At 41.5% G+C, this 273626-nt stretch overlaps 8 protein-coding genes across 10 annotated transcripts; 3 read left to right on the plus strand and 5 right to left on the minus strand.

Annotated features, from left to right (window-relative positions):
• Positions 1-17248: 17248 nt before the first annotated feature.
• EDN3 (endothelin 3) lies at positions 17249-30679 on the minus strand. Its single transcript, XM_082292637.1, has 5 exons — positions 30378-30679; positions 29820-30006; positions 18610-18774; positions 18060-18162; positions 17249-17398 (listed from the first exon to the last, which is right to left on the minus strand). The coding sequence occupies exons 1-4, from the start codon at positions 30427-30429 to the stop codon at positions 18090-18092; spliced, it is 477 nt and encodes a 158-aa protein (XP_082148763.1). The 5' UTR covers positions 30430-30679; the 3' UTR covers positions 17249-17398; positions 18060-18089.
• Positions 30680-52319: 21640 nt separating this feature from the next.
• ZNF831 (zinc finger protein 831) lies at positions 52320-60462 on the minus strand (the record flags this gene model as incomplete). The annotated part of the gene is made up of 5 exons (XM_082292646.1): positions 52320-53174; positions 53467-53618; positions 53746-53915; positions 55582-55724; positions 56218-60462. 5 exons carry the CDS (start codon positions 60460-60462, stop codon positions 52320-52322), a joined length of 5565 nt encoding a protein of 1854 aa, XP_082148772.1.
• Positions 60463-85283: 24821 nt separating this feature from the next.
• On the plus strand, positions 85284-91229 carry PRELID3B (PRELI domain containing 3B). 2 transcript variants are annotated; one of them, XR_014226889.1, is made up of 7 exons: positions 85284-85423; positions 86103-86271; positions 86643-86732; positions 87089-87159; positions 87990-88092; positions 88780-88969; positions 89869-91229. XR_014226889.1 is itself a non-coding variant. In XM_082292563.1 (6 exons), exons 1-6 carry the CDS (start codon positions 85392-85394, stop codon positions 88897-88899), a joined length of 585 nt encoding a protein of 194 aa, XP_082148689.1. In that variant the 5' UTR covers positions 85284-85391; the 3' UTR covers positions 88900-91227. The 2 variants fall into 2 exon arrangements, 1 of the variants encoding a protein (XP_082148689.1); XM_082292563.1 differs by having other exon boundaries at positions 88780-91227.
• Positions 91230-91641: 412 nt separating this feature from the next.
• LOC309579313 (uncharacterized protein) lies at positions 91642-94906 on the plus strand (the record flags this gene model as incomplete). Its single annotated transcript, XM_082292562.1, is given in 3 exon segments — positions 91642-91725; positions 94067-94107; positions 94110-94906. Coding segments are annotated over 3 exon segments (882 nt in total). The 5' UTR covers positions 91642-91681.
• Positions 94907-99475: 4569 nt separating this feature from the next.
• TUBB1 (tubulin beta 1 class VI) lies at positions 99476-103315 on the minus strand. Its single transcript, XM_082293025.1, has 4 exons — positions 103181-103315; positions 101615-101723; positions 101340-101450; positions 99476-101230 (listed from the first exon to the last, which is right to left on the minus strand). Exons 1-4 carry the CDS (start codon positions 103235-103237, stop codon positions 100152-100154), a joined length of 1356 nt encoding a protein of 451 aa, XP_082149151.1. The 5' UTR covers positions 103238-103315; the 3' UTR covers positions 99476-100151.
• A 3962-nt stretch (positions 103316-107277) lies between these two features.
• Positions 107278-112172, plus strand: CTSZ (cathepsin Z). Its single transcript, XM_082292909.1, has 6 exons — positions 107278-107576; positions 107860-108023; positions 109684-109863; positions 110411-110561; positions 110787-110949; positions 111401-112172. The coding sequence occupies exons 1-6, from the start codon at positions 107443-107445 to the stop codon at positions 111512-111514; spliced, it is 906 nt and encodes a 301-aa protein (XP_082149035.1). The 5' UTR covers positions 107278-107442; the 3' UTR covers positions 111515-112172.
• Positions 112173-112927: 755 nt separating this feature from the next.
• NELFCD (negative elongation factor complex member C/D) lies at positions 112928-121319 on the minus strand (the record flags this gene model as incomplete). Of its 2 annotated transcripts, XM_082292573.1 has the most annotated exons (15): positions 121242-121319; positions 120694-120809; positions 120420-120529; positions 119470-119579; positions 119049-119156; positions 118372-118524; positions 117496-117626; positions 116917-117082; positions 116277-116411; positions 115766-115905; positions 115462-115576; positions 115054-115149; positions 114722-114862; positions 114270-114399; positions 112928-113863 (listed from the first exon to the last, which is right to left on the minus strand). In XM_082292573.1, the coding sequence occupies exons 1-15, from the start codon at positions 121305-121307 to the stop codon at positions 113829-113831; spliced, it is 1752 nt and encodes a 583-aa protein (XP_082148699.1). In that variant the 5' UTR covers positions 121308-121319. The 2 variants fall into 2 exon arrangements, with proteins under 2 accessions (XP_082148699.1, XP_082148698.1); XM_082292572.1 differs by lacking the exon at positions 112928-113863 and having other exon boundaries at positions 114208-114399.
• Positions 121320-123552: 2233 nt separating this feature from the next.
• GNAS (GNAS complex locus) lies at positions 123553-211686 on the minus strand. Its single transcript, XM_082292901.1, has 12 exons — positions 210612-211686; positions 206900-206972; positions 175775-175829; positions 175572-175691; positions 162829-162926; positions 137124-137178; positions 136705-136778; positions 136221-136279; positions 134456-134576; positions 133323-133453; positions 132733-132800; positions 123553-131857 (listed from the first exon to the last, which is right to left on the minus strand). The coding sequence occupies exons 1-12, from the start codon at positions 210748-210750 to the stop codon at positions 131711-131713; spliced, it is 1140 nt and encodes a 379-aa protein (XP_082149027.1). The 5' UTR covers positions 210751-211686; the 3' UTR covers positions 123553-131710.
• Positions 211687-273626: the final 61940 nt, after the last annotated feature.

Consider the following 273626-nt stretch of genomic DNA (forward strand, 5'->3'; position numbering starts at 1 on the left):
GTCAGAACAAGTCAAAATATTTCAGAACCAAGTATTGGAAAATATATTTCATTTTGCATTCATCCACACATGAGCACTTTTCTCAGTGCCCGTGTTTGTTAGTGATTCTCAGTAAAATAACCTGAAATCAGACTCTTAAATATGAAAGCGCAAGACCTTGCCTTTCGCATGTTTTGCAACGTCAGGCATTGGAAAAATAACAAAAAAAGAATTTCAGGAGGCTTGTAAAATTGTTATATAAATTGGTACTTTTCCATCATTGCACTACATTACAGCTAATCTTCTGTGAATGTTCTTTCTTATTGCTTTTTTAATGAATGCGCTTCTCAGTTCTGAGTTAGGCTTAGTCTTATGGTTTTAGGAGGGGCAGGTATTGTTACAAACACAGATGGTTTTGGTTTGTTTCCAAAGTTAAGACTATTACTAAGTGTTGGTAGCTGCATTTACCATTTTATATATATTTAAATCCATTTTATGGTAAGAGTTGTTTGTCCTAGACATAAGAGTGGGAAGGGCATCTGTACCTTTTAACCTCATCAACCTTTTGGAGTTCAGTGGCACCGAGGCACCCAAGGGCAAAGGGATTCTCCTGTTGAGGGATTCTCCTGCGAATGATGGCTTGAAATTGGTATAATGCCAATAAAAGTCTGGGAAGTCTTATTTATTTGATTTTCCATAAAACTGCTTTTCGTGGCCCTTATGGACAGGGCATGCAGGGCAGGCCCTGCTGGAAGAGCATCTACAAATTGTTGTTATGCTTGAGGGATTTTGAATTGCCAAACTAGAGGTGATTCTACTCTATTCCCTGACAAACACTGGTCAGCAGTGTGACAATTCCTAAACAAATTGCCTCACTGACCCTGCTCCTAGATTTCTTTGGGGTGCCCCACTTAAGCCTGCGGCCATCCCTTTCTGTGGTGCAGCGTTCCCAGCCCACTCATTCCCATCCGAGCCCTCAGGCACTAAACCTCTGTTCACTACCATCACCTTCCACGGGTCAGGTCAACACCTGCAGCATCAGAGATGACATCTTGGTTTTTAAAACAACATATTATTGAAAATTAAACACTTTAGAGAAAGCAATATTTAAAAGCACCATCAGCCTGACATGTCTCCGTGTCCACCTTTTTGGTGTCAGGGTTCTTGCTGTGTAAATTTGCAGTCCTGGCTATGTCAGGTGTTTTGAAAAAAGTTAAATCACTCCTTCAGCTCTCCTGATTGGGGGTGAAATAATGAAATACTCGACTACTCTTTTGTTGTTATCACCATGCTTTAAATATCTCGAATTTCTTCATTTCCTGTAGAAGCGTTTCTTTAGCTGTTTGGGAAACAAATAAAAGTACACTACATGTTCCTGTATCATTCTTGGAAACTTCCTGAGGAAAGAGATGTGGCTCTAAGGTCTTCCTATGCCTTGCAATTTAATTTATTTTATGCAGATAACAGGAGGGTACTTCATTATTCAAGATGCTGATACATTTGTATGCTTAAAACAATTTTAAAAGGGAGATATATGTAATAGCACAAAATCAATAGACTCTGCATTTCTAATTTATTGGAAGTTGTGTGAGGTTTTTTTCTCTCTAGCACAATTTTTGAATTAATGTCTTCCATTATTTAGGAATCAACAATGTGATCTGTTGATTGGTTCTGAAATTCTCTTGATAAACTACAGTCTCACAAATAATTTCTGTTTACCTTGGAGCTTGTTCTGAACACTGTTTCTTTTGTTACCCATTTTTAAAATCTTTAATTTATTTTTTAGGTGGTTCTTTGCAACAAAGACATGTTACAGAGCTGTTCTTAAGTGTCCTTTATTATGCTTTTGAAAATTTATGAGTGCTGATGTAAGTTAATATATTTAATGATTTCTCCTAATTTAAAAAAAGTCTGCCTGGTATAAGAACAAAATACCAGAACTGTAACCAGAGGTTTTGCTTTAAAGAACCTTTTAAGTACTCATCACTTTATGATCTCCTTTTTTCCTGATAAGTTAAATGATGATGCTTCTGAAATTAACCTCCAACCTCTAAAGCCAAACTCCCAGTGGCTTTAGAGAAGGATAAATTCACAAATATCTCCTTCAGCAGATTGCATTTATCAGTTTTTCCATCTCTCTTCAAGATGAAAGGTGAAACAGTCTGACTTGACACAAAGAAATAAGTCCTATCTTGTCTTTGAATTGTTTGCCAAGGAAGTAATGGGCTTTTTCTGAAAACAGCAGCTTTCCATGAAACTCACAGAAATATTTGAAATTTAGACACATCTTGGTATTGCAGGAAGGGAAAGGATTTTTGTTTGAACAAACTAATTCTAAAACGTGTTCTGCAAACACATCCTTAAGATGCACAGCAAGCACTGCCCCTTGTTTCAGGTGTCCCACCAGGACTCTACATCTCCATGTTGGTCACATGAGAGTCAACCTGCAGCTGACGTGAGCAAGGAGTGTAAACAAAGACCCTTTTAATCACAGCAGTTCTAATTAGTTCTTCAGTTTGCCATCACATCTTCTACGACAGATAGACTTAGTGCTGTATAGCTCATTCCTAAACTATCTTACTCTCTTCTTATGGAAGACTGTTGAGATGTCTCAAAAATTCTGGTGTTGTAAATGCTCCTAAATTAGGCTGCTCCATGATTAACAAATCTATTCTGATTAGCCAAAGTTTGAAATCTTTGTTCCTTTTCCATTTATGAACGGGAAGGCTTCGTGCAGGAGGGAAGCATAGCAACATGGATTATCTTCAGATTCCCTAATCCATTTCAGAAATCCCATGAATCAAAAGCTGTTTGTAAACTCCTGGGTGTGAGAAGCATTCTAACATATGGTGGCCATGTTCAGTTTTTAGACCCAGAAGCAGCAGAAATGCAGAGTGAGGCTGTACCAAAAAGAGTATTTCTTACTGCATCATTGGGATTCTGTTGTCTTCATCCTCCTAGGATTCCTCTTCCTTGCTCTCCTGCTTGTGGACATCAAGCTCATCAGAAGAAAACCTTGAAACAATATTTGGCATGAGTAACATTTGTTGTAATTTAAGGCTATTCAAGTAGCCAAGGGAGAAAACAATTACTGCCTTTCTTTTTGCACTTTAAACACAGCTGACAACTGTTGCCTTGTGTGTCCTCCCCCACTGTCTGTTCTTTACATTAGACCAGCTTTTCTCTGCCTGCAGCAGTGTTTGAAATAATTGTGTAGACAATCCTTTTTTAAAAGATATGCACATATCTGTGCAAGCACAGCAAAGAGGAGCAAGCAGTATTAATTAAATTTAAATTAATTAAAGGTTAGTCTTATTTTTCTTTGGTTGAAAGTGGAGACTAGCATGGGAGCATTGCACAATAAATCCAAAAAATTCTGCATAAGGACTGGAAAATGTGGAAAAGCATGGGGAGAAAACCTTCATATTTTGACTCTGCTCTTGCAAGCACATTTGCAAGATGTTTCCCCGTCTTTATTGTTCTTCTTGGCTCTTTCTTTATTAGCTGAGCATTCTTTTTAGATACGGTACAGCAGAAAAGGAGGGATTACTTCACACACCTTTCAAGCAATACTGTTCCCCAAACCTATCAATGCTCTTTCTGCTGTTCTGGTGCCAGTGTGGTGTTGTGTGTCCCAGGTTCAGTTTGTGGCCAGGCAAAGTCCCAGCCTCTGCACTGTAGTTATGCCAACATGCCTAGTTATTTCCCACCTTATGAGATGGCAGCAACACAAAGAACTGCAGAAATCCATTCTATCCCTTCTACAGGGCTTTCATATCCCTAGGGAAAAATCCACCCCCTTTTGGGGAAGTAGGATTTGTGGTTAAGAGAAGACTGATGGTTCATTTTGACACATTTTGATCAAAGCACTTATAAAGTACTCTTTTTGCTTTGATGCACCTTCTTCTGACTTAAACGTGTTGGTGCAGATAAGCCCCAGGCAGGAAGGATTTGGCCCTAGTGAGGATCTCAGTGAACACTGGGTAAAGTCAGGAAAGATTCTGTTATTTTTCACTAAGTTTTGAATTAAGTCTCAGTGGAAACTTGCATTCTAAGCATCCCTACACTTGTGAATTTTGCTGCTCCTTCCTTTCTGTCAATGGACCCAAATGGTCTCTGCATGGAAAAAGCTGTCAGGAGGCCAAGGAAGTGGTTGTAGCCTGTATTCACTTGTGAGATCATGTTTTGGGGCTTGAGAGGGAGCCAAGCTTGAGAAAGATACTGATAAACTCATACAGAGTACCAGGTACTGCTTGGAGCCCTTAGGTGCTGAACAAACCTGAGCCAGAGCCTGAGAGCGCTGGGTTTGTCATCCTGGGGCAGAGGCTGCAGGCACTGTCCGGTGGTCTCGAGCCTAGCCATGTAGCCAATGGACTGGGGTGGCTCTTGGAGGCCCATTAATGACCAGTGACAAGTTACAGCAGGGAAAATTCTTCCAAGTGAGGATGGTCAATCACTGGATCTAGAGCCTGAGAGCAGCTGTGGAAATTTTGCTTGGAAATTTTCAAAATTTAACAGGGCAAGGTCCTGAGCAACCTGATCTCAACTTGAAATTTTCTCTGGCTTTGAAGATAGCTGTGACATTGGACTAGATGATTTTCAGAGATTTCCTCTAAAATATTAATTATTTTATAATTCTAACATGATAAAGCATCTTTAGAAAAGTTTTTTTCCTTTTATCCATCTGGTTTGCCGTGTGGTCCCAGAAATGGCTGTTTAAGCACAGATGTAGGGGCAGTAATTGTGACATGAAAAAAAATAGGATGAAAAGAGAAAAAAGCAGCAGACAAAGGAAGCCCCCTGGATAGGTTTGGGTGCTGGACACATGGAAAGTGGGAGCGTGACCCCAGGCACTCCTGGCATTTGCCCTTGACGTTTGCGTTGTGCCCAGGGCAGCACCACAGCACTAAGAGTGTTTGGATCACTTTCCTCATGGACACTATATGGGAACAGGAGATCAGACTGAGATCATGCTCTGCAGTACGAATTGCTTAAATCTGCCAGGGGTTGGGAGCTCTGTATGGGAAGTCAGGAATGGTGTAATAGATCAGTGCCATGTATAAAGATCAGGCTGAATCAATGTCAAAGCTCCACATCCCAGATTTGGTACAAAACAATTATCAAATCTTAATCCTGGCTTCTGAGATATGTTTCCTTGTCATGGTTTTATCCATTACACCAGTCCCTACATCTTAATTAAAGCCTAGCAAAGTGTAATCCTATAGCTCTGTATTTGACAGACAGACAGAAAGAGAAAACATACTGCAGTAATCACATTGGAGAAGGGAAGGAAGCACATATGGAATGCACATGTAGGTAAGTATGTGGGGAGGCATATTGAGAATCCTGCAGAAATAAGGAAATAACTGAAAAAACTGTTGTAAATACTAAAAGCTAGCAATTCCCAATATGAATCTTAATTATTTTTTGTTTAAAGGTAATAAATCGAGGGTGTATGTGCAATCTTTAGGTCATTCTTGGATTTTAATAAGCTTGGGTTCAATGCAGGACATATGGAGTCTTCTTGTATTTAATAATAGGACTCAGTAAAAAGCCTACACAGGGACTGAAAATCATAATTTCTGAACTGTCCTGTTCCAGATGTCTTTACTGGTATGCCCATGAGCACAGTCTACAACAAACTAGTGCTGGGATGTTGTCTGCCTATGCTTTTGTCTGCTATGGGAACAAATGTTTGCATCTGCACAAAGTCTGCTCCACTGCTGCATCTTAGGAAGAAAAGCAGGATTTCTCCTGGCCTTACTTAAAAAAAAATACTTTTTCCTTAATTTAAACAGTTTATAGTAATTTAAAAGTGTATGATGAACACTTCTTTTTCTCTTCCTTTTCCCCATTTTTCTCATTGCTCTCATCTTCACTGTTAAAGAAAGGCCAAAAAGAGAGTGGCTCAGAAGAGAAGATTAAGTGGATGTTTCCTGAGGGGTTTTTTTCAAAATAGAAAAAAACCCCAAACCCTCAGAATACTGGCAGTGTGAGACCGGGGAGCATTACACTTTTGAGCAGAATAGCTGCTTTGCTGCACTAGAACAAAACTGTTGTGGTCTTGCTCTTGCCACTTTGGGGGTTGATGCTGTCCCTAGAATTAGCACTACCAAGGGTGATGCTTCCAGGAATTCAGCCAGGAATTCTGTAATTGGCAGAATAACGGCTGGAAAATACAACTAAAGGGTTATTTATATCCGTGTACTGTGGAAGGTAGATAATTCCTTATTCCTCCCCCAAAGCAGACGGGAAGAGAATGAGTAGGCGGGAACAGGAATGACAAAGTTGGAGTGTGATGAATGTGTGTTAAACTTTGCTTGCAGTCTGCCCCCCACACAACTGACACAGCAACTGAAGTCTCTGCTGCTTCCAGAGGGCACAGGGGAATTTTGGGTGGCTGAAGGAGGAGGGATCGTCACTACCAAGTTACAGGATCCAAATAGGAGTTGCTTTTGGCTGTAGTAGTTTCGTTTCCGGTAATTCATGCGCTGGGCTCCTGGTTGGGCCCATCCCTCTGTGTGTCTTTCCTGCTCCACTCTCTTGTTTATTGGATAGTAAACACCAAAGATTTTCTCAGAATGTGTGTGTGTGTGTGTGTTGGGAACAGCCTGGATGCTCTTGTAACATGATTGCATATGGGATGATGTGCCCTTTTCCCCTTTCCCATTTCCATATTAGTAACTAAGCCAACACTTCTTTGGTTTTTTTAACATAAATCTGGAATACAAATGCTGGCTTCCTTTCACATTTCTAAAAAAACCTCCAAACCTGTGGATAACAATACTATATAAAACCCAATTTTGTATTCTCCTAGCTTGTAGGCCGAAAAAGAGGAAAAAACTGAAGGATTTGGGCTTTGGTATTCCATTTTTTTGGGAAATGCACAATTTGCAGTTCTTGCCAGGTTATGGAGTTTTGGGGGTTTTTCTCCTTTATCTTAATTTTATTTGCATTCCTATTTTGCCTGGTAATTCCCAAGTCTGGACTGAACCTGAACATAAATTTTGGTACTCAAATGTGCAAGGGGTGCAAGCAATTTCAACTGCTTCATTTCAGATAATTTCAACTGCTTAATTACCAATAAGGTAAAATTGCTTGAGCAACATGAATAGAAGTTATTAATGGCACTGACCCAAGATAAATTACTGCTCTGCTCATGTTTGCTTCTCTTGCTGAGCTCCCGTGTAAACCCATCCCTGTGGAACTGCTGTGAGTACAGAACCCACCAGTACCGTGCCCAAGGGACATTTTCAGGCATAAAATTCTGCTCTGGAAACTAACAAAGCTCCTCAGGACAGCTACTTCCCCTTGTCCACTGCTTCTGCAGATGGGTAATGACAGGCTCTTGTTTATTCTTCTGAACATGCACTTCTTGAGAGCAGCGTTTTTCCCATGCCTTTACAGCATTTGTGGGTATGGCCTTTCCTAACTGCATTTAAGAGAGGCTGGATAAATACACAAGTATTGCAAGCTGAACTTGAATTCTGCAAGATATTACATAACAAAACCACCCCCCACCCCACCCCAAAAAAAAGCAATAAATAGAAAGATGAATCTGTTCCCCAGAGTGCTGCAATTGCCTCAGAGATGGAACAGTTTTGTGGGGAAAGGGATTGGTTTCCAGTTGGTGAACCTGGGGAAGGCTTTGCCTATTTCCCAGCCTCTGTTGTTGGTGAAACAGAAGTGATGATACTGATTTCTGTGAAATGCTTTGAGAGCTGTGGATAAGTTATGGGATGTAAGAGTGAGATAATCCTGTTCTCCCAGGCTGTACAGTAGAATCTCTGCAGTTCCCAAGGGAGCTAAATAGGTTCACTCCTGGCAGCATTTCAGAAGTAAACAGCCATTTCTGCTTTCCTCTGTATCTTTGTCTGCTAGGAAATATATTAAATACTGGAGGAATGCCATTGTTTCCAATAGATGTTATGACTAGCACTGAGTATTCTGAGGGTGAGGTGCTACAAAAACTACTGAGTGAAGCCTTAAGGGCTGGACAGACCATACAACTGTAACTGAAGAAAATTGCCCTTAATAGAAAAATGAAATGCAGTCATTACTTTTGTCCTGTTCTACAGAATAAAAGTACTGACAATAAAGGTAATTTTGGTATTTAACATCCCTGCCCAGTTTTCAAATTTGCTCTTAAAACTTCAAGAATTACTGAGAAAGTTGGATTTAAAAAAAAAAAAAGTCACAAATGTTAAATTAATGTCATTAGACTTAGTTACTGAGAGGCTTTTATTACTAGACAGCTACAGACATGACCTGCCTATCAGGTATTATAGTCTAAATCTAACTGATTTTTCATTGTCTTCAGTGCTTTTGCGGGGGGGGGGGGGGTGGTGCATGCAAAAACTGTAGCAGAAGGTGTGAAGTGGTATGTAACAGTGTGTGGAAGTAACTTACGCAAGCATTTGGATAGTTGTGCAGATGCTCTTGGACCAACCTCAAAATCAGTTAAGTCCAGATCAAATCATTCATGAATCACAAATCATTCCCATATGAGGACTTCTCCATGAGTACGATAAATAAATCTCCATAATCAAACCAAGGACTTCCACTTGCCTGCAGTGGGGGTGTCAGGGGAAAGGGGCAAAAGAGTATAGAAATTAAATTATATTCACGTGAATTGTTCTTTCAGATGAAACACTTTGGGACAGCAAAGTCTCCCTGCAGTATTTCTGCTGTTGCTGCCACATGGAAGGATTTTTGTTGTCAATGAGGCCTCTCCCACGGGACTTCATTTAACACTGGCGGGGGACTTTACCTGTCTTCTAAGAGGCAAAATGCCAGTGTAGATACTTTACCTGTGGGAAGGTGGAGAGTGAAAATGCCAAGACATGGATGGTCAAAGAGTGACAGTGGCATGTGGTATTTATGGGAAATTAGAAGAGTGAAGTCTGTGGCTGCTTCAAGAGAACCACGGGAAAAACCCCAAGCTTGGATACTTTTGGCAGTGCATCTCATTCATAAGTTTCTTCCTGTATATCGACTGAGCTGCCATTTTCTATGAAATCATAACAGAAATTAATTTATTTTATTATACTTTTGAAATGGACTTACTATTTTTAGGAGGGAAGGACTGCATAAAAAGCTGTTTAGTTAGGTAATATGTTACACTTTTGTTTTAGTCTGGCACGTTTCTGAAATTCCAGGCATTTTTGGCTTCCTGTAGAAGGCAAACTTCTGCCTTTCAGGCAAGTGCTGCGAGTGTTTGAATTTTTCAGACGTTCTTCTTCTTAGGACCACTTTTGACAGATGTCTGGTTGAGTTAATAATCTTAGATATCCTTGAATGCCTAGTTCAGTACAAGCAGATCATCAGGCAACAAACAGTTCCTTTATAGGTTTGTCCACAATGACCCATCCACCAGTGTTTGTCGTGACTCAAGGCAGCCTCCCTGTTACCCCCAAAATCCTCTGAAGATCCAGGATCTTCTAAGGGGGGAAAAGGACAGAATTGTGTAAATACGTGAGGAATTAGCAGAAAAACTACGATTTGATTAAACGATTCATTTAAAAGAATACAAACACATGTCAGACTCCTTTAAACCTGTTTTGGAAGAATTAATGGTTTAGTGTTGCTATTACTGTAATACATAAACTTTGAGTGATGTCACATGGGATTTCCTCTCCTTAATTATCTAAAAGGCAATTTTTTAGTGGGGTTAAGGCTTAATTTGAGCAAGGTCTCTCTTTGTACAGAAGAGGCACAATACAGCAATGGACAGCAGAATTGGGTTTGTGTAGTTTCAAGATGAATGTTTTGTATTTGAGAAACTAGAACAATTACTCAATTCCAATACCATTCATATGATTCTGGAAACAGAAAATGTGAATAAATAATAGGAATAATGTCTTTCTAATGGGTCTACATCTAAACCAGCTGACTATTTAAAAGCACATTTCAAGTGCTAACAATATATCAAGTGATCATATTCCTTATTAAGGTAACTCTTTAATCATGGGGGATTGAGCTGATACAAGTTTGACAGAAAAATGAAAAATTGCTAGAATTTTTCAAGAAATCAGTGTTGTGATATTTTGTACAGCATGCAGTATTCCTGGGGCTTTTAAGTGAAAATCATGGTTGATAAACATCTTAAGACTGTTTCCCAGAAGTGAGATCTGCAGACATTAGAATCTGCAGTAGGAGGAACAGATGAAGCACAAAAACCTGTGTGTAAACTACTCACTGTTTACAAACAGAGGAGCATCTGGAAAACAGGAGTTGACTAAGGAACGTTCTGGATGACTGATGTTCCAGTCCATACCGTTAGACAACCCTTTCATAAAAGTGCTGCTTAAGAAAGAAGTCTTACTCAGGCAGTTGAGGAAACACACACTGATCAAGAATGCTGGCAGATGTGCAAAAAAAAGGAAAAAAAAAAAAAAGTTTTTGAAAGATTGAAGTTCCGCTAGCTGCTGCAGAGGCAACAGATGTTGGAGGCCTCTCACGTCAGACACTGTAGCTGTGCCATGTTCTTTCTTTACCAGAATTTCTTGAAAATTAGGAAAGAGGAATTTGGAACTCATGTTTCTTCCAATAGGCAGTGTTTGTTTTCAAAATGGTGTTTTTCACACAGTGAGACAGGCACAGTAGAAGGAGTTTGGCAACTGACATGGCCTTTTAAAATAAAATAACTCATAGTGCTGCATATGTGGCAATAAAGGCTTTGAGAGCTGTTATGAAGGCAGTGCATGTGACTGGTAAAACATGTGTACTCCGTTTGCTCTGTGGTATTTGGGGGAATAGATTTACAACATCAATGAACTAAATACCGCTGCAGTAAAACGCCCTTGTCAGGAATCCTTGGCTTGGGTAACACAGTTCTGGAAGTTCATGACCTGAAGACAGGGCCCGGTGCCCACACTGTCCCCTTCCCTGGTAAGCACAGGGTGGGACAGCCTGGCTGGTGTCATGTCCTGGGCTGCCTCTAAGGAGATGTGCAGGATCCTACACCAAGGGGTACCTCAGAAAATGCACACAAGCAACTGGGACATGCATTTGAATATCAGTGGTAGCAGTAGCAATATTGAGACTTCTGAGCACCTGGGCACCGTGTACATGAGTTTGGCTTTTTGGGCTCTTGCCAAGAATGTGCATTGCCAGTGAGTTTTTCATGTCCCTTGCTTAGTTTTCTTCAGGTTCTTCCCTAATGCTACAGTTCCTCAGTTTGCATTGGTAATAACGTGTCAGTGTTCTTTTCAAAATCTTGAAGGCATGCAGGGGACTGGAACCAACCAGCCAAAGCAATACTTGGTTGTTTCAGGACAACCAATGTGTACCTGAATGCACAGGCAGCCATAACCAAATCAGGCCTTTGCTCTACCTTAGTTCTGCTCTGAATCATCACCAAACAGTTTGCTGTGTGCATGCTCCTCTATGTACATTATGGTAGTATTTTATGGACTTTTTGTTTCTGGTAAGCAGTAGCTGACCAATTCTTTGAAAATAATCAGAGGTGCAGTGACAATTCCACCGAAAGACATTGATCCTTCACATGTTCTCGATGACCAGAAGCACCTATAAGTAAGAATGTTACTTAGAGAGAGGCATGGCTTAGGACTGTCTCTGTAGGGATCTTAACATGGACATTGCCTTGGGTCTTGCCCTTGTGTCAGTGTTTGCAATAAGACCCTGAGTAATTTGCCCGAGATCCCATAATGAGATAGCAGAATCAGAACTATGATTTGGGGGTTACTGAACTCTGGTGCAGGATTTCCTCTGCTCCAGTTTTCTTTTTCTCTTCTGTGCTTCTCCAAATACAGAGTATCCAATCTCTTTGGAACTTTGCTTAAAAGAAGTATGTCAATCAAAGACAACCCTTGGGACCTGGTACAGGTGTTTTGAATGTATTAATTCATTAGCAGATTTGTATAAAAAAATTTTTACATTTAAGAATTCAAATGCTTAGGTTCAGTCTGTAGTGTCTTAAAACCACTGAAAAGGTGACCTTCAGCTGACCCATGACTATCCAAATTGACCCCAGAAGGAGCTGCAAACTGGCTTCATTGTGAAATTAATGGATTCCTCTTCTGTGATCGATATGGGGAAACAAACTACAGATATAAAAAACATCTCTTTGGGAACTGCAACTTAATGATATCAGAATTGAATAAATGTATGCATAGTTCCAGGAATCTTCTAATGGAGCCTCTGGGCTTTGATTTTTACATCTGCTTTTCTGTAGTTTTGTAGCTCACCTCATGCACTAGCCATTCAGTATATATTTTCTATTGCTACAATAGTTTGCGCATTTATCTTTTAATGACAAAAGGCTTCCACCCTCTTCACATCTGCATTGGAAGTATTTGCGTAGCTGAGGGCCTGCACTGGTAAGGGAAGGCAGCTCTCCTCTAGAGTAATACAGATTGCCGGGCCTGGAACACCAAAGAGAAGCAGTGAGACACTAAAATATTTCCAAATTCAGTCAGTTCTTTGTGGTAGGGGTGAGAGGATTATTTTTAAAAACACGACAGCTAAATCAAAATGAACTATATAAAAAAAATTATGATTATTTAATTTGTTGCAGTAGAGCAAATATTTCCTGGAAAGTTGTGGCAAAAGTACCATTAATAGAACACATAAATACTCAGTAACCTAAGGGAGAGCTGGTTCACACTTTGAGAAACAGCTTTAGCAGAAATGATTAGTTAAGAAATGTGACTTGTAGTCTAATGGAATATCCATTATAAAAGGTAAAAGGGAAACTCTCACCTTCTCAAAGATTATTTCATTGTTAACATGCTGGCCCTTTAGTTTTCTACATTATCTTGTCCATATAGGATTTTTCAAAAGAATATTTATGGGAAAAATGGAGTCTGAATGTCAAAGACTTCTAATCTTTATTGTTAAAGGGCTCGAGCTTCAGTCAGTTCCATTTATGTTGCTCGAGACATTTGCAGGAAGCATGAGCCAAGGTATCCACTTACCAGTGACCGATGATAGCACATGGTAAAGATATTTAGATCCCTGAAGTAACACAGAGGTGCACAAGAAGTTTTTAGACCTACATATCTACCTAATTTCTGAAAGTGGTGCGTTCAGGAAATGACCAGCATCTGGTCTGTTATGAAATGGATAAAGATTCTACTGAAATAAAATGAGGGAACTAATCCAGAAGACTTAGATAAGGGGAGGGGTGTTTGATGTGGACACTGGTACTACTCTAGGCTAAAACCCAGTAAGAGCCCAAGGCTTCAGAGAGGCGTTTCCCATGGCAAAACAGGAGCCAAGACTTGAATCTCATCCCAAATCTCTCTTGAAGCTCAGTTGTGCTACCAACAATCTGCATGGATCCTTCATCTGCAGAGATAGCTCTGAAGTGCACATCAAAGCACATCTGTCCTCTAAAGCACTGTTGAAAACCTTGGAAGTCAACCTACTCTTTAAAATGTACTTTTAAGCAAAGTTTGGAAGATACTACTGCAAGGTAAACAGAGAGTGCAATATGCTTTGTTTAACTTGCTTAGCATTTTAAATCTCTCAATCCTGACATTTCTTTGTAGCATAAAGCTCTCCAGATCAGGTTATATATTATGCATTGTAAAACTCTAGTAGTGAAAACAAACATTGTTTCCAGAGTCATCTGTTTGCAATTTTCCTTAATTACTCTTCCAATAGATTTCAAGCTGTGGATTGAAAGATTTAATGTTCATATGGATAGATTTTGTTCCTTTTCTAATGATAACTTTAGTTACATTACTCAGCCTTAAGTCAGCCTGTATTTTACTTTTGTCAAGACAAACGATTTTGTCGACTTAAATCAAATTGTCATGATTGTCCTCGGCAATCTGTCACAGCAGAGCTATTTTTGCTTGACAGCTGGCTCCTAAAAACAGCATCTGAGTGCGTGTGAATGATGTTGGATGGTGCCAGTGGGGGATCAATGTAGGGATGACATAAAGGAGAAGGATCTACAGATGAATTTGGCTCCCAGATTTTACAAGAATTTTGGACGTAGAGAGAATCAAAATCCACAGAATGGTGTCCCCAGAAGCAGGCACAGCAACAAGGCACAGCCATTTATTGTAAAGCACGAGGAATGGGATGAGCTCTGCTCTGAGAATGGGAACAGTCACCCAGCTCTGGAGGAGGACACGGCCCCTTCCACTCCCAGCTTTGGTGCCCTCTCAGGCTCTCACTTGCAGACTCTGTGGCTTTCACAAGGCACAGCCAAGGAGGGGATGTGCAGTGGTGATGGAGACGTTGTTACATGGCACTTCCCCTCTCCTGCTGATGAGTTTACCTGAGGGGCTTTACTGTGAGCCCCAAGCTCCTTGTAATCCCTTCTGGGAACACAGGGAACAAAACTGGACTCTCCTCTCTCTCACAGCCCTTTGCATGTGACAACTGCACTCATATCTCTTCTCTTCCCTCTCTGTTGAGGCTAAAACCATAAATTCTTCCAAGGCTCCTTTCTACATTGTTTTCTTTGCTTTTGATCATTTATTGTTTTTATTGCTATTAACAATACAAAACTGAACTTTCAGTACTGGGAATTAGAATGAGTGCTATCTCAGAAATCTGGCAGAATTAGAGCAGACTTGAACATATATGGTTTTACATTGAATAGAGTAAGAACTGGAACTAATTTGTTGTTACAAAAGTAAAAGTACAAATGTCCTCAAAATAACATCCCAGAACAAGAGTGATTCTGAGGACACCTAACTACGTAATGTTACATGTTGAAAGGTGAAAGAGCATTTAATTCTAACTTTTGCAAATAATCCTTTTATGATTTATCAGATTTTAAGTGTTGTTTCTTAATTAAAAACATATATTAGTTGTATATGAAGTTAATTCTCTGTATAATTTTTAAGGAGTTGTACTTCAAATTAGCTCAACATCTTTTAGTACAAATTAAAAATTAGGTAAACAGAGTCACTGAGGAATATTACTGCTGACATTTTATATAAACATGAAATTAGGTAAAAACTGTCTCATGGTTGTTAACTGTTCCCAGATGGAATAATGATAGTTCAAAGCCAGAATCCAGCACACAGAACTTTCAGGGAAATGCTGTGGTTTATAGTTTTATTTGGAAATATCTACAGTTAACTTTTCTTTCTTCTGAGCTTGATACAACATTATTTCTCACTTTCCTTCTTTTGCTGTATTCACAATGGACTGATTTTTACATTAACTGGTATATTGGCACCAGAGTCCCAAAAGCAAACCACTTGAAAGTGGAATTCATGTAGAAAAAATCGGGATTTTTCTTTCCTAAGGAGAAAATACAGCAGTAACACCTGTAGCCCACCACTCAAGGGCTAAATCTGCCTCCACGTCAAAGAAAGAACCCAGTTTGAATTATTTTTTTTTTTTTTTTTTTGGTGAATGTTTAAAATAAAATGAAAGCGTGTGGGACTGGGGAAGGTGTGAATCCATCTTCAAATGCAACCTTTAAATCGAATTCACATGGGAGAACACAGCGGAATTCCAAACACAGACTGAGCAGTTCATGTAAAAGCCGGGTTGTACCCATTCAGGAGGCTCTGGAAGCTTGGTCAGCCCTGGGATGTGTTTGGGATTGGAGCTGAAATCAGTGGACATTGTCCACAAAAGAACTCTCAGGACAAATAACTGTTGCCTTTCTTGTCCCAGAATTAGGGGACAGATGAGGGTTACATTTATAGCAAAAGGGACACAAAACTGTAATGTCACTTTTTAGGCATAACTATTATCACTGAATTTGTTATCCTGTTTTCCTACTTAATTCCCAGACTGTCAGGAGAATTATTAAGCTCTTGAAGGCAGCGAGTTGTGTGACCTGGGTGTAGGCATTCAGGGGGGAAAACTTCCAGGTTTTGGTCATAAAGGAACATTAGGAACATTAAGCATTCTTCATAACAAAGCTTGATTCTTTTTTAAAACCCCAAAACTATACAATGTCTTTTAAGAAAGAATATGGGAATATAGTATGTAAAGTGGTTTTATACAATAAATAATCTGCTTTCTATAAATGTACAAAATCAGTTATACAGCAAGTAAGAAACGGATACAAATGCAATAACTGAAAGATATATTTAATTTTATAACTGTAATAATTTATTTATGAAATATATCCACATATATATAAAATATATCATATGTTTTGGCAAAGACCTCCCTTTCTTGTTTCAAACGAAAACTATTACCACTGGTTTAAGCCCTAACTAAACATTTTTATTGTTGATTTCTTTTCACTTTTATTTTGGTCTCCATCTTTCTTCTTATAAAATATAATTTAACAACATGGGGTTAGAGTTTAACCTATGTGCCTTGGGGAAAGTCTGCATGAAGGTCAGTCAACCCCCCCAAAAAAATCTTAACATCACAAGTAAGGGATTTCCTCTCTTTTTAAATAATATAGAAAAGGATTTGCAAAAGTTACTCTTTTTCCCTTGCTTACTCTTGCATCCTTGTAGCAAAAAAAAAAATTCCATAATTTCTGAAGAAATTGTTTACTCTGAAAAATGTCCAGGGTTGGACTTACTCCTTATTGCCAAGTTTCCGGGTTATTTGGTGATGGTGCTTCAATGGAGAGATAAAGGTGGGATTTACAGCACTGGCAAAGCCCAGGGGATGTGCTGTGGGTGTAGGGGCCTGGGACAGCAAATGGCCAGCACAGAAATTACTCTGATGGCATGAAGTTCCACTTTCCTACTCTTGCATCTGTAGGAAAATTCTTTGGGATGAATCACTGAAGTTCTGTTCACCAATACAGTGCATCCCTAAATAATCACTATAAGTGTTTCTGAATGGAACTTCCAAGTGCAGGAATAATTTGTGCCTAAATTCGGTAATTTATTGAATACTCAACGTATACTCGTAACTTGCTATAGTTTATAATAATATTTATATTAACCATTCATATTTATTCTGCATAGATACTGTCATTTAAACATCTGCCACAAAGTTACAATATGATGATTCAGGCTTGCATACATTAACAAGAGAAATAATTTGTATCTGTTTATTCTTAATGAGAACTCATGTAGAGGCAATCTCCCTCTAACTCTCCACATTCTCCACTTGCAGCTGCCTGCACAGAGCTGTGGATGGATTCTTCAGACACAGAGCAAGCAGTAAGTGGAACAGTTTCTACTGTACTTGTTTAAATCACAGAGAGAAACGTTTCCTGAAGCTTTGCATTGCTGAAGTTTGGGTCTGCCTTTGAAGTTTTCCTCAATAGTGATACATTCCCTGCCAGGTTACATGATAAAGATTATCCTTTTCTGAGGCTCTCTCGAGGGAAGAAAAGCTTCTTCATACAGGTTCCCATGCCGTCAGAGTGGCACTGCTGAAACAGAAGTGTTGCCTACTGCTGAATTCTCCACTGGCATCACACTGAAGCATCAAGTTTGTCCATCTCAGGGGAGAGTTGTAGTTTAAGTTCTTGTTTCTGAGCTCCAGCAAATAAATGTTAAAGCTTTAAAGAAAACAAACAAACAAATACAGCCAAACTGCTGAATATTCAGCGCTAAGTCCCTGGTACCTGATGGAACTGTGGCTCCCCTCCTTGTTCATGTGTATGTACACAGAGTGAACTCTACACAGTTGTCCAATTAGGTCTGCTCAAATAATCACAGCAATAAATTCAGCTTGGGGACTTCTAATCCAAGTGCCTCCCTTCATAGCAAAAAAATTGGGGTAATGGTGTGACTCTTTTAGAAGTGGCAATAATAGAAACTGGCTATTAGGTTACAGTAACCTCTTTATACCCAACATCAAAAGCACATTTACTTTTCCCTCCAGATGCTTCTTCCACAAAGGTTTTCCTGTTTCTTTACCTTAACACTTCAACTTTTACTGGAGCACTGCACTGGGACATGTAGCTTAATTTGTTGCAGTGCTAAATGAGCAAAAACATGATAGACAGGAACGCAAGGAAGGTTGTAGCAGTTCTGTGTAAAGTTTATTTTAAAAATTAAATTAGAAAAAAAAAAACCCAAACAACTCATGGGCCAAATTCTGTACTTATTTAGGAAGGAGTGATAATGTTCAGTTGACAGAATTAAGGGTTCTGCAAGTACAAAGGACATTTATGGAAAGTTATTATTTCTTGTCAACATTAAGCATCTGTAACATACCTGATTGTTCAGAATGCTCCAGACTCTGTGCTACTGAATGAAATTGTGTTCCTCTTCCCTGCATTGGTCTTTCTCCTCTGTCTTTTTCATTGATCCATGATTTCTGTAGAATAGAGATTGCCTAAGCTTGTCACTGTGCTGTCATCAATGTCCCCATTCATGAAATGATCATTTCATGCTCTTTGTTAGACTACATAAAGCATTCATTTCAAAAGCACCACATCATAAAAAAAAACAGCAAAAAGAAAATTCCAAACAGTACTGGCTGGGTCTGGCCTCTTTCCTCCACTTACTAAACTCTGATGTGACACAGGAGTTTTCTCGCTTTTTTTCTTCCTGTTCACTCCCCCATCCCACTGAAGGGGGAAGTGAACAAGCATCAGTGTGTTTGGCTGCTGGCCAGGGTTAACCCACCACAACTGCAGAGGGGAATTTTATTTAAAATCAGTATCTTTTAATCCGTTCCACTTGATAAATGCAACTTGATTAATTTATCTCCATGAATGAACTAATCATTGGCCAGATTGCAGTGTTAGGGAAAGATACTCACCTTCTTCTGTCCTGCATTCTTCTGCAAAACTGCAAACACTGCTTGTCATGAGCATCTGAACAGGAACATCGGAATGAGGACTGGGAAGTACTTTGAGTCTGGCCTATAGACCTTTTGCCTCTAAAGCTGCCTCTGTAGTTAGACAGTCCATATGGCACAGTCCTCCTGTTATGAGAATCACAAGTATTGTGTATTTTAGGAAACAATTAAAATTATGTTCTATGTCTTTTCTATTTCAGTGAAGAGATCTGTGGATGGAAAGCAATAAATTGTAGCAGAAAAATCAAACCCTATGCTCATGTAACTTCTGCTCTATCAACTCAGGCTTTCATCAAGTTACAAATTAGCAGACGGTCAGCTCTACTGGCAAGATTAATTGGCAACTACACTGTCAAAAAAAATTTGCAATACCTAAGAGGTGATGCAAATACATCCCCAGGTTATTGTTTATTTTACTCCTTATTCCTGGGTCGTGTTGGTTTCCCCGCTCAATGCACAAAATTTATTACATTCAGTGCTATGGCTGGTCTAAAGTGACAGGAGCTGTGCTGATTTCACCAGATCAGTAACATTGTGTAGTTGTCATGTAGTTCATGGTTCTGATCCTGATTTGCCATTAATTTTATCATCAAGAAATGGAGAAAACTGTCAGCATGATTCATTTACAGCATCATGTTTGGAACATGACCCCTGGAGTTACAAGTGTGAGAAACTGCTAGATAATCCTCCCTGTATAGCTCTGCCTTTCTGTGAGAGATCCTATTCTGTACTGCAGCACACCAAGAAATAGTAGGAGGTACCTCTCTTTATTTCCCTGTATGATTTGCTCTTTAATGGGTTATAGTCAATATTATTATCAGAAAAGGACATGGTTCATCACTGCCTGCTAACATCCCCAAAAAGAATTGGATAGTTTGGATTGATGTCATAAATTGCTCTCCTCCAAGTTGTTAAAGAATCTCAATCAACAGCAGCTGTACTCCCCATGAAACTTCTGGAGTCTCATAAAAGTTCCTGAGGACTTGAGGGATGGGCTAAGCAAGCCACAAATCCACAAAAACTAAAAATCTGAAGAGAATCTCACATTCAAAAATGAGAATGAGAGGAGGAGTGAAAGAAAAAAAAAAAAAAGGCAGGGAAGAGGAAATCAGAGTCAATCTAGAAAGGTTACAGAAAGGTTACAGAACAAAGCCTGAATAATGAGTCTGGAACCACTACCTTCACATAGTTCTGCTTCTTTCATTTGCTTTCATAAAAACATCATTAGGCTGCTAATGGGAAAGCTGCAAACTTTCCATTTTCCCACACACATGGTGGGCTGAAAGGTTCAGAAACATTATTTTCCTAATCTCTGCAGTATTTTTGATGCAGCATCAGTACAGTTGATGCAAATCATTTATTCAAAGCCTCTGCACTCACAGCACATTTGTAACAGTGCACCTTGTCTTTCACAGCCTGAACCTATCAGAGTTAAACTGATCATAAAATCATCCTGAGAGAAAGTCACAAGCACTATTTCTGTGTTCAGAGCCCAGGAGATGGTTTTTCTCCAGCAGATCCTGGTCTGTCTCCATGCAGAAACTGTTCCTTATTTCCACCACTTTGCTCCTACGCTGGGACACTGGGAGAGACCAAGAATACCCATATTTATCTTAAAAGACTTTGGGATTTGATTTTGGCCTCCGTTCTCAAACCATCATTTAAAAAGCTTTTTGTTGTCTTTAGGATTAGGAACAAGTCTCATTTTATAATTTAAGAGTATTAATAATTCTATACTGACATCTGCTTTAGAATAATGTGAAATGGCTAATGTAGGGAACTTCTGACATAAATAATTGCTCCATAGTCGTATATTTTACACATTCATGTTCTTTATGAAGTAAGAACTGGTATTTAGAGGCAGGAGCAAGGGAAAGTTCCTTTATTTTTAACAGTGGCAAACCCTCTATGAAAACTGTCTGGTAAAATTCTGTTATTGAACTTCCTGCTCCAACTGAGACTGAAATGGAAAGATGAATTTTGTGTGTTTTAGACAGATGTGAGAGCCCTGTTTAATGACAGTTTGTCAAGGCATAAAGAAGCTTCTTGTAGCTTTTGCAGACATCATCCTACATTATGCTAACGAGACATAAAATACTGTCATATGTTATTCTCATTATTTAAAGTGATTTCTTGTTCAAAAGTGCACTCTTTCAGAATATGATACTGGGCTTTTTTACTCTAATTCTCTAAACCAAAAGCTCTGTGGGACTGTGTTGCAGTTTGCCCTGTGTCAGAGGCTCTGCCTGGAAAGAAGGGCATGAGTTTTATTCTTAATTGCTGCAATTTGCAAATTAATGGACCAACAGAATTGTCATCAACTTTCAATTTTACCTTAATCCAGCACTATGTGAACTACAGTGATTGAGGAAGGGGCCCATTACCAATCTGCTGCCTCTCCGGAGACAGTAAATTCCAGCAAACAGGGAGGAGTGGAGAACATAATTACAATTACGAGTGATAAGAGCCATGAATCACAGCCTTAAGCAAAGGAGGAAATTGGTATTTTAGATACTCCTTCTGATCTTTCTAATGAAGTACTTTATGCTTCATAGCTTAGAAAAGTATTCAAGGCTACCTCATTGTCAGTGGACCAGAAATATGTGCCAATGCAACTACATTTTCAAGTATTTCAAGTTTCAAAGAATTTTAACCAGAATGTTGAAGTTTAGTGTAAGGTAATGTGCCGATTTTCCAATCAGATAGAAATCAATAATACTCCCAATTTGCCTGGTTTTGGTTTCTAATCCAAAAATTCAAACCCAAACCAGATACGCTTCAATAGCAATCCAAAGTCTTTCTGACAATAATCACAAAGAGCTTGATTACTTGAATATATACAGGGCACTCTATGTCCCCTCAGTGAAGATGAAAATCAGCTGGAGTAGAGCAGAGACAGAATTGTGGGGATCCTGAATTACCAGTTCCTTACACTGTGTTTCTTGTGGTTATGACCCAGTCCCCAGCCAAAGTACTGGCTAGGAGCCATTTACTAATCTTTTGGAAATTTCTCTGCAGCATCCACAGGTTTTTAATTAATTTATTTTTTTAAGGCTTACATTTCACAAGAAAATTTGAATTCCTGATCTTTAACTCAGTATGCAGCATTTCTTCCTCTAGGAGAATAAAATTCTCCTGAAGTAAACTAATATGGGTTTCAGTATATTTAAAGTTAAGGTGTGCTGTGAGTCCTTAATGCCTTTCTTCTCTAAAAAGTAGAGAATAAGCAAACCTAGACATTTCTGAATCAGGCCTTCCAAGGTACTACTTTGAACTGGTATCTGATTTACAACATCCAAATCTGTGATTTCTCAGGAATTACTCTCTTTTGGGGGGTTCACTATGATTACTCCCGCCAGACAGTGGTTGCATAAAAGTCTGCATGCTCCGTTTTTAAGCTTTTTCTAACAGAGGCAAGGTCTGAGTTCGAGGAAATAGTTTATTCTTCAGTATAAGCTATGTGTTTTTTACTCTGTATGAAAAAACAAACAGAAAAAAAACAAAAACAGAAAAACAAAAAAAACCAAACTAGCACAACTCTCCAGTACTTGCAATTATTCCATGTGTTGTAATTATGCTTAGTCAGTGCAACAGATAATTAACCAAAGATAATCCTATGTGTCACAGAGCAGCACAAAACTAATCAAAGCACAGTGTGTTCTTGTCAGATTGTATATGAGATGCTGAAATAACCGAGATTATTTCTGTACTTTGTGTCCACAAAACACAAATATAAAAGCTCTCCCCCCAAAAGCCAGCTAGCTAGCTCTTAGAGCAAGGTTTTGCCATTAAATTAAATAAATAAGCATTTGTTTGTTGAAAAAAGACAAGAAGTACCAAGTAATTGCTACCAGGTGATCGTTCCACTGAACAGCCATTTTGAACCAGTGAAAATTTTTCACAGAAGAAAACTGCCTATTGAAGGATTAATGCCTTCAGGTTGAATTGGAAAGGATGATTTGCCTGAGTCCTGCTGTCCCCCACTCACAGTTAATGCTCAGCATTCAGGCAGACAAATCCAATTAGTTTATTTTAATTTTTATAACATGTGGCTGAATTTCTCATGCTATGTTATGATGGACCTATGAGCCACTATTATTTTCTACTTTCCCAACCACTTAAACACAGTAGATACCTCCAGGGCACTGGCGAGTTTCAGCCAAAACAAAGGGATGAGGGGGTTGCAGCAATCATTTTAGATGCTGTGATTTCAGTATTCAGCAATATATTTTCTGGCACATACCCAGGCCAGCAAGGCTCCCAACAGTCTCCAGTGTTTTCAGACAATCCCAAAAATATGTGAGATCCCTGTAAGGACCACTGAGAGCAAAGAACACAGAAAGGAAGCAAAATTTACCATCCTCCAAATGAGACAAAATGTCTCCAGAACGAAGGATATTGCCTGGGGGAAATAACAGATATTTCTGTGTATATTTTTGTATAAAGGCACTGCAGTAGCACTGTGTAGCTTTATAGATGAAGAGATTATTGGCTGCTCTGGAAGTTGGTTCCAGCTCTTCCTGTAATAGGTGTGGTTTTTTAAGAGTTCACAATAGAGGTACCTCCCATATTAACCCATCCTTATCATTATTTAAGGAGTAAATGCCTGACTGGATGGTTTGGTCATCCTGACCACATTCTCAGAAGCTGCACTTTTTTCTGAGTAACATTTTTCAGTTAAAGTTATTTTCAGATGAAACAACTTTTATCCTTTATAGCCACACCTTTCTTTTCCACATCCTCAATTTAGTAGTAGTCAGTGCTCCTAGATACCTGCCCAGCTCCTATTATACAAAAAGATACACCTCCATGACCTTGCTATCTTATCCTTTAATTAGTATTTGCTAATTCATGAGGATGCCAATTAGTTTTAGTCCATTAGTTACAGCTAACTTAGGTAATAAGCCAAGGATTGCACACATCTGCTTCAGCATCCAGGTTCACTGACCACGTGAGTTCTTTGATTTTCCTCCCCCTGGGGCTTCTTGGTCCCAAGTCAGGCACTGTGAGAATCTGAGGGCTTTTTATCACTCTCCATCCTCCTCCTGTAGCTGTCTAAGGGATGTTACAGGTTTTGTTTCTCAAATATGATGAGAACAATACCTGAGTTGTTGAGTGAAAAGCTGGGGTGTATTTCTTGAGGTAAACAATATGAAGCAAGCCTGGAGGGGGTGTCCATTAACACCCCAAATCCCCAGAGAGGCTGGGTAGAGCTCACCTGACTTAATAAACTGAGCCAGTGTTTCACATAAACACCTCTCTCAAAACAACTCTCAGCATCTCCTTTAGTACCTCATATCAATCCCAATCTGCTCCCAGTCCTGTGGCAAGATATATGATCATTAGTTTAAAGAAATAAGTAAACTTTGGAGCAGCATCTTCTGTCTGCCAGGCCCAAACTCCCATTATTCCTTTTCTCCCCCTGACTGGCAGTCAATATTATTAGTTAGTGGTTCTTACCACTTACCAGTGGTATGAAACCACTGAGGTAAATCCCAAATGGGAGAACAGCTGGGAAATATGGATGAAAGGAATCAAATTAAGATTTTTTTCAAGCTAAAATTCAGAGTAAAGCAGTGCACATAAGGAACACACACTAATGCATGTTCCTACCTCTCTCTACAGAGCCTGTATAGTTCAAAATCCACCGCTGGTCTTAAAACAAATAAAACAAAAACCTGGGGGAAAATAAATGCATGGTGTTAAAATGTAAGACTGGTGAAAGTGACTGTGGTTTGACAGCCTTCAAGAGTGTTTACTCTTAGAATTAGGCCAGCAGGAGCAGCAGTAGTGAAATTTCAAAGCCCTGGCTATCAGCGTGTCTCATCCTGACCTCCTCTTCTCAGGGCCATCTCCTGCAGGGATGTGGGATTGTAACTGCAGAGCCAAATCATTTCCAGTCTTTCTGAGAGACTGCTGTAAAACATCAATCCTGGGAGTACTGTGAGTAAGCTCAGAGGAGATATTCTACTTCTAGACTGAGGAGGGCATGCAAGCTGTGCACACTTCAGACAGTGAGAGACTGAAAGTTTGAAGGCAGAACACAATTTAAATATGCAAGAATACCTCTTTGAATAGAGAAGCCTAAAATCAAATCAGTTTGTCCACAATAAAACGTAACAATTACAGCAGGAGCCTGTTATGTTCAGTAAATCGGTTTGAAATATTCTTCATTTGAAATGAAGATTTCGCAAGACAAACAGATTCCATATGAACATGTGAACAGTAAAGACTGCAAAATCAGGGCAAGCTTCATTCAGAAAAATAAATCAATTCAACAAAGATTCATCACTTCAGTTTTGGCACTTGGTTCTGATGGTTAACCATTTGCACTGTTCAGCTGACAGATCAGCTTCCTTACTTGAGCTTTCTGGCTGGCAGCCACTGTTTTATCATCAAGCCTTTGGCTAGCAGGGATTTTCAATCTGATCTAGAGTTTATAACCACCTGCTTAATTGTTTTGCTGAACAAGAGACCTTTAGCTGTGTATTTTTATTTCCAGTTAAATACAGGACACCATCTACATTTATTTATTGATGAATATAATTATCCAGAATTGGGGTAATTATAATAATTTAGAACATCACTTAATGTCCATAAGGATTAAAAGCATCTTAAATTTTGTTATGTGGGCTTCTGTTCAACAAAACTCAATCACCAAAGAGATGCAGGTAACAAAAAGATGTCATGAAGGAAAAGTTGGCCAGCAGAACACGCAGTGAGAGCAGAATAACCGTTGGGTTGTATTAAATCTTATCTTTTGTAACACCATCCCAAGACATCAGCTGTGTGTGTAAGTAAAACTGTGAGTGAAGTGATGATAGGGTACAAATTGTTTCCATTCTAAGATGACTTTCTGATGGTAACCTAAGTCAGTAATGAGCAAAGATCATTAACTTGTAACTGTTGGAGAGCTGGGTGCAGGTGGGATCTGCTCAGTCTGTTTAGCTCCTGACAAACCCATTTGTCATCACTTACAGCAATGACCACAAGAATTTAAGTGTTTGAAAAGGCTTTCCCACTCCAGCCAGTGGTCACCTGAGGTCAGGAAAACACATTTCTATTGGGAACTATCTGGAGCTAACTTGTTGCTAAGGATTATATGACTTGCATGAGCCACAAAAATAAATTTCTTTATTAAGTGACAAAACATCAGATCCTTCCAATGTCCCCATGTGCTCACCATGGAGCACTCAACAGTCCTCTGGTCCTGAGTCCTCTGTTAAGTACAGAGGACCAGAGCAGTAACAGAGTGTTAGATCAAAATCTGCCTTTCACTTTGTCCATCCAATTTTCCTGATTCAGAAATTCATGTAATTGGGAGACAGAACTCTAAGATCATCATGTAAGTGGGTCTTTACAGTGTGGTCACAGAATTTTATTCAGTTACTCCTCTTTTGAACATAATAACAAATACCAAAAGGACATGTCATTTAGGAAAAAAAAACTCCACCACTTTTGGTTTGATTTAGACCCTTCAAAAGAAATGTTCTTATTTTTGGTGCTTAGCTTGAGTGATGAATTCTCCTTTGGAAACACCTGGATTGTTGGCATAAATTCTCATTACACTTTTATTTTAGAATTGAAGACCACTTGAGTATCTGATATTTTGCCCTAATGATAGTAACACTTTCTTAGGAGTTGTCACCTTTTAATCTATCACTCATCATTCTGAGCATTGATAAAGCTTCACACCGCAACATTAGCGTTATCAATTGAACTGTTATTAATTAACTGTTATTATTGCTGTTGGATGCACAACCTCAGTTCATGTTGAAATATAGGACCCCTCTGAAGAAGTGCAGATCTAAAAGTAGTCTTGCTCATATTTTTTTGCTTGCCTGTATTTTCTTCTTTAACTTAAAAAATTAAACACCAAGCTGGGTCTGTATTACATCAGTGGGTACTGTTTAAAAGACAGTTCATTCTTTAAAATGTGTCTGTAGCTATAGATCAACATAAGCATAATTAATCACTTGACAAAAAAAAAATACATGGCAAATTAATTCCTGGCTAATCAGTCTTATCAGTGAGAAGAGTTTACCAGCTTTTAATTACCTTTGTTACACAACGTTTGTCTACACCACATAATTGCATTATTCTGTTCTGACTTACCTGCCTTTCTTTAGGTCATCTTCTTTTCCACTTTCCCACTGTTCCCAGAATGAAAGACTCACTATATCAAAACAACACTGATGCTCTTCGTGGTCTGGACTAACAGCAGTGGTTCATAGTCAAGTATAAAGCAATGCTCGAAACATGTGTGCAGAGCTAATTTCTCATCTAATTGGTAAAAGCTGCAGGGAGTCAGAGGCTCCACATTCTGCAATTTTGGGCTTTTCTACAACTGTCACCCTGCTGATCTAAGTGGTTTCTCAGCAGGGATAGAAATAGACCTCCTATTGTCACTCTGCCTCCAACAGCTTCAATAAAAACTTTAACTGCTTTTCCAGAAAAGGAGGAGAGGCCATGACCGAGATTTGTTTCAAATATATTACAACAATGCTTAACAGCTCCTGTTGGGAAAAGCAGAAGAAACCAGAGGAGGAATTAGTTTGTCTTTAAAGTGTAGAGGTATGAGTAGCCTGAAAACAGAAAGTACTGAGGAATTTTTGTGGGGGAACAAGAAATGATAAAGTGAAATAAATAAGTTAGGGGGAGATGGAAGGAAGGACAATTGTAGCATTTGATGTAAGGGGGAAAAGAAGTAAATAAGCAAGAAAAATATCAGAATCAACAGATGTCAGGAAAACTTCTCCAAACTTTAATACCAACTTTCTGGCCTCTCACTGTGTGTATGATTCTCCAAGTTGTGTTGGATCCAAATTTTTAGTAAATATAAAAACTTTCCACAGCATGTGTACAAGAGCAATGTAAAAGCCCCATTTACAAACAGCCAGCCCGTACACATCTAATGGTTACTTCCATTTCAAAGAAGTACTGTAACTTGCTCGGGATATTAAATTGCCCAAGCAGGCCTGGTTCCCCCCATTCACGTCCAGAAGAACCTTTTGACTTCCTGAGACATTATTCCAAGTCAATCATGAGAGCAGGATTAGTGCCTGTTCATGGCACATGGAATCTTAAATCCTGCTTCTCTTGCACTGAAATGGTCCAAAATGTCCAATACACTTAATTTAATGTTTACCTCTGCCCTGGGAGCATTAGTAGGAAGAATCCTGGGATTTTTGAAAATCACAGCTGTGCTGTTTCAGCGAGAGATTTGTACCTCTGCCACCTGTCCATGGAGCAGGACAGCAATGCTCAGTTCAGACAGAGTCCAGGAAATTCAGTCCCTACTGGACTAATTCCAGACTAATTTCACCATCATCCATCCACTCTTTGTCAACCCAGAGGGCTCCCAGCATCCTGATTCTCCCAGTTCCAACAGCGTTGTTACATTATACAAGTTCATGTCTTTGGAGAGCAGTAGCTAAAATGTATCATTCTTTGTGTATAGTTAATATTGAAATTGAATGTATGCATAGAAATGTCCCATCACATGGCGTAAAAATTATAAAAAGGGAATTTCCTAGTCCTCACATTAAATAATTTCAGGTTAACCTATAACCAGCGGGGGTTATATTTTATGTACAACTGACTTCAGTTAAGAAAGCAAAGACTTAGAATCCCAACTGTTTAATACTTGGATTATTATACAGACTTCGTTGCTAATTCTACAGGTATCATGAAAATGTTATATACCTCTACCTCTGTTTTCTTTTTTTTTCTTTTTTAAATAATATTTGCACAAAGCTTTCATGTAGGGAAATTCTCCACATCACTGAATTAATGCACACTAAATAATTTTGTAATTGGAATGACAATTCTAAGTCCTGTAGACTTAAAACAGGATATCCTAAAAAAAAAAAAAAAAAAAAAAAAGAGGAAAGAGGAGTGTGTGTTTAAAATTAGCAGAAGTCTATTTATTCAGTGCGTAGGGGAAAAGGAATGTCATTCCCCCATTTTCACTGGTGAGCTCTGACTTAAATTTACTGAGTCATAAATATTTGGCTAAAATAACCCTAAGTAATCCTGGGGTGGATTAGTGCAGGTATGGAACCAGAAGAATTGAATGACTTGTGTGAATACGTGATACTTACAGGTTGGTAGAAGTTCAAAAGACGTCATCAGACATGGCCTCTAGCCAGGACACACACGTGAATTTACAAATTAAGTGTCCTAACCCCCATTTGACTTAACCTATTTTACTGCTACTTTCTATTTTTCTACTCCTTTTGTTATTTTAATCTCATTAAAAGCTTTGCAATCAATTCAAACGCAGGCCTGATTCATTACAACTGTTCCCAAACTGTAGTCACTGGAGTATTTGGTGGTATGTGTAGAAGTTCACATCACAGTCTGAAGAACTTTAATTCTTGAAGTCATTTGTTTTCAGGTCCATCTGATCTCCTGATTATTTTTTTACTGAACTGATATCTGTGGTTGCTACAGGAACCTATTAGCCTGTGAGAATCTTTACAAATCTGAAGTCTGTTTTGGTTAGTCAGCAAGACAGGATACATACAGTAGTGTAGGAAAAGGAGGCCTCTAACCTTTAGGATGTAGGCAAAGTGTCACTTTTCCTGGATGCTTTCTTCCCACTAAGCACTGTCAGTACAGAGCAGAGCAGCTTTTCTGCACGTGTGCTCCACCCCCACCGCCCTGTGTGGAGCTCAGAACTTCCAATCCGGGGGAAATGGCTTCAAAATTTGTTTTTATTACGAGTTGAAACAAAAGCTTGTGTTTCCGTAGAGCACAGTTGAAAAAGACTTTCTTTTGTAACAGCTTAAAATCTGGCATATTGAATTTTTCAAACATTATCTTAACGTCTCGGTATTTTCCCATATTAATTTGTACCAAAACTAGTACAGTTGCACGCACACGCACTGTTCTTGCTTTCCCAGCGGGTGAGTTGTTAGAAACAGATTTCTCATGGGGAATCGCCGCTTTTCCCTCCTGTCCCCCATGCCCGGCACACCGCGGTCCCCGGGCCGGGCAGGTGCCGGGACAGCGGCGCTCCGGGGGCTGGGGGGGCTGCGCTGGGCTCCCCCCGTCCCGCCCTGACCCGGCGGGGGCGGCCCCGCCTCCGGCTCCCCCCGCCCGCGCTGTCCCCGCGGGGTCCCCGGGGCTCCCCCGCCCGCTGCCCGCCCGCCATTTCCCGCACTCACTCGGGGGTGTTGATCCAGATGATGTCGAGGTGGCAGTAGTACACGCACTCCTTGTCCTTGTAGGTGTAGCAAGTGCAGCGCCGGGCCCGGTGCCGCAGCGCTCCGCCGTCCCCCCTGGCCTCGTCGCGCTCGCGGTGTCCCGGGCCGGCCGCCGGCAGCGCGGAGCGGGGCCGGGGCAGCGCGGACCCTGCAACAGCCGCGCTCAGCTTCCAGCGGCTCCCAGCGCCCCAACCCCGCACAGCCCCCGCCCGCAGCCCCCCCGGGCCGGGCCCGACCCATCCCCGCTCCCTGCGGAGTCCCGGGGCGCCGCGAGCACCGTTATGTTTGTGTCCGCCCCGGCTGCAGCGCCAGCCCGGTGTGTTCCGGTTAAACCTACGGACGGCCAAAGGATGTCTTTGGCGTCTGGTTCTTTACCGCGCACCGGAGTGGGCTGTTGCTTACAGCCTTTTGGAAGGAGAGGGGAGAGGAAAAAAAAAAAAAGGCAATAAAAAAAAAAAACTACCCAGCCTTTCTTTGTGTGCATGCGTGGAAGTAGGCAAAGAAAGAAATTCACGTTACCTGCAGTTGACGTAATCGTAAGTCCAAAGAGGAACAATAAACCCAGCTCCATTAAACCCAAATTGCACGCTGGTTAACTGCAGGCAGAGGTGAACTGCAGGCGCGACTGAACCGTTCTAGGAGGAATCACTTCAGGCTGGAGGCAGGGAATATCCCTGGGCTGGCGGCACTCGCTGCTCCCGGGAGTTAGTTCCCACACGGAGGTGTGATTAGCACTTCTCCCTCGCAGTTATTTTCCTCCAGTGCAGACTTAGTCCTGAAGAGAAGAGTGTTGTCAAAAGAAGGGAAGATCCATCGCTTGGCTTTTCCCACACACACCTCCCACCCCACCCCCAAATCTGATCAGCAACCGGAGCTGCTGTTTTCCAGCTGCAGACGCCTCCCACCCGCCGACAGCTGCCGGCCTCCCCCGGGGCGAGGGCCGGGGGCGGGGGCGGGCACGGCCCCGCACCGCCCCCGCTTCCCCCCGGCAGGTAGAAGCAGGGATAGGGCAGCACATCCTCCCGGGAACGCCAGGGGAGGCACAGTCTGGTGAGCTGCTCATGCTGCCCTTAGTTCATCGCTTTTAAATGACCTGGTCTTGTGGTCTTGTTGCTCCGTGTCTGATTCCAGGAGGAGTCGCTTGCGTGGTAATAATGCAGCTTTTTGAGTCAAAGCTGGGCTACAGATTTGAGAGTCGTTCGGGCTTTTCCCCCTCCCTCCTCCCTCCCCCCCAAGACTCTGCCACTGATTTCCCTGGGTGAAATTGTCACTAATTTATTAATACTTTCTTTTCCCCATTTACTTATGAGCACCTCTTTGCAGGCAAACCCACCTAGAGTGCAACACTTAAGACAAATTTCATATTGTGTGAAATACCTGATAGCTGAGCTTAGAAGAACACTCCTGCCTGTGGCCCCATTTTTTATCATAGTATCAGCTATTAAGTGATAATAGGTAAGGGTTTCAGGCAATTGGCTATATCTTTTCCTACAGTAGTATGTGTAGTATATCCTCTTGCAGGAAACACATGCTATAGAGAGCACATGGAGAAAGGTCGCACACTTAATTGTGGATATTTTAAATAAAAATGTAATGTTTCACTTAAGAATGTTTCAGTATTAACAGAAAGAGCTGTAGCCAAAATTTCTTTTATGTATCGTACCAAATTAACATATTCACTAAAATCTGGTTTGTGAGTAGAAAACTGGTTGGAGGATCACCATTGAGTTATCCAAGTGAGGAACACTGTTCTCTACTGCCTTGCATTCTTCTCCAGCCCTGCCCCCAACTCCAGCTTCTGGTGTGGACTATCCAGTAACACTTGCAAAAAAAACTCATTAAGATGTCGTGTTTTGTCAGCTTGTCAAGCCTTGCCTTTTGTCGGTGCCTGAAGATTGAGAGTTTTGTAGTTGACCATATTCCCAGCTGGTCACAAGAGCACGATCGTCATCAGGCAGGGCAATAGCCAGAAAGTTAAATTTCTCAGGTTTTGTTGAGCCCACAGCTCTCTGTGGAAATTTAAATTGCTTTTGTTTCACACAATTTGTGCAAATGACATGATGTTCTCATAACTAATACAGGGGGCAACAGAACCCCTATAATGTACTGAATTCAGCAGTGTATTGAAGTTCATGCTTGAGCTGGGAAGGAAGTGCTTGCTTACCTTTAGGGATGAGGAACTGCAGTGACCTGAATGTTTGTACCCTTTATTTTATTGGATTAGGGGTTTGTGTGTGTTCCATCATGCTCCCGAAGTATCAGCAGAGTTACAGTGCAGCCTCACAGTTCTATGCGTCCTCTGTTTTGAAAAATATTATGACAAAACATCTCTGAAAAAAGGAATTGGTTTGAAGATATTTCTGTTTCTTATAGATCTAGAAAAAATTAATTGCTTCAGATCAGGAAGTTCTAGATATTGTACTCTTGTGGTGTTGGATACAGGATTGATTTTGACAAATGCTAATGATTGTGTTTTAGCTTATCTGGAAAAGAAAAAAGATTTATTGTGCAGTTACTGTTTAACAGAACACTGCAGTGACTAGGAAGTACTGGTTATGTGTTGCAGGTATTATAAGTAACAATGACGCGAGTCTAAATTCTGATTCATTAATTTCATTTTCCTTATTGCAACTGTTATTCATTTTTATAATAATGATGCAAATTTATCATAGAATTGAGAAATATATAACTGTATCATACATATAGATATGTCATAACAAAAAAAGGTTGTGTTGTGAACTGATTTAACAACATTTTCCTAAAAAATATTGTTCTGTTTTCTAAACGAAATTTTGAATGCATCTTCTTCATTGCTCTACTTTTTCTTCCATGCGCTGTTTAATCTCTGAAGATTAAAGGGGAGACCATATCAGCACCAACTGCTGTGCAAACAAAAGGAGTAATAAAATATATTCTTAAATCAGCTACCAGGGTTCAGAAATTAAGGGCAAGGGTTTGGCCAAATGACTTAATGTAAGCTTTAGAAGATAAGACATAGACTCTACAGGAAGGAAGATACTCTCATCAAAGGAATTAATACTCCTGGATTTTGTGGGCTTGATTCTCATTTACATGGATTATCAAGTTGTTTGGGCCATATATTACCTAATGACTTGGAAACTTTTTGTTTCATAAATACAGCAGTCTCAAAACAAGAAAGCTGGTTAATGAAATAGCAACAAATAAGTTTTTTTAATCCAGGTTCTGTTTTGATTTGGGATAACAAATAAAAGATATGTGGATATACCATTGTCAGTGATATTCACATATGATGCAAAATAGTTTTGTAAATCTATTTAATGATTATGTTCTCATTTAATAAAAACAAAAAGGAGTAGTAGCCTTGGAGGTAGCAGGCAGAGATTGGAAGCCAATTCTTAGCATTTTTCAGCTTTTTCCTTTAAAATTCTTTTAACTTCATAGATTCCTTTTTCTTTTCCAGTTTCAAGATCTTTAGGGTGGATGGGTACTTTGCATAAATCTTGAGAGCCGTGGACAAAATGTGTGGAGTTAATCCTTCTCTTCATATCTTCAGTCTTCCCAATTCCAACACATCCCTTCCTGCCCTTGTGCAGCCCAGCCTGGCAGTGTTGCGAGCGACAGATCTTCTCTCCAGAGACAGTGGGAATTCCCCAGTCCTGGGACACTTCCTCATTCTTAGGGCCACCCAGGCAGCTGAAGAAAGACAATCAGCAGATCTGCCTCGTTTCTGGGTGTAAATATTGTATATTTGAGAACTTCTAGTTGACTGAAGAGAGAATAATCTCAGGGATGAGGTCAAGGCTGAAGGAGTCCTGGAATGTGGAGCAGCTGAAACACGTGATGTTAAGGAAAGTAAACTCAGATTCCAGATTTTATATGCGAAGACCCTGGGCTGCCATTTCAATTAGGAACATAATCTTGGGTTTGTTTAGTAGTCCTCTGCCCCTTGTGTCTCTGCTTTATACATCCTCTCCTGTGATTATGGGGCAATCAGAGCCCCCAGCAGTAATTCCACGGCATTCAGCCTTCATCATACAGGTGACTACACAAAGCAGTTTGAGTTACAAAGAAGTTCCAGATGTGTTTAAGTAAAGTTGGTTACTGAGAGAAACCACTTTAAAAGCCTAGTTCTAGGATGTATTTACAGGAATAATAAAGCCTGTAGTTAAAAGGTAGGGTAAGATTTCAGCAGCAGTGCAGGATTTTTTGGCACTGTTGCCTGTTCTTACAGCTTCACAGCAGCCAGGAGGAAAGCCTGATCAATACAGATATGGTACTAAATAAAGACAACCAATCTAGTGCTTTATAAACCATTCATATCTCTTTTCCCACCCTCTTGCTTCCTTCTTAGTCACTGTGTTCTTCAGTGTTACTGAAAGAAAAGGTCATATTAAGCTGCAAGCACTGTGTTTAGTAGCACACTCTGCATCACTGTCACAAAGCAAGCAACTTTGTAGTGTAGTTGACATTGGAAAAATGTGCTGAAATTAGTAGGTTCTCAAGAAAACCTTATCTTCTGATTATTATTTGTTACTTTTTGCTAGAGTTCTATAGGCAGAAAGCTGAAGTTAATCTTGTCTCCCCTCGTGTTTCAGACAGCCCCATTCAGAGCCCTTTGATGTCAGTGCAAAGAATCCCATTTTTAGTGGCCTTTGAACCAGATGTAGTAAAAGGGCAACTGAGCATTTGTAGGGGTTGCAATTGGGTAACTTGCTTAAAGGAGGAGAGTTGGGATACTCGTTTCTGTTTTCCCATTTTTAAAATTACTGTTAGTATTTATATACCATTAAGAGTAATGTAGATACTTGGTAAACAATGAAGAGGACAAATGCCTCAGCTCTGACCATATTTCACTTTATTTAGATAAAGAAAAAGTAAAGAAGGAACTCTGTGGCTGTTTTTCAGGCACACTAATTTAATGATTCCTGCTTGTTACAGCTATTGTGAAATTTAGGAAGGAGTTTGCATAAGATAACATATCCTGCTGTTGTAATGTACTGGAGACAGGGCTCAGATCTCTGGATAAGGAATGCTGCAAAAATCCTAAGTGTTATTATCACTACACACCACTCTCCCCAGGATCTGAACCTGACCTCCCTTCCTTGATCCAAACAATCTCTGTCTTTGTGAAAATAACAGGATTTTAAGGGAAGAGAATTTTCTATAATTATTACATGAAACAGTTCTTTTCCTTGACATTTATTCATGTTTGGGCATGTTACTGAACAAAGAGAATTCCATATCAAAATATGATCAGTCTGAATACTTGTATTTGTAAAGAATGGACAGGGAGCTGCCAGCAAATAAGCTGGAGGTGAAAAACTGAGGTGGTTGTCTTGCTAAAAGAACTTCACACATTTAAAAATGAGCAGGGACTTGGGAGGGACAGATTGTTTCTGGAGGTGCACTGGCAGGGAATAAAACTCGAGTACCAAAACAAATAATTTTGGGCAGAAGCCACTCTGGAGGGTGATGTGGAGAGGGAGAGAGTGGTGTGCATGTATAAGGGTTTGGGTTCTGGCCTGGTTTTCCTTCCTCAGAAGACCGGTAGGAAACTTGTGGTCAATCATTTGTAGTGTTAGTGGCTGGGGGAGTCTGGAGTCCTGGGAGGAGAGGGAGGTGTAAAGATAAACTGGAACAAGGGGGCTTGAGACTGGGGATGTCGCCAAGGCTATGGCTGACGCTCAGGTTATTATACAAAAAGTGACATCCACGTGCTTCTCTGACAGCTCCTCCTTGGGAGAGCCCCTTCTTGGAGCTGAAGCCTGCCTGGATGCCTTTGAAGAAGTGGGTTTTTTGTGTTTGTTGAAAAAACAAAGGACCAGAAGCCCCGAATCCGCTGTCCTGCCTGGAGCGGAATCTGTGGGGAGGGGTGCCCTGGGCTGCTGGAGAGGTGAGTGTTGGCCAGTGCCATTTCTGTGCCCTGGGAGCTGATGGAGCAGCAGTGGGGGGGGGGGGGGGGGGGGGGGGGTGCTGGGGCACTTTTTACAGCTCCTTTTGAGCAGAGATGCAGCAGCTTGAGTGGAATAAAAGCCTCAAGCTTGTGATGCAAATCATGTGGTTCATAGCTCTTCTGGCTGTGAAGAGCTTTACAACACCTGCTGGCTTTTAATTAAGAGCAAGAAATTTGCAGAAATGCATGGCCTCTCTGGGTTTTGGTTAAGCACTTTTGGGGCTTTTCTCTTGCTGTGGCTCTGTGATGTGACCTGCAGGTGACTGCAAGTATTTAAAATACCCTGTGTTGGAGCCCTGATAGACAGGAACATCTATTTACAAGTCCATCGATGAGACAGGTGTTTTCTAACAGCCAGTCTTGTTACATAATAAAGGCAGTCTGGAGCAAAGCTTAATGTAATGTGCGGTGCAAAAAATGTGCACATTGATGGCAAAAACCTGATTTATTTTATATTATGAGCCCAGGTGGACCAGACTGTTAATGCACAGCAGTCGGAATACTGTGTGATAATAATTTATTCACCCATGTGAAAACTAAACTGGCCGGTCATAATTCCCTTTATTCTGTGGCAAATCTCCTCTTCAAATTTGTACTTAACAACATTTGTAAGAGATTAATATTTCTGGTGCTGCTTTGTAGTATAAGGAAAAGTTCTGCAGCAGTTACCTGCTACTAATGAAGTTAATGACTCCTTATTGCAACTTCTTGGTAAATCCAATTTTAAAGAGAAATACACGTCTGACCATTTCTTTTTTGGGAGGATCCACAGCTGAGACTCATCAGTTTAGCAACAACCTTGACACCATGTTTGAATATATAACCTTTCCTCTACCCAAGTAACTTATCTCTCACTAAGAAAAGACTTTCAGAGAGAAATAAACAAATGTCTGCCTGTATGAACTAGTAAAGGGAAAATAAAATGAAAAATGAACTTGTATTATTTAAACAGTGTGACATGACAAACTGCAAGTGCTGCTCATACCTAGCCCTCTGAGAGCAGCTCGCTTTGTTGATAAGCTTTGATTGAACCTGAACCTTTAGTTCCTGAACCTAGTTTTGTGAATAAATTACATTTTGCAATGGCATGGTATTATAATCCTCCAGATTTGTTGGGATGAAATTGCACAAATGTTTGAACACAGACAAGGCCAAGCTGGGCATCAGTGTTGTGAGTGATCTGTCAGCCCTCTGGGATTATTCCAGTTTGGTGCAGAGGCTGAGCAGGTTAAATCATTCCAGTCCCTGGGGGCTCAGGGGGCTGTAACATGAAATCTGGGATAACACCTGCAGATCTTGTGAGCAGATTGTGTGGCCTAGGGCTGGTGCAGGTTTGACCAAGTGAGGTTAAGGAAGCTCATGCATTGCCAAAGTGCATGTGCAGTGTTCCAGCCCTTCCTGCAGTGCTCAGGGTGCACAGCTGGCTTTCTGCATTCTAAATTTCCACTTTGGTGTGCATTACAGGCCCAGCATATCTTATGGCAAAGAGGTAATTGCCAGGCAGATCCAGGCTACCAAGCTGTTTTCAGCTTGAGGTGCTGTTGGTAAATAACAGATGGCACAGATATCCAAAGCAGCCCTAGTTATGAAATTCATGTCTGTGGCAATGTGGTGTTGAGTCTGGTTTGTTGGAAGAGTAAGAGTTGACAGCATCTTCCTTGATGGTTCAAAAGGAACCCTTTTGAAAGGCCTTTCCAGAAGAGGCAGAGATCTGAAAAATAAACACAGGGAGTTACGAGATGAACGTAAACCTAATGTAACATGGGAATTCTGAATCTATTTATCTGTTCTCATTGACATGGTTGTACTTATTGTGGAGGGTCTTGACCTCACATTCAGCTTAAGAACACAAGCCTGGGAATAATAGCAGTGCAGAAGCTTAGGCACGGCAGGGTTTCTGTACATTTCGTACATTTAAGTACATGAGTTACCTTCTGTGTGGCTGAAACATCAGCGTAAGAAGAGAGGTAGTACCATACAACCTGCATGGAAGTTTTGAATGCAGCTGATGGAGCTTTCTCACATTTCCACAACTGCATTTCACTCTCCCTTCTCAGGGTTGGTAAAGCAAGTTTCAGTAAATCAGATTATAAGGAAAGAGTGGGTCCCAAAAGATTGTTCTCTGTGAGCTCCTAGGGAGGAATACTGGGGCATCAGCCAAAACAGGGCAGGGAAGGTAGCAGTGTTTTGTGGGGGAATGGGAAAGATAATGAGGAAAAACAATAGGCAAAGGATGGGGAAAAGGGGAAGTCAACTCACTCTTCACGGAAGTATCTTTTCTATTATAAAGACAAGAGGCAAAAAGGAGGAGGAATAAACAAAAAGTAAAAAGATACAATAGGATATCAGTTGGGGATGTAGAGAAAAGGAATAAAGAAACAGGGTAAAGGAAGAGAATGAGATGTTAATCTCTGGCCAAAGGTAAAGTCTATCCCTCCAGCAGCATGGCTGGGACTTTGCTTCTGTTTTTTGCCTCTGAGTGCTTCTTTAAAGCAAAGAGCTAAGCAGGCACCAGGCTGTTGAGAGTGGTTGGCTGTCATTTGAGCTTCCCAGGTACTCTGCTATGTCCCTGCTGAAAATTCTTCAGCTGCAAACATTTTCAAGCCGTGTTTGTGTTGCTACAGGCTTGGAGAAAACAGAGAGTCTGGTGTAACTTCTTATTACAGTGTTACTTTTCAGATATTTTAGAAAATACATTGTGGAAAGCATTGGAAAGAAAATTGAAGCAAATTAGAAAAAAAAAGACAAGTTCAAAAAGTTGTTTCATTCCTTGAAGGACTTGATGAGGCACAGAATGAAGAAGGACTGGAATTTGTACAACTCCAAGAGCCTAGCTGCATTCCTTTGTAGTATTTTTATTGACTCTCACTTCCAAAGAAACAATGATGCTTCAAGCTGTTCTCTGGAGCCTGAATATACCTTGCTGACCTAAGGAGACACAATGCACCACAGCTGTTAGCAAGGGTCGTGTATGGTGTTTGAACTGGAACAAAAGAGCTGGGATCATACTTCTCTTACTCTGAAGTGCAATTGTTTCCATGCCTTTCCAGTTTTGAGTAACAGCATTTCACGCATTAGAAAGGCCATAATGTAATTCATTATCCCTGGCTCTGGAGTGATTTATTATTGTTTTGACATTTTTACTGTTTTATCTTTTCTCACTCAAGGAATAGAGGAGTAGGAGTCAGAGTTTCTGCTTTTGATACTTGCAATTTTGCCAGCAAAGTTTAACCTAATGTGTATATGAGTTAAAGTCAGACTGGTAGTGACTCTGTAATGACAAATAGCTGAAGAGGACACAGGAGTTGTATTCACTTTGTGATGAGTCAGAATCTGCAGGCAAGGATTTTACATGTCCATCATTGCCATAATAGTGACAGACAGAAAATCACGGACTATAGGGTAGCTGCAAAAAGGATGATGATGATTATTATAGTCTCCAGTTAAATAGCATAAAATATGAATTAAATAATGGTTCTCTGCTTTTCCACTAAATCTCATAGGTGTCTCACCAGATAGAGGGTCATTCACGTACCTTTATTTGCTTTTAGTTACTCTGAGAAAAGATGCATGAATTATTAATGAACTGTAACTACTGCTTTCAAATAGTTTATATCTCAAGTTCTGAAAATGCACTGAGGCCTTAAAATGTGCAGAATACAGTTTAAAAAGTAAAAAGGGTGGCATTGAGAACAAGGAGATGTGAGCAAGCAAAGATTGTTATACAGCTGGAAACTGGCCACCCAAGAAGATCTGGCAGATAAAGTAAGGTATTAATAGCACTATTAATCTACTGAGTTTTACTGCTGGTAAAATAAGTAGAGAAAGCAAGATCAAGGAGGAGAAGTTATGAGGCAGCAACACAAATAATGTAACAAATTTACAGTTCTTGGGAGTATTGTGATTGTGGTTCCTGTTACTAAACTGTGGGTGTACACAAGGACAGCAGCTGTGCCAAATGTCCAGATACTGCAGTTCGCAGTGGGATAAAGGGCGTGACACTGTTTAAACTCAGTACTCTTCTCACATGTAGTAAATCCTCCATAATTATTTACTATAGAAGCCATTTTTCTTGCGTTTGGGGGGAGGGGTTGAATGCTGAGTTAGTGAATGCATTTCTTTTACTCTCACTCTGCAGAGTTCTGGCACCATGGCAGTGGGCCATTGGGACTTCTTGTCCGTTTGGCCAAAAACTAAAAGTTGTTTTCCTGAAATTCTGGAGCGACTTTTTTTCAGACAAACAGTTCCTGTGATTTCAGAATGTCTGAGGCTGTCATTCATGAGAAGGCTGGGTCACAGTTCAAACTGTTTCTGAAGAAACAGTTTTATTTCCAGTCCATCACCACTCAAGGCAATGCCACACCAGGCGCTGGAAGCCTCCATTGTGCTTCCAGCCTGTGTTTCACAGTGGTGCCTTGGCAGGAACATGTTAAGCTTTAATTAAAAGGGCATGCTTTATTTCTATGAAGAAAATTCTGCTCTGACTCTGAGGTTTTCTAATAAAGTTCAGACTTATTTACCAGTTTTCAGTGAAAACCTTTATTTGCTATTTTATTTAGTTCCTCTTGCCTTCCTGACAGTCACCATGACTCCACATAATGATTCTACGATAAATTTTTCAGTGTATGCTTTTTGGAGTTAAAGGACAGACTGCAGGAGCATTTGGCCTCCCTGGAAATGTCATGGAGCTCTTTTATTTTTATTTTATTTTAATGTTTGTTTTGTAGCATCAACTTAAAGGGCCAAAAGAGAAGGATGTGGTTGTTTGATCCACTGCATGTGCGTAAGAAGTGGTTGTTACTTTCCTCTGTTCTGATTGTTCCTGCTCAAGACAGGTTTACACAGTGGGAAACCTGAAGGTAAGATGGTTTAGAAAAGATTGACTAAACCAGGAAAATTATGGCCCAGGCTATTCCACATTAGCTGGCTTAGGAAAGGAGAGAAAAAAAAACCCAACACGTTGGTGATTTCAGAGCCTATTAGAGATACATTAGGGCTCCTATGGATGGATTAAGAACAGATGCAGATTTCAGGCTAAAGGCCAAATAAATACAATATCTGGGACAATAACTTCAACACATAAGGCTAATAAAATATCATCTTTCGGGGGAACAAACATATCTTTTACATAAACAGATGAGACCTATCAACAAAGCACATGTAAATAGAATTTCCTAGAAGTATGAAAGGCAGACTATGAAAAAATTATTTGTAATAAGAGAATAAAAACAGATGAGCAGGAGAACTGAAACTTAGTACATTAGCTGTCAGAGAACCATCACTCCCTTTCTGGTTCCTCAGAAGCAGAGGCGGACACAGAGCTTTCCTCTGCTGCTTCAACTTCTTTCCTCTTAGGAAAAATCTGTTGTTTAGTTTGAAAATTCACATCTGTTTTATACAAACTCCGTGAGTATTTTAAACTTCAACTATAAATGCTGTTAAGACATCATTTGCTGCTCACAGGATGGTTTATGATTGGGATCACGTACTCCCTTCTCGAATCAGGACATTAAGCCAGAATTCCCTATCTTGATAATTATCTCTGAAATCAGTAACAGAGTCTCATCATCTGTGATCTGGGCTCTGCCAAGGGTTCCAGGCTGCTGGTTGCTCCCAGTCACTACATGAGCTCAGGAAGAAGAGGAATTTGCTGGGAATCCAAAAATACCAGCCTCGAGAGACAGGGAGAGCTTTGGCATTACAGGTTTATTTTTTTAAATTGTCTGTTTGTAAGTAATTTGTTTGTTTTCAAAATCTTCCTACTTCCCTTTCCCCAAACTAACTTAAACCCAAGCAAGCATCCTGTTTAAAAGTAAATAAATAAACAAAAAATCTAGCTATGTAATCAAATCTCAAGTATGTTGCTTATGTAAGTGATCTGAACTAAGTCAGCATGAAAAATCCAGAGTTCGGGTATTTTATCCCACTAAGTTCTAGGGTTTGATTTTAAAAAGGTTTTTCTTTGTTTGTTATAGACACCTTTGAAAAACAGTTGCTGTACATGGATAGAGCCTTTTGAGGTATTTTCTAATCTCCCTCCAACATTGCAGGCCCCTGTCTTTGGGGGTGTATCCAGACATTTGCTTTTGTTTTTTTTTTCCTCCCAGAGTTACTCAGAATCTCTTGGGTCTATAAAGCAAGTCCAGATTGCTTTATCCTTCAGAAACTGAAGAGACAGCAACATGGGAAACTGAACCAAACCCTTTAGGTTTAATCCTGATAGATATTTTCCATGATGATTTAGGAAGTCACTGTCTCTTTCCAGCTTTGATTCACAGCTGCCACTGAAGAGATGCTGGTAATTCCCCACCTTGAAGAACTGTATCTTGAATAAGCCAAAAAGTTGAAAAAAGTTCCATCTTGCATAAGCTTTAGTGCCCTGCTTCATTGGTATTTTGAAAAATGAATTTTTTGTTCAAGGTGAATGATTGGAGTTAGACTTCAGTGGTCATACAGAATGAAAGCTCTGTGTTTGGGGCATTTGCAATGCATGGTTGGTTTTATTTTCCTCTTAATTTTTTGTGTGCTGGCTGTATTTACATTTTATGGCCAGCTGGTTTTCTTTAACTTCTTAGTATAACTTACATGTAACATCTTGCAAAAGCTTTGTTTTCTTGATTTATGCCTCTGTGTTTGAATCGTTTGAAAATTTTGTTAGGGCACCTGATGGGGAAACTGCTTTTTTAGCGCTGTGGATGGTTGTTCTCTTTCAACAGAGAACTGGAAACTTGTTCTCTGTTGAAAGTGTGTGTTGAAACACACGCACTTGTGTGTGTTGTTGGACAGAATTACACTCATGTCATGCTGGGGGTTTATATTTTATCATTGAAGAAGCCTAAAACCTTTACCTCCAATTGAAACTCTTCTTTCTTATCTCTGAAATCAAGGATCAAGTAAGCAATTTATATTTTTCATAAAGGAACAGATTCTTACCATATAATAAAATGCCATAGAAGATGCCAAGGCCTGTATGACAAAGATCAAACTTATGAGCTGATAGGTGTGACATGAACTATTCATGAAAGGAAAATCCAGCTTTAGGTAGAATTAAAAGTGCTCACTGAGTAGATAAAAAGCCTGTAAATACCACTGGCTATAACCATTTTGTACACAGCATTATCTGAAAGAAAATTTTGTAAAGAAATATTTCTAGAAAATTCTAAAATTACTCTGCAATCTGATGTGCAAGTCAGATGTCCTGCATTGTAAGAGAGAATTTTGTTCTATGAGTAAAAGCACCTGCTTTGTAACGGCAGCCTAAAAATTTAAGATGTATAGAAATCCATTGTGCTAAACTGAACTGGCAGTTGAGGGTGTTCTCAAAACAGAGTAACAGAGGTTTTCTCTCTTCTGCATCTGGGGAGGGCCTGAGGGCTTTTGTGATTACTTGAAAGATGAAGTAAAATTTTAAATGAAATTATGCAGCTGGCACAAGGAATTGATTTCTTATCAATTATGACTATGCCAGTTATAAAGTAGTGTAACTGCAGTGACTATTAAGTATTTCTCTTCCACTTTTGAACAAAATGAACTAGAAATATTCACCAGCAATGGAGTTCACACGTTCTCTCGAAATTTGCTGTTGCAGTGTTTCGTTTCATCCCCCTTTTAGGGGAAAGAAGAGTAGAAAAGCATCTCATTTTTGTATAATGCGAATGTAATAGAAATCAGGCCAAGTACATCAAATTTTCTGTAAGTGTGCCACCTAAACTGCTGAAGTCTGAGCTGCACTGGCAAAGTGAAGATGTTGGCAGTTACACCTTTCTAACCCACTGAGAGCTTTTCAGGAAGGCGGGGGACTTCTGTGCAGCCCCAAGGAGATGAGATCTGTTCCCTACTTTCAGTCTGAAAATCTTTCCATATATATTTATTTGCATCTCACACCCCCTTCAGCCAGTGCTTAGAGGAAAATACAATGTTAAATTCACTATGTTAGCAAAATGTCATTAGAAGAGTTGGAAACAGGAGTTTTCACAGAATCAGGATTTGGAAGTTTCGTAAACCTGCTCTCTGCACTCATCTCAAACACCAGCACATGCCAACAGTAGGAACAACCTCAGGCATGATGTGATCTGCAGCTTTGAGTGGAAGAACAAGTCTTATTTTCATTGACCACAGCCTTTGTGCTTGCCAGGGTCATACAACCCTGCAGACCAGCATTGGTAAAGTATGAATGTTTCTGAACCAATCTAATGATTGATTAATTTAGTGGGAGAATTCAAATCCTTTAAGTTGTTAAAAAACTATTAGGATTTCATTGCTTTTAGGACTTCTTAACATTTCTCATATTTTTGCAGAATAGCAAATGATTTCCCACAACAACAGAAAAAAAAAGACTCATAGGCTGAGGATCCCTTGGAGCCATTTACTGCATTCTGTATTATTTTTTTTATTTTGGAGATGATTGTGTTTAATGCAGGCTTGTGGTCTGTTTTAAGTTGTGCTGTACTATGAAGCCTTTTTCTCCCAAAGGATGTTAATTCTCCCTGCATCCCATAATTGTGATTTCTCACTTGGGGGGGATGGGAGAGTACCTGTGAATACATTCCAGTTCTGTAAGGCTCCCCTTAGGAGCGCTACTGGAACGCCAGCTCCGAGCCTTCCCAGAAGAATGTGGGACAAATTTAACTTTTCAGGGGGCAAAGATATTTAAAGCAATACCAGCTATGTAAAGAACTTAGAGACAGTCAACTAAATAGTTTTGTGTTGACTCCAGCTCTCTTATTGTCACGCAGTGATCAAGGAGGGGAATATTCATGTGAGGACACATGAAAAAATGGCTCTTTCCCTTTGTATATCTTAGGGGTTTTTTTAGATTTGGCCTTACTGCAACATAGTTACTGTTGCTACAGTCCAATCTGGAATCTTTCCATCAAAATAGCATTTTGATCACTGACTTCTAAATGGTTCATAACTCATTGTTCTGAAATTTGTCACATGCAGAGCTTGGAGAGGCGAAGTAAATTCTATTTAATTTTAGATCGATTCTTTGCTATGCTAAAAGCCAGATTTGGTTTTGTTTTGGCTTAAGATTTCTATTGATTTCTGAAGTCAGAAACATCAGGGAGTTGCAGGGGTGGGTGGTAGAGTCATTTGAATGGCTCAAGTGAGCTGGTGTGGGATGTGTGCTTTGCCGCAGAGTAAGACACACTGTGTTACCCTACAGAGAATGCCAGCAACGTACTGCAGGTGCTCTGGAGCTTCCCTCTAGGAAGTCCATGGCAGGCTGTGTTTCCACCCCTGGGACAGTCGATTCCAGGTGCACTGCATACCCCTCCAAGGGAAAGCAAAGTGTGGCCTGCCCTCCACTGCCAAAGGGGTTGAGGAAGGTGCATGAGGAGTGTCGCTTGTGGCACCACTCCCGTTCATATTAGAGGTCCAGCATGTCCAGAACAGCAGCAACTGGCGGTTCTTAAATAGTTGTTTAACCATAAACGAGACCTGGAACACATTCAGCCACGAGCGGCTGCCCAGCAATAGGACTGTGCTGGTTTTAGCATCCATGGGATATCCAAAATTTTCAGAATTCTCAAAGGCCACTAATAACATAGCAGGGGAGGGAAGGTGTGGGAAGGTGTCCCCTCCGCAGGCTGCCTCCGGGGACAGGTTAGAGCTGTAATTGTTGATGGGTTCCCGCAGGTGGCTCCCGCTGTCCGGGGCTGCCGGCACGGCCGGGTGCGGGCTCCAGGAGCAGCGCTTCTGTCACATCATGTGCCAGCGTTACAAAGTACAGCGACAGGAAACCTTAGCCCAGTTCCCACGGGATAAACAGCACACCAGGGAACACGCACTGCAAGGAAGGTGTTGCATGATGAAACTTTAAGAAGAAGCACGCCAAGTCTGAGAACAAATAAGTCCACACTGTGACCAGCAACTGTTAACCTTATCTATTATAGGAGCGGCTGAGGGAATTGGGAAAGGGGCTCAGCCTGGAGAAAAGGAGGCTCGGTGGGGACCTTCTGGCTCTCCACAGCCCCCTGACAGCAGGGGGCAGTGATTTGGGGGTTGGTCTCTTTTCCCAGGTAACAAATGACAGCACGAGAGCAAATGGCCTCAAGTTGCACCAGGGGAAATTTAGATGGGCGCTTAGGAAAAACTGCACTGAAAAGGTTGTCAGGCTTGACAAGCTGTTGAACAGACTGCCCAGGAAAGTAGTGGAGTCCTGATCCCTGGAAATGTTTAAAAAATGTGTGTATATGGCACTTGAGGATATGATTTAGTGGTGAACAAGGTGGTGGTGCTGGGTTGATGGTTGGACTTGATGATCTTAGAGGTCTTTTCCAACCTTAAGGGTCCTGTGATTCTCTTATTCTATATATGTATTGTCAGGTCTATCTTACAAACCCTCTCTTGATCCTGTTGCCCATGAGGCAAGGATAAGGGGTAAGATTTCTCTGTTTCTGGCCCCATTTTTTTGCAGTGTCATTGTAATTAAACCAAGTATGGTGAGGGTGTTGATGAACACAAAAGGGAACATCTGGTAGACAGAGCACAAAGGTGATGCAATTACATTTTAGTAACTGAACCAGCATGGATGAATTTTCATGATGCATTAGTCACTACTGTGTGAATTAAGGTGAAGAGAAACAATGGATGTAGGCATTGACAAGATGAACATACACGTTGTGTGGATTCCATGAATGACAGGGATATCCGGGGGAAGAACTGCCTGATGGCTTTCTCTGGCGACCTCCTGTGTGTAATTGTTCTGTGCAGTGAGTTGCTGTGTTCTGTTAAATATCCCAGAGGAGGTATTTAGAGTTACTGCAGTGGAACATTCTCCGGCTGTTATTTTCCTTCTTTGCACTTTAAATCTTACAGGACCTACTGTTTCCCCAAAATGTTTTACCAATTCCTTTCCTTCCTAAAGGGAATTCTTCCTCTGAGAATTTCTAAGAAAATCCTTCATACTGTATGTTTAAGTCAAGCTTTTCTCCTGCTTCTGTTGGTACATTTCCACTGAATTTAACTGGACCACATTGGTGTAATTGAGAGCAGAAGATTGGTTCCTTTAATGTTTCTGCACAAATAATCTGTTTCTCCAATCAGGATTTTTTTCACTGCTTGGAATTTCTTCAAATTTGTCAACATCTTCAGGGTAAGGAGGTTCTTCCAGTTCTAATACCACCTGAATTCTTTTTGAAGCACAGAACATGCTTCCACAGGCATGCTATTAATTATGGATATTTCCCTAATTCCACTTCTGTGAATATTGTCCAACAGTTCACATCTGCCTATCCACATCTGGTACAAATAAAAAAAGGTTTGGTGTTTTTCATATCCAACATGTAATAATGACCCTTTTGCTTTTGTTCTTGTTTTTAAATCAAAGTTTGTGAATCCTTTTTCATATAATCTCTAAACCTTATAATATTGGGCAGGATGAGGCAGGTTTTTTATGCTTTACTTGGTTATATTTACTTTCTTGCTTCTGGACAACCAGTGATTTGAGGTCTGAGACCTTTGTATGATTTCCCTTTTCAATATTTGCTCCATTTGGAGCTAACATAACCCATAACTAGAATCAACAAAGTTAGACAAAACTTTTTCATAAGTGGGATGAGATGGAATACCAAGCACTCATGGGCTGCAGAGGCTGTGATGGCTTTTTGTGTCTTCTGTTTGAGGAGCTCAGTGCAAATGATTCCCTGTGAGCAACGGGAGCATTGAGAGCCATTGTGGAGTTAATGGTCGAATTACTTTTTAAGGAGTGTAATTTTACCTGTTCCTCCCAGCCAACACACAAACGTGTATGTGCACAGAACTCTCTGAATTGCTGCTTGTGCCAATCTTCTAATTCCATTTGTACGTACAAGTTTGGAGATTTGAGGTAACTGTTATAGTCCTGGCTCAGCTTCCCGGTGAAGTATTGCTCTTCTCAGACTGTGGTTTCCTAACACAGGTGGGAACAACCCTGGCTCCCTTTTCCCCATTTAGTTGCTCACCTCAGTTGCTGCCAAAGCATGTTACGGAAATCAATCTGGTTCTTTTCTCTTTTTTTTTGGTATTAACCGTTTTGATGGAGAAGAGGAAATCTCTGTAATGCCTCTTTTTACAGAAGACAGCAGCTCAGCTGAGTGATCCTGTCATACTCCCAGCTGTGTGTTTGAGACAGAATGTTTAATTTGGGCATGTGCAATGAAATAAGGATGTTTTCAAGAAAAATCTGAATGTGATGTGTATAATGCAGAACGATAAATCATAGCTTTTTAGATACAAACACTGATCAATGTAAAAAGAGTGGGGGAGGGCTGTTGATGTGACCTAAATTTTGTCCTGTGAATACCTCTGTAATGTGTGAGAGCCTTTGCTTTGAAGAGGTTAAGTGTAATTGAAGCCTGACTCCATCAAGGCTTAACTGTCTGTGCTGGTCCAGAATGTCTGACCTCAGCAGCAAAACCTGAGTGGCCATCAAAGTCAGCTGGAAAACAAGACCACAGGAGGTTATGAAACAGCTCCCATGGCTCTCATCCAGTCTCTCCTTTTGTTAATGGCATAGGAATCTTTGAAAAGGATCAGTGTCTAATATATCCCAACTAACTCACTCTGAAACACTTCCAGTCCTGGTTGGATTAAGAACATAGTCCTGGTGTTGTACTCAGCATTGCTTGTTTTGTCAATCAGTGAATCAAAAATATGCTACAGATGCATGTGCACCATCCTTGTGATGCTTAAAAAAACGGATTATAGATTAATGAATTGACTCTATTAGAATCACCTTGTTTAGCATTGGGTTTTGAACCCTAATAACTTTTAGGGACCGATAATGAAACTTTTATAGTGGGGGTTTTAAAGCTAAAATCCTCTATATGGCCATGGCCCAAGAATCCTCTTTACAAAGTAGTCACCCACAAATTTGTTCAAGTGAGTCCATCCCTTGTTTAACTGGCTCTTGCAGCTCCTCTAAACCCAAGTATTACATAAATGCAGAACATAATCAGGCAGTTGTCATGAGTAGTCAATAGGTACTTCGACTGTGAGAAAGAAAACCACTTTTTTACGTTTAAGTACTTAAGAGGATGGCTTATAACCAAACCGTGGTAACATTACAGTTCCCTGGAAGACACAACCTCTAAGTACTTCTACGTGACATTTATCCAGTTCCACCAGGACACTTTAAATCAGCTGTTAAAATCTCACAGTATTTTAAAGTCTAAAAAAAACCCACTATTGACCCCTTCATCCATGTGACTCTTGTGGAATGCTGATGGTAAAGGAAAAATACAGGCCAGAAGTCTTAATCTGTGGCCATGATTCCACACAGATCCTTAAGGTAAAATTAATGGTTTAACAAAGCTACTTAACTACAGGAAAACTATTACAATATAAACACTGATGAATGGGAACAAATTTGGTTGTGCAAATAAAACCTAGGCAGGATCCAAAGCCAGGTTTTAGGTGTGTGTTTAGATACCACTCCCTGTGTGTGTCAGCAGGGCATACACAGAAGCACTAAATATTTTAGGAATTGTGTTTTGGGGAAGCCGTTGGCAAGCAAGATTTTATGAGTAAAAATAAGGCTGGAAAGAAAATATGTTCCAGCCCTAAATAACATGATGCTGTATTGGGTTTGTGTGGCAAGGTTTTGGTAGTGGGGGGGCTGCAGGGGTGGCTTCTGTGAGGAGCTGCAGGAAGTTTCCCCTACAGAGCCAATTCCAGCAGCTCTAAGCCAGACCTTTTATTCAAGGTATATCTTTGTATTTGCCAGGGATCTCAAGCTTGCTCTGGTTGGTTCACATCCCTCTCACCCAACTTTGTGTAAGAGTTGGAGTTTTCCCGATAGGCAGATCAGTGAAGAATCAATAATTAATAAGATCTACTAGAAAAGTCCGAAACAATAAGAAATAATGTGTTCCCATCCAAAGAGGCAAAATCTGAAACATCCATTAATTTACATCTGCCTGGGTAGATGTAGGTGTTGAGTATAGACCTTATTAGTCTATATTAGTCAGCATTCCTTATAATTTGCTTCCTTCACTGGAAGGAGAATAAAGTTGATGAGATGCATTCATGTGCAAAGGAATTTCAGCTTTGCTTATAGCAAAGAGATGATCCATCAGAACTGCTGCTGGCTTTGGAGGGGAAGGAAACACAGATTTTTCCCTCTGTGCCTGCTGCCCTCCTGTGGTTTTTATGTTCAGATACTTGGGAGTGAATTAAACACATCAGTAGCTGATTCTTGTGTTGTGTAAAAAGTACAGAAGAGTTTGCCTGTTAGTCTTTTTTGTGAATACAGTGTGTTCTGGAAAGCTGGAATACAGCTTTCCATACAGCCAGCTGGATTTGGATGTGCAAACTCCCTGAGTTCCCTAATTTAGACCAAGACCATTTCTCCCAGTGCTCACACACTGGTGTACCTAACTCAGGCCTGACTCCTCCAAGGGCTGTTACGGCTAAAAGGATTTATGCTGGAGTCACTGCCTTTTGCAGTGATCCTATTAAAATGCCACCACAGAGCTATTGGCACTTTTAAAGAACTAATGTTAGGTCAAATTGTTATACAGGATAGAGAGATAAAATGTCAAGGATTACTTCTGCCTGGAAATGGAGTTTAAAATTTACTTTCTCAGCTAACTTGTCCTATTTTTCTTCCAGCTACAGATGCAGAATGAAAAAGAAATTTCTATATTTCATGCTGTAAAATATAGGATAAAAGTTTCTTTGCACAGCACTTCTGTCATTAGAATATTTCTAAATTACTGATCTAGAAATTCCACTTTTAAATGCATCACTTAGCCACAGACATTATGCAGAAAAACTTATATAGAATATTCCTTACATGTCCATGTATTATAATAATTAGCTCTTGCACATGCAAGAAGTGAAAATTCTTGCTGTGGAGGTGCTGGTGTGGTTTGCTGCAATGATTTTTATACTCTGCTTTTTAAAGGTGCTTGGCCAGCAGCACTGCTGGGAACACTGGGATCTGGGAATCTCTATAAGCTTTGTGTTTCTTCTTCTTTTGCTTTTTCTGCAAATTCAGAATCCAGCTGTAGCTGTGAGTGATTCCATTAGGGAAAAAAAAAAAAAAAAAGCTCCAGACTGTGAATGTTTCAATATTGTGTCAGTATTGATGGTTCCTCCTCATCCCCCTTCTTTTCCTCTTTTTTCTTCCAAAATTTTATTTGTGTACGTCTTTGAGTTCACACTATTTAAATTCATTGCACCTAGAATTCACCCCAATACCCCAGTACCCCAGCAGTTTTTCTTGAAGCACAAATACTGAACAGAGCAAGATAAAGGATAAATGTGAAGCTCTGTTTTTATGACCTCAAGTCTTGTAATGTTTGTAGGACATTTGTATCCAAATACACAGGAATTGCACAGGACTTGGCATGTGGTTTAACCCTCTGAGCTGTTTGGGCATTTTTTACACGTACACATTTATTTTTCTCAGATCATTTGTACTAGGTTTCTTTGTATGACCTGTTTAATCTTTTACATGTGCATGACTAAAAAGCAACTCCAGATGTCCTGTGTAGGTTAATCCATTAATCCCTACAGGTGAATCACAACACAAGGACAGTAGAAGTGTAAGTCTAGAATTTGACTATAATGTAGAAGTGGAATGTTTTCGGTGTTCATCAGCTTAATCAAGTGAGCGAATACATTTGGTCAAATTGAAATATCTAATTATTTATTCACATAGAAACCAGTAAACTTTAAGGTTTGTAGCACAAAACTTGTTAAAAAAAGAAAATGAGCTATGCCATATAGCTTCTTTACCCTCCATAAAATGGCATCATTGCAGTTAAAACTACAATAAAAATGAAACATTCCAGATTACATTAGTTGGAGCACAATGTGACAAATATAATGAGAAAATCCTTGTCAGAAATTTTACTACAAGGAAATACCGATAGCTAACACCCATATTCGCCACCTAGAAATCAAGAACATTTGAGTAGATCTTGGCATAAAAGGCACAAAACACAAAGCAAAGCATGCTTGTGTCATTTCTCACACAGAAGCATTGACATTTGTGCAACAGGGGAAAAGACCAGCATTTTTCCAGACTCTTCCGATATCACAGATACTTAAGGAACAGATCTTCCCCTTAATGCCAGTGTGTCACTCCCAGTATGGAGGCAGTGACTACAAGAAAAGAGGGATATAGAGAAGGGAACACATCCGTACCCTTCCAGGAAATCTGAGCTGAGGAACTGAGGAAGTTGCTGCAGTTGTATTGTTGAAGTAACCCAATCCACTGCAGGCTTGGAGTAACACACCCACTGGCAGCCAGCACTTGTGGGAATTCTGAGACTGGCAGGAATGTTAACAATGCTGGAAACCTGACAGGAACACAGGGTTACCTCTTGCATTTAAATGTGCGATGCCAGCCTCAAATGAGCATTTTTAAAAAAGGTTGAGTCCTTGAAAGGAAGGGCCCTTCCAAAGAGGATGTTGCCTCTGGCACAGAGGAATGGCTTTGCTGATGTTAAGATGTTTCAGAACTATGGATCAAAGATCCCTGGCATTTCCTGCTGTAACAGGCTGGCACACAAGCCCCTGGCAGCAGCCTGTTGCTATATTTCTATAACCAGCCTGTCCTCATCATCACTGCTCGTGTCATCGTACTCCACCCGCGTTTGTTTCCTCATCATCTCTAAACCTCTCTTTTTATACGTCTTGGGGGGTGTTGCAGAGAAACTCTTGAACTCGGGGGATCTGAGAGTAATTGGAGGCTTTTTAAAGGTAGCAGTAGCTGTTCCATGTGGCCTTCCATAGGGATTGGGCTGCAGGTGGGATCTGCTCTTGTCGGCACTTCCGTGCAGGTCCAGGAGATGCTGAGATGAATTTGCCCTCTCTGAGTGTTCTCTGCTGGGTAACTGAACCCTCGTGACTGACTCAGGAAAAGACTCTGCTTGTGATCCAAACAAACGTGAACATCCTGGCTGGGAACTGGGAGGTGAGTTTTCTTTGGGAGGTGAATGTGTGTTTTCTTCAGTTGGAGGTTTCTCCCTTCTAGAGGCCTGGATCACCGGGTCTGACATTCCAAATATTTGGCTCCCTGACTCTACTCTCAGTTTGTTTTCCTGGCTTGCTCCTGGATGTAAGGAAAGAGGAGCAGCAGCCTCTGGATTTGTGCTGTCAGGCTGGTCACCTGTGCCTGTGTTTGTAAATTCAGGAGAGCAAGACCCAAAGGAAGCTGCCACGGGGTCACTCCAAAGGCTTGGCTGGGATTCCCCAGGCAAGGATGGCTGGAGCACAAGGGGCTGTGTCACCCAGCAGCAAATGGCCACGTCGCTGCTGAATTCCTGCAGGGACATGTCAGCTGTGGAGGAAAAGGAATGAGCTGTCACAGCTATTCCCAGAGGAGCTGTAATGTTCTGGACAGAGGCGTTTGTTCTTGGGTGTTCCCTGATTTGCCCAGAAATGTCCTGTAGGAACTAGGAGGGGAAAAAATTTACACATAAAGTTTTCAGTCCAGAGCAATTTCATCCAACTGATGCAAATTTAATTGTTATTTCAGCTAATTCTTACATCAGTAAGTTTTCATTTTATTTTAACCCCCAGAAATACCTTTAACACATTTTTCAACATTTTAAACAAAATCTGTGATACAAAATAGTTTCAACATCAACTTTAAAACAGCTGAATATAATTTGGGTTTTAATTGACTTTTTTTTCTGTCAATAAAAAATAATACAAGAATTAAGGTACAATACCTACTTTTTTATCCATTTTGTCTTTTTGTTTAACATGGTTTCGGTTTTCAGTATGGGAAGATATTCCTGAGTTATTCTTTGCTTCTTTTTTCCTTCTGCAAAGTTGTTTGTCTGAGGTGGAATATGACATGTCTTTTTGCTGGTGTAGATAATTTTCTATTGAAAAAAGGTTGAAGAGACTTTGACTTTAATTTTTATTCCCCCCACATGCTCGAACTTACAACATTTCTCATTATATCACTGCAATAACATCAATTTTAACACAAATATTCTAAATACTTACCTTGCATCTTGGACTGAGGAGGATGGCTCTTCTTATGCTTATTAAATCGGGGGGGTTGGGATGAGCAGCCCTTTCTCAAAGCATCCAGAGCTCTGTTGGGAAAAGAGGGCCTCTTGCTCAGCCGGTTCATTTTCAGCTGAGCAAATCCATGGATGTGCCTCCCTCTGTACCTGCAGTGCCAGAGGCATTGAGGGGATAAACAAATATGGGAGATGTAAAAGCAGCCAGAGGAGAATAACACCACCTCATCAGGTGCATTAAAGTCTAACAGCAATTTATTACTGTGAGGGAGGTGTTTGTTTATGTCAACTCAAAAAAAATTCAGGATTTTAGGCAAGAGACCCACAATTTTTTTTTTTTTTTTCTCCATAGGATTCAGTAAATCCTTGATTTTCTAAGAGAAAAGGATTTGGGAATAACAGATCCTTTTTCCTGTATCTGGAATTTTAAAACAATATACTTCACAAAGACAGGAATCACCTGAGGCTGTGTGGTTGTTGGGTTTTTTTCTTTTTCACTTCTTGAGTGCTACTTATTCATCATCACTAAGGAGCAACATAAGGATTTCAGTTATTTAGAAAACCCACACTGAATAATCAAATTCTGCTTTATTTCCTACTCTGGCTCCATCTTTCAGTAACTCTGAATGAGTGAGACTAAAGTACATTGGAAGATCCCACCCCTAAATCTGTCACTATCCACAGAGCAAGGTGTAAATCTAAAAGGATGCACTTGTTCAGGTGTTTGGCGTATTAGAAAATTAAATTACACTTGGTGGTTACCAGTTGGGTCAGTTACCTACTAATAGGCATAACCTGAGCTTTCAGGACACTGTACTTAATTGAATCCCTGCACTTATTTGATATAAATAAATTTGATATAAATAAATTCTGAGACCAGCAGGAAAAAACCCACAAAAACAAAACAACACCCAAAAATCAAACCAGAAAAAAGTCCTAGAAGAATGTCACTAGGCTGGGTGACACAGACCTGAGTCTTCTGTTTCTGTTCTTATGGCCCTTCAAAATTGCAGGGCTGTTTGCTGAACTAGACATGGTGATTAAGTTACTGACACTGATTTGTCCTCAAGGGAGTCACTCTGTCTGATTTTGGTGATGAAATAGAGTAAGAGGGATGAATGCACTCAATATGTGTTTCTTAATGAAGCAATTCATCAGACATCCTGCTGCCCCACACTCCTGAAAGATTAGAGGGCAAGCGCTCCACTGATACGAATTCCCATTGAACAGGGAGGGGGAGCTGTACTGATTGAGACAATGTGCCCTTGATAGTTTTATGCTCAAATTCTGCCTGCTTTTTTATTTAAACCAAATGATCCTTTGAACTACAGATGGTTCTGTTAGTTTGTGTTTAACTTGCTATTTATTCTTCTGCCTTCTCAGAATACCAGTTGAGGATATGGATCTTCCAAGGACAAAGGGCCTCGCACACTGCTCTGAGCTGTGACGGGATTAAAAACAGAAGCATTTTGGTTCCCTTCAAACAAAAGTAAATGCTGACAATTTTGACAGATAAGAACAATTTCTAAATCATAGTGAGACTCAACCAACCAGGCATCATCTTTCTGTGGGATATGTCTGGTTTGCTTAGAAAAGTCTGTTCCTAATAGTAAACAACAGATTGATATTTTTATAGTTTACCTTTGGGGCATTGCTGTGGTATAAGAATAGCTCTTTCTGAGAGATTTATCTTTTTTTCTCCCAATTTTATCAAGGTTGAATTTTGGAGATGACTTTTTATTTTCTGTGGAGTTTTTATACCCATTACAGCAAAATTATATCTATATCCAGTGAACCTGAAAGCCATACTTCTTACCATTTAGGGGTGACTTTAATCCTTTTCTGTTTGTGGCTCCTCTTAAGTTTATTTGTTGAGACTTTTTCCTTTTTGCAAGCTACTGTTTTCTTCTTTTGCTCTGAAATATTTTTGAAAGAACCACCAGGAACTGCTGAGCTTAACTGTTGAGAATATTGGGAAAAAATGAAATCTGTGAATTACATTGACTGCGAGGTTGGAAATCTGTGCACTTTTTAAATACCACTGAACAGCAAAGGAGTTAAGTAGCACAACTCTGTATTTGAATTCTACTCTAAGTTAAATATTCATTTAGAATGAAAACAATTAAATACAGATGCTATTAGAGAAAAATATAAAACATCCCCATAAAGGGAAGAAAAATTAAGAAATAGAAATTCACGCTTCTCACTATCAGCATTCTGAAATGGTCAAATGAAAGAAACTTACATATTCACACAGAAGTGTATCTTTCTGATGTATCAAATTAATATAAGACTTATAAAAACATAAATTTTAAATTCTGTATTAGCAAATGCCTGTAAATGTTCATAAATACACTCCTGATAATTATTTCATTTTTCTAGTAAGAGGGTGGGGGTGGGCTGTCAGCCAGTAACACCCTCATGAGAAAGCAAATAGGATTATTAATATTACCTCCTGCATCTGGTGTCCTTTGGAAAATGATGAAACCAACGTTTTTAAACTTGTGTTTGTTAAGCCATATGCCACATTCTTGCTAATATTTCTCATTTTGAAAATGGAAATGTCATATTTTGACAGGGTGCATTCCTTGCTGGGTTCCTTGTCACAGGTGTGCAAGGAGGGATGGGCAGAGGCTGCATTCCCACTCTGCTCTGAGGGCAGAGGGAAGCTCCTGCTCAAACAGCACCAGGTCAGCCGGGGCTCAGCACTGAGGGATGGGAAGGTGCTCTTGGAGCCTGGTACTGGAGAAGTGCCAGAGTACCAGGTCCTGTTATTGTGGGGCAGCACTGGCAATTCTTTACATTGAGTGCTGAGAGTGTGGCAATAGAAAGTGCCAAAAGAATGACAAAAATAAGTGGGGTTTTCCTGTGAGCTCTGGGAATGCTGTGGATCCTGCAGTGGTGGTGGGATGTCCTTAAGGAAGCACGGACTTCCCGCTCTGTCCCATCCCAGGATTGTTGGCTCTGCACGCTTGCTAGAAACTGATGTCTTTATCAAAGAGTCACTTTCTGAGCAAAGGTGATGTAAGGCCTTCCTCTCATCTTTGATGTCAGCAGATATGAAAAAGCCACTTGTATACACAGAAGTAAAGCATATTTTCTTCTGCAGAGTCTGTGTAGCGCAAGTACTTTTACTCATCCACTTCTCTTCTCTTTGCCTTTGATAATTTAATTTATTTTTGTTCTGTTTGTTTTTCTCATCCTCTTTTGCAATATCCTGCTGCTTGAAGATTTGGTTACGAAAGGTGTTCTCTGTTGTGGTTATGATATTTGTGGTTTCTGAGTTGACTGATGAACAGAATCCTGGAGTTTTCCAGTTTGTGTGAAGATTCCACTGAATTTCTCCTTTGCCAGCCTTTTGTCTCACTTCAGATTTTAAAGGGGACCAAACCACATCACTGGAAAGAGAACGGAGGGATGTGCTGCTGCAAGAGCAGGGTGGGGTGGTTAAGTCGTCTGTCAGAGGTCTGCAAGCTGTCATCTCCCCTTCAGGTCTAAGCAAAGATGACAGATCTGAAGTTCTCTTGTCCTGTGGCAATTTAAGGATATATTTTGGAGAGAAGGCATTTTGTTGTGGGACTGGACTTAAATGATCAGGTTGCAGATGATGACTTTTAGGAGACACATCCACAGCATTGTCATTGAGAAGTGGCACTTTTGCTCCTGTTTTTACAAGATGTGTTTTGTCTTCTCCATCTGTTGCACTGTGCAAGGCAAAAGAGTTGGAATCACTTCCCCTTAATTCATATCCTAAAAATCCTGCCAGTGAAGCTTTTGAGATACCTGCAGGATGTGAAAGAAGGTTAATGTCACTGTAATTAAGAGCTTTTGTGGGAAGTTTGATTGTTTTCCTGTATTCCACATTCTCAGTACCTCCAATGACATCATTAATTCCTGCGCTTGATTTTTGCTCCTCTGCTTTACTGGAGAATTTCACTGGAGCTGTGGGAGGACACTGAGTACCAGAGCAATGGACTCTCTCTGCTTCACTTGCTGCAGTGGTTTCTCTACTGGGACTAGGGCAGGACACTGAAATCACATTTTGTGTTTTCTCCACTTCGAATTTCAGCTTTTTCCTTTCTGATGGCAAAATGTGGGATTTCCCTGCTGTTTCTCTGTTGTTGCAATGGACCCACGGGGGCATCAGGCCATGCTGGCCACTTTCCTTAGTCCCGTGATGGTTCCCAAGATTGTGTGAAGTGCTTTTACAGTCTGATTCAAATGCACTGGATTCTTTCCCAGGGCTTGGTTTCTCCCAGTTGCTACTCTGTACTGGCAAGCAGTCATCATTCCTTCCATCGCTGCTCAGCTGACACTCAGGATTTTGAAGCCTGAGATCACCACTGCTTGAAGCCAGCAGCGTGCCGCTGCCAGCTGTGCATTTCTCTGTGTCACTGCCACGGAGCTCTTGGGAAGTTTGGCTGGTTGCAGCTTCAGCAGTTATGGAATGTGATGTCTCCATTAGGTAGGACACTCTGTCTGCAGTTTCCTCAGAGGACACATTCTGCAGAACATGATTAGCATCAGTACAAGTTCCTGATTTACCTGTGGTTGAAGCTGCTGTCACAAGGGCGGAAGGACTGTCACTTGAAGAGCTCCTGCCATCTCTTTCCTCAGTAATTTCAGTGCTGCTGGCTGATTCCCTTGAATTAGGAATCAAGCTTGTAATATCTGTAATCTTATTCTCTCTCTGTTTAATTTTCTTGGCATTTTGACTGCTTTTCAATTTTTGGTAGATTTTCTTAAACGTTTCATCTCCATACATTTGCCATTTTTCTTGAGAGAACATCTTCAACTTCCTTTGATTGTGTTTCTTATTTTTAGCACTGATTACTTCTCTGGCCCCAAGCTTTTTAGCCCCTTTTAACTCCTCTGACAGAGAAGGGTGATCAGCCGCATTACTTAGGGGCAAATCATCCACTGCTGTTTGTCTCACTAGAGCTCGGGGATGGCTATTAGGGAAATCCACTGAATTCGCAGCAAAATCGTTGCTAGGCAGCAAACCAGCAGTGCCTGTGTTTGCAGACTGCTTAGTAAGAGAAAGTGGTTTTGAGCAACCTGGTTTGTCAGGTACCATCCTTGCTCCCTCCACAACAGGCAAGGAGTTGCTCCGAGTAACAGGCACAGTGTCAATTGTTGTGGAGAACTGGGTAGGAACTGAATGGAAAAACATTGGCTTGCATTTCTCCAGGGGTGCAAAGGTAGATTTTGCTGAACAAAGAGAAAGATTCTTTTTCCTATTTACATCACAAGTTCTGATATCAAAATGGAAAGAGTCTTTGTATGTGTAAGGCATTGGCAGGTCAATGCTTCCCTGTTTAGAAAGGACAGTTTTTCTGGGCCTGACATTGTCTAACTGGGTATCATCCACCACACTTTTGTTGTGAGAAATAAGCTTTGAAATGTGTTCTTCCAGTCTCTTTTTCTCTAGCATCGAGGCTGTAGCTTTGTCAGCTGCCTCCGGCTTTGCAGTGCTTCCTGAGGCACACCTTGGGCCGCTGAAGGCAGTTTCATTTTCCAGTTCCGTGCTGTGCTCGTAGAGACTGTGCAAGGGGCTGGATGATGTCATCTGCTGTTCTGCGCTGTCAGAGCGCGACAGATACCCCGAGTCAGTGCTCTCACACTTCTTCAGCTTGCAGTCCAAGGGTTTGTAATCCCACTGCTTCTCTGAAGAGGTTGCTTGCTGCCTTTGCAGCTGAATGTGCTTATTGGCAGTGGGAGTTCTTTGCTCCTGCATCTTCTTTCTCAGACATGGACCATTTGGCAAAGCTCCTGGAGATGCTAAACTTTGAGGTTCTCTTTCAGGAGCCCCCTGATTAACCTTTGAACTGAAGGACTGATTCATTGTTTCTTGATTTTCTGAAGCAGCTGATGAAGAGCTTTTTGCCAGCAGTGAGAGCTCATGAGGTTTCTTAGTGTCTGTTGCTGCACTGGTCTCTGAACTGGGTTGTTTGATGTGTATCCCCTGGTCTTCACTGGTGCTACTCAGTGCTTTGCTGCCTTGGGGAGAGGTGGTGCTCTCTGCTGATCTCTCATTTTGCTCTGATCCCCCACTGATGTCAGAGTCTGAGGGCAGCCTGGTGTTGTTGACGTGTGTTTGGGTTCTCCTGTGTTTGTACAAGTTGCTCTGAGTTTTAAATGCAATGCCACAAGTGGTGCATGGAAAGGGCCTCTCTCCTGTGTGAGAGCGAATGTGTTTCTCAAGGACACTTGGCTTCAAACAATCTCGTCCACAGTGTTTGCAGATGTATTTCCCAGATTTTTTTGATTTTCCTGGGCTTCCAATAGATGCATTTACACAAGAAGTTGGTGATGATAAAACTGGTAAAGTGCTGACTATGCTCAGTGTTAGGCTTTGCCCAAGCTGTTTCTGGAAAACCGGCCGAGGCTGCTCCGTGCCTTCCGGAGCAACGAGCGGGTTGAGGATGAGGGGAATGTTGCCGCCGTCGAGGTGGACACAGCTCCTGCCGGTCACCAAGGGCCCGTGTGGCTGGAAGCATCCTGGCTGGACGGGCTGGAGCAGCGGGATCGTCAGGGCTTTGAGGTACAGGGGCTGGGGCAGGGCCTGCCCCCGGGCAGGGTCTGAGGAGCCCCGCGAGGGCCGCAGGGAAGGGCCCGGGACGGGATCTGCTGGGGCGGCCGCGACAGCCGGCGGGTTCTGGGCCTCCATTCCAGGGGCCAGCTGCCATGTGCTCATGGATCTGCCGGGAGGGGACACAAAACAAGCAGGAGTCTGCAGGCAGCAAATAAAATACACACTTCCCACCGCTGGACTGGTAAAATTAGCAACTAAGAATATCACTAATCTTACATGCAGGCATTAAACAGACAATAATTACTTCCTTTCCCAATTAAATTGATTCATTTTTCATTTCTCATCTAGGAGTTAAAGTTCAGTACGGTGTAAAGAACACTGAACACTACATTTAAAACCACTCTTACAACCTACAGTAAGTACCCAAAGCACTAGAAACAAATCTGAGTTTCAGATTTGCAAATGGAGGCTCTAGGCACACCAAGAATAATACAATTTTAATTTTCCAGAACCATATTCCCATTATATATTTGTATTATGTTTTTAAAATTAATTAATATTAGTAATTTTTAATACAAAAACACAGAACAGTTGAGGTTAGAGGGGACCTCAGGACATCTCTAGTCCAAACACCTGCTCAAAGCACAGTCAGCACTGAGGTCAGATGAGGTTGTCAGGGTGTTACCAGTCTGGTTTTGAAAACCTCTGGGGATAAAAACTGCACAGTTTCTTTGGGCAACTGGTTCCAAACACAGGACATTAAACATGCCTGCATATTATCTGTGCTTACCCAGTTTAAGGGAGCTAAGGCCAAACACATTGCAACAAGGGCTATAAAATGAAAATACATGAACAAAATGAAAGTCGTGTCCTGTTCTAAAAGTCAGATTTGCATAAATATGTGCAAAGTAGAAAAGATGGTATCACAGGAAAATAGTGTGATAAATTAAAGCTGGCTTTTGTGTAGCCCAAATTAATTTGGTCTAATTAATGGAGATATTATAGTGTACTGCTTGTTTTTAGATGCTTTCAATGCCAGATGAAAACATCTTCTAAGACACAGTTTTTGAAAAAAGTGAACCTGTTCTTTTGAAATCTATCCTAATATATGCAGGGTAGGTGCTGGTCCAGACTACTTCTTATTTCAGCAAATATTTGTACTGTCTTTTTTTCTTTCTTAAAAACAAAGGAGGAGGAAAGGATAGGAAACTATCAAAATAAGCAAGTTGAAAATTTTCTTTGGAAGAGCTAATAGGGGCATGAGCATAACCCCTTGTAATTACAGTTTGGATGAACATCAGGTGATCTGTGAGTGTTTATTTGATTCTTGCTCAGTTATGCTCTCTGTATCCACTGGCTGCTATGAATAATGGGTTGTTCTGGTGCAAACAGCCATAAAAAAATCATTTGGAATAACATAATCAGTGGCTCAATTTGAAATCTGCAATTTGTTGCTTTACTGCATAATCTCTAGTGGTATTTCTGTAACTTCCTTGGATCATTTTAATAGGTTATCATTACTGGGAAACAGTAAAAGAATTACTTCAAAATGTGGTTTGAAATCTGTACTGGTTCCATCCCAAAAAACAACCTGTAAACTGAGCTGATCAGTGCACAGCAAAGTGTTAGATTTTGCTTTTTTTCTTCCTCATGAATGCTATAAATCAACCTCAGTTACCAAGCATGGAGTTTTCTTATGCACTTCTGACATTTCTATGCAGAATAATCACTTAAGTGGCTTTTTATTATAGGTAGTGACTATAATGATGAAAGAATGTTAAAAGAATATGGCTTGTTAAAGAAATTAAGTTATTATCCATATTGTGCAGTGGGGTTGCCTCTACAGAATAAAAGTGGAATTCTCTAATTTGCAAAGTGATGTTATCAACATTTCAAGTCCATTTAAGATGGTTCCTAAGCTATTCAGTCACTTTTGAATTTAAACACAGCATAAAATAAGGGATAAGATGTGAGACAATGATACAAACTAAGTATGCAGTAGTTTTTCCAAAATACTAAAAAAAAAAAGTTTTGGGGAAAAAAAATATGCTTCAAAGAACGGACTTCAAGAAAAAAAGTGAAGCCTAAATACCCAGTAGGTATAAGATCTAACAAGTACCACATCAGACACCGTGTCTTGGCTCCCCTCCCCCAGAGAGAGGTGTGCAAATACACTTCCACGTATTTTACATTTCCCCCACCAGCTTGCTCCAGGGTCACAAACTCTTTCTCTCTCTGATTTCCTCCTGGCCATGTAGAGCTGATGGGCCCTTCAAGGCCACCACAGACAAATGTTTTTCATAGGAATCCTGTGGTTCCCAAGTACCAGAGGCTCTGTGTAATTTCACTTAATGCTGTTAAGTTTCTGGGGCCCAAAACACAGCCTGAGACTCATTTCAGTGTTCTGTAATGCTCTACAAAGAAAATACCTAAGTGGTGACAGAAAATTTAAAGGAAAGTTTTAAATAAAGCTCAACAAGTAAACTAATGGTGATACTTAATGTACTTTTAAGAATATAATAACACATCTCTATCAGGTGTGGTAGTTTGCTGCTTTTCACAGCAAGAAAAAGTACTTCCTGAGTGAAACTGCCATGGCTTGTATTCTACTGGGGCAAATACCATCAAAATTTTCACATCTGTTATTTATATACAAAAAAGGCCACTGTGTTTCTTTGTATGTTGACAAAAATAGCTTATCTCAAATGAATTCTGCCCCAAGGCTAATTCAGGGTAGTCCTTGCCTAAAGTAGAAATTCCTCTGTTTATTATCCCCTGGGCTCTGTTACTGAGCATCCACCCAATGTTCTCAGCTGTTTGTAACTTGTGGCATTGAGCTACCAGCATAAAAATTTGATCCTACTTAGATAAGGAAAATTTTCCAATAATGCAGGATTTGGCCAGCCCAAAATTTTCTAAATTGATTTCTTAAGCTATCAAAACTGGTCACTAAAATTCCATTAAATACAACTATTTTGTTCCTGGTTTGAAATTCTAACTTCAGCTACACACCATAGGCAGGTCTGTGGAACACTGAAAAATGGAGCAGTTTCACATAAGAAATCATTGTAGCAGAAACTGTCTTACTCACTTTATACGTATGAAGTATTTTAATACAAGAGGTTGATATAAAAAACTCATTTTAAATCAAATAAGTTCAATTTTTATAGACTTTTTCCTGAATTCCAAATACATTTTATAAAAATTGTTTCATTTTGTCAGCACTTGTTATGATTTTGGACTACACAACCAAAAGATTTTTGTCTTCTGCATGGCACATGAAATGCTCTGTTAACTGCCCACCATTATTAACTAAATCAATAACTAAACATGTAAATACTTATTTTCTGCACTTACATATAATTTTTCGACACACCACTGAGCAAGGAATCAGTCTCTAAGCAGACACAGAGCTCAATTGCTCAATCCCCCACCTTGGTCTGCAGGTACAACCCAGAGACACGACAGAGTTACTTTATTTTTGTAACCCCATAGAAACAGGTTTTCAACGTTATGAACATACACAATAGACTCAATTATACCAGGAGTCTTTACCTTTTTAAAAGCCTTTTAGTGATCCCTACTTTAAATACCAGGGAGCAGAAGTGGAAGTCTGGAAATAATTAAGTCTTCAGTCTGGAAATAATTTTACCTCACATACCTTTGATTGAGCCAGGCATATCAGCAATAAAAGTCGAATTTCTGTCAATACTTGATGCAAGCAGAGAGAAACGAGGACAAAGACTTGAAACAGATTAGAAGTAGGAAGTTGGGTTTTTCTTTTTTTTTTTTTACATTGGTGTCACAGTAACAACCTTCAGAAAACAGGAAGAGTTGAAACAGAAGAAAATGAAGTGGCATTTCAATTTCTCTGTATCCTTTATCACTATTTATGTAGGGAGCTCTAAACAGAATCTTCGAAACGTGGGGGGTTTGTGCTCTGTCTTTTGTCCTGAAATACACTGACACCATGGTAGGATTTTTTATTTATACTCCTAAAGGTAATTTTATTTTAACTTTACAGTAAAGGGCTCTCTTAAAATATGTTGGGAAAGAAAACAATGGTGGAGAGAAGACACTTGCCACATATGAAGTGCTAAACTTATCCAGCGTGGGTGTTGTCCACCACCTTCTTCTAGTGGTGCCCTGTGGGACGGGAGAAAGCAGTAACCAGGTGGGAAAATGCCTCAGGAATGTTAAAAGTGTTTCTGTTGTGCTCAACAAACCTCCATAAACTTGTGGAAAGCTGCAGGGAAAACAGTCAAGTGGAAGGGTCATTTAAAAAAGTAAACTTTATTTGGGGGTCGACTTCCTAAAGAGTGCTCAGGTGACACAGTGAGCAGCACTGAGGGGTCCTGGGGGGGCCACTCTTCTTTATGCAAACCCTTGTTTAGAGCGGGGACTGGGATGGCTGCGTCCTCCTCTGCTGATAGACTGAGTGAATCCCAAACTGGAATTCCCAATAATGTAACAAAACTGGCATAGCTGGCCTGTATAATTTCCTTAGGAACACCATATTTTGGAAGATACAGCTTTTATTTTCCCTGTGATGAGCAGCTGCACAGTTCAGACCCTGCAGCCTGTCCCTTGTTGGGAGTGGTGAAACTGTAACATTATAATTGTCCAATATCCACTTCAGTGGGAGCTCTTTCTTTTAATAATCCTGGTGATAGATCGATGCTACAGGTCTCAGTAGATTTCCATTCCAAACAGCTTTATTGATCCTGAAGAGTTTTGCCTGTTGTTTGGATTGTTTTCCATTTATTTCTGGAGCCCTGATTTAGCAGGCCTCTAATTTTGGTGGTGGAGAAATATTTCTGTCTTGTTCTCCCCATCTTTCTTGCCTGTCACGTAGTTATTTAGGGGGCAGAAAGCTCTTAACAGGGCCCAGTATTACTGCTTAAAATCCTTCTGGTTTCTACCATACCCTGAAATGCTCCCAGTCATTGGTAATGGCACTGCAGATGCTTCAAATCCGTGAATCTAGAAAATACTTGACATTCTGAACCGCTTTTCAGTGACTCATGCTTCTGCTTTACAGACTCAGTCTGTCCAGATGGAGAGAATTACATGCACCAAGTAGTTTCAGCTCTGCTGGGAGATACTTTCCTAAAGGAATGTGTTCTCACCTCTAAGTGAGATCTTCTGGAGGATTACTGCATGCTACAGTCAACAAACCAACGGGAAAAAAGATGCACATCTTATAATAGAACACTGGCATGAATCAAATCATACAAACAGATGATTATGGGCATTTTACATAACCAGTCAAAATTAGTTTGTCTTCAGTTCAATCACATTTCTGGAGGCCATTATATTTTATTTCACTTTGAGACTGACTATTATTAAGTTAAGGTGAATTTACTTAAGAGGGACACTTAATTTAAGCAGTAGTAATGATTGCAGCAGTGTCCTGGACCTATTAACAAACTAGTAACAAACTGAAAACACATATAAGCATTTAAAATTCATTATTTAGATCACTCAGTATCAAATTCCAAATGCTAAAACTGCAAACTGTTTACCTTGAGAGGCTTAAGGAGACAATAATTAATTAAAGCAAGTTACAACAAAAGCAAGTGGCTGTCTGGGTATTTGCCACTATCACAGAAGTTTCAGGGCTTAGCAGAACCTTTTAAAGCTTGATCTAAAATCTCTAAATTTTGAATAAGTGACTCTGGAATCAGACTGCCCTCACAGCATCCTGTGATTCTTTCCTTTTATATGGATGAACAGGTTGCTGTAATGGCTAGAAGTAATTTGACCTGTACATAAAATACAGAGCACCTACAGAGTATTATCCTGCATTAGTTCTGTTTGAAATTAAGTGATTTTTGTTTTCTCTTTCTAATCAATCTATTTATGTGTGTTGCTTCCTCAGCTGCAATCTCTATGCAAGATTATTTATATTCATTTAAATTCAAAATATTGTCCTGCTCAGAGAAACCCTGCTAACTTCAGCTGTCTCAATGCACAGCAAAGTATCAATTTACGCACAAAGCTGAGCCCCCTGTCAGGTGCTGCACAGAAGGGAGTTCTGGGGCTACAATCCACTCTCAATTCATGTCCCCATCAGGATTTGAGGCATTAAAGTCACTCACCATTGGTACACATTTCTGGGTCCCAAGTATCTGTGACAAAGGTCCCACCCCAGGTGTTTAAAACCCTGCATCCTTCAAAGACACCTACAGAGTTTTGTCAGGGGTGTGAGCAAGTGAAAGCAGTAAAAAACATGCTTCCTGTGCTGATGAGGAAAGAGATTCCAAAGGTCCTACAACTACATGTTTTAAAGAACTTTGCAAACTTCAATGAAAAGAAAGTATCTTACAGGTTTGCTAATTATTAATATTTCCTGTGAGGGCAGGGATGCTGAGGGCAGTACACAGTGTCTTGCTGTCAGAGGAAGATACAGACACTGGGATTATCATTCCCAGTTGCTCATCCACCACTGACAGCCTGCACAACTCCCTTGATAGACCACACAAAGCTTCTACTTCAATCTTAGCACCATAGAGTCATAGTGAACCACAGGGTCTGAAATAAGTTTTGTGCAGGTACTTCAAACACTACTTCTGTGATGGAATCAAAATGTTTGTGAGTACAGCCCAGGTCTGGAGTTTTTTAGTTCTCAATTCAAACAAGCAAAATGGAACAGACCCATTTCCTGGCTAGCCCAGAAATGACTGTTAATCTTGTTTTACTTAAAAACTATTTCTGCCTTTGCTCTTTTCTCGGTTTGACTTTGCATCTTGAAATGTCTCATAACACAAGTACTGAGTTCACCTTTCCCCTTGTTCTTAAGGGATGTGTCTGATCTCACAGCTCTGCCGGTTCCACCCGCAGCCTGCACACTGCCGGTACCTTCAGAACAAAGTTGGGAGCCTCAGTCCCCTGCAGAATCAGGCTGAAAATGTTTAATTCTATCATCTTCTGAAACCTTTATAGTCTTTCCACGGTAACATCTCAAATTCTGACTTTGGGAAATCTTGCTGCTTGGTACAAGTCATTGTTCTGAAGTTTTGCCCTTCTTCATGTGTTACTGAAGTACGAAGCCACTAGAAAACCTGCTGGGGGAACTTTCTTGTACCATATCCTAAGGACAAGTATTTTTGACACTTACTTCCACAATTGTGTAATATCAGCAAAACTGTTTAGGTTGGGCTTTTTTTAACAATTATTTCTGTAAATACTGTGCCAGAATACAGTATTAAAATCTTTTAGGAAGAACAGGATCTGCTTTACCTTCCCTTTGTTCCAGAATAGCAGCAACTGGTTTGATCGTTATTAAGCAGTTTTCTATAATTATTATGCTCCTTTTCTTGAATATCCATAAATGAAAACATTCCAAAGGCTTAAATCAGTAAAAATATTGTTACCTAAAATACATTTTAATGTGTAAGTAAACACTGTATTGGCCTTTTTGACCTCTTCATGCAATTTGTATCAAGAATATTTCCTATTCTACTTCTTACACTGCTACTTTTCTCAGCTCCAGCAATAAGAAATGCTTTCTAGTTTAATATATGTCTCTAGTTTAGATTTACATCACTATCTCTAAAACGAAAAATATCTAACATATGTAATATATCTGTTGGTTTTGTAACATTTTTGGTGACTTCACAATGAGGAAAAAATAGGATTTTTAGTGCTTAAAATCCTCAAAGGATTTTGATTCTTTTATCCTTTCATCAAATTTGCTCCTGTGCATTTCCCATGTTAGGAAAGAGTTAACAACCTCCAGCCAGCAGACTGCAATCAACAGGTTGCTCTAAGAGAAAAATAATAACCCTAATCCATCTTTTAAAGTTTAGGAGGCTGGACTAAATGATGAAAAAATACCGATTAAAGCCCTCTGAAAAGCTGAAGTGGGGCCAGAACTGAAATGCTTTGTGTTTTAGAAAAAAAATCTTTCTCGTTGCTAAGTGAAAGAACCATCACAATGAAAAAATAAAAATTGTAACTTTAAAATTCCTGTCTTACCATCTAGAATTTAATTCTCTCTCTGTCCATAAAAAATGATAACAAAACACTTGCTAACCTTTAGGTGGCCAATTCACAGGCAGGTGGAGAGGTTCAGGTCCCTGGAATAGCGTTGAAACAAAAGAAGCATCCTGTTTTCTTTTTTCAGTGTCTTTCTCTTCTTCTTTTTTTTTAAGCATTTGAAAAGTGAAAGGTGGGTGGTGGGGTGTGTGCAGAGAGAGGAGGGGGCGAAGGCAGCCCACGCTGGTGTAGGAAGAGTTTTAATGGCCGATGCTGGGAATATGGTTTGCCTGCTACAGTGTCTGCACTACTGCAGCTCTGTGTGTGGGCGTAAAGAAATGACACGACTGGGTTTCAAACCATTACACTGAAGATTTGCAAACAGTTAAAAAAAAAACAAAACACAACCCCATCAGGCACAAATGAAAATTATTGCTTTTCTCCTTTTATCTTTTTCTAAGGGTTTTTTGTTGCTTTGTTTTAACTTAGCAGATGTAATCTAGTCAAGTTTCTTCCTCAGCCTCTAAAAGAAAAAAAAGGTAAATTGAGTATTTAGGAAGGTTTTGTATTTTACATGGTGTGAATATTTTGTTATAATTTTTGCTGCTATTTTTTAGTTAATCTACAAGAGCTTGTATTCCTGAAGGGTATCCAGATTTGCACGGTAAAAGTCTTCAGGGGACACCTATATTTCTGCTTTAGAACATGCCAAATAGGTGCCTAAATCTTGGTAGCACCGAGTAGCACAATACAATAGACAGAGCAGCGACTCCACAACTGGCCAGGCAGGACATCCGAGCCCAGGAATATCCCTTGAATATTCCGCAAAACACAGCCAAAAAAACCAAGGCATGCTGGCAGCCCACTTTTGTTCAGTAGTCCAGCAGTAGTCCAGTCCTCAGGTTTACTGATCTAAATTGGGCAGAAAACAGACTTGAATATTTGTTGTAACTACTGGAGACCAACAGGAGTGAGACAAAGGGGCTGTTCCCTGTCATATCGTGGGGAATGAGAGGAAAATGGTATTTCAGCTGATATAAAAGTGCTGACACAATTGACAGTGATTATAAGTAGTTATGAACACACTGTTGTTGGGAGGGACAGGTGGAAGGGTTTTGTCAGACAAGCAAGAACACTTCTCAAACATATTTTTTACCACAAAGAGTGAAAGACAGACAAAACAGTTTTAGAAAGGAACTTGAAAACTTCAAGGAATCTTTATGACTTGGCTGCTCCATGGTAGTAAGGGACTAGCACTTGACAAATGTGTATCTTCAAGTATGTTGAGAAGAGACAGCCAAGTTGAAAATCTTGTGCTCGGACAGAAGGCATGTGCACTCTGCAGTGCAGGGTTTTAGGTGTCTATCTTTGCAAATATTCAGATGAGCCCCAAATAAAGCAGGATTTCTGTTGCCTTTGGTGTTGTGCTGACAGTGAAAAGCAGAGCAGCTGGATGCACAGAGAAAGGGGCAGGGAAAGAGAGGAGGCACTGGGTGATGCCCCTATTGCTGTTCAGAGCCAGGCACCCCAGCAGTCCTCTGCCCCTTGTCCCAGGGCTGAGGAGCCAGAGCTGAATGTCAAACCAGCACAAGTCAGTGTGAATAAAACCAGCAGGACTGGGCTTGAGGACTTCAGACTGCTAATCCCAAACTTTCACAAAGACTGATGAAGGAGTTAAACAGTGAATCACCCAACAGTGAATGAAAAACGATCCCCAGTTCTGTGTCTGTTGGGTAAAATTCTCTCAGATATTGCCATTATTACACAGCAGTACAGCCTGACTTGGTACGAAGTGGAGTCTGGCTACTGGCCACAGGAGAAACTTAAATTCTTCTTCCATGTATACACTAACAGCTGAGATCAGCTCCAAGAAAATTTTGCAGGAAAAATATCTGTGTCCTCAGCTGATACAGAAAAGTGAACGTCTGGAGAGACAAGAAATCTGGCTCCCATCAGGGTTCCATTCATGGAGACCGAGTGCCATTGCACAACCTGATGTAGTTTGCAAGCTGGCATTGCTTAAATCAATTCAGTAAAACTGGTTGTTTTTCTGGCATTGTAAACTTTTTCTGTGTGGATAGAAGTAAAAAAAAAAAGAACCACAACTTTTTTTATTACTCTGTCTTTCTCTAAACTCTTGTGTTCTGTCTGCTCAATGAAGACCCTTTTTGCCCAGTTAATCATCATGCATTATTAATGAGTGGTATCAGCTAAATCTTTTATTATCATTCATAGTTTTTTAAAAAAAAATACTATTTTCTTGACTCAGTTTGAAAAGTACAGTAACAAAATACACATCCTGAAGCAGTAACTCTCAAAGGTGTATGTGCTGCTCATTTTTGTCTCTATGACATGGACATCTATTTCCTGACCCTGTAGCTGTTAGATTTCCAAGTCACCATTTCTCCATGGTTTTGGTGACTTTGCTGCAGGTGAAGTAGCATCTGGAATATCTAAATGCACCTAATCCTCCTCTGAGAAGTAATCCCCATGAAGAACCATTGTGTAATATGGATATTGGTAATCACAGGCAGCAATATTTCTTTTATAGACATGAACTCTTAAGTTTGCATGTACAGAAATCATGGTTGCCTACACATCTTTCATTTGATCATTTCCAGCAAGGTACTTAAGATGACTTTTTTCCCAAAGATCACAGTTTTGTGAATTGACAGAATTTCTTTAAGCAACTATTAAAAATCTGGAAAAAATTGAATAAAGAGAAATATTCCAAAAAAACCCATTCTTTTCAACTGGCCAGCAAACTACTGCCCTCCTATCAACACTGCATAACAACTACTAAGATTCATCTGGCACTTTATTCTGTTTGTTGAGCCAGCAAGAACTACCACCCAAAGAGGAGTGTAACCCTCACAAACTGGTCAGGCCTTACCAAGAGAAAAAACCTTAAAGACAAAAATGTGCTTAAACAGCAAAAGGGAGAGACAAAGCTTCATTAGAAGCCAACATGGGTCTCCTTGCCAAAAAATGTCAGTTCAAGGAAAATTAAAACAGAAGACTAAAGTAATGGATCCCATAGGGAAAAGACTCAAAGGCTGCTGAAAAAATGCTAAGGCAGCCACAAAACTGAAAAGGTTCAGCTGGTTGCAGACACAACCTCAGTGTTTCGCTAAGAATTGAATTTTTCCTTTAAAGTGCTTGGGTTCTTTCCACAGCCCAGCAGCAGAGCCAGAGAGGCAGACACCCCCCCAAAGGAGAAATCTAAAAAAACAGGGAAAAGTCCAGTCTCAAGCCATCTTCCATTAAAATCTCACCAACCTTTTTTCCAGACTTAGGTTTAATGTGTCTTAGGTAAGTTCCAAATGCTGAACTATCACACAGTTTGATTTGGGGGGTTTATTTGGTTTGGGGTTTTAGTATTAATTCACCATAAGCAGTTATGGTGAAGGGTTGTTTTATGGACTAATTTACAAGGATAGCCTACAACCCAAGAAAAATCTTGGACATCAGAGAGAAAAAGCAGATGTGTGAGTCCAGCTTTGCTCCTAAAGTATCAGGTGGGAATGAAGAGCTCCAATTCCTCCTTCTCCTTGCTCAAATCTTCCTTTTGGACAGTTGAAAGGTTAAAAAGCAGAGGATGTTACGGTGCCTCTTGCACAAAAGAGATGTTTTGCAGGAGGAATAGGAAGGGTCTTTCCAGGCCTTATAGATTGCAGGATTAACGGGCTGTAGTTTTTTCAGGCATATCACATCAAAAACATGAGTAATTACCACTATGACACACTTAGAAGCAATGTAGCTTTCAGAGGAACAGTTGCTCCAACTCGAAAAGGCAACAAGGTTCAGTGGTTTGTACGTGCACACAAACTACAGATGTATTCATTTTTCCATCTGTTTCTTATTTGTCACAGAAAAACAGATAACTCAGAACAACTGACAGTAGTCAGAAATGCTCTAAAGCCCACCAAGTACACTAACAATAATGTGTTTTACAGAGAGAGAGAATAGAATTTGACATTGATCACTTGAACCAACTCAGATCCCTGTCAAAACCAGTAAAAGGAAGCATCAGTAACTGTAAATATAGAAACACAGCATTTCCATCACCGTCACCCCAGGCCAGCACCAGTCACCAGTAAGCCCATGGTCCACACCATTCAAACAACTCAATTATGTACTTTTTTTTTCCCCATAAGTTTCTATGTAGCTGTGTTTTTTCTCAGCATGTTGTCCAGGAAACCCTACACTCCTGTAGCTTAGTATCCAGCTCTTTATTGCTATTGACACACCAACGTTTAGGATTTTGAAACAATTGATACACTGTCCTTCCCATTATGAAGGGATCTTCACTTATACCATAAGCTGGATAGAGTTAAAATGAGACCTTTTTTGAAAGTTCAGCTCTTCCAAAATGCCTGTGAGAAATTTGCCAATTAACTCTTCTATTTATTAATTTTATTAATCATTTTACATATCAATATTCAATTATGCTATATGCTAGCCACTGAAAAATAGCCCTGTAATCTTACTGGTGTCTTCTCTGTCCCAATTCCACACTTATGTCATCTTTGAATATTGTTGAGTTCCTCTGACAAACAATATTTTGTGAATTTTGTGAGAGCTGCCAGCTAAATTTCAAGTGATAAAAATTAAGTTGCAGTTGTATCTGTGTCATACTTTTCTCTAACATTTATACAGATTTTCACTGGGACAAGAGGTGCTATATATAAATATATAGATGAACCCTGAATTTAGGATGCACTGCAGGGAACAAGAGCTCTTCAACACCTGAGGGTGCCATGCTGGTGTCCCCTGTGCCCACACCGAGCTCATGTGGAGCACCTGAGTCACATCCACACTGCAAAGCACTGGGACAGGCTCAGATCTGGCACTTTGCCTCTCACCCTGAGGTCTGAGAAGCTCTTCCATGTTCCATACAACACTCACCTCTTCCAGGAGTGCCCCAGGAGGGTTCCAGTTCTTACCTCATGCTTTAAGATTGCAATTCTTACCCTGAATGCCTCAGGCATGGATAACTGCAGGATAAAGGCAGGGAGTGGTCATGTGAAAGAACACTCATGGCAGAGTGAAGTTTATTATTGCACTGGACTTGGATTTCAGTTGTCTGTCATGGTGAGAGGTATTTCTGTCCCTCTCTCCTTTGGGTCTCATGGAGCTTTGCTTTTATCTGTCGTCAAGGAAACACCAGGGTTTTCTCCCTCTTGCTCGTTAATGTCTGCATTTTTGTTTCCATAGCTACAAAGGAACCTTAGTGTTTTAAAATAGCAGTAATTGGATTACCATGACTTTTTCAAATTTATTGACACCATTAATGGCTCCGATTTTCAAAAGCAGACACTGAAATTGTATCAGCAGTTTTTCAGCTATTAACGTGTTATCTCCTTGTCCTGAAATCCTGGGTACATGCTCAGAAAAGTCTTCAGCATCCAGACACTCACTTCAGCCAGACTCAGGCTCCATACATGGTGCTCTGAAATTACTGAAAATAGTCTGCTCTTTACTTGCATTAGTTTTAATTTCTGATAATCTCCTGCAAAGGAGTGCACAGGTTCTGTTGTGAATCTGCTGGGTATTAGCCTCTTACAGATCCTTTGTAAATGTGACCCCAGTAGAATAATCTGGAAGAATTTTTGCAGCCAAGGATCTGGGCAACTCAGGATGCAGGAACATGGGAAAAGCACAAAGAATTGAGAGTACCAGCATTGCTAACAACTGGAATCACTTAGCAGGGACATAATTCATGTTTTCTTAAGACAAAAAGTGACACTCTTACACTGTCTGTGGCTCTATGCACCCTCCTACCACCCTGAAATTGTTCCTGTGCCGCCTTCTAGCACTTTTCATTTACTTGTTACCATTTACTTGCCTATTTCAGGTGCCCACAAAGCACTGTAAGTGCATATTCCTTACCCCTACCCTTTCTTTCCAGTCCCTCCAATCCCTCCTGCCCTCATCCTCTGCAGAGGACAGAAAGCAGCTGAATGCACTGTATGGATGTCCCAGCAGCAGTGTCACCACTCCTTGTGCTGAGCCCCAGCCAGAGATACACACCAGTGCCACAGTGGAACTGGACTAAAATTAACCAACAATTTTAAAAGTTTTAAGAGGTGAACACACAGAATGTCCAGATACCACCTATTGTTTTAGAAAAACAAGCTCAAGAGAGTCACCAACCTAAAATCTAGGCATAGCAAAAAGGTGACAAGTGGCTAAACACAAGTAAGTGTGAACAAGGAAGTCTCTTTCATCTAAAATATTAGTTCCTATTTTTCATAACGGATTTCTGTGCATCCTTGAGGCTCAGACATTCTATTACCATAGAAACAGTATCCTGTGTCTCTGAGGACCTGCTGTAGCCGTGTGCTGTTATGGAAACAGTCATCTGAACAGCTCAACTCAGGTCTATATTTCAGTGATTGTGTTTGTAAAGATCCATTGCTAAATTATGCTCCAGGATTCATTTTAATAAAAACTAAGTCTCTGAAGTACTTGGAAATTTAATAAACTCCTCAAGGCTCCTCCTAATTAAAAACACAGCAATGGAAAAAAATATACATTCGAATTACCAAGCCCTTTCAATACTCACCAACCTCTCCTAATCCCTGCCATCAGCAAAGGTTTGGGGAAAAAGATGGGTCTGTCCTCCCCAACGATTATTAGTAACACTACTTCAGGAAAGCAAATTTTTATGTTGTGTTCTGTGCAAGGACTCCCTCACACACCCATCCTATGTGCCAGCACAGAAATGAAATTCAAAACATAAGAAGGTACAGGGAGAAAACGTGGCTCACATGACTGAACTGTGAATTCTTAAATTTTAATTCCAGGTGAACCATTCTTTTGTCTCAGAAAAACCATCCAAGACAGATTGCTGAAAAGATAACATGTGAGTTGGAAGCTCAACTCCTACTGTTTTTTTCCTGGGAATTGAGTCCTCAGCTGATCCTAGAAAATCTCCTCAACATTTTCATATTTGTAACATCTCAGATACTACTACTTATGTATTTTACTAGAGTTCTGTGGGCATGAGTATTTTGTATTTTCTTGAATAAAGCCATCAAAGAATCAGGCACAGAATGATAAAGTGCTATTTGGGTTAATGGTCAGCTGTAAAGAGCTCCCTGCCTAATTACATAGATTCTTCTACTTAGTTTCTGCAACTTAAGACTGTAAATTCACACATTTTATCTTTTTTTTTTTAAATCAAAATCATCTACACCAAGAAGGTCCTTCCCAACCCAAACCACCCTAATAAGGTTATATCCTTAATAACCAAATACTGGTTATTGGGGCTTGTAAAGGGAACATTTCCTAACACTGAATATCTGAATATCTCTGATTGCAGATAACAGTTTACCATGTATAAAGAAATCACCCAAACATAATGAATTTGTGAATATAATTCAAATACCTCCACTGAACTTCAGGGAAGCAGGAAAACATGAGCTACTCAGAAAGGTGTCAGTTTTGAAACCCAGGTCTTTTCCCCTCTTGATGGGGATGCAGTGACACCTCAGCAATATCATCATTATCATCATCATCATCATCATTTTTTTTTTCCTTCAAAATGCTAACAGCCTCTTTTATCAGCTAGGATTAAGATACATGTGACACTGAAACACACATTTCTGAAAGGAGCAGACATTGATTTCAGAGTAAACAAATTAAATAAGTTTTAGTTGTTGCTGATACTGGGTTGTCTCCAAGTTTTGCGATTAATGAGGCTTTGTGGAGGTTTTTTATTAATATCATATCAGTTTTCCTTAGAAGTCTCCTTGCCTGCTGCTCCCCTCACTAATGGATCTGGCAGCACCGATCCCTGTGTCAGCCTGTCCGCTCAGGCAGTGTCCAGCTGCTCACACCGGATTTGTTTTTCCTGTTCCTGTGTTACTCATCCCACTGTACATTTGGGATCCCTTGGCTTTGAAGACACAGAATGCACATCTTGATCAAAAAGAAGAGTTGTGCTCTTCCTCTTGCCTTTTATAGACCTTAATTTTTAATAATTCCTGCTTTACAGGATTTTGTGTATTTTGGAGAGCTCCTGTAAGCTCTGAATTTTTCATCAGTAGAAAGTGTATATAAAAATTCCTCTTATTTCTAAGCATGAAAACCAAACATTGACACTAAGAAGCTTAAACTCCATTTTTGCCATCCTATTAATCATGAACCTGCTGGATATCCTATTGAATCAGTGCACTAAAACTGATATAAATATTATTTACTTGTACAGCATTTCGGAAGTAGTTCTTAAATGACTCAATTTAGAGAAAAAATAAATTGAGGCAGCTAGTTAGAAAGTGCTTCAATGTACATTATGCAAGACCTAGATATGAAAAATTACATTTTAAATGGTTGTTTTGCGAGAAGAGTAGTCACTGCTAAAACTACTTATTCCTTTAAAAAATATTTTTAACTTCAGTTTGTAGCTGTCTGTTAACATTTTGGACTCTATACTCCTGTAACAGAGAACATAAATACATTCTCAGGAGATGGATTAATTCAAGCTAGCTTAATCATACTGGGACGAATTTGATGATTTCTCAGTGCCTGGAATTTAACTTTTTCTTTCTTTATTTATACATGTGGCTTATTCTTTTAATTATTGCTGAAACACAAGGTTGCAGACAGCTTTGTTTCAGCATCACATTAAATCTAGGCAGTATGATGGTGAAAAAGCTGTTTTCTCCCAAAGGGGTCTCTAATTAATCATCCCTAATGAAGCTGCACTAATTAACAATAATGAGGGTGGTTGAAGGCCTAGAAGAGTCTGAGGGCTGAGTTGGGGCTGTGAGGATATTTACTTGTAGTCCTTTACAAGTGCAACGCACCCAGGACTGGTCTGTGAATGGATTTTTAACAGCTCATAGGTTTTTGTAATATTTAATAAATTCTCAGACCCTCTTCAAGTTGTTGCCTACATTTTACTCAAATTTTCTTGGTCTGTATATAGCAGGTTTGTACAGGCCTGTTAAATGTGTTCAGTTTTGGATCAGGACAGAATGTAGTGGAGTTCTTTTGCAGGACTTCCAAGATTAAAAGTATTCCTACATATTCCTCTCACTTTCCTTAAGTGCTACAATAATTCACAGTTAAGTACATAAAAAAGCCCCCATGGCCTGTAGTGTCAGACAGTGGTCACAGGAAATGCAGATTGAGGCATTCTATCAAGCTGGACTCTGACAGTTTTGATCACAGCATCTCATGGCTTTTGATTTTGATTTTTTATAAATGGAATCTATGATTTTTACATTAATGAAGATTTTATGGAGTCTGCTTAAAGTTTAATATATTTATTAGAGAATGCCATGAAAGAAAATATTTTTGTCCCAATTGTGCATGAAGAGTATTCTGTTACTTCATTTGCATGGAAGATCCTTGCATTATGTTTCCATCTTAAACTCTCAGATTAATATTTTTATTCCCTTTTTTTTTATAGTTTATCCCTTAGGTTGGATGAAATAAGCTCATGAGAATCCCTCAGAAGGCTGTTTGGAAAAGAGGAGTATTTTCAGTGAAGCTACAAACAGGAAACCACCACTGGCCAGGTAAGATATTAAAGATTTAAAACTGTCAGAGCACCTCATCCCCAGAAGGACAAGGATCATTTTCAGGTGCAGTTTTTGACTTTCATGCTCGCTGTTTCCCTGTGGGTCAACAGTGCTGTCCAAACACCAGCATTTCGTCTTAGCTTGGGGTTGGGAATTCCTGCTGTCAGGCCCAGCTGAGAAGGCTGGGACTGAGCCTTAAGTTGCTGCTCCTAATAAAGGTCTGAGGACTGTGGTCCCAGAGAGGAGGTCTTGTGTTCTCCATTGCTGAGACGGGATCCTCCCCCTCCCAAAGAGGTGACAAATACTATCCCAGCACTAAGGAAAGCAGAAATACTCTTAAATCCAGGATCTACCTGTTCTCTGGCCCACAGAACTTTGAATAAAAATGATTTAATGGCTTGCCTTCACCAGAGCTGTGTGTTCAGCCACTGGCAGATGAAAGCCTATGTGTCTCAAGACTGTTTGGTTTCTAATTGATCTGATAATTGTCTTGGTGACAGTTAAGATGTCAGCACTAATGACTAAGTGGCCACTTTCATGCAGTACTTTGTGTATAAAGAATTGACAACTTTAATTTCCAGGTTGTGGTTTCTTTAAACCATGTCCAAAGATAGCTGATGGAGCACAAGATTTCTGACACAAAGAGCTTGATGTAAACTTTGGACATGGGAGCAAGGTTTGAAGACCATGAGCGATGTTTGTGATTTAATACGTAATTCTGACCACGACCTGTCGCCACTGGTTCTTCAGACTTTGCACTGAAAGATGCACCCAACAAATGTCTGAGAGCACGGTGTTTTTATAAGAATTGTTGTCATCCTTTGAATTACACAAGGATCATTAGGGGAGAAACATGATTATCTCCAAACAACACAAAACCATCAGCGTTTTCAAAGTACTTTAAGATTTGTGGTTTTGTCTTTAATTGTGCTGTTACTGTGCTTGCTCATGAGTTGTGGGTGATAACATGTGATTATCATCTGCCTACTTGATCACATGCACATTTGTGAGGCTTGCAAGAGCAAACATTATCTGGCTGGGATCTGCCACATTCTGCAGAGTTTCAGAGACTGTTTCCCAGACAACAGCACAGTCCTCTTTGCACCCATGAGCCATGCACCGCCGTGGACCTGCGCTCAGTCTAACACCTGGTGGCAGCTGCTGCTCCCACTGCTGACACAGACAAGATGTTTGTAGAGCCATAATCCAACTGCCTGAACTCTGCAAGTCAAGGAAACTGCACAACCTAAATTAAAAAGTCAAAATGAGTCAAACAGCACCTACCTTGTTACAAATTCTGAGTCAGTTTTTAAATTGAAACCAGATCATTCCTTGCCAAAAGTCATTTAAGGGCCATGTATTACCTGTTTAAAACCTCTGCTGCCAAACATAAAGCCAAGCACAGCTGTGTAATGTGGTAAATCATTTCTCTGTGGCAATCTGAGTGTGCTAAAACAAAGGAGCCCAGAGGGCAGGTGGAGGAGTGAGTGTCAGAAGCAGGCAGCTCAGGCCAGCTGGGTGGGATTCTGTGCAGGGCATTTACATTTTGGATGTTGTCAGGTGGGCGAGGAAGCTGATAAGAAAAATAATTATTTGCATTCAAATTATATAAACAGTGCCAGAGCCTGGTTAGTGTAGGCAGTGACAGACAGTGTTTCCCAACCACAGGAGATGTATCACATGCTGGGTAAGGAAGGTATATGAGGCAACGGCACTCTGAAGGTGTGCAGCTCTAAGCCTCTTGGCACATTTTATGGCAGAAGAATAAAATAAAAGGGATCTGAAAAGCAAATGATTGTCCCAGATCCTCCTATTAAAAATGCACATTTTTAATATGCCCTAACTTAAACTCTGTGTTCTGAAGCAAAGATAATGTCTGGGTTTGAATTTATTAGAGGGAGGGGGGCAGGATATTGGTGGGATTTGGGCAGGGTTTTTCAAGGTGTGCAGGGGTATTGGGGGAAGGGAGAGATATTAAATGGCAGGTAACAAAATCTCAGTCTCTCCTTGATGTTCTTATCTCCAATCAGCTAAAACTGAGTGGCTGTAGCAGCAGTGTAGCAGTATCACCAATTAGCAGTTCAGATCCCATGCTGTCCTTTCACATCAGGTGACCACAGGTTTCCGAAGATCTTATCACTAATTTTTTGTTTTTCACTCATTAAAAATGACATCAAGTGTGAGTGGAATATTAAATGATTTTGCTTATTGATCCTGTGATGTTCGGTCAGAATATCCTGGAAGTTTGCAGAGGGGTTCTCTGGGGTGTGCCATTCCCTCTGTGGGTACCATGGCAGAACCAGGTAGAATCTGACAGGAGATTTATCATCTTTTATACCACTCTTTCATATCACTTCAGACTGCAGCTCTGCCTTTCAGAGCTTCTCCAAGGAAAAGAAATTCCATGGTCAAGATTAAGAGTCTATTCTCTCTCCAACCTAAGACTACTTCAAATTTTTTAAAAGTATCCTTCACCTCCTGTTGAGAGCTCCCTCAGCTGCATTCTGCGAATGATGTCCTTGGCTTTCCTCACTGTTCCCATGAAGTACCAAAGGCCCTTATCTGACACTGAGTGCACAGGTTTACAACAGGACATTTGCACGCTGAATTGTTCTCAGGTTTTCCTGTCTGGACACCTCCATCTGCCATTACCTGAGACACTGGATCTGCTCTATTGCAATCACATCTCTGAGAGTTGTGCGGTGTAAATGTAGCTGTGGTGACAAGTATCTGAAAAGGGAAGAAAAGCTACTTCATCACAGATGAGGACTTGTGGAAATTGAAATCTGAAAGACTGTTCTCAAGTACGTGAAGCCCCCCACACAGGGAGTGGAATACACAGATAGCACATGTGATCCAGCCCCTCTCGTGGTTTTTCCACACAGAAGGCAGGAATCAATTCAAACTGATTCCTTACTAATTATATAAACACCTGCATCTCTTCTCTGAAAGCTGATAGGGTTACTGGCATTTCATCTCATCTTAGGGAGTGATAGGTATTAGTCTGAGGATAGAAAATAATCATCTGTAAAAATTTTTATTTGTATTTCATATGCAACTTGACAGCTATTTCCACCAGAATACGAGGGACTAAGGGAAAGGGATTTGTTGGCTATTTCTATAAGCTGTTTTTTCTTCAAACTGAGGGGGGAAGAGCCCTAAATACTACAGGACAGAAAACAAAACTCCCCTGGTCAACTGATAAAGTGCAGAAACAAATACAGGCATTTGGTTGTCTTACACTGCTCTGTGTTTTGAGTTGAACTGAATGGTGTGATACAAACAGCAAGTCACTGTTTGTCAGCGAGTGAAGAACAAATGCACTGAACTTAGAGAACTTCTGCAGGTCTGGCTAAAGCCAAGCTGGTTCCAGTGGGTGTTTTGGGGCTGCACAGCATTGGCCAAATCAGCCCTGAACACTTGTTCTTGTTCTGCAGCACTAGCATGGCCTTTCTGTCATTTTTCCATTTCATTTATGGCTCACTCTGCAAACAGAAATCCAGCTGCCTTGTTCCCTCACAGTGCTCATCATGGCCACATGAAGAGCTGTCCCAGAGCAACATGAGCAGCAGCCCCAGAACAGAAATAGCTGTCCTCAGGTGGCACTGGGGCCAGCTCACACAGCCTGGGCAGAGCTGAAGATCAGTTGCACAGGAAGAGTTTGGCAGTGCAGCTCCCCTGGTTGAGGCTGTGAGGTTTATAGAGCTCAGGGGTCTCAAGTGTTGTGTGCTGGTCCTTTCCCTCTGGGATTTGGGATCACATCAGTTCTGAAGAAGGAAGTCGAAAGGCTTTGGAGTGGGAGGCCAGTTTGCAGCAGCAGTGAGAAGCACTGTTAGGACTCAACATCAGCAGTGAAACTGTTAATGCCTTGCAGAGGAGGTAAAACTGCTAAAGAATGCTGATTACTTTGATAAAAACACATTTTTATTCCATCTATGTTTCTCTGAGGAGACAAAGAGATGCACCAAAGCATGTGAATGTTAATCCCTCATACAGTGTGAGCTCTGTTCTGACCTAACAAACATCTCATTATGGAAACTCTTTTGTGCCTAACACCACTTTTCCAGAATGTTCTGTAGTGGTGGCATTTCCCCATTGGTGTCTCCTTTGGATATTAATCAGATATCTGGAAGGATCAAAATTACTTGAACAAAACTCCTATTAAAGTATGGGCAAAGCCAGAGGAGTTGGTACCATCTTGTACTGAGTTATTGCTGTGCTTTCTTTCTGTCAATGAAGGTATTTGTTTATTAAAAGCACCACTGGATGTGACCTTGTCATACAGGGATGCATTATGATTTGCAAGGCATTAATGAGCCAATTCTGGAAGCACTGAAAAGGAGCTTTGCTATCCAACAAAGTTTTTTTTTAAGAAGTGCATTCAGGAAAATACAGCTGAGCACGAGGAGGCCGAGATACTGAATTGACAGCTGATGAAAGAGTGTTTATAGATGGGGCAGCCATGAAGAACTGTAAAATGGAAGTCACTGAACAGGAATGTTTAAAAAAGAAAACACTGGTGATTTTCTATCATTACAATTGCCAGACTGACAGAGGGAGCGGGAACTTGTTTTTCCAGCTCAGGAAAAGAGCAAGACCTTTGAATGGTTTCCATTAATATTGCCTGTGAATACCAGTATTTCATACTAATAAAACTTGGATTTCAGATCAAGGAACTGGTGCAGTGTTACTGCAATGTAGCCATATTTCAGAATAGAACAAGGGGGGAAATACACCACAAAATACAATTTTCTTAAGTGTAAGAAACAATAAACACCTCAGCTGTCATGTGAAAACTGTGGAGTTGTGACACCTGAAGCAGGGAAGCAACCAGAGCCCGTGTTCTGCCTGTGACAGGGAGTGCAGCAGGTGAGTACAGAACTTTCCCCATTTACCCTTCTCAGTATCAGTCACCAGCAGTGTCACCTCTGTACAATTCAGTTCTGGTGACCCATGATGAATGGCACTTCAGGCTTGCATTCATTTCACTCAGAAGTGCAGCTAGAGTCGCTGCCATTGTCACCAAACCCTTTTCAGGATGGAATTTCGTGACATTTCGTGCTGCAGAGTGCTCTGGTTGATCTCTGGGCTCTGAACCAGGGTGGTGTTTGCTTTCCTAAGTGAGATACAATACCTGTATTTGTCTTACAGAAAGCCAAAACCATGGTCGTGTAGGCCTGATTGGGTTTGACAACCTGGAGTTTTGGTACCCACTATGGAGAGCAGGAATGATCTGGATATAATGCTGGAGATAAAGAGACTTTGGGGTTGTGAGTTATTTCCTGATATTTATGCTTTTTGGTCAAAATTATGGGGTATTTATGAGGCTGCTTAAAGGGGACAAGCCACACCTCCGTGCTGGCAATCGAGTCTGGAAATGAAAAATCTTTATGTCTCGTTGAGCAAATTGTTTGGGACCTCAGAGCACTTGCCCCCAGAATTCCTAGGGCAATTTCCAGTATTTCTTAACCACTCCAAGGAGATTGCTTTGCCAAAATGACAAGGCCCATTTCATGCATCAGTTGCATTGAGCAATTGAGAGTAAACAGCCCTGGAAAGACACATATGGACTAAGGAACTTCATCATGGGTTTCCACGGGTTTTATATTCTTTTGTAAGTGTCCATCATTGTCCTCAGTGATCATTTTGGTACTGCCTGGGACTGGACAAACGTAACTCATAGAACGTTTTCTTTGATTTCAGTTATTAGACAGATACTGACAACATACAGGGGCAAAGATATTGGATTTTATAGTATTATAGTATATGTAAATAATTCTAATGTTTAGGATGTGCCGCTTTTTCCTCTGCAGCTTAAAAATGCACATTTTATTTCTTAAAGTCTGGCTGTATTATTTAAAATTGTGTTTTTTCTCTTACAAGTCAGGTTTATAAGTAGTTCCACACTTGGTATCACTCAGTTTCAGAAACCTACTTGAACAAATCTCCTGCTAAAATAGCCTGAAGTTTACATGAGCAAGAACTGATGAAATCTAGCTCCTAATCTGCACCATATGTTGGCATGCTTCCTTCTTGGGAATGACATTTTGCTTTGCTTCCAGTAGATAACATTTCTTTTACAGAAAAAAAAAAACCTGATGATAGGCTACAGACAGCCTGATGGATAAGGGATGGGTATCTGCTGTACTGTCCCTGTCTATTTAAGGGTCACCACCTTCACAACTGTGTGTCACACTGACACCTCTCAAAAAGCTTTGCATTTTTAATATCCTTTGCAAAATTCTCCAGTTGCAAAAATCACTCGGTGTGTATTCAGACTACAGTGGATTTAGAGCTGCCTTGCAATCTCCCAGCAATAACTCTGTACACTGTGACCGATCAGGGGCGTGTTAGCAATGCTCAGGAACAGTCCGTGAGGTGAGAGTCAGGAAAAATAAGATCAAGACAGGTATCCCCAGACGAATGTATTCTCTTAACAGCTCTCATATAACTATTTGCTACTGACTGAACCTGGTATTTATCACTAAGTAGTAGCTTCTCTGTCACAGAGCTCCTGGATTTGATGTTCGGGGTGCACAGGGGATAATCACTGTGTGTGTGTCCTTCCAAAGACAGGCTGATTTCTGGCACCGCAGAAGGGCGTCAGCAATGTCACCGTGTGATATAACCTGTTTCTGGGAAATTTCCCTCTCATGCTTTTCCAGTGAGGCTATTTCTGTGCGGTTATGAGTATGTAGAGGTCACGCCCTCATCGTGTGCATGAAACGCTATCCTGCTGTTTGAAAAAAGTACCGTTTTCACCGGACTCACGGCATTTTCCAACACTGCTGAGAATTTTAGAAGGAGCTGCTTGGTGGCGCGCCCAGAAACGCATGTGGGTTTGTTTGGTGCTGTAACCGCTTCTTTATTAACGCCGTGAATCCCCCTGGTTCACGGCAGGGAGGAGGAAGGGAAGCAGCTGCGGCAGCGGGCTGGAGCCCTCCCCGGCGGAGCGCCGGGCAGCGCGGCCGGCGATGGAGCCCCGGCCCCGGCCCTGACGGGGTCCCCCCCACAGACCCGCCCGCCCGGGGCGCCCTCACCGCGCCGCCCGCGCCTCACGCCGGTGACGTCACACCGCAGGGTGCCGGGGCCCCTGCGCCCCCTGCCGGCCGAACGCACGCGGTAGGGGCGCGGGGTGTGACGTCATCGGCCACACGCGGCCCCGGCCCCGCCGTGCCCGGGCAAGGCGGCGAGCGGCGGCCGGACCGGGCTGGGCCGTGCGAGCCCCGGCCTCACCGGAGCGCGGCTCACAGGCCGCACCCGCCCGTGTTTGCGCGATGGGCGGCGGAGCAGGCGGTGCCACGCCCCGGGCGCGCCCTTCACCCCCAGCCCTTCACCAGGGCCACGGTGATCACGGGCCACACCCGCGGCCGCCCCAACCTCACCCCGAACGTCCCCGGTCGGGCACGGCCCCGCTCACGCGGTACGCGCCCCGTGACGTCAGCGCGGCGCCGCGCGGCGATTGGCGGGCGCTGCCCGCGCAGGCGCGCGCTGCCGGCGGCAGAGCCGGGCCCGCGGTGCCGAAAGGCGGCGGCGGCGCCCCCGGAGCGCGCCCGGGCCGTGCCCGCCGCAGCAGCCATGAAGATCTGGACCTCGGAGCACGTGTTCGAGTAGGTGCCGTGCGGGGCGGCGGGCGGGTAGCGGCGGGCCGGGCCGGGCCCCGAGCACGGGGTGCCTCTTCCGAGGGCTGCGGGGGCTGCGCCGCGCCAGGGCCGCCCCCCGGGAGCTCCGCGCCGCAGCCCCGCTCCGGCGGCCGCGGCCTCTCGCCTCCCCTGACCTTCCCCCGCGCGTCCTTGCCGGCCCGGGGTCACGAGCCGGAGGAGGCTCCTGGAGCCGGTGGGGCTGCGGAAGCTCAGCAGGGGCTGTACCTGTGCGGGGCCACCTGCGCTGTCGGCACCGAGGAGCGTCCTTGTGCTGCCCCGCTGCTTCCCGCGGCAGCGCTGGCCGAAACACGATGGGGCCCGTCATGGTGTCGGGGCTGAAGTGCTCTAGAATACCTGTGTTAAAAATAATCCGAAGGGAGTGCTCGTTAGAGGGAAGTAGCAACTTAATAAATCACTCCAGTATTACCGAAATTTGGATAAAGTGTAGTCTTTTGGCATTGTGTCACAGGGAAAACATTCTTACCAAGTTAGACTAGAACTCAGGACACTTAAGTAATCAGGTGTGTTGGATATTTGATGTCCATGTGCACCACCCAGTCAACGAAATAGGTTTTTCTTAAGGGAAAGATATAATCCTGTTGAAAACAGAAGCGTGCAACTTACTGTCCTGGTTCTGTTTGGGCAGTCACCCCTGGGAAACTGTGATGACAGCCGCCATGCGGAAATACCCCAATCCCATGAACCCCAGCGTGGTTGGAGTTGATGTCCTGGACAGACACGTGGATCCCAGTGGGAAGCTGCACAGCCACAGACTCCTCAGCACGGAGTGGGGAATCCCCTCCATTGTGAAATCGGTGTGTATTGTGTCACAGGCTAGAAAGGGATGCCGCAGGGAGGGGAAGCTCCTGAGCCAGCTGTTGTAATAAATGTGTATCATTTCATAACTTCTAAACCATTAAAGTTTAATGGTTTAGGCATTTATGTATCAGGAAAGCTCAACAGCGGCACACAGTGACCCTGATAGCCAAAAGTTGCCTGGATCTCAGACTGCTTCCATCTGGAAAATGAGACCTACTTCAATTGAATAGCTTTGTTTTAAGCTAAATCCTAATTGTGTTCTCTTGGTGTCTGTTCAATGCAGTAACCACTACTTGTGTATTTAAAGACATGAAAAATTGCAGTGGGTTAGTGGAATTAATGCCATCTCTGTTTGCCTGTCCCCCAGCTCATCGGCACCTGCAGAACAAGGACATATGTGCAGGAGCACTCTATTGTTGACCCCGTGAAAAAAACAATGGAGCTTAAATCCTGTAATGTAAGTAGTTGTGTTTGTGCCACTGGAATGGATCACAGAGTATAACAGCACCTTGTACATTTGAAAAATAAATCATCTTGAAAATAACTTGAAAATTGCATTAGAACAAAACAAGTTAAGGGTTTAAGTAATGTGGTTATAGTTGATCGGTTCTGTTTTTCATGAAGGAGCTACTTGGCTCTTGGAACTTGTCAGGACTGAGCCATGTGAACATACTGATGAGCAGGAGGAGTTTTGGGCGTGGAAGTGGTATTAAGAAAAAATGTTTTGAAGCTTTTTGGTGTCTGTATACTCTGGCTGTCTCTGTAGTACTCTGTTATTTGTATCAAGGGGTAATTCTGTCCTGTGTTCTACAGATTTCATTTACAAACCTTGTGTCGGTAGATGAGAGGCTTGTCTATAAACCACACCCTCATGAACCACACAAGTAAGTACCTCCCTGCTCTGAGCTTGCCCACAGCTATGAGACTTTGCTTTGAAAATGTCCATAGTTTCTCTTGATCAGAAGATGAGGTTTACACGACCTCTGTTACAGTTAATTGTCTAAAACAGGATTAAAAGGATTGTCACTTCCTGCAGTGATATTGGTTCTGCTGAGTCACTGGGAGACTTTGGGTCATGCTGTGCTGGAGCCCAGTTCAGCTTTTCAGGGGATGTCCTGTCTGTAACTGAGTTTGTGTACATTTGCACTTTTCAGCTCCTTGTTTCTGATCTCTTTGTCAGCCTGAGCACAGATCTGCACTAGAAAGCACATTTTTGTGCCTTTAGCCTCTGATTTTGGAGGTTTGTGTTTTGGTGGTTACTTGGGGTTTTTAAGGCAACTTAGAGCTTAGTGAGTCTGTACTGCTGGAAGTGGTGATAATTCTGAAGGATCATTCTAGGGATTCTAACATAGGAGTTTTTTTCTGTCATGACGGTCAGAAATGTTCAATCCCTCTTGTTGAAGGGGATGTTTTAGTACTGTCTTCCCAGTGTAGTGTAACTCCAAATCTGCTGTTTCCACTCTTAACATACTACTGCTAAAGATGGAAATGGCTAAGTGCCACAAAGGGAGACTTGGACTTAGCGGGTACTCTTGGGCTTTGTTTTATAAGTAGAAGCATAAAGCAGTTACACAGTGTAGAAGTGGGTTGTCTTTAGGGGACAAGAAGTTCTGTGTTACACAGCAAAGCTGATGAGGGAATGTACTTGTTGGGGAGGAGCGAGTTCCTTTTTTAAACTACTCAGAGTAATTCAGTTTCCTGCTCTCTGTTTCAGAACCATTCTGACACAAGAAGCAATAATATCTGTAAAAGGTGTCAGTCTCAGCAGTTACTTAGAAGGGCTAATGGCAAACACAATTTCTTCCAATGCTAAAAAAGTAAGTATGGCCTTTGTGTAAAATGTGTGGTCACTGGCTGAATGTCAAAAGGAATAAAAATCGCTGTTTTACTTTTTGGCTTTTTGAGCAATCTTAGGAAGGGGCCCCAGGTAGTTCTGCTGCCTTTACTGTAGAGACTGAATGCTCAGCATGCTGAACTTCCTCTTCTTTTTCCTCTTGTGAATGGAGATAATGAATTGTTATTGGCAAAGGTCTCTGAATCTTCACTGGAAAAAACATCTCCACTCACTCAGCAGTGTGACACTGTCAGTCTTTTGCTGTCCTCCTGATGCAATCTGTTTGCTTTTGCTGTCAAAAAACGATCTACATTCAGACAGATCTGAAATAACTATGTGGGAGCAATGAAACAGTATTTTAGTTGAGAGTCTGTCCTCTGGCAATCCAAAGATATCTCAAGTTCAGCTCGAGAACAATAAAGCAGTCTGGATAAAAAGTCTTTTGTGGATCATAATGTGAGAACTGCTGATACAAGGAATTGTTTTCATGAAATGTAAGGCAGAACATGTTCCAGCAGTACTCCAGTTATTGAAATAACAAATATCTGAGGCATGTATTTCTGTTCCTTCCTTTTTCAACTACTGTGTCTTTAGTCAATTTCAGTAAGAATTTAACTGATATACTTATTTATTAAGATTTACAGACTGATAAACTTTTCTTTAACTGTAGGGCCGTGAAGCATTGGAATGGGTAATTAAAAGACTGAATGCTGAAATTGAAGAGTTTGCAGCTTCAGCAAGAGGAACCATGAGGAATTCGATGGCAGCAGCAGCATTTGTAGAGAAATGATGATAGTTCTTAGATCTGTATCACTAATGAGGCTTAACGACCTGCAGCTTCTCTCCAGGCCTAAATACATGTATCCTTTGTTATTTAAAGGATGTGTGTATTAGGCATGTTATAAATTTAATTTGGAGAAAAGCTGAATTCTTACTAAGGCTGAGGCTCAGAGACTACTTAATATATTGGGTGAACTGGACCGAATTGCGGTTACAGATGAAGAAATAATTATCAAGTGTAGTTCCTGTATTTACATGAACACTAACTTATAATCTTTGCAGATATGAAATAGCCTCATTTAGTGGTGAGGCTGCATATGGTGGAGGACACTGGCATGTTAGGCTAACTTTTATTTTTTGTGTGACTTATGGACTACCTCTTTTGGGACCAAGCCCAAAATTAGGCAGAATGGTTGTTTAGGCATTGTTCTTTTTTGTTGATTTTTGACAGTTGTGTGATACAACTTGGTTTAACAGAAAGCTTATTACTTGATGCTTGAAATATAAAAGAATGTAGAAAATATTTTTTGATAAGCTTTTTAACTTGACTAGTTGGACTAACATGGTACTCAAACTGTTTTTCAGTCACTATAGGTAAAACATCAAAGTGTCTCTTACCTACCTACCAAGACCTAAATCCTGCTCCTAAATGCAACATTAATGAGCTGGGCATGCAGTACCTTAAGATCAAATTTTATCTTAAATTCCTACAATAAGTATCTTCATTTCTAAAAGCCCATTACATAAAGGTACAATAAGCATAGAACCTTAAAATCTTGTAAGCTGCTACAATAGTAGGTGTTCACTTCAAAGAACCAATTAAAGACTAAAAAACCTTAGTGAAGGTGGCTAAGGAGATACCTAAACATAAGAGGAAGTAGTATCTAACAATATACTCATTAACTTGATCACACTCCAGAAATAACCTGCTACATCCACTGCATATTGTGTTGTCCTTTAACCTCTGTTCTACGTTCAGATCCCTTTACCTTCTGAACTCGTTTGCTCACAGTACAAGGCCCTTTGTATTCTCAAGGATTTCACTTGGTGTTCTCCAGTCTCTGTTTCCTGGTACTCATTGTAGGTTCTTGGTACTGTCACCAGTCATTTGCTGCAAGAACTCAAAGGTCAGCCCTTGACACCTCACACTGTGTGCCAGTCTGCTGATAGTCCTGGGGACCTCACAGGGACTCTGTCTCACGAGGCTTCTTCAGTGTGAACAGAAAGATGCAAAGGCACAGCCCAGAAGTAGCTGACTGGTGGTATTTTGGTGCCCAAGGCTTTTTCTGGAATTTTGATTCTAAGCTTACAAGTGATTTCAAGACTCTGTTAGCCTTTATGAACTGTACTGTCACCTGGCCCAGCATATTTGATTTTGCATGCCATTTCTGGTATATCAAATTGCCTATTAAGTAGTGTCTGCAATATAGAGAACCAGAGCTTATTTTAACTGGTAAACAAATGAGAACACTTCTGTAAGGTTTGTGTTGGGGGAAGAAAACAGGAATATATAACTTTTTAAAATTAACTATTCTAAATATTTTTCTAAACAGAAATGGTTTGAGACTACCTTACTAATTAAAGTCATTGAGGTTTGCCATACTTTTACAGGAGATTATTACAACTGAAATAACATTTCAATTTTAAAAGTATATGTGAAACTTTTGCAAAACTGTACCATCATTTCTGATAAAAATGCTTATCTTGAAACTCATTTTATATGTTTATTTGTTTGCCATTAGCATCATTTGATATTTTAAAGTCAGTTTTTTCATTTCCAAATTTTTCTGCACTAACGACTGCACAGTAGCACTCACAGTTTGGCCTTGCACTGGAAAAAGCCTTACTGTTTGATTTTTACAGGCATTCAACAACTTCTTGAAAGATAATAATTTTCTTCTATTTTATTTATATGCCTGCATTCTCATTCTGTCAGAGTATGGCTTTCTGTATGTGGCGCTTTTTAAATAAAATTTTGTTTCAATTCTGGCTAATTCCTGAAACTTTCTGGTCTATTTGTGTTTTAGAACTATGAGGTGAGTTATCTGAAATGAGAGGGGTGAAGAAATATGCTGGAGTGAGTGGCTTCTTTTATTGAAATGCATATCCTAAAATGCACATTCACAGCTGCTGTAGTGTTTTTTGGTTCTTAATAACTCTGCTTTTCTGCAAATCTGGCTTTAACTAGCATCCAGATTTCACAATTTGCTGTGGAGAATCCATCCTGTGGAAAGATTTTCAATCTTGGGATGGGATTTGTGTTCAGATTCACTGCAGTGAATGTGGGTTGCTGTGAATGAATGCACCACAGTGCTGTGAGAGGGGGTTCTGAGGGTTGGAAGGAATGGAGGAGGTGGGGAAGAGAAAGCAGTTACAGCTGGAGGGACAGAACTGAAGGACCAGGAGGATAGAAGAATTTTAAAAAAGGGGAGGGGACACCGGTAGTGGAAGGGCAGAGGTGGAGGAATGTGATGTGAACAAATCAGTTCTGTGGACTCTGATGGATCCCTGCCCACCAATGGGTGTCAGGACCTGTTCAGCCAGACAGCAGTGAACTGCAAGTGTCAGCCAGGGGTTTGCTTGGAAAAAAAGCAGAAAAATTGTAACCACCATTTCCTACAACATTGCTGATCTGTCTCTTGTGGTTTGTACTTGCGTTTATATTTCAAATAAATGTCCTATAGAGTAAACATAAGCACCCACTGTCTCATAACTGCAACATTTCCAATCCCCTGGCCCTGACAGAGCATTGATTCAAAGGGAAGGTCAGCAACCTGTTGAGGTTCACGTTTATGGAAGAACTGAAGAGTACTGATAAAGAACTTGTGTGGAAGCAGTGAAGCATTTTAGAATCCTTCAATTTCTTAAGGTGGCGGTTGTTCTTTCCCTTGCACAGGACCTGTTAATTTCTATCTTAAATAACTTGATAGCTTTGCTTTACATGTTGCTGCAGAACTGAATTATCTAAAGGTCAGGCTACATGTTACAACCAAGCTGAACTAACTGCTTACCTTAGGAGGTCCATGATCATCAGCTGTGGACAAAATATCTTACGTCATCATGCTGTTTTGTTATAACCACATTTAAAAGTAACACAAGTTATGAAACACATGAAAAGAGGAAGTAATGCACAAGATTTTTAAAACTTGAGTGTACCTGAATTCTGCTGTGCAGATCCTGGGTCCCTCCACAGGCTATTTATGTCAGATTTTGTAGAATGGACTGCTGAGAACTTGGATGACACTGCAAAATTATTTTTACTTTGAATCCAGGTGTCCAAAAGTTGAAAATTAATGTCTTCATCTGCTTCATCAACTAACCTTCAAAATACTGTCCTGTAATAGGAAACAGCACAGAACTGTGTCTTTTTCTTAAGATTTGAGCTGATTTCAGTGAAGTTTTTGCTTGCACTCTGTGCAGTGCTGTGCTTAGACAGGATTTAGCAGAAGATGACCCGTATTGTCATCAGCATGGCATCATTTCCAGTGGCTGTGGTGGAGATTAGGGTCAGCAGCAGAGAGAACAGCAGAGCTTTACCAGCACAGCCCAGTATGGCTTACCCAGGCAGAGAAAGGAGGTAAATCCACAGCTATCCAAGGTAGGAAACATTATTACTGACCTCTACATTTTATACAGTGGTGACCATAATTCCATGTTTCTTGACAGTGTTATTTCATAGGAAAAAGTGCAACAACTTTGTTATTTTGAATTAAGACAGAAAGAGCTCGGTGAAGACATGATGGAATTTATAGCCTGTTGGACACTGGCTTTTTATTGTATTGTAATTTGCCTTTTAAAAAAAATATTTGGTCTCCCCTGTAAAATACACTTGAGAAACCCTTGAGATTAAAGATAGTCACAAAATTATATTGTTTTTAGATAGCAAGGGATTTTTAAGGTGTTAATTACTTTTATGTTTTATTAAGAATACAGGACAGCAAGCAAACTTGTAATTTCATCATAAATTATGCATGGTTGGAAAAATTAATTTGTTTTGCCTTTTGATCTATAAACATTGTACTCTTGAAAGAATTGCAACCATGTTGCAACAGCTCTAAAATTACAAAAGCATTATCTATAAATATTAAATATATTCAAGGACTTCTGGGGGTCTCATCATTGGTATATAAGCAGCTCTTTTTTTAGCGTGGTAATTTCTGCATTGTGCTGTATCCCCACGATTTTAATGTTTGCATAGTAAGACACCATTCAATTTCAGCGGCTGTTCAGCAGACACCTGCTTCAGTTAAGACGTGACCTGGGTGGGAGTTGCACCCATGGTGATTATGTTAAATCCATTACACACTCATCTGGAATGGGTTGTGTAAGAACACAGGAAAAGCTGGGATGTCTTCACCTGAGAAGCTGCAGCCTCCTGTACCTGTATCTTGCACTTCCTTGGTCCGTAAAATGTGGTTGTGATGAGTGAAGAGCTTTATGTGCCTTCCTGTGCCTGTCTGGAGAGGCACCCACAGGTTTGAGTGCTCTGTGCTTTGTGGTGCAGTCTCGAGACGAGAGAAGGCAGCTGTGGATCAGCCTCTTGATCTACTCACACTATAATTAGATGCACCTTTTAGAACTGAAATTTAAGCTGTTCTGTTCCCTTTTTAAGCACATCTGCCTTCTATCACAACTTCTCTTTAGGATACTTTAGGATATTTTTATTAAATAATTCAAACTAGCCACAAATAAAAAATTATTATTATTACACAGGTTTTATGTCCAGAGGTATAAAAGAAAGGTAACAAAATAAGACCTCTTTTTATCTGAGTAACAGTTAGAACTGCCTGTTGTATTTCTCAGACACAGACTCAGTTTAGCACACTGTTAGCTTCCAAAACCAGATCCTGCACATGCAACACAGAAGAATAAATCTGGTTGAACAAGGACAGACATGCCAGGAGAGAAAACTGTCTGCAACTGTACGTGTGGTTCTGTACTGGTCCCCTGGAAAGGCACAATGTTCTCAATAATTCTGTGAGCTCTTATTACTGGGTCTTTTCTGCGCCAAAAGAGAAACTACTAAGAGACCATGCACACAGTTTGAATCATTATTTTCAAAAAAAACTTTTCGGGGTTCAGGCTGTCTTTTTGTTTTGGTGTGATAATAGAGATCTTTAGTTTAAAATACTCCTGATTTAACACCCATCATGTTGGGGATTTATTTGGCTTTTCAGTGTCATCTCTTCAACCTGCCTGGACCTACTTGGTCTCACTTTTTGGCCTCCCTGGACCCCTCCAGAGTCAAGACTTTAGACTCCTTGGAACTCTTTAAAATCCCCTTTTCAGATTCATTGGATTTATCCAGTCTGAGCTCTTCATCCTCTGTGGAATTCTCCAGTCTCACTTCTTCATCCTCTCTGGACCTTTCAAGTCTCACATCTTCAGCTTCTTCAGACTTCTCCAGCACCTCCTCTTCAATTTCCTTAGAGCTCTCCAGTCTCACCTCTTCAGAGTCCTGGGAGCGATCCAGTTTCTCCTCTTCAGTTTCACTGGACCTATCAAGTCTCACTTCATCTGGCTCCCTGGATCAGTCTGGGGACAGTTCTTCAATCTCTTTAGATCTCTCGAGTGTCACCTCTCTCTCCACAGATTTCTCCAGTCCTACTTCTTCACTCTCTCTAGACCTCTCCAGTCTCACTTCTTCGTCCTCCACAGATGTTTCCTCCTCAGCTTCTCTGGACTTTTCGTGTACAATCCCTCCATCCTCACCAGGTGTCTCCGAGTACAGCTCCTCCACCTCGTTGGAATCTCTAGACCTCACTGATTTTAACTATTTCAGGTTTCAGCGCTCCTCTGGATTATCTTCACCAACTCCTGAGGCTGTTTCCAATCTCACCTCTACACCTTTCCTGGATGTCTCCAATCTCACCTTTCAGGATGCTTCTTCCCTCACTTCCTCAGTTTCTTTGGACATGTCTAACCTCACGTCCTTAGTTCCCCCAGACCTTTCCACGCTCACATTTCTGGATGTTGCTAACTGCACCACCTCAGCTTCTCTCGATCTCTGCATCTAACCCTCCTAACTTACCCCTGGAAACTCTCTCCATCCTAAACTTCTCTCCTTTATCTGCTCTCTCCTATGTTCTCTCCCTGAAAGTTCTTACCTAAGGGAAGTTTAGGGCTTTACAAATATCTCCTGGCATCTAAACTGGGCATGAAAACAGGTCATACAAATCTATAACGGTGCCTTGTAACAGCTGCATGAACACCAACATTTATTCTGGAATTTTTGTAGAGCACAGGTTCTGTCACTGATTGATATCCAGTCTGCCCCAGCATGGTTGGTACCTCTCCCAAAGGTTTAGCTTTTTCAAGTCATGCTGAATTTTTATCTACCAAGACCAACAAATAGTAAATAGAGCTAAATGTGCAAATAAATGCATCCAGGTTGTGTATCTCTGTTTATGGATTTAAATCTGAATTAATGTTACAGAATTGCAGGCAGAGGCATTTCACAGAGAAGTGCAGAGAGAGATGGGGTGGGAAAAGAAAATTGTGGAGCAAAAAGCAGGTGAGAGATGGGATAGTGAGAGGAACCAGAGAAGCCATGGGGCAGGAATAGAGGGGCACATAGCTGGAAGAAAATGTCCAACTCTGCTGGCATGATTTTTCTCTGCCAAGCCATGTTTGTGGCCTGGGCTGCCCATGAGGCTTAAAATAATCTTATTGCTAATAATTTCACCTATCAAATAATCATGTGTTGCCATTTGCATGTAACATCCCCTTTCTCAATATATGTAAGTACTGCAGTTACTTGTCTTGCATCAAATACACTGCTTAGGTAGCACAGAAGGGCTTTCCAAAATCTTTGGTGCTGTCCTGTATCTTTTTTGTTATCATTGTTATCATCGGGGCTTCAAAACCAAGCATGTTTCCTTTCAATATCACTGGCACCTTTCTGTGCTAAAAGGGCAGAAACGTGTTTGTCATAACAAATATTTTTTAATTTATTTCATTTTTGCAAACTGGAAAGCTTTGCTCCAATATGCCACGTGTGTCACAACAGTAGAATATGTTCCACACAAAAATAAAGAAGAAAACAAATGCATGAGGTAAGAATTTTCTGCCTCATTTGCACTAGTTATTTCTTCAAAATTAAGTAGGAACAATTGCAATATGTGGGTTTAGATATTAACCCAAAATTCTATAGGAGCAGAGTTGTTTAACAGTTTACAGATCACTGGTGCAGATCTTACTGTTGTATGCTGGAGACAGACTGATCTAGCTGGTGAACAGTTGTTCTTTTTGTTCTGGTGACTCTTTCCTGACATTACTGTGGGGATTGTTAATCGCAACGGTTCTGGACTAAATGAGGTCTCTAATAAAGCTGGAAATTACTCTGTGCTTTAAAAATGGTTTGACTTTCGATGGAAGGAAGTAAAAGAACAAAACAAAAGTGCAAGGATTTGTTAAAAACGCAATTATTTAATCTCCTCAAGTATTTTGTCTAAATTATTTAAATGAACACTAGGTTAGGACCAAACTGCTTCCATAGCAAACATGATTTGAGTCTTCTAGTAACGTTTTGCTTATCATATGTGGGAAATTGTTTTTACTTTGTGTCTATAGCTTCTAGTTTGTTATGTTTCCTTTTATGGATTTGTTTAGAGCAAATGATTGAATTTCAGGTGTTTGTATCAAGTCTTACATCCAAAGGAACCCCATGGCAAAGCACTGTGTCCGATGTGACAGAACTGTCACAGCTTGACCATACACTGCAAATTGAAGAAAAGTCTGTTTTAAAAAAATCATTGGCTCCACCTGCTTGTAAAACGCTTTCTTCTTTAGTGTCTTATCTAGAAAAATCAAGAAGTGATGGTACAAAGGGGTAAGAACAGACCCAGATGCGAAAACAACCCTTTTAACCTCTTGGTCGGATTCTGAGATTACAACAAACTATTTAGGAAGGAGTTAATGTGTAACTAACACAACTGCTATATAACTAGCCATGAGCCTCATAGAAAACTTCGCCTTAACATTTATCATGTTTCCGGCAAATTACCGGCTCTGAACCACTGAACCAACACACTCACTCCCGTCGTTTTGGACAGCGAGGCAGGCCGCGGCCGGCCACAGGAGGAGGCGGAGCCGGGACCCTCCCACACGGAGAGAGGCGCACACCTTTCCCGAACAGCCATAGCCGGGACCAGCCGCGATGAGCCCGCGGGCACAGCCCGGCGCCGCCACAGCCCCACCCACCGCCCCTCACGGCCCCGGGGCCGCCCGGGCCGGGCAGAAGGGGCGGGGCGAGCCCGGGGAGGGTCAGGCGGAAAGGGCGGGAGCCGCGCGCCCGAACGGAGCCCTCTGATTGGTCGTTGCCGGAGGCGCGCGCCCGTGAGCGGCGACGCGCGTGAGCGGCTCCCGCCCGCTGATTGGCCGGCGGGTACGTCCCCTGCGGCGCGCGCTGACCTTGTCGCGCGGAGCCGCAGCCATGGTGGCGTATTGGCGACAGGCCGGGCTCAGGTACCGCTGTCGCGACAGCCCCGCGACAGGGCGGGAGTGAGGGCGTGGCGGGGAGGCGCTGTCAGGGAGTGCCGGGCGGGTGCGGTCACACCGATGCGGGGGGAAGGAGGGTTTGGGGCCGGGGGAGGCGGCTTTGGGCCCGGGCTCGGGTCTCACCGCCCTCTGTCCCCCGGCCGCAGCTACATCCGGTACTCGCAGATCTGCGCCCAGGCCGTGCGGGCCGCCCTGAAGCCGCAGTACAAAGCGGAGGCGGAGAGGGCGGCGGCGGCCACGGTGAAAACGGTGAAACCCAAAAAGGAGTGAAATGTAAGTGGATGGGGTGGGTTGGGCGCGGGGTTGGAGCTCTGCAGGGCGGGGGTCGGGTAAGCGATGGTCTGTAACTGCCGAGTCCATTAATCCCCAATATCTGGAGATAATCAGCTCGCTTTCCAGGCATGGGAGCGGAGGGGATTGCAGCTGGTGTGCGAGTGTGCGCAGGTGTCTGTGACCTGGTTACGTCTGAGATCGGAAACTGCTTAATCTCATTAGTGAAGTGAGATGTACTGTCTGTCAAGCTCTGCCTTGAACCACTTGGGGTTTGGTCAGACTTTTTGTGGGCTTAAACAGAACAGTTGGGGCTCTGTAGTGATGCTCATTGCATCAGGTTTTTCTGTGATGTTCACATGTTTCATACTTGCTAAGCCAGCAGACAGCCTCTCTGAATTCCTCCTTCCCCTGATCAGCAAACTCGTCACAAAGGGCTCTTCGTGAGACAGATACTACTTGTACCTTTATTTGTGGCATTGCATACATCACAAGCAGCTGAAATGTTTTCTGTTCTGAATAGACCAGCTTCTATTCCTGATCTAAGATTAAATATTATTATTACCTTTTATTTGAAGAGTACCTTACACATACTCTTGAATCTAACAACTCATATTTTAAATCTCTTGTAGGAGCTGATCTGTGGTGAATAACTGCAATGCTGTAGGCATGCTCAAGACTCTGCAATGTAATGTCATTACATGAACTGTAGAACTTGCCTCTGTATGTAAATTGGCATCCTAATAAATGTAATTTCTGAATGTGTGGAAAGTGTTGTTCCTCTTGAAACAAAGTTTCTCTTCTGCAGAGACATTCAGGTTTCACTTCTGATAAAAGACTGCTTTTTACCACAGTCTGGACATTCAGTGGCAACACTGTTTATTTTTAAGCCAAATCTCTTTTTGAGTTTCATGCTGATATTTCAGGTTCATAAGTGAGTGAGAGATTTAATTGTTTAAAACTTTCCTGCCTACTACCTTTTAATGATTACTTTGGAAAAAAATCCTGGCTAAAATCTATATCAACAGAGATTATAGTATATTATTTTGAAAACTGGAAGTAGGGTATTGTGCCATGGAAGTGCTGCTGGGATTCTAATCTCCAAATCTGTCTGAGACACTGAGCAGTGAATCAGGAATTGGGAGACCTGGTTTCATGTAAAAGGTGGGGAAGGAGACAGTGGAATCTGAATTGTTTATCCTCATTAACACTTTGTCATGAAAGGGAGGAGAGGGAGAGGCACACACGTTCCCTGGGAAGCAGGAATGGAGGGTGACATTTCTCTTGGCTGGGAGGCAAAGATGTACTTTGACATGCATGGTTTTGGGGGAGCTGTTTGCATTTTCCTGCTGCTGTGTGTCCTCACAGCAGGGGTGACATTGTCCCAGTGCACAGGAGAATTGGCTTCAGGTTCCTTCACCAAGACTGAACTCAAACATGAGGCATTACTTTCTTCAGAGTATAACAAACCTTTTCATGTAAGAGTATAATGAATGTAATTCAAAGTTAGTTATTGCAAGAATAAACTATGGGTTCTTGTCTATCAACTGTTTCAAGTATAAAACTGTTTTATAGAATGATATATAATCTTTATTTAAAAGAATATTCTAAATACATTGTTAAGTAGACAGCTGTGATGGCAAGAAATTTTTCACTGAAAGCAAAATATGGTTTTGTTTTAGTGACTTCCAGGTAACTTATATTAACAAGCTGCAAACCATTCTATGTCATTTTTGTTGTACTGAATGTTAGGAAAAAATTTACAGTAGTTAGTACCTAGGAAAAAAAATACCACACCAAAACTTTTACACGATGTCACAACTTAGTGTGCTAATGTAACTCAACCTGTAGTTAGAAACAAACCACACCATAATAATGAATACAAGCTCTGCAATAATATAAGCCAGCAATGTGAGAGAACAATTAGAGTACTTAAAAATAAAATAAGAATGTGCATATTCAGTCATTTCCCCCCTGATGTTTCTGCAGATCTGCATCAGTCTGTGGAGTGATAACAGAAGAGTCACTGCCTTTGCAGGCCTTAGAGATGTGCACATGTTCCTAAACCAATAACAAGTTCACAATCAACAAGGGACTGTGTTTACCTGAGAATAAATAAATGTGATGAACTGACAGCATAATTTGCTATTGCTTATGATCCTGATCTATATACACAGGCACAGTGGCTGTATAGTACATTCAGTATCTGGTGATTGTATTCTAAAAGTTAATGCATTTACAGGCAAGGCTGTTATGAGACAATTTGTCTTCATAGTAGATTGGTTTTGGGAGAGATTCAGTGTCAACAGTTGTTTAAGACAGTAAAGCAGAGCTGCCATTAATTTCAAAAGCATTGTGTTGTAATATCAGATATACTTGGCCAGATGCAGGGAAAAAATTCTGAAGAACGTTATTTTGGGCATGCAGATGATGGCTATTGCTTTGTCTTTAGTGAATGTGAACAGGCTCATTTGGACAATGTTTGGATACTTTTTACTCTGCTTCCTTTTCTGGCTTGGGTTCTGCTTCCACTTCTACCTCTTCAAATTCCTCCACATCTGCAGTGGCATCCTGGTACTGCTGGTACTCAGACACAAGGTCATTGGTGTTACCTTCTGCTTCAGAAAACTCCATCTCATCCATGCCTTCCCCCGTGTACCAGTGGAGAAACGCTTTCCTTCTGAACATGGCCGAGAACTGTTCGGACACCCTGATGAAGAGCTCCTGGATGGCCGTGTTATTGCCAATAAAAGTGGCTGCCATCCTCAGCCCTCGTGGCGGGATGTCACACACGGCCACTTTGACATTGTTAGGGATCCACTCCACAAAGTAGGAGCTGTTCTTGGTCTGGATAGACAGCAGCTGCTCGTCCACTTCCTTGGTGGACATTCTGCCCCTGAAGATGCAGGCGACGGTGAGGTAGCGCCCGCGGCGGGGGTCGCAGGCTGCCATCATATTCCGAGCATCAAACATCTGCTGGGTGAGCTCTGGCACCGTCAGGGCCCGGTACTGCTGGCTGCCCCGAGCTGTCAGCGGGGCAAAGCCTGGCATGAAGAAGTGCAGGCGAGGAAAGGGCACCATGTTGACAGCCAGCTTCCGCAGATCCGCGTTCAGCTGGCCAGGGAAACGCAGCGAGGTGGTGACGCCGCTCATCGTTAGGGACACCAAGTGGTTGAGGTCCCCATAGGTGGGATTGGTGAGCTTTAATGTCCTAAAGCATATATCATACAGAGCTTCATTGTCAATGCAAAAGGTTTCATCTGTGTTCTCTATCAGCTGGTGGATGGAGAGGATGGCATTGTACGGTTCCACCACCGTGTCGGATACCTTGGGTGAGGGCACGACGCTGAAGGTGTTCATGATCCTGTCAGGATATTCCTCTCTGATCTTGTTGATGAGGAGTGTCCCCATGCCTGAACCTGTGCCACCACCAAGGGAATGGATGAGCTGGAATCCCTGAAGGCAGTCACAGCTCTCACACTCATTCCTGACCACATCCATGACGTTTTCAATCAGTTCAGCACCTTCTGTGTAATGGCCCTTGGCCCAGTTGTTGCCAGCACCTGAATTACCTGTGAACAGAATTACAGAAAGAACAGCCAAAAAGTTAACGAGAACTCTGAAAGGAGTTCCATGGGACAGTTGCCTCCAGTCAGTTTGCTGGCAGTGTGCTGTCCGTACCATGGATAAAGTTGTCAGGTCGAAAGAGGGGGCCGATTTTGCTGGACCGGACACTGTCCATCGTCCCAGGCTCCAGGTCCACCAGGATGGAACGGGGCACGTATTTATGGGCTGGAACAAAACAAAATGAATGCATGTAATTACTGCTAGAGGTCAAAGAAACAGGCTTACAATCCACTCTGGAAAGTCCAATCCACCTATACAGTGGTTTAGGGGTTTTGTGGGTTTTTTAATTACTTATTTTACCCTCCCTCTTGGGTCTGCTGAGCACTTACAATAAGCCTCATTGAAGTACACGTTAATTCGCTCCAGCTGCAGTGGTGAATCGCCACGATAGTTCCCAGTGATGTCAATCCCATGTTCCTCACCAAGCACCTCCCAGAACTGCAAAAGGAAAGAGGTACAATGCACGGAGAATGATTTATTTATTTTCAGCACAACATGTTCAGCACCAGCTCTGGGAACTGTGCCTGAAGCAGGGGATGCTTTGCCATATACTTACCAGATCAGAACAGGGATCCTTGTCTACCCCTCCCAAATAAATTCAAGGGAACAGTTTAGCAGACCATTTATGCTATGCCCACACACTAATAGGTGGAGGGCCTCGATTTGTTCTCTTTATAGTAAAAGAAAACTGGTATTAATTTAAAAGTTTAAATAACAGTTACTACTTGGTATGAGCTTAACTAAAAGGTCGTGGGGGTGTGGATTAGGGAGAGTTGCTTTGAGTCCTGTCATGCACGAATAGGACCGTAGCATGACAAAGCTGGCACAGGCAAATTTGTACATGAGCAAGGCTTTCCACAAACAGCTGCTGGTCCTAAACACCCTATCTTGACACTCACATGGATGTGCTCTTGTGCTGGGCTCTTATCTGGGCAGCAGCCACAGCAGTGTTCATGCAGTCACACCCACCCACTGTAATGACCAGGCTATTCTAATATTAAAAGTCTCCTGGGTTAGCATCCAGTCCCATTTTGAGTGTACAAACACACCACTGCCAACATGTGCATGTTCCATGCTTCATGTTCCATTAAAAGGAATCAGGATGAGATTTGTGGGAGAAAAAAAAGGAGGAAGAACACAACAGAACAATCCCTCAACTATCCCATGTCTTAAAATATCTCCCAGCCCAAACCAGATAATTTTTTGACAACTTCCTACTTATCAATTAAGAAAAAAAAAAAGGATGGACATCACATAGCATAAAGTAATTGAGGGTTTTTTTACTCCTAACCTAGAAAGTCAGCAGTAGTGACTGCCCTCTGCGTCACAGCATGCCAGTGTTTGAGCTGCACAAAAATACTCCAAATGACATCTGTCTCTCACAGGAGGCCAGTGACACTTCACACACTCTTAACACAGGTTATGCTGTTGATTAATATGATCCCATATGATCTTTAAGGCCCCTTCCAACCCAAACCATTGTATGATTCTATGATATTAATGAATAAAATGTGGCAGAGTTGCTGCTGCATGGCTGAACTAAAGTACCTGCAACAGAAGTTCACAGCCCTGGAATTACTGGCTCCATCACTTGTCCCAGTATTTTGCAGAGTGTATGAGCTCCCCCTGGGAATATGAGTCCCAGCAGGAATGCTCTGGAGCACTTGTAATCACTGTGCCATAGCTATTGCAAATGAATATTCAACTTTGCATGAGGAGCAAACCCAGCTTTTGGCTTTTCATACCAAAGTACTCAAGTTCCCTGCTAACATGCCGCTTCCCATCATCGAGTTAACAAGGTAATTGTTCCCCCCCAAAAGTCCCCATCCATTGATGATGTTTGCATTGCTACCTCTGATCTCCTACTAATGATCAGTGTTGAAAAGAGACCTTACCTTGGATCCAATTTGGTTCCCACACTGGCCAATCTGCAGGTGCACAATTTCACGCATTTTGTGTGGCTCGGACCTGTTGGTGGCTACAACCTCACCAGGGCTCTCCAGCTGCAGTCCCCAGAAAAAGCCCTCTGCCTGCTGCTCTATCAGCTACACCCAGCACAGCCCCGCCCCAGGGGCCCTTTTATACCCGAGGGACTGTCACTCAGCCAGCCAGGGGAGTAGCCAGCCCCAGGCATTGCACCAGGAGCCAAGGGCCTCTTTACTGCCTGGGTACAGGTACAACAGAACAGGTACATCACTGAGTGGCTTGGAAAGCAACATTGTCACATGCACCCTCTCACAATTGGTTCCAGTTCTCTGTGCAGCAGTGTGATGCATGAATATATGTGCATATTCTAGTTGTGTTTCATTATTTTATATTAGACATAATCTATATACAAATGTATGTGCATATCTAGAGATTATAGCCCAAAGTGAGTGATCTTAATTTATTAAGCACATGTGCTTCTGCAACATAATTTAAATTTTAGCATCATATGAGTCATAGAGGACAACACCCATAATAAAAACAGTAATAACTTGTGAGCAGGGGCCTCCTATAATCACAACATTTAGTGCATTGCAAGGAAAACTCCACTAACAAGCATTATTCCCAGTGTCTGACTGCATGCAGGAGGGATACAGGAGCAGTAACAAAAAATACTTTGTAATACATAGATAGAACACTGCACTCTCAGTGATGCATGGTTCTTAAAAAGTTATAAGAATCCATCATTTACAGCCAAAACTTGAATTAACTTGTGGCTAGGTTGCATGGATGCTCTTTCTCTCTCCCTCTCTCTCTTCATTTCCTGACATTAAGGAATAACTGCATTTCTAATATTTCTTAATTTCTTATATCTCAGATGTACTTCAGACCTTGCCAGGAAAATGTTAGAGGTGAAAACTCCATTCCACTGAAGTTGTCTGAAATGAACTGTAACATTCACTGAGTGAAACATCTCACTGTGTTAAAGGAAACTATGTGAGGCAGAACAAAACACAACACAGTCATGTTTGGCTGCTGATAACCAGGACCAGTATCACTGAGCAGCAGAAACCCAGGATGGACTAATTTCTGGAAGCCTAGAGCAGTTTCATTACATGTCAAATGACTGCCACTGCCTTGCAAGTGTTCCTTTTAAGGATGGGGAAAGGAACTGTAATTAGAAAAGCACCGTAAATTATTTAACATAAAATGGTGACACTGGCTTGACTCACTGAAGGTAACTACTTTGCCACTTTATGGGTTGCTAGAGATAAGGAATTTCTGAACTTCCATATTGTTCCAGAAGAAAAATCGGCTTATTCCAGGCTTCCCCCACTGCTCAATGACTTCCAGTTCTCCCACCAGCCAATGAAGAAACACAACTGCTCCTAACACAGAGTTCAGCACCAGAAGTGCATTGCAAAAGAGTAGAGAGCAAACATCCTGTCATCCTCTGCCATGCTATGAGCATACTCAGTAGGGAGCAATAAAAGGAAGACTTTGAGTTCAGGTAGATTAATTTTGTTTCCTTAAAACACAATCATTTTATCATTTTTCAAAAGATAGGTATTCTCTAAGCCATTCAGTTTACCCAGCAAGATATGCAAAAAGTTCTGTCTGATTGCTACATTGACAATATTTCCCACAATGGTTTTGGATATTCTCTACAATTCCCTAAGAGAATTCTGAAAAGGTTATTTGGACATTTACTTTAAAAGCAAATCTCATTTTATTTATGCACATTTCATACTTGTTTTCTCCAACCATGCTTAGCTAAGAGCAATTATGGAGATCTGAGCTGTATATTCAGTTGCTGGATTCTGAATGGGAGCTGCCTTGACACAATGTCAGCGGAGAGCTGCTGGCACTAAATAAATACTCTTTAAAATATGCAATGTATTCACAAAAGACGCAGCTTGGGAAGAAGAGGCTGAAGGTGCTAATTCACTGTCCAAAAATATGACAAAATAATTTCAGCAATAAATATATTTGCTGAGCACATCTCAGAAGGAAAGGGGAAAAAGAGAAGTGAAATAAATATGCAATCACTAAATAGGGGTTTTTCCTCTTGCTGAAAATAGCTCCCTAGAATCATGTGCCTCCTCTGAAGTGCTTCCTTATAGAGTCTTAAAAATTCTGGCACATGACACCAGGTAGCTGAGATGCTTTGTGAAGCAGATGTGGGTTTGGGCGTCTTTTCCCTCTCCTTCCCATCTGCATTTCTGTGAACCTCTAAGTCTGACTTTACCCCAGACCTAGCTTATGAGGGGCCTGTTTCTGTGTAGATTTAGTTGCAGGCCTGACCCTGCTCAGCCCTGAGAAGCCCCAAGCCTGTTAACAGCCCAAGGCACTTCCCAGGAACGGCCGTGGCACATGTGCAGCTGCAGATTAGCAGAGAGTCACTGGGGAGGGAGGGGACTGTGCTGGATGAGCTGACTCCGAGGGACTTTTGGCACCGGGGAGATTAGGAGCAGCCTGGCACTGGGCACAGCTATTACAGCTGTCCTACAGTGTCTATTATCAGGCTGCCCACTACTTCCAGTGCCTCCAGAGCAGGCCCCAGATACCACAGCCCTGGAGATGGGTTTGAGCTGAGACCACAAAGAAGCCAGGCTTTTGTGGTTATGGGGCCTTTTGTTGTTGTTTTTGGTTTTTTCATTGATTTTTGGTCTTTTTGCTGCAACCCACTGGCAAAAAAAATGTAGGTGAAGGGAGGCATTCTGGGATGCCTTTAGTTTTTAAAATACAGTTTGCTTGGGAGTGTGGCTGTTGTCAAGGCGGACATAAAAACCACACTAGTTGTAAACTATAGTCAAGAAAGGTAGAAAGATTTTTTATTTTTTCTATTGCTATTCTTATACCTCTTCACAATCGCTGTGGCCTAATTTAGGATTAGCTGCTTAGCAAACAATGACAAGGCTGTCTAACAAGCAATGACCATTCAGGCAGTAAACAACCAGCTATACAAGCAAAAGTATGGTTGCTACACATTATCTACAAGTTCTTCTTTGTACACTCTGAATATAACATAACAAGAACATCCTCCCCTTGTGTCCAGAACATCTTCTCTTATTAATTATCTTCTTGGCCTTCTCTGTAGGTTTTACTAAATCTTCAGAATTTCACTGTAATATTCTCACGAGTAAATTCTGACTGGTTTCAAGTCTGATTCTGAGAGATTGACAGTCCAGCTGTCAATCTCCTCATGGGAGGAACTGGCTTTTCAGAGTAGCAGAGAAGATTGTTGAGAGGAAAGCCTATTCAGTTTGAGATAAGCCTGGCTACAGGCCATCAGGTAATTTTAGAGAGATCTGTGTATGGCTACCAGACGAGCTGATGCAAATCTCAGCTAACCTGGCTAGCTGCATCACCCTTAGGAATGCTACCAAAAAACATTGGATTCAACACACAGGCTTGGTTCTTGCTTTGCCATTTCTTTTGGTGCATTGGTTCCCAGTGCCTCAGTTTCTCTATTCATAGTGTGGACCTAATAAGCCTCAGGCCTTCTACAAAAAGTGCTGAGAGCTAAGGAAGAGAAGCTATGAGGGGAGAACTGTTTGTGGTTTACTAAACCTGTTTATCAAACATGAAAGCTTCTAGCTAATGTATGGAAAGGAGACTGGTAATCCATTCACACAGTCACTAGAACCTTCTGCAGGAAAATTAGAAAACTGTTTTTACTATTGACTAGATCTTCTAGCAGATAATAAAGAATTTTCAGATGTCTGAACCCTAAGGAGCAGCCGAGTAAATGGACACAGGCCTGTGTTTCTTTGCTAATTGTAGCATTAAAGGGCTTGAGAAATTCAGAACTTGGGACCAGGAAAAAAACCACAACCAAACAAGAAAACCAGTCACAGTCGCTGGCCACAGTGTAGCACAATGCTGAGGTGTCAGACCAAAGGTAAAGAAGCCTGTAACAGGGCCTGTCCCAGATACAAGTCCTCTTGTCACAAGGCATGTGATCAGATTTTTGAGCGTGTGAGCTGGAAACGTAACTGGGGGCTGGGAACACGGGATCTCAGTTTGTTCCTCATCCCCAAGAGATCCACCGGGCGCCCTTGGCGGGGCTCATTGGAGCGCAGCCCGGCACAGGGCGCTCCCCGAGGGCTGTCCCCGCCCGCCGCAGGTGAGCGCGCCCGCCCGGCCCCGCCCCGCCCGTCCCTCCGCGCCTCCCCCCGCCCTTAAACCCCGGTGCCGGCCGTACCCCGGGAGCCGTCGCTGTCCCAGCATGGCCACGCTGCTCCAGCCCCTCATCCTGCTACTGCTCTGCGGCTGCCTCTGCCCGCCCGCCCGCGCCGGGCTCTACTTCAGGGAAGGGCAGCACTGCTACAAACCGGCCCCGCGCAAGGCTCCCGGACTCAGGTGAGGTTGGGCCCCTCCCGGGTCGCCTTCCCCGCCGCACGGCGGAGAGAAGCGCTGGGCAAGGGCTGGGCGGGCACAGCCGGGCTTTGGGGGGGGCCCGCGGCCGCTGCGGCCCTGCCGGGGCTGGGGAGGGCTGAGGGGCTGGGGGGGGCGGTCACGTGGCCCCGCTGGACACTCGCGGCCTCCTTACGAAACTCGGTGAAATCCGTGGTTTTAAAAAAAACACCCGCCCGTCCTCCGCCCGAGGATGCCGGCGCTACTTCCTCGTCCCGTCTCCCTGCAGGACGTACCCCCGCCCGCACGAGTACCTGGACGTGTCGGCGCTGCCGCAGAGCTGGGACTGGAGGAACGTGGATGGGGTGAATTACGCCAGCACCACTCGGAACCAGCACATCCCCCAGTACTGCGGGTCCTGCTGGGCCCACGGCAGCACCAGCGCCTTGGCAGGTACGCTCGGGCTCACCTGCCGGGCTGGCTCCCCGCTGGAATCGGGAGTTTTCGGGAAGCAAAGGAAGTTTAGCTTCCGGTTACTGACAGCTGCTAAAAGGTGCTAAATCACTGCAGGGACTAACGCAGCAAAACCGAGGCTGAGATATCTGTGAATACACCAGAACAGTGGGGATGCCCACGGTGAAGGCAAGGAAGGTTGGTTTCAATAGAAAAAGCAATCAGAGTGAGGCTGCCTCCACCTTATACAAAGGGAACAAGGAGGGAATGCTGGTGTGTGGTTAAAAACCTGTGTGCAGAAGGAACATGGCCATAGGTCCTCCCAAAGTGCTCTTTAGGTCCTGGGGTAAGAGCTGGGGTTTCTGCCCTCCCCTCGGAGGTGTGGTGATGGCAGCAGCAGATGCAAAAAAGCTGTCAGGTCTCCTTCCCCTTTCTGGTACCTCAGCCTGCTGCACTACAGCAGGGGCTCCCCAGCCATGCTGGGAATAAGGGAATGAAAGAAGTTGCCTCTTGTCAACAAAGGAGTCCTGTCATTCAAATGAACTGACCACCACAGCAGACACACAAATCTGATTTCAGCAGGCATCTTCCTGTCGGCCTTTTTCTCAGTCAAGGGGAAGCAGTGGTTTGCTACAGATGGAGAAGTAATGGCTCTGGAGAGAATACCTGATTTGCATGCAACAGTTACATGCTGGAGAAGCACTGCTTGCACAGGGAGGCTGTAGGAAATTTACCTGTGAAGTAGAAATAGAGGAAACTGGGGAGAAGGGGGAAGACAAGGCAGGTGTGAGCAGACAGCAGGAATCATGCTGGATAGAGTCCTAGGCAGTACAAGGATATGGACATGTATGACACCTGCCAGGATGGAGTGAAGTACTAGGATAGGTAAAATACAGCAACTTGCAGAAGATTAGGCTGGGATGATAGCTCCTAGTTCTGTTGAGAATGTTTGAATGTTGTTGGTACTAATAGGATTTAAAGTATTACAGTGGCAGCAGTTAAGGCTATTAATGCAGAGAAGCAGTTTATGAATACTCATCAGGAAGCTTTTCTGCCAAGTAAGCTGCTTGTTTCTGACAAAATAAGGCAGCAGGGTGGCAGTGCCTGTCTGAGATGGCAGGATAACAGTGAGATGCTGATGTAACAGCAAGGAGATCACTCTGAAAGCCTTCTGTTGCATTAAGACTGTCTCTCAGAGCCAGCAACCTGGGCTCCACAGGCTTATGTTTATGCATGGTCTTACACATAAATCTCTACTCCTGTAAAAGATACTGGTCAGAGCTGTTTTTATGATGTGTATTTGAAAACTCTTTGCAGTCAAAGTCAGGAATCAGATCCAGAAGTTTTCAGTTTTCTTTTAAATTAAAAGAGGTCTAGGGCTCTTCAAGGCTTTAGACAGATCTTACTCATCTGCACGTTTTTGCTGAGTTTTTAATGGAAAAAACCCTCCTAATGGAAACCCACAATAATAACTCAGCCTCTGGTTTGAACTAGGTCATGCTGTGTTCCTCACTGCAGACAGCAGAGGCTTTTCCAACCACAAGTGCTGCTGTCTGCAAACAGTTACAGGCTCAATGAAGAGGAAGCAGTTTCAAAACCAGTTGCAGTGTGTGGCCACCCACGCATGCCAGTCACAAACCCCAGTTTCTTATCCTTACAGACCGAATCAACATCAAGAGGAAAGGTGCCTGGCCTTCTGCCTACCTGTCTGTCCAGAATGTCATCGACTGTGCTGACGCCGGGTCCTGCGAGGGCGGGGACCACTCCGGGGTCTGGATGTATGCCCATGACCATGGCATTCCCGACGAGACCTGCAACAACTACCAAGCCAAGGATCAAAGTAGGATGTCTCTGCTTTGCTGTAGGATTTCTTCCCAGGTTTAGTGTATTCTTGGGTTTTCAGAGTAGTGGTTCCTGCCATTTGACTGACAGAACAGGTTTTCTTTACGGGCCTGTGTGTGTCTCCTACTCCAGACAGACAGTGTAGCACTAAATCATGCTCAGGCAAGTTTGCACAGCTGAATTGCTTTAACTTAATCTCATAAATCTGTGACACACAATCTCTAATGTACTGAAATATTTACAAGTGTCACCTCAAGCTGAACAAAGGAGAAATTTAACCTTTGGCTGGTCATGTATGACTGGAATGGTTTCTCTATGTCCTCAATGAAGCACTTACGAAGTAAAGAACAGTAACTGGTGACAATAGGGACTTTAAATGTGGTTTCCAGAAAATAACTGAGTTCACCAGAGAGAATATGTATTAAAAATTACTCTGAAGTTATTAATATCTGCCTCAATTGAATTATAAAAGCTTAGTGTCCGACTATTACTTCATTTGAAGAAAAGCAACCTCCTGCAGTGGTACTCTCACCTCTGTTTTATAGAGTGTAAGAAGTTCAACCAGTGTGGAACTTGTGTCACTTTTGGAGAATGCCACGTGATCAAGAACTACACTCTCTGGAAAGTTGCTGACTATGGATCTATCAGTGGAAGAGAAAAAATGATGGCAGAAATCTATGTTAATGGGCCAATTAGGTAAAAAAGAAAATGTTTATATACTAGTAATATAGGGAGTGAAATACTTGAAACTCAGTGTACATTTTCACTCTAGCACGTGACAAAGTTCTGCACTAATATGCAGACTTTAGTTTGTACATAAACTGAGCTCAGAATTCAAAATGCAAGAAAACCAATTGGTTTTTAGCCAGGTCCCTGCCCTGATCCCCTTGTATGAAAACTTCTCTCTCTGTTTTCTTACAGCTGTGGCATAATGGCTACTGAAAAACTGGATGCCTACACGGGGGGACTGTACACTGAGTACAACCCCTCACCTACAGTGAATCACATCGTGTCTGTGGCTGGCTGGGGAGTGGAGAATGGGACAGAATATTGGATAGTTCGTAACTCCTGGGGTGAGCCTTGGGTAAGGAGACATGGGAGCACACTTTTGACTTTGGAGGGAAGGTGGGGTTTGTCACTTGCAAAGCTAGTCTGTGGATATAAAAGTTAGAACTGTCTTTGAACTAGACCAGTAGTTTAAAAATGAAACCCAGCTAATCTGAAGACAAGAATATTTGGCCAAAGCTACTGGAGTAATGTCAGCTCTATCCCAAATTCTACCTTTCAAGGGTGTGCAACTCTTGTTACGGGCAACTGGAAGTTGCTGTTGTAGGCAAAAATCCAGTCACATACTAAACTGGATGAGTAGGATCTAAATTCACCAAAGCAGGTTGCTCCATATGAATCCAGGGTTACACTTCAGCTTGAGTGAATTCCTACATTCACTTAAATTATCAGCTTTGGCAGAGCAGACAAAACATACAATTTCTACAGTTGTGTTTCCTAATTTACAATGCAAATTAATTCCTTTACAGGGTGAAAGAGGGTGGCTGAGGATTGTGACAAGTGCCTATAAAGGTGGAAGAGGAGCAGACTACAATCTGGCTATTGAAGAGGACTGTGCCTATGGAGATCCTATACTTCCTTGATTCTACATGGTACACCTTTTTGTTTAGGTGGTTTGTTTGGAAGCTTCCTAGCACAACCTCTTTTTGTTTAAAGAATAGTAGCCTAAGACTCTCACAGTTCAACACCATCAGGCAGTTCTGCAAAACTAGCCCAGATGAAACATGCAATGCCTTCAAAAAATACAGAACTGCCTTGAGATAATTATTTACATCTTGAAGTAACTCACCCATGAAGGAGTTGTCTACCTTGATGCACAGTATTAAAATCACACTGACTGAATTACAGAATCTGTACATGTAAATATCTATTTTTTTAAATACAAATCATGTAGATGTACTGGAAAAGTATACTCAATATTTGGGTCTAGAGCTTATTTTAAATGCTCTGACAGTACTAACCAAAGATGTTGCAGTGATGCAAAAGCCATGGTAAGTCTGGACATGATAAATTCAAAATATTAAACCCTCTCTCCTGGACCTCCTGGTGAAACAGTGGTGTTGGAAGTCTCAAATGATGAGGTTGCTTTTATCCACCAAAATGCTATAATGGGAATTGACCAAAAGACAGTCTAAACACTTCCTAACTAATTAGTCTTGTCTTTGCTCAAATTTCTTGCTTTAATATGTGATTGTGCCCTTTTCTCCTGAAGAGGCAAAATCTAAATTGCCATAACCCAGAACTCCTCACTAATTTGACAAATCAGTGCCATATCCAATGTTACTAATTGGCATTGTTAATTGCATTTAATAAACATATTTATCTCTTATGTGACTGGGTATTTATTATAAGAGCTTATTAATGCATGTGTGTAGTTGTTTCCACCTCGCTGCTGCTGTTTTCACTGGTCTTTTTCTTGTGAAAGGCCTGATGGACACGTTTATACAGCAACGATGCTGCTTCAAACACCTGCGTATGAACATGGTCACAGCATCACAAAAGGTTTAACACTCTAAAAATCATCTCCAGGGAGCAGTGCAGAGGAACTGTTTAGAGGAAGTGATACCAAGCTGAACACGGAAAAGCAAAAATAAATCTTGTTTAAACTGCTGGCAAAGTTGCAGTGATTATCACCAAGAGCTTGTACAGGGCTGCATCCTAAATTGATTGCCTCTAGGGTGAATAGTTTCTGTTGTTAATGTTACAATTTACTTAAATTATGAAGACTAGGTCTCATGCAAGTTTAAATGGTGAGAGTTAGCTGGAATAATAGTAAATCTTCTATTCAAAGATAAGCAACTTTTGCCCTTTTCAGGTGACTTCATTTACATCTAGCTGGCCTTAGAATTTCAGTGTCTTTTAGAAAGTAGGTTCTTCAGAAAACAAATGTGCTTGGAAATGCAAAATGTGCTTGTTTGTTTAAAAGTGAGGGGTGGAAAGAGGAATTCAGTCCCATGAACAGAGAGAATGAGTCCTCTTAATGAAACTGAAAGACATTGCTGGAAAAGAACACCTTTATTTAAAGGTAAGTTATATTGTTGGGTGTATCTCTCACTGTTTGGCATCAACCACAACAGAGTAGAGATAAGTATAAAAACAAAGCCACAACAAACAGTAATGAAATTTTAGCATTCATATTTTGGGACAGTAATGACACGGTAATGAAACTTACCAGTAACATCTGATGCATCTATTTAGCAAAAAATAGATTCTGAAAGGTAACACACTCCCATAGAATTCATCTGTTAATGCAAAACTAACCTTGACTGTTACAGCTCCTCTTGTGTTACACAAAACTGGTTTTTTGTTTTCATGTAGGGTATTCAGAATTCTAATATAATGCCAAGGGGAGAAACAGGCATTAGGGCTTTGCTGCAGCACAGAGCCAATCCCACAAATTCCTGTTTTTTACAACTTGCAACATCAAAGCCTAGAGCATTCAAAACCTATTCAGAGAACTATCTGCAAAGTGTTTTTAGTAGGAATTGCCTTCCCCATTCTTCAGATTTTGTTTATTACACAAAGAATCAGTGACAAATTCTGCAAGTAACTAAAATAATGTTCTTTCAAATAAATCTGTTTCTTGATATCCATCCTCTTCAGAACATTGATTTATATGGATTTGTGTAACAACAGAAAAGCCTTTGGTATCCTTCCATTTTCCAAATGACAGGAACAGTTCTCTATGAAACACAAGCACTCCTCTGATAAGAACTTCAAGGTCACCATGCAAGTCAAGCAAATGCCCTTCACCCTTTTCCTCCTTGTTTTAGGTTTGTTGGTTGTGTTGGGATTTTTTTTCGCTGCTGCGTTGCCCTGTTTTAGAACCTCACTGGTGGAGAACATGGCAAAGCAGTGATCATGAGCTCTGTCTGCATTCTTGATGTTTTCCACTGCTTAGTTCATCATAATAAAGTTAGATTTGCAATGAGCTTAAAAGGAGAGAAAAAAAAAAAAAGACAGTTCAGTACATTACTATGATTCTCTGATTTATATAATTGCATATGGATTTCTGCATTATGTAAATAATTAGGATTTTAGGGCCTGGACAGATATTTTTGGTTTAGGATGGAGTATAATATTATGACAGATGACTTTCCTTCCTCTCCTTTCCCTGCTGCCGTGCTAGTTCCCAAAAAGCAGTATTTATCTTCACTTTCTTCACTACTACCCACAGATTCTTGATTACAGGAGAATTGCTAAACACAGGCCCCTAAAAGGGAAGTTGTCTGTGAAAATAGCTGGTTACTATTTTTTGCAATCTTCCTCCTAAACATTATTTGCAAGCTGTAAGAGACACAAATGCAAGCAGGTATGCAAGGAATAAATGTGACTTACCTATGAACTCAGTTACAGGGTCATGTTCACCTTCTGTTTTTATAGTGCCTGCAATACTTTCATTCTCCAAGATTGGAAGAAAAAGCTGCACAAAGTCTGAGGTATACGGAGGAGCAATCACATCGAGCACCTGAAACAGCAGACAAAAACTGATGATTATTCTACTTACAGGGGTAGGAGGGACAAGATTTAATTCACATACCAGTTTTGGAAGCATACAGGTAGCTGTATGGAGAACAAAAGGTCCTAAGTGCAAGTAATTAATTATGTATTCTTGTGGTACTCTGTTGAGCACCTTATTACTTCCAGAAGTCAGGATCAGTAGGACCAAATCACATCCTGGTGAACACTGAGACATCGCTTAGAATCTGACCTGAACTTGAAGTATTTCTGAATAGCCAAAACACATGCAGCTCATTTTAAACTTATCTGCAGTAGTTTTTGCTGCTGACCTCTGTCACAAAGTATCTGATGAGTGAGATGTCCGTGTCCAGCTTCTCCAGGCATTTGCGGATGTAGCTGACAACAGGCAGCACGTACCCTCGGCTCAGCAAGTGAACCATCCTGTCCAGGAGAGTCTTCTTCAACTCCAGCTGGTGATGCAGGGAGGGAACAGCCAACACATTAGAACTTCCTCTCAAAGTGTGCAAGTTTAATTCATTCAATATCTGCCATGCTACATTTTAACCATCTAGATTAGAGCTGTTGTGAGAGCAAAAGCTGTTGAACTGGGTAAGAGTGACTGATGTGAAGTAGCACAAACACTGAATCCTCTGAGAATCACCTGCTCCATCACATCCAGCTGCGAATGTTCCGTTTCAAAGAGCTTGACAAGAAGTTGTAGAACTTGGGGATGAAGAAGCTGATGGCATGTACTAATCTGCAAACAAGACAGCAAAGTGACATCCTCAGAACCACAATTTAAAACACAATGCACCAGACAAATTTACACTGATGTCCAGTCCCAGATAGAAATTAATTTAGAAAATTAATCCATCATTCCTTTCTATGATGCCCAAGTTTTCCTGGCACAAATAATGCTGAGCTGACAAAACCAAATAATTAACGCTGAATAGATTCATCTCTGCATATTTACTGCCTTACTGCAAATGACAGGCACTCAGTGCACTGGGTATTACACAAGAATCAGAACTGTTCTTGCTCTCCAGCCAAGTTTTCTAGACACTCTTACCTCATCCAGCAGCGCCAGGTGAACTGGGGTGTGATCGGTCTGCAGCTGGAAGTACCGTGGTTCTGACACCGTCCAATCCACCCACTTCAGGACACCCATCGCCACCACCGGGAACCTACAGAGAGAGAGATCACTTTAGCACAGCAGCAGGAAAAATAAATGCAAGTTTTATTAAGAACCCAAAGTAATCTGCCATCTTTCTGCACTGGCACAGAAAAATATGTTCTGCAACCCAAGAAGGACAAGCTGTGTGTGAAAGATGGGATTTATGTCCTCATGAGAGATTCCCAGCCTCTCTGCTCACCTGATGCACTGATAGAGAGTGCTCAGTTCTGCAACCAGCTCTGATGCTCCTTTGTTCTCATTGCAACACAGATTGTGAACAGTTTCAATGGCTTTTGAGGTCGACTTGAGTTCATCCTTGTTGATGCTGACTCTCTTGTTCTGCAAAATTATTGCAATGTTTGAATGCAAAAGTTGCAGATGCTTTTGGTTATTTAAGGAAAGCAGTTGTAACCTGCAATAAGCCTAGGATTGCATCCGGTGTCTCAAAATTTAGACTCGCACGCAAGTTTAAGAGAATTAATTATAAGGATGTTTGCTGTATTTATTTCTCAGTGTACTCAGACCTTCGTTTGATCAGGATCGACACTTTTTAATCACCTCCTTTGCAGGCAGGAACATGTCATATTAAAATAAGTAAATCAAGCTGAATACATTATTTTAAACCGAGCAACTTCACAACCATGTATTTTCTTCAGCACAGGCAGGCTGCTGTAGGTAAAAATAATATTATTCACAGAAGGGAACATTACCTTTTTCCACATCTCTACAACACTAGCTGCATATGCCAGTATGTGGATATATTTATGTTTGTGATCCTGGTTGATCTTAGCACCTGGTTTAAACAAAGACTGCATGAAGAGGTCCAGAAATGCAGGCACTCGAATCTGTGAAGAGAATGAACAGTTTATCAGAGCCTGAGAATTATGAGAGGTGACTAAGAATGGAGTTTTTGCATCTGATATACCTTGCATACAGCCAGATAACACATTTTCCTTTAAGAGTACATTGAACAGTTTTCTGAAGAGATGCAGACTTTTGACAGGAAAAAAAAAAGGAAAAAAAGGCATCAGTTACAGACTATATTGCTACAGTATCAAACTCTTGCCTTTTGTTACCAAAACCCGTGTTAGCACATTTCATTTAATTTAGTTACATGTAAAAAGACAAGTCAGAATGATTAAAAAAACTCCAACAAAAGTACCAATAACCTAATGCAAACCAGAATGCAAGTAGCAGTTTCACATTTAGACATTACCTACACCCCTCACAGAGGGGTGAGTGCTAATTTAACTTTTGTGTCCAGACGACACTTAGCACAAGGCATCCCATTTCCAAGTGCTATTGTACCAGAAATAAAGTTTCAGAGGTTACAAACAGGTAACTACTGACCAGTTCTACTGGAGGTGGGTCCATGCTTGTAAACATTTTGAAGAGGACAGTGATATCTGCTGGATTCAGAGCTCCTTTGGACAGCATTGCCCCAAGAGCCTGACAAGCTCGGGGGTAGGAGGCTGCAGTACCCAGTGCTAAGGTGATCTGACTGGCATCATGGCCTCTGCAGGAAGAGAAACACACACACTGACTTATTCTCTTAATTCAGGTATTTTAGATGAAGTCTCACTGAGTCAACAGGGCATATTCTATGGGATGTAATGCCTTAGGGTAATTCCAGAAATTAGGCTTGTGTTTGCCTTGTTTATTTCCAAAATGTTCATAGAACAATAAAAATAGATATTTCTTAATAGACAGAAACTTAAAAGTCTTTGCTTTTCCAGTTTCAGGTCTCCCTGGTACAGAACACCAAATTTTTCTGCTGTTCCACAAATTCAAGCCCTGCTACCAGCCCTGTACGGTTTCAGCTAAAAATTCTCCTTTTGCTGGTTAAAGGTAATCAAGAATGAGCAAAAGCCAGCAGAGTTTACAGATCCTGGTGAGTTACATTTCCCTGATCCCACAGCTGCCGCTCACTTCTCATGGGCGTATCGCTGAACCTCCTGAGCGATCCGTCGGACAGCGGAGCCCCCCTGCTCCTCCTGGGCCAGGATGGACATCATGGATTGAGCAAAGAGGTACGTGTGTTCTCCATGGCACACCATCTTCTGTGAAAGCACAGCACAAACCTCACCAGTCAGTCAGCAACAAACATCCCAGTGTGTTTCTGTGATTACATTGCCGCGAGAGCAAAGGGGAAGAAAAAAACCAAACAGCAAAACTGCAAAGGAAAAAAACCCCAAGGTGTATGCAACTAAACAACAGAGCCAAAAACCCAACAGCCAAGAGGAAAATACAGAACAGACTGAAACCATGCAAAAAGAAGTGGCTGAATTGAGAACTTCACTTCTTAAATGCCAAAATTGAGTGGAAAATGTATTCTACTTATGCTCAGTACTTTCTCTGCAGTATTTAAACACTAAGAGAAGTTCAAGGCCCTCTGAAAATCATTGTGCTATTTCACAACACAGAACATATGCTGGGTTGATTCAGATGGCAACTTTCACTCCGATGTGGATCATAAAAGAATGATTTTCATTTGTCAAGGGACTGACGAGACTAATCTTTAGATCTTGCAGTAAATGTGATGGACAACATTTCTACCTACACCTTTTTACAATACATTTAATAAATGTAAGAAGTGTCACATAAGCAACCCAAGGAATTTTTGGCCACAGAATGACCAAAAAGCATAAATTTCTAGGTTTTAACTCAGATATACGTTCTCTTCATAGGCTTTTGTAGAACATCAAGATTGGCTAAAATCCCACAGTGGTCTGTATCTCCTAACCAGAGAGCAGAACATTTCTTTTTCCACATAAAACGGGAAAAAACCCAAAACCCCAAACTTACAGCAAACTCAGGGAGGTTTTTCTCAAGGTTTTCTTCTCCTCCATCTAAAATTGTTGCCAGAGACGTACGCAGGACTCTGGAAAATACTTCTAGTTGCTGACATGCTGTTGAAACACTGGTTATTTCCCCCTGATACCCAGCATCAGATATAAGCTATAAAAATAAAAACATCACAGAAATCGTGTGTTATTTACAGTTGTATTTCTCATATCCTAACAAATCTAGAAGAACACAGAATCTACGTTGCACCTCTGCATACACTGACTGGAATTCATATTGTGGGCTTCAGAAAAGGAAACCAATAAAGATGTAGCAAAAATAAAGCATAATGATATAAAATACAGCAGAGCACAACAAAATATAATGTTCTCTTCTTTTCACAGAAACATAAAAAACTGACTGAAACGTTCCACTGCAGCAGAAATCCAGAATTTTCAAACAGATAGTAAAGGAAAACAAACAAACAAAAAGAAACAAAAACTGAAAAAACAGTACTTCAGACTGGGAAATTACACTTACTGCAACCTGTAGCACAAGTCCTCCCACCAAGGCATACTTTTACTAATTAGTATTAGCACAAATACATAAAAAATACAAGCAAGACCACAGCTAATATTTAATGCCAGAACAATTAGCCCTCTATGGATATTCTTATTTATTACACTTAAGTATAGTACCTTCACAGTAAAATTAAGCATTAAACAATCAGGATGGGCTTCTGCCAATTTGTAAAAAAGATCTCTCCACGTGGTATGTGCTATCATTTGCTCAAGCCAGGCTGGAGTCTGAAACGATCAGAGCAACAGAGAGAAATTTAAGAATATTTAGCTGTCAGGATCATAAAAAACAAGGCTTTTACCTCTCACGTGTCTAGCAAGTTGTTCTACAGAGCTTTATTACAAAGGAGGATGCATTCCAAATTTCCAAGTTCTCTAAACCTCTGAGGACTCCAGGGAGATAGAGCAGGTTTTCTGAAACCAGCTGTTCCTTTGAGCTTTGAGGATTCAATTTCCCTTCCCCCACCATCCACCACTCCATCAGATGAAGGCATCTAGGAAGGATCCACTGTAGAGACAGCAACAGAGATTCCATGCACACCTCTCCTTCCTCTGTAAAGATGGAATCTGCTTTCCGAGGGTCAAAGTGCTTGATAAGTAAGCTCTTTAAGTGGTTCTCTACAGTCTCCTGGACTTGCATTGGCTCAACACCTGCACAGAAGGAATAAAACACTTGGCAGATGCAATGCAGTCCAATGGAACGCAGCAGCAGTACCTCACATTTTCCAATGAGAACAGAAACTACAAAATTTATCAACACAGAGAAGATGAGAGGAGAGCAATCAGTTCTACTACAGAGCCACACTGATACAGGTTTACAGATTCTCCACATTTTTTCCCCAATGCTAAACTGCTTAGGATCTCAGGCAGGTCACACTAGTCCCTTTCTCTTGCTCTCCTCATCAGACACACAAAAAGCAATGCCAGTCATCCCCAGGACTGTTACTGCTGTGACACCAAAATGCAGGGGTATCTTAACCAAAAAAGGGATACCAGGGCTGGGGCACAAACCCACATTACTACACACTAAAGTTCATCCTTTTAATATACTGATTATCAGTACCTTTGATAGTATTCTACAAAATAACATACAAATAGCAATGAGTAGTTCTACATTTCTGAATTCATAGTATAATAATTCTGGTAATGTAATAATGATTATATAATTCTATTACAAAGTATCAAACACTGTTTATACTGTCTATATAACAGCACCCTTGCCCTTTGACTGAAATTTAAAAGAAACTATAATTTATGCAGTTGTTTAAACTATAAAACCTTTTATAATGCAGTTTGCTGGCATTTCATCAACACATTGCTTCATTATTCTCCAAGTGCAATAAACCTATTATTATAAGAGATTTAGCCACACACAGGATGACAACTTTATAGCAATCCACTTCCTGTGTATGATCAAATTTGCCACAAATTCATTTATTTCTGATGGAAGAAAGACTACAGACCCAAATTACACTGTATCACATATCATACCTGTCTGAATGAGCCACTCTGCCAGCAAATTGACAGTCTGTGCCACTGCAGTGTAGTTTTCAGAGAGGAGCTGGATAACATTCTCTGGAGATCCTCCTGCTTGGAAATACCTGATGAAAGGATCACAAAAGAACAAACTGAGTCATATTAAAACTAAAAAACAATCGAACTCTAAATTTAAAGGGAAAACAACAGCACTATTTATATATTTTCACACATTTCCATACAAAGTGACACCTCTAACACACCGTAACACACATCAGGTTACACTCACCTCTTCAATGTGTTGAATATAGACGGCTCCATTATATAGTCAGGGGTTGAAAATTTCTTCAGGCACTCCTGCTGGACTTCAGCATCATCTTCTCCCTCCCCATCCTCATCATCTTGCTGTTCACAAGCACAGTCAGGTCAGCCTCCCCTGTCCCGTCTTCCCCCACACTCCCACATTCAGGCTCTTTTTGCCCACAGCATCACACACACCTCGGCTCAGCACCGCGAGCGACCTGCACCGCTGACAAACAGCGATTATAACGGAGAAGGCACAAAAACCAGAACCGCCTTCCCCCTGTTTAACCCCGGAGCCCCGGGCCCGGCGCACCCTGGCCTCCTTCCCTCACACCCGGCCCTTCTCGCCTCAGCCCGGAGCCCCGCGGCGGAGCGAGAGGGCCCCGGGGGACGCTCCGGGAACCACCCGGGGGTCGCTCCGGGTCCCTCTCGGGGAATACTCCAGGATTGTCCCGGAGGATGCTCCAGACTCACGGAAACGCTCGGAGTCTATGCCCAGGGGTCGCCCCTCGCCCCGCTCCCCCCGGCTCTCACCGCGCCCCCGTCCGCCTCGCTGCCCCACTCGGCCGCGCTGCCCTCGAAGTAATCGGCGTCCTCCATGGCTCCCCCGGCCCGGCCCTCCCCGCCGAGCAGCCGGAACGGGCGGGGCGCCGCGGAATGGCGGCGGCCGAGGCGGGGCCGGGCGGCCCCGGGATGGCGGCGGCTGAGGGGCACCTCAGGGTAGGGTGGGTATTCCGGGCAGGCTCTGAGGGGAACCGGGCAGGGGGTTACAGTAGCTCACGGGGGAAAGGAACCAGTGGAAATTTAAAATCAAACTGCCCTGCAAAGCCTCCCAGCGTAGCAGCAATCGGACGGGAATTGCTAGGGAAGAGGGGAAGAAAAGGGATGTGGGCATCTCTGGGCAGAGGAAAGGTGCTGTGAGAGCCACATTCCCTGTTCTGAGGCTGTTCTGTAATCAGGCAGGGCGGGCTGTGAGACAGGATTTGTTCCCCATCCACAAAGCTGGATCCCAGAGCGCTGGCTGTGCTCACCCTGCGACCCTTCCTGGGGAAGCTGAGGGGAGACAGCGGGTCAAGAGGGTCCCCAAAGAAGGGAGGGACAGGGAATTAGAGACAGATGGACAGGGGGCAAGTCTACAATGAAAAACTGATCACATAATCAGGCCTCAGGCAAGTAAAGAGGCATTAGTGAGACCATGTGAGAAACAGAGTCCCTTTGTCTCTTCAGATCCACGCAGTTGTGTAAGAGTTCAGCTGTGAGAAAGGGGAGGGTGAGGGTGTGTTCTGGGATTTGGAGGCCAGCCAGGAGTTTTGCTGATTAATTATTTAAAAGGTCCTTTATTCTTATTCAGTTTCTAACTGAAAAATAGTAAAAAGAAATTACATTGTCTTCCATGCATTGCTGGATAAGAAAGGCCAAAGAAAACCACAACCCTCTTCAGAAATAAGTTGAATAAGCTGTAGGATTTCCAACAGACAAAATCCTTGTTCAAATGTGGTCGCTGTGCTAATCAAAGGATTTGTTGCACTTTGAAGTTCAATACCGAAGATGCAGCCCAGCACCTGAACTGCAGCACAGCGCGAGTTGTGCTGTCGTGTGCTGCCCTACAGTGGTGAAGCAGCCCTTCCTGAAACACTGCTCCAACATTGCAGAGAGCCCGGGATAATGCTCTTTCTGCTCTGCCAGCAGAAAGGAAAAGAGACTTTTTCGGAATAATCGACACGGATTGAAACTGAGGCACAGGGGACGCGTTTTCCACTGCAGGCAGGGGAACAGTGAGGGACATCCCACCGCCTGTGGAACCACCGGTCATTTTTTATGAAGGACAAACTGGGACTGAAGTGACAGGCTGAGGCTGGAAGCCAATGGAAATATCCTTGAGAAAAAGTTTTTGGCTCATCTCCATTTGGTTAGCAGGCAATTTCCGTCCCACAGACGTGAGAAATAATAGTGAACTTGGAACAGACAGTGTGATTACCCAGTCAGAACTTCCTAAGAAAGTACCAGACCTGAATTTAATCCATCCCAAACCAAGAAAGAAAAAGTATTTTCTGAGAGTCTCATAAGAAACATCTCTACACCTCCTGTGCTTCATCATTTTTTTTTTTGGCTTGCAGTGAAGTTATAAGATGTGTAATTAGGTGTAAGACAAGTTCTCTGGAGGTGACTTAAGAGTAACCATTATAGTACCTTAACAGAAGATTCAAAAAAATTTAAAATTAGAGAAAAAGTGAGTCCAGGACTTAACATTCCAATGAAACTGAATGGGAAAACCACATGAGACTGCATGAGGCTTAGGAGGAGATCCTGGTTCTTTACAGAAAGTTCAACTAAATACACTTTCTATGACAATTTTTATTTAGGTAGGAGAGGCTTCCTTCCCATGACCAAAATTTGCTGTGCATCTCCTGGGCAGGACATTTGGATCTGCAGCCTAGAGAATTTCATTGTGCTGGAGCTTACGGCCTGAAACAGCCTCAGTAAAGCACTTCCAGAGCAGGTAAAAGTTTTGTCTGGTGACAAGAGTTGAACTTGTGGGACTTCAGGTGGTAATTACACTACAAAACTTCCTGCTTAATTGAGTAGAAAATGGGAACAGTCCCCAGAACCAACTGCCATTAAGAGACATAGTGGTATTAGACATCAGTGATACAATTTCAGTGCCTGAATCTTAAAACTAGAAGGGTTTTTGCATTTATATATGTATATCTCTTTATTTTGATTGCAGTAACAGAAAAGGATTTTTTTTTTTAAATATATAAAGAATGAACAATACTCAAAGCATTTACTTTCAACTTCCCTTGAGGAGAAAACTAGGGATCTGTAACAGCCAGACATTTGCTGAATAGCCCTTTGCAGAATTGCAATATCCAAGCTTGCCTCACTTCAGGTCAATAAACAAGAGGTAAAAACAGATTAAACCGAACAGTTTCAAGATATCACTTAAAATGTGATGAAATATTAAATGTACCAGAAATTGATTTTGCAAACTAAACCTTTACAACTTCGAATGGAAACAATGCTGGTTGTCTCTTGGGTTTAACTGCATTCCCCCATATGGATTTGTGTTTTACAAAGTTTCAGGAAAATGTTAATGAATAAAAGCACTTAGATTTACCTGAATGTCCCTGAAAGGTTTTATTATGCAGCAAATTAATTCAACAAATTTTTAGCCGAATGCATATTTGACTACATTTTATGTGTAAAATATTCTTGAGTGACAATTTCTATCTAATGAGATTTTGATGAGGCAGAGAGCAAATTTTGAGATAAATTTTGAGAGAGAGAAAATCTGGAACCCAGTAAATATCCAGTGAAGGTCAGCCTTGGTGTCTCTGCTGCATGATTTGAGGAAGCAGTAAAGGCATTCTGGAAAGTGAATGTGTGTGAAGAGCCAGATGTACAGGAACATGGAAAACTACATCAATGTTTCTTTTTGTACCTTTTTTTTTTTAACAGACGAATAAACAAAGTACCAAATGCTCAAGTTTCAATTCCAACTATCAAAATTTGTTCCTTGATTTTTGAGCAAATTATTTAAAAACCGTACTTGAGGATTTGCTACCTAAAGGGCTGAATGTAATACAGCTGACGAAATCATCCAGCTTCATTTGGTTGCTTCCTAAAATAAAAGAAAAATCCCAAACAGAAGAGCCAACTTCCAACAAAACTGTTTGCCTTTTATTCATATGTTTTTTAAAAATATCCACCCTGGCATTCTCTGTCATTCCCTCTGCTCCTTGCCCTCTACAAATTCTTTTAGCATAAATTTGTATTTTGTAATCGTTAGCCCTTTACAAAGCAGCCAATACATTCAACTAGAGATAAGGTAATAACTTTCCAATGGAGTAGGAAATTACAGCAGCATCGTTAGGCTAATGAGTTTTGGCTAAAGAGTTCTTCCTTCTCAAGCAGAGCCTCAAGATGAAGCATTTTTGTTTGTACCTCGAGTACTGGTAACAGTTATTCCAGACATTGAACACACGACACTTCACCAGGTAACCAAGAATATTCTGAGACAAAACAAGGTGGTTTTGAGGTTGCTGACATGATGTTACTCTAGTGTCTTTCGAATGTTAACTTAAAAGTTGGAACTGTATTTTATACACTGAGGATTGCTTAAAACACTGAGCCTCCCAATACCCCAAGCACTTCTCAAGATGAGCCTATGGTGGAAACATTTTCTTGCTTCAAAGCAAGTTCCAGTTGATTTGCACACTGATCATTAAACTCACCCTTCACTGAACAATCTCCCAGCTCTAAAGGCTGCACAAAGTGTCTTTTTTTTTTTTTTTGCAGTTCCTTCACTGGAGATATCCCAGCTTTTCGGGATAGATTGCATTGTCTGACCTTGAAAATTGGTATGAGGATCCCATACTGGGTCACTCACCTGGGGAATGAAGAATTTCCCCCTAAATCTCTTTTTCAGTGTCCAAGGTGATGGATTTTAAACTTTATCTGAGGTTGTCTCATACCTTTCTTTCGTAATTGCTCTATTCTCTTATCAACTACATTGGTGAGGACAAGAGAAAGCAGCTGAACCCAGAGGCAGCAGGGTTTGGGCCATGCTGCAGACAGAGCAAGTGGCTGTGAAGTTTCCCAGTTTTAAATCACAAACAGGTTCACAAGAGCTGTTGCTCATGGCTGCTCTGGGCTCCCAGACTGCCTTACACAGGTGAACCTCTGTAGCCCAGCAGAGCTTTGTCCTGTGAGAAACAGAACTCAAGGTTAGCACCAAAACTGTCAGAATCTGTTGCTTCATTTTGGATGTTGTGCCTTCAAACAGTAAGAGAACAGAGATTAAAATTACTGAGATACTAATCACCCATCACACCCCCTTCAGGACACATCTCCATGGCTCTACCTCAGCACCAGTCTGAAACACCTTCCATTAAAACTTTGAGCTCTTCCACAATATTTGGTTCTATCATCCAGCCCCTAATTTGTCCTTTTGTGGAAGCTCTTCTGATCCTGCCAACAGCAAACTGATAATGTTGCAAAAAAGAACTGGAACGTGCCCCTTGATGTGGCAATTCCTGACCCCTACACAGCTGCTCCTTGCTCTGCCTGATCTCTGCTGGCACTCTGGCATTTTAGTTGCAAGAATGATACAGTTCCAAAGTCACATCAAATACCAGAAAACTACAGATAGAAACACTGTACTTCACTATTAATAATTCACATAAAATTCACAGCCTAAAAACAATAGTTTGCATAACAGAACAACAGAACTGAGAGAATTCCCAACATTACTGCCTCTGTCCTTAGGCTTGTCTTTCTCCAAACTTGAGTAGTAGTATATTAAAAAATAAATTAGCCAACTCATTCAAAAAAATGACTGGGTAAATTAAAGTGAAGAGATAAATTCACATTTAAATTTTGAATTTGCTTATGTTTGTCTACTGGTACCCCAGCCTTAGAAAGCATGTTACACAAAAATCTCTAATGTCAGCATCTTCTCCCTCAAAAACTTATCCTTCTCCCTATTGGGGACAATGTTTAAAGGTTTTATTTTGTCCTGTCATTAAATAATTTTGAGGCAGACTTCCTAATTGAAAAAAAAAATAGGAAAATCTGCAAGTTTTGTTTTCTGGTGGATTTGTAATTAGCTATTACATATTTAGTCAGTTATCCACATTACAGAGGTATTAATGCTGTTGTTACCCTGGGGAATTCCCTGTGTCTTCTACAAAACCAGGCTAAGTTTATAGGACCCAGAACTCAGAAAAAACCCTCCACCTTATTATTTTTACGTTTGATGCAGTGAGAGATCTTATTTGCCTCCCCACCTCCTCCCATGTTGCCTTTCCAGGTCAGATTTGTGCTTTATACTGCACCCATTTTGCTCAGCTCAGTACACTGAAAGTAACCTGGGTAAAAAGCAGTTTGAGCTTTTAATAAGATGAGAATCAGGGTTCAAAACAATTAATTATGAAGCCAGTACTTATGGCTCCAATTTTAGCAGTCTGAGCACTACAGTAACACTAAAGCAGTTTCACCTCCCCACAACTGACACACATCCACTCACGGGACTGAAGCCAACCAGGTATGACCAGAATTAAAATAGGTTCACTCTTGGAATTTGTCATCAGTCACCAGAGGGATTTTTCAATGTCAAGCTTTCATCAGCAGAGCTTCGGAAATCCCCTTTGTAGCTTATTTTATTTACAAAGATGCTTCAAAGTTTGTCATAGAACAGGAAGATTTTTTCCCAAGGGATGAATTTTCAGAGATAGCAAGCTGAGGAAGAAGGGCACCGTTTGGTTTTGGACTGCAAACAGATGTTTGCTTATAAATATTTTTACTGTTACACAAACTCAACATGTATTTTAGAGACGAGGACCTGCTCCTGTGCAAGATTTCCACTGATAGCAATCTATGGCCCTGATCCTGCTTATTAAAGTTAGTAGGAATTTTATTATCTACTTCCATGGAAGAGGTCTTGCAAGTGCCAGCATTGTTAGGAATACACACAGCGCATTAGGTACAGTTGGGGAAAGAAGAGAACTTACTCTCTTCCACAATGAGTTACATAATTTTTTAACTTAGAACAACTTTATCACTCTTAAGACATTTGTATAGCACCAATCACCAAGAGCATTGTCACTAAGGCACTGGACTGGTACTCAGCTGTCACAGGCTCTGCCTCCAGATCTAGAGTCAATCTCCTGTGTTTATGTCTTTTGTTTTCACTGGCACATGATTTTTGACATTGGAAAATAAGGTAAATAACACAAAACATCCTCCATCATTTACAGGAACAACACACCACAACGAATTACAAGGTGCTCAAGCTCTGAAGCCATGAACGTTAACATTTCTGTGCATAGATTTCTTGGCAGAAGGAAATTATCCTGCAGGTATCAATACCATGCAGCACAGTGGAGCAGTGATAGCTTCCCTTCCTCTGGAGTTAGGACATACCCTCAGTTAAATCCTGCCCTTGATGCTACAAATCAAAATAGTTTAGATAAATGAAGAAAAGCCCTCAGGACTCCTGCCTATGACAGCTAATCCAGGATGCCTTCCTAGGCTTTTGCATCAAAATCTGCTCCTATCAACTTGCAGAGCTCCAGTTTCAGCCTCTGAGAGCAGTGTTTGATGCTTTCAGAGGCAGCTGAATCCTTTCTTAGTCTGTAGTGGATTTATCTCTCCACATTATTAAAAAAGAAAAAAATCTTTAGGAGTTATCCCTACTCTGCTGCACCACACTGAATGTGTGCTCTGATGCACAAATTATTAAAAGTTCTTGGGGTGAAATAAGTTACTGCAAATGCACAGTAGCTGATTTTGAAACCACAACATCTCTACAATTTATTATTATTTTTACAAAATACCCAAAGTGATCAGACCATATTGTAGGTTACTGGCTTGCCGAAGGTTGTTTTAAAATCAAAACCATTTCTGAGTTACAGAAGTGCCAAAAACAATCTTGAACCAGGTTTGTTTGTTGTTTTTTGTTGTTTTCTTTTTAAACCAACCCCCATCCAACAAAACAGTTGTATAACTTAAAACAGAAACAAGAGTTTGTGTTGGAAACTGTTTAAAAACCAACCCACCAAATCATGCTTGAGCAGAAGCCTTGTATGGCAAAGATTCAGCTTAGGGCAGTTTAGTGCCAAGGTAAGACCCTCCATAGGTTTACAATGGAAATACTGACACAACCTCAACTACAGTGATGCAAATGTGCCCTAAAAACACTGTATTTGCTTTTATTAATAAAAGTGGTAGTGTTTACATTTGCAGGTATCTTACACTTCAGCATCACGATGAATACTGAGTAGAATGAGTTAAGTTTTGGCTGTAAGGTCAGAAGTTTCCAAACAGATGAATGAGACAGAAGTGACAGTCCTCAATCATGAAAACAAGAAGTTCAAATAAATAAATAAAACAAAACTAAGAAATATGGGTAAGCATTAGGTTGGAATGGTTCAATTAACTGCAATTATGGCCACTAAATTAGAGACAGAAGAAAACACAGTTACTTATTAAATAGCAAGCATTAAAGCTTTATGGTTTTGTATTTAAAAAAAAAAAAAAAAGAAAAAGAAAGCTGTTAAAAATAAGACTTGCATTTACCAGGCCACCAAACTGCATGGACTAATAAAGAGACTAACAAAGGCAATACTGAGACATTAAGACACACACACACTCCGTACTTGTGCAACTCAACCATATTCAAAACAATTGCCTTTTTCCTCACATAAGAAAAAAAAAAGCATCCCCTAAACATATCTGTTCATATAAAGCTTTAGGTTTCTTAAACTTTTGCTGTCTTATATAGCTCATTGTTATTATGTGTCCTCCTCATCAGAGGAAGAAGCTTATTTTATTAATTTTTTTAATGGAGGTGCTTTGTTTCTCTCAGACAAGAGATTACATTCCTCACACCACTACAGGTTTTCTCCATTTATAAATTTGGTGTTTACACCAACTCCTCCTAGGCTTAAAAAGATAAGGGTTGGCACTAAAATAAAGATTTTGGCTCCTGTAACTAAAATTAAGGCTCACAATGAATTTCCTTTCCACTACGTGTGTCCCATTTTTACCTAGTGGAAACGCCAGCCCTTCACCTACAGGCACTGGATACATTCTGAATTGCAGGGGCCTGCTTTCAGTCACGTTTTCTCCTACCGCTCTACAAAGTTCAGGTGGCAACTGTCTAAACCTGTGAACAGGAAAGATCACTCCTGAAAGGCGAGTAACAACCGCAGCTAAATTTTTTAGACTATTCAGTGTTTCTGGAAGTAATTCTGAATTGAGATGGGACAGTAACTCCCTCATATCCCTGCTCTTCAGAGAAAATGGACTATGTGATTCATTTTAAGACTTTAGCCACACAAAAGCAAATGAAAAGTCACAATTCTGAACAGTTGCACTTCTTAGTATTGAAAAGGCATCCGCTACCTGAAGCAAATCTAGCTGCACAGACATCACTGACCACACCCTCACTTGAATTTAAACTGGATCTCTTTCCAAAAAAAGAAAGCCAACACGGTCTCTTGAGTGGAGGGAAGCTAGTGTGAAAGGCAAAGAGGCAAGAATTTTGGTGTTCGTTTTTGTTTCTTTTCCTTTTAAAGTCACTGCAGTAAGATCCAGATCAGTTTAGGGGTGTAAATGAAGGGGGAACAGGGGTGTTTGAGTAATATAGGCTAACACTGTTCTAGATGTGTTATTACACCTGTAATTTCTGACTCTGTACAAATTGTACACGTAGGTTTAGACACATGAAAAAGTAACACACTCACAGAGACATAAAACACCTAGGTATAAAATATAAAGCAGTGTAGTAGTTACTAAAATTACATGCTCTCTTATTGCTACAGTGATTTTTGCTCTTTTTTCTTTTTACTGTACCACATGTTGTTCTAAGCATATAATTTGCATAAATTATTCAAGTTTAAGAAAAAATCCACACATCTTCACTTTTAAGCTACTTATATAGTTAATATAAAACAAAAAAGGTTCTAAAGTATCTCTTTATTAAAAGAGAAATAAAAATGTCATTTGAAACTGGAATTCAGTGGCCAAATCCAAGGGCAGTGCACACCTTGTCATTCCGGTAGTCGTTGCCCACGCAGCGCAAGCCGAGGTTGGTGGGTATTTGGCCCAGTCTAGAGATGGTCACCAGACCTGCATGATGCCCTACGTGTCTGTTATTGTTCTGGTTTTTGTCTTTAGCAAAAAAGGACTATGAATGACCAAAGACTAACATTTATAATTTGTAGCAAAATTTGGTTTTATGTAGAAACAAGCCATGTTTTGCATTTGGATAGAGATTTAAATGAATTAAAGCTAAAAATTAAAAAGCACGATGCTGCAACATCTGGTCACTTGTTGAAGACCTCACTTTTAAAGTGGTTAAGTTTGCACAATTTGTACTTTTTTCTTTTTTTTTTCTTTTTTTTTTTTCCTTTTTTTTTTTTACTAAACAGTATTTTTCCTTCTTTTATAAACCAGAAAAACTAAACTACAGATAAATTTTCCCTACCTTGAGCTAATGCTGCAGATAGGGTTGACAAAGCTGTACAGCGCAATCAAACATACTTACATCTTAGCTCATTGTACAGGTACAGCCATAATCAAGGCACAAAGATCTTCTACAAGTTATTTTCAATAAAGTTGTACAAAATAATACATTTTACAGTCTGTACAAGAATAATAATCCAGCAGTAAAATAAAAAATGAGGGAAGGGAAGAAGAAAAAGAAGGGAAAGACTGTGAGGACTACAGTCCAGATAATGATTTTTAGAGCAGACAGGATCATCAGTGGACAAACTGAAAACAGTGTGTGGTTAACTCTTTCTGCAATCACAGGCCATACGCAGTTCAACTCATAAATGTCCACGGTTGTCTTTAGACCACCAAGACTGGTTTTAAAAATACCCTTCTGAAAGGTAGCAGTTGGTTTTTGCACTGTCTAGGTCTGTTGGAGAATTGTCAGTATTTCCGCCCAAAGCCACATTACAGTCAGAGAACCAAACTCAAGGGTCTGTCTTCAAACTTGGTCTGTGACTTGGCACCTTCGTTACTCGGATGCAGTGAGTGATACAAAGTGGAGATCACGGGTTATAGGATTATGCCCGCAGCAGTGCTAAATTACCTAAAGTTTTCTCTCCCCCAATTTTTGTTTCACATTTTAATTTTTTCATCCCCAATTCTTTCAGGTGTTCCACATTCAGGGCTTTTAATTAATTAGGTTTTATTTCTTTTTGTTTTGGTTTGGTTTGGTTTTTCTTTTCCCTCTCTTTTTTGTTAATAACAGTGTTAGGGAATCCTCATGGAAATGGCCTTTTAAGTGTTAGGGGCCATCTCAAACTGTCCGAGGGGTACAGAAGCAAGCTTAGAAGTGCTGCTATTGTCCAGCAAGGAGAAAAAGTTGAGGGGTGCAAATCAATGGGAGATTCAAACAGTTCTCTTCCACCCTATGTGGGCAAGGGTGTTTTTTTTCTTTTTTTTAATAAGGAATAAGGAGTCCAAAACACAGAAAAAAGTGCTCTCCATCACAACAACTCGTATTGGCGAAGGTGCATGCGCTGAATAATGTCCCGACAGTCATTGAAAACCCTCCGGATGTTCTCTGTGTCCACAGCACACGTGAAGTGAGGGTAGCAGTAGTGCCTTCCATCTCCACTTGCTGTGCTGATTCTCTGTGCAAAGCAAGAGAGAGATACTGGGTTAAAATAAAACCCACTGGGGAAACCCCACCCTGTCCCCAAAAATGGGCTGAATGAAGGTGAGATGTGAATGTGTGAGTTGTGTCTTCAGAAAGTGGAACTGAGTGGCAAAATACCCACAAGTTTTCGCTCTCTCACCTGGAACATGAAGTTTAAAATGATCAGAATTACACGGTGAGATGGTCACTGAGAACTGGGGAATTTCAGAGAGGAATGAGAACTCAGGAAAATGCCATTATTTATATGCAGCTTTGGTGGATTTAGCAACACAACTCCTAGTCCATTTCGCCATGAAAAAAGTAGGATTTTGTCTCCCTGTACAAAGCTTTTATCCCCTTTTATCACACTTACAGAAAGCCTCCCTCAACTTTTAATTTTGCTCCATTTTAAAATGAGTCCACAATTTGATTGCCAGCCTCACCATTACAAGTAACAATATTAAAAAAACCCCCCAACTATGTCCATTATAGCTTCAGCTGACCAGTAATGGGAAAGAGAACATTAATATGTGACAGATGAGGCATCTTTTGATTAGTCTCTATCTTTAAAAATAATGCATGGAATAAAAATCTGGTCCTATTAATAACAGCAGAACTTCATTCATCATTCTATTTGGGGTTTCTTAATTCTCACCAATTCTTTTGCTATTTAATTATGTACAAACAAATATCCAAACAGCAGCTAAGAAACAGCAGTAAAGGTCATAAATATAACAGTGGTTGATGCAATGTGGATGTTAGATATAAACAACACAAGAAGTGACAGCACTTGGCAATAGCAGAAGGTGAGCAAGAGCTTGGGTTTGAGAAGAATCATGTAAGAAATAGCGAAAGAAAGGAAATACTTACAAGAAACTCGTCTCTAATAAAATACTTGGCCCTTGTAACTCTGGGATCCTCACCAGGCTCTGGTGTTGCTGATTAATAATAAAATAAGTATCTTATTAAAACAGATGTTTTCTGGTAATAGCACCTAAAAATCTCAACTTGTCCTGTTTTCTGCTCACATATGACAGAAATACACTTAGCAAAACTGACTGTGAGACAAGACAAATCATAACATTATTTAAACCAGCAAGATTTCAGGAGAACAAGGGAATATTACAATGGTCACAGTACCAGGCATTTGGCAGGTAAGAGAAATGACCACAGGCAGGATTAGGGGGAGTTCCGAGGACACACTTGTGACAAAGTGTCAGACTGTGGTCTACACCAAAGTAAAAGGATTTTGTCATGATGAAATTATTAATATATTAAACGTTTTAAGAGGCAGGAATCTCTCATTATTAATACCTAAAATTCAACATTACAATTTGGCTGAAAGACAGTGATGATTACATCTACTTAAGAGTTTTCAAGTCTTAGCTGAAGCTACCAAAACCATCACCAATGTGATTAACAAGGAAGTGATAAACTGCAAATAAAACTAGAAATCTTACCATCATCTGGTGTAGTGTAGCGAGCAAATTCTGGAAAGTAGTCTTCAATTTTAGATTTCCCTGCCAAAACTTTCTCTGCTAGCAAATCTTGTTTATTCAGGAAAAGGATTACTGAAATGGTCCGTAGCCACCTGTGAAAATGGAAACCAAACACTGTGAGAAGGCACAGCCCAGATCACATAGAAACTTAAAATAAGTCACCCAAAGTGTGTGGAGACAAGATCATATGACACTGAAATGATTTGGAAAGATTCCTTTTATACCTGAATCCCGAGGGTGTAATTCCAGGTGTGCACACCTTCAGGTTGTTCGGGTGGTCCCCACTTTGTGCTGTTAATCCAAACCCATCCCAGGGGAACATTTCCACCTCCCAAAGCACTGCTCCATCACTGCTTTAATTACTTCAGCCTCAATATGGCAACCACCAATCAGTAGCTGTGCAGAGCTCTTTTCAATGAGCTGAGTGTAATAAACATTAAAGGTGGGAGGCTGTGACCAAAGAATCAGCCCGGACTGTGCGGGGAGATGTGAGTAACAGAGCCCCCAGTGCTGTTAACCCTGGGGGGCAGCCAAGCACCACATAGCTCCTCACTCACCTTCCTCCTCAGGGGATGGAGGAGGAGGAAAGGAAGAATGAAAGCAAAAAAATCTGGGGCTCAAGATAAAATAGAAATAATGATTGTTTAATTAGTGAAGGGTAAGTGGAAGCGAGGAGAAGACAAAACCAGTGATGTAAAGGAAATCACTCACCACCTCCTGTGGGCAGACCAATACCCAGCAAGCTGGGTAACCTCCCGAAATCCCCTCTTTTCCCTCTTACTGAAGAGCATGATGTTATGTGGCATGGAACACACCTCTGGTCAGTTTGGGTCTGCTCACCTGTGTCCCCTCCCAACATCCCCATGGATTCACTGCAGGGGCAGAGTGAGGATCAGAGAGGGCCTTGATGCTCTGCACACACTGCTCAGCAGCATTAGTGTGCCATCAGCATTGTTTTGGGCAAAACCTAAAGCACAGCACTGTATGAGCTGTTATGGAGAAAACGAACTTTGTCCCAGCCAGGCCCATCCACGAGTGGTGACTGCAGTATGAGACAGGATCAGTAATCTCAGTGATAAGAGCCATTCACAGACCTGTTGTTCCAGATACTCTTGAAGAGGTTTAGTGCTTCCTGCAGCCGATTGGTCTGATTGTCCTCTCGTATCACCATGTTGTAGCTACTGCTCGCCACCACAAATATGATAGCAGTCACATCTAAACCAAGAAATACCCTTTAGTTAATGCCAGACTTCGAAAGAAATATCCAGGAATCATGAAATTCAATAAGAAGCTGCCAGACTCTCAGCTCCATGCAGAGAACAGGCTGGGATGATGCTGCTGACAGCGTTTTAAATACCAGGAATCAAAAAAGAAAGTGAAGAAACCAAGAAAGAGAGGCAAGGCAGGCCCCAGAACAGAAGCTGACAGAATGACAGAAAGTATAGGAAAGAAAGGAACTGAAGCAAGAGAGAGAAACTGAAGAAAGCCAAGAGGAGAATTTAAAGAAGATTTAAAACATGTAAAGAAAATTGGAAACAACTGTGAATTATCAGGAAAGGACAGGGAGGCCCTTGGGGAGAAACCTCAGGACAAACAGCACTTTTTATCTGCACGAAGAGTAATAATGACAACAGCAGACTGCAGTGAATTCATGGTTAATTGCTCTGGTCCCCCTGTAGTGTGTTTTACTGCTTAGAGCCCCATCTCTTCCCCAGGAGGCATTCCCAGGATCACAGGATCCGGATCCCTCTGTCTCTGTGGGGCTGTGCTGCTCCAGTCCCTCACACTGACATCCAGGCTCATCTACCTCAGGCACCAGCAGCAGAAGAGATGAGTCAGACCATGAGGTAACAGGAAGAGGAAGGAGCAGAGGTAAAACCCAAACAAATCTGTTATTAATAGCACAGGAGAAAATATTGCACAGTCCTTCCCCACACACACACACTGTCCAGCTGATTCTGTGACAGGAACTGTAGCAATGTGCCATGAATTCCAAGTTGCTTTCTGCTTTATTTATTCTCTAGGATCTCATTGTAACTTTTCTACAAAAAGGTGGATTTTTGTGTAACTTCATCAATATTTCGTCCAAACAACAAAGAAGAGAAAATATTTTCACCAAGTGTAGGTTTAAAAACAGCTACCTGGAGAAAGGTGTCACATCTAAACAGAGATACAGAGTAAAACAAAGAGCTGCAGTGAGGGTCCCTGTCACATTTCAGGACAGACACAAAATTACCTAATTTCAGTCATGTGGGAATTAAACCTGACCTAAACTCATGGGGACACTGGTGTTAAGAGACTCCAGCTCTCACCAGATGTGACACCACGTCTAACCAGACAGATGATCCCTACAACTTCATTCTGCACTACTGGGTCAGTGCTGATTCAGAAAGAAGCACCACAACAGAGCAAAGTGGATGCAATTATACACAAAACCATGATATTCTGATTTTAGGCATATAGTAATTATCCTGTATTTTGCATAAGCACATACATATGTAAACCTGCATGTGGAAGACAGAACATGGCTTGGAATTTACACTCTCATGGATGGCAAATAATGCACAAAGCCACCTCCAAAATTAGCTAATTAAATGAAGAGAGGGAAGCCAAAAAAAAATGGCCAAGCTGAAGTTATCAAACTCAAATTATTCTCCACCTACATTCTCCCTGAAGATGTTCTACGTAGTTACAGGAGTTTACATGTCAAGAAAAACTCCATTCTATATGACTGTTAGATAACTCCTTATTGAGCTATGTGGAAAGATGATGGGTTTCACACAGTTGAGAAAATGAAGATTAGGCACTACAATTTTGCAGAGAACTATTTTATGAAGCCAACAGAAATTCTAATCCTACCATTAAAACACTGGATCCATTTTCGGCGTTCATCTCGTTGCCCTCCGACATCAAACATACTGAGAAAAAACCATAAATCCAGTCAGTCAGAATCATTCTGTGTTGAGTTTTTTGTGTCTGCATACTTACAGAAAAGGTAAAAAATTTTAGGACTTCTGTGTCACAGAAGCTAAAAGGAATCTTGGATTATATGAACCTGAACAGGTAAACAGTCCATGAACATATGCATGCAGAGAAAATAGATTTAAAACATTTTGTTCTTCATGATTTAAAATAAAGCAGAAATTGCACACCAATTTTCATTTCTTCAAGCCAGACTACTAAATTAAAATTAATAAAACGCTTGCTTTCTATTAAACACTGATACTTGAGAAATACAGTAGTCTCAATAACTATGGTAGGCTCTCCTCCCAGCTTACCCATGTATTTGTCTGTGTTGTATTAAAAAAAGTAAAAACATAAAAAAGAAAAAAATTATACTTACTGAAAATTTACTTTATCCACCTGAAACTTGGTTTCAAAAATTCCTGATGTCAAAACTCTGCATCTGAGAAGATCCTAAAGCATAAAGAAAAATTCATGGATTCAACACAGATATTTGGTGAGTTTTCATATATTCAGCAATGGAAATAAACCCCTTTTATTCCATGCTGTACTGCGACACCAGGGAACAGCACTGGAGTGTTCAGTGTCACAGAAGCACAATGGAAATCTCGTGACTGATGTAACCTTGTAAGTCATTTATGTGTATAAACAATGCAAAGGACAAAGCCATTTTTACTGGAGTACTAAATATGTACAGTGCATGGCAATACCTGAATGGCAATTAGGAAAAGAATGAATTATCCCCAAAGATGAAGGAGGCAGGTCACTCGTGTAATTTCCTAACAAAGCTCCACATACCTGGTCAGATGGGGTGTATTCGTTCTGTTTGACTATGTCAATCTTGTCTAGAAAACTGGGGAGAGGAAAGAAAGAAGAGAAACTTGTCAGTCTCAAATGAGATGAACTTTCTAATGCTTTAGTAACTGACGGTTCCCAGGTAAGTTTTGGTGTATTTTAATGCTCTCAGGCTCACAAAATGATGAAAAATCACACACTGAAATGGCTCAGTTTGGGTCCTTGCCCGCAGGACGAGCGTTCCCAGCAGCAGCCGGCAGAGGGCTGAGCCCAGTTTAATTAATCCACCTGGGAATCTCATCCCAGCCCCTCCCGCCGGCTCCCGCCGCCACAAACACACCAGGAGTTTAATTTAGGTCATTTATTCATACGAATCCTACGATATAACCTGCTACTATTAACGGTAAAGCAATGACTCAAGCAAATTGCCCACATGTACTTTCCCTGAAAGTAAAATGAGTAATTTTAAACAACATATCAACTCTATAGTTCTTTAAATAAATGAAAGCCCTTAACCAATTTCAGTCCAAGTTCAGTTAAGTGACAGGGGACACTGATTTTTCAGTGTTTCAATTTACTTTCTGGAGCAGCAGCAGTAGTTGGGTAAATGGGTAATAAGAGATATATTTCATTAAAATTCATTAGGTATTACCTACAGATGATACTCTGGAGTATTTACATTTTTTTTACCAATTAACTATAACCTCATAATTATCTTTCACTTCAACTCAAAGAGCAAAAATCTCAAGGAATTAGTTAATTCTGTTTTATTGTGGTGGCAAAGCAGCAGCTCAGGATGCAGATTTTATGGTGTTTGCCCCCAGTCCCACTGCCCAACATCAGCCCCTTCCACTTGAGCAGTGCCTTTACCCCTAACATTAATGATTAATCAGCCTTAAACCAATAGGCTTCGAGCTCCCTTTGAAATTCCTCTGCATGAATTGTTTTCTCTCTGAAGCAGAAATCACAAAGAAAAGGCGAGTTTTCCCTGCCTCCTTCAACGTGCATTAACAACAGTCACAGCTTAAAGAGGGGAAAAGGGAGCCCTGTCCCAGATTCACGAATAAAAAACCCACCCCCAAGTAAAATCACCGCAGGACTCAGCCCCAGTTTCAGCCCCAGCTGACTTCCTAAAACACCTAATGAGGAGCAGGGAATGGGGAAAAATAATCGTAGATTTTGACAAAGGCTTCAGTGCAATGCCCTTTTCACCAGGAACTAGATGATCTTGTTTCAGAGACACATGAAAATTAATTTTTGTTTAGATTGAATTACAGAATTTTAAACACATTAAAATGTATCTTAAGTTAAACACACTACAAAAACACGTGAGACAAAGTACAAAGATCAATTTCCATCATGGAACGTGACATGGCCACAGACACACAAGGATAAAGTGGTGACAAACTGTGCTCTGCAATTTGTAAGCTGGATTTTTTTTCCTCCTATCTTCCAGGCTGTTAGGTCATTTTTTCTTCTTTTTTTTTTTTAATCCAAAGAGAAGAAATAAAACTCTCTGTTCAGTACACAGAGGATGTTAAATATGTACAACAGCCGTGAGTTCCAAGCAGCGTGATTGTTTCCACCCCATCCTCTCCCCTCAGAGCACGGTTTCAGAATCACGTAGCAATTTCACAAGTTGGAGGATGCTTGAAAAATGTTCCGAACAAAACATGTTCATCAAGATACAAAGGTGATTACTGCAATCACCCAGCCTTTCTGTATGAATTTATCCAAGCAGAACATTTTATGCTGGGTTCCACAAGAGGGGGGTTTTTGGTTTTGTTTTGGGTTTGGGGCTTTTTTGTTTTATTTTTAAACCCTCTGCTAATCAGCTTAATGGATTTTGAAAACTGAAAATTAGAAAATAACAACAAGATATTGCTATAACCTGGAACTGAAAGTACAAACCTCTTACTGTTGTTTATGCAGACTATTTTTAGGTCTATGATTTCCTTGAAAAACATCAGCCACATAGGAGCAGCAGTACTGTACTTGAGATGAATTCCAACAGCAATGCTCATGCCAGGTAAAACAAGTTCAAATGGAATAAACATTTCTTCCTCCCCCCAAAACAAGCTCCAACTTTCAGCAACATCTGATACTCCTAACAATGCTCGTTGGAGAAGGAAGTCTTTCAGTGTGTGACAGTCACCAGAAAACCCCTCCTGCTTCCAGGGGCATTTTAGGGAAAACACAGCACAGTGATACATTAGATGAAGATTTCCCCTGTGCCTTTCATAGAAGTCTGTTCCAGCAGCTTTAGAAAGGGCTGAAGGCATTAAAAACCAGTTTGATTTTTTGCTCAAATGTAAAGAAAGGGGATTTTTCTTTCGGTTGGTCAATGCAAAAATAAATTTAAGGAGAAAAAGGGAGCAGAAATTTGATCCGCTCTGATACACCTAAAATAAGGAGCAACAGGAGGAGCATGAGAGTTCAGAAAAGATCAATACACTGTGTGCAGAGGCTTCTCAGTCAATGTTAGTCAAGACCAAACAATTTATCCAGTAAATTTAACTAATAATCCAGTCAGATGAGAACAAAGCCCAATTCAAAATAAACACAAATTCACCATCATTAATTTCTATTTTTAATTCTTGCTGTGCTCTACCCAAAACACAAGTGAGGCCACTTGAGTACTACTTTGTGTGCTGAATTCACTGCTGTGAGAGATTGTTCTAAGTCTACTGGAGACGTGCCCACCATCTACTGTGTCAGCAGTGAACTTACAGGGAGAAGCAGAAGTGACCTTGGTGAAATAATTCCCATAAAACTGTCAAACCACAAAACCAAATTTTATACTGCGAGCAAGCCTTGAACAAAGTTACAAAGTCAGTTTTTTTCTTCTGTAAAATCTTCCCAGAGATTATATGGAAAAGCCATTTTCCAGAAAGCAAATAATTCATTCAGCATTGCTGCCAGTTCTCACTTTGGGCCACATTCTGGACATGACTAAGTAACAGGATCAGCTCCTGCTCTACAAAATTCTGTCACGTAGTAAGAGGCTCTTTGCCTGTGTTATAAAACCTTGATACTGCTCTGACACATGCTAACAAAAAAAACCTCAAAAGACTTCAGGTTATTTGTAGTCAGCAACACTGAGAGGAAGCATCTCTAGGACAGCACCAGTTATGTCTCTGAGATATTAAAATGAAAGGTATTAGCAAAAAATTAAAACAATCTGAAATAAAACAAAAATGCTGCATTTTTGTGCCCCTTTTTCTTAGCTTAGGAAAGGAAAACCACATGTGAAGCGTTCCAAGCAGTTCTTTGTGACAAATAAGGTGTCTTTAATTTTAAAGGGGCACTCAGGAGGCAGATTCACAGAGAGGTACACAGAGGCTTTCCTTAGCTGCAGCGGGTCTAAGTAATTAAGCCATACATGTATCCCCAATTCTTTCCAAATTTTAACTAAAACCTATTATGTCAAAACATGTCCCAATTTTCAGATCAAGATATATGCCAATACCTGAGTTATTCTGGAGTTCTTTCATCCAGAGAGAGCTGCTTTATCCCAATGTGGGGGGAATTTCCTGAATGAACAGTGCTGCTGCCAGACAAAGCACTGCAGCTTGTTTTCCCTGCTGGAAAGGTGTGTAACACATGAAACCTTCCACCTCAGAACCAGCACAGCTTCACTGTCTGGGGAAGCATGGGAGGGGAACTCAGGCTGCCTTTCCTCGAGCATTTCCTGACAGCCTTCTCAATAAACACTAACTGAAATGTTACTCTGTGATCTGACGAAATGGTTGGCAGACAAGAATTATTTCTTTTTCCTGCTTTGTGAAGAAGAGCTTTTGTTTTCAGCCTAGAACAACACTGGAAAGGTGTCTTCAAACTGACAACACACCTATATTTGAAGAGCTTTATTTCCATCAGGTTTTTTTTTTGGTCAAGTCGTAACTTGAATTTGCATATAAAATGTCTCTCTTAAAAGACACACTGAAATCTCATTGTCAGTGTCAGTAAGATACTTCATTAAATCAAGATTATAACTCATAACCCTCAACAGTAGCACTGAAACGCTGTATTTGTGAAGTTCCTTGCCTCTGAAAGCCTCGAGGTATTTTACAGACAGTAAATCAGACTTCCAGCTCCTGCCTGCCTTCATTGAGGCTGCATTTCCTGCCTTGACTATCGCACTCCAAAACGCACACCTGGAATAAACCCTATTTTAAAGGCAGGCACACTGAGTAGTAAATTGCCCCAAGTCCATTGAGTCAGTGGAAATGATTTTCCATTTCCACTGAGTCATGTTTTTCTACCAAGATATTACTAAGAACCCACCAGAGTATTACTAAGAATTATCAAGATTTTACTAAGAATTACACTGGCATTTACCCTGATCACCTCTAAAACAGTCTTTCCAATTCAGGTTTCTATGTCCAGAATGAAATTCATGATTTTTTACTGATCACCCTGAAGACCAAACTGTGCAAACGCCCTGCAGATTTTTATTTATCTGCACCCTGTCAGGACTACAAAAGTACTACTTAAAGTAGTTTTAAGCTGAAATTTAACTCAACATTAACAGCGTTTATTGTAAACAAGAGTGCATTTTTTATTTTTCAGAACAGACCATGTTTTACTTCTGCTTTCCTGCCTTTTTAGTCCTAGCCATAATCCTTTATGCTATTCAGCAAAGCTTTCTCAAAGCTCTGCAGTTAACTATTTGATAAATTCTTTCTTCAGCTATGCTGTCTATCCTGAGCCAGAGACACAGGATGAGTACAAAGATAAAAACCTCTCTTTTAAAAGGTTTTTGTGTATGAATGAATTGACTATCCCTTAACTCTGTCCTTTTCTGTTGCTCCTGGGAGCAAGCAGGAGTGGGAAGAGGAGGGAATCCAATCCCTCAACTGGTGATAAAGATTTCAACTAGTTTATTTTGCAAGAGGAGAAGAACAGAAGGCAAAGCTACAGGAATGATACAAATAAAACAAGCAAACATTCAATCTGCTGGTATTTATGGTGTCCTGCAAACATGGACAGCATGTGACACCAAACTTGTCAGGTTTTTCCCCAAATAAAAGTTAAAAATCAAAGTTGGGACATCAGTAGATTTTTGCAGTTTGTTTTTTACAGGTATACTGATATTTTCTATTGTTTGCAAAGGTGGAGCTGTTACTGCTGAGGTGGTCACTGAAGACGTGCCACAAATGTTACCGGACAATTAAAAATGCTCTTTTTTCTGCCTAAACAAAATTAGACAAAGAGAGAGAAAATAAATTCCAAAACCTTTGCAATTATTTTAACAACTTCACAATTAGGAAAGAGAAAAAACCTTTACAGAGACAGGCATACAGGGACAGTACTGTACCAAGTATTATTGGTATAATGAGGAGAGCACTATATTGCATCTAAAAACATCTCATATACGATGTTCCTGTAACAACATACTCCATGTCAGTCCTCAGACATAAGGATTTCATAGAAAAACAGATTAATGTTGGAAATGAACCTCAAAATACGGTGTAAGACGTGAACAGAAGTAAACCAAAAGCCGACTCTCCAGAAAACTTTCCCAAGAAGCTGCAAACACTTTTTGATTTCCAGTTTCAAGTCAAAGGGTTATTATCATTTCCTTATCAAAACTGTACATCACACAGAAAGGTTTACAAATAGTCTAAAGCTCAGAATTTAATTATAGATGGTATCAATGCGTACGTATCCCAAAAAAGTGATTTTGAGAGTGGCCCCAGCTGTAATTCCAGAAGAACCTCGAGCATTCCAACCACTTGGAGGCGAAGGGGCACCATGGGTCTAATTTTGAAGCAAATAATGAGAAAGCTGAAAAGTATGACTCCATATATTTGGAATCATCTTGTGGTAATCAAGGTTACAGTTCCTTATATGGCATGGAGAACATGAAGCACACACAAAAAATAGAATATTAAAACTATGGGGTACAAAGAACTGCAACTATCACAAAAAACCAGGACGCGCCAGCAAAGCCCCTTTTACTTTTGTGTCTCCATGAAGTTCAAACCTTGCCCTAAAAACGAGGCTGGTTACACACCCGGCTTCCCAAACTGCCTAATTAAAGCAGCGTAATCTGCCGGGAGGCATGAATGAATTCAGACAAACCCAGCAGAAGGCAAACCAGCCCTTCAAAAACTGCCAGCACTCGAAAAGGGAAGTGGGGAAAAGGTAGGAGAAAAAGAAAAATCTATTTAAAGAGGTTGTAGTTGTCTCTTCCCCTCACACCCCCCCCCCCCCCCCCCCCGCCTGTCTAAAGTTAGTCTGGCTTAGAGGATGCACTAACTTTCCCAATCAGTTTTACATTACAGCACAAGTCCAGAAATAGCTCCCAGCCGCCTTGGCCTCTAGCACGGTTGCCATGACAATGGAACCACAGGGCTATAAATAGCTCATCAGCACCAAATCTTGTGAGACACATCTGGAATGGGGCCAGCCCAGCCCTGGCCTGACAAATAAAAATACGCACAGGCAGTTTCAAAGGCTGGAAAGGTACAATGTGGCTCGGGCTGTGTGGAGCAGGGCAGGGAAACGGGTTTGATTGCTTGTTAGCACGAGATTTATTTGATAGGAGATTGGGAGAGGTATAAAAGTCACTTTATTGCATACTAAACAGCCAGCCTTTCTCTAAGGTCTATTTTTCGTTCTTTTCCCCACCCATCTGCAGCACAACCACCCTGCTTTTGAAACTGTAACAATGCAGCCTTTTGCCCAGGAGACTATTAAAATAAGGAAAAACAGAAGGAAAGAGATCTTCAAAACTTCCCCCTCCCCCACCCCCCCCCCAATTATTTCTGTATCTTTTTGGCTCAAGTGCACTGAGTGCTCCTGCGGGCCTGACAGGCATCCTGGCTGGGATCCTGCCCGGACCGGAGCGCTTTGCTCCAGCTAAAATCAGTCTCAGGCTGCTCCGTGCCTCCAGGACCCTGGAGTGGGACGTGGTTCCCAGATCCTTGTGCCAGGGCTGCTCTCAGCATCACTCCTTTGGACCCTCAGTAGTGGACAGAACCACAGTCACAGCATATCCCATCCCACTTCCCAACAGCTCCGTGCCACTGAACTGCCTCTGGAGCACGCATTTTCTTCCACTTAGTGGGTGAGAAAATGTCGTATTTTTAGCACAAACTCTTGATCAACCCATTCAATTACATCCAAATTATCTGTGTGGGAACAGAATGTTATGTCAAAAATGTTATTCAGTGTATTTGTCAATATTACCCAACAGAAGCCATTTGTATAATCAGGAGATTCAATATTTTCTCCAGCAGAGGAAAGCAGCAGCTCAGGAACCAGACTGAAGTTGTGAGATTTTGTTATTTCACAGATACTGGAAGTAGTAAGTCAGCGTGATAGAACGCAGAGAACACCACTCCCAAAATATAAAATCCTAGTTGCTCTATCAAAAACCAATAGAGACTACAGATGGTGATCAAAAAACTGCAACTATAATAAGCATTAAGCCACAGTAAAATATCTGCCGTCTGCCAAAAGGCACCGTGCACGCGCTCCACGCAAACTGCACCATCAGCCCACAGGATTCCTTTAGGTCCCTACATGGATATTTTCATTGCTAAAAATTGTAGAGTTACTTCCACCCAGGCTTCAAGCTGTATGTAAACTTCCCTCCCCTCCCCCTGCTTTTCACCACATCCAGTTTGCTCCCCTGCCATCTGAACAATGTATGCCTCAGGAACAGCAGCTTGCACAGAAGGATTTTGGATAATGTTCTTTGAAACATGCAATGCAGGATTTATTGGTTTTTATAAAGATACTCCAAGTTAGTCTAAGAGCCTATCACCAGCTGCAAGTTTTTATTTAAATCATATAAAAAAAGAACTATTTTTTTCTCTTCCTTAAGAAAGCAACTCATACATTACTACAAGGTAGCCCTTTCTGGCCCACATAAGGGACAGAGAGAGAGATTGTCTGAGAGAAAGATGAGGGGAGGAGGGCTGTAGAATAGCCAACACTACACGAGACAACCCAAACCTGGCCAATATTCCAGTCCTTCATTGGAAAGGCTTCCATGGCATCCCCAGCTCCCCTCTGCCATAACTCCTTGCCTTAACTGGATGATCCTTATGGAGGATCATCTGTGCTCCTTTACACTGAGTGGGGCACAGCTCACCCCAAACTCTGCATCCTATGCCCATTCCCAGCCTCTCATGGAACTGCCCAGCACAGCCTCCCCCAGGAGAACCAACACGACCCCAAGCCAAGCACTCGGGGCTGCTCCAGCTGCCTTCACTCCTACTTCGCCAGCGTGTAGGGAGGTGTTTCCACACTCTCACCACTACCCAACCACACCGTTCAACCACCTCGCTCCCGTGCCCGAGGCTCCCCCGGCCGGACAAGCCTGGGGATGTTAAATAACTCCGGAGCACCCCTCACCCCGCCCCAGATGAGTTCAGCTGCTCCCAGGCCAAGGCTGGGAACAGACATGGAAGGTAAGGGTATGGATGAGATCACCACAACACCATCTGATCCCAGGGCAAGCCCGGGGCGGGAGCGCGGGGCCAGGGAGTGGGGAGGAACATGGCGCAATCCCTATTAATTTTTTTTTTCTCTTTTAACAAGGCTGCAAAAGGAGACAAAAACCATGGGAAAAGGCAAAGCAATTACATGTTCATGCAACAAAACTCCTCACTCCACTTTGCTCACTGCTCCTCCAACATTTCCTCCTGGATTTTGGAGGGTCGTACACACCAGAAACTTGAGCCTAATTAATGAACCTGTTTCTTGCAAGACACTACCCAATCTATTGCTTTAGATATGGAATATTTTATCTTTTCTACACTAAAGCAATTTCGCTTGCCTGCCTTCATTTTTACTTATCCCCATTTCTGTCCTTCCTGATGCTGGAAATGGTTTTGACCTCCTGTGACTCTCAAAGATTGTCATCTTGAAGAATCTAGGTCCTCCATCAGGTTTGGTATCTTTTCCAGTTATTTCAGCAAAAGCTCTGCACACTAAAGACTACAATGTTTAACTTTACAGGAGGTATTAAAAGCTGAAGTCTAACACTTAATTTTAAGAAAATAAATCATTTCCGTGGACTTTACTATCTAAAAACCAACAAGCTGGACTAGTGACAACTCCAGTGTGGCTAATGGTGAACTTCTCTCCCACCTGCTCCCCCTAAATATCCCTAGCTTTAATAGTTTTTGTCATGCCCTGTTTTCTGGAAGGTGGAAAAGTATCTATGAACAAGGTCAGGGATTTTTCTGTTTTAAGCATTTTAAAATTGTAAGCTGAAGTCACGGACCTTATATACAGCAGAAGAAACCAAAAACTTCATCACTGACTGCATTCCTACTGTGCTCTGTGGGAACTGAACCCGGAGAGAAACTTGAAATTTAATAATTTTTCACAATCTAATTTAAATCCATGAGGTGCAATAAGGATCTTCTCAGGTTTAAGAATATTTGCTGTTAACTTAGACTAAGGAGTCTGTTTAAGTCAAGTCAAATTCAGAATTAAGAATTTTAAATGAAATTTGAATATGAATTTATTTGAAATTCCCCATATCTGATTTCAAATAAGGACATGAAAGCTTCCTTCAATCCCAGATACCATTTCCAATATGGCAACAACCTAAGCATGTTTTGGGTGTAAATCCCCTATTGTAGGCTGCTCTGAGCAATTAAAACAGGGGAACCTAATGGGATATCCTTTCATTGTCTTTCAACCAAGTATTTTTATGAATCTTGTCCTCATGGTCTGTAGCTCCCTCCAGTGCCATTAAATCAGTAGAATTGGTTTCAGCTGATAAAGGATGCATCTATAATTTTAAAACTGCATTATTACGACAGAATTAATGACAGCACTAATAAGTAAGAATAATGTTAACAATTAAAATATTAATAAAAGTGCATTCAGATGATGAAAGAATTAACAAGCCTAATACTTCATACTAGTTTCCCTAAATGGAAGAAAACAGAGCTATCTGTAAAACCAGGTAAAATAAAGGTTCACACAGTTCCCACGTTTTTCAGCTTGTGTAGGGCTTGTAAACCTAAACAGGGAGAACACAGAACCAGGCACTTCCCCAAATACTACTGGAAAAATGGGCAACATCAGTTGTAACAGGAATTTTAGGGACCGGGGTAGGTGGAGCTGATATGATCTCACGTGACAGAAAAGGAATTTTGAGCCCAAGACTGAGTTTCCGCAGGAATTAAGGAAGCAGTGACAGTTCAGGGAAGGAATCAGGCCCCAGATGAGCCCTAAACAATGGGAAGACAAATCTCTGCTGGGTTCCGAGCAGGGTGGTAAGGGAGGACTTCACCTCCCTGTCTAAATACACTTGTACAAAGATCTTCAGAAAAATAGTTTGCATATATTTAAATGCAAGATACAAATCCAGTGTTGGAATTCTGTCTGCTTAGGCACCATCCCAGCTGGGATTTTTGTTCAGCACTTTAGGAAGCTAGGTTCTCTATCAAAAAGGCAGTAATTTTGACTCTGATGCTGCTCACGGGACACTGAAAAGGTTCACTTCTGTCCCGTGACGCCGCGGGCAGGGGCTGGAAGGGTCTCAGTGTCTCCACAGGACCAACTACCTGTCAATACCTGCTGGGGCTGACAGTCCCACACCTCACAGCAGCTCACATTTCAGCTTTTGCTTTCCTCAGAGGAATGTGGCTTCCCCCCTCCTTCTTGTTTAAACGTTCTGCTTTCAACTCAGCAAAAACAACTCCAGGCCTCTGCAAAAGCAGAGGCACAACCTGGCACCTGGAATTGAAAGCATCTGTAAAGAGCACATCTCTCCTTTGGAAGTGAGTTGTAATATAAAGTTTTTTGTTTGTTTTTTTTTTTTTTTTCTTGAAAACATTTGCTTGATCATGAAATTTAATACCAGGCATATTTTAAAAATACAATTTTAAACCAGGCAAATGATACAGAGCTGCAACAGCATTTTATACTGTGAATTTAGAGCAGTGCAGGGACACTCATCTTTGGCTACAGTGAAAAGCAAATGTCTGGTTCTGTGTTCTGCTGTACAACAAAATGAAGAAGTCAAGTTCAAGTGCTTGTCTGTCCCTGGCACACATTACGTTCAGGCAGATAAAAGGAGCAAGAAATCAAGCTTGAAGCCAAAATCAAAGGTAAATAATAAAGGTGACCATGCCACTTCTGTGGAAAAGCCATTCACAGGAGTCGCCATGGTTCTGAATAGTGCAGCCCTCTTTTTTTCTCAGTGAAAAACCTGTCAGTCATCCAGGTTCATGGTTCTGCTCTTTGCCTAGTGTTTTGCCACTCTTAAAAGGAAAATCTAATATAGACCCTTACTCACGTGCCTGTGACAACATCAATACACAGCCACTGACTATGAAGTGTTTCCACAAACTGCATTTGGGTATTTAGTGCTTTTAAGCCTGCAATTAAAATGGACACCTCACAGAAAAATGTGGCTTTACAAAGACCCACAAACAGCCCTAATTTAACAAGGGACATGCCAAGCCATTTTAGAATCTTTTAAATAAAATATTTTGGCCCTTCCCCCTCTCTTCCCCACTGACCTAACTTGACTCTGAAGCAGAATTTAAATCATTACAAAAATATGAACTTTAAATCTCACCTCTCAAAACACACAGCTGGTTCTAAAAGACCTTAAAATAGTACAAAAAGCTCTAGTCATTCAAATGTCTGTAAAACACAGTAGGATAGACTTTGTATTTACAAAACATATTCTAACATTTGCAAAATGTGTTTTTTCATGTGGACTTTTCTAAGCTGCGTGCTTTTAACATTGGATTCGCAGAGAATTTAGAATGAAGCGTGCACAGGAAAAGTAAAATCCCTGACAAGGCACAACCTCCGCCTGTTTCCTCTCGCAGCCAAGAGTCACGTCGCTGGTTTCGGCTCAGGGACGTTCACCATGGCAGTCCCTGACTCACAGAGGAGCAGCGAGGTGCTGCAAAACACGGAATCCAGACAGGACTGGAGTGAGATGGGGTGTGGGTGAGGGATGGGGAAATTTTGCAACAACTCTTAAAATCCCTTATTCTCTAATTAGCTTATTTGGTAATGTTAAAATGAGGAAGTCGTTCAGCTGCTTCAGGTGGAATTAGCTCTTTTGAATTAGCTTTAGTGACTCTATTTATTACCTATATAAAAGTGTTGTAATTACCTAAACAATTACTACATGTATTATTCACAGAACATAATTATTTCAGCATTACAGCTCCAAAAGCCCTCAGCGGCAGAAAGTATAGTTCTGTCTTGAGGTGGAACCTTACACTCAGAAGAATAATAAGATTCAGAAGGTACCAGAGGTGACACAGACACCTCTCAGCACCCTCACTGGCCTCCTTGTTGGCAGACTTTACAGAGGCCAAGGACCGGGACAGCCTGGGCAGGCAATCTTCTCCCACAGCCCCATCCTTCTCTTAACACAGCTCTCTGTGCTCCCAGGCAGTGCCAGAGCCCTGACCACAAACCACCCTTCGGCCGAGGCTGGGGAGAACCTCTGCACTGAGCTACCCTGCACAAAACTGCTCAATTTAAATTCCTGCCACGTTCTCCGGAAACCTTAACTCCAGTCCCACCTTTCCTCTGGGGATGGGGGCAAGGAGAACAAAGAAAGAAAGAAAGAAAGAAAGATTTTGCCCATTGTGGTTGTGAAGCAAGTACAAAATAGTGCAGCGAGTTCTACCCGTGCAGGGAGCATGAAATAAACACCAGGAGGTGGGAAAGAACTTCACCTCAGTGGGCATTAATTCTGAAACTCCAGCGGTACTGGTTTATGATTTTTTGGTTTATTACACTGAAAAGAAAGTATCACAGAGCTATGAATAACAACTCATTTTTGCACCACCAGTGGGTGGAGTCCCCGCCCCCGTGCTCTCAATCACAGACAGGCAGCAGGGAATCCAAGGGAAGGAAAAGCCAAACTGAAGAGCCCAAAGTGTGCACTGAAGTTCCAAAAAAATCTCCAAAATCTACTGGATTACTAAAAGTCATTATTCCAGTAGAAGGCAGGCACATCTTCACCATCTCTTTGTCTGCAGAGGGCAGTGTCTCATGTTTGCATCTCAAATGGATGAAACCCTAAACCTAAATTATTCATTTACAGATTACAAATTTCCTCTCCTACATGAAAGAAACACTTAACAGTCTCAGGAGAAGAACTGAACTAAAAAAGACACTAAAAAATCATCGGTATAATTGCTTCAGTGGGAAAGATGAGAAGGGGTCTAAGATGGTATTTCTCTTCCCCAAATATTGTGCTTATTCCCACATCAACATCTGTTAAGCCCCAGCTGGGGGCTTTTGGCTGCCCAATATCCAAGTCTGTTATTTTGCAAAAAACCATAAACCTAGCAAGCATCTTATAATGTCTAAAGAAGCACTAAATGATGAACAGCACCCCTCAGATTGTAGTCTTGGTTCAAATATGTGCCTAAAACTTAGTGGCCATCAGTCACAGCCCACAGATCTGGAAATAAATGCAAAATTCAAAGCTGTGCTGGGAAGGAGAGGCATGAGACAGCTCCAGGGGAACAATCCGGGGCTGGCTCACCTATTGCTCTGATACCTGCAACTGGCAACTATGCAGTTGGAGAGTGCTGGAGACAATTCCAGGATTTCCATTTGTTCTGCATTACTATAATTAGAGCTTCCGGATCATGGTTTACACTAAGAACAGCAGCAAAGGCTTCAAGGTGGAAGAGACTCAGATCAGATGGGTCAGGAGAAAGTCTGGAGAGAACACTCAAAGATTCTGGTGAAAAGGAGTTGTGTTCCTACATTACCTACCCTGTATCAGGTGCTTATTTATACATACACAGTCTATAACCACCATAACCATATGTGAAACACAGCTTTTATCACACAACAGCATTTTAACTCCACTTCCTGTCCTCAGCAGCAAATTATTAATTCACCACAAAAAAGGGGTGTCTGAGCACAGCAACTGGTACATTACACAGAAGTTAATAATATGCAACTACTAAATATAGCCACTCCTGCTTTTCTTCTACATTTTGCTGCCTAAGAGATTTTTGCAGCATCTTGCACACACTGGCTGCCCTGCATGGACGATGATGCTCAAAACCAGTGACAGGTGCAGAGCTTTCAAAACAGCACTTTTCCCTCACGCCATCCCACCCACGTTTAGCTCCAGCTTGTAAAACTGCAGTTATCTGCTTTGTAGGAACGCACACGCACAGGAAGTCCAAGGAACAGACTGCCAACAAGCAGATGAGAAAATTAAAAAAGATCTGAGATGCTAATAAACCGTGCCAGAATTACACACTGCATCTAAATACAGGTTTTGAGGGAACATCACTGGAGTGCTTCTGCAGATAAGCATATCCTTCATTTTAATTAAGGAAGAAAATTTTCCTCCTTTGAATGAGCTCACTTCCATTGCAGAGACCTGTTTTACTAACACATGATTTTCAGTTTCTTTGCTTAAAGACAACAGAGTGGGGAAGAAAAAAAACAAATTTACATTTGGGTCACTGACTTTCTTGGTTGTGGCTCCAAACATCAAGCCTTCAAAAAAACCCCACACGCCCCACACTGCTCTGTGGCACAACTTCCTCCTGTTACCTACATTCATTTTTATCAACACAAACTGCAGATACTGAGTGGTTACAGTCAAAAGGTATCCCAAGGGAAAAAAAAAAAATCATTGACTAACATCAGTCAAAAAATTCAACTTTTTAAAAACCTGTCTGGACACAACCCTGAGTAAGATGCTTGAGGGGACCCTGCTTGAGCAGAGAGGCGGGACTAGATGGCCTCAGTGGTCCCTTCCAACCAGACTCCTTCTGTGTGACCCTGTGATTGCTGGTTTCTAAGAAAGTATGCAGGGAAACTGCCATACATTTACATAGACAGATCCAACTGAAGAGAAAAATCTGTTTCAGCTTTCTGCATGTCCAGCATTAATCCATTATGATGTCTTTTGGTGTGGATGTCAGGAATAAATGTGAAACAGTTCAGAACTTAAAAAAACCCCATTGCTTAAACATGGATATTACAACCTGATTCACCCTGTAAACCATGTATGCAAAAAAGCAGCATGTGCTTGTACAGATTCTGGTAATTACAAAGGTTTGTTTCAAAAAAACACCGTGTTTCACACAATACAAACATGGTAATTGTCACATTATCTCACAATCTACATTGTGATTTCAATTATGCACAACAAAGGGACTGCCCATGAGAACTGAACTGAGAGAGTAAATCACACCCTTCATAATAATAGTAACAAACCTGTGTTCATTAGTGTTTGTTTGTTTTTAAAAGGTATTTGTTCAACTATTACAAACATCTCCTGCAGACTGGTGAAAAAGAAAAACGCACTGGGTGCGGCATCAATCTTTCGTTTGTAAGACTTGTCTTGAGGGAAATCAGTTTCATATTCTTCACAGCCATGTGACTTTATCAGAAAACCACAGTGCACAATTTTGGCATAATTAGCAGGACCTTCTTAAATACAGCCCAGAAGAAAGCTCTGAGGGAAACAAACACGTTTCACATCGTTAGGGAAAGTTAGAGCTGAAATGGAGGTACTAGCCTCTGCACACAACAGCAGAAATCCCACCTATTTTTAGTTCACAATTCCAATAAGAAAACAGCTGGGAGTCTAATGAAATTATCTTGGTGACAAATTTAATGGACTGAACACTAAAGTTACTATTTTTAAGTAAAGTTCCTAATTATCCTTCAAAACAAGAAGCAATTAAGCAGCAGTGGAGCTCCGGCTTCCCAAGCGTCTGCAAGGCTCAGCTCCAATCAGATTGAAACTGGGAAATGGCTCAACACCTTTCTGATCCTAAAAGTTGGTTGAGGGCCAGGCTTGGGGTTTGGTTGGGTTTTTTTTAGTCTAATGAAAGCAGTTCTGCTTTGACCTGTCCAGTCCTGCCTCGTGCTGTTTTCCCTGCCCGAGCTCCACACAGCTGCACAATTCACACCGCGCCCGGGAGAGGAGATGGCGGGGAGGGAAGGGAAATGGAGCAGGGAGGGTCTGGAGAGAGCTGGTGGGTACCCTAAATGATAACACACTGCTTGGATCACAGAGCAGTTCAGCTCCGTGGGAGAGAGGTGGATAGGGAAGTGCTCCAGGAGCAATGGAGAAGGGCCAAGGATCCCACCTAGCAAAGAGCTCTGAGAAAGCACAGAGGAATTCTGGTATTTTCAAATTTACTGAAACAGCCACATTAATCACAGTAAAGCCAGTTATAATCTGACATGCTCTTCCCCAAAAAGGTTTTTTAAACTGGCCATTTTAATTACTGTTTCCCTTGGTAACACACTGTGGCACTAATGAGTCTGTTGTAACCTCACATAAGACTATTCCACACTTCATACACACCACACATCTTTTTGAAACAAACTTTGAACAACGGCGGTAGAGAATTAGAGTTAGCACTGAAAATACACAGATAACGTACTAATATCTGCATTTTAATACGACATGGTAAGATCCTAGACTCTCAAATGCCCATTTGGGGAATATACCATGGTAGAACAGGAGATCTCTAAACCCATCCTTTCACCACTTCCACCAAACCACTTCACTGTGAGATTCAAGATCAAGAATCTTGATGACAAGATCTTGATCAAGATTCTTGATGACATTACAGTACTTCTTGGCATTAAAACCATGAAAGATTGATCATCCTTCATTCATATGACTTCATTTAAAACCTCACACTATCCAAAATCACCCAAGGGTTTTTGCAGATGTGAGCTTTTAAAATCCTCTTGAAGAAGAGCTGTATCAAAACACTAGTTTACAAACGGGGAAATTATGTTTCACCCAAGCCTGGCCTCAGCTAACAAAATGTGTGTATCCTAAAGCAGTTCAGCTCCATGGGACAGAGGTGAACAGGGAGTCCTCCAGAATAAACAAGGAGAAGCCATTCCAACCCAGGGAAGAAAACGAGACTGCACACCCTAACTGCAAACTCTGTTCTTCTTCATGGCACACATATTGATAGGCAGAGCTAATGAAAAATAAAGAAATTAAAAAAACAATCAGGAGGCTCACTGTTGAGATTCAGTTTGATGAAAGAATATACGAGAACAGTCACACTTTATGAAACTGTGTAAGAAAATTGTCTTGCCAGATACAAAGCCCCACAGTCTCTTCACAGAGCTCCTGATTTTGTAACATTATAAGTGAGTAATTGAAGTCCCTCTTAGATGTCCTTAACAGCAGAAGTGGTGGACAGTGCGGACCTCAGAACTCAGCAAGCATTACCAACATTGGCAATAAATGAACAAACAAAAAAGGCAATTTTACACATTGTGGGGATTTTGTACGTCTATTACTATTTTCATTCATTTTAAGAAACTACTTAGGCTTCGGAAGGATTTTTTTTTTGTAAAAACACCAATCTCTCAGCCAAGATCCCACAGCAGACCTGAGCGCCTGACCTGGGCTGGATGTGGCTCTTGCCAGCACCACGATCCTTTAGCAGCCCAGGAGCCAAGACTCCTTCCCTCCCCCAGCTGCAGGAGGCTTCCTAAAAATAGTCCTTTGCCGGCTTTTACTCGGGGCTGCAGTTTACATGAGCCCTCTGGGGGAAGGGGAACCTTGCAGAGTACCCAAGGCACTCACAGAAAATTTACTGGGCAGCCAACAAGTTTCAAGTGTAAATTACCATCCAGACACTGAAACCCCTCACTTCCATAATGAACACATTAGAATTTAGCTTTATTGGTGCATATCCTTCTCAGAGACTTAATTAGTGTACCACAATACAAATATAGCTAACAGAGATTTATATTTAACTACAACAACTTATTTCAACACGTGTCAGCTATAAAATCAATGTATAATATACTACAGAGTAATCAGTTTGAAATCACAAAGCCTATCAATGACATCCTGCTACAAAATTACTCTTAATCACATGTAAAATTAGCCAGCAATTTCTTTCATTTTATTTAGAACTTAGTCACATACTATAAGAAGTACTTAAAGTTACTTAAGCTCAGCTTCAGTTTGAGAACTTCTTCACCTAATATGAGCTTAATCTATTTTTTAATTTTCAGCCTGCCCCTCCTGAAGTCAAGATTTTATGACCATGTTCTCTGCAAGCAAGCACATGGTCTCAATAAACGTTTGAGCCTGCTGGTAAATTTATACCAAATGTCCTCCAGACATCTTTGTCAGGGGTCTCTAAAAACAGTAACTTCAGCAATACCTGAGATTGCAGGCAAGCACCCAGACAAAAGAAATTTAAATTGAAGTCCCCAGTGAAGGAAAGGCTTTGGCGTATCACTGAGCAGTGGAGTTCACAGAAGAGGAAAATGAAGGGGAGAACGTGCAAGTCAGCAGCATCCAGTGCTCCCCCTCCCTGGGACTGGCAGTGATGCATCTGCAGTGTTTCAGCCCAGGGAATAATTGGGAATCGAACCTGGCGCTTTCACATTGTACCAGCAAATGTACTGGCCTCATTTCATCCTTGTATCAGGAATCTTCTGTTGCGTTCTATCTTTGGGAACACTGATGCTTTTACTTCCTTTTTTAAAGCAAGTCTTTAATGAGGTTTTACAGTATCTTTTTAGGTTTTAAGTTCGATGAAACTATTCTCCTAACTGTCATCCTGTAATCTTGATATGTTCCTTTTCTGCAGCAGTGCAACTGAGCCATGTGAGAGCTCTCGTAAAACCCAACCACCTCCCATGCACCAAAAGCTGCTGTGCCTGCTCACGGGGAACAGCAGAAACAGCAGCTCCCAAGGTCAGGCAAAAAGCTCCAGCAGCCACTCACCCACCCAGGCAAGTGAACTGCAAAATCCTAAAAATATTGGTCACACCTGCTCCAGGATCGTGGCTATCGGAGCACCAGCGATGCACATCATTCCTGCAGCCCTTTCCTCCTGCAGCAGCATTTTCTGTGGCTTCCACAGCAGCAGCCAGACCTGGGAGTCCCCTGCCAGACCCCCCCAGCCAGTCCAGCACTGCATCCCACATCAGCTTCCCAACCCTCCTACCACAGAATCCACCCAGGAACAATAATCCAGCCTTACAAAATGTGCAAAAATGATGCAACCAATGCCACGCTCTTCCTCGTTTCCTCAAGTGTTTATTTATAGCTTGCCCTGTATTTTGTGCCTGCAGATCTTCCTCCTGCAGGAGGGATTCCTACAGAAGGCTGCTCCAGCCTGTGTGGAAGTCTTTTATTCTGGTTGTTTCTGTCTCACACTGAATTGTTGGTTCGAATCATAGCTCAAAACTACCCCTATTTGGGGCTTTCTCTGTTTGCACAAAGGGACCTTGCAAGAGCCTGGAAGGGTGAGTGAAAATTCATACTCAGGAACTAATGTGAGTTTTAAGAGTTGCTTGGATTGATTCTCACCACTTGACAGCTACAGTGTTTCACCAGTACAGCAATCCAGGACAGCTATACCATTAAGTCCAATACTCACAATTCAAGATTTGCTCTGTTTTAGAATAAGCTTATGGGAATTTTATAGTAAAACTGAGCATATTTTTTATATTAATGGGTAAAACTTAAAAAAAAAAAAAATACAGAAAGCTAGTACACCCAAGGTGCATGACAAACTTACAGAGTTTACAGTCACAATTCCTCCTCTGACTTCTCACCCTAATTCATTCTGACCGATTCATTTATGACATTTATTCATTCCCAATTCAGACTGACCACTACCCATCTTCACAAAAACCAGAGGATTGAAGGATTACTGTGTACACTATCATCTACTACTTCACTCATTCCAATTTTCTCAAAACATGTGTTTCGAGCAATGCGATTACAGAAGTTTCACCTGCAGTAAGCTGTTATTTCTAGGGTGGTTTTGTTGCACTTTCCTTACCATAAAAAGGGTATATTCTCTGTGTGGCAAATTTAGATTAAAAATACAGAAAACCAAGGAATATCATTGTAAGATCCACATACAGCAAAAGCAAACCCAAGAATCTTGAGCTTTCAGCATTTACGTAGCTTTGCCAATTGTCTGACTCTGCGTGTGTCAAACCCCATCACACACTGGGCCTGTCCTCAGTAAATGCACCAAGGGTGTGCTCTGCACGAGTGCCCAACACAGTGTTTACTACACTGGTGAGATCCCCTCACTCCAGGAATGTGTGGTATCACTAGAAGGATGAAAGGCTGCTCAGCAGAACACCACGGAATCCATGCAATCAGAGAGACTTGTGAAACCTGTTGTTAATGAATTCACTCACAGGAGGAGTGAATCATCTACTTCAAGAGAGTTTCTATTAGCATGGATCCAGGCTCTTGAATTTTTCTTAATCTTTACAATCATGAAAGAAAAATATAATTGTGTAGTAATGCTGTGGTAGTAGCTGCATTTAATGATCTCATGGAACAGTGCAACATACTAATTTCTTAAATAAATTGTTTTGTCTATAACAACACTGATGAATTGCTCAGAATGGATTGCACATTGAGTCAGGGCTGTGAATACACACATGATATCTTATTTACCATTATATTACTTGTTTGAAAAATATTGGTCATTTTAATTACATGCAAAATTATTTGTGAAGTCTCAAAACTTCACAATCAATCAATCAATCAATCAACAAAAGTCAACCCTACACATCTCCTTGATTAGAAGTTGATCATATACTTTTCAGGGTGGCTACTCTGTACCTGTTTACTAACTAACCCTGTTTACTAACCCCAGGTTAGTTTAGCTTTAGGCACAATGTGCAGAGCCAGTGTTGTTCACTAATTCTCGTTCTATTACAAACTTGTACCTACCAACAGAGCAAGAGAACAATACAATATTCACAGCATCTCCTCCAAAAGCCTCAGTGAACAAAATATGTTTTTTCATACATAACTATATATTCGCTCACACTGTAACTTAATGCCACAACAAAAACTTTTGAGGATGGAAAGAAAGCACAGTGGGAAGGAATGAGGAACCTGTTGCTATTAAAATGCAGAAATTAGCGAGAGCTTAATTAACCAAAGGTTTTTGCTTATATTACATCTCCTGCTGTATTGCATTGCAACACTTTCCCTTCACCCACAAAAAAAAAAAAAAATTCCACTGCATTTGCATTTGTAGGTTTGCAGAGAACAGAACCACAAAAAACAAAACAAAAGCCTGAACAGGTATCAGAAGTATGTTGACTAAGTAGTCCAGACACTACTGAACCAAACAGACTTGAAAGCAATTACAAAAATATGCATCTGACATTTGCTTTTAAAAAAGCTCAAGATTACTTTATTTTCTCTTTTGGAAACAGAAATCCCTGGGATTATGCATATTTTGTCATTTATCTGTATGTTTAAAATCACTTGGTGATGCAAGCATAATATTCTTTATCAAACAACACAATTGGCCATTTTTACCACTAGTAACAAGGAATCTGTTCTTCTCTTTACTGAATTATTTTTAACTCTGTTAATTAACATTATGGGTATAGGCCACCCATCAAGAAATTTGGCTGAAGAACTTTGTCTGTAGAATTCTGGACTGTAGCCAAATACTTTTAGTACAGTTTCAAAGTATCAGAGAGGCTCTGCTGGTGCTGGAGCTCCAGAAACGTGACTCTGCACCTCCAGAGCCTCCTCCCTGCGCCTTCTCCTTCCCCGAAATGGCAGCGCAGGAGAGGAGCTGGTGGCAGGAAATAGCGTGAGAATGGGCTCCTCGTGCTACTTCCAGCCCTTCCTGACATCGCAGGGTGTGAAATGGGCTGCAAACACTGTCTCTCACATTATTTCCTTTTCCACCCCAGCCAAAACCAGGAAGCGCCAGCAAGGAGATTCACAGGGAAAGCGCGGAGCAAAATGAAGCCGGAGTCAAATGAGTGGCCAAGGCTAACTAAAGCAAAAATTCAGGGGTCTGTGGGCACAGCCTAGCATTAGCAGCTCTAGAAGAAGCACTAGAAGGCTTATGTAGTACCCAGGCTTTGCTTTTGATTTGCTGAATAGTTAACCCAAAGGCTCCTGACATCAAAGCAAGTTTCTTCAGGCCATCCACAGGCTTTGGGTGAGACCTGCCAGGACAGCGTGGGCACCATCCATGTCCTTGTGCCATGAACAGCACATTCCTAGGGGAGAGATCCTGCTTACTCTGACTGCTCTGCTGGGTATTTGCAAGTCTTTAAAACTAGAGCTGCTCGAATGAAACCTGAGGTAGAAGTACTGGAAACAACAGCGCTTCAAAGAGATCGTATTGGTTTGTATTTGACAAAAGACAGATTTGACAAACAGGTTTTGGCACATCACAGTAGAAATGGCTCCTATATTTTTAATAAGTAATATATTCTAAATAAAATGCAATCCTGTGCCTTCAGGGAAGACATATGAAGGATGGTAAATAATTTAACACCGTTTGGGATTTTCTGTATTCTAGACACTTCTGTGTTCTTCTGTTTATTATCAGCCAAGAGCAGGATCACATGGCAGCTTCATACGAACACTCTGTGTACACCCCTGCAAGAGCAATGAAATTTGGTCTCCTCATAGATGAAGCTCCCTCCTCACTGCTGAAATACAGACTGGTGACAACATCACAGACCGTGTTGTTCTAAAAGCAGAATTGAAACTGATTTCTTAGTAAGGCCAGTTAAGAAAAGGGAAACAAACCTTCTTTCCTTTATCTGCGTCTCAAGACTGTAAAATATGCCTTGGCAGGAAGTACAGTAAAGCTCATGACGAGCAGAGGCAGCTACTCTTTCAAAATGAACAGGGCTCCTTCGAAGTGACACTTTCATTTAGCCACAGTGAGCTTGAGGATACAGGGCAGGATATCAGAAGGGCTCTCCAGCGGATGAGGTTACTGGCCAGGCCTCCCAGCTTCACACCTCCAAAGTTCACAACTGCAGTGAAATGGGAAGCCAGGTACCTGTGGCTTTTGGTAAAGTAGTCTTCTCTGAGCCAACACAACCAGAGACTCGGTGGAGCAACAATAAGAGCATGTATTAATGTCACTTCTTATGGGAAGACACTGAAAATTGTAGAGATTCAGAAGGAAGCATTGTACATGTGAAGTTACTGCTCCAGAATAGGTGAAAAATACCATTTCCAGACTCTAAATCCCTGCACTGGAGTTATGGAGATAAAACGTCGAGAATTTCGTTTGTTCCCACTTTCTTGGGAAAGCTTTTCCCTCACGCTCTGTCCATTCAGGAGAGCTCCTGACCCATCAGCACACTCCTGTCTTTCCTCAGCACAAACTCTGCAGAAGTTTAAGCTGCCATCTCCCCAACATCTTTCTTTCCAAATTCTCCAGCCCTGAATCTTGGAAAGCCCTTCTCCTGGACTACAGCTAAGATGTCTTCATGGACAATCAGCTTTTAACCATGGAAAGCAGAATTGCTAAAAGACAGGCAAAACTAATTTTTAAATGTTCAGCAGAATGTTCTTGCAAAGCTTCCTACATAAAACTTTGTCACAACAGTGAAAAAAATCTGAGTTTTTAAAAAACTCAAAATGTTGAATAAGCCCATACCAAGACAAACTTTACACCAAGCAATTTACCCTTCAAAAAATCACAGTTGAAAAAAATCAAATTTTTTTACAAACAACTCTAAAAAGTTTTGTGAACAAGAAACATTGTTCAAAATTTTAAGGCAATTCACTGAGGAAAGAATCCATTAATATTTAAGAATTTATGCAACTTTCAAAAACAAGATAGGATTTTTGCAAGCCAGATTGATCTTGAAAGAGAAAAGCCACTTTTCCATCTCCCATTTCCCAGAATGCCTTTCTTGTTTTAAATGGGGACTTCAAAAGGGGACAGGTGTTCAGAACCCAAAACACCTCTCTGAAAAAATTGACAACCCCAACAGAGTTTGCTCAATATTCTCTTTTCACTTCTATTAGCACTAACAGCAGTGACTTGCACATTCATATTGAAATAGCCCACCCTTAATAAATCTCAGATACATTTCATATTTTGCTTTTGCCACATTTTTGTTAGCGTGTGCTCACCAGGTTAATTTAAAGGCTTCAATCAAGTCAGATTTTACAAGAAGCAATTTTTGTTAGGTCCCTTGAAAATTTAATTTGATAAAAACGAGTTCAGCATTTCAAAGTGACACTAAACTCCAAGCAAACACTTTGCCATTAAAAAACTCCTACTATGCATATTCTGTTATTAAAAACAACACCACTGCATGGTCAAAAATGCCAGAAAGGACAAAAACTACCAAAATTAACAATTAGAAAGCTACTGCTGCAAGACTATACTTTACTATCACATTGAATAAATATTAGAATTATGAAATATTTTTAGAAGGAAACAGCAATTTTTATTTTATTTTCTTTAGGGGAAAAAAATCTCATTTGTCAGCAATGTTCAAAGTTTATTTTTGGCTCAACAGCCCATGATGTAGAATGAAGTGTTCCACTAGATGGAGCAGGACGGTAAAGCCATCATGAGGGCAACTTCCCCTGCTGATCCACGGAAAAGTCAGTGTCCAGGGATGGTAAGAATTTTAGCTTTCTTCTGTGCTTTCAGGACAGAAAAAGGGTGACACAAAAGCCTCTTAGTGCTCAACAATACTTCCTTCTTCACAGCATAGAAGCTGACTATTAACAAACACTAACCAGAAACAAACCCAGCTCCTCCTCATTTCTATCAACTTTACACTAGAAACACAAAATTTACTGGATGCTTGTTTGAAAATGAAAATCTTAGTACTTTTTTATTTTGTAGCAACTGAACTTGCAAAAAGCTCCATGCCAAATGATCAAACATTAGTCACCTAATGCAAAAGACATCGTTACACATCAAACAAATTCACTCTGGAAACAATGGCAAAACTTCAAAGAGGCTCCTACAGACCTGGAGCTGTGCAAGGCATAGTAAAATTATCTCTCTTGTCTCTTTTCAAACAGAGCTAATTGTTGATTTACCTTTAAGTCTACCTAAACAAACAAACAAAAGAAGAACCTTACAGATTTTATTTCATCAGATGTTCTTTAAGAGATGCAGTATTAGACAAACTGCAGTTGCCATAATCGTGTGAAACAAGAAACCTTCATTTTCTTGACCTTAAACCTTATTTCAGCTTCTCCAAAAGAAGTAGAGAGAAACTAACAAGGAACAGTTTTAAGCATTAATATTTCAAATTTAAGTCCTGCAATTCTTGAGTATGCACAACAAAAGTACCAGGAATGGTCACAATTAACTTGAGCACCTTGCCATAAAAAATCCTGAACCACAGTATACTGCTGGATGTGATAAGTAACTGCAAACATGCAGCAGACTCTCAAGACAATACTAATTACCCCAGCAGTATAAATACCAGAAGAGAATGACTCTTTCTCAGATATGTGCATGAAGGCACACAAGCAGAACTCCGGTGACTGATCACAGGCTGCTTCCCATGATTGTTGCTCCCATCTCTTTGTTTCCAGCTAAATAAATTGCATTAGAAACCAAAGTGACAAACAGGTTTGTTTCCCACCCACATTCTCTCCAACTTACTGAAAGTTGCTGCAGCACCTGAAGCTGGCATCTGGAAAGGATGGGGCCAAGTGGAAGAAGCAGAAATTTGGCCCTGGAGACAATAAAACCGTCCCCTCATTAAGGGGCCAGCCTTTGGAAAGACCTTTTGAAAGCACCTGCAAGGTTTTCAGTGTAGATACACCACCAGCTTGTCCCACCTCTCTGAACAGCTGATTACCAAGAATTCATTATGCACCACACATTCCTTTTCCAGGGATAAGGGAAAACAAGCATCAGGACATCAAACCAGTTCATTCCCCTCAGTCACAAAGCCCCGTGCAATGGAATGGAGCAATACTCACTACTGTGCACAGTCAATCAGCTGGTACTCGTTGGATCTCTCATAGCAGGCTTTCACACCTTCATCCTGCCAAAGTGTTTTTGTGTGTTCATAAAACTCCTGAAATGGGAAAGCAGTGTTAGGGAACGGGTTAGAGATGAGGAGAATCATCAAATAGTAATATATCATTTCATTTTGCAATGAGCAGGAAATGGAGCAGATTTAACAATGATCTTTAACCATGCTTTAGAACCTCACTACAAGTTCAGTTGGCTTTCTAAGTTTGACTTAAGCATTCTGTAACACTTAAAGAACTGCTTCTCAATCCCTGATTGAATCCAACCATCTACTGTAAGAAGGGTTAATATCCCATCAATGACAATTTCGTTGGCATTTTTAATAATCAGTGCTATTTGGTAACATTTGTTCTTTAACTCATGGTGTCACTATTTTACATTTTTGTGGCTGTCATGATTTTTTTTCTTCAATGAAACACTACTTCTCTATAATTCCTACATGAATGATAATGATAATTAAGCTTTACATGACTTTGCAAGTTAGTGAGGATCTTCAGGGACTATACAGACATCCGTATCTTACTTAACTCTGTACCACTTTCGTAAATTTATTCTTTTACAGTGTAAAAAGACATTGAACTACAGAAGAAAGACAGTGATACAAGGCTAGATCATGTTTTGTCTCAGCCTTAAAAACTGCAATCCAAGATATGAAAGCAGACAGCCAAAAATGCAATGCTTCAGTTTTGTTGAACCTGCAACACAAGTTAACAACACAACCAAAAGCCCTTTCATTTGGCATATGAAAGATGCACTTTGGCTCCAACAGCGTGTGCAACATGGATTGGACTTCTGGCCATCAGTCTAAGAACTCTGAATAGAGACTTAAAAAGAACAGCAGCAGCCTGGTGACTAAAATACATAGAGACACCACTGTGGGCATTCCTCTTATCAACAACCATGGGTGCTCCTTGGCTATCTTCTCAGAGCTTTCTGATTTTAAGTAGCAAGTATTTTTTTTTAATCCAGACCAGCACAAGACCTTTAAAATAGTTGCTGTATATATTCTATCTCTCCCCACCCCTTTTTTTTTACAGCAGAATTAAAGAAGAAGAAGAATGTGTTATTTTTGAATAGCCATGGTACTGCTTCAAGGTTCTTCCATCTCTTGGGATATCAGTCTCTCACATTCCTTTACTATCAGTGTAGTACAAAGAAAGGGGACACATTGCAAATTTCACTTTGAAAACAGTTTTTTAAAAAATTCACGCTCCTACCAGAATGTTAACTAACACCTGAACTGTAACAGAACAGTAAATCCTTTAAATTGCATCCTAAAGATGCATAAAGGCATCTTAAGTATATTTAGTGATGCTGATTTTCAGAGCACCCTCTTCTTGGCAGGTATGAGATGCATATGTGATTGTGTGATCACACAATTGTGAATACCAACGAGGGAAGCAGCCCATCAGATGCAAATTTCATTATCCTTTTATTGCTATTAAGCATTCACTAGCTGCACATACACAAAAATGAGAGTAAACACAAAATACACATCTAAATTTTGTTCTGATTTCTTTTAAAGAGATTATGACGTTTATATATGGTATTAGATTTCAGTTTGCTCCTGGCTTTTATGAACTGTTCATGAACAAAAAGACCAGTTAAATTTCTTTCAAAAGTAGGTAAGAAGATTTTACTTGATTTTTAGTATTTGCAGATTGCACAACCATTTGCTTTTGCTATTAAGGAAAATAAAAGATGAACCAACATCTTAATTTCAGTCCTCAGTTTTCTGTCTCCCACTGCTGGAATTATCTTCACTGGATACTTAAATTTTGAAGATTTCCAATTTCTTGGCAGTTGGAGGACTATCAGTCACCTTCGACTGTATCAGAGCACAGTGAGGAAAGTATCTCTCCAAAGCAAAAAGGAGAAGGAAGATAAAAGTAAAGAAGAGAGAAGGAATTATCTGCAATCTCACTATATTTGAACCAAACCCCTTTTGGGGAATGTTTCTATATTTATTTTTAGAAGTAAAAACTGTCCAATACAGAACATCATACAGCTCACTCAACTTACTACTACAAAGCCGGGAAACTGAAAAATGGAATCAGCAATTTTACAAGGGTTTTTTTTCTGAAACAGCAGCTGATTCAAATGGACAAATAACTAGGCAGAGCTAAGTTTACAAAAAATGCAGCAAAACATTCTTCATCACCTACAACTGTAGATACAAAGTGAAAAAAGGCAGTGCTTTAATAACAAAAGGCACAGCACAGTAGAATTCTGCCACAAAAATTCTTCCTCATTACTGTTTCTCACTACAACTATGACACTTTGGCAGAGAGCTGATATAAAGCAATTATTTCAAAGACCTTTTAAACTCCATAATGCCTTACATTTGGAGTAGTTTCTGCAATCAGATCTTAAAATGGGATGAAAAATAAAACCACTTCCTGGCCCTAGCATAAACACATTGATATAGAAAGCCCAGGGTTTAGTTTACCAGAACAGTTACATATTGTTTAGAAGAATCCTCCCTGTGTTCTAAGGGCAGTTTTCACTTCTAAGAAAATATGTCAATTACAGTAATGGGATAAAGATCAGTGTTTGTGCCTTGTTAGGCCAAATTAGCAATAAAATACTTAAAACTGCCTTTATGCCTGTCCTGCTAATCTGAACTATAACCAGCAATACTTAAGCAATCTTCTCAGTATGGTTGTTGACTGTCCAAGTGGGATGGAAAAAGAATTTAATTCCACATTCTTTGAACTTTTTATTGGGATTTCAAAATCAGGATCTACAGCAACTGAAGAGTAATAGGTTATTCTACTAAGACACAGTAGGGTTTCTTTGGGATGGGTTTTTGCTGTTACTTTTAGTCCTTTTTTGTTGTTTGTATTAATTGTGTTTTAAAAAGTGAACTACATGACTTGTGATGGTCATACACAACCTTTTTGTCTTTAGGTCACATCAAACACATCTTTACACATGTTGGGACTAATGCTGAGCCCCCTTACACAGCTGTGAACCAGGAAGGCTGTTCACCCAAGCAAAGTCAGAACCACGCTTGCAGAGTTCATCTCCTGCTTTATTAGAAGCCTCCTTACTGTAGTGACTGATTTTAGAATTAAGACATAGTAGCTGGTTGCAAAAACCCAGATTCTCCCTGCTCCCCAGTACACCTACACTAACCACAGCTCTGAAATAATATTTAAGAAAAAGAATAACACAAGAAATCCTCAGCATCCCATTTGAGTCATGGAATGTAGCCTGGGGCTACTCTCAGGGAAGGCAAGTAAAACCACAAGATTTGTTATGTATTTAGGTAAAACAGGGGCTTCAGAGGCCACTAGAAAAATCAAGTCAGTAACAGGGTTGGGTTTTTTTTTTAGTTAAATAGGTATAATTTGTATGAGAGCTCTAAAAATAATGAGTTAGGAAACAAATTAACCAAAACTAGCAGGAAAATTTCCTGAAAAGAAATAGCCAGAAAACTAGTCCTTACATGTCTGGTTCTTGTTTCCACAACACTGATTCATTTGCTGGCACATTTTAATATAACAGACACTACAGCAGCATCAACACAGGTTTTTCTTGCACTAGAAAATGGAACTCCTAACAAAACAGCTAAAATAAACAAATAATACTAAATAACAATTTGGTTTGAGATGACATTCCACAACAAACAGGATTTGAATGTTAGGTTCCAAATGATCCATAGTATTTGCAGTGTAGGATCATATTATCCACTCTTGCCCTTTGCATACTTAAAATTGAAAAAAAAATCAAATTATGTCATTTTCCATTAAAAAAGAAATAAAATGCTGCAGTGTAACAATACACACCCAAGATCCTGTTTAAAGTACAGCTGAAGCTGTGTAAAGCAACGAAAGTCAACAGAAGTGGTGACAGGATGGCACCACCAGGGAAGGTGAGGAGTGAACTCCTCCTAAGCTTTATGTCAGGATTGGAGCATTTATTCACCACCAGAGCAGACTTCACACGTCCCAAAGCGTTAACAGAACCCTAAAGAGGGAGAAATCCTTGAGGAGAACACTCAGGGAAAGGAATGTCAATGTAACACAGATCTGAAGAGAACAAACAGGGCCTGACTGAATCTGCTCAGGCTGGGCAGGGGCATAGTTTGAATTCCGGGCACAATCCCCAAGAACAGGCTCCACTTCTGGGAAACTATAAAAATCCCTGAGAAAATCCTCTGTCTGGGTAAACCTTCTCTGGTTTTGCTTAGATAACTGAAGGATCAAAGACCACGACTTGCTGCTGCTGAGGAAACCTCACCTCTCATAATACCCTATTTGCCACAATGGTTAGAAAGCTGCATTTATGTGAAATTATTTTTCATTATTAATGTTTTATTTATGAGGCGACAGTTTCTCCACCTGCTGAAAGCTTCCCAATCCAGTGAGTCAATAGGCAGCATTTGTAAATCACTTGAATTCACTTACAGGAATCTCTGCAAAGCTCTAGAGAAAAAAACCCATCAGTGGAAATGCAGAAGGGATGCTTGGAAAACAGTTCTTTGTTCCAGAAAGATCTTGCTGACACAAGTCTGGATTAGAAATGGGACAATGCAGAGTCTAATCAAATTTAAAACCTACTATTTCAAATTTCACCAAGTTGAATAAATGGCAGCAAGTAAACAGTAGTTTTGCTTAAAGTCAAACTACAGAAAGTGTTAAAGAACTTGGGGGTTGACCGCTTTGGTTGTTAAAAAAAAATAATCCTCAAGAGACAAACTCCAGGCCTGGGAAAAAATAAAGGAACCAAGATCTGCTTTTGAGAAGCATTCTAAAAGGATAAAATATTAGTAGAAAATGAAAGAATATAACTGGACATACTGTCTACAAGGCTTTGTTCCCTCCAGATATATAAATACTCAAGAGACGTTAAAAAAATGTTTATGAAGCAATGTTTTACAGGCATTAGGATGTTGGCAGGGAAAAACATTGGCACAGTCCTTGCCACTGTGACACCATATTCACAGGAAACTTAGCATGGACATGCAGCATTACCTTTTCTTTGTAAAATATAATATAGGGTGGATCCTTCAGCAGAGCAGTTTATTTACTAATTCCATCAAAAGTCAATGCCATTGAAAAAAACCTTACCTCCTAAAAGGTGTGTACAACCATTACACAATGTTGTGGTTAAAACTGGGATTCAATTCCTGGGCAAAGTTCACTGTCCCATGGAGCTGCACATTTCATAATAAGAGTTTTAAATAGGTCACTGACTTACAAACCTGAGGATTAAAGGTCAAACCAGCTTCTAACTGTAAAACTGTCTCCTGGAGGACACTTGCTCCCCAACGTGTTCAGTTTTTAAAAGTAGCACCGACCATTGATTTCAAACCCCTTCACAGACCTACTCTGCCAGGGGGGAGCACAAACTTTCCTTTCCTGAGAGCCAGGCAGTTCTGCTGCATTCCACAAGCGAGGCATTGCAACAAGGCAAGGTCACGGGATGGCAGGGCAGCACAGAGCATTCCAAGACAAACTACACCAGCTGATTTTCTCCTTCCAGGATAGGAAAGTACCCAACAAATTGATTTATTTCTCATTTCTCGTAGCTGAAATCAAGTGATCACTACTGACTCTAAGGGTACTCAGAGAAGGGAATTCAAGGCAACTTTTCATTCTCCCCAAGCTTGGGCAGGGATACCAGAATGTATTAAATTTGTCAAATCAGACAGTTTAATAAGCCACTTACTTGAATAGGGAAACATCTGCATTCCTAATGGTGTGAACAAGTGTTAATTATTGCTTGCTATTTTAGGGCAAATACGCTGATGATATCACAAAGGAAACGCATACCTACGAATAGTTGAAGATATTCTCCAGTTACTGGCACGTGTCCAGAGCTGAATACAAAACTCTTTGGGAGAGGCCAGTGCACTCAGCACTTCCCATAACTGAGTCAGAAATATTTTCAGCAAGGATTCAGGCTCATTATCAATAGCTTTGCATGCTTGGAAAAGAAGAATGATTCTGAAATAGTCTGTGTGTCTGCCTGGTAACTTCTAGTAAATTAAACTGGACGTGGCTGCAAGGATTGGCCAATGGGAAGGGAATTCTGTGTAAGAAATTTCTGTCAGGTTTGAACTCACATTATTCCCCTTTGTTAAGAGTTTCAAAACACCACAGCATTTTAGAAATGTGCCAACACACAAATCCCTACCCATAAACTACAATGTGCCCTTGGTTGGAAGTCCTCACTAACATAATATCAAACCATTTCTCTTTTATTTCTACTTTCACAAGAAGTTCAATCACCACAGAAACTTCATCTGTTGATAACCAGAACACAGCTCCTCAGGTTTATTAGGGAGGAAAACTCACTTTGGGTGAAAGCATCAAGCCTGCTCCCCATTTCCTCAAGATTCCTCTGCAATTTAAACCAAATAATCAGTGTTCCTCTGCTTCTTCAAAGTGTATCATACATAGAAAGAGGCAATTCATTAATGGATCAAACTTCCTGATAGCATAAAAGGCACAAAGAAGTCTTCTACCCCATTCCAGCTCTCTTCCAGGGTAGTTTAGAGGGGTGATAGAGGCAGTTCAACCATCAGCTGTTTTTGGAGACTTCAGTGTAAGAAGGAAAGTTTAATAAAACTCTGAGAAATTTCCTTTGAGCCTTAAATCAGGGTTTGGAAAATGTCTTTCATACTACATTATTCAGCTGCTTTTTGTTTAATGAATTTATAGTAAGCTTGAACAGTCAAATCAAATGACCTTACTACCTCACATAGTGCCAAGAACAAACACCTGGGACCACACTTAACTCTGCTGCCTCCTTTCAGAGTGGAAACAAAAAGCCTCTTTTTGCCAGAAACTTCCACCAACAGAAAAGGGTGTAAGATAAAACAGTTCTCCTCATTCCTCCCAAGGACATCTCACTAACCCTCTTACAACCTTTCTGAAGAAGCAGCATCTGTACTCATAGAAGTGTTCACAGGCTCACAATAAAGTCTACATGAAAAAATGAAGCTCAAATATACTTCAAAAAATTAATTTAAAGTTCTGTTTAATTGCTGGGATTTCCTTTTAAGAGTAAAAAGATACCCTGTTTCCTGGGAGCTTAAAAAAAAAAATCTTAAATTTTACTGGAACACTGAAGAAATGTCACGTACTCTCTAAAGACCAGTTGAAAACCCTGACCAGTCAGCTGGAATCAACAGGGCTGTGGCTGGATCCACTGAAATACCAGGGAGGCTCACAGGTATAATTTTATTTCATCTATGCATACACCAATATTTTGTGATAGTCTCTTACTGTGATTAAAACCAGAAAATGCTCAAGAATTTCTATATTAAATTATGCCTATTTCCTGTTTAATTCAGCTGACAGCTCTTCTATTTCAACATAAATTGAATTAACCTGTTCTTGTTCTTTAAGATTGCTCTGAGGAAAACAAAGAAGATGTATCAAGAGAATTTAAGTCACATGAACTTCTGAACCTGTAAATATGGTCTGGTATGGTGGGAATTTACTGGATAAAAATATAAATTCAGAATAAAGCATTAGCTTTTACTTCAAATACTAATCAAATAAATTTATAATAATAAAGCAAAATATAGGGTGAGGGGGTTTTGTACTACAAAAGCAACTGGACTACAGAAAAGAGATGTATATTAATCCCCACTGTCTCAAGTCCTGGGCGAAATTCCTTGTGCAATTTCAACAGAATTATGTGAACACCTCAGTGAAAGCACTGCAGAATTTAAAGGGCTGAAATTTAAAAAAAATCATTTCCAATAAATACATTAGCACTAACAAAATTTGCTAGATATTGCTAGTCACACATAAGAGTAAAATATTCCTACCAGGCATTTATCCATGTAGGCAAAAATCAGAGATTTCAGGAGATTCATTTGCAAATCATTAGTAGTTATATGTGTCTCAATTTTGAGAAACAGAAATGAAATCAAGTGGCTGCCTGCCTGACAGACCCTCTACTAAAAGAAGGCTTCAAAATAACTCTTTAATTAATCTGTATTCAAGAAATTTTTCTGCTATTAAAGGACAGGAAAACCAGCTTTACATAAGTTCCTGTTAAACTCTGATCAGGTAAACTCAATTGGATTATCTGGAAGCCCATTTAGAGGGAGCTGATCTGTGTAGATAAGATAATAGAGATTTTAAAAAGAGTAAGTAAGGATTATTTCAGAGGATCTAGCACCACATCAGTGATACTGTCTGTAAGACTTCCCACTCCTTTCGCGGAATATTAACATTCTCGAGGCAAAAATACTTTACATATCCACATGTTCTACTAATTCTGCACCTCAAGATGCCTCTCGAAGATATGTATTTATCACTATTTTACACATAACAAGATAGAGGGCACTAAAAAAAGGGAAATAGGACATTGAGGTGTCTTGCTCAAAATCTTGAAGAGAATCTGGACAAGAAAAAGCTGGAGCCCTCAATCTTCTCTCTGTAGTACATATTCAAACTGCACACAATATTGTCCAGACACCCAAGAAACCGAGCACTGTCTCCCACCTTTCCCAGCTTCCCACAAGTATCCTCACCAAAGAAAAGTTTTGCCCACTTTCACACCCCAAAATCTGTGACATTTGAGATATTCCCATGGGAGACATCCCCCACTGCAGTGAATATGTTTGTCATTACTTTATAAAGCTAGTGATGCTGTCAAACCAGAACAGCTCTCTTCTTCTCCCATGATGTATTTAGACAGGAATAATAATATATCTATCACTATACCCATCAGGGTGGTTATCTACAGGGACACAATTTTGTTCTGTTGCCTATATAATTAAGGAACACTTCTGGCAGCAAAGAGATCCCAGCTCACATCTTTTCTTACTGAGACTCTATTATCTTGTTACCTTCTTGAAGATGTTGGTGTCAAGACCATTTTAGGGACTCCAAAGCCCCGTTGTGACCCTGCTGCAGGTTAAGGGATCACACTGTGCACCACCTCCTTTGTACCCACACTGCCCACAGGCCAGGTTGTAAATCAGCCCTCAAAACTGATCCCTGTTAAAAATAATCTCCCCAAAATAGAAGAGAGGAGGAGTAAGGGTTACTAGGGTTATTTTTAACCTGGGGTGGTTCAATGGTCTGATTTACACCGGGGACCCAGTGGAGGTTTTTTTGGCCCAGTGCGGGTGGCACATCCCGGTGTGGAGCGGAGGGAAGGGTTGGCTGTGGGCACAGGGGATGCTGAGCTGCCTTTGAGGCTGAAGCCAGAGTGTGGTAAAGCTCAAGGACACCACTCAGAAACCATAATAAAACCATTCAGCAGCAGTGGTAGTGGGAGATTCAAAATAACTACAATGCAGCAGTGTAATAAAACTTAAACTGGAACCAAGAGACCTGCAGACAACATCAGCATCTCTTCTAAACATCCTCAACCTAGAGAGCCATAGGCTAGAGTCATTCCTCTGGTATTCTGCCCTTCAATAGCTAATACTCTGATTCTACTACTTTCTGAATACCATTTTTCTGAATTTAGTATGGTATTTTCAAGAGACAGCTTCCTCAGATGAGTCCAGATCAATTAAAAATAGGCAGCTGTAAATCCTGCCCAGCTATTTTGAATATTTCATTAAAACCAGAGAATTATAATTGGACTGCTACCCAAAGTAAAGAGGTTTTATTTCATAGCTTAGTTCGATTTGGTTGATCATACAGTGTGAAATGTTGATAGAACAGGAACATTTCCTTTCCTCTTCTAAAAGTAAGAGCAAAAAGAAAGGGATGAGAAGAAGGCCACTATTCTAGTTGATCCTGGGGATGGAGAAAATATCCTAACCACTGTCTGGTATGCAGAACAGGAATAAAAATACCATTTTTATAACCCAGCTAACCCAACATCACCTGACATTTGAGACAGATATACAGCTAATTTGAATTATTGAAACTACTTACGAGGTTGAGTTTTAACACTGAAAACACACACAGAGTTGTGTTAAGCTAAATGCATCAAAAGACAGAAATGATGGAAATGCCATTTGGAAGCCTCAACTATAGATCTGATCTACTAAAAACTGCAGTATTTTAAAACACCAGCATGATTATGTGGACAGAATTCCTTTCAGTCAGTACTATGTTTTTCCTCTCTCCATATGCTACTACTTGCATTCAAGAAATCTAATTTCTTAATACCAACTGTGCTGAATTAATAAATCTCCAACATACTAAATTTTCAGCTTTAAAGGGGATGTTTAACCTAGCATTACACTGTACCAACATTATTTTTAACTCAAGCTGTTGTTTTTTAGGTTTTTTTAATTCAAAACAATATGGTCTACACAAATGACACACATTTCCTGTAAGTCGAAAACTGCAAAGCAAACAGATGGAGACCCAGACTAAGAAAAGAATTAGAATATCAGAACACAAAAGTTGCTCTAAGCCTAATTTACATCTAAAGCCAGATCCCAGTATCAGCATCCTACCTTTTTCTTGACTTTCTTCTGCCTTTCACATTACACTGAACCTTGCTGTTAGGAAACAGGCACTCTAACTCCACCTGTTCCACAGGGAACTAGAAACACAGATTTTGGCCTCTACCTTAAAATTCATTTCAACTACTCCTTCATACATGGAAGATGATGACCTTGAGCAGTACTCAAGGATTGTGATTTCTGACACTATGCACTGAGAGTTGGCATCTAGGGACACTCCAGATCTTGACTTCATTTGAATCATGCAGTTAAAATGCAGGTTCAGTTTTCCAGGTACCAAAGGACTACAACCTACATTCAGACACGCTCAGAAATCAGAGATATATTAACTTATATAATCACCAAGGGCAGAGAGAGCCAACAATAGTCCTTCAACATCTGTGGCTAATGCATACCCAGTTTAAAACCTCAACCCCACAAACATTTACATATGAAATAAGTTAATCACGCCAATGAAGTAAGCCACTAGTCAAAGTTATGTACACGCCTAAGCCTCTGTAGACTCAGGGCTTAAAAATTTAAGACAATACCTTTGCTCAGAGAAGAAAAACTAGTTTTATTGGAGCACTTTTATTCCTGAACTTGTGTGTCATTCAACACCTCAAAGACTCTTCATTGAACTTGGAATTATTTAAGGACCTTGTAAGTCACACAATTACACCTTGCTTTCAGTGAAAAAAGGGGAAAAATTAGAAGAAATCACTGCACTCCAATTGAATTGAAGAAAAAAAACCTCTGACATAGAAGAGAAAAGGGAAATCCAGTATTTCACTGTGAGGTAGGTCACAGGAACTTGTTGCAGCGTTGTTACAGATCACAACCTGAACTAGCACAAACAATGGCATTAGGAGAGCTGTGGGCACACAGCCAGTTCAGGAGCACAGAGGGTGGAGCAAGGAACTACTGTCTTCTCTCTCAGATATTCTCCTAAAACTATCTTCAAAGCATACACTTTTCTGTGCCCCCAGTAGGAGAGATCATCCATGAAGGGATCAAGTATTTCTGTGAGTAACACTGATAAATGTCTAAATTAAAGAGGTGTGAAGTTAAAAATCTCAAAATCTCGAATTTATGATGCTTTAAGTCAAAATGAAAATGATCACATTTTATGTGCTAGAATCATACATCTCCCCTCCATCAACCTGTCTGTGCCTGTTGAACATTGAAAATGATCTGATTGGAAGATTACAGTGCAGTATTGCCAATTAATTGCTAATGTCACCTGACTTCTGCCACGTGCAAAAAGCATGTGGGTTTGTTTGGTTGGTTATTTTTCTTTTGATAAAGACTGACCAAAGCAGAGAAATTCCTAGAAGTGGCAACATTAGGAAAAGGTAACTGTCGCTGGTCACACAGAACAACAGCTTGTTCAATAATGTTTACAAATCAAAAATTACAAAAACCTTGCTGCAGTGCAAACTATCCAACATCTTACTATTATTTGCACTTGCACTTTCATTTCAAGCATCTGGGACTGACTACTGCTGGACACAAAATTCTGGTGTAAATAGATTATGATTTTTGACACATCATCGTAATTCCTTCCCTCAGCCCCCTGGAACAGTGCACAGAGAGAGAAATACAAGTTTTGAAACATTCCTGCATTACTGCAAGTAAAAAGTACTTCATGGCAATTGACAAAAATATCTTCTCAGTGTTTAAGTGTTCAGTGTTTGCAAACTGTATTTTCATGGGCTTCTGCTACAAGTCTGGTTGAGATACAGAAGAAATTAATCACCGTGAGTGGGCACAAAGTTGTATCATCAACCAAATAATTATCCTTTCTGCATTTACTCTGGGACTGCTGGCACCTCGAATGATTAACCAGGACTGGGAGGGCTGGGGCAAGGATGTGTGAGTGGAGCCTCTGCAAAAAGCCTGGCTGACACAGAGTCTGAATCAGCAAGAAAACTCCACTGTTCTTCCAGAAGAGAGAAATCATTAAACGCCAGCTAACCATCAACAGAGTGCTGTGTGTATCTCCATTCATTTTGGGCAGGGCAATTCCCAGCAATATCCAAACTTTACACTCAGCACTGTCCATCTTGACTCTGTGGCTGATTAATTCACCAGAGCACAAAAAGCAGACAAGGGTCTCCATGTTTCTGAAGGATCAGCAGGAATATTCCGGCTGTGATGCTGTAAACTCAACGGGCACTCACCAAAGGTACTACTGCAGTAATTCCCAGAGAGCAGCTTGCTGTTCTGGGGAAATATTTACTACAGGGCAGGGAAATATAATCATTTTCAAAAAAGACATGGCTGCAGCCACTGTGAATTACTCACCGGAGGGAAATCGAAGTCTATCTGGTTTGCTAAATTTAAGATGTAGTCGATTCGAAACTGGTTCTCTGGATTGGCTAGTTCCACTGGAGGTGCCAAATTGCCCATTGCTGTCACTATTGTCTGCAAAGAAACACAAGTAAAATATTGCAGAGAGTGTCTAAATAGCCACTTGGAATAGTCAAAAACAATAGCTCATAAGTTACCTCTATAGCTTCTTTAATATTGTTTTTAATATCCTGAATTTTCATTTTCTTCTCCCTGTAATAAAAAAGATACATCATTAAATTCATAAGCCACAAAAGCAGAGTACCTTTTTAAAACAGAACATGACCTTGAAAAATATTCTATCAAAACTGCATTTTTTAAAGTGCTTTCAGTCACTGAAGACTTTTGTAGATAGGCTCAATTAAATATCTCATAACTTTTCTATTTAAGCAGTAAAATCTATTTGCATCTATCTTAAGCAGTAACATCTACTTGCATCTAAAAATCAGTGTCTAATTATGCTTTAATAAAAACTTATTACAGTCTCAGACTGGGACAAAGACATTCTGCAGAATACTAGACATACGTGAAAGTTCTTTAGGAAGGCATACACTGGAAACAAACAGAAAGGAAAAAAGGGTGAGTTACTAAAAGTAGAAACAAATGAAAGGAGACCAAGGAACCTCAAAGCACAAAAAATTAAAGCACAAAAATGGTGCCTTAGCAGAACAAGCTAGAGCAGGGAACTCAACCTGACACAAGACATTCAAATAGTCTGGATGTGAAACATAACCAGCAAAGGGTTAACCAAGTATACAAAATTACCTCTTGACTACAAACAGAGGAGTAGGCTGGAAAACCATTTGGAATGAGCACTATCATTTGGGATTAACTGCAGTCACATTAACCAGCCCAACAGGTTGGAGCAGGACAGTGCAAACCATTGCCTCTGCTCCTTTGTACTGCACTTTGTGTCAAACCTGACACCAGTTAATTTCAATGCTGAACAGTGCAAGCAAATGAAATGCATGATCAAACATTTGGTATAACCAGGAATTAGCACCCTAAAAGTATTGCTAGCACTGAGCCTGTAAACTGTAACCTAATTGCAAAGCACTATGATAAAATTTTTCACATTAATCATTTCTTGCTGTACACAGCGTAAAATCACTACTTTGAGGTAAACAGAGTTAGCCGTGTAATTACTAAAAAAAGCCAGCTAAACTGTCTAAGTGACCTTTTAATCTTTACTGAACTGCTTTTCCAGAACTCTTTGATTATGGAATATTTATATCAACATTTAAATTTTTTTTTCGTTTTGAAAACTAACATTTTCCAGCGCAGTGTCCCAGAGATTATGAAGTACCAAGAGCATTTCCTTTTTTTACCCTTTCAAAAATAGTAACTCACACTTTCAGCTTACAGACTCCAGCTTGAAAACCTCATTTTAGTGAGTTAATTCAGTAAGCATATTACAAATGCTTTTTATCACTTTTGCCTTTCTATAATTACTCACAGTCAAAAACCAAAATGAAACTGAAAGCATATTCACCAATCAAGAATGCAGAAGAACAGCAGGAAAAAAAAATACTACTCCAATAACAAGGCAGACAGACATCCAGGAGTGGTGGGAATTTTGGCTACCAAATGAAAAATGAAGGCAGTTTTTATAAAAGACAGGGTCAAGGAAAACAGCACCATGCCAGCCCCATGTTATTCTGCCTTTTAGGCAGAGGTGTGGAGGATCTGGTTGTACCTTCCCAGGTTGTGACATCACGACTGCAACGCAAGCGCTGCTCTTGCAGAGGGGAAGCAAACAGCAGCAGCACAGATCATCTCGTTCAGGAAGGCTTTGCTGCGTAGGGAACGTGTCTTAATCAGCAGCACAACTCCAACAAACACAAATGTGATTATCCCGAAACATCAGCTCCTCACTGACCACATGTCCTCAGGAGTTTGGGGCAGGGACAGGAAGGTCAGTGAAGCTTGATGCAAGAGAGAACTGAATGATCAATAATCAGGTGAAAATTCTATGTTTTCCAACACTTCTTTACCTACCTACAGACCACCTTATTCCTGAAGATTACCAGTTTTTTGCTTTTAGAGATTTGGCACCACTGATGAGAACAAGGCAGTGAGCCAAGAAAGGCCAAAAGCACCAAATTAAGGAAAATAAATTAAGACAGGATATGAGAGGAAAAACTGAGGGCTTTTCACCCTCTTCCTTCCTAACTGCAATGCTTTCTATTGCCCCAGGTCTTGACAAACTCTCCATTCCACAACCAAGACGTAGGGTGCACAAGTATTCTCTTCCTCAGTAGCGCACATATGGTTGCAAAACCACCATCCGCTTTCAGTTTTTAAAAATCGTGTTTAATTATTAAAAATATGTAAATAATGGTATGAAAGCAGGAAGTGTTTATCAACGACAGTGTAAGCAATTTGTCTGGCTTTATTGTGCCTCCAAATTTCAGCTGGATCTTGAACTTCAAATGAAGATGTATCCAGATTCTGCGCTGTTTACATCAAAAGGGCAACTGATACGCTGAAAGCCAAGCAAGATACCAGTATTTTTTACGGCACCATCACTCTTTTTGCTTTGGTTTGGAATATCATTAGAAAAAGAGAAGTTTAGGAAGTTAGCATTGTTTTTGAGCAAAGTCTTGTTATGCTCTACTTCCTGGAACACTTGCTATTAACTGTCTCAAAGCATCAGTGAGGTGCACGTTGACCTGACTCTTCCATGCCATACAATAAATCTCATTATTTTAATTAAAGATTTCAGTCAAACTTCCACATTTACACCTCTTGGCTGATCCTCTCACTACTAAGTGATAATGAATACAGAGCAACGTTAACCTCCAGCAATTAACAAACTGCTCGATAACCATCATCATCTTTACAACAAGGATACTCATAGTTCCTATTTCTGGTGTTGTTGCCATGGCCCTATAGCCTACCCAGTAAACAAGGAATCTTATTACACAGCAGTGAATGTATCACAGCGTTTTGTGTTTTGTAATGTTTACTAGGCATAAACTTTCCATGACAATGAGACACTTTATTCTTCTGGGACTCAGCATGTTCATCAATCACCCATCCAACAGCAGTTTACAAATAACTCTAACTTCTCACAAAAAAAATACCCAAAAAGATGACATTCATTTTATTCGGGGACTAACAAGGTACAGCACACAAAAGCAACATCCCCTTTTTTTTAAATAAATCCCAGCCAGGTTGCACCTCAAATTTCCAGAAGTACTCAAACTTTTATTTTCCACGACCACAAAGACTGACTATTCTAAACTTAGAAACAGATTATTTCCCTTTTAATTTCTTATTCCCAGGTGTTGGCACAAAACTACAAAAGAAAAAAAGCTGGGCTGTCAAAATGTTTTCCTCTGGAACATCCTGAGTAGTTTGGGGATGGCACCAATGCTCTCCTGGCTAAGGAATGACTGATGTCTCTGCAGGCCTGTTCTGTATCTTCAGATGCCATGGGTTAATAAGGTCATCTTTTTAATCTTGTTTAAAACTTTTGCTTAGGCTGTGCAAGGTAGGCCAAACAAAGCATTAAACTCTATTAGTTGAGGATTAGAAGAAAAATCTCAAATCCTGCTGTTTTCAATATTTAAATGGGCCAAAGCAAAGCTGCACATAGCTTTCAGGAAAACTAATAAAGTCTATTTTAGGCACTATAAAAAAAGATGACATTTTAATTCAAGTAACATTAAATTAGAATGACATCAAAGGTCAGAAAAATCAAATATTCGTTGAAAACCAACCTAATCAGAATTTAGTAAAGAACTTCTCCACCTGTGGTTGAGCTTTACTATTAAAAAAGCAACATTTTCACTTTGCATAAAATTTGATAAAGTCTGAGAACACATTAACAAACAGATTAACAGAAAGCAAACTAATTTAATTTTAATGTTCATTTCTTGTTTACTTTACAGATAATATGAATAACCATTACTTGGAAAAAGTACTTAAAAGTTTAAAAAGAACATTCCAGAGGATAAGGATTCAGTTCACCCTGAACCCTTAAGCATCTCACAGGTAGGAAAATAATTTTAAAAAAGGGTTCTGAAATGAATGGTCAGAACAAAACTTGTTAAAGAATTGGAGGTGGACACAGATGGATGGACAGGGATGATGGGATACCTTTATGCCATTAATCTAATTCCTAAAAGCAAAGAAATTTGAATTTTTTTGGTCAGTGCTGACAGGTTAGGAAACCTTGGAAAGTTCTGCAGTTCTGGAGAATAGATAGACTATTTTAATAGGCCATATTAGTCACAGAGTGTTAATACAGAGCCTTTGTCTCATTTACAAGGCTGTAAACAGCCCAGCCTCTATCACCTTCAGGGATTGGTGTAATGCATAAATTACCTTTATTTCTGAAACAGTCAAACTTCGCTGACTCTTGAACCTGCTGACATAACAACTACAGCAGGGCAAGGCTTCCCTTCCCCAGGCAAAGCTCTGCAGTTAATGAGTCAATTTGCAAGTGGAAGAGCCAGAATCAAAATCTTACAAAGCAATTCATTTGCCTCTGACTTTTTATGGTAGAAAATGACATTGTTGTGTTTCACACAGGTGCATCTCCCTGCTTTCAGGTACTGCCAATAAACATGAATGCCCAGGGAAGCAGCCACGGGCTGTCCCTTTCTGCTCACCTTCAAAAGCCCATCAATTACAGACCGACAGCCAATGAAAACTTAATAGGTAATTTTGTTTTAAAACACAGTTCAGTTCTTTGACAGGCAGTCATGTACTTCATATACACACAGGATTTAAACATGCCTATTCATCTAAATACGGTGTCTTTGATGCAGTGAAACATGCTGATGGATTTAATAAATATTCCATAAAATCTGCATTAAAATTTATTTACTGAACCTTATGGAAGCTAAGAGCACTACCTGCCAATCCACCTCAGAGAACCAGAGCTGTGCAGTCAAGATTTTCAGACACAAGACCACGAGCAAGGAAATTCAATTAAGTTTTGCTACCAACCCACACTACAAAAATCTTGCAGTACTTTACAATTCAACTAAAAGATAAATTTGGTTTAGCCTGGGTTATTTCTAACAGAACATGGCAATTACCTCCAAATGTAACAGCTAGAACGGCAAATAGGGCAGAGGCCAAGTTAGAGGCACTTGAAAATGGGGGAAAATAGTTGCCTAGGGTATTCAGAGTGAAGCTGAAATAATTCATCTTAGACCTATGACAAAGTACCAATTTTACAGACAAAACTACTAAAACGCAATAGCAAAACCCACTACATATCTTCTGCAAACTCAACACCATTTGTATCACACCGCCGAGATACCTCAGTAATTCTGCCAGTTTCAAAGAGATTTTTCTGGTTTGTACTGTTCAAGCTCAGAAAAGACAAACCCTTGCAGTGCCATGGGGCAGGAGCTGCCTCACAGCAGCTCCACAGCAATAACTTTGTACTGCTTATAACAGGAAATAGGATTCACTTGGGTCCTCACTTGCAGTGAAGCTGAAAGAGATTTTCTAACCACGTTAATACTTTGTTCTTGGTCAGCACCTGATAAAATGAAATGGTACCCAAGGCACAGGAAGCTGACATAATGCACCCTAAAGCACTTTACAGTCAGTGTGTGCTGGTAACTCTGACCACACAGGTGTTGAGCATCTCCCTGGAAGCACCAGACCCGACCTGCAGAGCAGTTTCTCCTCCCTACCATTATGCTCTTCCTTCCACCTTTCCCCCACCCCAACATCGACTTCACTTGGAAGATTCTTGGGCTTATTTCTCTGAGATTCTGGCTATCAGCAAATTGTACCATCCAGCTACCAGACATGATTTACTGTGACAGGAAATAATATTAGAGAAAGGACAGCTATGAGGATAAACTATTTGCTTTCTCTGTAAATAAGTAACACCTTTTGGAAAAAAGAAAAACCCAACAGGCTGAATAATTTTGTTGTGATACACTTTGAATTAAAGATGCAGTTAAAAATTGATTATGTTGGACAGATCTAATTGTGACCTAAATTATTTGGGAGAACTTAGTTCAATTACCCCCTGAAGCATAATCACTTTCTCACACAATATGTGATGCAATGTATTGAGTGGACAATGCAAAAAGGGCTTCCACAAGTTCCCTTTTAAAGACTGTGAAAAGCACTGTCAGTTGTTTTCCCACTGCTTGTTCTAATACATTGCAATATTTATCTCCATGAGTTACATGCATATCTTACTATGCAGCCATAAACACATGAACATAAGAAATATAAGCACAAAGAAATACCTTCTATTAATGGAATGACAGAACCATTCTCCGAGTTAAAAGTCAAGAAACACAAATTACTGAAGTGTTGATTAAAAAAAAACACATCACAGCTCTGTGAAAGCAGAAATCTTGTTATTTTTTATCATTATTTACACTGCAGTGTTAGGGGCTAGGGTGTGATTTGTTTCTCATCTTTGGGAACGGTACCACAATGAAATTATATCAAACTCTAAAAAAGGCATCCCTGAATATAAACCTAATAAACTCCATTTTTAGGCTTATTTTATCTCTGCTCCCTTTGACACCCAAAGTGCAAAGGTTAAAGGGTAACTTTATTTTGCCTCTATGGATATTCTGATGTAAAGACTGGTTGTGGGCAGACTTTGCTCCTGATGAAGTTCCAGGACTCTGGCAGCAGGCACGTGGCACCCTGGTCATACCACCTGCCCAGGTGGATGTGGCACAAAGATGCTACTCTGGCTCTAAGCCACCTCGAGGCTCCCCTTCAGCTCCGCAAATTCCCACATAAAACCAGTTTAACTGGTTTACAGTCCCTTTATACCTTTTAGTGGCACAAAGAGACCATCATAGACACAATACTAAGAAGCATAATTCTGCTTATCCTGCTCCATTTACCTCAACTAATTAACTAGCAATAGTTTAGGTAAGGGATGAAAACAGAATTGTTCACAAAGAGCTCTGTGATGTATGAGCTTGACAAAGGCCCTTTAGTTCCTGCTGTGCAATTAAACACCTCTGTAAATTGCAAACCTGGCCTGTGGCTCCCCAGGCATTCAGAGGGGAACACTCCAGTGTCATTTTCTTGCTCTTAGTACAGGTAATTAAAGCATATTGCTGTAAAAGGTGTCCTCAGAAGTTTAGCATTCTCTCTAGACACTTGATACAATAATTAACAAGGCTTTAGAGTCTTCAGAGGACACTGTGATTCCTTTCTGGTCTGAAAGGACACCTCAGAACCGGCAGGAACCAAAGGACTCAAGTCAAATTGCTGAATCATCTTGCCTTGCACAATTCAATGCTTTGAGACAATCAAACTGCTGTCAGGAAGCACAGAAACCTTTTAAATTATTTATTTAAGTATTGTGAATGTAGCCATTATCAACACAGAATAAAGGAAGTGTCCACTGCCCATCCAATTTTTTAAACACTTCTGCCCAACTGTGCAGCAGCATCGAAATGCAGCACAAGACACCTCTCGGGATGTCCCCTCTGTTGTTCCAGGCTGTCTGCTTGTACAGCCATCCCTCAGAGCAGAAGCAGCCTCCTGGGTTCTCCTCAATCTCTGCATGCCCAGAAAAAACACTATTGTGTGAGTATATAGTGCCCAGGCAGTGCATACACATGGATCAACAGCACCTGCTGTTAAATCTGGGCCGTTTGCTGTGCTGTTCACTCCATCCTTTGCTTTCAAACATAGGCAGGTAACAGCAGCGTTATGGCGGGTTCCTGTTCTCACCTCAGTTCTCACTTTCGAGGCACTTTTGTTTAACCTTTGAAACATCGATTTGATGAGTGTCCTACAAGTGTCATTTGCTCTAAAACTGTTTTGTAAATGCCTGCATTCCAGTAACTTCTTCAGCCAGGATTTGGTATGAAGCTTTTGAAAAGAAGGCAATCACGTCCCCGTGCACAAGAATGAGAGGAATAGCTCCTATAATGGCTGATGACCTCAGTGCTACTTAAAGCTGAAAAAGTACACAGCTGGCTAAGTGCCAGTATTAAATGGAAAGAAGCCCTAAAATAAAAATGGCTGGAACACTGGATGCCAAGTAAGTGTAAACACAGACCAGCCAAAGCAGGATGCAATGCAGTAGGGAAGACACTGATGAGACAGGTGGAAAACAGTTGATTTTTTTTTTTTTTTAGTGGTTATGATCTCTGTTATCATCTGAAACACTTCTGGTGTGTGATATGGTAGGCAGACAATCTGGAAGGTGGTTGCCTCTCGCAGTGACAAAAGGCAAAGTTTTTTGCCTCACTCAAATAAAATGCAATTACCTGAAGTATTTCACCATTTTCCCCCTGGTACTTCTAAAAAATTCCATTAAACTCTCAATGACCCAAACCCTTAACATTTTATAAATGCTGTAGGATTTAGTATTGGTAGCTTCTAAGTTCAGAATGACAATCTGAATAGGAAAGCAGTTAAGGCAGGGGATGTAGACATTCAGCACCCAAAAAACAGGGGAAACTATTTGGACAGGAACAAAGGAAATGTTTACTAAACTATGCAGCTGTCACTGAAAGTTAAGACTTCAGAGAGATATTAACATTAAATGTTTTGTTCACCACACTTTCTGACAGTGTTGAACTACTTTCACTGAATCGAGTCTTTTCTTCACAGCCATTAAATCCAGAATTTTTACCATGGACAAAGTCTGAATCAAGGAAGATTTCCACAGTTACCTTCAAAGATAGAGATGTCAGGTATATGCAACTTTGCTTGTATGTCTTAAAGAATTGCCTAAATGCTTACAAGACTCAGCATTATTAGCAGAAACTAGAACAGCCCCTACTGATCCCAGCTCTAGAGAAGTTCAAGTTCACAGTAGTTCTTAAGAATGTGCTGTTGCACCTAAATGGTGACTTCTATTGCACACTTTATTAAAATACAGATTTCAGTAGAAAGATAGTTTTCTGAAAAACATTACAGATATCATGTTTCCATGTAAAGACTTAGCATAAAGTTTCCTCTGAAATACCCAGAAAAAAATCTTGTGAAATTAGTCAAGGCCTGAGAGATTTCAAGAATTGTAGCTGTCTATTTATAGTTCCAGACTGTGTGTGAATTTACTATGGCTGTGCACATAAACTGCAATTTCAGGACACAGAGTAGCTAAATACTGGAATGAGCAAATCTGAGAATGTGTCCCTTGAAGACCCAGGCCAGGGCATGGAGAGGCAGGTGTAACACAGCACACAACAAAGCAAGGTGCTGACAACTTTGGCTCCAATCCATCAAAGCACTTAAGCACATGTTTAATTTTAAGCACATGAGTAATTCTATCAACTTTAATAGGGCTACTCATGGTTTAAGTACTGTGATGGATGGGGGCCAGAACGCCCAGAACCTTTAAGAATGCTGCATGGCCTATGCTACACAGAGAAAATACAGCATTCTCCCACTGAACAATTAAGTTATAAACACTTTGAAATCCAAATTTACCGTAAGCTGAACCCAGCTCTGCTTATGTAAACTCAAGAGATGTAAGTTCTTCCACAGTCTTTGAGGATAAAATACAATGAGGGTTCTCATGTACAAGATGTCCACAAATTTTTACTTTGCCCTTGTTTTTCTCTGACAGCTCTGTGTTACAGGAGTCACCTCTGCCCATCACACTTGGCTTTGAAACAGGGGAATCAGTTAAGCACACCAAAAATTTAGCTACTAGCTACACTCTTAAATAACATGCTACTGGTTGCAGTTTGCAAACATCAGTACTACAGCCTTTCTTACCTGTGTTACACATGTCCAACTGCAACAGGCTTAACAGTGCAGTAACTCCTCTCTTTTATTTTGGATATTCAAAGCTGTGCACGTGCCTTTTGTACAGATATAAGGTGTTGCAAACACATACCTTTAAGTAAAAATAGGATTTCTTTAAAGTATTTTATACAGACAGTATTAAGGATGTGAAAAAGAAACAAAACCCCACACCTGCTCTGCAATTTCTAGCTAGGAGAGCCTCTGTAAATCAGTGACAACTTACTCGATCTCTAAACCACGCACTAGAAAATTCCTGATCTTGTTTTATCTGAATATGGCTCCACAACATGTGACCAAGTTTCATAAAATAATTTTCTAAAAAAGGGCAGAATGGAACAATTTGAAAAGTCCCTTACAGATATTTTCTTCTTGGTCTTTTGTTTGATTGGTTGGGTTTTTTTACTTGTTGGTAAACAAGCAGCAGAAAGAACACAAAACCAAGTATCTTCTGTGTGGACTATGCACTCTGAGATATCTGCAGCAAGGGAATTAAATACTACTACTTATTTTATGGATTTTATAGCAAATGAAATACACTACCAGGGAACTTAAAAATTCCATTAAACACAACTAAAAAGAAAAAAAAAAAGCTTTGAAACTATATTACTGCAGAGTTTCCACTTTTTGCCAGAATTGTCAGTTGATTAAAACAGTGCATCTAGAAACAAATTTTGCAGTGCTGCTACTGTTCACAGTTTTAGTAATAATTTTGACAATTTCTAACTTGAAAAGCTTTGTAAGTTATCACAACAGAGTGTTTTGCAGTTATTTTTGTACAACAAATGAGTTTATCCTTGACTTCTAGTATTTCTACTTCACTTGTGCACATCTATCACAGCAGTACTGCGTGAGCACAAGCTTGGAATCCTTGTTGATAGGGGAAAGGAGGCAAACTGACTGTGTCTGCAAAAGGCAATTCAGAGTAACTATGACAGAAGAAAGCTTTTCTCCAAAAAGATGTTCAGGAGGTTAAAGCAGCATATCAGGCAAAAGCAAAGCAAACAAAAAAACCCACATGGCTGTACTTGGCTCTGAGTGAAATCCTCAGCATCACACACAACACTCAGCTAAGGCTGTCTTTATTTCACATTAATACGTCCAGTACTTTTGCCATGTTGTGCCATCTTTAAAACAAAATCTTGTGAGCTTCAGTGTGTCCTCAGAGCTTCCAGCAATCCACTGGTTAACCAGAGCTGTTACTCTACATTCGAACACAGACACACTTCAATTCTGCTCCAAACTGGAATTAAAAGCAGTTTCTTCTCTGTTCAGGGTGGTTTTAAAATATTTTTTTCCAGAGTCCCAATCACTGTTAATTGATCTTCCCTTTCCTCTGGCACACGTGTCAGTGAGCAAGTAATCCTCAACAGAGCAAACCTACCAACATCCACCAGAAATAAACCACTCAGCTCTGTTACCCCTGATTACCGCTCACATGGAGCTCCACAGATCAATACCCAGCTTCATGTTTATAAAGGTTTGTATCTGTGTAGTAAGAAGCAAGTATATTATGCCATGAGATGACGAGAATTAAAACAAGCAAAATTCAGTGTGAGTTAGTTTCAGTGAAAGAGCACTTGGATCAGAAAATCAGAACTTTTGCATACAGTCTCAAGTAACCTGAATGCATTGCTATTTATTTTGCATCTCCCCATACCACTGATTTTACTACTAAATTTTTACTGAGACAAGACCATGCCAAATTTCAAGGTGGCACAAGACAGGGACTGAATGTCCTCCATAGCTGGAGTGCTCAGACCAGCTACGACAAAGCAACGCTGCTGTGAGCGCCAAACAAGACTCACCACAGGGAATCCAGCAGGGAACATCTTGCACAAGTCTTAGCATCCTTCTAAAAAAAGATTTCAGGAGAGCAAAAAGCTTGTCGGTCTAAACCAACACCTGCTTTTTCTTACGAAAGGTCTCCTCCTGTCACTGGTGCCACTGAGCCCTCTGCAGACACCAAAGCTGTTCTAACACCTCCTGGAACATCACTGGAAAGGACACACAAAACTTTCCCCTCTAGATTAGCATGTTCCAACCCTAAAGCTCTGAGGTACAGTAACACTGGCTTGGTTACAGCAAAGGTCATTCAGATCAAGTTAAGGCTGCCCTCAACGTAAAAGAAAAAAGGTATAGTTTATATCTGTTAAGTGAACAACCAAAGTATTCACATTTCCTACGCAGCTCACGGGAAACTTCTGTGATTATTGTTTTAGACAAAGAAGTCAAGGAAGCACAGACTCTCCTGTAAATTTTAAAATCTGTTTTCTAATATTTTCAAATCCCCTGTTGTTACAAACAACACTTATGTCTCCTGAAACTGTAAAACTACAGGAGGAGAAGTTTTCCATTGCACCTTACTTGTGCTATTGCCAGTGGTTTTGGCCAGTTTCATGTTCTGAAAAAGTTTTCTCCGTTTTAGTCTTCCAAAGTAACAGGGGTGAAAAATCACTTGAATAAATTATGATCTTAAGAAAGGCAGTCTCTAAGTACAGCCAAATTAAACTTTAAACTCGGCAAAGCTAAATGAAAATTGTAGCTGTTAGCATACTTTCCTCATACGCTCAGTAAAGTTCCAGTGTATTTACACACAAATACCCTGACACACTTACACAAGCTAAGTTACTCTCTTAACAGCCCAAGAAGTAACACAGAAATTGTTTATAACCAACCTGCCATGCAAAAGAGATGAACCATGTTGAATTTCAAAGCCAACACTGGAAAAAGGAAGCATAAAGCAAAAGCACAAAGAATCAAATCTATAAGTAAAGAAATTCTCCAAAAGCAACTTGACACCAAAACTATCAGTCTCAAAGGCTGCACCACACTGGTAACAAGCCCAAACTCAGGTATTTTTGTATTAGTTACCTCTGGTGGCCCAGAGAGCAAGAAGTATCAGGAAATAGCTGCCTTTAAGTATCAACACTGATTTCTATAATTATATTTCATATGATACAAGATATTTTAATTTCTTTTCCAGCTATTAGAAGTTTTGCACTACCAGAAGTGAAGATGATATAAGAAAAGTATTTGTAAGTAAACACCAAATATTACCAGGCAACAACAAAAATACCCCTACTTCCTTCCAAGCACCGACACTGTCAGCACCACATTAAATCCATTAGCAAAATTCTTCAGCTAGTGTCAGGGAATATTGTTTCAGGCAACAGCATCTACCTGATGTTCCTGCTGTTTAGGAGACACTGTCAATTAAAAGACATCAAAAATACCTATTTTTCTTTTTTTAGACATCTAGAGCTCTATTTACAGAAAAGCTGGAGTCAATTTATTGAGAGAAACTCAAGTTTCCGTACTGCTACTTCTGAAATAATTTTGTTTTGGTCTTCCTTCGATACAGAGGAGCTGTAGAAATGAATCTGAGAACACAATGCACGGTTCCCTTACCTAGATATTGTATTTCCCATTATGCACACTCACTTAAAATGCATAGTAAGGGAAAACAATTTCAGGCCACACTCGACCATGATTCTGGACTTCCAGGGAACCCCAACATTAGTACCAAGGGAGTTTATTTAACCAGGAAGGAACCATTTAGAACCAGAATGGTTCATGGATGTTTTGGACAAACAAACTCTGGATCCAACCTAGAGCCTTCCCTAATGCAACATAAATTAACTGGAAAAATTCCTAACAGCTCTTATTAAGAAGTCTGGAAGCCACAATGTGAAGAAACTTTCACTTCACTGTATTTAACATCTACATATATTTGAACTCAACCTGTAGGAAGAATGACCTTTTACTGAGCTTAAAATTGGAAATAATTATACCTGAATAAGCACATTAATTTTCATTTCCCTGATAAAAGGGAAGTTATATTGTTGTAATTTAAGTCAAACTGTGGCAACGGCACAATTATCATGTCCTGGCCCTGACCTGACATTTCTAAATGATAACAAAAAAGTAAAAGACACAGTTCATGCTGACAGTATGTAATGAATGAGAATGTTAGGCCAAAATTCATGTGAAAAATTTCTTGCTGATACTTAGCTCATCAGTTAGAATATACAGCACATCATCGTAACTGTCCAATTACTTCCACAACATATGGTCCTTTAAATATTAATAATATTGTTTGAATGAGAAATTTATACACAGGAGAAGAAAATAATCTCAAGAGAGTATGTGTAACACTGCAAATTACTTAAACAGTATTGCTTGGGCACAATTATTGATCCAATCAGCTGCTACCATGGGTTCAACAAAACGCCAGCAAAAGCTCTGAGAAGCTGGAGATACCTTGGTTCTACCAGAATCTAATTGACCTCAGTGGCACCCAGCTAATGCAGAGGTATTAAACCAGGCAACACAACTGTTTCACTGGATTTGCACTCTATTTGAAACGAAGGAAAACTTGAAACTTCAAAAGGAAAATGAGGATTTTTTAGATTATTCAAGTACTAGTCTTTTTAAAGAAACAGACAAACATACTGAACGTGACTTAACTTCACAACTTGTTATGAATTTTGCTTCCTGGAGTTCCTGAAGTGGCAGTGGCAGAACTTGAAGAGGAATCACAGTGAATCTCTCTTATACTTTTTCCCTAATCCTCCCCAAGTGCCATTTCTGACACATAATACTGGACTACACAAACCAGTGGTCTAAACTAGTGTTGAACTGATTCTTAGAAATTCTCTTCCTAGAAATTTCAGCAGACCAGATGCCACTGTTACAGGAAATGTGTGCTTAGTACCACAGATTTGATTAAAGGAATTTGGTGAATCATCAGTATCTACAACATTCTAAAATATATTATTTATGAGATACATAAAACTGACTACATGAAACACTTCTTCATTTAAGTAAGAGAAGCTGCTTCTCAGCCATGGGGTAAGAAGATACTTCCCAGCTACTGGGAGGAAAAAGAGGAGAATGGACCCTGCTGCAGCAATCACTGACTTACAAGAGGGACGAGACTTTCCTTCCAAATGTTTAACATACAGGATTGAAAAACCTCTTTCTCTGTGGAAAGTTTCACAGAAAGATAAACCAAGTTTATTCCCACCAGATACAAGAGAGTATTTTCAACACATGCAAACAATATGCAGGAATGCCCTATGAATTTACTACCTGGAAATCAGATAACACCAGTGTACCTACAGGATAATGATATTCGCTGGCACCTCCTCCTGTACTTTTGTTCAGGAATTAAGAGGGACCTTTCAGGAGTTTAGACCTATAGCACACAACATAACCAACAGCACATGCTGTGTGTTCCAAACACATTTATGAAATGTTTAAGTTATGTATTTTAGTAGGTTATTAACAGTTGGTGTTGGCAGCAAAAGGTTACATTTCTCTAAAAACATTAATCATGTAAACCTAGCTATAAACATTTTTATGAGTAAGTTTTTTATAAAGCACTGCACTGACATGAGCTAGTCAATCCTTTCCTAAGGGGCAGATTAAGTACTAAAGTACATCCAAGGTGTGGCATCATATCAGTTTACCCTTAGTGGCAGTTACACTTACACAATTAGAGAAAATTCTACATCAGCTTCATCATTCGAGACCAGAAGCTTGTGACAATGCTGGACTCTACCAAGTGATTCTGAGGGAAGGAATCCTGGTTGACAACTTACAGCCTGAGCTGTGTAACTACAGATTAAGTCACTAGAGGGGGGAAAAAAAAACCAAAAAACAACATTTTCACGCAACATGACAATTATGAAATCCACAAGGTACAAAGGTAGTACAAGTGTTCTGTCCTGAGCACTGTGCCTCACAGAGTATTTTGAATATTTGTCTGACCTAGCTCTGCATTTATCCCTTCTGCATTAGCAATCAATAAAAAAAGAGAGGGGAGAGAAGTACTATCTGGGTGATAATTTCACCATAGGCAAGCAACATTCATACCCAGCATTAATATTCAGGAAATGCCCCAAGTCTCAATCACTAATGATTAAGTATCACCACACCCTGGAATATTTTACTACATATCTGTATTGACATCATGAGATCCAAACTTCAAACGTAACTGCTTGCCATTTTAAAGATCTTCTTGGAATTCAGGGACACTCATTAAATATATAGAAACTCCTGTGCCAAGGCAACAAACAACTGAATTAAAAAAGCTGTCATCTCAACTTCCAACACACTTCAGCAGTTTGAGGACATTTTAGGACATTTTAAATTTAAACAATCATCTTCTGGAAGACTGAATTTAGAAAATTTAAACGTTAGACTAAGAGTGACCTCTTACATTTAATGAGAAATAATGCTTTGTAATTTCACCTCACAGTATCATACATCTGCTACGCAACTCGCCCGAGTATTTACAGCTGCACTCCTGAGCTTACACAGGCCAGCTCTTGGTGAACATTCAGCACATGGAAACGGCTCTGGGAATCAAAACCACCCCTGGACACCCAGCAGGGCACAGGAGTTGTGTGTTCCAATGGAGCAGAGATTGCAATGCCTCAATGTTTACCACCTTTTGCAGTATTATTACTTTTAAAGACACTGATGAAATCTAAAATAAGTCATGTGTTTACTTTCATTTTGCAAGAAGACTTTATTTTTGTGACAAAGATGTTCTCCCCAAAGTAACTGGGTGTCCTATTTTGTTGAAAGGAAAGATGGACAAAAAGGCAAAAGCAACAAGCAAACTGTATTATCAAATTAGATGACACCTTTGCTTGAAAACCTAAAGTTTAAGGCACTTAAACCACATGGAGTATCACTGCATATACAGCTACTTACAAAGGGTCAATGTACAATACGCAGCAGTTAATTGTCATAGATAACTATAGTTAGAGTTCAATAAATTGGTAGAAGGATTATAGTGCAGTTTTATTACTACCTCCAACACTTTTACTGATGTGCTTATTACTTTTTTTATAGCGTGCTGCTCTTGAGCAACCAGTTTATAATATTTACCCTTTTAAAACTAGATTTACAGAGAATACATATATATATATAAAAAAGGGCAACTAAGTTTACATGGCAATACTGGTGCAGCAACTAATACATCACACATATATAGTAATTACCCACATCTTGCATGGACAAACCTACTTACAAGCCTAGAGGCAAGAGGCAGCTGCCAAAATCCACGTATTTTATGCATTACAAAAAAAGCATGAACTAGGACTGGTCTTTTTCTCTTAGAAAATGAGGATAAAAATACCACCACTACAAACAGTTTTTGTATACACATCACACACACAGACACACACACAGACTATTTTTCTATCTCTAAATTACCTCTATTAGCTGCAGAATGTCAAAAGAAATTTTAGTCCAACACAAATAAACCTTAGAAGTTGAACGTGGTAAAAATACTACATAATACTGGGATGTTTTTTCATTGTGTTTTAACCATTTGCAAGTATAGTTCTTTTGTATGCCTTCCTTAATTCAACTTAAACCTAGAATTATCTAGTATTGTTTCTAGTCCTCATATTAAAAGCAACAACCAGCTGACTCAAACTCACTGCAACTGCAATTGGAGAATCATTCACCACCCCTCACACAGAGCAAAACCCACTCAGGCAGGCATTCACTCAGGTCTGTGATGCAGATGAACACAGAGACTAATGCAAAATGTGTGTGTTCTGTTAGTAACAGCTCCAAGTACCACTCTACCTGTAAAACACCTTCCCCTCTGTGGAAGCAGGAGAGCAGGAAGTGCCTTGCAAGGATAAGCTGTGGATTTGCACACTGAGCCCACATTTTTTTGTGTTTATCTGTATCACACAGCAAACACCTCGTATATAATCTTGTTTCGTTGTATTCATTTTATCCTCAACAGTGTCAAAACACCCATGTGGAGATGCAGTGTGTAACCACAGGCTGAGCACAAAGCATGTAAAAATGTGTGTAAAAAGCCTCAGTGGAGCATGTCCAACATGTGGATCTGTATGCCACAGACACGGAGGGTGTAACTCACAACACATCCTACTTTGTGTATAAATTGACACATTTCCATTCCTGACACATTTGCAGCACATCCCTTCTTTACTACCCTCTCTCAGAAATGGAAAAAGCATTTTTTTAAGACCACCATCTCCAGGAAAAAAAAAAAAGAGTGGTAAGGATAGGACTGAACTGTGACTGGGACCAACAGTCCTCCAAACCAGAACGTGTAGAACAGCCCAACTCTCTGCTGTCTCTTAATGGCACACAATTTGGTAATCCAGGCAGCCTGTGACAGGGAAAGTGAGTGTTCACAGTGGCAGAACCTGCTTTAAAAAACCCCACGTTAGAATTAGAACTGCTTTTTAGGAGTTAAAGGATTGAAAATTACCTTTTTATATAGGCAGCCATTGGTAATGGTGTCCTAAACTAAAAAGAACTCAAATTATGGCCATCTTAACTCAGATATTTTCTAACTTAAGTGTATCCTCAAAAATGTTGCCTTGGTCAGTCTACATGAAACACAAAGTTTTCCTTTTGAACAACCTAAAACCAGAATAATTTTCCCAAATCAGCTTTCACTTCCATTAATAATCTCCTTTGCTATTCAGTGGTTTGTTTGCTTCTCAGATCACTTTTTGCACAGGAGACAAAACATAAAAGTAAGTTCTATTCATTGCTTTATAAGCATTACAGCATTATCAAGTCATAAAGGACCTACACACAATGTTTCATACTTCTAGTTTGGAAGGCCTTGCAGGTGATAAACATTTTACTGAAACCCAACACACTGCAGGCACATCTGCATTAAATAAATAGACAGTGCTGGCTATGTATCAGCAAACACACAAAGAAAAATCTTCCCAAACCCTCCAGATAACCTGCATGTGGGAAGTCAATACAGGTCAGAGAAAGAAATACATGTACTAAACTCCTTCACTCTTGGGATTAAATCCTGCCCTCTGCTCTAGGAAGCATAAACATAATTGTGCATCACTCACTGAAAGGAAAAAAACAGTCTTTATTTAATAATCTCACGATTGCTTGATTAGTGCTTGGAAAATAAAAAGCACTACTTAAGTGCTGAATATTATTAGCTTTTTCAGAACAGCAGCTCCAAACTCACCACTCCCCATTTCCTTCTCTCGTAGCTCTCTTCATTCATGTCATCAGAAGGCATCTTATTTTCAGCAACAACTACTCACTTTTTTTTTTTTTTTAATACTGCTGGATGTGCAGAACTACTGTTGAGGTTGCTTGGCAACTAGTGAGACATATCAGAAGGAGAGATAAGGTCCAGAATGAATGGAATTGAAGAGAACTATATTTGGTTTCATTAGGAGATACTAATGCACTCAAAATATACTGATCTGAATTACCCACACTAAAGTGAAATTCTGCTGTTTCTTTCAAAGTACAGAGATCCATATTCACAGAGTAGCACTAAATCCAGTCGGCCATCTCCTCAGCTACATACACATCTCCCTCTACAGAACAGACTTCACAACCAGAGCTTTTACCTGGGCTAGCAGCTTGAAACAGCATGGAACAGACAGGAAACACAGATACTTGGTAAGTATTTTGAAGAATTTTAGGCCAGAGAGGACAGCTGAATACTTCAGTCTGCCTTTCAGTGCACCATAAAGCCACTGTGCTTCTCCATACGTTTTAGTGTTGAGATGAAATTTCAAATAAAACAATTATTCCTGAAGATCACAATTTGAAATTAGATGAGATTGAGCATTCAGGACTCCTGCAAGGACAGAGAACTACTTACAAAAAGTCTGCTCTAATAATCCAAGGAGGTCAAGAAAGCCTTGTGCAGGAGAAGATGGAAACAAGCCTAGCAGTTCCTAATGAAAGAGTTTCTTATCTCAAGCTCTTCAACTAACTTTACATCACGTGAGTAAGAATCAACCAGTATGGTCCAAAAGAGGATCTTCTGACATCACCTCAGACCCTGCCCGATCTTTGATGCTTTAGGAGGAAGTGAAAACAGTGACAAAACAAGTAGCAAATTATCTTAAGGGAAAAAACCAAAACCAAAAGTCAACCCCCACACTTCCCCACCTCTCTGATGCCTGTGGGCAGACACAGGGCTGAAAGGTTTCAAGGCTTCAGACAGAATTGCAACAGAATTGCAAATACATAAAAATGTTCAGGGTATGAAAAGGAAGAACTTGCAGCACATGCACCAGACTCTGTGCTCCCCAAGACCACAGTGGGCACCCTGAGCACACATACCTGCATGAGGAAAGCTGAATCTTCAGAAGGTGGATTGAAATACAGTTTAAAAATAAACCTGTACCTCCCTAATATTGCTTAAATGAGGCTTCCTCATTCCCAACAAATTATTTCAAATAAAGTATCTCTAATGCTAAGGAAGTCAATCTCATGCCTGCCCTCATTGTTAGGTATCTTTCTTGCACAGCATCACCTCTACATGGCCATGAAATCACATCTGGACACCCCTCTTCTGGACCTGGGACAACCCCTGTGGCCTTCCTTTTAAGTTCTTCCCAATAATTCCACATCCTTCATGAAGGCATGGGATATACTATTTTAGTAAGGCTCTTATCAGATTTGGAAGTCCCCTTTATCACTTATGTTTCACTTTCCTTTTAGTCATCCAAGCCTGCATTTGTCTTTTTGCCACAAAAACATCCCAAACCATACTAAGGTAATTTAACTAATTGACTTTCAAGTCCCTTTCCAATTTTACAGATACAATCTAAACTCTGACTCCTGCGGGACTCTCTCATGTTCAGCTGCATTAAAACAAATTTCTAAGTACAACTTATCAGATCACCCCTCCCAGTAATAATTATAAATAAGTTACATAAATTGGTGTTTCCCATAGCTTCTCACAGGCTATCCTCTGGGATTTTTCTTCACTGTTTATTGAAAATACACATATTCTATTTCCATAACAATATCACAGAATCACACAGAGATGATCCCAATATTTGTCCTTCTAACAGATACCAAACTTCCTTTTCTGTTTGCAGCATTATCCAGGATGGAAACATACTTTCTTTGGTAAGGAATAATATATATAGAATATTTCTACTTTCTCTACATATCTATGTGTAATTTTACCTTTTGCATTCAGTAACAGAAAATCTGTGTCCAAACAATACTATTAAAAAATTAAGTGGGAAAAAAAAGTACTGTTTTCTCCTTGTCTGAAATTCTCAGAATGGAACCTATAAATTTCAGTTAAGAAAACAGAGGCCTCGGTTGACTCCAGTTAATCCTAGAAAAAAATACATTTAAAAAATTTATTCAGTATGAATAAAACTGTGAGGAAAAAAGTCAGACATTATGCTGCCTACATGATTTCAAAGTGTTTTTCCCAACTCCCTACAATTGCACAGAATGCAGAGATGTTTTACTAAACTCCATCTTTTTTACTGTTTTCTTGCCCTTTACAGTGTCAAAAAGATACTGAGGTAACAGAAGGATCCCAAGTTCTTCGGTGATAAACATAAGGAAAGTAAACATTTGATTGCATAAGACGAATTATATAAAGTGAAGACTGTCCAATTAAGTGAAAGCAAAGCACAGAGGCAGCACGGAGCATCCCAAGTTCCCAAGAGTTTGGGGAAATTAAGAGTGTCACAGTTCCAGTTCAAAAAACTAACAGGCAAAATAGTTACATTTCTGATTTTTAAGTGTCCTATGTGTAAGTCACAGAGCATATTTTTATCTACAGTGTTCAGCATAAGCAGAATGTGTTCCTATGAGTAAGTACTTTGAAACAACATTAATCATTTTGACATAGCAAAATTAAAAGGTTGCATCCAACTTCCAGGCATCTATTTTAGTGTGCTTCAAAACCCAGAGCAGAAAATCCAGTAGCTTCCCACAACACAGAAATTTAACAACAACCCCCCCCCACAACCCCATTAAAGCAAATCTTCCAGAAAGTTGTATAACAAGCTTGCTGCAGAAGACATTGAGACAAAGTACTAGAAAACTTAATTTTTTTACTGACACTGAGCTCTGCAACTGTTTTGTCAAATATTTGGAAGTGCAGAAAGTGCTGCTCTGCCTGACCTGCACAAGGACTTGGGGTTTGTGTGGTAGATTGGGACTGAGTAGTCCCAGCTTTCCTGAGAACCCCAGGTGCTTAACTGAGCCCTTCCCCTTTCAGTTTTCTCTCTCATTTAAAGGAAAAATAGTTTTCCTAGGCATTGCACTGTGCTTGTAGTTTTTTTCCACAAATAATGCAGTGCTGTGATTACACCCTAATTTCAGAAGATATTCAACAAAATCATTTCAGTAAATGGCTATGTCCTTAGGATTACTATATCTTGCTTATTTAAAAAAAAAGTTATTACAACTCTAAGTTTTCATGTTTATCTTAAATAGTCTTAACCTGCTAAAAAACAACAAACAAAATACATGAAGCTATGCTAGTCACTGTTATGCAATTAAATTAAAATTCATGAAACCAACTAGTTGAATTTTTCCATAGTAATGCCACATTAAACCAAATTTACCTAGCCTATTTTAATTTAAATTATCAGGATTAAAACAGGTATTACACATAGCTTTCTGAACTTACTGTGCTAAGTGTCTCACTGCACATTTTTATCCATATTAAAAAAAAAATCAAGGAAGATAGAAGCAAGGCATCCTTTGTTACTACACACTTAAAGAACACATTTACTTCACAAACACCCATTTCTTTGCAACATTTTCTAATTAACATGAACATTTATATTACATAGGTATTGTACTGTCAAAACAGAATAAAAATGTCTTAACTTGAAGGAAACCAAAGTGCTTCTACGCATGCAGACCTCCAGACAAGAAGGGGGTGTTTAAATTCCAGTGATTAAGGAGGCAGCAGTAAATCCCCCAGCAAGCTGTGAAGGTGCCATTCAAGGCTAAATGCAGCATCTCTTGGGACTACAGCAAACCCCATGAGGAAACCTTGCACACCTCTGCCTGCTCCATTAGCTCACCCACCACTCCTGGGAGGCTGCAAGGGTGCAGCTGGGAGAGATAATTATTTTCTGATGCCTTAACTAAAAAGAGAAGCAAACACAATGACTTATTCAATAGCCCTGTGGAGAATACAGCCAGCAACAGGTAGCTCAGAGAAAAGGTCACAAGCTTTCCTGTACTTCTGTAACAGCAACACCTTGAAACGAAACATCTCACTGAGATATTCCACTACCCCATTTTTCAAAAAGTGGGTGATTTTGCCTCTTAGCTGTCAAAAACACCCCTCAATGAATTGCTGTTTCTAAGCAAGCTCAGCTGTAAACAAGAAATTTTAATTAACTGCATGTTTACATTAGAGTACAGTTGTAGAAATAACTACTACAGGCTGGTGCAGCTACACTTGCACTGTATCCTACATACTTGGATTTACTATTAACTCAAGGTTCAACTGTTAAAGTAAAATGTAAGGCATGCTATTTTTAACATCAAGATTCAAGTTTTACTAAAAAAAAACCTTCATCAATGGAAATTCCTTCATTTCATCTTGAGAGCTTTGAATGACCAAGATTAAGATAAGCAATTTCTGTATCTCAGCTCTGCATCAGAGATGGGACCTGGGCAACCCTAATACACAAATGCATGATATATCTAAAATTAAAGATAGAGATAACTTTGCCTGCTGAATTACACTTCAAAGCCTTAGCTCTGCCTGCCTTGATCTGAGATGCTGGGGAAGGATGTTCACAAAACTGGAACAAGAGTAGTGTCTTCACTTTTTACAAAAATGTCTCGAAATCCCCCAAACCTGCTCCCCCAGCCCAAGAGAACAACACAGGAGCTCAGCAACCTAAGAAATAGGAACAAGAAATCCCACTCATATCTAGATTGCTAGAAGGAGCAGGGAAAGGCACAGCTTTTATTAATAATAAGTTTTACCTTGTGGGACAAAACCACAAGGTTTTAACACAATGAAATTGAAAAAAAAACTTCCCAGCTGGAATGACTGGCAAGAGATAAAATGTAAGGGGAATCTTCAGCGTTTGCACAAATGTGAGCAAATAGTTTTAGTATCAGAAAGGTAACTGCAATAAACTTAAGATGATAAGCAGCATTCTATTAATATATAAACTAATTCAAGCATCCCTCTGCATAAATTAGTAAAAACATTTTTTAATTGGGAAAATCAGAGTACTGCCCAGTCTGCCCATACAAAATATATGGGAAATAAGAAATACAGTGAGATACTACAGAAGAAAATTCTTCACATAATGCTGATTCTGTAGCACTGGCTAGAGAAAAGGTAATCACTCTGCACCATCTAATTATTAAGAAAAGCTGGTGAAAACCTGAAAAATACAGTGAATTTTTTCAGAAAGGACACAGAAGTGTGGAATATAGACATATGTTTAATATTCTCCATAGAGAGCTGTATTTTTTAAGTAATCTGAAGGTTTTTTGCAGTATTTAATATAGTTCATGATTTATTAAATAAGTTAAATAGAACACGATACATTGGTTTATACTACCAAATGTTTGCTTAAGATAAGAAAATGGAGAAAAATACACCACTTCCACTTTAACTCATGAACGTGGAGACTAAAAGTATTAAAAAAAAAATCTGGAGTGAACTGAGAAAGAGTAAGACTATTTTAGCTGTTTTTTCTCAGTCTCACTCTGTCTCAGATTCTGCTGTGCAACCAAACTTGAAGAAGCGTTGTTGCTGTTGCAAAATTAATTTCCAGAAATCAAAATCAGAGGCTGAGTAGAAGAGAGAACAAAATTAGCACTCCAATGAGGAAAACCAGAAAGAGTTCATGTAGATCTATACCAACCACAAAACATTCTGACTTTGTCCAGGTAACAGGAAAACCAGAAAAAGAAAGCTAAAGGGTAGGGTGATGCAGGAGTATTTAGGGGCCAATGTGGCATAAGGGAAAAAAAACAAGGAGTGGAGGAAACAAGAGACACTCATAAAGCCACAGGTCCCAAAGAGGAGCTGCAGATGCTGCAGGGGAGAAAGGATTTGGGAGACAGAACAAGTTACAGAACCCAGACTTCACTCACGCAGCTACCCTGAACAGTTTATTTTCTGTTTTGGGAAAATAAAAGCAAACTTGCACATTTGTTTGATTTTACCAAAACTAATGGGAAAAATCCCACATCTACCATCAAAAGTCAAAACCCTTGCAAACCCATTCACAATGTTTTCCACATAGTTAAGCCTTAAGCTCTCTTCTGTCTCTCTCTTTTGCTTCTCAGATTACATCACTCGTGCTTATTCCGCTATTCATAGTTATTGCTCTCCAAGCTCTCTACAACTATAAAGCTTTCTCCTAGGTTGATAGCTGCATACTTAAAAAGCTTTTGTGAAATTTAAACCTCAAAACAAATAAAACTACTGCCATATTTTTGGCCAGTCCCTTTACATGCCAAATCATATCTGCAACATATGCAAACTTAGCTTAAGGGATGAGTTTACTACCGGGTTTTTTCTTGTTGGGTTTTTTTTCAGAAAACTAAAATATCTAACTGAAAGCACAAATGTCAAGTTGCAAGCCAGGAAAAGTAATTCAAAGAACAGAGAGCTCTCAACATGTAACAGCATAAAACTAGTAGTTTAAATACTGCTTTGCTAGGAGAATTCAGTATTTCCCAACCAGTAAATGAAGATAAGATGCAGGTTCTGCTCTGAGCAACACCATGTTGTTCCCATGAAAATAAAGAAATTATGTTCAATTTGCACTTTCCTTCTTTCACCTATGTGAAAACAAAGCATAATGTAAAAATGAAAGTCAATGCTTTCTTTCAACACTGTGCTGTCATCTCTCCACTGATGGTTAAACTGAGCCTACCGCGAGCATCTAAAAGCAGATAAAACTAACCAGATTTTTAAACTTTCAGATTCCTTTATGCACTGCTCTTCTGTAATATTTCAGGAACCTAAATAACATGATTTTTCCCCTGAAAATAAACCTCACTTCACTTGAATATGGAAATATTTTAACAGCTTGATTTCAGAAAGCCTCTAAGCAAGGTGAAGGAGTTATTCCAGTGACTACTAGAATTTTCAGTGCCACAGTATGTTAAGAATCCTTGCCAAATAAGGCCCAGTGTAGGTATTATAAACAATCAAAATATTCTGAAAACTCATCTTACAGTATCTAAAAATCACACCTGAGTAGTAGATCCAAACTGCAAAACATCTGCACAAGTTCCTAATGGACAATGTCTCATATCTTCAGGCAAGATCCCATAAGAAACCTGGAAAAAAAACCCAAACCTAACTGGAAAGTTTTTCCCCCCCCTGTTTTCTTTTAACTTAAAAAAATATTAATGCTGCTTCACTGAGTTCACTATGACTCTGTCATAGAATAGAATTACCCCCCTTGTAGAAATAAAAGTATTTTCAAAGGAAAGATAATTTCAAGCACATAAAAACTCCATTAAACATTCTAACAATTAAGGAATTGCTTGGTTGCATAGGTAGTTTAACATCACCAGATATTACCTCCCATTTCTTTCAAGTTGATGAAAGTTATATTTAACTTGTATAAACATTGTGCATAAACTTTTACAAGCTATATGCAGTAGTCAGTTCTTTTTCATAGAATTTATTAGCTGTTGGCATATCTTTGCCTTTTGACAAAACTCAATTACACAACTGTGTCAGCTCTCAGGACAAGACCTAAAACTGACTGAAGCACAAATCCTGCTCCCATCTTTGTCCACACCTCCACTTTATGTTCTACAGCCCAAATTTTGATCAAACGCCATAGCCAGTTATTCAGATGGAATTGAACAGACGTGTACACACAAATTTTCCAGCACCTCACCAGTGTCCTGGAACAGGAGCTGAGAAAAAAACCCAAAGCATTGTGCCTCAAAGGTGCAGAAGCCTCTCAGCAGATACTGTGATGCAAAGAAAGAAAGAAAGAAAGGGGCGAGGGGAATCACACACCCCAAGCCTCCCCACCTCCAATTCTCAATTTTACTCAAACACCGGGAAAAAATTACTTTTGTTGCCAGTCAAGTAAAACACAATGAAGTCTGTCTGTTTCTTGGCAAGGAACTGAAGTGATCATTCTGGAAACACTGGATTGGTACACAAATGTAAAGGAACTATAAAAACAGAGCAATTATATTCGTGTATACAAGCTAATATTAGCCATTAGGAGGGAATTCATTATTTTGGAAGACTTAGTTATAAATATTATACTTTTCCCTCGCTCTTAATATTAACTTCCCTTCCATAAAATCACACAGCTAAAAAGACCAAAGTTAGGAAAAAACTCACAGTATCAGACAACTGAAGAGTAAAGTTACTGAGCCAGAAGCTGTTTCACTTACAAGAGACACTGACACTGACTAAAGTGATTAGATAATATTATTTACTGCTTTATATGACATAACAGTGGTAATGGATGTATTAAAGAGAAAATGTTCGAGATCTGTCAGAGCGTGACTTGGCTTTCTTAGCTTTCCCACTAAGAGAAAATAATTTTTAAAACTACAAGAGAAATGCAAATATATTTGTCATCTAAGTTTTAAAAACAAAGCTATTCAGCTCTGCTTATGCCATCAACACTACCAGATTTAATAAATGCACAAACTCCTATTCAGCACTTCAACATACTAGTTTAAGAAAGCATCAGCATTTTACACCATCATTTGGGAAAACTGAGGCTGAAAAGCCTTACCTGAAATTCCCTGTAACCTCAAGACTTCCTGAATCCTAAATACTATCCAAACTTAATAATCACAAAGGCACATTCCCCTTATTTGTCAATCTTTGTAGTGGATTTCGTAAGTCACATTTCAACCATTTATTTCTATTTAAGTATTTCTGCTTGTCCCAGTTTTTCCCATGACACTTCAAAATTGTCTCTTGCCCGTGCCAATTATTCCCTGCTTTCTAAAATTGTGCATGACAATGACCCTCTCCTTAGAGTCTGTCAGCCAAAGCCACAGTGATCACAGAGGGGAAAGATGACTTAAAGAAATCAGAAGTAAGTGAAAGGCCATCTTCTTAGAAGCAAAGAACTCCGGCCTCTATCTAGATAGCACAAAAAAAGAGCTGTTTTTCTTTTCTTCTTCAACCTGAGCTACACATTTAATTCTTCCAACTATATTCCTTACTCCTCCTATCCTCCCTTTCCCATTTTTCATCCTTTCCAGTTCACAAAGATTGCCATCTTAACTTCTGCAGTCAAAAAGAGAAGGTTTTGGCTCCACTTTATCAGTGGATGCTCACAAAATACTCTTTGCAGCAGCAGAGACCTGCTCCTCTGGAACAGCCTCATGAAAAGACAGTTGAAGTGTTGAGGAGGGAGGGAAGGAAAGGAAGGGAAGTCACAGGCTTCCTGCTATTAAAAGCCAAATTTAAACCCTTTCTACGTCAAAAGGGCCTCTGTTGTTGGGAGTAATGCAAAGAGTAGAAAATTTGGTTGATATGGCTTCTTCATTACGCTTAAAAGGCAGCTCTTCCATGTTAAAGACCAGGAACACTGGAAGAATACAGTGGGGAAGCCATACTCCCATTTTTCATGGAATTGCTGCAGGAAGATGTCAGAGGATAGCACGGCCACCTGAAGCCATTCTGCAAGAGCTGGAAGCAGGCTAAGCCCTTCCAAAAAACTCCATGCAGAAGAACCTGTGCTGTAGAGCATGCCTTGCTTCTCCAATACTCTACTCCCCTTACCAATGCCACAGCACTCTTACATCCCACACACCACCTTCACAACAGAAAAAAAAAATCTATTTCTTTCTCTAATTCAACTACAGGTTATAAAAGGAACACTGAAAAAAAATAGTCTTTACTGTAGTTAACTTGCCTACAACTTTAACCACCTTCATATAAATCTTAGCTTTAACTATTCAGCACATTAATTACCTGGAGCACTTGACTCCATACAGTTCTTCAAATAATTAATTAGCTAAAGGGATTGGGAATTGGAGTCCCAGAGGAAATTCTAGTTTTGTAGAACTACGTAGATTTCACCTTGCTAAATGCTACAACAATTCACCTAAAGGCACACGATAACTACATCTAACTAGGGGCAGAATCCTAAAACCAAACCAAATAAAATCCCCTCACACTCACTTGAAGTAGGGCAGCATTTTTACCACTGGATATCCTGTTTAGTCACCAGAAAGAAGAGTAACACTGAATAAAAACTTTTGATTCCCTCGTTCATAGCATTAGACATTTTTCCTAACAGGTATCCCTCTCTCTGCCTCAAACATCCATTGCTGAAGGGCAACCAAACCAAAGGAAAACAATTTTTAGACAGGACTTTAAACTGGATTTCTTTCAAAGCACAAGAATAAGCTGCACCAACCGAAATAATTCCGAACTAGTTATGTATTAAGTACACTAAAATTAAAGAAAAGTCTCCTCATCTGCAGCATATTACTGTTTTCACCACTTCTCTCCTCCTATTCATCACATCAGCTGTGGTGCTGTGTGCAAACACGTTTATGTTCCAGAGCAGCTGATCAGGACACGAAGAGAAGTAATGCTTTGCTCTTTCTACACTTCCAAAAAAACCTCCATGCTATTTCTCTCATTAGCTGAATCCCACATCATTCTTCCACAGGCTAAGCAGGGCAGAAAGGGAATGAATCAGGCAAAAAGGGTAACGGAAAGCGAGACAACATAGAGAGCAGTTAGTTATTTGGAAGAAAATACAAGTTACTTAAGGACAGATGTGTATCTTGCAAGAATTTCAAAACACTGAAAAACAGCCTGTTCCCTGCTGCAAAGTATATGTTATAATCTACTGATTAATTTTGGCAGTAGAACTCCAAAAATGATGTGTTGTAACTTACTCCTTGTACACTTTAAACATACCCCACTTCTGTAGTGGATTTTTATGCACCTCAGTATTCCAACACTATGACTCACCAAAGGACAAGGGACAAAATGCCATGGGTGGACAATCCCCAGCTCCTGAGCCCCAGGCAGCTCCCCTGCAATGCCCGCATGGTTCCCACACCAGGATATGCCCTGTGATTGGCAGCAGGGCTGTGCTGGCACAGGGCTGCCCCGTAATCCAAATCCCTTGCTATGAGAAGGCAGAAGCCAGCAGAGCCTCCTGAGGCCAAACTTGCCATGTTGCCCTGGATTGCAGCTGCAGGCTCAGCTCTGCCCAAACCTACAATGCAAAGTGAGACACTCGAGGAACCCACTGCTACTGCAAATCCAGTGTGTCCCAGTCCCTCACCAGTTCTGCACAGGTCTCTGGGCTCCCAGTTCCACACAGATTGGGTATGTAGCTTGTAGGGTTGAAGTTATCTACCCATATCATACACCATCCATTATACAGCATCATTATCCTTTTAAGAGCATCCATGTGCTTAAAAACCTAGAAAAAAACATGTTGATCAAATGGATTGATACTTTCAAAGGTACCAGGGATCCTTCACTTCCACTTTCATTTATGAACTTTTTACTCAGCACCCAATATTGAGAGCTGCTCAACCAAGTCAACTCATGGAAGTCTTTGAAGTCACACAAGTCTTTTAAGAGGTTTCTGGTCATAAGAGCAGCCTAAAGGACAGAGACAGCTCAGCAGTAACAGGATGCAGGACTAGGTGCTTATGAAAAAGCTCATTTTGGAAAAAGAAAATTTTCGTTATAAAGAGGAGCTAAAAACATGTAGCACATAATGTATTTATTATTAATAAGTCTGAACTTTCATCCAAAAGACTGTGTACCTTATCCTGAACTATCATTTGCTGATTAGGAAGAAGTACTATCCAGGCTCCTTGGCTAAACTTTTAGCTCAGATATTCTCATTAAAGAATTAACTATTGGAAGACTAATGAAAGCTTAACCTTTCCAAAAAGGCAGGATTCACAAAATAGATGATAGCACTAAAAACTAAAGGATGGCAATACAAAACTGTTATGTTTGAAAACAAGCAAGACAAAACCAATAATACAATCTAAAAAAAAAAAAAGAAAAAAAAAGCACAGAAAATAAGCTTTGACATTTGAACACTTTGATTCAATTAGTATTAATTTGCAAGTTTTGGTATACACACACACATATATGCAAACATAAATTAACACACAGAAGACTTTCTTCCTACTCTCTAGCAAAGTTAGCTGAAAAGTCAGCAAACACAAATTTTTCTCAGATGAAGGTCAAGATATCCATTCTCTCTATCTTAATGCCATTTCCCTCCTCACAACTGCCAAATAACTGAACAGATATTAGGTGCAAAAATTAAAAGCTTTTAGAAGGATAATTTAACACAAACATCTGGACAAGCAAACGCAACAAAATCCCCAAAATTCAGAGTATTATTTCATTCTGTGAGGAGACAGAAAATAAAGCCTTATTTGCTCTAAATAAAGAAAATTGTGCTCATTTTGTACACTGACACAAGGCATGTTTACAGCAATATGAATCAATGTGCTATAGCTGAGGTAGATCAGTGTCAGCCATGTTGTGAAAGGAACTGCAGTTAACAAACCCACAAAACTCAAGACTTAATCAAATCAGCTCTGCCTTGATATAAATAATTTTACACTGCTAGATCTTCCTTATGATTGGTGCCTGACTTCTTCAGGTTAATGTCTATTAATCTCATCTAAAAATACACATCCAAATTCTAGAGACAGGGAAACAGCAAGAGGAAAATACACAAGATATAAACCAGGAGCACTGACTGCGGCGCAAAGGAGGAAGGTACGTTGTAAAGTGAAAAAGCAAATGCACTTACTCAGCATTAAATCCATTCACGTGCAGGATCCTCATCTGCTTGACTATTGTGCTTTTACCGGATTCACCAGCACCTAGACAATGAAAGTAAATCAATTTCAGAAGGAAGCATAAGTGATTAAGGAATACACTAGAATTTTTTTCTTCGGGGTAAAATCGAGAAAGTTGGGTTTCTCAGTGCAAGAGCGAAAAGTGAAAGAAGTAATTGCCACTGGAAACTTCAGTTGTAGCTAAAAATAAATGCCCAGCTCAAGTCATGTGTCAGATCTGAATCTTGGATCATTTCACTGTCCGTTTTTCCAGTGTCAATGTTAAAAGCAGATTGCAGTACTTGGAAAGAAAATGGACAACCTCAACATTTTACAGAGAAGACGATGGGGAACGTCATGACCTGGTTGCCTTGTCACTACTATCTGACAGAGGGAAAGACTGACTGAAGTCCCTATTACACCGAAGAAATTTTGTAATATCCTTAAAGAATTCTAAGTTTGGCTGCAGTTCATCATCACCCAGTCAAACTCTGTAACTTAAATCACAAGGAATAAAATATGTAGATACTCACATTTGAAAAAGGAAGGCATCCCTTTAAGCCTCCACCCACAAAGCTACAAAAAACCTCCTCTTATTTGTGTCTTGTAAGCAGCCTCCCACCCTCCCTTACATGTTCCAAAATCAACCCTACACACAACGAGACGCAGAGCCCACCTTTTGTGGCTGCCTGCTCCCAAGAGCCCCCCTCCGCTCTCCCCTGCTCCCCCCCTCCATACCTGCAGTGCAAAAACCCCACTCCACTTTAGTCCAGTTTCCATAAGTAGATGGATGCTATTTCTGCTGTGCTGCTCGGATGCCAGTGCACAGGGCAGCCCATCTGCCTATAGTACCCGTTTTTCCATGCACGCTGAACAACTCCAACAGCAGCATTTAATTGAGCTGCTCCACGCTGCCAGATCGGCAGCTTTCTATATAAAGCAAACATATTTTTGCAGGAGTAGTATCATAACGTGGCAAAATTCAGAAAGATTCCCCTTAGTGTCTCATGGCTACTCGTTTATTCCTCTCCTCAGCCTGTGTCTCACCCACAGGAACCGTACATCTGTGGCAGAACGGGCAGGGAGGTACAGTTTGTATTTATAGGATGTCAGGCCTCTGCTAGCACACACTGACAGCACAAGCCTCCATTTTGAGCCTCATGTTCAAAACTGTATTATAGCAGTCACATTTCAAAGTTCATTTTCTCACAAATGCTTTCCCCCTCTGCTTTCTCCCTTCCTTTCCTTCTCCCTCATGAATTCCCAAAAGTCCTCCTCTGCTCTCCATAAAACCTGCTTGCATGTTTTGACACTTTAATCCCAGAGCCTTACTCCTTTTTCCTCTCCTTGCTCACTGGTGTTTTGTAAGCATATAGAGAGCAGTTTTTATCTACAACTCTTTAGGTAAGTGCCACTTCTCCCCTAAACTACTATTTTATACCATACACCTTCTGTCTGATCAGGCAGACTGCATCATGCAATAAACACAGGTGGCAAAACCAATCAAGAATTAGTATCTTGGGATAAGATAGAGAGACTGGATCATCTTCACAACTAAGGATTATTCACAAAGGCAGTATCTGATATAGTCATATGTCCACTTAAAAATTAATAACAACTAAATTTCAGCTGTAACATTAAATCACATCTTATATTTATAAGCATTGGGAGCCAAAATCTTTACTTCACTTGGGCCAAGAAGGAGGCTGGATAGTTGTTGCATTTGCTATAAACACATACGGTTTGGTATTGACACACCTGGGTTCTCTGGATCGGATACAACACCAGTGAACCAAGATGAAGTATTACATCTACATTTCTCCATAAGTCTAGCTCTATATTTAGCTGCTTGTTAAGGCCATATTCTCACCAACAATTACACACACATTTAACTTCACCACCAAGGAGAGTTCCATTAATTTCAGGGAGACTGCTTGTGGCAGCGGGGCAAGCACGTGTGTACAGTGATGGGGCCTATGAGCAGCAGCATAAACCCACTTGAATATTCTGCAGCTCTTCTCTGTTGTTATTTGAATATGATTTGAAAAAATTAAGAACACTTTCCAAGTGCCTGGCTTATTTCATGTGTCTTATAAAGGAAATGTAACATAATAAGAGGGAGGTGAGCTTTTATATTTTTTACCAGTGAGTCTGAGTTACAGACTATCCTCAATTCAAGGCAGAAACTGTGTAACAGCTGAACTATCACTTTAAAACACACACGTAGATGACTTTACTGCCATCACTGAACACACGCAAATTTTTATTTGCGAGTATCTAAACTATTTTTCAGCCACCAAAACTAAAGGAAACAGAAAGAAAACCCAGGCAAGCCCATCATGTCTCTGTTTGCTGAAATTTTGCCTCTTACGAAAGCAACTCGTCTGATGACAAATAGTTTCTACGTATCTACGTAACGTTCAGCCTGAAATCTGGAAGTCCAAGACATTTCCCAAGAGCTGAAGTCCAAATTATCCTGTTAAAAGATCTTTGCTGAAGCCCTGGCAGGCTCCTCAGTGCTGCAGGTGCTGCTGTAGTCCCAGTCACTCTCCGTTTATATTAAGTCTCTTTCTTCAAACGAGTATTTTAAAGATTTTACTGGTGATAGTACACTTCCAAATTCACCAATTCACTTCAAAAATTCTTTTTTTTTTTTCCCCCTTCAGTCAGGGTTTTTTCCCCCCAAAACTGAGTCAGCTCGGCGAGGCCTAGCCTGTGCTCCACGCTACAGCCCTGCAGAACGTGCACAGGCGGTCCCTCGGCGTGACCAAAACAACCCACGGCTCGTAACTGCATCTGATCTTAAAACACTACTTCAAAATACTCTGAAATAACGAGCCTGACAAACGCTTGTCCTCTCCGATATCGATATTTGGACCTTTCCCTTCCTTGAAAGCCACAGCCCGCATTTGTAAATGTCTCTCCTGAAAAACACGAGCAGGTAACCCAAACGAGCCGCTGGAACAGCACCTGGAGCCCGGCTCTGCCAGCGCTCCAACGCGCGGTACCTCAATTCCTGGTGCGACAGCGGAGGCTGCCGAGCCCGCCGGGGCCGGGGCCGTGCCCGCCCGACCCTGCACTGCTCCGCGGCCCCAACGCGACCGCGCTTCCCTCCGGGACCGACATCCTCCCTCCGTTTCCCCCAAACGATTCCCCGACTTCCTCCCTTCCTCTTCCTCCTCTCCCCGGCCTGGCCGCACGTCCCTCGGCACCCCGGCCCCGGCGCGGGGAGCGGTGTCCGGCCCTCCCGCGCTCGCCGCGCCGCTCGCCCGCGGCCGCTGTCACTGCCCTGCCCTGTTTATCTCCCAGGCTCCCCGCGGGCCCCACGCCGCGGCATCCCCGGCCCCCTCCCCACGCCCGCCCGAGGCCCGCTGCCACCCCGGCGACGGGCGCTGCCCCGCGGGTGGAGAGCGGCCCCGCGCCGCCGCTCCGTACCTGCCCCGGCCCCTCCCGCGGTGCCCCGGGCGCTGCCCGAGCCCTCCCCGCCGCTCCCCCGCACCGCGCCGGTCCCCCCGGCGGCCCCGGCCCCGCCGCCCCGGGCGCTGCTATAGCGGATCCCCGCGGCCCCGGGTGGGCCCTGCGGCTCCGCCACCCCCCCCCGGCCCCACCTCTCTTCCCCGGCCTCGCCGTGCCCGGGCTGGGGCCGGTGCCCCGGCGGGGAAAGGACGGCCCGCGGCCCCTTACCCAGCAGGAGGAGCCGGTGCGTGGCCCTATAGACCTGCTTGTCCTTCTGCAGCTGCTTCTCGATCTTCTTGTTAGCCTCCCGCTGCGCCTTCTCCTCGTTGCGCTGATCCTCCGTCTTGCTGTTCCCTAAACAGCCCATCTTGGGGAGGGGAAGGCAGGGACGCGGGGCGAGGGGACGGGAGGCGGCCGGGGCTGCCGGGGGGAGGGAGGGAGGGAGGGAGGGAGGCACTCCCGGGCTCCCTTCTTCTTCCTCCTCCTCCTCCTCCTCCTCCCCCCCTACTCGCTGCTGTGGCGGCCGCTGCCCAGAGCCAGAGACATGGAGAGCGCCGAGCCCGAAGCCAGCCGAGGGGGGGCCGATAGCGATGACTTTGCTGCCGCTCCGCCGGGCCTCCTCCCCGGCAGCTGCAGCTGCCTCTCCTCCCCCGCCCCCCGCCGATCCCCTCGGCGCACCTTTCCCGGGGGGTGCGGAGCGATCCGCGGGGATCTCCGCGCCCCGGCCGGGCCGCCGGCTCCTCTAGAGGCAGCAGAAATGCCCCCCCCCGCGCCGCACGCACAGGAACAAATCCAGCTTCAGTGCCACCCCCAAAAAAATAATAATCCTCTTTAGATCCAAAGGCACGGGCTCCAGGCGCGGAAACCTCCCCAAATCCTCGGCGGGGAGGATCGGGAAACGTCTCTTCCTCGCCTCTCCCCCCGCGCCGCGGGGGTCACGCAGCCCCGGTCCCTTCCCTCGCCGGCCGCCGCAGCTCCTCGCCCTCCGGCCGCCGCGGGTCCTTCCTCCCGCACCGGGGCGGGGGGGTCGAAGCCAAACCCCCCCTTTTTTTTTCCTCCTTTTTTTTTTTTCCTCCCCTCTCCTTGCTGCTGCTCTTTTCACATGCGGTTCCCAGGCGGCTGAATCCTCTCGGCAAGAAGAAAATACAAAATAAAATTTAAAGGAAAAAAAAAAAAAAAAGCTCCCGTTTGCTCTGTGCCCCGAGCAGAACCTGTCCCTCACGGGCGGATTTTTCCCCGTCTTATTTTTCCTGCTCTCTCCCGCATTTTTTTTTTCCCCTCTCCTTTTTTTTTTTTTTTTCCCTTTCCTTTTTTTTTTTTTTTTTTTTTTTTTTTTTTTTTTTTTCCCTTCCCCTATTGAGCGGCTCCGCGGCGGCGGAGCGCGGGGTGGGGCGAGCGGGCCCACACTGCACGCTGGGAGCGAGCGGGGCCGCTCACATGATGCCCGCGTCACCCCGCGCCGCCGCCGGCGCCCTCTTCGAACCGGCCCCGCCGCCGCTCGCGGGCCCCGCGGCCGCCCCCCGCCCCGCGGGATGCAGGCACCCGGAGCCGGGCTTGGAGTTAATAGGATTCTGAATAAATTGTACGGGAGTCGTGCCCCGCGGCGCCTTGTGCTACGCTTGAAAATAATTAATGTGGAAGTTACGGTAGTGAATGGTTTGTGTCTGGTTTTGGGTGGATGCGCTTCCCGGCCGCGGGGCTGCTCGCTCGCGCCCCGCGATTCGCCGGGCTCCATCCCGGCTAGGACGGGAGGTTCAAGGTACCTGGGGATGCCGTGTGCACCATTAGAGTACCACTGGATGCACACACTTGTTTCTACATATGGTTTTACCCCCTGTCTAGCTCCATTCTCTTCTCTAAAATATATTTTGGAAACCCCATTACAAAAATTACACAACTTATCAGTTACACCTGGAAAACAAAGCCTGGCGCTTTGCTCTTTGTATAACCCTGTTCACTAAAATACACAGGTAGTTTTTCTCTATGCACACATCCCTACACATGAGTTAGTGAAATGTCCTTTACTATACAAATATTATTTACCCTCATTTGCAAAATTCAGTTATCTGCCACACTGTTCCCACGAACACACCTTCTTACATCATTCAGTTACTATATTTAGAAACACACACAGTAAAATAATTATGTGAATAGAGCAAACAACTAGGAGGTCACAGCTAATGTCATCAAATACATCTGTTGAGCTGCCCTTGCTGAAAGAGGGGGGGACCGCAGAAGAAACAGGGAACATCACATCACTATTTTTAAATGCCACAGAGCCTAAGAGTTCTGGAGTCACTGGAGGAGAGACTCTTACTGGTGTCCCTAGGTGTTCTTTTAGGCTAAGAGCGGTTTTCAAAGGTCTTAGAGAAACTTAGCTCAGCAATGCCCAGATTCATCTGAAGCAAAGATGGTAATAATTTCTTGTATCTTTAATAGGTTATTTATTTGTATAGTTTCATGTAATAGACAATATTCAAATATATTTTAACTGGGGAGTTTACAAGGCATAAAGGACACAAAAAAGCAGAATTCAGACTGAAAATTATAAAGCCTCATACTTTTTTTATGGTTTCAGGTATGAAGAGAATGCAGAAATGCCAGTACCTCTCACCTCACACAGGAGGGAAAATCTGCCCCAGCCTCCAGGCTTTGCTTCCCTCCGGGTCCCTCCGGGGGGAAGGGAGCCCGTCTCAAGCTAAAAACGTGAAGGAATACACAAACAAGATGAGAAATATTGTTGGAGATATACAAAAGGCTAAAATCTTGGTGAATGGTCTCTGTACAGGATGGGTAAATATGCCAAAGCATCCATGGACAAGAGAGTCATGGCTGTGTAAATGCTGTTGTCCAGCAGTGCACACCCATCCCTTCCCAAACGGAAACCAGGACAGGCTCTTCAAGGCTAAACTCTGACAGGAGTCACTGCCCCCCTGCTGCAGATACCCTGTGTCTCTGTCTCTAGGCTAAGCAAAGCATGAGGTAGCTGAAAAAAAAACCACTCAGCTAATTCACAAAGCCCCCAGTTACTTACAACAGAATTAAGAATTAGCTCAGTGTATTACAAGTGTTACTAAAGTGTGAAAGTGTCAAAAGCTACAGAAAACAAAGAAGAAAACTCCCACATTGTGTAACTTATCAGCAATTACAGACTTTTTTTGTCTTTCTGAAATATGACAGGACTCAGGACGTCAGGCACCATCCGCACTTCACAAACCCAGTGAACTGCCACGAGTTTTTTCACTGCTGTCGTGATTAGGAGCCCATCATTTGAAGAGTGAGCATACCAACACATTAGCTGTTCTCACTCTTTTTTATTTGTTTAAATAACATAATGCTGCTAATGTGTCTTTGGAGTAAATTGTGTTTCTTATTGGAGCTAGTTCCATTAGCTTCCATCTTGTAAAAATCCATGAACTTCAGTTTCACGAGACTCCTGCCATCAGAAGGGTAAGTGCAGGCACAGTCTGAGCCCTGACTCATCACAGAATTAAAACTTGATTCCGATGAACCTGCAGCCTAAGGAACAAATAATGCAAAGATAAAATAACTATATTGTATGGGCATAGTGCCTCTGTGATAAATGTCTAACTATTTGAAGCTTGAAAATAGGGTGTTAAAGGACACTGCTGCATGTTAAATGAAAATGTTTTCCAAAAGGATAAGGTAACAAGAACGTGGAAATGGCTGTAAAAGGACATCAGAAGACTTACAGCTATTGACTCAATCCTGCACTATTTAAAGTAATGGGAAATACAAGGTGGCACACAGAAGATGGCGAGTATTGCACACTTACAGATTAAATTCAGATTCATTGATGTTCCTTCTGTGTTTTTTAATTTTCAGTCTAAAGTAAATGCAAAGAGTCTGACACACCAACATGCATCTCGGCGTAAGGATTTCACAAAAAGAACAGGGGGGTTGGCAGTGTGAAACAATATTCTGCTGTTTTCACTTCTCAAACCAGAAAGGATCTCACAAGGAGCAGCAGCAGGATAATTCAAAGCAGTAATATTTCAATTGACTATTTGGGAGAAAAGGAGGATGTACAAAAGTTCCTTGTATCTATAATCCATTTCAGACCACTTGATAGCTTTAGCTAATAGATTTTTAGTCCCACTGACCTAATTTCTATTACATCCTAATGAAAATCATGAGATCTCTTAATTTTCTTAACTTCTTTCATGAAAGATGAATTCTTTTTCCATTTTCCTTCCACAGCTTTTGCCCCAAAATCTACTCCCTGGTGTCTGAGAATGAAGAAGGATTTATAACAATATCCTAATCCTGTAAATAAACCTGAACTTTACTCTTGAGCAGTCCTATTGAAATGCATAACTTACACAGACTTTACTCTTCCCAGCTAGGACAACTATATTAGCTTGATTTAGAAATGGGTAAAAAGATTTAAAGTAGAAGCAGACTATCAATAGCAGTAGGAGAGAGAACTTGTTGAAAAGTTCACATATTTTATGCTTCCCCCACTCTATACACATAAACTTCTGTCATTTAAGATTTACATGTAATACCTGCTGATATAATCATTCAAGAGGACCTCAAGAAAAATACTATCTTTTTACTTTATATCTGACAGACTGTTACACGTATGTCAATGCATTTATTTGTGGTAGTCTCCCTTTTTGTGCATGAGGATATTCACACTAATATAGGTAAGAGACAAGGAAATACTGTTGTAAAATTCACAAATGTTGGCTGGAAATGTAAATGCAAGACTTGGTTTTGGAGTTACTTTGCCTTAACTGAGTAGATTCTGAGCCTTTTGAAAAACGGCTTTTCAGACACATATTTCATGTTGTTCTGTTCTTTTCTCTTTTTAACTAAATGGATAAAACTTTCTGCCTACAGTTCTGATGTTGCATCAGTTTTACTCCCAATTGACCAAAGTCAGGCTCTGAATTCACTCGAATTACTCTTTGTATTTACAGCTGATTACGAGACCCAGATCAGATGCCCATCTTCCCCCACAGCTTCCTCCCAAGCCCTCCAGGTGACAAACACCTTTATTTCCTATTGCAAATAATTCACATTTGTTCATGAGTTGAAGGCACTGAGCACTTGGATGCCTCCAGGAAAGAAGAAATGGTTAACTAATTTTCAGATGGGACAGTTGTGCATTTCCTTAAGGGCTCTTGCTGTCCACAGTGAATGTGACCTCGTAAACTTTTGGCTGTGAACTGTGGGGGTGGAGTTGTGACCAAGCCAATGTGCTCATTTGGAAGAGAAGACACAGACGACATCTCGCTCCAGCATCCCTTAGCAACTGGACTGAAATGGCACTGCAGCCTCTGAGGAGGTTGTCAGCCTTCCTTGCCTCTGGAATAGCCTGTACTCCAGTTCCTACCACGGCTCAGGAGACACAGCAGAGAGGACAAAATCTGTAGCTCAGAAAGTAAAAGCAACGGTGCTGATCTAATTGTACAGTTTCCTTTGTTTGTTTGTAGGAAATAGCATATTTTCAGCAAGTCTTTTCCATGGAAGGATACAGAACTCAATTAACCTGGGGGAACATGAAACAACATATATTATAGCAACACCTGGATTTTTGTTCAGGAGCCTACATTACCCCATGCTTCATTTTACTGTCCTACAAATCCACAGTACCGTGGCTGAGCGGTTGGAACTGACCTCCCTCTTTTAAAAGCAGGGATTAACTCTGAAACAGATTGACTCTTTCAGTTAAAGGACATTTTTTAATAGCACACACTGTATATTTTTGTGTATGGATGCCTCTCTGGCTTGAAGTTACTTAAATTTGGGGTCTTCATCCTGGACTGGTAGTTGAGTATCGAACCTACCAACCTCAATTTATTTAATCCCCAGTTAATCTTTTAGTTACAGATAAGGATTAATTAAGGTTCTGATTTAGACTTAAATCAGTGGGGGGGTTTTCATCTAAAAAAAACTGCCATGGCTTCTTGCAGTGACTCAGGTCTGCTGCTCATGTTTTCCTTAGATGGAGCCATCCTCCACGAGCTATCGAGCTATCGTACCGAAAATCCTTTGGACTCTGGGAAGAACGAAACGTGGTGATAAAAAGGGAGACGGTTTCAAAGTCTCCAAATTACCCTTTGACCTGTTGAACAAGGAACCCTTGAGTAATCTCAAGCCCGTTTAAAGGAGAAACAAACAAATTAAAGCCAAACAATAATCTCAAAAGGAAAACCAAAGCAAAGAGATTGGAATTGGAGCAAAAATTCAATGTGGGGTTTTTTTTCATCTGTTTCCTTTGTGGGGGTCAGAACAAAAATCACTTCAAAAACCATTCAGAGGTAAACAAGGTAGGAAATGCAGCCATTACCAATCAAACCCTGGGAGGGCAAAGCAGGATCATCACGTGAAAGGACAAGTTTGTCTGTCAGATGGGAAGAAGTGAGTGCAATGAAACGAGCATTGTCAGGGAGGAATTAATGCACCACTAATGTATTCAATAAAGAACAAACACAAAACACTTAACTACAGATACTCTAAAACAAACAGAATGAAAAGGAGATACTTCTCTCTCTGGCAAAAGAAGAAGAATTTTTCCATACAGAAATTCTAAACTTAAAAGGGATTTTTGTTTTGTTTTTAAATAAAAACAAGCCCAAATCTACTAATAGAAGTAACCAAGATCTTCCTTTAAACCAAAGAAAAGAAACCCTTTGCCTCCCTCCTTTCACTTCGAGGCTTTCCTTCAGAAACATTAAAAGAGACTTTAAGGAACTAATGGAATTATGGAAATAACACACTGAGCAACAGCTTTTCACTTAGTAGCTTTTCTTATTTTCATGTAGTTCTTTTTCTTGATATTTCTGCTCACTCTTCATGCATTCTGCACTGCACTTTATTAAAAAAGAAAAAAACCCTCTTATGTAACAGAAGTAGCAGAACATCCTAGCACTCCACATAACACATATGGAATGCCGATTTAAAAAAAAAAAAAATTGGAACAAGTCTTTTCTCATATTTAGTTTCAGTATTTGTCAACATTCGCTGCAGTCCTAGCCCTGACTGCAAACTTTTTTCATAAAGAAATATCTTGCTTTAATCCTTGTTACGTTTAGGTCACAAAGCCCAGGGAGGCAGTAGTAGCAGAGGCTGTTTTCTAAATACTGGTTATAGTTAATTCCTGCAAAGAAGCACAAAACTGCCAAGCTTTTCTCCTGCCCGGGGGTCAGCAGAGGAGAGGAGGCTCCTGCCTTTACCTCCCCAGCACACGGGGCAGCCCAGCACCAGCCCCAGTTCGCACCGGAGCAGGGTGGCAGCTGGGGCTGAGCCTGACCCAGCCTGACTCAGGGAGCACGGTGAGCCATCCCTCCATGCCAATATTATTTGTTACTGACACGGCATTCTCGTTTTATAGTGCATTAACAGGAAAGGGAATAAGAAGATTGTTAAAATAGTTCTTGCTAAGTTGTCACACAGGTTTTAATGTGCTGTAAACATTCCTCTCCTTCTTTTACATTTTTTTAAATAGAATGACGTCCAGGCTTTCATGCTCAAAATAACTTTACATTTTAGTGCTAGCAAACCACAATACTCTCAATACCAGCAGCTATTAGAGACGATCTGCAAGGAAAACAGGACTGTGATTTTGCTACTCCGTCTCTCCATTGCTAAAGGCCTAAAAGTGTTCCTTTTGAAAATGGCTATTTTCTCACATCTTTTTCTTTAGATGAAAAAATGTTAAGTCTAGGTCCTAAGATTACATACTGACACAGTTATAGAATAGGGGTCTTTTGTACCCTGTTTTTCCTGGAAGAATCTGTCTGTCTGGCAAACTAACAGCACCATTACGTCTTAAGTGCCTTGATGTTAAATTAAGAGTGCCCCACGCGCCCTAGGGCAGTTGCAGAATTTAGACCCTTTTTGCAGTGAAAAAGTCTTTCTGGTGTGGGCTTTTTTTTGTGTCTGTTAGATTTTAGAAATGTGTATGAACCAGTTGATTGTCTCTAAGGCTTTAGGTGCACCGTGAAAGGTTTTCTTTGTTGCTCTATCTCAGGCAAAGCCAGGAAAGAGACATCCATGGCCAGGGCTGTCAGAACCAGGCGGGAGCTGGGTCAGAACCTGTGGTCCAGTACTGGATTTTGCCTCTGCAACATCAAAACCAGCAGAGGTGAAGAATTATCCCCTCCTGTGGATGATCAGACCTGTCTGAGTGCTCACAAACTGTGAATGGAGACGAGTGTGGGGATCAAACAGGGGAACAGGATCCAGCAGACCTGATCTACTGCAGATGGTTCAATCCAGCACAGCCACCGATCCGTGGGTGACCTTGGACGAGCCACTTCCCTTTTTTGTGCCTCTTTGTCCAGCTATCTTTTATCTGCCTCTCTTACAGGTTGTGAGCTGTTTGCTTCCGACGTGTCTGCACAGCACTGAGAACCAAGGGGCCCTGGTCTCATTGGTGACCTTTAAGCCCTTCTGCTACATGTTTCATCATAAAATAATTATTCAAAAAGGAAGTAAGTTTTTTTAATAGTCTGTCTTCCTTTTCTTAACACCACTCAAACTCAGACATTTTCAGCAACATTTCATGAAAAAGAAAATAGGCTCTATTCAAAATCTTAATGCTGTTTCTCTTAAATGAAAATGGTGAGAAAGCTGCTAGTACTCTGTCAAGTCCGTCTCCCACAGGCCCTCCAGCAAAACCAGGGAAAGCTAGAACCAGCATGCTGGCTACATTCAAAGTACCAGACAAAGTTACTTTTTATTTTGAAAATAGGAAAAAAAAATGCCTGCACACTTCTCAGTCTTTCTTTGCCCACCATGAAGCACCCACCAGGACAGAAACCCAGTGCTGTGTTCTTCTGCAGATCACTCCCAGTTTGCTTTATGCTCTCTGGTGTTAAAAGAACGAATTTGTTTTTCCATTGCTCCCTTGTCTAACTGTGACCTGTTCCCTTCTGAAGCAATCAGCTTTTTACAGCTCCGTCTCTGCTGTGCAAACAGAGAACGAGCACAGCTGAGCCCCCGGAGCTCTGGGGCCAGGAGCTCCCTCCACCCCAGACCTGAACCCGCCTCCTGGGTGTCATCCCCAGAGAATGAGCTCCCCAAAATCTCCCACTGCCCATGGTGAGCCCCCTCCCCTCTGCTCGGTGGGATCACAGCCGTGTCAGCATTCCCACGTTTGATGGAAAGCCCTTGGAACATCCAGGGAACCAGGGATGCTGCAAGGGGCCGGGGATTCGATGGTTTTGAGCCTGCTGCCACCACCCCTGCAGCCCCAGAAAACACAAGAGTGGCTGGTAACCCGCCCTGCCCTCAACCCCAGCCCTGGGGTGACAGCTGGGGAACTCCTGTGCCCTCCAGCCCTGTGCCGTGGGGCACCTGGAAGATGCCGGATCCCCCCCGGCCACGGCAGTCCCAGGCTGAAGGCAGGGCCCTCCTGCGTGGCTGCACTTCACACCCTATATATAAAATACACAGCTGTACAGTGAGTCTGAAACATTCTTTCTATGAATTGGTGTTACTGAAGGATATATATACTAACTCCATACATGTGAGAGTTAAGGAAGATTTGTCCAAGGAACTACTTCCAGAGGAAGTGCTGGGCAGCCACATTATTTGTTTTATTTAAAATGATTTCAGGCTCGATAATGTCTCTTTATCAAAACTACACATGTGCTGAGCATGCACACAGTGCTGTGTGTTGTGAGCCATACAGGAAGGGGTGGATTTAATTTATTTCTTTATTATGAATATTGTGGTGCTGTAAGGAGAATCCTGGCCGACAGCGTGAAATAAAGCAAAACTTTCAGAGGATATTTTGGGAGCTGAAGTTCCTGTGCTGCCTTTTCAAATTCAGTCTTAAATTCTGTATTCCTAATCCTCTGTTCTGTCTGGACCATTTCATAAATGGACATGTATATTATTACAAAGCTGAGCAAGTACCTCCTAACATTTGCCATTAATATTCATTTGAAAGAAAAATGGAGTTTCAGTTTCCTGGTTTTCCTTCCCTCGAGTGAGGAGACCAGTGAGGGAGTTTATAAATTCACAATTTTGGCAGGCAAAAGGGACCAAGGCAATTGTGACACACCAAAAATAGTTCTCCATCAAAATGATAACCCTGCTTTGTTTTGCAAACATAATTTTGGCTATAAGGTTTGTTTACATGTATTTGGTTTTATATCCCCCATAGTGGATCAAAGCACTCTGTACCCAGCTGAATGACAATGGCCTGAAGCAGAAAGAACCACCATGACCAGCACAAACCATCTTTCAGCATAGAAATAAAAAGAATTAATTCTTCTCCACCCTAAAAGCTGGTTTGGAGGGAAGAAAGCGGGCTAGAAAGAATGGAATTCTGACTCTCTATGGGTCAGTGTGGACTGCACTGGAGGGAAGGCAGAAGAGCTGCTGGGTGTAGGGACCATGACCCAATCTAAGACACACCAGCCACAAGATCAAACTGTGCAGCAGCAACTTGCAAGAATGCTCTTTTTCAGTGATCTGTATGTGCTTACAACTGCTTAAGAGTAACGTTAAAAAGGCTAAGAAATTCCTTGCCCAAGGATGAATAAAAGATTTCCTGTTACCAGAGAGTTGAAACTGAGATTGTATCATGGAATTAAGAATGTGAAGGGCTGAAGCAGTACTTCCACCAGCTGAAAAATGGACTGCAGGATCTCACTGCCCCAAAGAGTGTCCTCAAGCAGGTCTCTTTATGGAAGCATCAATATGAAGTCTGCAATGACCAGATGAGAGGTAGCAGCAGGACAGAGGTTCACTGGCAAACACTCCAAACTGATCTGCATAAAGAAAAGGTGGCACAAGACACGACAGAAATAACCTACCATGGCTTGAGACCTTCTGCCCTAACAACAATTCTGTAATTGTTAGAGTCTCTTAATACCCAAGTAAGAAACCTTTTTATTGCATCAAGTTCTCATGTCTAGACAGATCCACATCACAGAATGAATCACTACCTTTGAAGACCCGAGCTGAAGAGCACTCCATGTTGGAAAGCCACTATCTGGGCACATCAGCACTTGGGGAACAATTTTCTGGAGACAGGTTTTTCAGTACGTTTCAGTAAGGTTTACTGGCTGTGAGAAACTCTGGTTTTCCAACAGTATCCTTAAAAGACTGATAAGAAAGCAGTATAGGGTTAGCAAAGGAACCTCGTAAACACAGAGTCCTAAGTCTTCAAAAATACCCCGACTTCCCCCCACAAAAAAAATTTAAAAGCTAACAAAAACACATAAGCAAGGCAAAAATACATGGAAAAAGCCAAACAGGCTTGAATTAGTCTCTTAGACTGGCTATGCCTTTCCTAACAGCAATGATTTTGCCTCCCGTCTGTCTAGAAACTTTTACTTCTTTGTGAGACAGCACCTATTCCCTAAATAATGGGAACTCTTCTGCCACTCTGCTTTGGCTTCAAAGATTCCTTTATTTGTTTCTTTCCAGAACTGCCAATCAGCTTCTCTGCAAAATGGTCACTTACAGAATTCTTTTCCTCAATATTTTGGATGATTCCCAGCTTTCTCACTTGTCCTTTTGGAGGTGCTCCTCTCCCTGGCAAGGACATAGGCCATCTCCAACATGGGCCTGTATTTTAATTCAGCACAGATGTTAAAGCACAGGGCAAAAGATTTGGTGAAGGTGAAGGTGAAGGTGTTCTCAAAAACTGTGTTCTCAAAACCACAGTTTGACTCACATATGCCCCCAAACAATCATACATTAGCAATTATAATGATCTTTAATTAAAAAAAGAAATATGTTGCTGCTCTTACAGATAAGGATCTATAGAAATACTTGTATAGGTGCCATGAAAGTTTATTTTTCAAACTACATTTCAGTGAGGGAGTTTTTAACTACCTTACCTGCATTACTCGAATTCTACTCTAAAATGAACTTCTTTGAAGTTTTCTTATTAGAAGAGCTTTAAAAATAAGCAGTTTGAATTATTTTTCTATGAACCACCTAATCTTCTTAAGTAGTAAAAAGTTAACTTCATCTTAAGTCATTCCACTTGGAAAAAAGCAATGAAAAAGGAGTAGATTCACCCATCTAGCACTACATTTTCTCTAAATTTCATCTAACCTCTGATTGTTACCATTTTTCATGGTAAAGCCTTCTGAGTGTTTTTAGCCAACAGACTTTGGCTTTTATACTGGAAAGTCTGTTATATAAATGTCACTTTCACTTATATCTTCAGATATAACAAAGTCATTAATGCAGTTGTTTTCTAAGAAAACTTGTATTTTATAAACTTCTTCTAGCTCTGGTACTGCATAAACACGTCTAATGCAGAGCATGAGAAGATGTCACCTTGGAGATGCTACCTATTTTAAATCAGGAGTAGAAGCTAAATTCTCACTCTTCTTGATATAAACATCAGTTGTCAATGACACATTTCATTTCCAGAGAGCCACGATCTCCTAACTACATTTTGTAGCTGCACTCACATTATTCTGTAGAGAGTTGTGGCTTGGATCCTAAGGTCTCACAAGACAAAAATTTGGGGCTGGATGCCACGGCACTAAAATTGCTCTTCAGGAGATTCCATCGCTGTCGAAACCAGAACCCAAAAAACCCTCCCCTCCTGTTTTTTAGTCCTGCTCAAAACCAAATATTGGAAGCAGGTTAAGATCTACAAACTAACAGATCTGGCCTCTTGCCACATAGCATATTAAGATGCCATATTTAGCTCCTCGTTCCCTAATAATCAGACATTTAACCCTGTTCCCTCCAGCCCTTTCATCTACTTCCAGTATGCTGCTAACCAAGATGTCTTTCACTCTTCTCTTTCTTTCTTCCATTTCTCGTTGCTGTTTTACACACAATTAGTGCTGCTATCCCATGGCACTGGAAAAGGGACTGTGGTGCTCCCTCTGCTGCCTGCTGGGCTCTGCAGCAACACGGCAAGAGGTGGTGAGGAATCAGAGTTCTCCTCAGCAGAAGGAATTACTGTATTGTGAAAATTCACGTTGTTACATGTATGAAACCCAAAAATGCCAAGCAGGGAAACCTCTCCCCAATATTATCCACAGACCTCTTGTGTGGCTTGCAAGGAGCTAAGAACCTCCTGCCAGAGCCCCTCAGGAGTGCGGGCAAGACCAAGAGTAGGGAGTAAAGAACACAAATGGATGGGATAACACTATCTAGCTTTGGTTTCTGGGCATTCCTCGTGGGAAGAGGGCCGGCTCAAGGCTGTCGCTGGTTGCAATGTTCCTGTCACACGGTCCTTGACACCGCTACCGGAGCGGCAGTCGCTGCAAGGAGCCTGTTGCAGAACTCCTTGTGCAAGGTTAGCCCAGCTGATCACAGCCATGTGAGCATAAACTCCTCTTTATTCTGTTGAGGAGGCTGTTGTCAGGGCTAAGAGTATGGAGGACTGTGGACAGCCAATTATCTAAAGAATTCTCTGGAAACCTTAACAACATGGAGCGCTCTGTCCCTCGGCTTCAGTGCCCGCAGCCCGGGTGCTGTGTCTGTCCTTCCCACGGGTGATTCAGCAGCAAAGAATATTTACTGTTATTTAACAATGCAGTGGTCTACAGACATAACTTATGACTCAACAGAAAACACACTGGGTGCAGACCTTCTAAAGAAATGATCAACAGATTGTGTCTTGTGTTTAAAAAAAAAGAAAAGGAAATATTTTATTTATTTGAGGATCATATGAGAATAAAATAGATGAAGTGGAAGATACCTTCATGCTGCTTTCTGAAATTATGGTCTTGGTTGAATACTTTTAGAAATAATTAATGTGTAGGATATTATGGATTAAGGAAAGGTTCACTGGATTCTGTCTGAAACTTCTGAAAAATAAGTCTTCAAGTCTTTGTTTATGTTGGCAAGTAACCCAGCTGGGTATAAAAGCCAAAGGCATGATTGACTACCTCACATATTTTACAACTCTTACACAAAATAGGTATTTTAGAATTTACATCCTTACAGAAGGATCCTTAAATAGACTTTCTTACAGCACTTAAAACAAACATACTTTAGGACATACTTCCTGTTTCGTTGCTGTACTTAACTTACTTTTCCTTCAACAAAGATCCAAAAATTTAAGGGTACAAAGATCACAGAAACCTATCTTACTGTTTTTAATGTACTGAAATTGTTTAATGAATACCCACAAATCCTTAACAAAAAAAAAAAAAATCAGAAGTAGTGAAGACTTTCAAACACATTAGTATGTGTGCATTTAGCACTTAAACATAAAAGGCATGTCTGCATATTGCTCAGAATGGAAAACTCCTACAACTAAAACTCAAATAATAATTAAGCCCCAGATCATTGATTACATGTGCCTGTTACAGACACTGAAAAAGATGATACTGACATTTTCCTCTACTTCCTTCAGCTTTGTGTGCAAAAATTTGCAGCCCAAATTCATGCAAAGGGATGCAAACTGATTTTTTGGTAGTGTTTAATATTCATCACCAACTTCCAGCGTTGATAAACAGCTTTTGTACGACCTGTAGTTAGAGCTGTGTATCAAATCTGGCACTGGGAAGATCAGTGACAGTGAGTGAGGCAGCTTTTAATGACATGAGTTACTTTATTCGGGTTTTCTGAGTTTCCAGGTGAGCAAACCAATGTCCCACCACTGCTCACCATTCCCATTTATTTTCAGCATCGCTTCCAGTCACACACCTCCTTAATCCTCCACAGAGGCTTTGCAACAGCTCTTTAACTCTCTTATTTGTTTCTAAGAACATGGATGTTCCTCCTCCTCCCCACTAACAGCACTTTTCATTTACAGAGGGGAAATAGAGCACGTTTCTGCAGAAAAGGAAAAACAAGGATACAGTCTTCCAAACCCTCAGCAGTGAAAGGAATCTCCCCCAGCACTTAATTTGGGAGGAAAGGCTCGAGTATTGCAGAACTGGTTAGAGCTAGAGAGGTTGGTGGCATCCTGCAGGAACCCAGTTCTGCAACAACTGAAGAACTAATCATATTTTAATCGGAGCCCAGTCACGGCTTCTGCTTTAACTTGATACACTCAAAGGTACTTACAGTTCTGGGAACTAAATTCAGCTTATTAAACAAACCATTTTTCTGCCTTTTTTTTTTTTTGGTGATGTGGGATATAACTTTTACAGACACAGTTTTGGGAAGGAACCAGATAAAAGCTGATATTCAGGATGTCTGGGGAATAGTTTCCCAAAGCACATGGAGACCAGATTTCAAAAGGTACAGATGCAGGTATATCTCAACAAGGGCATCCAGCTGAACCCCTGAGGTGGACCTGTTTGCCACACCTACAACAGTAGGCTCTCATTAGGAACTTTGCTGGATTTTTGGATAATTCTAAAAAAGATATACAACATTTTACTTTTAAAAGAGGGCATGCGTGACTCTGGGACACAAGGCTATGGATGCACCAGTTGATGCAGGAATTCATGTTCCCACTCCCTGTGCTGCAGCAGCCACCAGGTTTTTGGAGTTGTACTTCAGCCTTTCAAGCTCTTTCCCTGAATTCAGAGAGGGGAGGCTGAATGTTAGAATTGTTCCTCCTTTTGTTTGTGTATTTCAGACAAGCACCCACAAACGGACGCTTAGAAAGATTTAATTGGGAAGCTCACATGCTATGCATGCATAGTATTAATGCACAGCAAATTAAAATTAGCAAAAAACACTAGTACTGTATATTTATATTATGGATATTATATTTAAACAAAAAAGTACTTGCCAGCAGGCACAGAAATCTCGTTATTTCAAAGTACTCCTGAACATTCACTGATTGCTGTTGGTGTTCTGAGTTTTCCACTTTTTCCTTCCCTTTTTTTGTACCTAGCACTAGCATTTTAACTCAAATCCCTGTGAGCAGTGAGCTGTGCCTTCCTTCTCTCAAATGATCACTACAAATTTTCTAACTCAAGCAGTGCAGAATACATCTTGTGACACAGGGGGTATTTTTACATTAGTCAGGAGAAGATTCTAATAAAAATTACATGTATATGAATATATCTAAGCTTGGAATAATTATTTACCTACAACTGTGAGCACACAGAGTCCATCCACACTGGATTCAGTGTCCCCTCAACCATCCAGGGAACACACACCAAGGTTCACACCCAGACCAGACCTGTGTAAGAAATTCTACAGAAATCTGCTTTATTCCCAAGTATTATTCTGTTTTAGTTGTTATCTCATGTGAAACCATTCTTTCTGTGGCCCTCATCATTTTCAGAATAAAGAATCCAAAATTAATTGCAAAACCTGTGAGTGTTCACTGTAAATCAACAAACTGTGTACAACTTAGCCTATACAGTGTCCAGCCCCAAAACCACAAACTGCGCTGAACTTTTTTTCTTTCTTTTTTTGCCATCTATCTTTTGCAAAGCTGTTGTCTTTCTTGCAAATTCATGGTTTTCAGGGGGTTCTTGTTTCTGCTGCCTTCTCAGATTACAATTTCTTTTGTGTTAATTAAGCTGAAAAATTGAAAGAATGTCGCTGACTCTACAAAGAACACAAAACAGGCTTGCTTGAGAAGCTAAAAATAGATCGCTCTGTTCGGAAGACAGACGACTCAGTCTTCAAACTATTTGTACAATGTGAATTAATTGCAGATGGCCAATTCATTTATTTAGACCTCTGTGACAGAAATGAAAGTGCTACTGCGATGATTATACATCTGCAGAAAGCTCCTTTCAGGTAGTTGGGACTAATGGAAAACCGGGAGGCACTGCTTTGTTATTTTCTGGAGGTCAGTTTGTCAAAAAGTTTTCTAATGTGATTCTCCCTCTCCAGCCTCCCGGCCCCTCTCCCAACAGTTTGGATTTAAGACGTGAGACTGATGTACACAAACTAAAGTTACAATGGCCTGCTCACATGTACTTCTAGCACTCACACTGCATGCTGTAAATCAGTAACATTCCTTCGATTAAAATCACGTTTTATGATGTAAATGTTGTAACAAAACCCACCCTGATTATTTAACTTATCTGAAATTAATGCCATTTTTCTTTCTTTTTTTTTTTAATGCCTTGGTATTTGTTTAAAACAGAATTTAATTTTTTTTCCTTTTTAGCCTTTCTCCTTAAAAGCAAAAGAAAGCTTAATTAAAAAAAATAATGTTATTGATTTAATGGGAGAGAATTCAGGAAAATCTAAGTGGAAACTGATATTCCATCCTGGCTCTTATTGTTAGATAAACGGGAGGTTTCCAAAAATACCAGCTATTAGACTAGGGCCTATAAACTGTAGCTGTGAAATAAAAATATCATTGAACTAGATAAATTGTTTGGGATACAGAATGATTTGTACTAGAACTTTACAGCAGATCCTGAACAGCATGAAGCCTCCTTTGTGCTAGAAAACTAGAAACGTTGTCATTTGGGAGTCTAAATAATGCCAAGAAAAAGAAACTAAATATCAGAGTCCCTTTTCTCCAACGCCACTGTCTCTCCTTTGCAATTTTACTGCTTTACACTCTCTAAATCTTTGTTTGCAGCCTTGCTGACTTGAAAAATGTGTAAAAGTTGATCCACGCAGGGTCTGAGCTAACAGAGCTGTAAGAAAACCTCCCAAGAAGTTTCAGGTGATATGATTATCTGGCATGCTGATAGTATCACAAAGATTACATTTTTCTGTTACTTTTTAAAAATAAATTTATGTTGGTGCCTGCATTTCAAAGTATTTATATTACATCTTACAGCTTCTAAATCGAGACTGGAGTTTTTTAAAGGCATTAGGTCTTATAAGCCAAAACTAAAGCTTGATGCAGGAATTAATTAAATTTTCTGCCTAGACAAACGATCGTAATCTATTAAAATTAAAATACCAGTCCTTGCCACTGTTCAGGCTCCTTATAAAACACCTTTTAGGAAGTTACTTAAGCTTCGTGGTTATCACAGATTTAGAAGGGGGCAGGCATAACCCTCTACCCTGTATTTTAAGCTATATTCCTTTGCTGCGACTTCATCCCAACTCCCACCAAGGTCAAGGGAAACAATTTGTTTTCAAGCAATACAAAGCAGGCTGTGCAGTCAGTCTACAGCATCTTTCTCCTGCCTTTATGGACTACAAAAAAAAAAGTTTAAATAGAGCTACAAGCTTCTTAACAAGAAAAAAACCTTTCCTCAGGAAAGAAACTTCATAGAATGCCTCTGTAAGATGACCTCCGTCCTGCAGGCTACAAAATGTTTTCATCTACTTCCTGGAAATCCAGATGATACTCGAGGTGGAGCAGAGGACAATAAAGCTGCTAAATAACAAAGGTCACCTGTCTTCAACTACATCAATAAAAAAGGCTGAGATATCCCCTTGGTTCAGTCCAGGCAGATTTAGCGGGGCAGGGGGACACTCAGCACACTGCTACACAGAACCTGCTCCTGTCATGAAATTATACGTGCCCCCACCTCATTTTGGGGGAAAACTGAAATTCTTTGGCCCCACATGCAGAGGAGGAATCTGCTGTTGTCCCTCAGAAAGATGCAGTGAGGAAAATGCAGTTGGGGAAGCAGTGTTCAGCACACACCAACCAACCGTGACCTGATGATGAGACACTCCAAAAGCAAGAGCAACAAACCTCCTGATTTTTTATTTTTACTTATTTTCCACTGTAGATTTTTTTTCTTTTATTTATACTCTGTGGTAGAGCAGACTCCATAGGGACCACGTCCTTACACAGACACATCTACCTCCTCGCAGAAGAGAAACATCTTTGTTTACTTAAGCTATTTTAGTTAGACCTAGTTTTTGCTGGTTCTAAAGAGTTTTGTCTTGCTTGTAAAGTAAACACTAACATCTCTGACAGAAGTACCACATTTGAGTGCCCACTCTTTGTAGACCTCATAAAGGTGACATAAAAATACATATATGTATATACATTTTTTTTTTCACTGCTTGCCAAGATGAATCATGTCAGCCAAGGTCTTTGTAATAAATAAAATGCTCTCAAAGCATTATCTATTGAAGATAGAGGAGAGCAGGAGTGGAAAATCTTTGCACAGAACCAGAGCAGGGTCTGGTGATATAAAGCAATACACTTATCAAACATCAGGGCTGCAAAAGAGGAGGGCTGGACCCAAATAATGCAGTCAAGGCCTGGGTGTCCTCTCAGTGCTTCCCAGCCCTGGTAGGATTTGCAAAACCTCCAGTATAACGCACACAGAACCCCACGCAGAGCTGGAAAAGTATTTTTTACAGACACTGATAAACCCTGACACAATGCAAATAACCAGAGCCCGTGGGGTGATTTCACCTCAGGTCCATCTGCTCCACTGAAATTTGGGGGCTTGAAGGTTCAAAACAAAGCATAAAATGCAGGAAAATGCATGAGGAATACCCCCCACCTCCACACAAACTGTCTGCCCTGAAACTAAATACGCCAGAGGTGAACCACTCTATCCCTACTGTGATAAGAGCAAAACAGTGAGAAAAGTAAATGGATCGTTGGAAAAATAATCTGTAATTTCTTAATTCCTTGCCAGGATCCCACAAGAAGGCACAGCTCGCCTGTAAACTGACAGCTCAAAAGAAAGCACCCTACTCACTTTTCAGCAATGACATCTTTGATACAAAGCAAGAAAATGATTTTTTTGTTATTGAAGTAGCCTTTAATGGGTAATGATGAAAATTCAGTGTCTGTGCGCCCCGTGAGGGGGGGGGAGCACAAGACAGAGAGAGTACGTAAGTAGTGCTTTAGCATTTTTTTCCCAAATTTGTAAGGAATTGTAGTACCCCCCCTCTCTAGCACTCTGACTACATGTTCTTAAACAATTTTTGAACCTGGAGGAGTGCTAGAACTTTACATCTTCCCAGATGAGAGAGCACAAACAGGAGAAGTGTAAACTCAGCACACTCTGATCAGGTTTGTCCCCTTCTCCGGAGCCCCACATTGGTTTCTTGGAAGCATCCCTGAGGCTCCTGCTGAAGGAGAATGAAGTCAGAGAGTTTACATTAGTTCTTGCATCTCATCAGTCCCTGTCCCATCAGAAACTTCTCTCTGGATGTAATTAAAGCTCAAGGAATAGTCTGTCTTCAAGATGACAGAAATCAGATTCCACTATTAAAAAACAGAGGAAAACCTTCATTGTACAGACTGCAAGATTTCCCTAGTATTGAAAACCAAGATATCCCACTGTTATTCAGGATGACTGAGAAGCTGCAACGTTCATGTTTTCAAAGATCGCTGTCATGTTTTTATTTCCTCATCAGGTTGCATGAAAGAAGCACTTTCTTTCACTTTGTTGAAAATCCAAGCCATCACATAAATATCAACATGGTTAAGCTAAAATAAATCCATCATCCTGTAAATTTCTAAATAAATCAATATACTGTTATGTTTTGAAATGGTATAAGACAGATTTTCCCCCCTCTCTAATTCAAAACCAGCCTTAACCAATTACTCCAAACTTTTCCCCAGACACATCTCCTTTGGCTACACATTTCACATGAGAACTTCCAAGCCAAAAAGAGTTTTCTTACACAGACAAAATTGGAAATGAGAGATTGAAATCACCCTAATGATAGGTACTGGGTTATGCCTTTCAACTATGGATCCGTGCCCGTATCTCTACAATTGTGACAATATTTTTCCAAGCAGAGTATCATGTTGTATGTAACACTGAAACTTCCTGGTCTCTCTCCGTCTCTGCTGCATGGTTACCATCTTATTTTTATAAGCATTCCATTCCGGGGCTGGCCCTTCAGCTTTGGCAGAGCAAGGCAGCTTCTGCTTTAAAGCGGCTATTTTGCAACTAGCTGCTGCTTGCTGCATCCCTCTTTTCCAGCCAGGGAGTACCTGCAATGTTTTCCTCTCCAGCTACTGAGAAAATGGCACATTCCCACAGGTGCTGCCCCTAAAACAGGGCATGTGCTGGGAATAACCAGAGCCCGCCAAGAATGGCCAGGGTGGGTTCATTTCTGGGTTTTTGGAACAGCTGCAAAATGGCTGGTTTTAAATAAGTTCATTAAAAAGTTTCTAGATTCACATCCTGCTCGTGGCTGGCACTTCTGCTACTGGAGCAGGCAGGCTGGCATCAAAGGAGAGTTTTCACTGCCACCCCAAATCAAGGGATAAACACCAGAGGAGCCACAAACAGCACCACCAGGCACTTTTGAACATTGCTGGCTCAAAAGCAGTGGTCAGCAGGGCAATGGCAGCAAACTGCACCCTGTATTCTGAGTGAAGTAACTACTGTATGAATTAACTTGACTTGGGCTGGTCAGTTGTGAGAATCCAGCCCTTTACAAATAACAATTAATGTTCTATTTTTACCTTAGAAGCAAACAAACATAAAACCCCAAATGAGTGCATTTAGAGCACCCAAAATGCTAAGTAGTGCCTGGAGGGGAGCTCGGCCTGTCCTGTCCAGGCTGCCAGGGCAGGAACCTTGTTCATAAACAGCTACTTTGTCCTAGAGGTGACATGGTTGTGTCCTTCCCATTTTCCTCAGCCTTTAATTGCTGTAGTTAAGATTCTCACACATAGGTGAACTGCAACCAAGAGAAAAATTCAACCCTGGTCACAGTCCCAGAGGCATCTCAGCCTCCTGGTATGATTAGGAGCCCTCAGGACATTTTTGGCTGATCTTTACTCCAGATCAGACATCTGCATCAAGGCAGTAAGTACATCATGGATTTTTAGCAGAAGTTCCTTGCTGCTCTGGCAGGCAGTAATTAGATTATGAGAATTACAGAAATGACAGGCTGCTTGTCTATTCTCTGTATGGGCAGCCAGCAACAGCTTGGAGAAGAGTAAAGCACTCAGATTAGTAAAGGGATGAGCTCAGTGTAAATCCAAATAATACCAAAATAATATGTATTAACAAATAAGGCCCCTGAACCAGCACATTTACTGCTGCCATGCTCATCCTTATCCTCTCCTGGCTCTCTCACCAAACTACTGATGCAAAATGTCCCGTGTATGAGGCCCTCTGGTCATTTGCTTTCCTAGAGCATCTCACCATCGTGCCTTCCACTGTATCCCTTGTTCACACAGCTACTAGAAAATCTTAAAGAGGTGGGAAAACACTGGGAACCTGCTTTCACAAAGACTGCAAGCACACGTTGGCAACCGCAATGACAGCTTGCCAGATGCTGGCGTCCAGATGAACATAACAAGCATTCAGCTTTGCTTATAAAATTCCCATATTCAGCACTGCCACAACACACAGCTTTAAAAATTAGAGCAGGGTTTTCCCATATATGGGAAAGCTGACCTGCTGCTGCTGCACCAGCTCCCCAGGCACGAGCGGGAGCGGAACTGTGCAGACCCTGCCTCCCGCTTTGCCTGGGCTCTCTCCCTGAGTGGTCTGGGGTGATGATGCATTGCGAGAAGCCCCATTATTTCTGTACTGGGCTCACTTGCCAGCTTGACTAAACCTGTTTCAATTAAACTACTCCGTTTTTCCAACCCTTCCATCCAGAGTTGCGTTTGTACATCCAATACTTCCGTGCCCAAAGCTGAGGTGTGAGCAGCAGCATCAACCTCTGGGCTTGCACTGTATGGCAATACAGTGGGAAGCTCCCTGGGCTAAGGAGCTCCACTTGACACCCCCAGGTAGGGTCAAGGGATCCCAAGCTTTAACACTCCTGTGTGATCCATGAGCCCCCAGGAGTGGCTGGTTTTAGGATGAGCACTAACAGACGTCTCCCTCGGCTATGGGAGAGCATCTGAGCAAACACATTGCTGCAGAGCCCTGGATGGAGGGTGAAGGACCGTGCTCCTGAACCACTGGTGGCAGCTGCCAGTAGTTTGTTGGGAATATTCTATTGGTTTGAATGTATGGAGAGCATAGGAAGCTGCACCAGGACCACAGCGGAGCTGCTGCCGGCAGCTGGAGACTCCTGGCTGGGAGTGGTTCTTGTGCGGGTCTGGGAACACACAGAGCCCTTTGGACCCAAACAGCCCACAAAATCCTGACCCTAACTGCACGAGCAGCAGTGTGTATTTATAAACTCCTAACAAAAAACAGCAGGATGAGCAGGGCTGGGACTATCCAGCTGCAGCTCTGGTTATGCCAGACAGCTGCTCTGTCAAAGTGCTGGGAGAAGCTGCATTTCCTTGCAGGGGATGCCCTTTGATACTCGGCAGGATCCTGCTTTGGCAGCTCTCTGCTGCCTAATGGAGAGATCTGTGAGAGGGGATGTTTTAGGAAACCAGCAGTATGCACTGAATACCTGCCTGTGTTTCTGACTGCAAGGGATTTGCAGAGGGGAAATAAGAAGAAGAAATCCAGAGTAAGTGCTATTAATCACTACACAATCATGACTACATTTTATTTTTCCTCACAATTGTTAAAAATCAAGCAAATCAATCACACATGACTTTTGAGCTTCTTGGCACACGTTTCATATTCTGCAGGTTTCCAGGGGGACTGTCCATGTGAAGGAGACCCAGCAGCAGCTCTCCCTCGACCTCATCGCCTGTGCAGCAGGAATGAAGCTGCAAAGCTCATGAGCAAGAGTAAAGACTTCAAGAATGAAAACTCTGTCTCAAAACAGTAACAGAACCAGCACAATCTGACAGAAGAAATTAAAATTGCAGGTCAGTTGTCTCCCTTGGTTTTGTTATTAGCATGGAAATATCTATTTAGGTAATTGAAAGTGTTGCATCACTTTAAGAAATGGTAATTACATCAGTGGTTTTACTGTAAAAAGTTTTTTTTCCTTTCCAGTTTTCTAAAGCCTTAGAAGTATTTCGAAGGGAATCCTTCCCAAATATGCAAACAGCAAGTCAATACTCCGAGTTTTTTTGCCAAGCTTCGTTTTCCCTACATCTCTCACTCAAAAAAATACAATTAAAATACACTCAAATAAAGAAAAAGGGATTAGACTTGAGCAGGTCCAGTATTGCCAAATAATTACAGATAATCAGAATCATCACTAAACGAGTCCCAGCTTTCCCCACCCAGAGGGGCCTCCCGATGTTCCTGTGCTCCCCTGAAACAAGAAGCAATTTCAGTGTCTGCTCCTGCTGTGGCACACAGGGAGAAGTGCAGGAGCTGGGGAAGTGGGAGCAGATCTCCTGCGAGCTCTGGCAGAGCTGCTCCTTTGAGACACACTTTGGTGGGTTTTACTATTTGAATTGTGCCAAGGTAAGTTGGGTTCTTTTTCTCTCAACAAAGACACTCAGCATTTTCATTGTTTTAATTAACCAGCTTTCCCTAAGAGGAAAAAACCCACTAAAGATCAATAACAAATGTCATAATTAGTATCTCACTAATTGCATTCATTTATTTCGAAATGCTATGCCACACCTTCCCAGAATATTAGTTTTCCTTGTGCTCATTTTTTAGTATCTAGAAAAATGCTAAAAAATTTATTTTCACCAGATTTAAGAATTTTACAGTGTGACAAAACAATATTTGGTATTACTTTCTCCCATCATTTAAAATACCCAAATTTCTAACCATGGTTGCTGCCACCAAATTCCCTACTTTTCCTTAAAATTTAGGTATTACAATTGCATGTTTAACACTATGGTTACAGTTCACATTTAGGACAAAGGTACTGAGCCAGTATAAAGGTACAGAATAATCTTCAAACACATGTAAAGCAGTTTCATATATCTCCATGTCTTTTAGCATGGAGTTTGTAGAAATGCTAATAAAATTAGGTATATTAATCTGATAATAATAGAATACTATTTAGATGAAAAAGTGGACCAACCTCAAATTAAAAAAGACTATATCAAAATTCTGAAAACCATTAACTCTATCCATCTGATTCATCTATGTAAAAATGAGGAAGAAAAATATTATCCAATATTTAAAATTAACAAATTTTATTTATGCCACCTCAAACTGAATGCATTTAGGGTAAGGGAAGGGGAGGTAGGTTCCAAGGAAAAACGCAAGTATCAAAAAGGTTGATTCAACCCCCCTCCTTTATGCCCTCACTGTGAAACATGCAACAGGAAAAGTTTACCAGGAAAAGAAGAATTTATTTTTAGATTTTTGGCTTTGCAATTACTGTCTGGTTTTTTCTAACAAAATATAATTCTTCTGTTTAGTTTCTAGAGCACAGTATGGAATTCCCTACCATGCATCCAAAAATTCTAGTTCTGTAAAAATCATTCTGAACTAACAAGGACTACAAGATCTTAACTGTGGCTTTCCAGAGATATTCTCTTTATGTTGTCAAAAAATTACAAATTTTTCACTTGTTCTCAAAACTCTCCAATATATTCTCTTTAAATAGATTATCTGATATTTTAATAATATCAGTTATTCGAAAGTTATCCCTTTCAAATAAAATGCTAAGTTATCAATGCACTCTAGATTCTGATGCATATATATAAATATAAAAAATTATTTTAGAGGGTAGTAAAATACCCATGAGCATTTAAGTACTCACTGAACAAACAATATCCTCATCAAACCATTGGCAGGAGGGGGGTTAAGTTTTATTACTTACAAGCAACAATCACAGGATTGATTTCTTTAAAGCTCAGGCAAGTGAAAAAATACAAATGTGGAATTCTGTTATCTAAACCAACCTAATCCCAGGAGTTAATCTCGGCTGGCTGTTATCAATTACCAACGTGCCACCTGTGTTCTCCAAGTTGGAAAAACATAACAAAATGTTAAAGCAGTTACAAACAGGAGCAAAATAACTCAACAGGCAATGGTAACAACTGAACAAGTAACAATTTAGCAGAGCCATGTGTAGAAATATAGGAATTTCATATGCTATAGGCTGGCACATTTATACTACAGTAGTGAGGAAAAAAATCAGGTTTTTTTACTTTCACTCCTGTGCCACCAATGCAATTTGGAATTAGATGTGTATAATTCAAAAATCCATTGACACAAAACCAATAAATGACACATCAACACATCACTGTTTCTGAGAATCCAAATCTTTTCTATCTATGCAAAGCAGTTAAATAATACACTTGTAAAATAACTCTATCTTGTGTTCACTCATCTTAAATTCCTTCACACTATTTACCATCTCGGTTTAATTTCTTTGCAGACTCCCAAGGGATTCATTTCAACTGCATTTGAGCTTTTTTCCTCCTAGTTCTGACTTCCTAAGTTACGGAAGACAAGAACTATAAAGTATGTAAAAAGGTAACAATTTTAAAATTCCAATCCCTGGAAAAAAACAACAACAAACAAACACTCTCTAAGTGTTCAATTCCCTAAAGAATAGAAATGGGCAAGATGTAGTTTAGACATGTGACTATTAGTCAACTATTGTTGAAGTGATCCAATTAGTAAATAGTCAAGAATTATTTATTTTACTTATATAAACTATCCCTCTTCTCTGGGTCTGGAATAAATTAACACATCCACATGTTTCTTTGTTTACTATGCCAAGAAGAATGACTAATATTTTTTGATAATAATATTTTGATAAGAAAATGAACATTCAGTTTAGATTCATAACAGGAGTTTCTGCATCATTTTTGTGTGCTGAATCAAATTTGAAATGATCAAATTAGAAGGATTGGAACAACCTAATATAAAAGCAAAACAGCTTTGTTCAAATACAAAAAGGGTTTTTCTAGGTACTCTATCAAAGGAAAGCATACTTGCGCTTTCAAAATATACTGGTTAAAAGATTTAGACAGGCTTCATATGAAATATATTTAAACATCAAAACTAATTTAAAATGATCTAGAGAAACAAGCTGTGGAATGTCCAATCCTTAAAAAAAAAAAAAGTAATTAAATGCTCAGGGCTTAGCCTGCTAAATACAATTAAGGACATTCTCCTTCTTTGTCGTTTTGCCAGATAAACGCCCTCCCCTTCACCTCCAGCACTGGCACCACCTTGGAGGGCTGCACCAGACCTGGGAAAACAGGGAGACATCAACCTGCGATTGCAAACCACTTCCAGAAATGCCTCGATACAGAAACTCCTGTAATCACATTTAACACGTTTGGTTTCCCAGTTTTTCAGCAGAGAAGCACCTGGAATCCCACAGACAAAGGCTGGTCCAGCCCTGCCGGGGCATCTCCTCCACCCACAGCCAGAGCAGAGAACTACCCCGTGAGGACGTGTTAAAAATGCACCCCTGAGACACCCACCCCTTCCACCTGGGCGACAAAAAGCCACGTGCAGATTTGCAGCTGCTTGGTTGGGGGAAAGAAAAAAAATCTGATTAAAAATGTAATTGCCTCTGAACTGCAGGGCCTCCAGTTTGTCCCTGTCCTGTGGCGGGGCAGCCTCAGAAACCAGGTCTGCATTTTCTGTCACAACAATTGTTTCCGCCTCAGTTACCTGGTCCAGTCAAAATTTACACAACATTTACAGCCAGAGCTATAAAAGATCTCGAAGCAGATTTCTACCAGCCCCCTTGAGCATCTCCCCTGCCCCAGGAGCGCCTGCTCCTCCCTGACCCCCCTTCCCACTCTCAAGCCCTCGACACCTCTAGAGAGGGGACCAGCCAAGGCTTTGCTCCACAGAACAAGCTCCTCGAGGTCTCTCCATCCCTTCCTGTCCCCTCCCTCTGCCACCCCGCCGTGCCTGGAGAACAGCCTGCACCTTCCTCATGTGTGGGGAGCTCAGTGCAGGGGTTCAGATCCTTCTGCCCCGCGGCTTTGGCGCTGCCGGGGCCCAGGGCCAGGGCAGGGCGACAGCTCTGCGCTCCCAGAAGCGACAACACGGTCTTAAACACCAAAGCAAGAACACCACCAGTAAACAGAGAAGAAAAAAAAAAAAAGGAAGAAAAAAGGGGAAAAAACCACACCAAAAAAAGTGAAAAGGAAGGAAAAAAAGAGAGAAACAACCCCAAGGACCTTTTAACTGCTCTGTCCCAGGACCGCACGAGGGTGTCAGAAAAAGAGGGATTTGTTCCCCCTTTCTCTGGCGAGAAGTTTCAGCAAACAAAATAACAAAACAAACCAAAACAATCCATTAAAATCGTCTAAAAAGTCTCCAAAGCCCGTCCTCTGCAGAGTGCAGGGTCTGCTTTAATGGTTTCAAGCTGCTGAGGGGGTTTGCTTTGGGGTTCCTGGCTGGAGCGCAGCGGGGCGCAGGGCAGGGGCGGATCGGGAGGGAGCAGTTCCCAGGAGGGTTTCAGGAGTTACTGCACGTTTATTTCACCAGATGCTATTTTTAACCCCGCTGTTACTATTTTTACCCGTGTCAGTGTTTTCCATTTGCTGAACTCTGTCCCCAAGCCGGCCCCGCTCCCCCCAGCCCGCCCCGGGTCCCCCCGCTCCCCCTCCCAGCGCTTCCATCTCATTTCAGGCTGCACTTTTGGATCTCTTCAAACAGCACCAGAAGAGCCCGTTCCCCCCCCGCCTGGCGATACAGATCTATATATCTCTGTCTATAGAAGCAGTGCAAAGTCCACGGGCAAAGCTCCTGCTCTAACTTCATTCCTCTCCAAATACATTCCTGCCAACGGGGAGGGGAAGAAAAGGGAAGAAAAAAAAAAAAAGAAAAAAAAAAGAAAAAAGCAAACAAACGCCACTGTTGCTAAGTTTTGCACTTTATACCCTTTTATATTTACAATCCTCTCTCGGCTAAAAATAGCAACACATGATCCATTTATAACTGGCCGGACATGCCCCGCAGCCGCCGGCGGGGCCCTGGCTGATGAAAGGAGCTCTCTGCGTTCCTTCTACCTGAGCTCATCTCCCGCTTAAAGGGCTCAGACAGCTCTGCTTCCACAAAGCGCACATTGAAATGACTGCTGCTTCCCGCGGAGAGCGGCACAAGTGACGGGGAAAAAAAACAAGAACAAGAAAAAAACGCTACAGTAAGCCATGCTGGCTGGCCCATGCCCTCCTGGCCCCCGTGCCCTGCTGCCCAGCGCCCAGGGAGGAGGCAGGGGGCAAAGCAGAGGTGGTCGGGGCTGGCGGGGGGCCCCAGCAGGACCTCACCCGGCAGACAGCAAAGGGGGGGCTCCAGAGGCAGCTCCAGCTTGGCTCCATGTGTGATCAACACATTAACTCACGCCAGAGGAGTGTTGGGAGCAACTGCAGACCCTGACCCAGGGGCAAGTTCAAAGGCTCTTCTATAAATCACCTTAGAGCTGGAAATTACTCTAGACATGCCTTTAGAGGTGGTTCTAGAAATTATGCTGGAAGCAGCTCCTGGATTGATTCCACACAAGTCTAGATGTTGGTTTTGGGTCTGGATGTGGAGAGGGGCTGGAAGGTGATGCTGGAGTCAGCTCTAGAATTTGGTCAGGAAGTGGCACCACAACTGGCAAGGGCATAAACACTCCGTGTTATCTGCAGTAATTATTCATCCAAGAGATTTTAACAATGCGGGATTTATTCCTTCACTAATACCTTCTGAATCTGTTGTCAGAAATTCCCCTTAGCATGTGCAGGACTCACAGGCTGCACGTGCAGCAAAAGGAGCTGCGTGACCAAACAGAGTCCCAAGGGCACAGCCCAGCGCCCAGTTCAGTGGGTGCCACTCCTTCCCACCTAGAAGAGCCAGGTGCCACACTAATGCCACCTCCCATCTCATATGGACATGCTTGTGTGTTTTAAAATTTCCTCTCTTGGAAGCACAGGTTTCCTCATTTTCTTCTCATTGCCAAAACAAAGAATCCCAGTTCAGGAGGATGATGGTAGCTCACACATCACTGAAGAGTGGCAACAGACACCACCCCACACACAATATTTTAGTGAAATTTATCACAAATGTGCAAATCCCAGCCACTTAAAATAAGGGATCAAACCCTCCCAAAGTTTTCAGACTTTAAAGGAAAAATACACCTTCCAGTTATGAGCCTTTTGGGAACACTTGAAATGTTTCTCAGAACTCTTAAGAGCTAGAAAACGTGGCTTGTTTGGACTGACAGCAGAAGTTCAGTGCCAGTGCTCCACGGATTGTAGCTGAGGGAAAAAAAGCAATAACAATGGTGAGACCCAGAGAAAAAATGATTGTAACAGTTGGCAACATCATTACCTACATTTATTCCTCCTAATAGCCCCATTTCAGTTGCTTTTCTGATACTCTTCTTGATTGGCTTTTCAGTGGGAAGTCACATCACCTCCTATACTGCCTTCTCAGGAGTTTTCAGGCTGTATTTTCCCTCCATAGCTCAACCACGTATGCACTCACATGCTTTGTTTATACAGGAACAAAAAGTGTCCATGTGTACCGCTGCCTGTCCAAAATTTTACATATCACCAAACCAGACATGCAGCAGGCTGGTCAGACGTCTTGGAGCTGTGCTCCATGTATGCATTATAATTTTTTTTATTATAATATACAGATTTTTACCAATTTCCATTACCTTTTAGATGCCTGCTACAGGCAGGGGTTCAGACTAACCACCTCCCATGATGTGATATTAGCAATGAAGTGCCATTTGCAGGCTGCTTTCAGAAAGGCTAGAAGCAAAAATCACTGAAAAGTCATTAATAGGAGAATGCAGCAGTGGTTCTGCAAATGCTTTTCTGGGAGCAGATGCTTTAAGCAGGGAAATGGAAACTTTGCTGCCACATTGCTATCAGTGTTGTAACTCTGTGTTTGCAAGAAATCCTGATTATCCTCCCTTTTAGCCATCACCACGTTGTTGCAGAATGACAGCCAAATATGCATTCAGAGGCACAGGAAGACAGAAGCATCCCTGGACAAACCTGTCTTGCTGTGTCTGCTCTGCAAAATATTTTTTTGAGCAAGAGAGAGAGTTCAGCCCAGGGGCCAGGGGTACTTTACAGCCAGGCAGAGAGTGAAAATCTCTCCAAAAGCCCTGAATTAGCCATGGAAGCGCTATGCCCTGGGTTGCAACAGCAGAAGCAAGACAGAGACAAAAAGTACAACCTCACCCAAGCTATGAATAAATGCCTGCGCAGTAACGTTATAGAAATTGATATTATTATTAAAGCAAAGTATAGCTCAACAAACTTCCCCCCCCCCCCCCCCCCCCCCCGCAAATAATAACTCATTGGAGATGTCAAAACTGTAGCCAGAGGACAGTGGCAGCTGTAGCCCAAGCTGGGCAGGCACAGCTCCAGCTCCCGTGGGCAGGCTGACCCCAGTCTCACACCCACAACACTGCTTGGGAGAGGCTTCTCCCGTGCACCCAGAGTGCTCAGCCCTTCACTCTGCTCCTTCACTTCCCTGGCTCCTTCCCATTGTCGCCCTCTTTCTTTTTTAATCTGAAACCCACCCTCGGTCCTTGCAGCTTTGGCCCCCTCTTCTGTCAGCAAAACCAAACTCCCTGGTCATGTTCCCCTTGAAGCTTTGCCAAATAATGTCACTTCCTTTTTCTCCTCATGTTCTGGTTTTGCATTTTTGGGGCTTTTTTCCCTTTCTTTCTTTTCCCCCTCCTTTATTGGAGGGCAATGGTAGAGGTGTAAAGAGAACAAAGGGACAAGGCAGGTTGTCTCTGCAATACTGTAATATGGGGTGTGATGTATCTAAAATACAGTATTTCACACACTGCCCCTGTGTTTTGGCCCAAAATACCTAAGGAGCCTGCTGGATGTCTCACCTGGAGAGGGGTGTACCTTTAGTACATCTTCCTCCAGCCTGCAGCAGGGGGTAATAGGGAGCTGTAATAGGGAGCTGTAATAGGGAGCTGTAATAGGGAGCTGTAATAGGGACTGAATCCAGTGACCAGCTCTTCACAGCACTGCTCTGGAGTGATAAAACTCCCAGCAAAAGAAAAGCCATCCTTTCTCCTGTGTGCAGATCAAAACCAGCCCGAGGTCACCTAAGGAAGGAGCTGTGCGAAACTCCCCATGTGCAGCAGAGAGAAGCACTTGGGCCAAAGGCTTTAGAACTTCCTTGTTTAAGTGGCCAAAAAAGCCCTAGGCTACTGAATTTCTGGCCACTGACCTTTGTATTTGTTTATTTTAAAGATGTGTCACCATTTTTCTCATAAGTCAAACAATTGAATGATTTCTAAGTTCTCTTCCCTCTGACCTCTTACTTTCTTCCTGTTTTATTCTAGAAATACTCATTCGAGACTAAAATATAAGGAGTGGGTATGGCCCAAATGTTGCAATTTCTCATTCCACAGATTGCTATCACTATTGCAATTGCTATTGCCTCTGGATCCAGAGAAACCCACACAAAAGGACACTACAGAACACGCATTTGAATAGTATATGCTAGGAATTAGAAACAAAGACTTTGAAGTATCTTTACAAAAATACTCCTTAATAATTAGGAGGAAAGGGTATTACTTTTATGCAGTGAGAGTTGCAAGTGATGCCTTCTGCTCTGAGCAATGCCTCAAATGTTCATTTTGTGGATACAGGTAATTATTAGGTGCTGTGATTGCATTACCCCCATGGAATCATTCCCTTAGGCTGAATTTGCTTCTCCAGACACAGCGGCATCACTTGGCAATTCTGCTTTTCAACAAAGCTGACTTGACCTACTTTGATCAGACATGCTGGGAGACAAGAGGTGGAGAGCTCAAGAGAAGGGAATTCTGGAGAACGGAGGAAATCACACAGACAGCTTTGTCAGAGAGCTGAGAGAGATGCTGCAATTCTGGGAGCCACTGGGGCTTCATTGCTCACAAGTTGAGGAGGGAGTGCAGCCAGGGCTCCCTCCAGCAGCTGCCTCAAGGAGAGCTTGAATTCTGCTGGCAAAGCCACAGTCCAGTGAGTCCAGGGCCTATGGGCTCCTTGCACAACCATAATAGTGTATGTTTAGGATGTGCAACACCTCTAGCAGACCACAGTTGTTTTACACTACCACAGTTTTGTCCATACAGTTTTCACCATATACCAGTAGTGTGCTGGTTAAATCCACAGCCTATCAGGCACAGTTCCCTTAGTACCAAAGGAGAGTGGATACTTGCCTAAATCCTAAATTCTCTGTTTAGGTAATGAGTCACACCAGAGAAGATTCTGCTCCTCTGTCTCTGCAGCCTAAACTAAGAAAAGGCCACAGGAGCTTCAGAGCAGTTGATAAAGCTGTGCTCTGGGCTCTGCTGGCACCAAGCATCCCAAACTACAGATCAGCATCCTGAAGGACCTGGCCCATGGCTGACCTGTCTGAACAAAGCTCCTCTGCTCAGGTCTCCTTTCACCATCACTTCCAACCAAACTGGTCCTGAGAGCACCTTTCTTACCACAGAGCAATTAAAAGGGAAACTCCCAAACCAGCACCCTTCCCTTCACACTGGTATTAATTTAAACACTCACAGACTTGTGTGAGCAATCAAAATTCCACCAAGATAATTTACATGCTCGTACTGGGCTAAACAATCAAGCCTCAGTACATGAACCCCAGTGTCCCATGGGACAGACACCATCGGGCCTGGGAAGTGTCACAGCACTTGAGGGCGCTGCTGCAGTAAATTTAACTCACCCTAAAAACCTTGACTTGGCTTTATTATGAACTCAAGTTTTCTGTTAAAATATCAGCACCCCGTGTTGACACTGACTTACATTATTGCTGTTACACAGTGGCCCTGTTTTGGTGAACAGTGAGCAGAAGTTAGTCCTAACATTAAACTTTCAAGGTTAGCACCTAGTTATGCCTTCAAATATTTGCGTGAAGTGATAAAGTAGAAGGACGACATGAAAACAGTTTCATTCGGAATTATTTTCTTTCATTATAATTTCCTTGCTTTAGGTTAAATGAGAAAGTGTGAGAAAGCACTAAACTAAGCAAAAAGAAAATTGGTGATGAAATTGTAAGCACCTATTTCTCTTGGAAGGGATACATGAGCTGCTGTAGTCCTTTATGGGCATGTTGATCACCCTGTTTTGCACTATTTTCCCTGGTCTTTAATAGCATCCTCCCTGCAAGGGCTTCTTGGACCTCACAAATAAACCCACATCCCTCCTTCACCTTCCACCTGCTGCATCCTCCACTGCATCCTTCCCACATTCTTTCTTTCAGGAGCCATGTCCTGCAGGATGCTGATGTGCAGTTTGGGATGCTCAGTGCCAGCTCCAAGATCCCTCCCTGTTGGGGATTGTTTTCTTGAGATTCTACCCCCAGCACACATCTACCTCCAGTGTCAGGCCATGGACTACTTTGTTCTCCATGGGTTATGGTAATGTTCCAGCTCTTTCTGAACTAGTGGAATTAGCTCCTCCAATTTTTTCCTGCTCCAATGTCAAACAAGCTGGAGGGAAAACCAGTCTTTTTTGAGTAAAGTTATAACTTGCCACTCTGAAAAAACTCTGTTCAAAAGTTCTGCCAATGCAATGCATTTGATAGCATCCCTTTTTTATTATAAGACTTCTGTATTTTGTTCTTTCTCAATTTTGAGTGGTATGCTCAATGTTTGTCATTGCAGGAGTTACATGGTTTCCTTGAAAAAAATATATTGGGGGTGAACTAAGACTTTTAACTTTGATTAATACTGACTGCTTAACAGAGAGTAAAGGGAACAGTGACAACAGAAAAGACTTTTCACAATGTTTTTTAATATTTCTGCAGCACTGTATTTGTTCATCATTTTATAACAGTGCTCTATGTCCTTAACAGTTTAATATTTAAAAAATCAATCCCTTGACAGTGTTTTAGAAAAAGCCTGACTTTAAATTTGAGGAAATATAAATATGGAAAAGGAGGTATGCTGGACACCCAAGATATATGGACTGTTCTGCCAAAGATTAGGGACAACTACAGCATCAGTCTTATAAAAATATATTTATGTAAAGAGTACTGCTTACATGTCAAAAACCAAGTGTAAAAAGGCAGGGATAAAGTTAATAAAGGGAAAGCAATCAAAGAAAGATGCCCTAAAACCCACATTTGTCAAGAAAAGATAAGAAAACAAAGAATAGAGCACAAAGTAACTCAGCACTTTATCTGCAAATGAACGAATCCTTTCTGCTGCAGTCTTCTGTGGTAGCGAAGAGTTATGCTTAAAAAACCAAGTAATAACAAACAGTGTACGTCCAATTTTAACAGTTCTAGTTGTGACACGATACTGATCTCTGTGTTTACAGCTGGAAACCAGAGCAGCACATTCTACCCTTGAGTTCTGACTTGCTGAAGCCCTCAAGCCAGACCAAGGGGCCTTGGGATGGCAGCGGCCAGACAGCTGAGCGGCCGTAAGTTTCTCATTTGGGCTAAGTTTATGCTAAATTAACACTAAGTAACACTGTGATAAGTGGTTTTATGTTGAATTAAATGTTGTATTTCATCCTTTGTCAAAGATCACTGGTTTTTGATTGTTTGATTTTGACATATTTGCCAGTAAACTGCAGTGTGATTTTCACCTCTTGAATCTATCTGGTGGGGATTTCTCCTTTGTGCTAAGAGACAGTAATAGAACCTCGAGCTAAACCCCTGGATCTGAAGATCCAAGGCTTAAGAGGTGCCACCACTGCCAACTGCACACCTCTTAATTTGTGCCACTTATGGTGTTGATCACCTCTGGCCCAGTGCCAAGCTGCCATTAGGGGCTGGGGTTATGCTCGAGAGAGCCAAAGAGCCTGGAGCTCCAGGAACACTGGGGCTGGAAAAGGCATGCCAAGGCCATCCTGGCAGGACCCCAACACTGCTGCTCCTCCATCTTTCTAAGCTGGAAATGCCATGGTACTGGGTCTGGATTAAGAGCTAGGGCTAGGGTTAAGGTTATGCTTAGGGTTAGGGTTGAGAGAGCCAAAGAGCCCAGAGCTCCAGCAACACTGGGGCTGGATAAGGCCTGCCAAGACGATCGCAGCAAGGCCTCAGCATTGCTGCTCCTACAGCTTTCTGATGGGACCAGTTACCCACCACGACATCTCCATTTGGCAGGGCTGGAAATCTTTCAATCTCATCTCTTTTCCTGCCGACCCAGCAATAGCTGGAATCTTCTGTTAACAGCCAGCAGAGTAATTTGCTGAGCTTCAGATTTAGCATTTTACCACGATATATGAAAACCTCACACATCTGCAAAGTTCAAACCTTCTAGGAACAATTCCAATAAGATGCTTCATGTTTCCTGCTCCATGCAAACATAGGGGGAAAAAAAAAATCTCATCTATAATTGACCTTGACAGATATCGAGAGCATTTGGCACCTATTAAAACTCCTTTAAGATGAAACCCTCTAAGCTATAATAAGAAACATAAATCTGAACTTTACACCACACTTTGTTCACTGGAAACACTACTATGGTAGGTTCAGTCACTTATTTTCTTAAAGTACATCCAGAGCTAACTTTTTAAACATTTACTGAGCAGATAGGACCTTCTATTTTATTTTACACATCTGCTTTTTCAGGCAGACTATTAAAATCAGCTTGGAAATCTGCACAGCCTGGTCATTGTTCTTCTGACTGGTCCACATATATGAACAGGGAACAGTTGGAGAAATGCAAAAATATACTTAAGTGACTTTTCTACTGAGAATTATCCCTACTTACAACTTGAAAGACCATTAGAACCTCTATCTGACCACATCTAGGAAGCAGAGACAAAGCCTGGAACTATCAACAGTGAGCAGCTCGTTCTTGGTTGACACAAGGGCTGCTGTCATCAGAGCCACAACCCACTGAAGTGTCAACAAACAAGTCCTTAATCAAAGGACAGGAAAAGAAAAAATACTGGAGGTTTTAGAGGTCCAGGGACACTACTCCCACTTGAGAAATAGGAAGGTCTAGCTTGGAAATAGAGCCAAGCCAGCCAAACCAAAGTGTTTGACTGTCCCTTGAGTTAATCCAAGGAAAAGCTCTCTTCCCCCAACACTGTCCTCACTGCTATGATCAGCTCCTGAGCGTGAGAGTCCCTCCCAGAACTCACCGTGCTGAGACAAACTGTTTTGCATAAGCACCTGGGTCAGATGTGACATAATCCCTTTCTGGAGGAAATTTTGGGAAGCACTGGAAAATTGCTGCTTCCCAAGTCACAGAAGCAAGATTTTCCCTATGCATAGTAGGATGCAGGTGGAGGATAAAATTTAAAAAATAGAATAGGAATCTCTTCTGATAATGTAGCACGGACAAATTCCTAATTGCCAAGGCACGCACTCTTCTTGTGACATCTTCACAGGAGAACTCAACTGAACCAAACTGCCCCCACAGATGTAACAAATTCATGCCCTCCCAGCCCTGTCCCCATGGGGAGCTGGCAGGGATCTCCCTCACCCTGAAGGCACAGCTTTAGCTCTTTCGCTGTACAAAAATCCCACTTTCTCTCCTCAAACACAAAAGCTCCAACAGCATCTCACGGGCCTCCAGCGTGAAAGGATGAGCCACTTCCGTGCTCCAACACAAACTGTGCTCGATCCCGAGTGCACAAACACAAAAGGGCTGCTCTTGCTCACAGCCAGGGCTTGCCCAGTGCCTTTTGCTGTCCCTTTTGCACCTTATCCAGTGCCAGGCTGTTCATGGAATGTGGCATGTGAGCCACAACTGGGGCCATCGCTGCCCACCCTCAAAAGCACAGAGGGTGCAACGTTCAGGGCCTTTCACTTGATGAAACTGTAAGAAAATTGGAACAGTCCTTTGGCATAAAAAAAATCCTGCCTAGCACAGGGAATGATTGAGAGTGCTGGTGGCTCAGGACAGAACCAGGAGGGACAACGAGTAACAAGAAGAACATGGGACTGAACTACAAACTCTCCATCTCAAAAGCAATTACAGATCCTAGAAATAGCACAGTTTAAATTTAAGAGTTTGCTACTGGCCATGGTAATGATATTAGTTGAATAATCAACAAACATATTAGGATTTCTCTGGAATAAATTCAACTATTTAGAAACTGATATTCTGAAAAGTATCTGTGATCCTAAGGCTTGTTCTATGTCCTAGTGGATGTTTCACGATTTCCTGCACTTTCCACGTTTGTCTGTGACAAAGAAGAACTCAAGCAAATGCTCCTGAGAGTCCACTCATGTCCTGCTAGAGCAGCCACCACCAAGGATCTCGTGAGTCCACATCACGTTTTGTTTATGCAAGAATCCTCTACACCCCTCCATGGAAGTTTCAAGTGATTGGAAGCAAGTTGTTCACATTAAAATTGCAATCTCAAATGATTATTTTAAAATGACAGAAAATTAACCAGTCTGAGGTGAAGCTTTACAAGTATCTCTGGAGGCAGAGAACTGGGCTTTTTGCTCTTGATGCAAAGAAATATTCCAGTGTTTCAAAATACATTTGCCATAGTTGAACCCTTACATCAATAAGGTAGCCTGCATGAAAATACTGTTCTTTGAGAAAAATATACCAGATAATATTCAAATTTTTCATGTCATTCTAAAGACACAACTGCAACATGCAAGCACAATACACTTGCAAACTCATTTTGACTGTACAAATAATTTTTTTAAAAAATTGTTTCTGGAAGCCCAGCAAAAGCTGGGCTTGAAATCTCTCTGTGGAATTACATTTTCGTTCAAACAACACGACATAGTTTGGAAGCCACGGAAAATATCTATTAAGACAGTTGCTAATTTAGAGAAAAAATGACCCCATCTGGAACAGCATCTGTAGCGCTGTTCATTGCACTACAAGAAAAATATTATTGTACTGCAGTGTGTGAAGCCTTGTAACAAAGATGACGCCAGGTCAAAAGAATCTAACTTAGAAAGAGAAGTTGAGGTTAAGGTCTTGCTTTTACTGTAAAAGCTTAAGTCCAAAAGGAAGTTTAACACTAAGGAAGAAGTGGAAAATAGATGAGCTGAACTGACAGCTAATATTTTTTTCCCCACCTTGATAAAGGTTTCCAGCTCCAAGAAGATGTCTTCCAATAATATTAATTAAGATAAGTAAATTAGGGAGCTTTTTTTGAATGTAAAGAAATTTAAGCATAGCAAGAGCGTTGTAGAGCAGATTGCTCAAGTAACAAATAAATCAAGAGATCCCAAAGAGAAGCTACAGGAATTACATCCCTGAGTTGGAAACTTTGGTGCCTTAAACAATGGAGAGGGTAAGTCAGGTATTTATTGACAGCTCAAAGTCAGGGTGAGTAAAGGGGTACCAAAACTACCAAAGTGTGTAACAGAAGGGGTTTTACATCAGGGGCTTGCCCATGCAGCAGCACTGAGTCTGAGCAATCCCCTCCTCAACTGCAGCATCATTTGCCACACAGATCTATCAAAAACTCATCTTCTCAAGAAACCCCAGTTGAACATTGCCCATGCAATAGCAGCAGGGTAGTGCCACAGTGCCATGGAGATGTCCTGGGTTGCCCAAGGAGATTCCTGCAGCTTCCCCATCACTCCCTGGCCCTTGGCTAACTCTGTCTGCTGGCACTGCAGTGAGGGCCATTTCCCTCATTCTCCATCCCAGTTTCACATTAGATTACTCCAGCAGTCTTCCTAAGAAACAGGTGATCTGTACTGGGTGGGATCAGTGGGAAATGAAGATAGTAAGCATTCTAATACCATGCCAGGCCTGTTGCTGAGTAATCCAGATTTCAGACGAACAAAATAGCAAGCAGTTATATGGGACTACAAACATCTGTTTTCAAGAGGTGTCCAGATCATTAGCAGCTAATTCAACATCTCTGTTACATTCCCTGCCATATGCTGGGGGGATAATCTCAGCAAGCAACAGGGATTTTCATCTCAAATCCTAACAAATCTGCTCTACAAGGCTTCATAGTTTTTCTTATGTCACTTATGAGATAATACCTCTAAGCTGCTCCTCTCTGTTCTTTTTATGCTTTGTATATGTTCCATCTCAGCACCCAACAGCTCCTGCAACCTGCCCAGTAAAAACTGACAATTTCTCCATGCCATCCTGGAAGAAAATCCCCTCCCTAGTCAAGGGTGAATATAAAATTTCTCTCTTGGATAAACTCACACTTGGGCTGTCCCCCTCACCCTAATGTCCCATCCTCCAGATGAATGATGGCAGTGAATTTGAAACAATCCTGAATGAACCATGGCAGACCAAGCTCAGGGTGGTGAGGATTTGGTGGTCCTGCCTCCTGCCAGTCCCCAAAGTGATGAGAAGCTCCTGCAATCCCAGAGTTTCCACCAAAGCCATGAGTGGTGCTGCTGCTGGCAAGGAGGGACATGCGGGCGGGATATTTTTATCTCCTCTTCATTCCCATCCCTGTCAATCCAAAACAAACTTGAACTAGTGGGAAAGATGGTTCATGATGAGAAAAGGATTCCCTGGCTCGCTCTGTGTGTCACCACTGGATACATGGATCCGTGCCACTGCGGTGGCACAGCTGCATCAGCCCTGCCTTCCCAGCTTTCAGTAACCTTCCCAGACAAAAATAGCAAACCTACTGCTTGATTTTTAGCAGCTGAAAAGCAGCACTAAACCACATAAGTATTATGTAAAATGATCTTTTTCTAAGTATATGTTTATTGTGCACAGAAGAAGTGGATTTAATTACAAACAACTGGAAGTTTTTAACAGGCTAGATTGCCCCCTACTCCCTTTCTAAAAACTAAGGTTTGGCAGCAGCTTTTGGGTTTCATTGCAAGTCTTCTAAGTATTTCCTTGGAAAGACTTTACACTTGGTCCCAGGCAAGAAGTCAAAATCAACATTTAAAAAGCATGCCCTGCATAATTTCCAGGATTCAGCAGCATTAAGGTATACTTATGGAGCCCAGGAGGAGAACTGCTTTTTGTGCTTTTTGACTTAGTGCATAAAGCTGGTCTTCAGACAAGGAAGTTTATATTCCAAATAATATTTTTAACTACATGTGGTCAAGTACATAACTTATCAGGCCTTTCCTCAGCCCCCTCCCAAAATAATCCTGAACACTAAATACCTTCACAGTATTTGGATTTTGCTTAGACCTCTACTAGAAGCAATGGATTCTCAAACCTTCTAAAGAAGAATAATTCAACGGCAAACAAAGTTTCAAATAACATTTTCTTAAATTCCTTTGTACCATAAAACTCCCATTTGGGCTTGACAGTGATATTCAGGCTACATTGGCTGGTTCTGCACTGAAGTGGGTTACACCCAGTTTCAAGGTGTGTCCCTGTGCCTTGCCCAGGGGATGGAGTGTCCAGGAGGGATGGCAGCACACAGGTGACTCACTGTTCCCACTGGCTCTGAGGGGACAGTGAACACTGCCCTTGCTCACCTGAATAATCCCACTGGAATCACAAGGATATATACATGTTTAAGAACTATCCACTCAAATTTCATGTTTATTTTTGTTTGGGGAAAACAGACGAGAAGCATTTTCCTTGTGAATATCTGAAGTGCGGTTAAAAACAAATACATACTCTTCTGAAACAGGAGCAAGTGAAGTCCTGCATCACTCACCACCTAAAACCACAAAATGCTACAGATGAGGCTGAACTTCACAGAAGCTGAGAGAAATGAGAGCACAGATAGTGTTAAGGGATCAGGGGAGAAAATATCTTTCCGCTTTTAAAGTCTAAAAGGAATTTGTTCCATGCTTTTCATCAGCAGAGACAAATCAGTTCTATCAAATGGTCAATTTCCTGTGTGGAGGTAAGGCAGGGAAAGCATCAAGACAGTATTTCATGGAGTATTTTTCTTCCAAGCAGACAGTTTTAACTGGTATTTATAAAAATCCAAAACTTCTGAATGCAGATTTTTAGCTCACAATACCGTGCCCTTCTCCTCAGTGTCTACATTTCCTCCCCTTGTTAAGTCCCAGTCCCACAAATCCCTCCGTGCTCCTGAAAACCTCCCGGCTAACCAGTGATCCTGAGATTTCAGCATGAAAAGCAACCAGGATAAATGCAAACCCAAACAAATACAGCCCACAAACTAAAAACTGTGTTCGGTGGGGAGTGGGGTAGGGAAGAGGAAGAGGTTGTGGTGTACATGCAGTGAGGATGACACAGAGAAAGAGAAGGTCAAACCCTAAAAAGTGCCTTTTTTTCCCTCATTTCCGCAGCAGCATCTCCCCATCAGAGCTGCCCAAGTCTGTGTGCCCCAGGGACCAGAGCACCCACATTCTGTGAGAGCCTGGGGACAGACAAGCTGCTGGTTTCCATTCCAGGCTCTCTGTACTCCAGGGCATGTGGACTCAGATGTGTTTGTCACCTCCACCAAGAAGCCAGCACAGCTCATCATCTCCAACAAAGTGACTGTCAGGATTTCCCAGTTGTTTGTGTCCCACTCAAACTGCCATAAGCAAAATTGAAGAGTTAGAAAGGACTAAAGCCTGGGGAATCCCTTCCACCAGCCTTTGGTCCCTGCAGGGGCTGGCACACAACACACATTCATCAACAGCAAGCCCATGATCCAAATTGTTCCAGTGTATCAGTGAAATCTAAAATCTCTGCAATGTGACAGGAACAATTTACAGTTAAGGCTCAGGTTTCTGGCTGCCCAAGGGAGCAGCACACACCTCACAAGCTCCTCTGCAAGGTAGCCTCAGCAGTCAAACAGCACAAGGGCAAGACATGACTGATTTCAAAGTCAAAGGAATGCTCTCAAAATGCAAGCATTACATTATAAAAGCAACTTATTTGGGTTTAAGTCTCCTGTAACATAATGCAGAGGAAGCACAGCTGTGACAGTGGCCAGGGATGGAGATGTGGGATCACAGCACTGCTCAGGACAGCCCAGGGCAGGAGGATCCAGCAACAGCTCTGAAAGCTCTTTGGTCATGTCTGAAATTACGCTTTAAAAAGAAAGCCTCTGCCATGAAAGTCACATAAAACCACTTTGAGTTACACTGTCAGAAGTCCACTTTACACATAAATCACCTTTGTTCCCAGGGGGAAGCTGCAGGTGACCGTTTCCAGGAGCAACTCCCACAGTTCATTCCCACTGGCACTGAAAAATGCCATCCCCACACAGGGCTCACACAGGATGGGCGAGGGCTTGGGCTCTCCCTTCATTTGTTTTTCCACTGAATCCAATGTACTTCCTTGAGGCCAAAGCCATGAAGCTGCTGTAGCATTACTGTGCACAAACCAACCTGTGTGAAGCTGTGCTGGGGTAGAAATATGTGGATTTGGATTCTGAAAATAGTGCTGAATCCACTGCCAGCCCAGTGCCAAGCTCAGCCTCATGGGATGGATGTGTGCTGGGGTGGGAGGCACCAGGTTTGGTTAGTTGGTGTGTTGTCTATGATTCTGTATGCAAACTCCCCTTGCAAGAGTATTTAATTGTGCTTAGGATGGGGAAAAGGGGGAGGAATGGTCCTTCAGTGGGAGGACCCCCCCAACTTTGCCTCCAATTTGTAATCAGAATGTAATGGCTTTCCCAGGAATTGTGTGGAAAATTGTAGCCACTGTGTAGCCATTTCCAGGAAATGTGGCTAAACAGAGCAAGACTGTAGATTGTAAAACTGCATCTTATTCCCCGCTAGGGACCAACCCATTCTCCTCAGCATCCCCTTCCTCCACTTGGCAAAATAAAAATATCAACTTTCTGACATCTGTGTGACACCTGCTGCCTCCCCACATTCCTCAATGCAGAGAATATCCATCGACTTTTCTGTCCTCTTAGTGACATACAGATCTTTTAAAATGCTGCCCAGACACAGACACTGTGGGTTTTCTTTGCAGAGGGAACACATTAGAGGAAGTAAAGAAAACTTTGGCTGAGCTATTTATAAAGCTTGCATGGCTTGGTTCTCAAATGCTTCACTGAGCAGAGGAACAATAAGTCGTGGAGTTCAACTTCTCAAGACACATTCTTCAGGTCTGAATATCTAAACCATCATGGATTTAGATGCCTGGTAATGGCCTTTCTCATGAAAAGTATCTGCGTTGTCCTCACACCAGGGAATTGCCAAGCTCTTTTCCTGACATTCTTAAATTGTGGCAATTCGAACGAAATTCAATGAAATCATGCATATTTGTGAATACGGACACTCCCAAATTTAAGGGAGCCAGGGAAGAACTGCATGTAATTAACTGCACTCCTCAAGGCTTTTCCTCTAGGGAAGCCCTTGCACAGGACACAGCTCAATTTAAGATGTCCCAGTGGAGAATGGTGGCAGCAGTTGCGCAGAAGCAAGCAAGACATTTTGCCTGCTCTGGAAGCAGATGGTGCTGACCAAGCAACGGGATCACAAGCTGAAAAAAGTCAAGTCAAAAAGAGAGCACTGTTGGGGTGGAGTTTTAGCTTTAAAACGTCTTGGATAACTCTGAAATTAGATCCATGGCTACAGATGAATGCAGCCTCGCTAGAGTGATGGATGATGATCTTTATGCCACCAGGCATTTAATGAGTGAAAAAAACAGATTACCACTACACAGAGATGGCATGTCTGCTGGGGAAAGGGAGAAACTGTGTACATTTATGCTGCTGTGTGACTGCACAGGCATGGTTGGTCCTGGGGATCAGGGGATCCTACAGGATCCTCACCCCCTTCCCAAAAAAAATCCATGCTTACACATGCACAGAGCATCCCCTCAGCATTAGCTACAACTATGAAAGGAATTCGTTTGCAGTTCAGATCCCTCTAGAGAACATCCACCTTGCCTCACACAGCATTGCCATCCATTAGCAGCCCTCCATCCTCACACACTCAGAGCGGTGCAGCTCCAGCTTTTTAGACACCTTCCATTGCCAGACCCTGTTTGAAGCAGCTCAAACCTTGCCAAACTTCAAATACCCTGGGCTGAAGCTCTCCACACCATGTGTCTGCCTGAGGCTAAGGATCCTTTTGTTTATGTGGAGGAGAGTCACTATCAGGAGCTCTCAAGGAAAAACCCAAACGAAAACAAAACCAACCAAAACAGAACAAAACAGAGCAGGAAATGAGAAGTAGCTTGCCTCTCTCCTTCCTAAGAAACTTAAAATGAGAGCAGGAGAGAAACGACTTTACTAAGTGATCTAAAGCATAGAGGTGCCACTGCCGAGGACACTAAGTTGTTCTGAGGTTCAGCAAACAATCACAAATCACATCACAGGTGCAGCCAGCATTGCTTGCACACTGGGTAAATCCTTCTTAAAGTTTGCAAAACTTTCCAGGTATTTTTGTTTGGGGTGACCATATTCCAATCCAGAAGATCTCCGTTTACCAGCTGAACAGGCATCACATTTTGGATACAGCAGTGGGAACTGAGTAGGACTCCTCTTGCAGAGGCTCCCTATTGCAAAGGAAGACCCATAATTAGCATTCCACCTCCTTGCTGTCCACAGCAGGATTGTCATGTCTGCACTGGGAAGTACTGGGCAGATGGAAACCACAGAGATTCCCATTCCAAGTGTTCTTGTAGTATCTGGTAATTACCGGGGGCCCTATTGGAAAATATTGTAATTCCTTCACCACTAAAGACCGTCCATTTTGGAGAAGTGCACACTGCTGCCTCTCCAGCAATTATCACAGTGTGCAGGCAGCTACAAGATACACACATCACAGGCATCCCCATCACAGGCATCCCCTAGGACTTTTTTTTGGTCCTATTCCTGCTTTTCTTGAAGGGGAAATTTAATCCCAACTTGGTATAACATATTTAATGTCAAAAATCTTGTTCTTGAGAATTAGGAAGCACCAGGATAAGATTCCCTCTACATTTTTAGTCTGTTTTGTCCTGTACATCTATTACATTACCTTCTGATAAGGATAACGTGTTTTTCAGCAGGTTGTGTGCCCTCTCCTGCAGCTCACAACACACGGAGCACAAGAAACAAACTGGTTGCAAGTGAATGAAAATATTGTCAACAAGATGGAATTTTGTCAAGTGCTTGAGCACATGCCTCTCTTTATAATTGGGTGTCTTCCTCTCCCCACCCCATCCTGAGAGAAGCAGTGCCAGGATCACCACCTCCCTGTGAGCTAGCAAGATAGGGAATCACCACAAGAGAAGGAATATTTTGTGGGATTTGCCATTACATGCTGCCCTGGAGAACCAGGCCAGCTTCAGTCTGCTACAGAGCTGCCCTGACCAGCAGAGCAGCATGCAGCTTCCATCAGGGATAACCAGCTGTGCTTCTCACTCCTGGGCTGCACTTCAGAGCACCTAAAGCTCACTTTGCAAAAGCACTGAGTGTTCACAACAATGAGGTCCATGTTCTAAATACAGAAAATGTTTACTTAAAAAAAAAAAACCAACAAAAAAAAGTTGAGTACTATGGATTAAAATTAGTGTTTGGCAAAGACAGGGCATATAAAATCAGTGGTATCTTCAGACAATTTCAACTTTACAGTCTTTGGTGGCATTTCCCCTTCCAGCATCCACAAAAGGAGGAGGATACCACCTCATTTCACAGCAGTGCCATGCACTGACATTTGCAAAGCATTCAGTCCCTGCAGTGATCAGTGCTGCAGCATGAAGAGTTCAACAGTTCTTTATTCAGTACAGGGTATGGACGGAGTGTCGCAAATAGGGCACAGGGTGACACATTGTATGAGGAGGACAAGAATATTGAATAGCTGCTCATTCACTGCACAACATCCATCTTGTGCCCTGAATGAAGCACCAGCCCTGTGGAAAAAAATACAATGTAAACCATACAAGGCAGTCTGTAATTATATGGCAGGCAGGGGGCTCACCATGCAGCACACACAGACAGGGTGACTGTGGTCAGTCTTCATGCTGGTATTCCCCAGCTTTCTAAAGTGTGTTTTTCTTCTGTATAATCTACTTCCCCATAAAAACTTTCCATTTGCAATACCTTATATTCATATTTGCACCATCATGAATATTTTGCTTAAAACCATTTTTACTTAAGCACTGATGTAGGGAGATTCAGAATGGCCATTATTTTATATGTTGTATTTTAATATAAATATCTAGGGTGGCAAGTGCATATATCTCTATTGGTATATTGATAGCCACAGCTCCTTTTCAAGATGGGAATAAGCTACAAGTACTTTTTACATAGGCAAGAGTTCAGCCTGAGAGAGTGAAAAAGCGAAGTACACAGAGATTGGCAAAGCACTGAGAGGGGACCAGCCCAAGTACACTCTCTTATAGCGAGCCAGATTCATTCTCTAAAGTCTTTAAAAGAAAAAAAAAAAAAGAAAAAGATAGAGGAAAACCCACATTACTGTCACCAGTAAGAAAGCACACACGTAATAGAATTGTTTTATGACAAAGTGTAAAATCTTTTCCCCCATAACCACACACTTTCACTTTTAGAGCCAGGATTGTTCTCAAACAAAAAAACAACCCCCATGCAGTGAAAAATCACCTCCTATTCCCAGTAGTATCCCTCACACTATGCTGCCAACATAACAGTGATTGTAATCTTGAAGTTGTGACTTGTACAGTTCACTAAACAAAATCCAGTGAGATTACACCTGGTTGAGCATTTCACAAAAACAAAGTAAAAAAACTCTACTCTATGGCAAGTACAAAGTCATATTATCATCCCAAAACAGAATAGATGCAAGATCTTTGCTCTACTGTGATTAAGAGAAGTTCCAGGGCTTGGGAATTTACCTTATAGAACTGTGGTGATGAAAAAGGACTGAAAATTTACTAAAGAAACCTAAATCAATTAATGGCATAAAGCTGTCCACTGAGTAACTACACTGCACACCCCTGAGCACCCAGATAAAATTATTAACTTCTCCTTCCAAAAAAAGGAACTACAATGTGGGAAGATAAGTACCAGTTGTGCTGAAGAGCATAACCTGAGTGGTACTCTGAGTAACAGACTTGTATGTTACACACACACTACAACACAAAAACACACAGCACAGTGACTTTGTGCACTCCCTGTGTCCTGTACAGCTGACCATAGGAAGGAACACTCCACATTCCCAGCACAGCCCTTGGAAGTGCATGAGCTACTGCAGCCATATGTTACAAATAGTTTAGCCTTAGGGACAGGGCAGACCTGAAGCAACAGAGCAGTTTTCATTTAAATCTGTTACTCTCAAAGAAAGAGCTGGCACCCCGGTGTCCTTCACTGTCCTTGTCAGCAATGCACTCCTACACGTCAGCCTAAAAAGTTGGGAACACAAATGAGAAACTCTAAGTATCTACTGCAGCTTTTGCCATTGAGCTTCAGCCCAAGTGAGGAGACACTCCTGGCTCTGCACTTTTTCCCCACCCTAACTCCATTCCTTAGAGGAAGACTCAGCTGCAGCTTTAAATCTCAGCTGGATGTTCCTGCCCCCTCATTAAGCATCACTGTCCTGCTCTGTGTGTGCAATCCCTAAGCATCTATGCAGTCTCAGCACAGTCACACTCAGCTGTGGCAGCAATACCTGCTGATGCACATGAAAGATCACCAAATGTACCCCAAACTTCATACTCCAGCTTAGAAGCAGAAAATTCTCAAAGCAACAGTGAGAGCGGGATGCAGGGGAGAAGCAGCAAGGGAAGGAAGCTAACTAGAAAACTGACAGTCCCCATGCAAGGAGCAGGGAAATGGGTCTGTTAGGCATCCCAAGATTTCCAAGAGGGCCAAAAAGTGACTTCCTGCTATTCAAGTCCAGGCTGAAATATAATAAACGACTGCCAGCATAACACTGACTCATATCCATCAGATTTATAAATCAGTACTTCGACAAAGAAAGCTCTCTCTGTTGGCTTCACCATAGACAACTCCAAACCACTCAGATGTGTTGTTTAACCCCCTCACTGTTCAATGTCATTGCAGCAAAACCCAGCTCTTTATTAAAAACCAGGCAACTGAAATATTGCCACAGAAGCCTGTATAAGATAGCTTTTATGACTTAAAGGCTTGCAGATTAACATCAAAACTAGCCCTGCTGTTGGATTTTTTTCTGAGTTATTTAATCTACAAAGAGAGAAAAGTTCTCACGGCTCCTCCTTCATACACTTATTCACGACAGAACAAACTGGAAATACATTAAAACCAAACACCAAATGATAACATCCCTACAGGTATTGTGTGCTTGGAAGGAATGCACGTTGGGTAGAGATGTGATTCCTTACCAACAGTCACAGCACACAAGCTTTATTCTTCCCACAAGTGTTGCTCAACCCCCTTCCCACGAGAAGGAGGGACACCTTTATGAACAGACTTGCATCAGTATAGCTGCAACCACATCAAAAGAAGCTCTGCTTCTGGAATAGAAACTTTTACCACCAAGATGCAGAAAACTAGGTCCAGTATTGTTTTCTAAAGCTCCTTACAATTCAGCTCCTCTATTACAGGCTGCATATACACACCAAAAAGATGAAAGCCAAATTTTGCTGTTTATGTCCTGCGGAACCACGCATGCTCTGAGGGTGAGAAGCGCTTAAGTTATTTGTGAACATTTGAAAATATTCTCTATTATTCCAAGATGTTCAGGGTAACCTGTACTCCACCTGCATTGCACTGGGGGAAGGAGGAGTAGAAACATTTCCAGCCTCCTTCGACTTACCTGAAGGCCAGTACATGACTTTCTACATCTGTTTGGGTTGGGGTCGTGTACCACACAAGGTCAGACATCACACAGTTGGATAAATAAATTGCCTTTCCATAAGGCACCCCTCGGGAAGGCACTGCCGGTGCTGTCACCGTGCAGGAGCATCCCCGCCCGTGAGCCCTGCGCAGCCCAGGGCAGGGACGAGCTGCCATGCAGGGAACAAGGGCTGGTGCACGGGGCAGCGCTGGATGGAACCGCGCAGCCCGAGAGGCTGCATCTCCCCGCTGTGCATTCGGGGAGGCGGAGCAGACAACGGCAAATCACTCCCGCACACAGAAAACTCGGGCTGGCTCCTTACGGGAGAGCCGCCCCCGCTCAGCCACCGCTGCTGCTGCCGCGGTCCCGCTGCGTGGCTCTGTGTGAGCAGCCAGCGTGGGGACAGGCGGCCGCGGCTCCGTTCTGGCGCCGAGCATCACCTTCACGGGGGTGCGGAGGCTGTTCCTTCCCTCGGGCCGGCCACCGGCTCCTACCGCACACAGCGGCACCTGCGGCCACGGACCCCCCCATAGCCCCGGTACCCCCGCAAATCCCGGCCGCGTTCCCCCCGCGCTGCCGCGGCCCCGCCGAGCCCCCGGCCCCGGAGCCCCCGCCCGGCGCCGCCGCCACGTGCGCGCCCGCCCCGCCCCGGAGCCCCCGCGGCCGCCGCCCCCTCCGCCCGCTCGGGCACCGGCAGCGGCCTCGGGCCCCGCACCTGCCGGGCAGGGCTGAACCGAACCGCGCCGGGCTGCGCCGCCCCGCTCACCCAGCAGCAGCAGTCGGTGCGTCTGCTTGTACTCGCGCTTCTCCGCCTTCAGCGTCTTGTCGATGCTCTTGCTCCGCTTCTTGTCCGCCCGCTCCTTGGCCACCAGGTCCTGCCGCAGCCGGTGCCGCACCTGCGGGTCCCCGTGCTCCGCCGGCGCGGGGGTGTCCGGCTCGCCGCGGCTGCCGTAGGGCGCGGAGGGGTGCGCGGCGGCCAGGCGGGAGCGCAGGCTGTAGCACAGCCCCATGGTGCCGGAGCCGCCCGCCCTACGGCGCCGCGGGCATCGCTCTCCGCCGGGGCGGGCAGGGCGAGGCGGCGGCGCCCGGCGGCCTCTTAAAGCGGCCCCGCTCGGCCGGGCGCGGAGCGCGGGTCCCGTCCCGTCCCGCCCTCCCGGCCGGTCCCGCGCCGCGGCCGGCGGGAGCGGCCGCACGTGATGCGGACATGTTTACCGTATTCTCTGGAAAGCGGCCCCCGCCGCAGCCGCCGGCCCTGCGGGGGAGCGGCCGCCGCGCCCCCCGCCTGCCCCCCCCGAGGAGCGGGGGTCGCGTCCCGCAGCGCCCGGGGCCGGCGGGGACCTGCGGGCTGTCTGCGGACTCCCCTCCCGCCCCGCGGGGAGAGCTGGGGGTCAGCGCTTCCCATTCCCCGCACCCCAAACCACCGGAGCCAGCGCTGGCCTGACGTTTCACCCCGGCTTTTGCCAGGTCGGGGCCTGAGCCGACATCCCATCGTGAGGATGCTGCGGCGGCAGGGAGAGCGCTGGTCCACAGAGAGCTGTGTCCAGCTTGGACACTGCGCCTGAGCTCTTCAACACAACACCTGAGCCTACTGGAAAGAAGGACATGGCACCAATACCTATGCCATTTTCATGCCCCGTTTTTAATTCACTTCCTGCCACGCACATATTTGTCAGTGACTTCTTGTTATTTTCTACCAATGCCGTCATCCAGTGGAGAAGTTACTGATGAACTTCCTCTGGAGGCACCACATTTGCCTTCTGACAACAAACTTCACATTCACCTCCTCAGTCCTCTCAGTTTACCTGGCCTGGGGTGATGATGCCGCTTGGGGCCATGCCCCCTTCCCTGGCAGCACGGTCCGTGCACAGCACTGCCAGCTTTGTCATGCTGTATTTTCTACTCATCTCCGGCCAGCTCTGAGCATTCACTTATGAGATGACTAATGGTCTCTGGGGCCTGGCCACACATCCTGCACTCTGGAGTTGAAGCTTTCCAACCAGCTCTCTGTGCTGTAGCCTGTCCTGCAAATAGCCCGTGTCGTTCTCACTGAAATCTCCATTTCTCCTCTCAGTGCTTGCTCACAAGTTAGGTGTCTTCTTGATGCAAATTTCTCTTTCAAAATCTCCTGGAATTGTTACAGCAATTGGTAAGTGTAAGAATGAAATCACTACACTGCAGGGAAGTTCAGTTTGCACATCACTGTTAGCCCAAGGTTCAGCAGCAGTTGCTGCCTGTTGCAGCAATTAATCCACCTCACATCAGGCTTGAGATGCCCACATGACTCATTCTGTCTCCACTGTTGTAATGCCTTTTCCTCTGGGACCCAGAGTTCGTTCTTTTGATGAACACACCCCTGAGATTGTAGTATAACAAGAAAATGTAAAGGTCAGCCTAGAACATTATCAATAGTTTTCTTTCTCTTCCTGTGCTTTTTGGAGAGACACTGAGATGAGATGCGTCTTACACTTGCAGACAGGACAGCTCTTTGAAACAGGCTGGTTTGTGGGGATCTCTCCATGTGCCACCTGCAAAAAGGAAAGGGAACTCTCCTGAGGACTGTGAATAAAACAAACAAACCCAAAAACTAAAATGACAAACTAGTAGGAGCATTCAGCCTATAAGTTTGTTCTCCTGACTCTGGGGGTAGGCAGGTAGAGTTTTCCTGCTGGTGCAATTCACAGCAAGACAAGTTTAAGGTCGGCCTGTCTTGGTTTGGTTACTCTGAAAACTTTCAGTGCAGGTGACAAGTTCTGCAAAGCACACCAAGCCTTTCTTGGCTGTAATGTCCATCCTCTGAAATAGAAATCTGAAAATGAAGTAGGATTCCAAAGTGGAAGACAGGCTTTCCCTCATCCTATTATTCCAAACCCCTAGAATAACTCATAAAACTTACAAATTACTTGTTTCAGGAAATCAGAAATCTCATATCCTGTAGCCCTGGCTATGGCCCTGCCCGTGGTTACAGCATAGACGTAGTTATTTGAATTCCAGCTGTTAACAATGCCAGGCACAGTTCATCACTTCCCTGCTTACACCAGTTTCAGCTAGTGGCAAAAAGTGACAGCAAGGGTAAAGTCACATGTTTCACCTGGGTAAAGACTGCATGACACAGACTGACAGCTTTTTGAAATCAGCAGTTTCACAGATAGAAGAGGAAATTACCTTCAAGATCTGCCTCTTCCTGACAGGAGGGAGGAAGGGAATAGACAGTTGTCCTTCCCTGAGCACTGGGCTGCAGATCTCTCTGCATATTTATTCTGCTGTTTCTACCATGAAACTGGGGTGGGAAAGGGGAGAGGTTAAAAAGCAGAGGGTCATTTGGGAATGCAGAAAATATTAAGGAAGAAAAGAGGCAGCAACTGTGAGACTTCAACATTAAAAGAAGACACATGGACACAAGCAAAAATAGTTGGATCAACACTAGGAAATTTGACAACAAGAGAAATGTAGATGAGTAAAATTTGCATTTATTTGTACCTTGGGAAGGAAAATAATTGACTGAACTCAAACTCCCACCCCTGTTAATGATCCATATGTACAAGCCTCATTTCTTGGTGCAAAGCAGCATGTGTCCGCCCTGCTGCTGGCACTGCCCTCCCACAGGCAGCCGCTCTCCAGGGCCTCAGTTTGCACTCAGCTTTTCCAGTGTAGGTGGCTGTAGCCTGGCACGGTGGTTAAAGACATCTGAGTAAAGGCTTAGCTCTTGAAACTGCTGTGCACTGTCTGGCTGGAGCAACAAAGGGTGCTGAGCACTCCTGAAAATAAATCCTGCCACCCAGTTACAAAACAAGGCTTTATGGGCATAAGGAGAGAAATCTACATTTGTGGGATTTGTTCAGTGTTTATATGACTAAACACCCACTGCAAACTGTGAGAGTTTTCCATTCATTTTAGCTGAAGCAGGTTCTATCTGGTCTTTGCTTTTGGTTCTTTCCTTCACTTAACTCCTATTTTGCTGTCATTTCTCTGTTTCCTACATTGTAGTTTGGATCTAAAATGGTGACTAAGTGCCTAATTTCAATCATGGATTCCTAAATCCTTGTTTAAGTATAAATCCAAACTGTTAATTTTTTGTCTTCTTTCTGAAGAAATCTGAAAATCAAGAGCTCCTGATACCTATAACCACAAAGCCACTGTCACTGGCCTCGTCACATCTCTTAATCTAAAAGGTGGCTCATCTGTAAAGTAAACATCGTGATGCACAGATAAGGCACGATGGGTAGAATTAGCTCCATTTGAAATGTATTTCAGATATAAAATGACAAGAGGTATTGGTGCTTCTAGCCATGGCAAAGTGTCTGGAGACATGGTCAACAGTGTTGCTGTTCCTGCACAGCAGCTTTCAGCTTCCACCTGGGCTCATGGGGCGGGCTGAGCAAAGCCACCTCCATCTAGGATATCCAAGTCCATTCCATGTATGAAAAAGGCAAAGTCTTTATTTGGAGAGACTGGAGCATGTAGATACAGCTGGGGGAGGGGATGGTGTCCTGGTCTAAATGTCAGTTCTGACTGACACCCTTCCAGTCCATGTTGGTTCCCATCAGCCACAGGGATAAGTCCTGGACTCCAGGAGCAAAGCTCTGCACTTCACTGTGTGTGGTGTGTAGTTGAATAGATAAACATCTGACTTATTCATATCCTGATTAACTTTATGCAGAGGTGAGTTATCCCATGGTGATTTCCATGAGATCTTTCATCCCCATATCCAGCATTTGTCCTCTCTCTGGTCCTGACAATGCAGTGAGGGATAGAAGATCAGGCACAGAACCAGCCAGTATCACCATCCAAGCTCCAAAGTACAAACTTTTCAGTCTCAAATACAATAAAACTTGCTACCTTTCCCCTTGGCTATCGTAATGGTTGGTTTTCCCCTGACTATCTCGGTTTGTGGCTTCATGCCCAAGTTTTCTTTCAGGGATATCAAAATATTTTCACTTCTCCTCCCCCCCCCCCCCCCCCACCATGTGTGAGGTTCTCTAGAGCGGCCTTCTCTGTCCTAGAGCTGCCACCTGAAAACGTATTTATGGGTTCAGGTGGAAAAGAGTAAATCCCATTGTCAAATCCCCTCCATTCAGACATTACTTAACCAGATGACTGAGCCAATTCCACTGATTTTGCTGGGCTTTACACACAAATCTGGCATTAACTTGGCATAGAAGAGGCGCCCTGAGCTGGGCTAGAAAGCCACTGGGATTGCACTTGCGAAAACAGCAAAGCAATATTTTGATAAAGCAGTTTATTCGCATTTCTTAACTGCTTTTCCTACAGCCTGCAGATACTTCCTGCTTCCCCTCTGTCCCTCTCCAGCAGATAAAGGGACACATTTGTTGTTGAGATCATTGTGGCACCCTCAGCAAGCCGAGGTTGTCATGGGACTCCCTGCACAAACAGAGCAGGTTTTCAAGGATAATACACAACATAAATGAGCAGTCTTGTTCTGTCAACAAAGTCCGTGTGTTTATAAGGACCCTCGAACGTGTTTTTAAAAATACTTGGGCGGGTATTTTTAGCTGTGAGAGCCTGTGCAGCCTCCCCTAACACACCGATACTGTTCTGGGCGCCGCTCTCCCCCTCGCCCAGGTATCCGCAGCCATCCGACGGCGGAACTCCCACCCGGGGATGTTTCTGCAGGAGCAGAGCCCTGAACAGAGCACGGCCCCGTGTTGTTCAGGCTGCACTGACATCTGTTGGCTCTTATCAACCCGGGTAGGAAAAAACAAGCCCGTGTGGTTTCACGCATTGAGATAGCGCCTGCGGCAGGAACGAGAGCCGGGGCGAGCGATGCTGCAATAACAGCGCTCGCATCGGGGCGATAAGGGACTCACAGACAGCCCCGGCCAGCAGCAAGGGCAAGCACTTAGAAAACTCGGTTGGCAATGACCGTGTTCTCTGTGAAACATGCAATTCCTTCAGCGATCGTCCTTCCAATGCCGCGGCTGTCCTCGTATCCTAAAGGAGCACGAGCTGCCTTTCTGAAGGAGAAGGTTGAAGCCAGCCTGTGTTGCTTCACTGCAAGCGCGTTCCTCAGTCCATGTGACTAATTAAAGCAGTAGGACACGAACACTCATCTCTGAATCAGTGTCTGAAGACATCACACAACCTTTTGGAAAAAGCAAGTAAGATCTGAGCAAAGCGTTTCAGCTGAAGTAGCAAACTCTTACTCAGATGTACAGTTTGGATAACATAACTGCATGTTTAGTGTAATAAGCAGAGAACAACTGTATGTCCTGGAGTTCAGCCAGCATCCTGCTTTGGTTAAAAGCTCCTCGCTGCAAACCCTGTATCGTATGTCAGTGCTCTTATTCACGGAATTAACACAAGGCTGAACTGAAGTGGGTAACAGGGCTACACGCTGCTCTGTCAGCCTTAGCGATGGAGCAATTACAGACCTCTGGTTTGAGTGACTAAAACCTGAAGTGTGGCAAGTCCCAGGCCTGACTCTGCAGCCCAAGGGGGTTTCTGAGAAACACTCTGCAAACAAGGACCCAGCTGATTTGGGCACCGATGGTCCCACAGCACTTTGTGAGCAAGAGAAAGGGCAAACAAGTAGCAGGGAGGTATTGTGGGCATGGAAGGATGTCATGTGGAAGAGGACTTTTAGAATAGCATGGTCTGGAGGCTTGAGAGAAATGGAGACTACCATCAATTTTCTCTTTGAGTGGAAACGATCCCAGAAATCCTTGTCCCTGCTATTCCTCCCAAATACTTGTTATATGATTGGGTCAACAGCATTTAATTTTGGCTACAATGTATAATCTCATTTTTTAATGTCAAATTTGCCCTTTGATTTTAAAAGACAGCTTGTGCTGTTCAGGTTCTGAAATAATTTAAAACAGAATTAGCTGATTTTACAGCTTTATAAATCTGTCCTGGTTGGCTCCAGTGTAAGTAGGTTGTTAAATTCTACCAGTAGAGATTTCATAATTTCTCTGAGCGCTGCAGTTTAATATTTGCCATTGAAGCACTGGGTCAGGCTGACTTTGCCTGCTAGTCTTCACTGTTCTCATGCAGCTTTAAAGGAGAAAATGTCAGAGAAACAAGGGATCTACTTTTCTTGGTGAAAAAAGCACAGAACACGAAAGCACCGCTGGCTGCACAGGACAGGGGACATGGGGAAGGCTGGTGTCCCCACTTCCAGCAAGCCCTGGAGCAGCCTGGCAGCTCTGCCACTGAGCCTCTGTGCCAACACACTCCAGAGCCAAGGGAGAGTCGGAGCTGCCAGGACCACGGAGGCTGAGCAAACCCAGGCTCAGAGGAAGGTACTGCAGTGACGTTCCCACAAGAGCTGGGAAGCAGCAGCCCTGCAGAGCAGTTGGAGCTCCCACTTACACCTTCTCCGTGTATTTTTTCGTGTTGCCTGACACCTGCTTGTCATTAGGACTGCAGGAAATAGAGGCATCGATGCACTGTAGCTGCAGTTGTGGTCATAATTATGTGATCTGATTATTTGTGCACTGCTTCCAGGGCAAGATACCATCAAGTGACTGGGAAGGGAACAGGGGGAATGCTCCCAGAGCACAACAGCTGCATCTGCTCTGTGTCACACACTGTCACTCGACCCCAGCTGTGGGGATGGTGTCAGAGCTTCCCCAGACACAGGCTCCTGATAAGTCAATCACAGCAGTGAAGTAGCAGGTTTTGGCCTATCCCCTGCTTGCAGTAGTGCAATTTACACCCTCAGTTAATGAACTCTGAAACTACAGTGGAGAGTTTCCTCAGGGGCAGTTACATGTGCACACGGAGAGATTTTTAATGTTGTCCTCTGCCACATCACTGTGAGATGAGCTCAGCTGGCAGCAGGAGATGCCCCACGGCCGGGAAGCCCATCCTTCCCCTGCACGAAGCTGTGGCTGGTGCCGAGAGCTGGAGTCCTCTAGATGTCACCAGTGCCACGGGCTGGCTGTGCCTGGTCCTGCGGTACCACATCCCTCAAAGTGTCCACCAAGAACAAAGGCAGAGCTGCTGCTTTGAGATGGCCAGCTTCAGTGCCGTCTGTAAGCCGCTAATGAGGCCCCGGTGTATTAACACCAGCCTCATTAAAATTTAAAAAAAGAACAAAACTGCTTCATTTCTTTCTCACCGTTTTGGCTGTTCTTTCGCTCCATGGTTTCTCACATCTGCTGTCTCATCAGTCCAGGGGTCTGCCTGTTCTTCCTCCTTGCTAATGCTGCAGTGCTCAGGTGCAAGCACAAAAGGGAGTGATCCGGAGTTTTTCACCTCTCCTCTTCTGGTGCAACAACAGAAAAAAACCATTGGAAAATACAATGTTCTCTCTCATCCTCCTCACGTGCTGTATTTTGCTGTTACTTCACTGTCGTATTTTTCAACTTCCCAATGGTTTCTGTAGAATAAGGATTAACTCTTTGCCTCGACGGAGCCAAACACTCCAGGCTGGAGTGTCCAAGGAAAAGACTTGTGTTTTTTAGGACCGAGAGACAGCTGCCCTTCACCCAGGAGGGTCCTTCAGTGCCAAGCTGGAGACCTTCAGCCTCCACTGAACAAAATGGAAAGGCCCAAGTGAAAGAGAGAACAGCGGAAAAAACAGGAAAAAAACCCCTTGAAGCCTCTCGTTTATAAAGCCCTCCTGGAAGTGCAAAGCATTAATGATTGCCCTTGCTGTTATTACTACTGAAAATATTACAAGAGAATGGAACAATGAAGGCAATGAAGTCTTTTCATGATAACAAACAGTTCCATGTGGCAAAAAAGACACCTTTGTTAACGTGATACAAGATACTTTGGTTTCACTTCCATTTAAAAATGTGATTTTCTATATCTCAAGGAGCGTTTTTCACTGGGCAGCAAAGGAAGTTTTGATGAGCTTTTTTAATTTTTGCTGAGGACATCTGTGCTCCCATTATGAAATAGTTCTTCCTACAGCCAGCACCAGCCAGTCTGCAGTCATTCCAACAAGATTTTAGGTGCAGAATGCAAATTTAACTATCACTCAGCCTTCCCATGGACTGAATTAAATTCCACTGAGAGCAGCAATAACCTGGAGTTGGAATAGAGAAACAGATGAGTGTGTGGAGCCTGCAGAATGTCGCTCCTTAACTGCCTCGCTTGTGCTGGGGACTTGAGAAGGACTCATTCCTCTGCAGCACTGACACTCCACTGAGGGGAGCATCCACAGACAGAAACTCCCTTTGGAAAGGCTGTAATTAAGGCACAGTCCCTGGACTAATCCCTGTTCCTGTGTGGGAGCAGCAGGCAGCTGCCCAGGGCTGGGGGAAGCCCTGGGAATTGGTGTGATCCAGGGCACAGTCTGACCACCTGCATTGCTTCAACTGAACATTTCCATCCATGTGCTGAGGGGTGCAAACATGTTCCAGCATTCTGACTGAACTCTGGATGGGAGCTCTGCTTCACCCTGTGATGAATTCCCTTTAAAGCTAACAATAACATAAAAGGAGACTGCGCACAAGTACCAGCCTCCAAACAGCTTGTAATTGCTTTTTTGGCAAATAATTGTAAAGAGCTCTGTGTTTTCAGAGCTGCAAAGTTCATTCACAGATACATTTGGCATCAGAAATCACAGACCCACCATACACACTCTGCTGGATTATCTACTACAAAATCCTTAGCCAAAGATTAAAAGGAAAATTCACAGATGCGTTTCAGCTTTCCCAGTTTAAGTAGCAAATGGCTTCAGTAAATAATTAATATGACAGAAAGAGGATTTGTTGAGTGAGGCAGCAGTACTAGTATCTCTAGATCAACTTAATTGTGTCCTGCCTTGCCAGTTAATCCTGTCCTGAGTATTACTGAGGATATAAACCAGAAGTCTTGTGCTGCTGTACCTCTACTGTCCCCAGTCTCCAGCCTAGTTTGCTCTGAGCTCGGTTGGTACTGGATGAATAGGTGGAAATTCAGAACATTTAGCATTGTAGCCATTCCTCATAAGCATTTGAGTTAATTTAGGTGGACAGTTCAGGCCTCTGTGATGCTTGGGTTGCTACTTAGAATGTTCTTTAAAGTCTCTTCATACGGCCTATTAAGCATTGAAGGATACATTGCATAGAGACTCTGTGCATTCATCTTAAACTCAAGAACTAGACTTCAGAACATTAATTTAAAAAATGGGGTTTTTTGTTTGTTTTCAATGTGAAGAACACTTCTGCTTTGACTAGTTACCTGTATCAGGAAAGAAACCAAGCAGAGAAACTCTAATTTAGAAAGAATGATCCTACAGCCACATTTCAAAGTACTTGTTCAGCAATAAAGAGTCTGGATTAAAGTGAAATATAAGGGATCAATAGTTCCCATTTCAGAGAAAATGAGGATTATTGGACAGAAAGCAAATCCCAGCCTTTGGTTTGATGATTGGAAATGTATACAGTAAATGTACCTGCAAAGCAATCGATGGACACAGTTTGTGCTTTCCATCTGAGAACTGAAGGGCAAGGAAACAGGAACAGCTCCCTGGGAGCTTGTTCCCCCTTTCTGAAGCAATGAGAACAATTGCTGTTGGCACAGGGACACTCCTTGCACCTCACCTTTACCAGCAGTTGGATTTCTTTTTTCATAAATGGTTTCTTTTTAGTCATAAAATAAGCATGGTTTAAATTTTAGTCTATCATATGAAACTTCATTCATCCTGCTGAAACTGTAGCATTCTGACAGTTCTTGTACACGAGTGCAATTTAGCATGGAAAGCTCTCCTGGAAAAGAAGGATAATTTTTTCCATTGTTCTATTACAAAAAATTTTTTACTTTACTTACTTTAAATTCTATTAGCTGAGTTTTTAATAACTGATATGAACTTGTTTTCCTGTGTTTATTATTTTTGGAAACTTGTTTTGAAGAATAGTCTGTAAAATATACCCTTGGTTATTCTTTACCCTTAAAGAAAATACTCGGTAAAGTTGGTACATGAAACAATTGGACAACATGAATATATGACCTAATTTATGAGTGTTGCTTTTTTTGGCACAACTAACCCCTCATTGAAAGCAGCACCCTGTAACTGCATTATTAGCTTGGCAATACCCACTGCAATGAAGAGGTAGCTGAAGTCTGTGCTTCTCCATCCCATTAACAATCCCAACTTTGCAGCCCCACACCTTCAAGGAATAAATTGGCAATAAAAAATTGTTGACTTACAAAACATGCCAGTTCTTTTGTTTTATTTTCAACTGGCATTTGGTCAGTTTTGTGTCTGAGGAAACAAAATCAGTATTTCAGGGTTTTCCCATGTGCTATTGATTAATTTAAAATAGAGATCATCAAAGGTTATTAATGGAATTCTACTTTCATTGGTTCTGCAATAACCACTCTGATTTCAGTAAAAGATGTTTTACATTTGGGGCAGGAGAGAAATCAGGAAAATGTGCTTCTCTGTATTTTAAAAAAAAACCAATCCCTCACTCATTATCTAAAAGTCGAAGTTTACCCAAAGCTTCTTGTTAATAAATTTTATTTGCATTCATATCAACCTCATTCATATCCAAACCTTTCACCTCATATTATCAGAGCATTTCCCCTTCAAAATGCACCAGCAATCCACATTCCCAGTTTGCCTTCAAACTGCAGGGAAAGGGTCTAGGACATTCTGATTACAACAATTTTCATAAAGAGATAAAATGCTACAGTCAAAATCAAAACTAAGCAGTAGAGAAGTCAAGTTCCTGCTCAAGGCTGTCTCCCAGAGGCACAGCAGAGCTCGTGGAAAGATGGAGAGATGGCTTTGAATTAAAATACCGTTCCCAGTATCAATAGTATTGCCAAACAAATGTGGGATTTCTTTTAATTCCATCATTGTTCTCAATTAAAGTCACCTCTTATTTCAGAGCTCCATCACCCCATACAATGCACTTTGTTTCCCATCTCATCTTCCTGCAGATTGTCCCACGGTTCCCCAGACCTGCAGCCGGCACAGCGAAAGGGGGACGGTGTCTGTCCAGCTCCTGCACAGCTTCTCCTGCCTTATGATCCAGCATTCCACATCTGCTGCCTCTTGGGAAGGGCATTTTTGTTCTTATCTACTAAAGTACAGTTGGGAAGATTGGGTTTGTAATGTTGGGATTGGATGGTGGGACGCCAAAGCATGGCTCTACTTCTGGAATGCAGTACAAATGTGGTGTATTAGATCCACTAAACCATATCCAGTATTGGCTATAACAAAATAAAACAAACCAAAAAAAGGTATCCAATTGCACCATCTATTAGGTTATCCTATCCTTTATCTCAGTTATAACACAAGGACTGAATAAGTCTGTCCTTGGAAGAGAGAATAAACGCTTTACTGGAGCAACTTCACTGCACATTTTGTTACTGTCATGCAGTTTGCTGTGGTTTATATCACAAGGGTGCTTTCCCCCCCCTTTTTTTTTTTATTACTGCAGTTACATTTCTGGGTGGTAGACATAAGAGAGATTTCAAGTTAATTATTCAATAGAATAGATGGAAAATTATGAAACTGTACATTTTCCAGCACTGCTTTCTGCTTGGCAAGCTCAGCAGAGTCAATGCTGGCAATATCTTCTGCCTACAGATCCCTGATCTTGGAATATTTTGAAGTAGTGTCACACTTAAAAGTATTTTTAAAAAACCAAACCAAAATGCAAACAAACCCCAAAACCTGTCAAAGGCCTAAATTCCCAAAATACTGTCTCATTCGGAAGACCAGGAGCACAAGGAGGAAGAGAACAACAAAGAGGTATATGTTGTATTCCATGACCCGAATTCAAACCCCAGCACAGAGCAAAAATGGAATTGGGATAAAGTTTGTTCACAGCATGTACAAGAGATAAGGAACCAGTGCTAAAGAGAAGCTTTGCTTTGTCTAGTACATCGTGTGGCCTCACTGAGTTTTAGGGTGATGAAGAAGAGCATACGTGCTCACCTGGTCTGTTATGTCTGCCTAAACTGACTTTACAATACATTAACAGGATACTTTTTATAACATTTGCACATAATTTCAATGTGCACATAGTTTTCCAGTGTGACATCTGCTTTTCTATCGAAATGGGACTATAATGGCATTTGGAGCAGCAAATGAAAGGCACAGGGACTGAATATACCAACTCCATGAGTGTGGTGGAGACCAAGACCAGAAGGGCCAAGAAACATGGCCAAAAGGGCACTGACCCCTGGCTCCCTAAAGGATTCTGTCCTACCTCATTCCTTACAGACAGGCCAAATCAGCCTTCAGGGTGCCCACTTGTTTGGTGCAGACACACCACATTTTCACTCTGGAGCTGATTAATCCCTAATTTTGCTTTGCAGAAGGGAATCAAAAAGGATAACACAGAAAATCTATGCGCTGATACAACGAATTTTGAAGCACATCAGAATTTAAATGGCAGAATTTCTTTCCCTGTTTCTGTTGCCTTGCAGGCCCAGGGCATCACAATTGCAGCTGAGCCACTTTTGTTCTGCTGGTTTGGTCCTGCATCATTTGATGGCTCGTGACCAGAGGCATTCATGCCTTGCGTAGTTCCCCATTCCTTCCTGCTTACGGGAACATCCTGCTTGTCCCAAGTTTCTTTGCAGGGCTAAATACCTCCCCAGAGGAATTCTTCCCTCGAATCACACAATCAGTTCTCATCAGCTTTGGCTTCGAACCACACTGACTGCCCAGCATGCTTCTTGGCACAAAGAGAGGAATTCCACGTTTTCTCAGTCCCTACTCAGGTAAGCCAGCCTCTCAGAAAAAAGTAAAACTAACTGTGTTTTCATTTTGATGCTGTATTATACTCTCCCTCAACCTGAAACATGTTAGGAATGATGTGAGGGACAAACCAGGATTACTTGGCAAAGGCACTCATGAAATCCCTGTGTTCATTTTCAGCCTCTGAGGGCAGGCCACATGCAAAGTCCAACTCTCGTTATTAAATCCTGGGAGCTTGTTCCAGCCCTACCAGTTTATCACAGCCCAAGAATTTGGCTTTTTAGGAGAGCCTGGAGCAGTGAGTGGCCAGTGCTGGAGCCTGCATGGGAGAACACTGGTGTTGGGAACACTTGTCATTCGGTTTGTCCGCGGCACTTCAACGCGGAACGTGGAGTCCAGAGGGGAGGGTGCTTTACAGCCACATGAAACTTTCCTCTTCCTATGCTGACTTAATTAACTGTTGGAGAAAAGAGCCATTTGCTGATACTGAAGGAAAGTGCAGCAATTAGACTTCACCTCCATTTTCTGATAATGCTCAGACCTCACAGTGTGCTGTGCAATGCCCACACAAAGCAACTCCTGCCGCCAAAGCCTTTGCAACCTGAACTCCCTAACTTACACCTATAAAAGCTATGGCCACTGGGACAGACATCCCCTCCAAACTGT

This window comes from Coloeus monedula (genome assembly GCF_965178545.1).
Source record: "Coloeus monedula genome assembly, chromosome: 17".
In the NCBI taxonomy this organism is placed as follows: Eukaryota; Metazoa; Chordata; class Aves; order Passeriformes; family Corvidae; genus Coloeus; species Coloeus monedula.

What these genes read in the sequence shown, in the direction of transcription:
- EDN3 (XM_082292637.1), bottom strand. Translation starts at nt 30,429, where the DNA reads ATGGAGCTGGGTTTATTGTTCCTCTTTGGACTTACGATTACGTCAACT. An exon ending in TACGATTACGTCAACTGCAG is followed by an intron (nt 30,007 to 30,377) that starts GTAACGTGAATT and finishes CGGCTGTTGCAG; the next exon opens with GGTCCGCGCTGCCCCGGCCC. An exon ending in ATCTGGATCAACACCCCCGA is followed by an intron (nt 18,775 to 29,819) that starts GTGAGTGCGGGA and finishes TTCTCATAACAG; the next exon opens with GAGGACTGTGCCATATGGAC.
- PRELID3B (XM_082292563.1), top strand. Translation starts at nt 85,392, where the DNA reads ATGAAGATCTGGACCTCGGAGCACGTGTTCGA. An exon ending in ACCTCGGAGCACGTGTTCGA is followed by an intron (nt 85,424 to 86,102) that starts GTAGGTGCCGTG and finishes CTGTTTGGGCAG; the next exon opens with TCACCCCTGGGAAACTGTGA. An exon ending in CACCCTCATGAACCACACAA is followed by an intron (nt 87,160 to 87,989) that starts GTAAGTACCTCC and finishes TCTCTGTTTCAG; the next exon opens with AACCATTCTGACACAAGAAG.
- CTSZ (XM_082292909.1), top strand. Translation starts at nt 107,443, where the DNA reads ATGGCCACGCTGCTCCAGCCCCTCATCCTGCTACTGCTCTGCGGCTGC. An exon ending in CTACCAAGCCAAGGATCAAA is followed by an intron (nt 109,864 to 110,410) that starts GTAGGATGTCTC and finishes TCTGTTTTATAG; the next exon opens with AGTGTAAGAAGTTCAACCAG. An exon ending in ACTCCTGGGGTGAGCCTTGG is followed by an intron (nt 110,950 to 111,400) that starts GTAAGGAGACAT and finishes ATTCCTTTACAG; the next exon opens with GGTGAAAGAGGGTGGCTGAG.
- GNAS (XM_082292901.1), bottom strand. Translation starts at nt 210,750, where the DNA reads ATGGGCTGTTTAGGGAACAGCAAGACGGAGGATCAGCGCAACGAGGAG. An exon ending in GTGAATGGATTTAATGCTGA is followed by an intron (nt 175,830 to 206,899) that starts GTAAGTGCATTT and finishes TTTTTATTACAG; the next exon opens with GGAGAAGAAAATGAAAATTC. An exon ending in AAGAGTATCTGGAACAACAG is followed by an intron (nt 133,454 to 134,455) that starts GTCTGTGAATGG and finishes CCATTTTCACAG; the next exon opens with GTGGCTACGGACCATTTCAG.
- TUBB1 (XM_082293025.1), bottom strand. Translation starts at nt 103,237, where the DNA reads ATGCGTGAAATTGTGCACCTGCAGATTGGCCAGTGTGGGAACCAAATT. An exon ending in GTACTTCAATGAGGCTTATT is followed by an intron (nt 101,451 to 101,614) that starts GTAAGTGCTCAG and finishes GTTTTGTTCCAG; the next exon opens with CCCATAAATACGTGCCCCGT. An exon ending in ACCTGACAACTTTATCCATG is followed by an intron (nt 101,231 to 101,339) that starts GTACGGACAGCA and finishes TTCTGTTCACAG; the next exon opens with GTAATTCAGGTGCTGGCAAC.